Raw genomic sequence first — 288358 nt, forward strand, 5'->3', positions numbered from 1 at the left:
CTACTAAAAAATACAAAAACTAGCCGGGCAAGGTGGCGGGTGCCTGTAGTCCCAGCTACTCGGGAGGCTGAGGCAGGAGAATGGCGTAAAACCCGGGAGGCGGAGCTTGCAGTGAGCTGAGATCCGGCCACTGCACTCCAGCCTGGACGACAGAGCCAGACTCCGTCTCCAAAAAAAAAAAAAAAAAGATATTTATGAAGCACCTGGTAGATTTGTAATCATCTTTCTTAAATGATGAAGTTATTTCATACTTAGCTTTATAGAAGTCTTTATAAAATTTGACGTTAAAACAAGCATGAATTGTAAATAACTCAAGACAAACATACATACTGAACACACACACATATCATATAATAACAGAGTTCACTATATCTTTATTTCTTCTAATTCAGTGGAGACGATTCCCTCTTTATCTCGCCCCAGGGACATTTGACAATGTCTGAAGAACATTTTTGGTTGTCACAAGGGGGGCTTGGGAGTATCACCCACAACTAAGAATCACCTGGCCCAAAATGTCAAGTTGACATTATCCACGTCCCTAAATAAGGCAAGGTTGATTACTCAATCTCTAGAGCAAGTTCTGACCTTTGCAGGAAAACACCAAAGCAAAGTTAAAATACAGTCTACCAAAACATCATTAACAATAATAGAAACCCATCTCCTGTACCCACTCTCCACGATCTACTTGACTGAAGAGGTTAACCCTCTTATTTAATTGCTTCAGCAGTTCTCTTCTTCATGAAGTTTCATTTTGGAAACTAAGTAGTCTCAACTTTTACAAATATTCCCAAATAAAAGAAAATGACAGGTAATACAAAACTTATCCACTCATTACATAAACTTCAAATGCTGTTTATTCTCATTACGTACTCCCCAAAAGGTTGAGGGGGGAAAAAAAGGCCCTTAAGTCCCTTGCTTTTTCCATAAAATGATTCAAGTCAATTACAAAATATCAATATATTATGAAAAAAATCCTCAAAGAATCTGCTCCTATGTGGTCCCATTCAGGATATGCACCACTTCTGCTTCCCTTCCCATTTATCTACTCTAGTCTTCAAGGTCCAGCTCAAGGCCCACTTCAAATTCAGTTCATCCCAACCTCACTCTTTTCTGACTCTCATACTCTGACATGGTAATGAAACTTAAAGCTCTTTAAGGAGAAGAAATGGGTTCATACTTAATTATTTCTGCATCTTCAGAATTAAAAACAACCAATAAGGAAGTGTTTTTCTGGCTGTACTTAATATATAGCACAAATATTTAATTCTCCCCATGGAAAGAAATGATTAAAAAATACAGTAAAGCATTTTACCTCCTCTTCACTTTCTTTATCGTCATCATCTGAAGACTCTTCCTTGTTTTTCTTTTCATCTTCATCACTACTAGATTCATCTGACAGAATTTCAGGACATTTGGTTCGCTTAGCCTTCCTTGCCATTCCAGAACTGTTCCGTTCCTTTTTACTGCCTTTGCTAGAAGTTTTTTTAGATTTTGGCAATGGCTGCATGAAAAATTTATAAAGATAACACCAATGAGGTATAATATTTCAATCAATCCTGTTCTTGATAACGTATCAACTCAATTTCTTGTTCTTCTCTCAAGAAATTGTATTTACAAGCCCAGCAGCTTTACACAGAATAATCTTTAACTGTGTCAGATTAACCTAAAACTGTTACTAATACCATTTCATTTGTGTTCTAAACACCTAATAAGACCCTTCTCAATTGTTGAGAAATATGTATTCTAGGTTCTGACACGGGACTAGAAGCTCAAGACACATTCTGTTAAGCTCCAACGGCTGTTAATACTTTGCCATGATAATATTTTCAGTTAGAGTTGTAATTTCTTTCATCCCTACAAGCATTAAAACTGTCACACTGCCAGAGAAGCTCCTTGCTTTAGAAGGCCCAACACTCCAATCAAAGGAGTGGGAGGAAAACCTTTTTTTTTTTGAGACAGAGTCTCCTTCTGTTGTGCAATAGCTGGGATTACAAGTGTGCACCACCACGCCCAGCTAATTTTTGTATTTTTAGTAGAGATAGTGTTTCACCATGCTGGCCAGGCTGGTCTCAAACTCCTGACCTCAACTGATCCACCCGCCTTGGCCTCCCAAAGTGCTGGGATACAGGCATGAGCCACCACACCTGGCCCATAAAAAAATGTATAACTTGATTACCAATTATACATCTTGAATTTATGAATGAACTATAAAGTTTATATTCATATTACTTCTGGCCTCCACTTTCAATGATGTCAGGATCATATTCTCACTGATGCCTCTAGGTATACAATAAATGATAAGTATGTTAATTATGACATTAATTAAGAATAAATATGTTGCTATTATTCTGATAATCAAACCATGTATATTTAAAAGGAGAGATCACCTGAGGAAAATGAATTGATTAAACAACAAATTTAATTTTTAAGTGCTTTCTCAAGGAAGTTTTGCTAAATTCTAAAATTGAAAACCATAAAATTACCTAACATCAAGAATGTGAAAATGCGCATTACGGAATTAATATTTATTTCTGGGATTGAGCATCTTTTATTTCTTTTATTTCTACCTTTGTTACTTTGTTTTCTGCAATAAGCAGAAACATTAAGGTAAAATTCCATAACATAACCTTAAGGTTTCCAATTGTGTAAATGTTTGTGATAACTTTAGGTAGTCTTTTTTTTTTTTTTTTTTGAGACGGAGTCTCACTCTGTCACCCAGGCTGGAGTGCAGAGGTCGGATCTCAGCTCACTGCAAGCTCCGCCTCCCGGGTTCAACGCCATTCTCCTGCCTCAGCCTCCCGAGTAGCTGGGACTACAGGCGCCTGCCACCTCGCCTGGCTAAATTTTTTGTATTTTTAGTAGAGACGGGGTTTCACTGTGTTAGCCAGGATGGTCTCGATCTCCTGACCTCGTGATCCGCCCGTCTCGGCCTCCCAAAGTGCTGGGATTACAGGCTTGAGCCACCGCGCCCGGCCCTAGGTAGTCTTTTTCACGCAGAGAGTAGAACGGCAGGTCCTTTACCTCCCAGGAACCTCCAGTCTCGGCGGGTCACTGTCACCTACCCAAAAATTAAGAAAAAGTGGCTGCTTTGTAATAATACGGTGCCCTCGAGCTCTCTGCAAACAAACCACAAGATAACCTCTAGATTGCCCCAACAACCTACCCTTCTGAAGGTACACTAGGAAACAGCCAAATTAGGTCATTCCAGGAACTTGAAGTTGGTGGATCAAAGACATTTCTCAGAGAAGATTCTCTATAAGAAACCGTGAATGCATACACATATCCTTGCTATGTGAGACACTACCATTATCAACTATTATCAGAACCTTAATCCAGGTGGATAAATTCTTTGATGCCACGGTTTGGAGAAAAGTTAACTCTCACTGTCCAAGCTCTTACTACTTGTTATATGATTTTCAGGTCTCAAATTTATTAGAAAAACATAATATCCCTCACAACCTCAGTTCAGAAACCAGACACAGGTAGCAAGAATGTAATCTGTATGTCGAATTATTAATATGAGGACTGAAACAGGTTCTGGATAAATCTATCCAGGAAAGTGAAAGGATGTTAAGTTATTCAAGCAGCCAATAAAAAAAAATGCAATTCCCAAAAGTAAACGAGGAGTTTTAAAACCAAAATCCAAAAAGTAGTAATATATAAATGCCTTAGAGTTTTCCTATACTGACTCTAAAAATAGTTAAATCTATTAATCAAAATCCAGTGTCAATAGCATTACCTCTTTTTGGAAACAAAATGTGATTAACAAATAAAATAAGTACAACAGAAGGATAGGAAAGCAATCAATGATTAATGCTGTGTTCATTTAACAACTGAAAAATTGTTAAAGAGGAGAAAAAGGAAACTTCTGGTAGCATAGAAAATAGCTCTAGGCCGGACATGGTGGCTCATGCCTGTAATCTCAACACTTTGGGAGGCCAAAGTAAGAGGATCACTTGAGTTCAGGAGTTTGTGACCATCCTGGACAATATAGTAAGACCTTATCTCTAAGAAAATGTAAAATTTAGCCACACATGATGGCATACACCTATATAGTCCCAGTTACTTGGGTGGCTGAGGTGAGAGGATCACTTGAGCTCAGGAGGTCAAAGGTGCATTAAGCCATGATCGTATCACAACATTCCAGTCTAGGCAACAGAAAAGAAAAGAAAATAGCCTGAGCTCAATACCATCAGATTAAGGAGTAATCCTCATAGAGTCACATATGAAAAACTGGTGTTAAGAGTTAGACTCTATATGACAAGAAAAAACAGATTCTCACAGTGTGGTTCAAGGACTCAGGTTTCCTGAGACCTTTTTTGGAGTCCATGAGGTAGAAACTATTTTCATAATAATGGCAACACTATTTATTTGCTCTTTTCACTGTGTTGACATTTGTACTAATTGCAAAAGCAAAGGAAAGCAAAGGTGGGTAAAACTGATGGCACCTTTGTACCAATGAAGGAATTAACATATATTAGTCATTGTATTCCTCACAACACACGAGCAGAAACGAACAAAAAAGGCAAATGGTTTCACTTAATAATGTCCTTGATAAAGCAAAAATTACTGTGCTCTCAAGTACATGTCTTTCTAACATCGGTGATAAAATGGAAGATATACATAATATGGCTACAATTGAAGTTCAATGGTTTTCTGAAGGAAAAGCATTTGCGTATCTGAGTTGTGAGCTAAACACGCTCCAAGCTAGTTTTTCATAGAACACCATATATATATATATATTTTTTTTTTTTGAGACAGTCTCGCTCTGTCGCCCAGGCTGGAGTACAGTGGCACGATCTCGGCTCACCGCAAGTTCCACCTCCCAGAGAACACCACTTTTTAAAAGAACAAATATGGCTAACTCAGACTTAGGTACTTGATAAAGATTCTCAAAAATGAACAAGGTGAGCTTGTCACTTCAAGGAAAACTGACAGCTAATGATAAATGTTACGATTTCAAGTGGAAATTTAGAATTCTGGAAAATTCACATCTACTACTGCGAACTTAATAGTTTTCCAAGGCCTAAGTAACGTTTCTGATGAGATGGTGTTTATATTAATGAGCATGATTTAATGACAGTGTTCAATAAAACATGCCAACATTTGGAAGATATGATTCAGGGAACCAATATTTACAAATGGTAAATGCATGTTACAAAACTATATATATAAGACCCAAGTTAATTAACATGGTTTCAGACTTACATTAAACATTACAACTAACCTTTAGGAAACTACAACTTACGTAGAGTTTTCGTATTGTGTGGTATCAAAAAGAGAATACACACAATTATCTAAAAGGACTTTAAAAATATTCTTTTTATGTGAGGCTCGATTTTCTTCATACACTTATTATATTTTGAGACAGGATTTCGTTCTGTCACCTAGGATGGAATGCAGTGGCATGAATACAGCTCACTGCAGCACTGACCTCCTGAGTTCGGGCTCCCACCTCAGCCTCCCAAGTGGCTGGGACTACAGGAGTGTGCCTCAGTGCCTGGCTAATTTCTTCGTGAGACAGTCTCACTCTGTCACCCAGGCTGGTCTTGAACTCCTGAGCTCAAGTGATCCACCTGCCTCGGCCTCCCAAAGGGCAGGGATTACAGGCATAAGCTACTCCACCAGGCCCTTCATAAATTTTAAGCAAAACAATACACTGCAAAAGACTGAATGTGGCTAGGCGCAGGAGCTCACGCCTCTAATCCCAGCACTTTGGGAGGCCGAGGCGGGCGGATCACCTGAGGTCAGGAGTTCAGCCTGACCAGCCTGGCCAACATGGCAAAACTCTATCTCTATTAAAAATACAAAAATTAGCCAGGTATGGTGGCACATGCCTATAATTCCAGCTACTGTAGAGACTGAGGCAGAAGAACTGCTTGAACCTGGGAGACAGAGGTTGCAGTGAGCAGACATTGTGCCACTGTACTCTAGCCTGGGCAACAGAGTGAGAATCTGTCTCAAAACAACAATAAAAAAAGACTGAATACAGAAGCAAATGGTAATTAAGCTGTTTTCTCTTAAGCTAGATATTAAACGGATATACAAAAACATAAAATAATGCCACTCTTTAATTCTTTTGAAAAGTTATTTTTCATAAAAAATACTATTTTTAACATTTTAAAATAAAAATTTTCAGTTCTAATGTCAAATACAGTGAAGATAAAAATAACCCATATTTTAAAAAAAGCTCTTGGGGTCCTCACTAATTTTTTAAGAGAGTAATAGTATCCTGAAACCAATAAATTGGAAAACCACTGAGAAAAAGATAAATATAAAAATAGCCGTCATAACAACTTAGTAACTGCTTCTGAGGAAATAGTGATCACCTTGCCTCACACTAAATCCTTAAAAAGTACAAGTATAGCTACAGTAAAAGTTAGGGAAAAAAAAGTATTTTGTCGTCTTTCAATAAGCCAATTTAAAACACCAAAAATCATCATACACCTTGTGTTTGTAGTTGTATAACCAAAGTTAACACCTTAAGTGCTCTCTATCTGTCCTCGTGCAGCTAATGGTAATAAGGACCGGCCGGGCGCGGTGGCTCAAGCCTGTAATCCCAGCACTTTGGGAGGCCGAGACGGGTGGATCACGAGGTCAGGAGATCGAGACCATCCTGGCTAACACGGTGAAACCCCGTCTCTACTAAGAAATACAAAAAACTAGCCGGGCGAGGTGGCGGGCGCCTGTAGTCCCAGCTACTCGGGAGGCTGAGGCCGGAGAATGGCGTGAACCCGGGAGGCGGAGCTTGCAGTGAGCTGAGATCCGGCCACTGCACTCTAGCCTGGGCTACAGAGCGAGACTCCGTCTCAAAAAAAAAAAAAAAAAAAAAAAAAAAAAATAAGGACCAAGGGCAGACCAAAACAAAGTCCCAGAGCTATTTTCTGGTTTTGATTCTTTAATGCCCTCTCCCAACCGAGATGGCATTCCCCTGAACTCCTAGACCTGCTCGCTCTCTTCACACCTCCTTTCCTGTCAAGATCGGGAAGAACAGAAAAACATTTGCTGACAGACCTAAATCACACTAAAAATACAAGGTCATATAACACTTCAACAGACATTTTAAGTCACCTATGTCGTTTGTTACCATTAAATAATTAGGGCAAACCGACTAGCTTTTAGGAAGAGTGAGAAAACTATAAGGCCATTTTACTTCCCTCTCCGGCTCCTGGGCTCTGCTGCGGATTCTGGAAACCCAATACAAGAAACTTGTAAGAGCTTTTAAATGTCACTTTTAAATAATTCATTCCAGGATCCAGGAAAACATCCAGTTCTAATATACTCCCCATTTTGTCTTCACTTGATTATAGATTGCACCCCTTCCCTCCAGCCTTGCACCTCATCCTCAGCCCAACCTCTATTCATTCTTCCAGTATCTTCTAGATACCTAACCCTGACTACTAGTACTTTCTGTCCCTTCTGACATTAATTCACTATTCTTAACCTTATATCCCTTGTATCTGATTTTCTGAAGCAACACATCCCTATGGCATCTGTATTATTTCTATCAAGAAATTATTGCAGATACATCAACAGAAGTTATAGTCTTTGAATGTAGATATTAATGAATACTGACAGCAATGCTGTTATTAATCAATTTTTGTTTCGTATAAAAAAAGAGGCTATGAGTAACTGATTTCTTATGAAAAAAGTAAAAATTGATCCTCACTTTGCCAGAAGGCTTTGGATGCATTAAGAAATTCAAGATCCTCTTCACTAGTTCACTATTTACACCTGATCTCTCCAAATCAAGAACCTCACAGATGCTCTTTAACATGGCATTTCTAAATCTGAAACAGAAAATGGAAGAAACCAAGGTGTTAATATAGGAAAGCTTACAAATGTTCTCCACAATATAAAGGGAAAGCCAACCAAATTAGCTGACTTACATACATTTTAAAAAGTGGCCAATGCTTCTCTGAATCTTTCTTTCTTTCTTTTGGAGACAGAGTTTCGCTCTTGTTGCCCAGGCTGGAGTGCAATGGCCCAATCTCGGCTCACCGCAGCCTCTGCCTCCCAGGTTCAAGCGATTCTCCTGCCTCAGCCTCCCAAGTAGCTGGGATTCCAGGCATGTGCCACCACGGCCAGCTAATTTTGTGTTTTTAGTAGAGACGGCGTTTCTCCATGTTGGTCAGGCTGGTCGCCAACTCCCGACCTCAGGTGATACGCCCACCTCAGCCTCCCAAAGTGCTGGGATTACAGGTGTGAGCCACTGTGCCTGGCCCGAATGTGATTTTTTTAACATTAAAAAATAAACTTAAAGCATATTGATTAAAATATAGTATTTATAAAAATAACTCACTTTTTCAACATTTCTTCCTTCTTTTTATACTGGACACTTCCTTTTTCAAACGGAAAGCCACTGAACTGACCCACATTCTTCTTTAATGAGGACACCTGAAAATGTTCCTTATTATTAATGCTATTTATTACCCAGTAATATACACAAGAATAAATTCAAAGAGAATTCAAAGCTCACATCTTTATTTTCATATCTATCTGTAACTTACAATACTGGCTCAACAGTCAACCAATTCAATACGGGTTCAACATTCAACATTTCTTGTTCAAAACTGAAAAATATATGTTACTAACATAATAACATTATAAAAATCCTACAAACTTAAGTCTCTGAAAATAACGATTCGAACAAATTTTCACTGGGGAATTTTTACCACAATCAAAAGTTATCTGACAGTACCAGAGGATGTGGAAAGTTACTACTTAAAAAGATATCCTTTTCCTAAGTAATAAAGTTACTAGTAATTCTTCTTTTCCAAATCAAGGACTTTATAGTTAATACTGTTTACTAGTTATAGGACTTAATTAGATTGGTTTAAGGATTAAATGAGATTAACAGACATGAAAATAAATTATGTCATGCGTCAGACATTCTATTCTACTTCAGGCATTCTAACACCCAACTTTACTTTGCCCATGTACAACCTAAAGCAGTTTCCTCAATTATATAAAAGACTAAGTTTTATGTACAGTGTAATAATCCTTTAGCAAAAAACTATCATCCAATTTATCAGGTATTTGCTAAAAATGTGATACAATTATACCAAATCACTTATTCTGAATGACCAGAAAATCCAAAAACATGAATTTCTTTCAATACATTTAAAGGTCACTAAAACCATCATAATTTGGATTTCATAATTTGAAATTTCAGTTTGGAATAAAAACTACTACAGGAGAAAGAGCCCTAGAGCTGGGCATACTGGCTCACACCTGTAATCCCAACACTTTGGGAGGCCAAGGTGGGAGGACTGCTTGAGCTCCAGAGTTCAAGACCAGCCTGGGCAACATGGCAAAACCCCACCTCTACAAAAAGTAAAAAAATTAGCCAGACATGATATGGTGGCATGCACCTGTGGTCCCAGCTACTTGGGAGGCTTAAGTGAGAGGAACACTTGAGCCCAGGAGGTTGAGGCTGCAGTGAGTCGTGTATTGCACACTGCACTCCAGCCTGGGTGACAGAGTGAGACCATGTCTTAAAAAAAAAAAAAAAAAAGGGACAGAGCCCCGGATATTATAATCCAACTGCTAATATTCAGCTATATTTCCTGTGATAAATCATTTAATAAATATATATCTCAGTCTGTTCAGTCATAAAGTGTGGAAATTGAACTAGTGGATAACTAACGTTTACAGAAACTGATTCCATTGTGAAGTAATATACAAGTAGGTTTAAAGTGTAAAAAAGTCTTACAGTGCCTGGCCTGTTGTAAAGCAGTTTGTGTAGATTTCTAAGTTCATCGGTTTTCTTCTTACTTAGAAAAAAATGTATCCTCTCAATTTCACAAAGTTTCTGCCCCTTTCCTAGGGGGGGAAAAAAAAAATCACAATTAAATACCCATGGCTTACTAATACATTTTACAAAGTTAATTTAATAGAAATTATTTTCACAGCATAATTTACATGTAACTTTGCTCTTACAGAGCAAATTAAATAAAATTATAATGAAAGTATAAAACACTACCCTGCTGATACTAAGCTACAAACCATCATTTTCACAAATTTAGACACTTTCACCACAAAATCAAAGAAAGCTAGAAGAAACTCACCTTGTGCAATTGTAAATGGCTCTCTCTGTAAGGAAGAGACTTGCATTGTCAGCCTCTCTACTTTCTTCTTTTCCCTCTTGCCTTCCACGATAAGACTCTTTTCTGGAAATTAATTTAGTATTTCTTAATTAACAAAAAGCTTAAACATTGTATTACCTTTATTACATAAACATGTAGAACAAAGTTCCAAAACCTAACACTTTATTCTTCCTCTGGGCATGGTTTTGGAAAGCAAATAACATAAAAGATGACAACACTTGATTAGTTAATAGAGCACCACGAAAATTTTTTCAGACTAACATTTTACTCACCTGGCAAACTCACAGGGACTCAGTTAAAAAAAAAAAATTAGAAAGCAAACTAATTTTTATCCAACTAAAATTATTGCCATTACAGTCCAGTCACTTCGTTTGTGAAATAAATCTAGCTTTGTTTAATCTTTGGACATAATTCTATTTAATAATTGTGATTCAGTTTGCTATACTTCAGAAACAATCAAATTTAGAACTGAGAGATTATGAACTTCAAAAGACATATAGAGAATACTAATAATTTAGTCAATTGACAAAAGAGACACAAATAAAGACCTCCAGGCAGAACAGCCTGAAGTACCTGGATAAGATAAAACTCTCCAAGTTTACATCTAATGCAATCAACTGGGAGGGCATTACTTTGTAGTTTAGAATAACATTCATAATGATGGCCATAAATCACTCTGAAAAAAGTTAAATTGTTTAGTCGAGAAAGGGGAAAAAAAACACACACAAAAATCTATGGCTGGGTGCAGTGGCTCACGCCAATAATGCTAACACTTTGGGAAGCCAAGGCAGGAGGATAGCTTGAGCCCAAGAGTTTGAGACCAGCCTGGGCAACATATTGAGACCCTACCTCCATTAAAGAAAAAAAGAAAGGAAAAAAACAAGACCGGGTGCGGTGGCTCACGCCTGTAATCCCAGCACTTTGGGAGGCCACGGTGGGCGGATCACAAGGTAAGGAGATCAAGACCATCCTGGCTAACTCGGTCAGGCGATCGAGACCATCTTGGCTAACTCAGTAAACTCCCTTCTACGAAAAAATACAAAAAATTAGCCGGGCATGGTGGCAGGTGCCTGTAGTCCCAGCTACTCAGGAGGCTGAGGGGGATGAATGGTGTGAACCCAGGAGGCGGAGCTTGCAGTGAGCTGAGATCACGCCACTGCACTCCAGCCTGGGCGACACAGTGAGACTCTGTATCAAAAAAAAAAAAAAAAATCTAGAAAACAGGTAGCATATACTTCAAAATTCAAAACATTAAGCTCCATTTATCTAACATAAAATCATTTTTTGAATGAAATAAAGTCAGATAAAAGAATACTATACATTGCTCGAGGTTCTGCCATTTATTTAATGTCTGTATTGTGCAGCTGCACTCAATACTAAAAGGGGATAAATGGATGATAAAGACTGCACATCTTTTGAAAGAGATGCTACTAAGGAAATGAGACATAAATATACACCAACATAAAAGATAATAAAACATCTTAAGAAAGATATAATACCAACAAATTGCTGTGCACTGAGGAGGAACTCATTATTTTAGGACTAGGGAAAAAGGAACAAAGCATGTGCGCTGGCTTTTAAAGACAACTTAGATTTAGTAGTATAAGGATTTGCAGAGAAAGAATACTTCAGGACAAAGGGCTATCAACAAGTATATTCTGGCCATGTTGTACGGAATGAAGACAAAACACACTAAAACAACCCCTACTATCACTCAACTTCATCAACTTAGTGATTTAAACCATTTGCTTGTCTCTGGTGATTACCAACTACAAGCTAATGACTTCCCAGTCAATCTCCAAGCCAAAACTTTCATCTGAGATTCATATTAACTAATACTGTCTCTCAATATCCATGAGGGATTGGTTCCAGGACATCCCTCAGATGCCAAAATCCACGGATGCTCAAGTCCCTTACTTTTTTAAAAAAAAATGGTGTAGTATTTACATATAACCTATGAACATCTTCCCATATACTTTATATCATCTGTAGACTACTCATAATGACTAATATAACGTAACTGATACGTAAACAGTTGTTACACTGTACTGTTTAGGGAATAAAAATATCTGAACATGTTCAGTACAGATGCAACCATCCATTTTTACCAATTTGTGGTTGATTGAATCCACAGATGAGGCACCCATAGATACGGAGAACCAACAGTATATGCCTGTCTATCATTTGACAGCTCCAATTCATGTCCTATAGGCACCTAAACTCAAAACATTCAAAAGAAAAATCATAATCATCTCCAAACTTGCTCACTTTCTTAATTTTTTTCAAAAAACATCAATACCATCCACCCACCTGCCAAAGACAGAAACTTAAAAGAGTCATCTTTTACTAGTCATTTCTCTCACTTCCCTTTCCACCAAAATCACTGCCAATTTTGGTTAACCTGACCGCCCTTTTTAGGACAGACTTCAGAGGATGTATGAGAAAGCCTGGGTGTCCAGGCAGAAGCCTGCTGCAGGGGTGGAACTCTCACAGAAAACCGCTACTCAGGGCCAGGCGTGGTGGCTCATTCCTGCAATCCAGGCCCTTTGGGAGGCAGAGACGGACAGGTCACTTGAGCTAAGGAGTTTGAAACCAGCCTGGGCAGCATGGTAAAACCCTTCCTCTACAAAAAATACAGAAAGTACCCGGGCACGGTGGCACACGCCTGTGATCCCTGCAACTGGGCAGGCTGAGGTGAGAGGATTGCTTGAGCCTGGAAGGCAGAGTTTGCAGTGAGCTGAGATAGTGTTACTGCACTCCAGTCTGGGTGACAAGTGAGACCTTGTCTCCAAAAGAAAAACAAAAAGAAAACCTCTAGTAGGGCCATGAGGAGAGGAAATGGAGGGGTGGACCCCTAGATTCACCACCAAGGCTCTATTGGCTAGTGGAGCTGTGAGAAAGGGGCTGCCACCTCCAAACTCCGGAACAGTAGAGCCACAAGCAGCTTGCATCCTGAGCTGCCCAAGGCCTTGGGACCCCTCACCCCTTGTACCAGCATGCCCTGGATGCCAGACATGGAGTAAAAGGAGATAATTTGGGAGTTTTAAGATTTAAAGACTGCTCTGCTAGGATTCAGACTTGTAGGCCAGGCATGGTGGCTCACGTCTATAGTCCCAACACTTTTGGAGGCTGAGACAGGCAGATCACCTGAGGTCGGGAGTTTGAGACCAGCCTGACCAACATGGAGAAACTCTGTCTCTATTAAAAATACAAAATCAGCCAGCCGTGGTGGCACATGCCTGTAATCCCAGCTACTAGGGAGGCTGAGGCAGTAGAATTGCTTGAACCCAGGACGCAGAGGTTGCGGTGAGCCAAGATCAGGCCATTGCACTCCAGCCTGGGCAATAAGAGCAAAACTGTTTCAAAAAACAAACACACACAGAAAACCAAAAACCAAACATAAGCCAAACCAGACTGTGTGGGGCCTACTGCACCTTTCTTTTAGCCTTTCTCCCTTTTGGAATGGAAATTTTACCCAATGCCTGTACCATCACTGTATCCTGTGAGTAAATAACTTGTTTTTGATCTCACCGGCTCATAGGTGGAAGAAACTCATCTTCAGATGAAACTCTGGACTTACAGACTTGGGACTTTTGAGTTAATGCTGAAACAAGACTGGACTTTGGGGGACTACTGCGAAGGCACAACTGAATCTTGAAATGTGAGAAAGACATGAGATTTGGGGGACTGGGGGTGCAACGGTATGCTTTGGATGTTTGCCCCCTCCAAATTTCATGCTGAAAAGTGATTTGCAATGTTGGAGGTGAGGCCTGGTAAGGTGATTAAATCATGGGGGCAGATCCCTCATGAATGGCTTAGCATGGTAACTCTTGGTGATAAGTGGGTTCTCTCAAGATTTGTTTGTTTAAAAGAGCGTGGCACCTCCCCCTACCACTTGGTCCAACTTCCAAATGAGATGCCGGCTCCCCCTTTGTCTTCTGCCATGACTGGAAGTTTCCTGAGGCTTTCACCAGAAGCAGATGCTGGCGCCATGCTTCTTGTACCGTCTGCAGAACCACGAACCAATTAAACCTATTCTCCATAAATTACCCAGCCTCAAGTATTTCTTTATAGCAACGCAAAAAAAAAGAAAAAAATCCTAATACAGAAAGTATTTCACTGTCTGGCTTCCATGATGCCTCAATTCTAAAGTTAAATATTCAGGGTTAAGTAGAATAAAAACTTTCACAATCCTACATGTCCCACAAACACCTCAAATTGGTAAAAAGAATAATAAATCAGAGCTACAATAAAACTGTTAGGGGATAAACTTTCTACAAAATCATGTTTTAAAAAATAATGTGTCTAGAACAAAACATGGGATTATTTCAACTACCAACTGTTCCCCAAGCATTACTGCGTTGGCCACTTACAGTATATTTACATGACTTCTCTAATTCTTTCCTGACATGAAAAAAATTCACCATTTCTTTGGCATCTCAACCCTGCCCCCACAGAAAGACTAAAATACAAACAAAAAATTGGAGAAAAAGTGCAGAGCCTCTTTGGCTAGTAGTGAGATAGTGCACCCAGTTTTGCTGTTGTATTAAAAATAATTTTAAAATAACATATTATTAAGCAATAGTTTATATAAAAACTTATACTCAAAAAGCCATGCTTTACTTAAAAATGCCCTTCTTAGGGCACATACCACTTTAAACAAACAAAAGGCACATCTTGTAATCTTAACCCAGATTGTGACCACAGGCTGGTTGAGGCTTAAAAAAAAATCCGGGTTTAGGAAGAGAGCTTCAACCTCTTCCCAAGTGTGGCTGAGTCATAAACATATACGAAGTAAACCCAGACTCGGCTAATATCAAAGAATGCTGAGAGACGCGACTTACACGAAATAAATCCAGACCAGGCTAATATCAAAGAATGCTGAGACGCGACTTGGATTTTTAAATGTTTGGAAACAGTCAAGAAGCGGGTACACCTGAAACAGACACTGCATGCATCCTGGATAAACTGATGCGGCACACTCCTCCATTCTGTTAAGTTTCCGTTTCACACCTCCAGTCAAATCAGGGTTCATAACGCCCTCCCTTAAAACAGACTCAGGTTCGAAACTGAGACAGTGCTGGGCTCACATTTAACTTTCTTTCAGAGTTCACTTTTTTCATTTTTAACTACTTTCTCAAGTAGCAACAGCTTTCACTGCTGTTTGCCAGGGAGGGAAACTTTTTGGCAAATGTAAAAATATTTTTAAGCATTCAAATACTTACAGGTCTCGCCTTAATAACTTCAGTCTTAACAGACTGCACTAAGACCTTACAATAACTTCAAAAGGCAAAAGATGTGTCATGAAACGGACAAAATTAGAACATCCACTTAGCAACTTCAAAGGTGCACACACGGAGTTAAAAAAAAAAATCAAATCCAAGACCTACAAACCTCCCGTCAAACGATGAAATGTTAACGAACATTCAGAGCCGGCGAGAAGTCGGCTGCACCCCAATACATCACTACTACGGTAACAAATACTTTAAAAACCGGAATTCACAAAGTCAATTCTACGCCATCGCTCAGCACAAAAGCAGATAAATTGTGCACACGTTCTCGCTGAAAATTACTCCGACTTTACGCCTCTAAACACGAAAAGAGCAAGAAAACTTGTTTCCTGGGGGAAAAAAACAAAAAAACTTCGGTCTGAAAAATTCATCACTTGGGACGCGACTCCCCCCACCTTTTTCCTCCTCTTCCTCCTCGTCGTCGTCCTCGTCTTCTTCCTCCTCGCTCTCCTCTCTGGGACCAGGCATTTCGGGTTCTTTCTCGGATGCGGGCTGGGCGGGGGTTCCCTCTCCCTCCGCAGCAGGGGCCGAGGCGGACATGCTGTGAACCTTCGTACGGGGAGAAAGCCGGACGTCTCTGTGCCCCTACTCCTGCGGGGAGGACCAGGCGGCCACCCTGAAGGATGCGACCCTTCCCGCGGGACACCTGCCCTGAAAGTTGCCTCCTCCCGTAGCGCTCAGTCCCCAGGCGCGGCTTCCCTCCCGCTACGCCCGCCGCCGTCCAGGGATTCCCGAGGCGGGAAACCGCGCCCGCTGCCCCCGCGCGCGCGCGCCCGCCCGGCCTGCGCTGTTCCCGGCCCGGCCCGGCCCGAGCTGCCGGCCCTCCACGTCCCCTCCCCCGCCCCAGGCCGCCGTCCAAATGGCCGCGTCCCTCCCCCGTCGGCCGCGGCAGGGGCGACCGGGCCTCTGGTGTCCCGACGCAGCCCTCACCGCGGATCCCGGCCGCCACGGGCCTGGCACGCGAGGGCACGAGGAGGTTCTGGGAGGCGGCGGCGGCCGACGCCGAGGAGAAGGCGCGCGGGCCGCTGTCTGGCGTGACGCTCGCTGCCGCGCGCTCGGCTCCCCAGAATCAACAAGATTTTCAAAATGGCGGTTCGGGAAGGAGAGCGGGAATGCGGCGACCAATCAGGGCCGCGAGCTGGGAGTTGGCGGGCGCGGGGCGGGGGAGGCGGGGTGGCCGGGCGCCTCCACGGGAAGCCCGGGCGGGCGGGACCGCGAGGGGTCGCCTCGGCCGCGGGCGGAGGGATGCGCTCTCGGGGCTCTTCCCGGCTGCGCCTGGCGTGCGGTCGGCGCTCGGGCCCCGGAGTGCTTGCGGGCTGTGTCCCGCGGGGCGGGCGGGAGCGGCAGGCGAGGCGGCCTGGCAGCGCGGAACGGAAGGACGCTAGGGGGCCTGCGTGTTTATTGTCTCCACCGTCGCTTCCCGGAAAAGATGATGAGCAGTCCCGGGCCGCGGAGGGGCGCGGCGGGCATCGGTAAAGAAGTTGAGAGATCCCTGAAGTCGCTATCTACAGTGTTTCTCCGAGGCGGAGGGGTGTTAATCAGCCGTCTCATCAATGCCCCAGAAATCGTGCTGGGGGGTAGATAATTTCCAAATCTGCTGTATTTCTGAGGACCCCATCGCTTGTAAGGTCTACCGTAAGGAAAAAGATCCTACCTGCCATGTTAAAGGTTCACATAGCCAACCACATAGATTTACACCCCTGTAAATATAAGGGGAATGGCTCCCTCCCACCCCATTCCTTCCCCTCTCCTCTCTCACACACTGTTCTATAGTAGAGGTAATTTGGCAGGTCCGGACCCTTCTCGCTGAGTTCTAGGCCATCTATGCAAATGCTTTTTACACATTCAACACTGCAGACACTCAAAGAAGTATCTTCCCTGCTCAATGCTGCCTTCTTTTGTATGTGACTTCCTTTATTTTCTCCCAACTCTTCAACCACTAGCTCACCCAAAGGATCCTTGTACTCAGTGGACTTAATGGAAATGTGATCAGTGAAATTTGCTAGGACTCCCGGTTGCAGGACAAAAATTTGACATTTCCTTTGAATCTTCCCTTTTCCCTTTGTTCCCCTTCCAAAACATACACAAATAGTGTCATTTCTACCCTCAAATTGTATACCATTTTTCCCACTATTGATTCCACTCAAATCCTATCCAAACTCTACAGCTCGTCTCTCCTTGTTGCCTGCAATGTGGTTGGGAGTGGGGGGTTGTGTTTCAGCCCTATTTGTGTTACAACTCTTTCAGTCCTACCATTTGGCAGGTCCTGAGTTCTGGTCCTGTGTCCAGGAAGAATGAGGCACGCAAACAACTGGAGGGTGAGCAAGGTGGACAGGAGCTTCACCGAGTGACAGAACAGTTCTCAGGAGACCTGAAGTGGGTTGCGCCTTTCTGCAGGGGGGTTGTCCCGACTAGTGTCCTGCCCTCAGTGGAGAGGAGACCGAAGTGGACAGCTGCTTTCTGTAGGCAGGTCGTCCTGACAAGTTGAGGAGACCAAACCGGGTAACTCCTTTCTGCAGCTGGTAGTCCTGACCTCTGGCTGAGTCTGGGTTCTTTTTGTTGTTGTTGTTGTTGTTGTTTGTTTTGTTTTTTGTTTTTATTGAGACGGAGTCTCTCTCTGTCGCCCAGGCTGGAGTGCAGTGGCTGGATCTCAGCTCACTGCAAGCTCCGCCTCCCGGGTTTATGCCATTCTCCTGCCTCAGCCTCCCGAGTAGCTGGGACTACAGGCACCTGCCACCTCGCCCGGCTAGTTTTTTCGTATTTTTTAGTAGAGACGGGGTTTCACCGTGTTCGCCAGGATGGTCTCGATCTCCTGACCTCGTGATCCGCCCGTCTTGGCCTCCCAAAGTGCTGGGATTACAGGCTTGAGCCACCGCACCCGGCGAGTCTGGGGTTTTTATGGACCCAGAAGGGACCCAGAGCGTGTGCTGATTGGTCCATGGGTGGGCCCAGAAAAGGCACCATAAGTTCTCGCTCTGGGCTGCTTGCAGACTCTGCCTGGAACTAGCCACCGGGGCCCCCCAGGCTTCAGGCCATCCCTGGCTTGAAGATGGGCAGGGACCTATCCCTTTCCTCCCAGGAACGTGGCTGCCTGCCAGCATCAACATGTCACCCGTGGCGCCCAGGCTGTTTGTGCCGAGGGGTGCCTGCAGGCCCACGCCGAGCCACCCTCAGCCCCACCAGCCTCTTTCTTGCACCCGTCGGTGCCCAAAGTCCAGAGGGGGCTGAGGCGGCAGGGGGCTGGTGTGTCAGTGCTGTCCTGAACACATGCACACCCAGCTGGGTTGCAGCAGTGCCCATGCTTGGCCACAACTTTGCTCTGCCATGGAGTGGGCCCTGGGAGTGGGTGGAGGGTAGATACCTGGCATCAGGCACATTCTTTTTTTTTTTTTTTTTTTTTTGAGACAGGATCTCACTCTGTCACCCAGGCTGGAAGGCAGTGGCATGATCTTGACTCACTGCAACCTCAGGAGCAGGTACTTTTAAGCCTGCAGGGGCAGAGGCTTCCTGGGCCCCCAAGATTGCAGGGATGCCTGGGTCCAGAGCTGTGGCTGGACAACTGCAGCTGTGCCCAGGAACATGGGTCTCCTGCCTTGCCAACTTGATAAGGGACGGGGCTCTTGTGTGTTCCTGGGCCGTGCTGGCTCTGAGGAGTGTTCAGCTCTGGCTGCGCCTTCCACGCTGCAGTTGGCATCCCCTCAGTGGCTGCTCCAGATAGGCTGCCACTGCCATCAAGACAATGAGCAAGTGAATATATATTCTATGACGATTAGTGATAGCAGTAAAGCAAGTTAAAGAAGGTAGGAAGTACCAGTAGGGTGGATGGGATTTTGTTTTATATATTCAACAATTAAGCAACGTCTTATTAATAAGATGACATTTGAAAAGATCCTAAGAAAATGAGAGCTCTGAAGACCGACTAGGTTATTCCAAAGAATTCTCTAAAGTTTTGGATGTGGGGCACGAGAGTCAGCTAGAAGTCAGTGATGACCTTGGGGTTTTTGGTTCAACAACTGTAAGGACAAAAGTAGCTATTCGTTGAAAGGAGAAAGACCTCGGGGGTGGGGGTGGGCAGGATGCTTTTAGAGGGGAAAGTGGAGGAGGTGGGAATGAGTTGTTTTGTTTTAGACATGTTAGTTTTGAATGAGTTGTTTTGTTTTAGACATGTTAGTTAGAATTTAAAATGCAGATTCAGGAGTGGCTGTTGGATTTGAAAGTCTGGCATTCAGGAGAAGAAACTCTAGCTCAAGAAATAAATGTAGCAGTTGTCAACATGTAGATGGTATTTAAAGCCCTGAAACTGAATGAAATCACTAATAGTGAACATACGTAGGGATGAGATGTTCAAAATCGTACCTTGGCGCTCTCTGGTGTTCAGAGGTTCAAGAGTAAGAGGGGAACCAGCAAAGGAGAAGAGAAGAGCAACTGTAGCCAGTGAAGTGGGAAGAGAATTACATGAAAATTGTGTCCCGGAAGCCAAGTGACAAAGGGGTGTTTTTGAAGGAGAATGATCCACTGAGTCACATGCTCATAAAAGGTTGGGTAAGATGAGAACTGATAACTGACCATTGGATATTCCAATGTTGTTTTATCAGTGACATGGACTATGCTGTGGGGTGGTGAGTAGAAAGGTGCCAGGAGTGGGAATACAGAGAGACAGGTAGGCAAAGAATGGATTCAGACACTCTTTCCAGGAATGTTGCTGTACAGGAGAACAAAGAAGGAGCAGTAGTTCAAAGGGAGTTTGGTTTTGAAGAAAGTGGACACATGTTTGTCTGATGATGGGAATGAATTAGTGGAGAAGGGAACACTGATGGTACAAGAGAAGGAGGAGACAGACAGTAGCTGAAGCCAATCTATAGTAGGTAGGTCAGGTTGGGTTCTCTGTAAGCAGAAGCTGAAACAGAATTTGGGACACCAGGTGTTTATTAGAGGTGAAGAACTGTGAAGGGAAGGGGGAAGAAGCAAGATTTGGCAGAGGAAGAGGTCAAACTGCAAAGCTGGCTTGACAGAGCTTCAGACAGCTACGAGGGGAGCTCTGGAGGGAGTGCTGCTCTTCAGGGTATCCTGAGTGGCTGAACTTTTATATCCCCATACTGCTCAGTCACTGCATGCAGGCAGCCCCAGGAAGGTGTGACCTCGACTGAAGTGATTCCACTTTACTGGCTTTGGCAGATCCTGAAGGAGTTGACAGATGGAGGCTGCCTGCTAACTCTGGGGTCTGCAGCTGGGCAGCAGATTCTTCCTTGAAGAGGCATCTGGGTGACACATCTCCATGTCTGCCACAGGAGATGAGAGGACATGGGATCTAGTGCACAAGTAGAAGAGTTGTCCTTAAAAAGGACAACAGAAAGCTGTTCCATTGTAACAAGAGGAAAGACAGTGGACTTGAGTACCCATGCAGGGCAGGAGTTGGCAGATGTAAGTGGGAGTTTTTGAAGTTTTTATTCCTTTAAGTTTCTCAGTAAAATCCGGGGCAACATTTTTGACAGTGAGTGAGTGTGAGAGAGCCTGTTGAAGGTTTTTGGACAGAGGAAATGTGAAGTGATCATGTAGAAGAATGGGAGATGGATGCATTAGGGAATGTTGTAGGCTTGCCATGTAGCTGCAAGGACTCTCTGGGATCAGTGACTGTAAAGTGAGAGTGAGACCAGTCAGCATTATTGTTTTTCTCCAGCCATATTCAGCTACCTGGGAGTAAGTACGAAGATGGCAACAACAACATCCAAAAAATGCATTTAACCAGATGGGGATTTTGCTAGGCAAGTAAGAAAGAAGGAGAAAAGGGTGAGTGAGTTGAGGATACACACAGGACAAGGAAGATAGTGATGGACTACAGAATCTGAGCTGAATAAGGAGGGAAGTAAAGACATGAGAAGGGTGAAGCTTAGTGAGAAGGGTATAGAACCAATCAGTAATAACTTTATTTCTGTTTATTACATTTATCACTACCAGAAAATTGTATTTATTTATTTTTGTTTATTTATTTACTACCAGACATACATATGGAGAAACCTCGTTTCTACTAAAAATACAAAATTAGCCGGGCGTGGTGGTACATGCCTGTAATCCCAGCTACTCGGGAGGCTGAGGCAGGAGAAGCGCTTGAACCCGGGAGACAGAGGTTGCAGTGAGCCGAGATTGCACCATTGCACTCCAGCCTGGGAGACAAGAGCGAAACTCCATCTCAAAAAAAAAAAAAAAAAAAAAAAGTCTGGTAATATCAAGTCAGTAAACTAATGTGGCTTGAATAAGCCGATGACCAGATTCTTTTTAAACCTGGTTACACAAATGTAAACTCCCTGAGGCTGCAGAGACTTTGTCTTGTTCTTCACTGTATTCTCAGCGCCCAAAGCAGTGCCTAACGCATAGTAAGTATTTTGCTGAATGAGTGAATGCCAGCCAAAATAAACCCTTATTGTGAAGATCCAGAATATTTTTTAGTTAATGTGATGAGAAAGTATATTAGGATAAAACAGGCTACTTCAATGGCCTAACTGCCAAGTTTTTTTCTTGCTCTGTAAATCTCTGTCAGTTCAGGCAATTCTCCAGGGCTTCCATTCATGTGGTTTACTCATTGCTCTAGGCTACTTTGATCTTGTAGATCTACTATCTTAACACAAGTCCATCGTGTTCATGGTGGTAGGGGAAGAGAGCAGGAGGAGAACCCATACCTGCTGTTCTGTGGTTCTGCTCATTGGTCAGCTCAGTCGTATGATCCCACCTAACCACAAAGAATTTAGACAATATAGGGGCACACAGGAAGTAGCTGATGAGTATTGCTGTCTCTGACACAGAAGGGCTAATTGCAACCATATCTGGGACAATTGGGATGAACAGGGGATGTGCCTGAGAATATGTTGGTTTTATTTTGGCAATTATGAAAACCCTGGTTCTTAAAACACTTCCCTCCTTTTGCCTGTGAGAAGTTTTTATATAAACTGCACACACATACCGATCTTTCTCATGCACATAATCTATCTCTTACACACACAGATCAATGTTTCCCAAAATGTAAGTTTCGGCCGGGCGCGGTGGCTCAAGCCTGTAATCCCAGCACTTTGGGAGGCCGAGGCGGGTGGATCACGAGGTCAGGAGATCGAGACCATCCTGGCTAACATGGTGAAACCCCGTCTCTACTAAAAATAAAAAAACTAGCTGGGCGTGGTGGCGGGCGCCTGTAGTCCCAGCTACTTGGAGGCTGAGGCAGGAGAATGGCGTCAACCCGGGAGGCGGAGCTTGCAGTGAGCCGAGATCACGCCCCTGCACTCCAGCCTGGGTGACACAGCCAGACTCCGTCTCAAAAAAAAAAAAAAAATGTAAGTTTCAAGGGCAGAGGCCTTGTGCTTCCTTTTATTATTCCCTCCTGGTACTTGGCATGGTGCCTGACACATAGTAAATACTTTTAAAATATTTGTTTAATTAAAGTGCACTCCCTTTTGGTTCTTAGACAGTGGCATGAGTTTGTTGTCTGGATGCTATTTAAAGACCATCCAGGCTGGGTGCATTGGCTCACGCCTGTAATCCCAGCACTTTGGGAAGCCGAGGCGGGCGGATCACCTAAGGTTGGGAGTTCGAGACCAGGCTGACCAACATGGAGAAACCTCATTTCTATTAAAAATACAAAATTAGCCGGGCGTGGTGGTGCATGCCTGTAATCCAAGCTACTCAGGAGGCTTAGGCAGGAGAATTGCTTGAATCCGGGAGGCAGAGTTTGCAGTGAGCCGAGATTGCACCATTGCACTTTAGCCTGGGAGACGAGCGAAACTCCATCTCAAAAGAAAAAAAAAAGGTCCAGTGATACCAAGTCAGTAAACTAACATGGCTTGAATAAGCTGATGACCAGATTCTTTTTAAAACCTGGTTATAAATATAAATATACTGACACATTTGGTTCTTCTAAAAACAAGATATCATACTCTATTTTGGTGGACTGAGTTAGCCAAAGTGTACAGTGTAGCTATTTAAGATTGGGTTTGAAAAATATATGAATGTAATAATATCCAGTCAGTTGATAATAAAGTAGATATTGTGGCTCGACTATGGTCAGGGAGGACCCTCAAGGTAAGCAGTTGGAGGGGTTAAGGGAAATGGTGGTGAGGCTTAGAAAAGTTGGAGAACAAAGGATGAATGGCTAGCAAACTTTTGCTCCTAGTAACTAATTTTGCTCTAACTTTAAGAGTATTATTTGTAACACATTTCTTTAGTATATCTTATCAACTGTTCCATGGAATGAGACTAAAGGAATAGAGAAGCATAGATCCTTGGTATTATTGCCCTTATTTGCTGTTAAAAAACAAAACAAAACAGGGAAGTCATCTCTATAGGAGGGGGATTTTCTGCTAAGATTCAATACTCAGGTTATATTTAATGCCCTTGGCCAAATCATAACATCAGAGTCAGAAAAATGATTTCTACTACAAGTTGACTAGGTATCAACATTGTCCCAAGACTGTCAAAATGGGGTGTCATTTTCAAAAATAGATATGTGTAACTCTAAAATATTTCTATAAATCTTATTTTTTCTATTTTTAAATTTTCTTTCTGTCTTCATTTTTTTTTGGTTTGTTTCGTTTTGTTTTTAGAGGGAGTCTCACTCTGTTGCCCAGGCTGGAGTATAGCAGTGCGATCTTGGCTCACTGCAACCTCTGCCTCCTGGGTTCAAGTGATTCGCCTGCTTTGGCCTCCCAGGTAGCTGAGATGACAGACATGTGCCACCACGCCCAGCTAATTTTTGTATTTTTAGTTAGAGATGGGGTTTTACCATGTTAGTCAGGCTAGTCTCCATCTCCTGACCTCAAGTGATCTGCCTGCCTCGGCCTCCCAAAGTGCTGGGATTACAGGCGTGAGCCACTGTGCCTGGCGAAATCTTATTTTTTAATCTGGACTTTAATAAGTAAAACATTTCTTGTTATAACTCATTCTAATTCATTGAGGGCCCAAATAGAACAAAACAGTGAAGAAAGATTGAATTCACTCTGGGTGACTGCTTGAGCTGGAACATCAGTCCTCTCCTGCCCTTGGTGCTCCTGGTTCTCAGGCCTTCAGACCAAGGCTGGAATCTATACCATTGGCTCTCTGGCTCTCAGGCCTTTGAACTACACCCAGCTTTCCTGGGTCTTCAGCTAAAATAAAAAGAGGAGAGAATAAATAGAAATGAAAAAAAAATACAAAGGAAATTGAGAAAAACCAAATTGAAATGGTAGACAGAAGGTAGCAAATCATCTGAAAGAATACTATGAATTGAGTGATCGAGGGGTGAGATGTTTGGCTGTCTTGCTCTTGCTCTGCCCTCCTAAGGCCAGCCAGCCTTTCCCTCTTCCTTTCTTCTTGGCCTATTTGCTCTGACTCGGGTGGGAGGATCCATCAGGAGAGCCCTGCTACCTCCTAGCACCCTAGCCCGAGCACTCTAGCCTTCCATTAAGTCTTCTGAGTACAGCCCACTGTGGTTACAGCGAGGTAGCTCAGCTCCCAGGGACAGCCATAGCTGACTAGACCTTAGTGAATCGAGAGAGCATGGCCTAGTGGAAGGAAGTAGCATGAACATTGGTTTGTAAAAACGTTTAAATTATTTTTTTAAAAGCTAGTCAAGTGAAGCAATGACAATGGAGAAGGAACAAAGAGATCTGCAACTGGTTGTGATTAATTAGTTATAAACAACAATGCACTTGGACTAGCCTAGCGTGGACTTTGACTTCAGACAGATGGGTGCAAATTGAGGAAGACTATAAAATGATTACAGTGAGGGATAATAGAAATAGCTGGGCACAGTGGCTTTGTAAGGCCGAGGCGGGCAGATCACTGGAGGTGAGGAGTTCGAGACCACCCTGGCCAACATGATGAAATCTCGTCTCTACTAAAAATACAAAAATTAGCTGGGTGTGGTGGTGGGTTCCTGTAATTCCAGCTACTTGGGAGGCTGAGCAGGAGAATCGCTTGAACCCGGGAGGCAGAGGTTGCAGTGAGATGAGATAGTGCCACTGCACTCCAGCCTGGGCGACAGAGTGAGACTCCATCTCAAATAAACAAAAAAAGAAAATAACTCTCTCAAAAGGAGAGGGAGAAGAGGCAGGAGCGTGCTGGTTTGCTTTTACATGGTAGGAAATTGGGGATATGTATCAATATACCTCCTGTGTGTCAATTTCCCTTTAATTTTAACACTACCCTTTTAACACTACTCAGTTACAAATCAACATTCTTTTATCTTTGAACTGTGTGAGATAGCGTCACTGAATAAATATTTAATTTTAAAAAGCCATTTTCTCTCTAAATTCTATTTACCAATATGTTTCTCAGTTGTTTACCACCAGTGACCCTCCTCCCTCCACACTTCTCTTCCCTTCCAGGAAAGCTTGTCTCTTAGGAACTTGTCATGGGACTGAATTTAGATTCCACAAAGGTATGAGGATCTCTACATTGGTATTGATTGATTGATTTTTGAGACTGGGTCTCAATCTGTCACTCAGGCTGGAGTACAGTGGCATGATCATGGCTCACTGCAGCTTTGACCTCTCTGGCTCAAAGGATCCTCCTGCCTCAGCCTCCTGAGTACCTGGGGCCACAAACACATGCCATCATGCCCAGCTAACGTTTTATCTTTTGTAGAGATGAGGTATCCCTATTTGCCCAGGCTGATCAGTCTTGAATTCCTGGGCTCAAGTGATCTTCCCACCTCACCCTATCAAAGTGCTGGGATTATAGGCAGGGGTCACTGCACCTGGCCTGGTACTCATTGATTAAGTGTCCTTTACAGAGATACTCTTCCTGATTTATCCTCTTTCCTCTCATCCCTACCTCCCATCCTCATTAGTTCACTGCCTGCAGCCAGAAGTCTTTAAAAAAAAAAAAAAAAGATCTCATTATTATGTTGTCTATAACACTTAAATGCCTCCCCATCGTCTGTAGGATCAAGTGTAATTTTTCAGTTTTTGTTTTTTTTTAGAGACAAAGTCTTTCTCTGTCACCCAGGCTGGAGCATAGGGTGCGACCATAGCTCACTGCAGCCTCGACCTCCTGGGCTCAAGAGATCCTCCTGCCTCAGCCTCCTGAGTAGCTAGGACTACAGGCTCATGGCACCACACCTGGCTAAGTTTTCAATTTTTTTTTTTTGTAGAGATAGGGTCTCTCTATGTTGTCCAGGCTGTTTTGAACTGGCCTCAAGCAATCCTCCCACCTCTGCCTCCTAAAGCAGCCTCCAGAGTTCATGGTGTGAAACACTGTGCCTGGCCTAAAGTATAATTTTTATTTTTATTTTTTGATTTAAGAAAAATATTTAAAAATTTTCAGTAGCTTTTGGGCTACAAGGGATTATTGTTACATGGGTGAATTGTATAGTGGTGAAGTCTGAGATTGCAGTGCACCTGTCACCTGAGTAGTGTACATTGTTACCAATATGCAATTTTTCATTCCTGACCCTCCTCCCATCCTCCCCTGTTCTGGGTTTCCAATATCCATGAGTACCCCTCTATATGCATTTGTATATCCATAGCTTAGCTCCCATTTGTAAGTGAGAACCCATGGTATTTGATTTTCCATTTCTGAGTTACTTCACTTACAGTAACGGCCTCCAGCTCCATCCAAGTTCCTGCAAAAGACATTATTTCCTTCTGTTTTTAATGACTGAGTAGTAGTCCTTGGTGTATATGTACCACATTTTTTTTATCCTGAAGTACAATTTTTAAAACATGGCCTAGACGACTCTACATGATCTGACTTCTGTTCATCTCTCTAGCCTTGTCTCTACATTGTTCCTCCCAGTCTCCCTGACTCCCACCCCAAAGAAAAGATCCTCCAGCCATAGTGAATGGCCATGTTCCTTCTTACCTTTGGCTTTCTCTCCATGTTGGTGATCCTACTGGAAAACTCTTCTCCTATTTTCCTGCTCTGGGCCAAATTACCCTCACTCTTCAGGTCTCATTTATACTGCCCCGGATGTGTCATCCTCCATGAGAGCATCTACTTTTAACAGCCTGTTTTCTTGTCTACACCCTCCCTCCCAATTGGCTTGATGGGAGCAGGAATGTTGTCTTTCTGATAACTGTTCCATCCTCAGCACCCAGTATTTATTGAATGCTTGCTAGTGTGAGACTGGCAAACATTTATTCTGACAGAAGAAAAAAGAATGCCAGGCCAAGCACAGTAGCTCATGCCTGTAATCCCAGCACTTCAGGAGGGCAAGGTGGGAGGATCATTTGAGCCCAGGAGTTTAAGATCAGCAAGGCCGACATGACGAAACCCTCTTTTTACAAAAAAATGCAAAAATCAGCTGGACATGGTGATGGCGTGCCTATAGTCCCAGCTACTCTGAGGCTGAGGCAGGAGGATTGCTTGAGTTCAAGGTCGAGGCTGCAGTGAGCCATGATAGCACCACTGTACTCTAGCCTGGGTGTCAGAGCGAGGCCTTGTCTCAAAGAAAAAAAGAATGCCAGCTTAGTCTTTGGCTGACCTCCCTCCTCCTCCCCTTTCACCTCTTCTTACATCAGCTAAGCTGGTTCTTTCAATTGTAGTAACTTGACTGGTGAGTTTATCTTCTGATATCTGCCTTCTATCTAATAGACAAACCTGACAGTTTTTAGTAAGTGCCCATTTTTCAGCCTTCAGATGAGAAACTTATTTGATGAATTTAGAAAAAGACAATGGATTAATATGGTGTCTCTTAATAGATATTTGCATTTTCCAGGGCCCTGTTATAAACTGGTTGAGAAGTTGATTCCTAGCAGCGTTTATAATGACTATAAATAATGCTTTATTGCCTTTAACATATTCCATAAATACATACTATTAATATATTGATAGGTGAATGAATGAGTGATTGGAGTGCCATTTAACAATTCAACTTCCACATTCCCAGCAGGGGTTATGTCACTTTCAGATTCCTGGGAGTTAGTGATACCGTCATGTTTGTTATTTTTAAATTACTTTTTATTTTTTATGTTATTTTTATTTATTTCATAGTTTTTTATTAACTTTTAATTTTTTTCTATTTATTCTTTTATAATTTATTTATATTATGCCCTCAAACATCGTCCTATCCAAGATACTGTCATGTTTCCAGGATCCCTTCCCATCGTTCTTTTTCTCTGTATTATTCAGTAAATTCTGCCCTTTGCTGGTTTTCTGCATTAGAACTCTCTTCTTTGAACACATCCACCTGCTTCTTTCCAGAACCTAAGCCTCAGAACTGAGTCCTAAGTGAGAACAGAGGCTCCGGGCATGCTCGGTAACCAAAGCCAGGGTGTAATTAACCGCTCTTGCCCTGACGCAGGGCCCTTACAGGTGGCAGGTAGCAGCGCTGCTGGGAAGAGACTTGCTCTGTCTTGTGCAGCTGAACGTCTGCTTTCTGAGGCCAATCTAACGTCCTGGCAACCCAAGTTTATAAAGTGGGGATGTCTGCATTCTCAAAACAATAAAGCGGAAGGAGTTATTTTGGGAAAATTAAAATGCCTGGCAGGAGATTCTCAGAGTTCAACCTAAACACGAATATCAAGTGTTAAATAATGCTGTGGTTAAGACAAAAAAGAGGACGGAGCCAGGGAATGAATATACATGGTGCCCTACTTTGAACCTCATTGGGCAGATCAAAGATTTTAAAAGGGTTTTCTGAAGTTGCCCAGCGCCTAGAATTTCAAGGACCGCATTCGCTGCCTCCTTCCTAAAGAGGGTGCGTTTCTGGGGGAGGTGAGTGCGCGCGCGCCAGGGGAGGGCCGGCCGCGGAGAGGGGCCAAGGCTCTCTGGAATCAGCAGCCAGGGAGAGGCTCTGCGGGCGCCCGCGGGGTGGAGGGGAGCGGGGCGGAGGGCCGCCGGGGCGAGGGTCGGAGGAGGGGTCCGAGACGCGCCAAAGGGCTGGTAGTTAGGCGACCTGAATGCCTTTGATACCTGAAGCCGCAGCCTGCAGAAGCTGATAGCGGACCCCGAGCGCGCGCGCGCCCTAGCGGGAGCCCTGCGCCTTCCGGGGTCTCCCTCTCCTTACTCGGACCTCGGGCGCAAGGTAAGGAGGGGCGCAGGGTGCAGCGCTCGCCCTCGAGCTGCTTGGAGGCTCTGCGAGGGGCCAGTTCGGCCTCCCCCAGGCTGTCACCGCCTCGCCGCCTTCTCCCTCCCTTTCCTCGTCTCCAGGTCCCCTCCGCGCAGAGCTGAAGCCCCGGCCGGCGGCCCACTGGGGCTCAGATCCTCCGGCCATCTGCGTTTCCACTCCACCGTCCGCCGGACCCCCGCTTCCTCTCCACGCTCTACTCCCGACTTTCTTCCCCGCCCCCGGGAAGCTCCCGAAACCCGCACCCGCGGCTCTGAGGTCAGGGCTGGCAGGAGTAATCCACCCTCTCCAGGTGTGTGGCGCAAACACGGACGCAAAGATTTCCCCTAGGGTCTGTAACAATTTCCAGGCTGAAAGGTCGTAACTCCTTCTCCTTCCAGAACATACCTTCCCCCCGCTCGCCCCCCCTTCCTTTACTATCCTAACTTTGGGAGGAATATTGACTCTTGATCAAAGTAAATGCACTGTCTTACCTTTCGTATTGGCACAGGCTGAAGTGGTTTTTTTTTTATTACCCTTAAGTATTATGATAAGTGTGCAAGATTTTCAGGGTGACTGCGGTGCTAGAACTTTATAACAACTTAAAGCAAAAGCTCTTAGGCGCCAGGGAAAAAAGCTGGACCCCACCCTGAAATCCCGATTCAGAAATCTGGTGTGTGTGTGCGTGTGCGTGCATGCATGCATGTGTGTGTGTGTGTTCAGGCTTGAGTATATTTAAAAAGCACCTCAGGTGATTATGATGCCTGCCCCTGCAACATACCCCCAAAGTATCTGTAAGGTCCGCAAAGAAGAGAGAGGGGCCACCCACTGTGGCTAAGCATCACTTGGGTCTATTAGTGTGAATGGAGAATAAAAACAGAGTGAAAGGGGTGAAAACCAGTTCCCCTCAAGTTGATTAATGGGATTGGTGCGGTATCATTGGATCTGACAAGGTAATTTTTAAAATTTTGTTTTTATTTTTTGAGACAGAGTCTCGCTCTGTCGCTCAGGCTGGAGTGCTGTGGCCCGATCTCGGCTCACTGCGACCTCCGCCTCCAGGGTTCAAGCGATTCTCCTGCCTCAGCCTCCCGAGTAGCTGGGATTGCAGGTATACACCACCATGCTCGGCTAATTTTTGTATTTTCAGTAGAGACGGGGGTTTCACCATGTTGGCCAGGCTGGTCTCCAACTCCTGACCTCAAGTGATCCGCCCGCCTCGGCCTCCCGAAGTGCTGGGATTACAGGAGTGAGCCACCGCGCCTTGCCCGAGACAGCAGTTTTGGAAAGGGAGAGTTAACATTCATTTGAAACTCTGATATAACATTGGGGGAAATGCAGACTTCCAGGAGACCTGGTTAAACAGCTTTTAAATATCAATTTTTAAAATGTAAGAATTCTTTCAGAAGTACTCTGGCATTTAGAAAGGGTTGAGGCCCATTCTCCAGAGAATCAGAAAATCTTCCTTCACTGCTCCCTTGACTTTTTGTCAATGATGGAATGCAGCCCGTTGACATTTTTACATTTTTCTTACTTTAAGGCTAAAGACCCGAATGGACTATTGTCTCTAGGAACTAGAAGGAAGAGTGATCATATTAATTTAGATCCTGTTTTCACTCCTAATTATTTGAACGAAGTTATTCTATCCTGAATTGAGTAAGAGAGTCTGTAAATTATATCGTATTTACAGAAATGCGAAATGTTTCTCCATCTTGAACTTTGTCATAGATGCATGTCTGCTACTTTTCATATATTCGTATATGTACCTGAACCATTGCAAGTACTTATCCAACTACCAGAAGATAACCACCAGGGAAAATAAAGATTTTTATTTTCTGTCTTTTGAAAAATTGAGGTGAAGGACCAATTTTTAAAAGTACCCTAAAGTAGTTATAACATTAAAACTTACATTTCTTTTTATGAAACCAGATGCCTGTTATGAAATAGGGATGATATTCCATACCCGCTTTCAAGGATATTAAGGGCAAGCAGGAGGCTGTAAAGCATTTTGAACTTTTAAGAAAAGAATCACTGTCTAGAGATTGAGCCAACGTGATTGTTTTCCTGGCAAACTTTTTCTCCTTTCTAAAATTAACTTTCCCCCAGGAAAAATAGTGCAGATGCGCATGATTCAGTCAACCAAGTCCAGAAAATACTGTCTGAATTTTAAAAGTGACCTTAATTCATCCCTATAGATCTAAGGTTTGCAACCTATGCCACAAAATATGCAGAAATATTCCTTGCTTGCTGACCTTTGCAAAGTGTTAGCTTAATAAGGGTAGTTATGGACAGAGCACAGTATACAATTTATTGGTTTAGGCAAAACTATTAGCATTATTTTCCTAAGGTTTTTGTGTATGTGTGTACACTGGTTCTGGGACTTCCATAAATATATATGTCGCATATGTTTTTAATAGGAACAAAAACCCACAATATTTTTTATTTGTGGCAGAACACTGTAAGCATTAGGTTTTGATTACTTTTTGATGGCATTTTTAAAATGACAGAACTGAGAGCTTCAAGGAAATAATTTCATAAAGATCTGTTTGGAACGAGAAGTCCTTTTTGAAAAAAAGATGTTTGAAGCCTGAAGTCTGTGTGCTTAGCTTCCATAGAACGGTCTTTTGTGAGTGAGTAAGGGTAGTAGATCCAGTTCTGGCAACCTCAGATGATGGATGATTAGACCCTGCCACTCTTCTCCAGACCTTTAATTTGGTCTGTAACTTGATGCTTCACTGACCCTACACTATCCCTGCCACGCTAACTCAGAGGAATTGTTGGCACTCTGAATTGAATTTTTTCCCCTCCCATCAATTAGAACATGTTTGCATAGGTTGCAGAATGCAGTTACATTTTTAGCTCAGTATTCTAAGAAATAACTTTGACCATGAAGAGCGTAGCCTTAGTGCAGCCTACACCACAAATTGCCTTATTTCATTGAGCTATGATAACGTACTAATGATTCAGCTATGTAGAAATAATAGCGTTATACAGTATTAAAATTAGAAGTCACTTTAAAAGTCATCTAGATTTTAATCATTTCTTTATATAGAGAATACCAAAGTGCTTATAAGTATAATCCAAACTGAGAATAGACATTACATTTTATATTCTTTCCAATTCTTGTAGTAATGAGAATTTTGTTCATTTGAAATGAATTTATATATGAGTTTAATAATGTAGCAGTGACAGCAAAGTGGTTATAAATCTCAGCTAGATTTTCAACAAAACTCAGAGTGTGGCATCAGGCTGGGAGCAGTGGCTCACGACTGTAATCCCAGCACTTTGGGAGGCTGAGGCAGGAGAATCGCTTGAGCCTGGGAGTTGGAGACTAGCCTGGGAAAGATGGCAAGACCTGTGTCTACAATTAATTAAACAAAAAATTACAAAAAATGTGGCATTAAAAGCAATGTAAGTCATTTACAAAGGCAGTGAACTACTCTATACCAGCATCCTAGGTTTTTCATTATATTGAATGGGACTTCTTCAACTGACTTGACATAAGAAAAGAGTAGTACACGAAGAGAGGTGAGTGTAGAGAGAGGAAGGAGTAAGGTCATGGGTGTGTGAAGAGCATGACTTAGTAAATCAGCAAATCATTCAGGAATAGTTAGCCTTCACACCCTAGCCCAGAGATTTTCATCTGAACTAATGGAAACTATCACTGGAGGTTCTAGCTCTCAAAATTCTATTTCCTTTCCTTCTTCTTCTTCTTCTTTTTTTTTTTTTTTTCTTCCTGAGACAGGGTCTTGCTCTGTCACCCAGACTAGAGTGCAGTGATGCAATTTAGGTTCACTGCAGCCTTGACTTCCTGGGCTCAAGCAATCCTCCCACTTTAGCCTCCTGAGTAGCTGGTACCACAAGCATGTGTCACCATGGCTGGCTATTTTTTTTTTTTAATTTTTTTTTTATTTTTTGTAGAGACTGGGTTTTGCCGTTTTGGCTGGGAGCAAACATGATTCAGCCAACCAAGTCCAGGCTGGTTCAGGCTCCCAGGCTGGTCTCAAACCCCTGAGTTCAAGCAATCCACCTGCCTTGGCCTCCCAAAGTGCTGGGATTATAGGCGTGAGCCACTGTGCCCAGCCTCAAAACCTTAATAAATTAAAGCTTGCCCCGGAAGTAGTAGTAGTAGTTTTTGTTGTTGTTGTTGTTGTTGTTCTTTTCTTCTTCTTTCTCCTTCTTCTCATTGTTCTTTATTCTTCTTCTTCCTCGTCTTCCTTGTCTTCCTCCTCTCCCTTCTCTTCCTCTTCTTCCTCCTCTTCCTCTTCTTCTTCTTCCTCCTTCCTCCTTTCTTCTTCTTCTTTCTTCTTCTTTTTATGTAAGAGACAGGGTCTTGCTCTGTTACCCAGACTGGAGTGCAGTGGCACAATCACAGTTCACTGCAGCCTCGAACTCCTGGGCTCAGGCAATCCTCCCACCTTGGCCTCCCAAAGTGCTGGGATTACAGGCACAACCCACCACACCTGGTCTGGAAGTCCTACTTCTTGATGCTTTTATCTTTCAAGATCATCCGTCTTGAAGATCTACTCTCACTAGTTATAAAATAATTTGTACTTATATACAGACATTGAAAGGATTGAATTCAATCTTGAGAGACCATTTAGAGAGGTATTCTTGCTAGTACCACAATCTGCTACCATTTATTGAGGTACTTTACCTACATTAAGAAAATATCTTCAGAGACCTAAGAAGTGGCGATTATTATTCCCTTTATACAGATCTGTGATTCAGAGAAGGGAGCATCTTGATCAAGGATGCATACCCTTCTAACATGCCACATTGCTTCCCTAATAGGTACAAGCTGTAGAGTGAGTCTATAGATGATGATATGCTCATTTTAAGATATCTGAGCTATTTCTTGATTCTGAAAAGACTTTGCAAAGTCTTCATATGTTTTAAAATTTCAGTTTAGGTGTATTTAACATGTGGAACTCAGTAGTCTTGTATCGATTTAATGATTAAAGACAACTACTACATTTAAAATATGTGTTCCATAATTATTATAATATTGTAGAAGATACCACCTAATCAGACCTTTTTCTTCTTAGCTGTCTAACCTCATTTCCTCCTGTTCTATCCCTCATTCACTCAGTTCCAGCAGGAATGACCTCTTCGATGTGCCAACCACATGTCCGTTTTAGGGCCTTTCTCTAATTTTCCCCCCTGCCTGGAACATTGTTTCCCCAGATATGCACTTGACAAGTTTCCTCACTTTCTTGTCTTCACTCATTTTGCACCTTCTCAATGAGGTCAACATCATCACCCTATTTCATACTGCAACCCAACCCCACTACCGTTCCTACCGAGGTCAGAGACTCCTGACCTCATCTCTACTAGACTCTTTATTTTTTCTTCCATAGCACCTATCACTTTACAGCATATATACAACATATATACACACATATACAACATATATATGTATATATATCACCTTACAACATACAACATATATGTAATATATGATATATGTTATATATAATATATAACATAGCATATACTGTTACTATAACATATGATGTATAACATATAACATATGATATATAGTTATATGACAACAGATGATATATAGTTATATATAAAGTTATATATAACATAAGTTATTTATAACATATGTTATATGTAATGTGTATGTTGTATGTTGTAAGGTGAGATAGGTGCTATGGAAGAAAATACATATATTATATATAATATATATTTTTTTGAGATACAGTCTCTCTGTTGCTCAGGCTGGAGTATAACGGCATACAGTGGAGTACAGTGGTGCAATCTTGGCTCACTGCAACCTCTGCAGTGGGTTTGGTGCAGGTGATTCTCCTGGCTTAGCCTCCCGAGTAGCTAGGATTTACAGGCATGCACCACCATGCCCAGCTAATTTTTGTATTTTTAGTAGAGATGGGGTTTTGCCATGTTGGCCAGGCTGGTCTTGAACTCCCTGCTGCAAGTGATCTTCCCAGCTCAACCTCCCAAAGTGCTGGGATTATAGGCATGAGCCGCCATGCCCAGCTGACATACAACATATTTTCTACTTATTTATTTTTTATTGTGTGACTCCCACTGCTAAAATACAAGTCCCAACTAGGGCAGAGATCTTGGTCTGTTATGTTTGGTGATATATCCCAAAGGCCTAGAAAAGCACTTGACACATTTAGGAAATACTTGTGGAATAGTTTAGTTTGGTTTGATCCTTCCAGATGTTTCTCCATGAATTTCCATACATATACACAATCCTAGAAAAATAATAATAGCAAAAGGGTGTGTTTTTATATATCATACATGAACTTCAAGACAATTCAGGTGTTACCTCCTACCAACCTGTTCTCAAAATTTCCCTTAATCACAGCACTTAGCTCACTGTATTGTCATTGTCTAATTACTTGTCCATCTCCCTCATTAGACTGTGAGCTCCTTGAGAGTAGGAAGCATGGTTTTTTTTTTTTCATTTCTGCATCCCCAGGGATGGCTCATAGTAGGACATAATAAATGTTGAATGGTTAAAAAATTAAAAATGTGTTCCAAAGCAAAATGAATCCGTAATAATCAAGATGTCTTTAAACACCCATTTTAAAAAGTAATTTCATACACTTTTGGTGATTTATAAGACATCTATAATATGACAAATTTGCACACTCTCAATTGCATTTTTTTTTTTTTTTTTTTTTTTTGAGACAGAGTCTTGCTCTGTCACCCAGGTTGTAGTGCAGTGGCGCGATCTCAGCTCACTGCAACCTCTACCTCCTGGGTTTAAGCCATTCTCCTGCCTCAGCCTCTGGAGTAGTTGGGACTGCAGGCGCATACCACCACACCCGGCTAATTTTTGAATTTTTAGTAGAGGTGGGGTTTCGCCTTATTGGCTTGGCTGGTCTCAAACTCCTGATCTCAAGTGATCTGCCCACCTTGGCCTCCCAAAGTCCTGGAATTATAGACATGAGCCACTGCACCCAGCCTCCATTGCACTTTGCAAGTGATTATTTACTGCACAATAACTTTTTATTCGAGGCTTTTTAGGAGTTCTGTCTTTTAGTGTCATCATCCTGTCAGAGCAGTTCTAAATTAAAATGTGTACTATATTAGAATTTACTTTATGTCTCCTTTATGTTATAATTAGGATGTTGCATTGTTTTGTTTTTAAAGTATGTATGTATTTGGCTATATTTTCTATGAATTTCACTTCAAGATAAAAAAGGGGTAGCTCACAAAATATTTGTTTTAAAAATGAACGTCAGTCTGGTAGGTTCGAGAATCATTGTTCTATACGAAATATTTCTTAATCTGAGACAAATCTAACAATTTAGTAGTAGTACAAACTTTACCTTCAGTTCCATGAATTTACACTTTTTTTTTTTTTTTTTTTTTTTGAGACGGAGTCTCGCTCTGTCACCCAGGCTGGAGTACAGTGGCCGGATCTCAGCTCACTGCAAGCTCTGTCTCCCAGGTTTATGCCATTCTCCTGCCTCAGCCTCCCGAGTAGCTGGGACTACAGGCGCCCGCCACCTCACCCGGCTAGTTTTTTTGTATTTTTAGTAGAGACGGGGTTTCACCGTGTTAGCCAGGATGGTCTCGATCTCCTGACCTCATGATCCGCCCGTCTCGGCCTCCCAAAGTGCTGGGATTACAGGCTTGAGCCACCGCGCCCGGCCCACTTTTTTTTTTTTTGAGGTGGAGTTTAGTTCTTATTGCCCAGGCTGGAGTGCAGCGGTGCAGTCTCGGCTCACTGCAACCTCTGCCTCCCAGGTTCAAGTGATTGTCCTGCCTCAGACTCCCAAGTAGCCAGGATTACAGGTGCCATGCTTGGCTAATTTTGTTGTGTTTTTAGTAGAGTCAGGGTTTTACCATGTTGTCCAGGCTGGTCTTGAACTCCTGACCTCAGGTAATCAGCCCACCTCGGCCTCCCAAAGTGCTGGGATTACAGGCTCGGCCAGAATTTATACATTTTAATCTGCTTCTTTTGGCCTTTGTTATTTATTGTGCTTGGTTAATATTAAACTTTTACATGAAGAGGTGAACAGTTGCCTCATTACAATGGAATCTTACCGCTTCTACCCTAGGAGAAAGTCTTGCACCTGGAGAAGGCTCTCTTTCTCTTTCACTACATTCTTCCAATGCATTTGTTTCCATATCCCCAAAGGCAAAGGCTATTCTCTGATTAGGAGGTTCATGGAAAACCTTTGTAAACACTTTGAAAGGCCCTACTTTGGGCCTAGTACATAAAGCAATTGGCCCTCAGCCATTCTCTTGGCAGGGCGCAGCTTCCTGGTCTGCAGCTTGGGAAGGTTGACAGAATGTTTGCCCTTTCCCGCCTTTGCCCCCTTTTTGGAGAATGTGTAATTAGTGTCTCATGAAATCTTGCTTTAAATTTTCAAGGTAGCCGGGTATGGTGGCTCATGCCTATAATCCCGCCACTTAGAGAGGCAGAGGCGGGAGGATCACTTGAGCCGAGGAGTTTGAGACTAGCCTGGGCAACATAGCAAGACTTTGCTTTTCACACACACACACACACACACACACACACACACACACACCGGAAAAAAGTCAAGCAACTGCTTGCAACAATACTTTCCCATATAATATTTAATTAGTCATGACATTTTTTTCTTTTAAAAGTCATACTCTCAGCCGGACGCAGTGTCTCATACCTGTAATCCCAGCACTTTGGGAGGCTGAGGTGGGTGGATCATGAGGTCAGGAGTTCAAGACCAGGCTGGCCAACATAGTGGAACCCCACCTCTACTAAAAATACAAAAATTAGCCAGGCATGGTGGCACACACCTGTAATCTCAGCTACTTGGGAGGCTAAGGCAGGAGAATCACTTTAACCTGGGAGGTGGAGGTTGCAGTGAGCCGGGATAAGGCCACCACACTCCAGCCTGGGCAACAGAGAGGGCAACTCTGTCTCAGGGAAAAAAAAAAAAAAAAAGTCATATTCTTCATTAGCATACTTTATCATTATTTAAATATTTTCTGGGAAACCATGTGAGTAGAAAGAGGTAAGAGTATTTGGAGAGTATGACACTTAAAATTGTTTTTATATAAATTTAAATTTATAGATAGGCTTATGGGCCAGACACAGTGTCTCACATCTGTAATCTCAGTACTATGGGAGGCCGAGGTGGGAGGATCGCTTGAGCTCAGGAGTTCGAGACTGACTTGGGCAACATAGTGAGACCTTGTATCTACAAAATTAAAAAAAATTGATGTGGGCCTGGTGGCTTATGCCTGTAATTCTGGCACGTTGGGAGGCAGACGTGGGCAGATCACTTGAGGTCAGGAGTTTGAGAACAGCCTGGCCAACATGGTGAAGCCCTGTCTCTACTAAAAATACAAATAAATAAATAAATAAATAAATAAATAAATAAATAAATAAGCTGGGTATGATGGCACATGCCTGTAATCCCAGCTACTCAGGAGTCTGAGGCACGAGAGTCGCTTGAACCTGGGAGACGATAGTTGCAGTGAGCCGAGATCGCACCACTGCACTCCATCTTGGGCAACAGAGTGAGACCCTGTCTGAAAAAAATAAAAAAATAAATAAGAAATAAATAAATAATTAGGTGTGGTGGTGCACACCTGTAGTCCCAGCTACTCGGGAGGCTGAGGCAGGGAGATTGCTTGAGCCAGGGAAGTTGAGGCTGCAGTAAGCTGTGATCGTGCCACTACACTCCAGCCTGGGCGATAGAGGAAGACCCTGTCTCTAAATAAATAAATAGGCTTATGAAAAAGGTTAAGGAGCATTTCAGGCAATTACCTTATTTTACATTTTTGGTTGGGAAAATAGAGGACTTTAAAGATGAATATCAAAACTACCTCCAAACCTACCATCCAGAGATAACCACATTTAACAATTTGGTGTGACTTTCACAGTTATTTACTACAATAATGTGTGTGAGTATATATGTGTACTAATTTTGTTGTTACAGAATTAACACTTTTTTCTATGCATTCTGCTTTTTGACCTACTTGGAAAGAATTTAACAATATATCCTAAAAATTGCCTGTGCTGTTGAGACTGTTTCTTTTGTTATCTGGATAATACTATTATATTTGCTCACTTTCCCCTTGATAGTTTGGAAGGTAGTTCTCATATTTTAAATATCCACTACTGCTGCCTTTTGGGTTTTTGTTTGTGTTTGTGTATATACATGTTAATGTTTTTGTTTGTGTGCGTGCGTGTGTGTGTGTGTATATATATGCACATGTATATGCATGTTTTCCCTAATCAATGCCAGGAGAAAATGGTATTTATTAACTTTATTTCTGCAAGATGGGAAAGTCGGCACATTTACTACCTCTCTTTCTCCAGCTCCCACGTTTCCTAGTTTTTTGTTGATACAATCTAGAATTATTTAAATCAATTATTATCATTATTAATGAATGCTAAAGTCATATTTTCTTTTTGTATTAGGTTATTTCTTGCTTCTGGCTTTATTATTATTTTAAAACTTTGCAAAATTGATGAATAATTGTACATATTCATGCGGTACATAGTGCCGTTGTGATACATATAATTTATAGTGATCAGATCACAGTAGTTAGCATATCCGTCATCTCAAACATTTATCATTTCTTTGTGTCGGGAACATTCAGTATCTTCCTTCTAGCTATTTGAAACTATATAAGTTCAATATCTTCCTTCTAGCTATTTGAAACTATGTATTATTATTAACTAGAGTCATCCTACAGTGGTATAGAACACTAGAACTTAGTCCTCTTTCCTAGCTGTAATTTTGTTCTGGTGAGCCCAGATCGTGCCAATGCACTCCAATCTGGGTGACAGAGTAAGACTCTGTTTCAAAAAAAAAAAGAAAAGAAAAGAAAAGAAATGCATTCTGATTTGCTTTACCACTTCAGGGAGAAGGGAGAGAGCAAGACACGATATTAGAGAAGGGAATTTGGACTTTACAAAATTTTCTTTACTATAAAATGTCTGAATTTCATTAAAATATAAGCCTTTTGTTTGTTTCAGTCTGCAAATGTTTATACATTATTTTATCCTTAAAACAATTGCTTTAGAGTCAAATAATCATAACCTCTGGATTCAGAAGGTTGTGGACTGACTACTTCCCTAATGATGGAACTTCTTGCAGATTACTTGAGTTTTCTTAGCCTCATTTCCTCCACCTGGAAAGCAGCGTTTGAACTCTGGGAAAAGGTAACATTTACCTCATAGAGCTGTAAATATTGTGGGAGATAATTATATAGGAATTGTCAGAACTCAGACTGATGATAATAGCCATACCCAGATAGCCCAGAAGGCGTGTGAAGCAGAGAGACCTTCAACAATGGAACCCTGAGGACATAGAGGAGAAGTCAACAGGAGGGTAAGAAGGAGTAGTCAGAGGGTAGAAGGAAGACCATAAGAGAGTGAAGTCGGGGAATTAAATGGAATATAGACATTTAAGATGAAAAGAATAGTCATTAGTGTCATGTGTTATGACAAAGAAATTTCCAGTAGCTTTGGCAATTAGGAGCTTAGTGTGAGCTCAGCCACAGGCAGTTTCAGTGGAGATATGCAGGTAGAAGGAAGACTGTAGTTGGACTGATTAATGAGGTTAAGGAAGCAAGGAAAGTGTAAACAGCCAATAAAAAAAATATGTTTCTCCCTTAGAAGAAAGGGAAAAGATAGAGAAAGGAGAGAGATGGGTCAGTAGCTAGACAGATACTTAAGATTGGGAAACTGGATTTAGATTTGAAGGAATAGCAAAATTTAAAAAAAAAAATGTAAGGACTGAAAGTTTGCCATATTTAAATTTTTTCAAGTAAGGATATTAAAAATACTACTATCTAGGCTGGGCACAGTGGCTCACGCCTGTAATCCTAGCACTTTTGGAGGCTGAGGCAGGCTGATAGCTTGAGCCCAGGAGTTTGGGACCAGGCTGGGCAACATAGTGAAAACCTGTCTCTACAAAAGATATAAAAATTAACCAGGTGTGGTGGCATGCACCTGTAGTCCCAGCTTCTTGGGAGGTTGAGGGAGGAGGATTGCTTGAGCCCAGGAGGTTGAGGCTGCAATGAGCCATGATCATGGCACTACACTGCTGCCTGGGCAACAGAATGAGACCCTGTCTCAAAATAAATGAATAAATAAATAAATAAAATTACTACCTAATATTATTTCAGAAAAGAAGGAAAATACTAACATTTAAAAATTGAATAACCTAACTTTGTGAGAAAGTTAGTATCTCAGTGCAGATTTTCTTTTCCTACTTAAGAGTGTCTTTTTCCCCCTGGTTGAAGGTTCCTTCTCTCCTTTTATAGGAATTTGGCTTCATCAATTGTCTTCTCTCAGATACTTTTAACCTCTTCTTCTCTATTGACTCTTTTCTATTAGCAAAGAAGCATAGTCTACTCACCTATCTTAAAAAAAAAAAAAGCACAGGTCAGCTGGGTGCAGTGGCTCATGCCTGTAATCCTAGCACTTTGGGAGGCTGAGGAGAGTGGATTACCTGAGGTCAGGAGTTCGAGACCAGCTTGACCAATATGATGAAACCCCATCTCTACTGAAAATACAAAAATTAGCCGGGCGTGGTAGTGTGCACCCTGTAGTCCCAACGACTCAGGAGGCTGAGACAGGAAAATGGCCTAAACCCAGGAGGTGGAGATTGCAGTGAGCTGAGATCGCACTACTACACACCAGCCTGGGTGACAAAGCGAGACTCAGTCTCAAAAGAAAAAAAAAGCACAGGTCAAAGTTAGTGAGAACCTAAATGAAAGTAGTGGCAGAGGGGATGGGAGGAGGGGCTAGATGGGACAGATGGTATATAAATAGTGTGAATGGGACTTGATGACTGATTGAATACAGCAGGTGAGAGACAGAGGGAGGAATCTAAAATAAATCCTAGAGACCTGGTTTGGGTGATTATGGTACACGGTGCGGTCATAGAAAAGGAGAAGCAGGGCTGGGAGAATGAAAACCTGTAACTTCAGTCCAGTGTGCCGTAGGGTGTGTAGGTCAGGAACTCTGACTCTGCTATTGAGTCCTGCTCCTGTATCCTCTAAGCTCCCATTCCACCTCAACACCCATTGTCATGACTCCTGTTTATAGCTGGCCCTTAAGCCCTCATTTCTGGGGTTATTTAACTATTGGGAGTTCAAACCCTGCTTCCTAGGGTTTGTGTGCCAACAGAATGCATTTTTTTTTTTAACTAAAAACAAATAAAAATGAACTAGTTGATAGAAATATGAGTACTCATGTAAACACAGGATGTTAAAATGGAACCGTTTTAGTTTCCGTGTTAGCTGTGGCCTAAGACAATAGAGGCCACATTCCAAAGTCAGGTAAGAACACAAAGCAGGTGGAAAAGGAAGCACAGGAGAACAGGTCAGCATTGTCCTCCAACCAGGTTAGCTCACTGACCACATCCGGCCAATGAAACAAGTAGGAGAGGCCAAGAAGATAAAGACTAGAAGATGATTTTTAGAGAGTTGATGATGGGTTTGTGTCCCTCCCTCCTGGCCACCATGGGAGAGGGGTGTAAGGTCCTTGCCCCTTCAACCCACATCTAGAGATAGCGGTTTTATACAGACCTTTTGGAGTATTTAATGTGCACCCTGCCCCACAGATTGAAAGGCATAGTGGACCAGTTTGCATGCCTGAGAAATCTAAAGAACAAGAGACCTGCTGGCCAGCTCCTCTGATGGTGGAGCCAAAGAGATGTAGCACATCGTCTCATAGTTTGATAGAGCACAGAGTGCAGAGATGGTTTTCCAGAGACCAAAGGTAGACCACACAGGTCACTGAGGGGGCCTGGGGTCATCTCAAATCATGTGTAAGCATGCCTCCTGGACCCCAGCAAGAAAGAGCCATAAGTAACCATCTGCAGAAAGCAATCTGCTATCTCTAGTGATGAGGGTGGGCTGGGAGCCTCTCTACTTCCCAACTTCCCATCCCCACCACTACCATCCCACCTGGGGCTCAAGAGAAGTAAGCTTTAAATGCCCACCAAGCCTGTAGATCACCAGCCTTTGGTCACTGAATTGTCTTAATCAAGGAAGAACCTTCCTTCTGCCTCTTCCTCCCCCCACCGCTTCCCCAGAATGAGGGATTAGTATCAGAAACTGAGGTTGCCTAAATTAGCAATCTAGCTAAGGAGAATAGAATCTTTCCATGTCTACCTTTCCCAGTACAAGTGGCTAGTGTTCATTCAGCAGGCCACAGCTGAAGGAGAGAGGTTTAACTTCACATCAAGTTGGAAGAGTTGGAGTGCTGTATTAGATTGGACACATCGATTACAAAACTGGGATTGATTCTCCGGACTTGGGTGACTTGAAGTGTCTTCATTATTTAAGAATAATTAGAAAAGTCATGGCAGCCTGGCTGCAGTGGCTCGCGCCTGTAATCCCAGCACTTCAGTAGGCCAAGGCAGGTGGGCCGCTTTAGCCTTTAACTCCTGGGTTCAAGGAATCTGCCCACCTCAGCCTCCCAGAGTGTTGGGATTACAGGCATGAGCCACTGCACACTGCCCAGATCTTCTTTACTCAGATTTACTCAAACTTCAGATGTTAATCGTTAATCTCTCTCTCTCTCTTTTTTTTTTGAGACAGTCTTGCTGTCATCTAGGCTGGAGTGTAGTAGCATGATCTTGGCTTACTGCAACCTCTGCCTCCTGGGTTCAAGCGATTCTTCTGCCTTAGCTTCCCAAGTAGCTGGGATTAGACACCTGCCACCACACCTCGCTAATTTTTGTATTTTTAGTAAAGGTGGAGTTTCATCATTTTGGCCAGGCTGCTCTCAAACTCCTGACCTCAAATGATCCGCCCACCGTGGCTGGGATTACAGGCGTGAGCCATCGCAGGCAGCCTCACATGATAATCTCTTCCACAAACGCCCTCACAGATATACCCAGAAATGATGTTTGACCAACTATCTGGGTATCCCATAGTCAAGTTGACACATAAGATTAATCATCACAAAGAGACAATGGAGAAAACAGACCTCTTCAGTATAATAGTTTATGTAAAACCATCTATAGATTTTCAGTGATATATGATTAGCAAAAGGATAGAAGAGCAGAGATGACTATTTTGTGAATTAAACGTATTCACAGAAATGTCAGAATAACTATTTTCACTTCTTAAAATGATGCTAGGCCGGGCGCGGTGGCTCAAGCCTGTAATCCCAGCACTTTGGGAGGCCGAGACGGGTGGATCACGAGGTCAGGAGATCGAGACCATCCTGGCGAACACGGTGAAACCCCGTCTCTACTAAAAAATACAAAAAACTAGCCGGGCGAGATGGCGGGCGCCTGTAGTCCCAGTTACTTGGGAGGCTGAGGCAGGAGAATGGCGTAAACCCGGGAGGCGGAGCTTGCAGTGAGCTGAGATCCGGCCACTGCACTCCAGCCCGGGCGACAGAGCGAGACTCCGTCTCAAAAAAAAACAAAAACAAAAACAAAAACAAAACAAACAAACAAAAAAAATGATGCTAGGACCATTGAAATCAATTTACATATACATTAGGTAATTTTATTTACTGGTTTTTTTTGTTTTTTTTATTTTTTTTTGAGATGGAGTTTCACTCTTGTTGCCCAGGCTGGAGTGCAATGGCGTGATCTCAGCTCACTGCAACCTCCGCCTTGTGGGTGTAAGTGATTATCCTGCCTCAGCCTCCCAAGTAGCTGGGACTACAGGTGCGTGCCACCATGCCTGGCTAATTTTTGTATTTTTAGTAGAGATGGGGTTTCACCATATTGGTCAGGATGGTCTGGAACTCCTGACCTCGTGATCCACCCGCCTCGGCCCCTCCCAAAGTGCTGGGATTATAGGTGTGAGTCACCGTGCCTGGCCTATTTACTTATTTATTTAATTTTTTTGAGACGGGGCTCTATCTAGCTTCACCATATTAATCAGGATGGACTGAAGTGGTGCTATCATGGTTCACTGCAGCCTTGAATTCCTGGGCTCAAGCAATCTTCCTGTCTCAGCCTGCTGTGTAGCTGGGACTACAGGCACGTGCCACCATGCCTAATTTTTTAATTTTTTTTTGAGATAGGGGTCTCCCTATGTTGCCTAGATGGTCTTGAACTCCTAGGGTTAAGCAATCCTCCTGCCTTTAATGCTGGGATTATAAGCATGAACCAACATGCCTGGCCTACATTAGGTAATTTTATTTTAAAAAATTATTAAATAAATTATTTATTTGTGAGACAGGGTCTCACTCTGTCACCCAGACTGGAGTGCAGTTGCATGATATTGGCTCACTGCAACCTCTGTCTTCTGGGCTCAAGCAATCCTCCCACTTCAGCCTCCCAAGTAGCTGGGACTACAGATGCACGCAACCGTGCCCAGCTAATTTTTAAATTTTTAGTAGAGAAGAGGTCTCCCTATGTTGCCTAGCTGGTCTTGAACTCCTGGGCTCGAAGGATCTGCCTGCCTCGGCCTCCCAATGTGCTGGGATTACAGGTGTGAGCCACCGTGCCTGGCCTACATTAGGTAATTTTTAAATGAGGTTCACAATCTGTTCCACAGCTGGGGAAATGATCTGAGATATTGCCTGTGTGTGATAAGCACATAAGACATTCTTCTCCTTCTGTTCCAGAGAATCACAGAAGCAATAAACAGCTAAGATTTATTGTTCGCCATTTGCATTCTGCCACTGGTCAATTAAAACAAAACAAAACAAATGTGTGCGTTCCTGTAAAACAATAAAGATGATGCCCATTAGCCAATAAAATGTAGAATAAACAAGAATGCTAATGCATTTCTCTTTTCAGCTTTTAGGAATTTTAAAAGGGCTTTAAATTAGCTTTTAGATTATCTTCCCAGAATTTACAGCGTTATTACTCAATCAAAGTCTTTTAATGGCAAAGGAGTGACAAGGGGACAATCTAAATAACATTTCTATTAATGTGTTCCTAAAAGTTGAAAATACAGCTTGAAAAACACGTGTGAGTTGCACTTAAAATACCTACAATGGTGGGAAACACTTGCAGCTTATTTCATAGAAGTGGAACTTTGGACCCAGAGGTAGGCTATTAGATTGGCCTGGAAGGATGGAAGAAAGGTGATGACTGGGCATGAAGACATGACTCAGCCTTCTGTGGTTCTAGTGTAAAACCTTCCTGTGCCTGTACAATTCTAAGGGCAATGCCGTGTTGCCCTCGTGCGCTGCTGAATGCCTGCTATCCTTTAGTATAGTGGTAAGAGCATGAGTGCTAGAATATGCCTTAGGCATAGTCCCTGCCCTGCCCTGCCCTGCCCTGCCCTTTCCTGGTGGAGTCTGGCTCTGTCCCCCAGCCTGGAGTGCAGTGGCGCGATCTCGGCTCACTGCAAGCTCGGCCTCTCGGGTTCACGCCCTTCTCCTGCCTCAGCCTCCCAGTAGCTGCGACTACAGGCACCTGCCACCATGCCTGGCTAATTTTACTAGTATTATTATTATTATTATTATTATTATTATTATATTTAGTAGAGATGGGGTTTCACAGTGTTAGCCAGGATAGTCTCGATCTTCTGACCTTGTGATTCGCCCGTCTTGGCCTCTCAAAGTGCTGGGATTACAGGCATGAGCCACCGCGCACAGCAAAGCATAGTCCGTGTTCTATTACTGCTTTTTCCCTGTGGTAGGCAAAATGCCAAGGTGTGGCCCAGGATTCCTATCTGCTGGTATATTCGCCCTGTAAAGGAAGGGTCCCCTTGAGTGTGGGTGTGACTTGTGAAGATGATGGGTGTGAAGACATGGGATAGTGTGACTCCCATGACTACATTCCATCGCATAAGACTCAGCCAAATCTCACCGGAAAGAAGTTCTCCCACTGGCTTTAGAGAAGCAAGTCATTTTGTTCTGTAATGAACAAATGACTTGAGAGCCATGAGACCAGGACTCTAGAGCAGCCCCTAAGTCCTGCTCTAGAATTCTGTAGCCATGAAACAACTTGTCCTAAGTTGTTTCATGGTTACAGAAAATGAATACGCCCCCTATTTTCTCTAGTTTACACTCTCTGATTTATTATAAGCGTTACCAGAAATTCTAATTCTGTTCTTGTGCTCCTTAACTTCATATATTTCCCATTAAATGTTTCTTCCTCTGTATTGTGCCCTGGGCTTTCTTCAGCTTTATCTTTGATCTTCAGCTGGTTCTACTGATCAGTCTCTGCTTTGATAATTCAGTGTAACAAACCCCCGCAGTGACTTACAGCCGATCCTGATTTCTTGCTCACTTTGCACATCAGTGGCTGCAGGTGGAGAGCAGTGTCTCTGCTCCAAGGTCATGTTCAGTTGACCTCGCATACCTTCTCACTCTGAGACCCAGGCTGAAGGAAGAGCGTGGCTCCTCTCTGGGACGGAGGTTCTCATGGTTGGCAGTAGGGCTGACTGGGGCTTGAAATGCTTCCTAAATCCCCTGCTTATGACTGGGTGTGTTGTCGTTTAGGCCATTGGTCAAGACGAGTTAGTGGTCCAGCCCAACATCAACAAGATGCAGAACTAGATTCCTCCCCAGGGGAAGAAGCAAGGAGTATTTTTGAGTAACAATACAATCTGTTATAATGGCCTACTGTAGGTTTTTTTTTTTTTTTTCCATTAATGATATTTTTAATAGATCTCTATTGGTTCTTTTTGAATCTCCTTTTATTTCATAATGTCCTTTTCTTGACTTATGTGTTCTATTCCATCCTTTATCTTTTCAACCATTTTAAAGCCATTAGCATTAACATTCTTAGTGCTCTGTCATTTGTACTTTCAATGGAGTCAATTATCTTTTTTGTTTCATCTCTCTTTTTTTTTTTTGGAGATGGAGTTTCGCTCTTATTGTCCAGGCTGGAGTGCAGAGGCACAATCTCGGCTCACTGCAACATCTGCCTCCCGGTTCAAGCAAATCTCCTGCCTCAGCCTTCCAAGTAGCTAGGATTACAAGTATGTACCACCATGCCTGGCTAATGTATTTTTAATAGAGATGGGGTTTCACCATGTTGATCAGGCTGCTCTCAAAATCCTGACCTCAGGTGATCCACCCGCCTTGGTCTCCCAAAATGCTGGGATTACAGATGTGAGCCACCACACCTGGCCTTCCTTTTTTTTTTTTTTTTTTTTTTGAGACAAGTTCTTCCTCTGTCACCCAGGCTGGAGTGTAGTGAGGTGATCATGGCTCATTGCAGCCTCAACCTCCCAGTCTCAAGCAATCCTCCCACCTCAATCCTCTCACCCAGCTCTCAGTGTAGCTGGGACTACAGGTGTGTGCCACCAGGCTGGGCTGATTTTTAATTTTTTTTTTTTTTTGTAGAGATGAAGTCTCATTATATTGCCTATGCTTGTCTTGAACTCCTGGCCCTAAGCAATCTTTTTGCCTCAGCCTCCCAAAGTACTGGAATTACAGGCGTGAGCCACTGCACCCAACTTCTGTCTTACTGCTAATTCCCTCTTTCTCAGGGTGATTTATTGGCTCATGAGCCTTATCATTTTTGACTGTAAGTTCATCAACAAGTTCCACATGTTCTGGGGTGGAGTGGTGTTCCTGTGAAGCAGTTTTATATTTCGTTTGTCAAGGCCTGCGTGTTTTCTTAGTTTTGGACCTGGTTTCCAATCCTGTGTAGTTAAGGTGCACTTGAGATCCTTTCATCTACCTTGAACAGGCTTAAATATCTAATTTCTCATGAGTGATTCTTTTTCCATGTGTAGTCCAGTGCAAGTGGCAAGCTTTTGTACTGCTTCTCTCTTGAGAGGAAGGTGGTTTTCTTTTTTTTTATTCCTTCCTCCCTTCTGACTTTATATATCAAAGTAAGAAAAAAAAAATGTATATGTACGTATATATACACACACATATACATAGACACACACATATGCATAGACACACATATAAACATAGACATACACACGCACACACATATATATATATGTTTTCTTTATAGTTTACATTTTTTTAGACATGGGGTCTTGCAGTGTTGCCGAGGCTGGTTTCAAATTCCTGGCCTCAAGAGATCCTCCTGTCTCATCCTCCCAAAGTGCTGAGATTACAGATGTGAGCCACCATGTCCAGTCTATTATTTATATAAGGTGTTTGATTTCAGCTCCATGTGGTAGATAAATGCCACACTGGAAAGTGAATATCCTATTGTCATATTTCTACTAGGTCTTCAGTTCCTACTCAACATTGTGGGTTTTGAGTTTCTTTCCTGTTTCTGAGGGATTGCCCTGTCGAGCTTTCTGCCCAGCTATGCATTTAAAAATATTTTGTTGGCCAAGCGTGGTGGCTCACGCCTGTAATCCCAGCACTTTGGGAAGCCGAGGCGGGTGGATCACCTGAGGTCAGGAGTTTCAGACCAGCCTGGCCAACATGGTGAAACCCCGTCTCTACTAAAAATACAAAAAGTAGCTGGGTATGGTGGCACACGCCTGTAATCCCAGCTACTTGGGAGGCTGAGGCAGGAGAATCACTTGAACCTGGGAGGCGGAGGTTGCAGTGAGCCAAGATCGTACCATTGTACTCCAGAGTCTCACTCTGTCACGCACAAAAAAAGAAGGAAATTGTGGAACTTTGAGCAGACTTAGGACTGTTGGTAGACAGAGGTGTTGAGTTTTAGGCAACAGACATTAAGTGAGCTGGGTGATCTTCACTGTTAGGGTGTGGTTAAGAGTCAAAGACATGACAGAAACTTTAACTTTCCAAAGAGGCCTTGTAGAGGTGTCAGTGAAAACTCTCTGCCAAAGCCCATCCCCTTTTCTAAACATGAAATGTGTGAAATACCCTACGGATCCAACAGTAAAGCCTTCTCAACAGTTGTTCAGAAGATGGCAACCATTGTGGTTCTTCTTTCACTGCAATGCCGCTATGTAATCAATACATTATTATTGCTTACAGAGCCTTATTGATTTAACTCTATAGCGCTCTTTTCTCGTTGGCTCCATTTATTAATATAGACACTGAGAGCTGGAGGGAACTTCAGAAATTTAGAATTTACAAACTAAAGGTGTGCATCAGAATCTTTTTGTGGAACATTTTCAAAATACACACGACACCTTCTGAGTTAGTAGGTCTGGAGTACGGGTGGGTATGTGTGTTTGGAAGAGTTTCCTAGGTAATCTGACGAAGTGTTCTGGTTGGGAATTATTTCTCTAGTCTAACCCCTTAATTGTGTAGAGACTTTACTTGGAAGAAAAATGTTTCTAATTTAAGATTGCCTTCGTTAACATAGGTAGTTAGAAAATTTAGGCCTTAATGATTCAATTTCTCCAGTTCTTTCTGAGCTCCTATTTCACCACCATCAAGCTGTAATTTTGTTTCTGACTTAAGAACTTGGAGTTTAGGTAGATCTTTATTCTCAAAACAAATCTCTTTATTTCTATAATGTGATGAATGAACAATGCTCTATACTGTTTTGGGTTTAGAAATTGTGAGAAGCTCTTTAATTATAATAATTCAAGTTAGTTGTAAACAGGTGCAGCAGGGAGACGGCAGACAGACCCACTGGGCCCAACGCTGGAAACCATTCTGAAGTTTTTACAGTGTCTGTGGGACAAAGACTTAGCTCTAGCTGGAATATGTGTGTGTGTGTGTGTGTGTGTGTGTGTGTGTGTGTGTGTGTATGAGACAGAGTTTCGCTCTTGTTTCCCAAGCTGGAGTGCAATGGTACGATCTCGGCTCACTGCAACCTCTGCCTCCCGGGTTCAAGCAATTCTCCTGCCTCAGCCTCTCGAGTAGCTGGGATTAGAGTCATGTGCCACCACGCCCAGCTAATTTTGTATTTTTAGTAGAGACGGGATTTCTCCATGTTTGTCAGACTGGTCTTGAACTCCCGACCTCAGGTGATCCGCCTGCCTCAGCTTCCCAAAGTGCTGGGATTACAGGCATGAGCCACCGCACCCGGCCGGGAAATAATTTTTCAAGACCGATGAAGTTTATTTTACATTAATGTATATCTGAAGTAATGAATGACATGTACAATTTATGAGCTGGCATCATCTCCCGCCCTGGACACGTTTAATGACTTTTCAAGTCAGATTTTGGAAATATGGTTAACCAGACTTGGGGTTTATGCAAATATAAGTTTACTTTTTCAGATGGGTAAAACAGGCTTCTGTAGACAATTGGAAAGCAAGAATGTCTGTCCTTTCCTCACGTTGAATATTAGGAAGAAACCCCACAGAGAATCTTAACATTCGTGGAAGAGAAAAGAGTAAACTTTAATCTTAGTTCGGACCATTCACCTCAGTTTATTAGTAGCTAACCAGGCTCTTTTTCACATTGGGCCCCACATTCAGCTTCCTTAACTACACTCGTTGAGACGGGGTCACCCAGGCTGAAGTGCAATGGATCACTCATAGCTCATTGCAGCTTTGAACTCCTGGGGTTAAGTGATTTCGCCTCAGCCTCCTGAGTAGCTGTCACTACAGGTACGCACCACCCATGCCTAGCTATTGTTTTATTTTGTGTAGAGATTGGGTCTTGATATATTGGCCAGCTGGTCTCAAACTCCTGGACTTAAGCGATCCTCCCACATCAGCCTCCCAAACTGCTAGAATTACAGGAATGACCCACCATGCCTGGCCCAGATCAAGACGTTTACTAACATAGGATCTAAATAGAGTGTCTTGGCTTCAAGTGACTTGCTTCACAATCTACCTTTTGTTAGAATGGATTAGGGAGTCATATATCTAATTTCATATTTTCCTTTATCAGACAGGAGCTTATACTATTCTCTTTCCATATTATATAAAATCAAGTTTTTTTTTTTTCTTTCAAGATCTGCCTAATGATCACGAATAAATAAGAGTGCCCGTATCTCGTCAACTGGTTGGACCGAATGACTTTAATTCACATTAAGAGTATGGGCTGATTCCTATAAGGGAAAAGTATAATGCTACATTATTGCTTTGTAGAGTTTAGAATTCCCTCAACCGTATAAGAAAAGGGACAAATACAAGTATAGATAAATAAATAATGAAAAGATTGTGTATCAAAACATAGTAAAGCACAGTCAGGTCTAGAATGAACAGAGACCTTTTGCTTTGGCTAGAAAAGCTGCTCCTAGATATTGGTGTAAGATTCTTTGGCGCAAGCCAAGCAACATACTATAATTCCTTGAACAAAGTGAGATTTTCTGCTTCTGTGACTATTAAGAAAGCCCAATAAAACAAAGCAACAAAACAAAACAAATGCCAACCAAGAAATAATTATTTTTGCATGGTTTTTTGAAATTAAGACTCTCTTTTTTTGGAGACGGAGTCTCGCTCTGTTGCTCACTCTAGAGTACAGTGCAGTGGTGCAATCGTGGCTCACTGCAACCTCTGCCTCCCGGGTTCAAGTGATTCTCCTGCCTCAGCCTCCTGAGTAGCTGAGACTACAGGCGTGTGTCACTGTGCCTGGCTAATTTTTGTATTTTTAGTAGAGATGGAGTTTCACTGTGTTGGCCAGGCTGGTCTTGAACTCCTGACCTTGTGATCCACCTGCCTTGGCCTCCCAAAGTGCTGCGATTACAGGCGTGAGCCATCACGAGCCCGGCCTTTTTTTTTTTTTGAAATGGAGTCTCACTCTTGTCCAGGCTGGAATACAATGGTGAGATCTCAGCTCACTGCATCCTCTGCCTGCCGGGTTCAACAGATTCTCCTGCCTCAGCCTCCTGAGTAGCTGGAATTACATGCACCCGCCACCATACCCGGCTAATTTTTTGTATTTTTAGTAGAGACAGGGTTTCACCATGTTGGCCAGGCTGGTCTCAAACTCCTGACCTCAGGTGATCCACCTACCTCGGCTTCTCAAATTGCTGGAATTACAGGTGTGAGCCACTGCGCCCAGCCTAGTTGTTGCATTTTTAAGAGAAAATATTTTGACTTTAGTATTGCTAATTCAGTAAAGAGTCCTTCTGAATACTCTCATAAATTCATGTAAATTAGGATTGTAGGTCTTTTTTTTTTTTTAAACGGAGTCTCTCTTTGTTGCCCAGGCTGGAGTGCAGTGGCGCGATCTCAGCTCACAGCAAGCTCCACCTCCTGGGTTCATGTCATTCTCCTGCCTCAGCCTCTCGAGTAGCTGGGACTACAGGTGCCCTCCACCACACCTGGCTAATTTTTTGTGTTTTTAGTAGAGACGAGGTTTCACCATAGCCAGGATGGTCTTGATCTCCTGACCTCATGATCCACCCTCCTCGGCCTCCCAAAGTACTGGGATTACAGGTGTGAGCCACTGAGGACTGTAGGTCTTATAAGGCCAGATAGGACCTCAGATATCATCCAGTCTCACCCATTACATATTTTACAAATGAGGAAACTGATGTGACCTGCCAGGGTCATCAGTTAGCTGGTGGTGGAACAAAGGGTATTGCAGGAGGTTCTTGATTCTTCGTGACATTCTCTTTAGCCTCTTTTGGCTTATGATTTAAAAATTAAGTATTTCATAAACTGTTGTGTATTCAATCAGAGGGAGTCAATATTCAGTTTTTTATGTTTCAGAAATATAGAGTATGATAGTTACGCTGTTCTCCAAATATGTTCTGGCTTTCTGTCTTCTTGTTTCTGTTTTTTGATTTTTAGAGGGTTGGGGTCTCACTCTGTTGCCCAGGCTGAAGTGCAGTGGAGCAATCATAGCTCACTGCAGCCTTGAACTCTGGGGCTGAAGCCATGCCTGGCTAATTTTTAAATTTTTGTAGAGACAGGGATCTTGTTGTGTTGCCTGGGCTAATCTCAAACTCCTGGCCTCAAGTGATCTTCCCGCCTGGGCCTCCCAAAGTGCTGGGATTATAGGCGTGAGCCCCTACCCCCAGCCACTGCTTTCTACTATTGCATTTACTGACCCCATGTGGTTGGATGGCACGTTGTGATCAGTTTGACCAGTGATTTGCAAGCAGAATTGTATGTCACCTCTAATTTATTTTTTTATTTTTTAAATTGACAAATAAAAATGGTATGTTGTTATGGTGTACAACATGACGTTTTGATGTTTGTATATATTGAGGAATGGCTAAATCAAGGTAATTAACATACACTGAGTAGGGGTTCTTAATCCATGAAGCTTTCTGGGGATCTGTTTCTGAGTGTTTACTTGCTGCAGCATCCCCTGTTGAACCAGCATGGACATTTGGCATGACTGGAAAGCCCTTTTTGTTTTAAGCCACTGGGATTTTGGGGTTATTTGTAACCTCAGATTAAGGGTGTTTTCTTAAAAGGAAGACAATGCTTTTAATTTAGGCTGTGGCATTAAAGGGAAATGAATTTAGGCCACACATTTGGCAATTTAGGGCAAAAACACTGATACGAAAATTTTTTGCTTATTGGGTTTTTTTTTTTTTGGGGAGGGAAAGTATCTGAAACTTTTTTTTTTTTTTTTCTTTTTGGGGTTTTTTTTTTTTTTTTTTTTTTAAATCTCCTGTGGTAGTAAACTAAACATGGAATTACTGTCAAAATCAATCTCAAAATTAAAATTACAACCAGGATTCAGTAAATTAAATTAAGAGTCAAGGAATCTGGGTCCTGGTTTTCATCTTGCCACTGCATGACCTTCCATCTATCTGGATCTCAGGACACTCAGTTATCTATAAATAGGTGTTGAAACAAATCATCTTGAATATCTTTCTAGCTCTGTTAATCTGTAGTTCCAGGAAATCAAGTAACATGCTGCTAGCTATTTTGGGTTAGGGATCTTAAACACAATTTTAAAATATAAGAACTAAGTCTAAAGGTATCTTGGTATAACAATTTAAAGAGTAATAAATACTTGGATCCATCTGAAACTTGAACTGCCCTAAAACATGATGTTTTGTACCTTCAGGGTCCTATGTCTTCTATGAGTACTAGCCATGAATTTTAAAATGTAGTTTCACTGGGTGCGGTGGCTTACGCCTGTAATCCCAGCATTTTGGGAGGTCGAGGCAGGTGGATCATGAGATCAGGAGATCGAGACCATCCTGGCTAACACGGTGAAACCCTGTCTCCACTAAAAATACAAAAATTCCCCAGGCGTGGTGGCACGTGCCTGTAGTCCCAGCTACTCAGAAGGCTGAGGCAGGCAGAGCTTGCAGGGAGCCGAGATAGCACCACTGCACTCCAGCCTGGGCGACAGAGTGAGACTCTGTCTCCAAAAAAAAAAAAAAAAGTACTTTCCAGGTTTTTCTGATATTTAAATGTATTTTTATTGTATTTAATAATTGTTTCTTTTTAGTATTCAGAAAATGTTTCCCAAGGATGTCGTGAAACTGTGCCTGTTTTGTTTAACTTGCTTTTTTAGTCTCACCAACATTTTCTTGTAGAGATGTGGATGAGGTTTTTCAGCTTTATCTAAATGTACCTTAGTCTTACTGAGTTCTAAGACTTTGGAAAAATATTGACAAGTTCAACATTAGCCTCTTCTCTTTTTTTCTTTTGAGACAGCGTCTCACTGTCACCCAGGCTGGAGTGCAGTGGCACCATCATGGCTCACTGAAGCCCTGACCTCCCAAGCTCAAGTAATCCTTCCACCTCAGCCTCCTGAGTAGCTGGGACTACAGGTCCATGCCGCCACACCCAGCTGATTTTTTGTATTTTTTGTAGAGATGAGTTTTTGCCATGTTGCCCAGGCTGGTCTCAAACTCCTGGACTCAAGCGATCCACCAGCCTCGACCTCCCAAAGTGTTGGGATTACAGGCGTGAGCCACTGTGCCTGGCCAGCCTCTTTTTTTTTTTTTTTGATGGAAGTGCAAAAATGGCTGCATTTAAATGTTCAGCTGTTAAATATTTCGGAATGTTTTGTTTGCAAGTCAATTTTGGCTAGAAGGCTCAAGTGAAAAAACCATTAGGATCAATTGTCATGTGTCTTGATGGTAAAGTGGTATCACTGGTTTCTTACTCTGGCTTTTTGACTTCTGTCTTCTTAGAACAAAAAGTAAGCTGGCCACAGAGCCACAAAGCCATAGCCCCTGGCCGAAAGGTGCCATCTTAATTATATTAATGTCATTGTTAACAAATTGGTAAAGGGACTAGATGATCTATGGAAGCCAGTCCAGTTGTTTGCTTTTTTGTAGACACTCTTCTGGATTGTTAAGTTTTTACTTATTAATGTTTTATACTGCAGTTCACTGCTAGAGTTAGTGTTGTAGCATCATACTCTTTATCAGAGATATTAGATGATGAGGAAAGTTGCTCATAATGTTGTCAGTACTCTTGATTATAAAGTATACTTTTCACAGAATCAGAAACTGCCTGAAAATATAAACCTATTCAATTATACTGAGCCTTGTTTTAATTCAATGGCAAATAAAATGCTGTTTATATAAAATTCAATTTTTAAGAAAGCAGAGCGGTGACATTTTGACTGGTGTTACTTATTTTGCATTCCTTTTTTAAAATTATTGTGTTTTTTTGAGATGGACAGAGTCTTGCTCTTATTGCCCAGGCTGGAGTGCAATGGCTCAATCTCAGCTCACTGCAACCTCTGCCTCCAGGGTTCAACCGATTCTCCTGCCTTAGCTGGGATTACAGGTGCCTGCCACCATGCCCAGCTAATTCTTTGTAATTTTAGTAGACATAGGGTTTCACCATGTTGGCCAGGCTGTTCTTGAACTCCTGACCTCAGGTGATCCACCCACCTTGGCCTCCCAAAGTGTTGGGATTACAGACGTGAGCCACTGCGTCCAGCCTATTTTGCATTCCTAAAACATTATTTTCATTTTCTGCTTCATCTGAATCTTCCCCCACCCTGCCAACCCCCCACTTTTTTTAAGAGACAGATTCTTGATCTGTCACCCAGGCTGGAGGTCAGTGGTGCCGTCATAGCTCACTGTAGTCTTGAATTCCTGGGCTCAAGGGATCCTCCTGCCTCAGCCTTCCGGGTAGTTGGGGCTGCAGGTGCATGTCACCACGCCTGGACATTTTTTTTTTTTTTTTTTTGCATTTTTTGTAGAGATGAGGTTTTGCTATGCTGCCCAGGCTGCTATCAAACTCCTGGCCTCAAGCGAGCCTCCCGCCCTCGCCTCCCGCCCTCGCCTCCCGCCCTCGCCTCCCGCCCTCGCCTCCCAAAGCTCAGAGATAACAGGTGTGAGCTACCACACCCAGTCAGAATCTTAAATGCAAAGGCAGTTTTAGTGTTCTTACCCAAAGAAATAAAAATAACCTAACATGAGCACAAACAGTACTCAGTCATAGGAATTCTTACTAAAAATCCTATGTACACCATTCAGTGCCTTAAAAGACTGGAAATGGTTATCTTAGAGATATAATCTTACCATCTTAGACCAGTAATCCTCCTTGCTTTTAAATATTGGCTTGTATATACAAATTATTTATTTCCATAGGTTTTTAGAGAACAGGTGGTATTTGGTTACATGAGTAAGTTCTTTAGTTGTGATTTGTGAGATCTTGGTGCACCCATCACCTGAGCAGTATACAATGAACCCGATTTGTAGTCGTTTTTCCCTCACTCCACTCCCACCCTTTCCCTGAGTCCCCAGAGTCCATTGTATCATTCTTACACCTTTGCATTCTCATAGCTTAGCTCCTACTTATGCATGAGAACACTCGATCTTTGAAAATATGGAATCCTTCACAAATTTGCGTGTCATCCTTGCGCAAGGGCCATGCTAATCTCCTCTGTATTGTTCCAATTTTAGTATGTGTGCTGCTGAAGCAAGCATGCTAGTGTAGTGTAGTGCAGTGTTGGAGAAGATGATTCAGTGTCTCCAGATTTCAGTTGACTTTGAAGAATGAACAAATCCCCAAGGCCAAGGTAATGTGCTGTAAGCTTTCTGTATATTTGCTAACCAATATACAGATCTTGGGGTCACTGGATAGGTATGAGAGGCATGTGGGGTGAGGTATCTGGCTGACTCATCTATGCCACCACACTCACACAGCACTCAGCTGAGCTAAACCAGAATCTGCATGTCACAACTTGGGTGTCTTACTTGCCAAGGAGTGTGAATGGGGTGGAATGCAATAATGGAGGATGCCCTGAAAAATGGTCCGATTTGATGGTATGCAAGATATGTGCATTTTGCATGATTATTTTCAGCAGAACGCTTGCTACTTTAGACATTTAATTTTAGCCTTCTAAAAGCAAGTAATGTTGTTTGCTTGATTTGTTGTCATATTCATTTCTCAGACTATTATTCAGATTCAGTGAATAATATTAAGAAAATCCTAATAATTACATTATTCTGGGCTTTTAATTAATAGACCCACAAGATTTCTCTTAGCAACTACTCACAAAGGGAAGCAACTATATTCTTATAGTACTTAACATCTGAGGTAAGTGCAGGTATTTTTCATTCACATTTGGGAGTTTGTTTTGTTTTGTTTTTGTTTTTTTGAGATGGAGTCTTGCTCTGTCGCCATACTGGAGTGCAGTGGCGCAATCTCGGCTCACTGCAACCTCTGCCTCCCGGGTTCAAGTGATTCCTCTGCCTCAGCCTCCTGAGTAGCTGGGATTACAGGCATGCATCACCATGTCTGGCTAAGTTTTTGTATTTTAGTAGGGACGGAGTTTCACCACGTTGGCCAGGATGGTCTTGATCTCCTGACCTTGTGATCTGCCCGCCTTGGCCTCCTAAAGTGTTGGGATTACAGGCGTGAGTCCCCACGCCTGGCCTGGGAGGTTTTACAACACGTGTAAGTAACTGTACCTAGCACACCCTAAGGGAATGTTGACAATAATAGGTCTGATGTTTGGGAAAAAATGTTTGAGCTCATCAAAATAAAAGCAAATAAAAGAACAAGGAAACAATAATTCTTGCATAAGTGTTCCGTTAACTTATCTATGTTGGGCTTGGATGGCAAAACCAAGCCACTTCTCCTGGCTGAGTGCTAGCTGCCAGCTTGCATCTGCCGCTGCTGCTAAATGTCAGTTACGCAGAGCCCCTGACCCTTTCCATTTTCAGAACAAGAATAGAACTAATTGTAGCATCAGGATGCAATGCATTCCAAAATATATTTCCTCTGAAGCAGTAATCTCTTCCACATCCTGCAAAGCAACTGAGAAGGACATTTTTTTTTTTTTTTTTTTTTTTTTTGGTCACTGAGAATATTTTTGACATTGGATTTGAAACTCTAAACCTCAAATGAGCTGGAAAAAAGAATTCAAAGAATCCAATTTGTATATACTTCAAGCATTTTAATAATGAATCCATGAGACCATCTCCATTCTTTTGCTATGGTGAAATTGTGCTGTGGTAACTTGCGCTTAAAACAAGAAAACCAGTTTTAGAGCGTATTTCCTCATAACAGTAGTTGCCATAATGGTGTTGGATCTGCATCCACATCTGACTCTAGCCCAAATCACAAACTTGGTAAAGTTTGCATCTTTCTTTCTCTCTTCCTTTCCTTCCTTCCTTCCTTCCTTCCTTCCTTCCTTCCTTCCTTCCTTTCTTTCTTTCTCTCTTTCTCTCTTTCTCTTTCTTTCTTTCTTTCCTTCCTTCCTCCTTCCTTCCTTCTTTCTCTCCCTTCCTTCCTTTGTCTTCCTTCCTTCCTTCTTTCCTTCCTTCCTTCCTTCCTTTCTCTGTCTTTCCCTCCCTTCCTCCCTTCCTTCCTTCCTGTCTTTTCCGTCCTTCCTTCCTTCCTCCCTTCCTTCCTTCCTCTCTGTCTTTCCCTCCCTCCCTCCCTCCCTTCCTTCCTTCCCTCCTTCCTTTCTTCCTTCCTTCTTTCCTTCCTTCCTTCCTGTCTTTTCCTTCCTTCCTTCCTTCCTTCCTTCCTTCCTTCCTTCCTTCCTTCCTTCCTTCCTTCCTTCCTTCCTTCCTTCTTCCCTTCCCTCCCCTCCCCTCTTTTCTTTCTCTTTCTTCCTAATATAGTCTTGCTCTGTTACCCAGGCTGCAATGCAGTGGTGTTGCAATCACGGCTCACTGAAGCCTTGACCTCTTGGGCTGAAGCAATCCTCCTGCCTCAGCCTCCCAAGTAGTTGAGACTACAGTTACATGCCACCCTGCTTGGCTAATTTGTTTTTGTTTTGTAGAGATGCTGTCTCACTATGTTGTCCAGACTGGTCTTGAATTCCTGGGCTTATGCAATCCTTCCAACTTAGCCTCCCAAAGTTCTGGGATTACAGGTGTAAACCTGTAGGGCATCTCTTTTCTTCATTATGTATGTTCTTTAAGTTTCTCTCCTGCTCAGAAACCCTTACCCTCATTCCAGTCAACTTCCATATTGGACAAAGTTCTTCCTTAACCACATTAAAAAATCTGATCTCAAGATAACTGTACCCCCATGTTTATGGCAGCACTATTCACAGTAGCCAAGATATGGAATCAACCTAAGTGTCCATCACCAGATGAATGGAGAAAGAAAATGTGGTGTATATACACACAATGGAGTACTATTCAGCCATAAAAAAAGAACAAAATCCTATAATTCACGGCAACATGGATGAGCCTGGAGGACATTATAAGTGAAATAAGCCAGGCACAGAAAGACAAACATTGCATGTTTTCACTTATATGTGGAAGGTTAAAAAGTTGATCTCATAGAAGTAGAGGGTAGAATAGTCATTTATAGAGGCTGGGTAGGGGAGTGGGGAAGCGGGGAGAGGGAGAGTGGTTAACAATTATAAAATCATCAGGCCAGGTGCAGTGGCGCATGCCTGTAATCCCAGCACCTTGGGAGGCTGAAGCAGGAGGATCACTGAAGCCCAGGAGTTTGAGATCAGCTTGGGAAAGATGGCAAAACCCTGTCTCTATTAAAAAGTAAATAAATAAGTAAATGCTGAGACCAGCTCGGTCGTAGAGACCCTAACCCAGTGGCGTTAGAGGAATTAAAGACACACACACAGAAATATAGAGTGTGGAGTGGGAAATCAGAGCTGAAAGCCTCGAACAGAGATTTACCCACATATTTATTGACGGTAAGCCAGTGAAAAGCATTATTTCTATAGATTGTAGATTAACTAAAAGTATTCCTTATGGGAATCAAAGGGATGGACTGAAATAAAGGGATGGGTCTGTCTAGTTATCTGAGGCAGGAACATGTCCTTAAGGCACAGATCCCTCATGCTATTGTTTGTGGTTTAAGAATGCCTTTAAGGGGTTTTCCCGCCCCGAGTGGGCCAGGTGTTCCTTGCCCTCATTCCGGTAAACTGACAACCTTCCAGCATGGGTGTCATGGCCAGCGGCACTATTCACAATAGCAAAGACTTGGAATCAACCCAAATGTCCATCAGTGACAGACTGGATTAAGAAAATGTGGCACGTATACACCATGGAATACTATGCAGCCGTAAAAAAGGATGAGTTTGTGTCCTTTGTAGGGACATGGATGCAGCTGGAAACCATCATTCTCAGCAAACTGTCGCAAGAACAGAAAATCAAACACCGCATGTTCTCACTCATAGGTGGGAACTGAACAATGAGATCACTTGGACTCGGGAAGGGGAACATCACACACCGGGGCCTATTATGGGGAGCGGGGAGGAGGGAGGGATTGCATTGGGAGTTACACCTGATGTAAATGACGAGTTGATGGGTGCAGCACACCAACATGGCACAAGTATACATATGTAACAAACCTGCACGTTATGCACATGTACCCTAGAACTTAAAGTATAATAATAATAAAAGAATATTTTATAATATTAACAACAACAACAACAAAAAAGCATGTCACAGTGCTGTAGAGATTTTGTTTATGGCCAATTTTGGGACCAGTTTATGGCCAGATTTGGGAGCCTGTTCCCAACAAGTAAGTAAAAAGAAAAAGAAAACAACTGATAGGAGGAATGAATTCTAGTGTTATATCAGCACTGTAGGATGACTACAGTTAACATTAACTTACTGTATATTTTAAAATGGCTAGAAGGGGCTGCATGCAGTGGCTCATGCCTGTAATCTCAACACTTTGGGATGCCGAGGTGAGTGGATCACCTGAGGTCAGGAGTTCGAGACCAGCCTGGTCAACATGGTAAAACCCTGTCTCTACTAAAAATACAAAAAAATTAGCCAAGTGTGGTGGTGGGCGCTTGTAATCCCAGCTACTCGGGAGGCTGAGGCACAAGAATTGCTTGAACCTAGGAGGCAGAGGTTGCAGTGAGCCAAGATCACACTACTGCACTCCAGCCTGGGTGACAGAGTGAGACTCCATCTCAAAAAAAGTAAAATAAATAAATAAATAAATAAAATAAATGAAAATAAAACAGCTAGAAGACAGGATTTTGAATATTTCCAACACAAAGAAATGATAAATGTACGAGGTGATGAATATACTAATTACCCTGAATTGATCATTATAAATTATATACATATATCAAAATATCACTGTGGTTTAAGAATGCCTTTAAGCGGTTTTCCACCCTGAGTGGGCCAGGTGTTCCTTGCCCTCATTCCGGTAAACTGACAACCTTGCAGCGTTGTCACAATATGTACAATTATGTGTCAATTAAAAAAAAAAAAGGAAAAATAGCGATAATTACATGGTCAAGTAGAGCTTGATAGGGCTGTAAAAAACGTGGTCTTCAGAGGAATGTAAAACTAATACACACAAAGGCGTCATTAACCAATAATAACGAGCAGAAATAGGAAACCTCTAATTTTGATGCCCAGGACTAACTTCTGACAATAGGAAAGCTTTTGTAGTTTCGGCAGGACTTGGAGCCACAACACCTGAGTCTGAGTCCTGGTTTAGCAACACTCTCAGCACTCCGTCTTTCTCAGCTTCAATTTATATCTATTACTCGGGGGCTGCCGTGATTCTACGAGATGGCAGGTGTTGAAGTGTTTTATAAAACATGAAGCACCCTCACTCTGCCGTGTTTTTAAAAATTGCTTTAAAATCATGCAAGGAACTCCAACTAGGAAGTCAGAGGCCCAGGGTTTAGTCCTGCTTTGCCACTGCCTAACTTCAGAGACCTCAGAAAAATCTTCTAACCATGCCAGGCCTGTTTCTTTGTCATAAAAACCTGCAGGTTAAACCAGAATATCTCTAAAGTTCCTTTCAACGTGAGGCATTTTATGGTGTCATGAATTCAAATTGTTTGCAAAGAAAACGCTATGACATCTCTTTCCAGGAACACAGAAGGTGGCATGAGTTTGAACTAGGAGGTGAGTAGAGGGATTAAAGAGATGGTCATAGTGGAGGAACTGGGGTTATCCTCCCAGAGGAGGCTGATGCGAGCTATAGAACAAGAGATCTGTGTGGCAGGATGCCTAGTAAGAGGGTCTGGATGGGTTCATGGCTTTGGGGCAAAAGGTTGCAGGAATTTAGAAGCTGAATGAACAGGGATGATTAGGCCTTTGCGGAGGTGCAGTGTTGTCCTGTGGGTAGCATATAATGCTGTGGGGATTTTGGGGGTCAGCAATGCAGGGGTGAAAGTGGCAGGAGGAGGGAGTGAATGACAATGACAGTGAAGACAGAGACTACCTTCTAACCTCTTCTCGCTCTTGAATCCACTGGGCAGTGAGAGTGATCAAGTTCAAGTGTAAATCCCGTACTTCTTTCCCCTGCTTAAAATCTTTTCACGGCTTTCCTTGTATTGAGATTATGCAAATTCCTTATCATTGGTTTTCAGGTCCCCAAGGGATTTGGCACTTGCTTATCTCTCCAGCCACCTCCAACCCTCTGTTTCCATTCCACCTCTTCCTCAGTTCCAGCAACACTGAGCAGCTTGAGGTCACCAAGGTATACCTGCAGTAGGGCTGTTTCTCCATGCTTCTTCATAGGATTCACTTGATTCTTGGGGAGTTTAGCGCAACTATTTCTTTTTTTTTTTCTTTTTTTTTGAGACGGAGTCTTGCTGTGTCTCCCAGGCTGGAGTGCAGTGGTGCGATCTCGGCTCACTGCAAGCTCCGCCTCCCGGGTTCACGCCATTTTCCTGCCTCAGCCTCCAGAGTAGCTGGGACTACAGGCGCCCGCCACCGCCCCCGGCTAATTTTTTTGTATTTTTTAGTAGAGACGGGGTTTCACCGTGTTAGCCAGGATGGTCTCGATCTCCTGACCTCGTGATCCACCTGCCTCAGACTCCCAAAGTGCTGGGATTACAGGCGTGAGCCATCACTCCCGGCCTTAACTATTTCTTTAGACAGGCTTTCTCTGACCATGCTACTCTCTTCCCCTTGTCTAAGCCCTTTGTTTCCTAAACAGCTACCGCCACCGTCTGTAATTACTGTACTTTTTTTTTTTTTTTTTTTTGAGACGGAGTCTCACTCTGTCACCCAGGCTGGAGTGCAGTGGCAAGACGTCGACTCACTGCAACCTCCGCCTCCCGGGTTCAGGTGATTCTCCTGCCTCAGCCTCCTGAGTAGCTGGGATTACAGGTGCGCCCCACCATGCAAGGAGAATGTTTGTATTTTTAGTAGAGACGGAGTTTCATCATATTGGCCAGGCTGGTCTCGAACTCCTGACCTCGTGATCTGCCTGCCTCGGCCTCCCAAATTGCTGGGATTACAGGTGTGAGCCACCATGCCCGGACGATATACTTGATCTTTTGTAGCTTTAGCTTCACTTAACACATGTATCAATGTTTTTTCCCTCTTCATCACACTCATCCCCCTTCCATACAGCTCAAATTTGAAACATGTGTTTTATTATTCACTGTATTTATTGAAGAGTTTTAAATCCTGTTCATCTCCCTTCCCTTCCCTTTCCTTCCCTCCCCTCCCTCCCCTCCCTCCCCTCCCTCCTCTCCCTTCCCCTCCCCTCCCCTCCCCTCCCCTCCCCTTCCTTTCCCTTAGTCTCACTCTGTCACCCAGGCTGGAGTGCAATGGTACAATCTCAGCTCACTGCAATCTCCGCCTCCTGGGTTCAAGCAATTCTCCTGCCTCAGCCTCCCACGCAGCTAGGATTACAGGTGTGCACCACCACGCCCAGCTAATTTTTGTATTTTTGGTAGAGACAGGGTTTCACCATGTTGGCCAGCCTAGTCTCGAACTCCTGACCTCATGATCTTGCCCGCCTTGGCCTCCCAAAGTGCTGTGATTACAGGCGTGAGCCACTGTGCCCGGCTCTATTTTTCTTTTTGAGACGGAGTTCCGCTCTTGTTGCCCAGGCTGGAGTGACGACAGTGGCGTGATCTGGGCTCACTGAACCCTCTGCCTCCCGGGATCAAGCAATTCTCCTGCCTCAGCCTCCCAAGTAGCTGGGATTACAAGGCCCGCCACCACGCCTGGCTAATTTTTTGTATTTTTAGTAGAGATGGGGTTTCACCATTTTGGCCAAGCTGGTCTCAAACTCCTGATCTCCAGTGATCCACCTGCCTCAGCCTCCCAAAATGCTGGGATTGCAGGCGTGAGCCACCACGCCAAAAAGCAGTTGAGGGCAGTATTTTCAACATTTAACAAAACCATGTTGCTCTTTCCTTTAAAAGACTGTTAATTAGTCAAGCCTGTGCATCTTTCCCAGGGAGCTTTTCCTGCCGTTGACATTGGTGGTATTCTTCTCTGCCTATGAGTTAGGCTGACCCTGCCTTTTTCAGGCATCATCCGGTATTTATCTTTGGTATAAAAAGTAACTGTTATTCTTGTCTTTCACTGCCAGCATTGCAGACTGGGCATTTAAATGCTTTGGATTGTGTGTTTGGAGAAGCTAACAGCTGCATGTGCTATTTCCAATACTCTTTAAGATCCACCCAGGATGTGACCATGGGAATGCTTATCATTTTTTTGGAGGAGAGAATCGATGTAAAATTGGTGAGTAATATACAGAGGTGAAAATTAGGTGAGAAATTCTTCAACAGATTGTAGGCTTGCCATCTGATACCTAGAAAAAACTGTATTCCTTTGAGCAGCTCTCAGAATGCTCATCTGCCTGAACTTGGGGGCAGCCACAGATAGGGAGTGCTTTAGAGGCTCAGTAAGTAACATCAGTATGTTTCCAAAACAAGCAAGCAAACAAATCCCACTCTGTCCTGCCTTATGCATATATTGGGGAACAGCACTGTTGCATAGTCTGTAAATTACTAACCAACCGAACAAACACACGAAAACAAAAGAAAAACCTTGATTTTTCTCTTTAAAAAGAAAAAGAAAAAATAAAAAAGGCTGGGCGACGTGGCTCATGCTTGTAATCCCAGCACTTTGGGAGGCCGAGGCGGGCGGATCACGAGGTCAGGAGATCAAGACCATCCTGGCTAACACGGTGAAACCCCGTCTCTACTAAAAAATACAAAAAAATTAGCCGGGCGTGGTGGCGGGCACCTGTAGTCCCAGCTACTCGGGAGGCTGAGGCAGGAGAATGGCGTGAACCCGGGAGGCGGAGCTTGCAGTGAGCTGAGATCCGGCCACTGCACTCCAGCCTGGGCGACAGAGCGAGACTCCGTTCCCCCTCCCCCGCAAAAAAAACCATTTGGATCAACTAGGGAGCAGTGGGCAAAGCCTTCCCTTCATTGAAGCATTGAAATACACAGCTGAATTGCTTCTAGTTGTTTATATGCACCTCAAGCTCAATCAAGAAATGATTCATCGACACTGTTTGTTTGGATTAGGCTGAGAAATCCTTGTTATATTTTAATAGGGCCAATTTCATGGCTTTTTCTCAAATAACTTGCAGCCCAAAGTCTAACAGAATATAAAATATAAAATGTTGACGGATTCTTTTCTTTTCTTTTTTTTTTTTTGAGACAGAGTCTCCAGGCTGGAGTGCAGTGGCGCCATCTCGGCTCACTGCAACCTCTGCCTCCTGGGTTCAAGTGATTCTCATGCCTCAGCCTCCTAAGTGGCTGGGATTACAGGTGTGGGCCACCACACCCAGCTAATTTTTGGAGTTTTAGTAGAGACAGGGTTTCACCATTTTGGCCAGGCTGATTTTGAACTCCTGATCTCACGTGATCCACCCGCCTCAGCCTCCCAAAGTGCTGGGATTACAGGCGTGAGCCACTGCTCCCAGCTGGAATATAAAATCTAGATTTCTGTCCTTTTCATTTAATAATATTAAATTATTTTATGTTTTAAATTTTTTTTTTTTTTTGAGGCAGAGTCTTGCTGTCTCACCCAGGCTAGAGTGCAGTGGCGCGATCTCGGCTCACTGCAAACTCCGCCTCCCGGGTTCAAGCAATTTTCCTGCCTCAGCCTCCCTAGTGGCTGGGATTACAGGCGCCGACCAGCGCGCCCAGCTAAGTTTTGTATTTTTTAGTAGAGACGGGGTTTCACCATCTTGGCCAGGCTGGTCTTGAACTCCTGACCTCATGATCCACCCACCTCGGCCTCCCAAAGTGCTGGGATTACAGGCATGAGCCACCGTGCCCGGCCTAAATTTTTGTTTGTTTGTTTGGGAAAGAATGTTTAATTTAGAATTCTCTTCCTTGGCTGTAATTACTTTAAAGCCCATCACTGCTAGACTTTGACCATTATTTGTCTGTTTTTTTTGTGAGATATAGGGTGGGTAGGCAGCATGATGGTATTTACTTAATTACTGGGTATGAGAAAGTACTTTAGGCTTGGAGGGATGTAGCAGATGCTCTCAGTGTCCTGCCCACTTCCTTTAAGACCTTGTTATTCCATTGTGTTTTAGAGTTCCAACTGGTAGTATCTGGAAATGCTGGGGAGTTCGCACCAACCCCCAGAAGTCCTCAATCAGGAGCTGATGGGAGTTGGGGTATAATTACTCCAGATCCCCTATCCCTGGAAGGAATGATTGTAAGGGCTATGTTTGCCTTCAGCGTTTCCTGCTGAAGTTAAATTCTAGCTTTGGTTTAACAACACATGCTTAATTAGCAATCTTCCCTTTCCTGCTCCCCTACCAGCCATCCCTTACCTCCCTAATGGACTATTTGCAATCATATCTTTGTCTCAAGTCAAACCATATTAGGATTTGGGAGATATCTAAATCCAACACAAACGTATATCTAAATCCAACACAAACGTCTTACTTTTAGGCAACATTTTATTTATTTATTTTTAATTTCAAAAGTTTTTGGGGAACAGGTGGTTTTTGGTTACACGGGTACGTTTTTTAGTGGTAATTTCTGAGATTTTGGTGCCCCCATCATCTGGACAGTGTATACTCTACCCAATGTGTAGTCTTTTATCTCTCACCTCCCTCTGTCTCTTCCTCCCCACCCCGAGTCCCCAACATTTATTATATCATTTTTATTAGGTGACATTTTATTTATTTATTTTTGAGACAGAGTCTCGCTTTGTTGCCCAGGCTGTAGTGCAATGGCACGATCTCGGCTCACTGCAACCTTTGCCTCCTGGGTTCAAGTGATTCTCCTGCCTCAGCCTCCCAAGTAGCTGGGACTGCAGGCACGTACCACCACGCCCAGCTAATTTTTATGTTTTCAGTAGAGGCAGGGTTTCGTCATTTTGGTCAGGCTGGTCTCAAACTCCTGACCTCAGGTGATCTGCCTGCCTCAGCCTCCCAAAGTGCTGGGATTACAGGCATGGGCCACCACACCCAGTCTAGGTAACATTTTAATCTATTATCCTAGGTAGTTATATCCTTGGAGTAATCTACTTAACAGGTACTTTATGTATTTTCACTATCTGCTAGCATATATTGCTAATTGTCTACTAAATAATGTCTTTCTTTTTGAGGGGAAACCTTTTGTACATATAAGACATAACTGAAACAATTAAAATACGATGAAAGCATTGGAAAAATAAGTACCTAGGTTAAACACAATAGTATTTTAAGAGTTTACCTGTACAGTGGTTCACACCTGTAATCCCAGCACCGTGGAAGGCCAAGGCGGGTAGATTGCTTGAGCCCAGAAATCTGAGACCAGCCTGGGCAACATGGTGAAACCCCATTCTACAAAAAATACAAAAATTAGCTGGGCATAGTGGTGCGTAACTGCAGTCCCAGCTACTTAGGAGGCTGAGTGGGAGGATCACTTGAGCCCAGGAGTTCGAGGCTGCAGTGAGCTATGATCATGCCACTGCACTCCACCCTGGGTGACAGAGTGAGACCCTGTCAAAAAAAAAAAAAGGCCAGGTGCGGTGACTTATGCCTGTAATCCCAGCACTTTGGGAGGCTGAGGTGGGTGGATCACATGGTCAGGAGATTGAGACCATCCTGGCTAACATGGTGAAACCCCGTCTCTACTAAAAATACAAAAATTAGCTGGGCATGGTGGCACGCACCTGTAGTCCCAGCTACTCGGGAGTCTGAGGTAGGAGAATTGCTTGAACCTGGGAGGCAGAGCTTGCAGTGAGCCAAGATCATGCCACTGCACTCCAGCCTGGACAAAAGAGCAAGACTCCATCTCAAAAAAAAAAAAAAAAAAGAGTTCATAGTCTCAAGAATGACACTTAAAGACAGAGGAAGAGGAATATGTACCAAGTGCTAAATATAGTAAAAAACTTATACTTTTATTGTTACATTTCATAGCATAGTCTATATTATAGGATAGCCAGAGATGAAGAATTTATAATTTTAGCGATGCTAAGATCTGAGGTCAAATACCATTTAATTCACATTAATGCAAGAGCTATACATTATCGTCTGCCCCTCGAGTGTCTAGGATACTATTTAAAGTAACAATAAAAAAAGATTTTCCAGAACTGGAGGTTACACATACAAAAGACATGTGTAGTTTGAAAGACATGGGGTAAGCGTGACTCTCTTAGGTATAAGGGTCATTAATTGCTTGGGTGTAGAGCTGTCAACCTAAAATAACCAAAAGGGTCAGAGTTCAAAGAGAGTTTATTCAAGTGCAAACTTTGAGATGACCGCTCAACCACCCAAGATGCACATATTCCAAAGAGTGGAAGCCAGTGTTCCGAAGTGTAGAATCTTGGTACCCTTTATATAGACATAGTTTAAGGAACGTAATAGAATTTCGTGATCTTTCTATATAACGATTAATACATAGTTACAATGATCTGATGAATTGAGGTTGTCTTTTTCTTTCAAGAAAGGTATATTTAACATTCCATGCTGAAGATTTTTGCATCATCTGGGTTGAATTAGGTGAAGGACTATAAAGGAGGCAGTTAATCTGGAACAAAGATCAGTGATTGGAAGAGGAAGAAGTCTTGTCTCTGGTCCTTCCTGGTCATTTACAGAACAAGAACAATGAGGAAGAGACACGATTTTTTTTTTTTTTTTTAGACGGAGTCTCGCTGTGTCGCCCAGGCTGGAGTGCAGTGGCCCGATCTCAGCTCACTACAAGCTCCGCCTCCCGGGTTCCCGCCATTCTCCTGCCTCAGCCTCCCGAGTAGCTGGGACTACAGGCGCCCGCCACCCCGCCCGGCTAGTTTTTTGTATTTTTTAGTAAAGACGGGGTTTCACTGTGTTAGCCAGGATGGTCTCGATCTCCTGACCTCGTGATCCGCCCGCTTCGGCCTCCCAAAGTGCTGGGATTACAGGCTTGAGCCACTGCGCCCGGCCGAGACACGATTTAATTTAAGAAGCAGAAGTTACAGCTACATGCTATGTGACTCAGATCACAGTCACATCTCTCTCAAGGTGTTTTCTGGGTTCTGGCAGCTTTTAAATTTTATTTTCACATAGCTATAATCTGCCCTCCAAAATGTGCTAGCTGCCCTGAAAATGCACAGCCTTGGCACATGGGTGATGGGGTCAGAGGCCATGATGGACCTGAATTCGTGGTTCTTAACTGGAAGCGCATTCCACCTTTGGTGGGCCAGTAGTGTGTCCTGTTGACGTAGGGAAAGATGTAGTAGAAGATGGTGAGTGAGGAGTGTGGGCTGAGACTGGAGACACATTCTTGTACTGCACTTATGATCGTCAGGTGGAGTTTTCTGTGAAACGAAGATGCTCATAACGACCTTTCAGAATGGTTGTAGAGAGTAAATTGATTCAAGCACAGTGCCTCATAAATAGTAAGCTCTTAAGAAATGGTAGCTCTCTCTCTCTCTTTTTTTTTTTGAGACAGTTTCGCTCTGTTGCACAGGCTGGAGTGTGCAGTGGTGCGATCTTGGCTCCCTGCAACTTCCGCCTCCCCGGTTCTTTTCCTGCCTCAGCCTCCTGAGTAGCTGGGATTACAGGCACCCGCCACCATGACTGGTTAACTTTTGTATTTTTAGTAGAGACAGGGTTTCAACATGTTGGCCAGGCTGGTCTCAAACTCTGTACCTCAAGTGATCCACCCATCTTGGCCTCCCAAAATGCTGAGATTACAGGTGTGAGCCACCATGCTCAGCCTGGTAGCTCTTTTTAGGGTAATTTATTTTCCAAACCAGTACACTTAAAATGAAAAAGTACTAAAATAATACATACAATATAATTTACATATCTTTGAATATAATTTCTAAATTGTTTATATATTGACTGATAAATTAGTTTTATTATATGCATAGGCCAATAAAATAGTTCTATTTAAAAACTTTTGAAAATGAAATTCTTTCTAAAAAGTAACAACTATCTATGTATATTAAAGCAAAATAAAAAAATCTTTAGTCTTATCAGAATGATGAAAATAACATAAGTGGTATGATTATTTTTGTTACATAGCACATGCTTAATTAGCTCCTTAGTCTTTGTTTGTGTTACATAGTACATGCTTAATCAGTTTCTTAGTCTTTTTTTTTTTTTTTTTGAGACGGAGTTTTGCTCTTGTTGCCCAGACTGGAGTACAATGGCACAATCTTGGCTCACCGCAACCTCTGCCTCCTGGGTTCGAGCGATTCTCCTGCCTCATTCTCCTGAGTAGCTGGGATTACAGGCATGCGCCACCATGCCTGGCTAATTTCATATTTTTAGTAGAGACGGGGTTCCTCCATGTTCCTCCAGCTGGTCTCGAACTCCCAACCTTAGGTTATCTGCCCTCCTCGGCCTCCCAGAGTGCTGGGATTACAGGCTTGAGCCACCGCACCCGGACTTTAGTCTTATCTGTCTCAAATATCATGTCATTTTTCCGACACTGGCATTTTTTGGAAGAATGCATTTTTTTTCTTTTCTTTTTCTTTTTTTTTTTCCAAAACACAGTCTTGCTGTGTTACTCAGGCTGGAGTACAGTGATGCAATCTCGGCTCACTGCAAACTCCACCTCCCAGGTCCAAAGGATTCTCCTGCCTCAACCTCCCGAGTAGCTGGCATTACAGGCGTGTGCCACCACACTCAGCTAACTTTTGTATTTTTAGTAGAGACGGGGTTTTGCCATATTGGCCAGACTGGTCTCGAACTCCTGGCCCCAAGTAATTCACCCACCTTGGCCTCCCAAAGTGCTGGGATTACAGGTGTGAGCCACCACGCCCAGCCAATACTGCTTTTTTTCTAAAATAGACTTATTTTTAACTTCTCCTTATTCAAGGAGTTTTTTGATGCTCCTTGAATTCTTTGATTAAAATTTCTAACTGATATTGAACAAAACGCACCCTAAATCTAGAGGACTAATTTATGAAAAAATTCAGTATCATTGGTCAGACAACAGCTGATTTACTAAATAGTTCCAATGGACGATGGGTAGCAGAAAGGAAATAAAGCTCAGTACTGCCATGCTGAAGTGTTTTGGTTTTTTTTTTTTTTTTTGCAATCAACATCAACTTATCAACTTTATATGAAAATTTTGTAGTTTAGTTGGCATCTTCAAAATTTGTAAATTTTTACAAATATGGTTTCATTGCAATTGATACAATAATGCAACTTCTTTGGAGAAATTATGACTCTGTTTACACTGTAACCAACTTCAATTATAGTTCTGCATCTTTAAAATTAGATGCCTTAATTTTTTTTTTTTTTTGAGACGGAGTCTCAGCTCCGTCGCCCAGGCTGGAGTACAATGGCACGATCTCAGCTCACTGCAAGCTCCACCTCCTGGGTTCACACCATTCTCCTGCCTCAGCATGCCGAGTAGCTGGGACTACAGGCACCTGCCAACATGCCTGGCTAATTTTTTGTATTTTTAGTAGAGACGGGGGTTTCACCATGTTAGCCAGGATGGTCTCGATCTCCTGACCTTGTGATCCGCCCGGTTTGGCCTCCCAAAGTGCTGGGATTACAGGTGTGAGCCACTGTGCCCCACCTAGATGCCTTAATTTAAGAAGATTTTCTTTTTCCCCAGAGACGGAGTCTTGCTCTGTTGCCCAGGCTGGAGTGCAATGCGTGATCTCGGCTCACTGCAACTTCTGCCTCCTGGGTTCAAGCAATTCTCCTGCCTCAGCCTCCCAAGTAACTGGGATTACAGGCACGCACCACCACACCCAGCTAATTTTTTTCTGTACTTTTAGTAGAGACAGGGTTTCACCATGTTCGCCAGGCCAGTCTCGAACTCCTGACCTCATGATCTGCCTGCCTTGGTCTCTCAAAGTGCTGGGATTGCAGGTGTGAACCACTGCGCCTGGCCAAGATATTGTTTTTACCATGATATCATGTTCCACCAAAATGTTTATATAGATTATCACTGCAGAAATAAATACTTTTATCTTAAATATTGAAAATTTAAACTAAATTTATAGCAAGATTCACAATTATGTCAGATATGTTTCATCTTAAACAGACAACAATTCCAGAAGCTTTACATTGATTCCATGAAGTAGATAAAAAAGTTAAACCATTATTGGAATTAATTGATCTTTCTTTCTAGGTGAAGCCTTAGTAACACTGTATAGAATTCTGCTATCAATCTTAACACATTATAGGTTTTGCTTCACTTTTGGTACATGAACACAAAAGCATGAAATAAAAATTGGCAAAGTCAGTGTAGGACAATAATTACTGGATTGAAATGTCGTATGATCACCTTCCATAGCTGCATGTAATAACTTGTAAACTTTAAGTACAGGGTTTCCAAAATAGCTACTAATTTTATTTTTCTTTTAAAAGTAGAAACAGGGTCTTGCTTTGTTGCCTAGGCTGGAGTTCAGTGGCACAATTATAGCTCACTGCAGCCTCGAACTCCTGGACTCAAGAGATCCTCCCATGTCAACCTCCCAAGTAGCTAGGACTACTGGTGTGTATCACTACACCTGCCTAGCATTTTTTTTTTTTTTTTTCTCTGTAGAGATAAGGTCTTGCTATGTTTCCCAGGCTGGTCCTGAACTCCTGGCCTCAAGTGATCCTCCCACCTCAGACTCTTAAAATGCTGGGATTGCAGGTGTGACCCACTGCACCTGGCCACTACTAATTTTTAATGTAGATTATAACACTTCAGGCCCACGCCTGTAATCCCAGCACATGGGGAGGCCGAGGCAGGCGGGTCACCTGAGGTCAGGAGTTCAAGACCAGCCTGGCCAATATGGTGAAACACCACCTCTACTAAAAATAGAAAAATTAGCTGGGCGTGGTGGTGTGCGCCTGTAATCCCAGCTACTTGGGAGGCTGAGGCAGGAGAATCGGTTGAACCTGGGAGGCAGAGATTGCAGTGAACTGAGCCCAGTTCACGCCACTGCACTCCAGCCTGAGCGACACAGCAAGACTCTGTCTCAAACAACAACAATAACAACAAAACAAACAAACAAAAAACAACTCAAGAAAACAAAAAACTTCTTCAGATTTGTGTTTTGGGGTTTTCATTTGGTTCTGGATATCACTTTGGTGATCACTTTGGTGATTTCATTTTGTTCTGGATATTCATTTGGAGGATATCACCATATGTCCTCCATGGGTGTGGAGAGTAGCAAATGATGACATTTTATGCAATTTCACATTCATCAACTTACTTGAGGATAGAAAAATTCCTCACTTAATATTTTATGAAGTGTAAACTTTCACTTTTATTTATTTACTTTAAAAAATAGAGACAGGATTCTGCTATGTTGCCCAGGCTGGTCTCAAACCCCTTGGGTCAAAGAATCTTCCTGCCTTGGCCTCCCAAGTGCTGGGATCACAGGTGTGAGTGATTGAACCTGGCTTAAACTTTCACTTTTGAGTATATTGTTATTGAAAGATTTCTTGCAAAATAAAAAATCACCACCAAATAATAACACAATACTTTTAGATGCACCTCATAGAAGAAATGACGAAATCATTTTGGCCAGATTGGTTTCTCTATGTCCTAAGGCAGTACTTTCAGCCTTGTTTCCCTGCACATATTCCTCACACCCCTAACCTATGATTTCTCACATATCTCAGGGACCCCAGCAGCTGTGCCTTGGCAGTTGTATGCATTTTATAAACCTGAGCATGGGCCATGGCACACCTAGTCAGTGAGTCCCAAGGGTTCAGGGTAGCAGCTGTTGGAGAGCTCTCTTGCCACCGTAAGTGCTGTCCTTGGACACAGAGTTGAACTTGGAGGCTCTTGTCTGAAGGTCTTTTTTTTTTTTTTTTTTTTTTTTTGAGACGGAGTCTCGCTCTGTCGCCCAGGCTGGAGTGCAGTGGCCGGATCTCAGCTCACTGCAAGCTCCACCTCCCGGGTTCACACCATTTTCCGGCCTCAGCCTCCCGAGTAGCTAGGACTACAGGCGCCCGCCACCTCGCCCGGCTAGTTTTTTGTATTTCTTAATAGAGACGGGGTTTCACCGTGTTAGCCAGGATGGTCTTGATCTCCTGACCTCGTGATCCGCCCGTCTACGGCCTCCCAAAGTGCTGGGATTACAGGCTTGAGCCACCGCGCCCGGCCTTTTTTTTTTTTTTTTTTTTTGGTAAACAGTGCCTTGCTGTTTTTGAAAGGGAAACGTGTTAGTTCCATTGCATGTGGAAAGGACTGGGGAAAATAGAAATGGGTCAATACTAGCCGCCTTACAGATTTAACCACATGTGGCATCTTGGCTTGTGTCTCATACAATACTAGACAAGACCATGGTGGAAGCTGAAAATATAAAGGGCTACTAAACCAATCCTAGCTTATTTTAGTGCAGATATTAATGGTGACTCTCCATCAAAGTGAAACAATCCAGGGAAATGTTAAAGCAGACAAAACAGCAGGACAATACCCCTAAACCAGTAATGTCCAGGGCAGAAAAAGACTCTAGTTGTAAGGATGGCATATTATCCCGGGAGTTTTTGCATAAGAACACTAGAGGGCGCTTTAGACTATAATTAAGAATCCTGCTTTGATTTACAGAAGGAAACTTACTATATCAGATTGACGTTATAAGTTTCAGCAGTGGATGGTTTATACATTGGTATTCCTAGAACATGGAAAAATGCAATACAAATGTCTTCGTGTTCCTCCTTCCCATGCTGGAGTGGCTACCATAATACTGTTTGTTTTACTTTAGATTAAAATCTTCAGAAGTGTCCTTTAGTTGTCAAAAGTGTCAAACATTTGGGATAAAAAAGTCACACATTGTTAGTGAGCAATGAAAATTTAGTATGATTAACGGATTCAGATAACAACTTACTTTGAGTGCTCTTGATGTGCTAGGTATGTTTCCTAAACCTTTTACACAGGACACACTTAATTTTTTATTACAATTCTATGAGATAGGTATGACTGTTATTTACACTTTGTAGATGAGGAAACTGAGGCAGTTGGTGTTGAAAAGACTGCCCAGGGTCACACGTGTTGTGCATAGATAATGTACTGTTAACCATTGTATTGTGCAACTATGCAACACAGTTGCGTGGATAATAATTAGTGAATAATATCTCTATGAATGAATGAATAAATATTATGTTACAGGCTGGGTGTGGTGGCTCACACCTGTAATTCCAGCACTTTGGGAGGCCAAGGTGGGCGGATCACGAGGTCAGGTGATCGAGACCATCCTGGCTAACATGTTGAAACCCCGTCTCCACTAAAAATATAAAAAAATTAGCCGGACATGGTGGCAGGAGCCTGTAGTCCCAGCTACTCGGGAGGCTGAGGCAGTAGAATGGTGTGAACCAGGGAGGCGGAGCTTGCAGTGAGCCGAGATCGCGCCACGGCACTTCAGCCTGGGCCACAGAGCAAGACTCTGTCTAAAAAAAAAAAAAAAAAGAATTATGTTACATAGATACTAAGCATATGGGAAAGGAGTAGGGAAAATTGCACTTCATTTTTTTTTTTTTCCTAGAGGCTGACCCAATTATTTAATGAATCCCATTTCAGCTCTCAAGAGTCCTGTAGAATCTGCTCAGGGTTGGAAATGGATTCGTCTATGTTACACTATGGTTTACCTGAAAATAGTGAATGGGGGTTCACGGTCACTCAGTCATCCAGCTCTTGAGAGTTTGGCCTGGGGATGGAATAGAGGAGCATGAGGAACAGAGTGGGAGGAATGGGGTCCACTTTTGGAGAAAACAGGAAAAATGCAAGGAGGAAAAGTTGCTTCAGCTCCCTGGTGGACTCGTTCTCTAAGACCAACTCAGGAGGTGGCAGAGGCTCTCTCTGTGTCTCTCCAGGGGCTGCTCCAGGAGCCAGGCTCCTTTGGGGTGACAAATGTGTCCACCCCTAGTAGAACCAGAGGGTATGAATAGATACTGAAGTCCTGGGACTAAAACCGGTTTCAGTGAGGAATGGGGAAGGTAGGGGTTGGGGAGGAATGGGTGAGATTATCCCCCTATTTAAACATTTCTTTTGTTGTTGGTTTTTTTTATTATGGTAAAATATGCATAATATAAAATTGACCATTTCACCAGTTTCACATGTGCAATTCCGTGGCAATAAGTAATTCACAATGTGAATTACTTTTTCTTTTCTTTTTTTTTTTTTAGAAAAGGTCTCGCTCTGTTTCCTAGGCTGGAGTGCAGTGGCACTATCTTGGTTCACTGCAGCCTCGACCTCCTAGATTCAAGCGATCCTGTCACTTCAGCCTCCTGAGTAGCTGGGATCACAGGTGTGCACCACCATCCCTGGCTAATTTCTGTATTTTTTGTGGAGACAGAGTCCCACTGTGTTGCCCAGGCTGGTCTTGAACTCCTGGGCTCAAGCAACTCTCCTGCCTCAGCCTCCCAGAGATGCTGGGATTACAGGCATGAGCCTCTGTGCCCAGCCTGTGAATGACTTTTTCATAATCACAAATAGCAACTCTCCATTTCCTTCTCTCCCCAACCTCTGGCAATCACCATTCTACTTTCTGTCTCTGATGAATTTGACTACTCTAGGTACCTTGTGTAAGTGGAATCATACAGTATTTGTCCTTTTGTGACTAGCTTATTTCATGTAGCCTGATGTCCTCCAGGTTCATCCATGTTGAAGCTTGTGTAAGAACTTAATTTTTTGGTCAATGTTAGAAGACTGGAGAGGAGATGGGAGGACATGGTCGGGCTTGCACTCCTTGGGTGGCAGTGGGAGAAAGACAGTAGGTGTGGGATACCTTTCTCCTGCCCTTCAGGAAATATCGTGCTTCCTTCCAAGGCCAGCAAGTGGTGTGACTGATCAGGCAACAGAAAACCAGCCTCCCATTCCCGAAACCTATCCCCCATTCCTTCTCCATACTGCCTAAAATACACACACTTGGAGACTGGTTTGATTTAACAATGAGAGTGCATGGGGAATTGAGGTGGGGAGAAGATGCTGTCAATTATTTACTTTATTAAGTATTACTGTAATGTGGATTAGAATATCAGATCATTTTCCAGCTCTGTCCACCCCAGCTGAACTAATGAAGCAGGAATTATAGAGTTGGAGTGGAGAGTAGAGAAGGGATGCCATTTTGGGCGTGTATATGGCAGGCTCATACCACACCATGTGAGCCCCAGGAATCCGGGGAGAATGGGAGAAAGAAGGAGAAGCAGGTGTTTTTGACAGCCCCCAGCTAACTTGGGGTTCTAGTATCAGAGCAGCTAACAATGCTGTCCTGATGGGAAGTGAAGGGGAGCTGGGTGTGAGTGTTCACTGTGTGCCTTTCACAGGATACGTCTACTTGGCGGGTGGCCTAAAGCCTCCTTGTCCAACCTGTGACTAGGAGGGTTCTCTCACGGGAACCTTGTTTATACTGGCAGATACCCACGTGGCTCTTGTCTGATTGGGTCCAGTTTATGCCTGTCTGACTGTCACTCTGGTGCTGGGAGCCTGACTTTGTGTTCTCCTTGGTGTCCTGGAGAAAATCAGGCCTGGGGCAGCCTCTAGTTCTTCAGATGGAAGGTGCAAATTCAGTACAGCACCCTAATAGGAAACAAATCCAAAGATTTTCACTTAAACAGTTCCTGGGCCGGGAAAGCACCATGAGTCTTTGGACTCTTGGTCATGTGAGGCAGGAATGAAGGATCAGGTGGAGAGAGAGAGAGACAGCACGAGCGAGCAACTAGCAGTATATTTTGCATAATACAGTGTGGGTCGTTTTCAGTTCGAGGGTAAATGCATGAATGGTCCTTTTACAGGAAGCAGTGGGAAAGTGGGGAGCCCAGTGGGCTAGCGGTGGAAATGTCTCTAAGTTCTTATCTCTGGCCACCAGCTCCAGCCATTTGAGTGTGATGCAGAAAAGAGAAAAAAGCAAGGACAGAGGAGCGCTAGGACCAGATGGGATACGCCCCCTTACGCACCCAGCTGCTGTCCTTGAACGCATTTAAGGGCTCTAGCTCACCTGGAGTTTTGAAGAGAATGGGGAAGAGCTAGATTTTGCAGCCTTCCTCTCTCCTTGGCAGAGTCTATGGTGATAGAGACATAGAAGAAGTTTCCAAGGCTGGGGTAAAGCAATGCAGAACATAATTTATTTGTGGAGACAGTTTATGTTCCATTCAGCTGTAAGTCATGATGGCCATGACTCTGAGAGGCTGTCTCATAGGTTTATATAATTTGACACTCATAGAAGGAGGGGCCTCCTTTCACCCGAATGTTGTTCTTTCCTAGCTTTTTATCCTTGGATTGGTTGGTGAAAAAGCAGCCAGCATTGACTGAATTGTGTGTGGAGTTGGGAGACAGGAAGGAGGTTTCTAGGTCTGTATTGCTGACCTAATTCTGTATTATGTTTTCAGCTTTGCTGACCTAATTCTGCATTATGTTTTCATTGAATGAGCTGATTATTTTTATATCCCTTTCTGGTAACTGAATTACCTTTACTACTTTCAGTTTTTCCATGTCCCAACTTGCCACATTTTACATGCACTTGAAAATTCACTCCTTAAGCTGTTTTTCATTCTTTCAACCCAGTAAGAATAATATTACCTGGTTATTATTTGAATAGTAGCATTGCTGCTGGTATTATGAACTTGCTGGTCTTGAGCATAATTTGTATGTGTAATAAGTTAATATTTGTTGTCAAGCCTTTAAAGGGGCTGTGTCTTTGGTGTTGCATTTTAATAGTTAATGAACCAATGGAATCTTTTTACTTTGATTGCTTTCCTTGGGTAATTAGATATGCATCATCAGACCTGGTTTGCTTTCACCAACCCTGAAAACAGATTTCTTGTTAAACAAGTCAGTTACTTGTTTCTGAAAGTTACATTTACCACATACTGTGATGACTGGCATTGTTTTTTGGGTTTTGGTTTCAATGTGAAAAAATTACTTAAAAAAATGTTCTCTTTACATTTTGAAATTGTGATACTCAGCTTGTGATTAGCACTGGCATTTGAGGAACATTCTAAATTCAATCTCTGAGGCATGTTAGCTTCTTTGTTTCTAAAACTTGTCCAATTATGTCTGATTTCCACTGGTAAGACATAATAACTCTTTTGTGCAAATTGGATGTTTGTATCACTTCCCTGCTTTTTAGTAAACTTTGAAATTCTTTTCAGTTCCAGAAATAAGTGGAAATGGTAACTGGATTAAGCATGGCTTTTTTTTTTGGTGTTTTTTTTCTTTTTTTTTTTCTTTTTGAGAGACCATAGCCTTGACCTCCCAGGCTGAAGTGATCCCCCTGCCTCAGCCTCCTGAGTAGCTGAGACCACAGGTGCAAAGCACCAGCCCAGCTAATTTTTTTTTTTTTTTTTTTGTAGAGATGAGGTCCTACTGTGTTGCCCAGGCTGGTCTTGAACTCCTGGCCTGAAGCGATCCTCCTACCTCTGCCTCCCAAAGTGCTGGGATTATGGGTGTGAACCACCATGCTCAGCTAGCTTTTAAAAATTATGAGCAGGAGGCAGGTGGATCATCTGAGGTGTGGAGTTCAAGACCAGCCTGGCCAACATGGTGAAACCCCATCGCTACTAAAAATACAAAAAGTCACTCGGGAGGCTGAGACAGGAGAATCGCTTGAACCTGGGAGGCAGAGGTTGCAGTGAGCTGAGATTGTGCCATTGCACTCCGCTTGGGAGACAGAGTGAGACTTCATCTAAAAATAAATAAATAAAAATAACGAACAGGACATCATTGCTTGAAAATTATTTTCTAAAAATCAGGACATTCCAAAAATAATGGTTTGTATGAAAGTATTAAGCCCTTCTTGTTGCAGGCCTTGTGGGTGTGATTGGTTTATGTGTGAGAAAACCATGCTAAATGTAAATAAGTACATTTAGTAACTCTTTAAGGAACAATTACTTCCTTTTCCCAGGACAAATTTATTTTACAAGAAGTGATAAAGTGAATATTTTGTTTTTTTTTTTTTTTTTTTTGAGACGGAGTCTCGCTCTGTGGCCCAGGCTGGAGTGCAGTGGCCGGATCTCAGCTCACTGCAAGCTCCGCCTCCTGGGTTTACGCCATTCTCCTGCCTCAGCCTCCCGAGTAGCTGGGACTACAGGTGCCCGCCACCTCGCCCGGCTAGTTTTTTGTATTTTTTTTAGTAGAGACGGGGTTTCACCGTGTTAGCCAGGATGGTCTCGATCTCCTGACCTCGTGATCCGCCCGTCTCGGCCTCCCAAAGTGCTGGGATTACAGGCTTGAGCCACCGCGCCCGGCCAAAGTGAATATTTTGTAAGAAGTATAATTTTAAAATTATTTAATGTGATTTTTTGGCACATCAAATATGCAAATATAGTATTTGTATTTCTCTTTCCTGTTACTAAAGAGAAAAATAACTCTAGTGAAGAAAGCAGAAGAAAGGTCTTTCTGGTCTCTGCCCTTTCCTCTGACTGTATTTCTTTGCTGTAGCTGTATTAACTGAGTAGTTTGCTCTGATTACATAGTTCATCTTTGCAGCAGCCTCAACTGATTCAGTTTAAAATCAGATTAAAACAACACTTCCTTCTCCTTGTGTGTGCAACCCCATAATTTAGACTGTTCTGAACTTTTAAAAGAATGCTTAGCCAGTTTTTTTTCTCCAACCGTAATTTGATATAATTTCCTTAAAAAGCAAGAAAATTGTGCCGCATTTGAAGATCCTAGATGTAGTTGTCCAGGGGCTGTTTCTGATGATCAGGAGAAATTAAGTGGACCACCATGTAGTGTTTTCTTGTGTGAGTGGTGGAGAGAGCCAGGGGAGGGAGATGAGGGGTTCATCTTAAACAGCTCAGCAGGAAGAGCTGGCAGAACTGGGATTCTGCATCTTTGACCTTTTAGCATTTCAGTGGGTCTTTGTTTTCATACGGACTTTTCCCTCTACTCCATTTTTTTCCCGCTTTTTTATATAAACCTTTACAAAAAATTGGTAATATTTAGATGCCCTCTGAGCTTTGGAAAGGCATTTTTGTTTGTTTGTTTCTGTCCCTTGGGTACATTTAGTTCTGCTGTATCTACATCAGAAAAACCCTAAGTGTAATAAAGCACGCGAAGTATTAAATTATCTCAAGTTCCTTCTTGAGTCACTTCAGCTGTGGAGTTTCTCTTCCTTTTGCTACTTAGAAAATTGGGGCCTTTGGCTGGAGAGTCACTTGAACCCGGGAGGCGGAGGTTGCGGTGAACTGAGATTGCTCCATTGCACTCCAGCCTGGGCGACAAGAGCGAAACTCTGTCTCAAAAAAAAGAAAATTGGGCTTTGGAATCAGAGTCCCCAAGCCACAAAAAGCTCCACCATAGCTCCAAGTCCTGCAAACCAAACCAGTTTCCACTTCCCCATGTAAGTCCAGCATTTGGTTTATGGTTTGGTAAATGCTGAAAGGAGGAGCTTTGGCGTCAGCAATTGTCAGAAGGAAACTTAGCACTAGCTCCACAGCATAGCAGAAAGAGAACTATGTCAACATGAAGATTTATATTAAACAGAGAAGCAAGGGACTGGTTTAGATATATAGGTGACTTGCATAAAGGAAGTTTGGGGTGGTGATTAAGGCCAGATCATTGGCTTTAGATAAACCTGATTCAAAATCTGGATGAGCATTATTAACAGTCAGAAAAACAGTAGATGTTGGTGTGGATGTGGTGAAAAGGGAAGACTTAGACACTGCTGGTGGGAATGTAAATGTGTATGGAAAACAGTATGCAGATTTTTTTTTTTTTTTTTTTTTTTTTTGAGATGGAGTCTCGCTCTGTCGCCCAGGCTGGAGTGCAGTGGTCTGATCTCGGCTCACTGCAAGCTCCACCTCGTGGGTTCACGCCATTCTCCTGCCTCAGCCTCCCGAGTGGCTGAGACTACAGGCACCTGCCGCCACACTCAGCTAATTTTTTGTATTTTTAGTAGTGATGGGGTTTCACTGTGTTAGCCAAGATGGTCTCGATCGCCTGACCTCGTGATCCACCTGCCTCGGCCTCCCAAAGTGCTGGGATTACAGGCATGAGCTACTGTGCCCGGCCGCAGATTTTTTAAAGAACTAAAAGTAGATGTATCATCTGATCCAGCAATCCCACTACTGGGTATCTACCTAAGGAAAAGTAAGTCATTATATGAAAAAGACACATGTACCATGTATTTACAGCAGCACGATTCACAATTGTAAAGATGTGGAACCAACCTAAGTGCCCATTGACCAATGAGTGGATAAAGAAAATGAGATATATATACACCATGGGATACTACTCAGCCATAAAAAAGAATGAAATAATGTCTTTTGCAGCAACTTGAATGGAGCTGGAGGCCATTATTCTAAGTGAAGTAACTCAAGAATGGAAAACCAAATACTGTATGTTCTCGTTTATAAGTGGGAAGTAAGGCATGTTCACACAAAGGCATACAGAGTGGTATAATGCACTTTGGAGACCCGGAATGGGGAGAATGGGTGTGGGGTGAGGGATAAAAAACTAGATATTGGGTACAATGTACACTACTCGGGTGACAGGTACACTAAAATCTCAGACTTCACCACTATACAATTCATCCATGTAGCCAAAACCACTTGTACCCCAAAAGCTGTTGAAATAAAAAAAAAAGTGAGAAATGTAAAAAGAAACACAAAACAACACCCCACAAGATCTGGCTGAGCCATTGACTAGCCAGGTGACCTTGACCTAAGAGTTTTTCATCTATAAAGATAATATATAATGTTTAAAGGGGTTATTGTGGGAATAACATACCTATTGTGATGTCTAACACAAAGTAAGTCCTCAGTAGTGGGTTATTTTTCATCAATATTTTGTCATGTGTGTGCAAAGTGAGAAATAGACATTGCAAATTTCTTTGTGGCTGTCTAGTTGAAATAAGAATGATGGATATTGTCTTCAGCATTAAATGTACCCACGGATACGGTAAATTGATGTGATATTCAGTGGTGTTGATATGCTTTAGGCAATTCTCCCACCTCCTGCCTGATGAACCCCTGGTTTTCCTTTAAACCCCACTATTGGTCAGTATCCCTGACCCTCCAGATAGCTCTTTCCTCTCCTCTGTGTTGCCTTTGTACCCAGGCCACTAGTCTGTTGTTACCTTTATCATGGAGTTCCTGTGTTCTTCCTCCTGGACTGTGAACATTTGAGACCGGGATTATTTTATCCATATTCTCCCTTCTCCCACCCACTGTCTAGCACAGGACCCGGCATATCCATTAGTTGGATTGAAATGGATTCAATTTAATGGAATCAAATCCTGTGTAAAAAACAGGGTCATACCAAATATTTGGGGCTCACAAAGTTGTTGGCAGAGTCTGTGAGGTGCCCCATTTTACAGCCTTGTTTTTGATTCCAGGTCCCACTCTTAGCCACGCACCAGATTATACCTCACATTTGATATCATTCAAGACTCTTAAATGTCATTGCAGACAAACAACGTGGTGGCATTCAGCTGCCAGCAGATGTCAGATTTCTTGAGGCTTTACAGTTGGATTTGCTGTTCTCTGGGATATGAACAGCTGTATGGTTCAGGCTTCTGGAATTAAGACAGCCAATGTAACAATAGGGAATAAGAGCTCAGGTATAAGTCAGGAGTCATGCTCAGATGTCATGGATTGCCTGGTGAGAATGTCCAAATGGATTTAATACTTTATCTTGACCAGGTGCAATTCCAGCACTTTGGGAGGTTGAGGTGGGAGGATTGCTTGAGCCCAGGAGTTCAAGACCAGCTTGGGCAACAAAGTGCGATCCTGTATCTACAAAAAATAAAAAATAAAAAAATTAGCTGGGTGTGGTGGTTCATATCTGTAGTCCTAGCTACTTGGGAGGCTGAGGGGGGAGGATTGCTTGAGCTTAGGATTTTGAGGCTGCAGTGAGTTATGATCATGCCACTGTGCTCCATTCTGGGAAAGAGTGAGACCCTGTCTCAAAAAGAAAAAAAAAAAAAAACCTTTAACTGCCAATAGGAGTATTTCTTTATTCACAGCCTCTATCGATGCACAGGATTACCTTTGTATCCTTTAGTATCCTTTTTAATGAAAAGAAGTTATTCCCCTTATGGTGCCCATTGCTATTATTTCCTTTTATAATTATAACAAAAATAATTTTGTCATATAGAGAAGGATGGTGTTACAAATTAATTTACATGAGGTCAAATTTTCTAGATAGGCTACTGCTTCTGGGATAATTTTCTGCATAAACTTTGCCATCTCTAATAACTTCCCTTGTACTCCTATACTCAAGTAAGCAAATCCTGCTTTTATATAATAACATGTTTCTGGAAAACTCGTATGTAATCAGAATCTTTGGAAAACATTTAAAATACATTATTTTGAACATGTGAGCTATCCGTTTTCTTTTCAACAGGCTTACACCCCAGTTACCTTCTCTTCTTTTTTATTCTTTATTTTTATTTTTATTTTTATTTTTTTGAGATGGAGTCTCGCTCTGTCGCCTAGGCTGGAGTGCAGTGGCCGGATCTCAGCTCACTGCAAGCTCCGCTTCCCGGGTTTATGCCATTCTCCTGCCTCAGCCTCCCGAGTAGCTGGGACTGTAGGCGCTCACCACCTTGCCCGCCTAGTTTTTTGTATTTATTTAGTAGAGACGGGGTTTCACCATGTTAGCCAGGATGGTCTCAATCTCCTGACCTCGTGATCCGCCTGTCTCGGCCTCCCAAAGTGCTGGGATTACAGGCTTGAGTCACCGCACCCGGCCCTTTTTTATTCTTAAAACAGAAAGAAGCGAGAAGCTCCCATAAAGGGATATTTGGTGTTCTGGGCAAAGGATGTCAGATGCTTCTCCCACCCATCAGATACCTTGTTTTGGTTAAGGGAGGCGTAGCTTAGCTCCTTTCATCCCCAGAATAACTTGGTTCCAACCTCATGGGTCCTCCTTGGTCCTAAAGACAGTTTTAGATGCTGTCAGTTAACACCACATGTCAGACTTCTGCTTGCCATAACTTTGAAGTCACAGGCCAGCTTCTACCCAGCTGGAACCAACATAGCAAAAGGTTACCTGCCAAAGGCCATCCAGGAACCACTTAAGCCAAAGATAAAGACATGGTTTCTCTGATGCAACCTGAGGACAGGGTAGATGCAAATCATATCAAGAAGCAGGCTTTGGGCATGGTGACTCACGTCTGTAATCCTAACACTTTGGGAGGTCGAGGCAGAGGATTACTTGAGGCCAGGAGCTCAAGACCAGCCTGGGCAATATAGCAAGACCCCATCTTTACAAAAATAAATAAATAAAAAGCTGGGTATGGTGGTACATGCCTGTAGTGCTAGCTACTCAAGAAGCTGAGGCAAGAGGATCAGTTGAGCCTAGGGAGTCAAGGTTACAGTGAGCTATAATCATGCTGCTACACTCCAGTCTGGGTGACAGAGCAAGACTCTATCTCTAAAAATATAAAAAATAAATTAGAAACAGGCATATAATATGTGCTTGAATAATATGTGTCGGCTAAATGAATGAGTGCCTCACTGTTACTGGTAAAATCAACTAGGAATTTCTGAATGTCCCTTAGACTGTTCTTAAGGAGTCATATCATCAAATTCTTAGATTCCCTTCATAGCCACATGCTTAGATATAGTCACTGCATTCAGTTGTAAATTTTCCCAAATGTATTTTCACAAGAGCTCTTTTAAGAGTGGTTTAGATAGAACTTCTCTGTAATTCATTCTAGTTGTTCAAAGTATGAAAGTAGTACCTATAATGGGATGACTTGCCATCTGGATGTCACTGCCACACTGTTATAAGCCAGCCTTCCCCCAGATCCTTTCATTTTGCTTGCTTTGCTTAGTTCAGGTGAAGCATCCCTGCCCCTGGCCTCTTCCCGCAGAGCCAACTTTCTGCTGGATGGCAGTAAGAAATATGCTCTTCCAAGCACAAGCATTAGCCGAAGTGTGTGCCACTGTCTCACATAAAACGAAGATGTTTCCTGAAGATGTTTAAGGAGAGCAATTAATTGTGTGAATTTCAGGCTAATGGGGGAAAATTGTGTGGCATTTTCAGAGGAAATTTTGGCTTTGGCCTTGGAAAGATCAGGATATAAATCTGGCTCCTGAAGTTTATTTGCTAGCTGATCTTGACCCCAATCCCTCTGAGAGTCAGTTTCCTCATCTTAAAAATGGGAATGATGATTCTAATTGGCAGGATTAATTGTTTATTTATGTATTATTTTTATTTTTTTGAGACAGAGTCTCTCTGTCTCTCTGTAACCCAGGCTGGAGTGCAGTGGCACAATCTCGGCTCACTGCAACCTCTGCCTCCTGGGTTAAAGCGATTCTCCTGCCTCAAACTCCCGAGTAGCTGGGATTACAGGCATGTGCCACCACACCTGGCTAATTTTTGTATTTTTAATAGAGACAGGGTTTCACCATGTTGACCAGGCTAGTCTCAAACTCCCAACATCAGGTGATCCACCTGCCTTAGCCTCCTAAAGTGTTGGGATTACAGGCTTGAGCCACTGTGCCCAGCCAGGCAGCGTTGTTTAGTTTAGGTGGAATAACAGATGGTAGCATGCCTAGCATATTATAGGCTCTATTGATTGGCAGGTATAATTGTGGTGTATAGAGCCATTTTAAGCTTCTCTGAAGTTATATTCTGTACATGAGTTTCTGCCTGGATAGCTGATGCCAATAACTGGTTTCCCTTGGAGTTAATAGGAAAACTCTTTCAGTCGGAATTGGTATCCAGACACTTAAGGATCATTAGTCTGGATGTTGGTTTTATTATTTGCTTCATGTAGGTTGTTTTATTATTCTAAAATTATCTCCTTTGGATTTATTGGCGTCTCCTCCAGTGTATGTGATGCTGACCACAGAGTAACTTGATGGTTCAAGGGATGAGGCATTCACTTGGAGGCAATAGCTTTTCCCTGAAAGGAGGTCAATGTTTATTCTTAAATAAAGGGGTGGTTTTACATATGTTCATAATAAAGGCAAGAAAGTATTATTTTGGATGTATATTGAAAGTATATATTTGTATATTGAAAGTATATATTCAAAGTATATTTGAAAGTATATTTCTAGACCCTTACATTTACATGTACAGGACCGAGAAACTACCCTAAAAGAGGCACACAATTATAACTTGAATATATGTTAAGATGGTAAGCCTTAGGTTTTTCTACTTGCAGGGCTTGTGGGTGGAGGGGGGAACTATTATTTTTCCTTACATGAAAAACCCCAATTAAAATGTTAAGGAGCTTTAGAAGCCGCTGCTAAAGGCTCTGAGAAGATGATCTGGACTGTTTGTTAACCCATTAATCCAGTGTACTTAATTCCTTTTGGCTAAGGGGGAATTTTTTTTCCCCTTAATTTCCACACTAAATGAAACACTTCGACTCTGGTATCTGTTTTTCATGAATGAATATGACAGCTGCAAAAGCCATTTAATTTGCCTGTCAGTTTCTTTATAAAATGAGGGAGCTGGACCAGGCGGTCTTCGGTGCCACCATTCTCTGAATTATAATGCAAATCAGAAGGATTGAACGACTCTGCAACATCTGTCAGTCACTCCACACGCCTCAGACGTCTGGCCTCTAGGAAACTGTAAACTTCTAATATTCAAAGGGAAGAAGTTGTTTAAACTGTCATACATAGGGTGAAAAAGCAGTAAGAGAATTTTGAGTTTTCACTTTTTTTTTTTTCTTCTCCACCAGCAAGTCATTGCTTCTTCATAAAGTTTAGAAAATGTTTCTGTTGAGTTGTTCTGGGTGCCTTCTCAGGAATGTTGCGCTTTTCTGTGATAGAGGATGTGCTATGTTGGCTGGGTGCGGTGGCTCACACCTGTAATCCTAGCACTTTGGGAGGCCAAGGCAGGCGGATCACTTGAAGTCAGGAGTTCAAGACCAGCCTGGCCAACATGGTGAAAACCTCTCTCTACTGAAAATACAAAAATTAGCTGGGCGTGGTGGTGTGAGCCTGTAATCCCAGCTACTCAGGAGACTGAGGCAGGAGAACTGCTTGAACCCAGGAGATGGAGGTTTAGCGATGCCGTCTCAAAAAAAAAAAAAAAAGGAAAAAAAAAAAGTGAGCAACAGAGAACATGCTGTGTTAAAAACTTTTTCCTGTTCCATGGAGTTTTTGTTTTTGAGATGGGGTCTCTGTCACCCAGGCCAGAGTACAGTGGTGCGATCATAGCTCACTGCAACGCTGAACTCCTGGGCCAAAGGGATCCGCCTGCCTCAGCCTCCTGAGCAGCTGGAACTACAGGTTCATGCCACCATGACTGACTGATTTTTAAAATTTTCTGTAGAAACAGGGTCTCGCTTTGTTGCCCAGACTGTTCTATGGAGATTCTTAAAACTCTGCCCACTGGCAGCCTACTACACTATTTTCTGTAGGTTTTGTTACAAATTTGCTTCATAAAGCTTAAAAATGCAAAGATCAAGTAGTCTGGAATTAATTTGTAAGTGACATGTAAGTTCAGACTTTCTATCAAATTTGACTTCTTCTTCTATTTTTAAAATGTCACTGGTTTTTACTATATATTTTGGTGGTAACTTTGAGAGAAACACTTTGAGGAGAACATATTACCTTTCCCAAGAGTTTACAAAGAATACGTATATCACATTTTAACAGTTAAGGAAATGCTTTACTCATACTTTAACTCATTTAACCTTCACTTAAATTGATTCAAAGCCTCACAACACGTTTATAAGGTTAAACATTGTTATATTGATCAACTTTTTATGGATTAGGAAATAGAGATGTAGGAAGGTTATGTTAAAAGGGAAACTTTAGACGAATTAAATTTAGCAGAGCTTAATTGAGCAATGGATGATTCGAGACTAGGGCAGCCCCCAAAACCCGAACAGGGTCAGAGCACTCTGGCCTGCAATATGGTCAGGTGGCATTTATGGACAGAAAACAGGAGTGAAGTACTGAGACCACTGGATTGGTTGCAGCTCAGCGTTTGCCTTAGTTGAAGATGGTCTGGTTAGTTGGCTCCCTATGATTGACTGAAGCATGGTGGTTGTGGTTGGCTGAGACTCAGTCATTTTTTTTTTTTTTTTTTTGAGACGGAGTCTCGCTCTGTCACCCAGGCTGGAGTGCAGTGGCCGGATCTCAGCTCACTGCAAGCTCCGCCTCCCGGGTTCACGCCATTCTCCTGCCTCAGCCTCCCGAGTAGCTGGGACTACAGGCGCCCGCCGCCACGCCCAGCTAATTTTTTGTATTTTTAGTAGAGACGGGGTTTCACCGTGTTAGCCAGGATGGTCTCGATCTCCTGACCTCGTGATCCGCCTGTCTCAGCCTCCCAAAGTGCTGGGATTACAGGCTTGAGCCACCGCGCCCGGCCGACTCAGTCATTTTTTAATAAAAGTATACAGATGAGAAAATGAGTCTTAGAAAGGCCAAGCCGTTTCCTAGGAAACCATGGCTAGTACGTGATGGCACAGTGATGCTCAGTAGGAACTGTGACACCACTCTCCTGGGTTTCTTTTTTTTTTTTTTTTTTGAGATGGAGTCTTGCTCTGTCGCCTAGGCAGGAGTGCAGTGGCACGATCTCAGCTCACTGCAACCTCCACCTCCCAGGTTCCAGTGATTCTCCTGTCTCAGCTTCCTGAGTAGCTGGGATTACAGGCGTCTGCCACCATGCCCGGCTAACTTTTTTATTTTTAGTGGAGGTGGGGTTTCACCGTGTTGGCCAGGCTGGTCTTGAACTCCTGACTTCAGGTGACCCACCCGCCTTAGCCTCCCAAAGTGCTGGGGTTACATGCATGAGTCACCGCACCTGGCCGACTCCTGAGTTTCTTAGATGAGTGTCTTTAAGTGAGATGCCTCTCTTATGTCTTTTCAACTAAGCAATGTATATAAGTACCAGATGAATGTGAATGTGAAAAGACACTTGGGTGTTTGGTTGAGTGTCTAATTAAATTCCGTTTATTTGTATGGCTTTAGACAAGGATGTTTCACAAATGCATGTAAGTTTGGTTTTCACCTTAGGCAACTTCCATTCTTTTCACAAATGTTTATTGAATATTTATGTTCCATGCAGCATATTAGGCACAGTAGTGAACAACTGTAGACACAATCTCCCCCCCTGTGACATATTTGTCTAGAGTCATAGACAAATAGGTCTTTAAATACCATGTACTATTTGCTGTCATGAGGATTTGTCCAATTTGGGAGAAAGGTTAACTTCCTTAAGCCAACAAGTGTTTTCCACAGCATTTTTTTTTTTTTTTGAGAATTCACCAGATTTATTGCTCATGGACGTACATCAAATAGTTCTTAGAAACAATAAATGTGTTTTTCATTAGATATGCCTGGGAATGTACTAAACATTTGGTGGTGTTTCTTGCTTTGAACATTCAGTGAGTTGCAAGCAGGTATTGCGTTGTTTGCCAACAGAGAAATCATCCTCAGCAGAGCACATAAAGGAGATTATGACTTTATAATATATGAAGGGAAAACAATAGGTATGGATTTTAAGTAGATTACACTAAAGGTGGGAAATGTGAGTACAATTCCCCTTGAAGCAATGTTAAATTACAAATGCTGTCTACTATTATTTCTTGGATGAAGGAAGTTTAAAAAAAAAACTTGAAACATTAGTTCTGATTTTTCCAGTATACATGGTCTACTTAGCCCTACATGTCCAGGGAAAATAAAACATATAAAGGAAGGTTTGAAAAATAATAAACTCATCCATCAGCTTCAATCAGGCTTTTTTTGGTAATGCTTTACAAATTTGCAGATAAATCATGGTAGGAATCAATAAGAAAGAATGAAGTGCAGGACAATTTTAAATATTATTATTTATTGCCATCAGTGAAAGTCACTGCCTGTGTTTCCTTTTGTTCATTGGACCCTCTTTTAGGCATGACTGCATTTCACCTCCTTATCCACTCTCCTCACTCCTGTGATGCTGTCACTCACACTTGACCTAACTTACTTGCTCTTGGCGTTGTAAGGGAATGCATGTCTGGTAGAAATCCTAGCATCTCTATCTTTGCTTTGGTTAAGGGTGGAATTCATCTCCAGAACTGTCTACCTTCCAGTTCCAATGCCGTTGGGCCCAAAGCTGTCCGTAACCCACACAACACCACCCAGTAGCTTATATTCTAGGATCAGAGCTATAAAATCCAGAAGGCTCATGATGCTGCAAGTTCTCTGCCAGCCCATCTAGACATCCCTGCTACCGTCTGAAGTTTTGTGTTCTCCCAAAAATCTTATTGTTGGCCGGGTGCAGTGGCTCATGCCTGTAATCCCAGCATTTTGAGAGGCCAAGGCTGGTGGATCACTTGAGGCCAGGAGTTGGAGACCAGCCTGGTCAACATGGCAAAACCCCGTTTCTACTAACAATACAAAAATTAGCCAGGTATGATGGTGTGTGCCTGTAATCCCAGTTACTCAGGAGGCTGAGGCATGAGAATCGCTTGAACCTGGGAGGTGGAGGTTGCAGTGAGCTGCGATCATGTCACTGCACTGCAGCCTGGGTAACAGAGCAAGACTCTGTGTAAAAACAAAACAAAACAAAAACAAACAAACAAAGCAACAAAACACCCAAAATCTTATTGTTGAAACCCTAACCCCTAAGGTGATGGTATTTGAGGGTGAGGCCTTTGGGAGTTTATTAGAGTATAGGAGCAGAGTCCTCACGAATGGGATTCATATCACTATAAAAGAAACGCCAGAGAACTTGCTGCTTCTGTCTTCTGCCTTGTGCAAACACAAGAAGTCAGTACCTATGAGCCAGAGATTGGGCCCTTACCAGACACTGAGTCTGCCTTGATCTTGGACTTCCCAGCCTCCAGAACTGTGAGAAATAAACATGTTGTTTATAAGCTACCCAGTCTGTGGTATTCTGTAATAGCAGCCTGAATGGACTAAAATTCTCTCCTTCTCCACTTCTCTGGGATTTGTCTTCATGCATGTAGTCCTGGGTTTTTTAGACCCTTTCTGTTTAGCCATTGGGCATAGAGTCCAGTATTGCTAAGGCCTCACTCAGTGTGTGCCCTGTGCCCCGGACCTCCAGAACCCTGGAGCTTAGGCAAACTTCCTTGAGGCTGAACTATAGTGTGGCTCTTCTTAGACAGATGGGTTGTTTGGGATTGGTATCATGTGATGTCCCTAAGCAGGTAGATAGGAAAAAGCTGGTGTTTAACAGCCACTTACCATTGTTTTCCCTAAAGACAGTCTCTTCAGGCCACTGGCCAAATGCTTAAAGTCCTTGGAGTAAGGCACTGGGTTTGTAACTCCTTTCTCCCCCTGTGCCACTACTCAGGAAGAAACCTAAGGCAGGACAAGGAAATTGTGTTGTGTTTCCCTGTATGAGTTAGAGACATCAGATTCTTTTTAAAGGCAGCATCATGTCTTGTCATTCCTTAAAGTGGGTGGACCTCAGCTATTTGTCCTGACTTGTTGAGATTTGCCCTGAGAAGCAGTATGTCTGAATGAAACTCCTGTTCCCTACTGAGACCTCAGGAAGCCCTGTCTTTTCTCTGAGCCAAAGATCTTCACAGCTCCACCACCTCCAAAAATCCTTTTACAGTCAGCCACAGTCACCCTCTGCCTGGCCTCCTCTCGCCCCAGCACGTACCCCCACAACTGGCTCTTTCTTCAGTCTCCAGCCTGCCAAATCAACTTGGAAGGTTTCTTCGGCTGCTTTATTTGTGTTTGTTTTTTGCATGGTGCTCTATGCCATGCAAAACAGTTTGGTTCTCTCCATCACTGAGTGAGGCGATATAGTGTGTTCATGACAATAGGGATTATATCTGACTTACAGATTAAGTGAAGTAATATCCGTAAAGCCCCAAGCCCAGCACTTGGTATATATGGTAGGGATGTAATAGACACTAACTTGCTTGATCCTTTCTCTCTCTCCCTCTCTCTCTCTCTGTGTGTGTGTGGGGGGGCGGGGTGTGGGTGTGGGTGTGTGTGTGTGTTTCTGGCAACAAGTGATGTGTGGACAGGCTCTTCAACTTTTGCTTGGTGAGCAGCATGATAGTGTTACGGTTAAGAGAGCAGACTTTGGTCCTCCACTGTTTGGGTTCAGATTCATTCTCTAGGTAACTTTAGCTTTGACTAAGGAAACTTAGCCAATTTACTTAGCCTGTATGCCTCCATTTTTAAAAAAGTCTGTAGAATTAGCACTAAGAATAGTTCCTAATCATAGCACTGTTATGAACATTAAATTAGTTAATAGATGAAGTGCTTATGATACCATGTCCCTGATATGTAGCGCCAAGTGTTAAATCTGGGAGAAATGTCCTGTTATATTAGCAATAAAAGTGGGGCCACAGAGACCATGCTGTATAAAGCAGTGGGCTTTCAATCCTATGCAGCATCAAGGGAGGTGAGTTCCCTCTCTTGGGGAAGACCCAGGTCAGATTGAAGCTAAATTCATGGAATAGGGGCTTCAAAACTGGAGTCAAAAATCCCTTGAGTTGTCTCAAAAAAAAAAAAAAAAAAAAAAAAAGCCTTTGAAGCAGCTTTGCTGGGATCAGTATTTCTGACTCAGTTGAGTTAGACAGACACATTTCTCAAACCCCATCATAAGAATCACCTGGGGCACTTGTCAGACACACCGACTAGGGCCTTGCCCCAGACCTACTGAATCAGAGACTTCAGGGAGGGGCCTTGGAATCTGATGTCTAACAACCTACACAAATAGTAACACCTGGAAACACTATGTCACCTGGGAAGCTTAGGAAAATGCCTGTTGCCTGGGTCTCATGCGCTGGATGTTCTGATTTGATTGTTTTGGGGTTTTCGCATACAGGCATGGGAAGTTTTTTGTTTTGTTGTTGTTGTTGTTGTTTTAGAGCTTCTCAGCTGTATCTAATGTGAGCCAGGTTGAAAACCACTAAAATCATATATAAGTCAGTATTTTTCAGAATCTGTTGGGGGTGCGTGTTAAAAATGTAGATTTATAAGCCCCAGCCTGCTGAATTGGACTCCAGGTAGTTGGGGTAGAATGAGGGTGGGAATAGAAGGAGTGAGGCCTTCGAATTTGCATTCAAAACACTTTCCATATGATTCTTCTGCATGCAGGACTTTGAGAGCTACCTGCTGAATAGTGGTTTCCCTTAGTAGGCCTGTGTGAAAATAGCTGAATGAATGATACCTAATCATTGCAGTATTTCCTTTCCTTCTCAACCAATCTGTTAGAAATTTCTTTATTCAAGTCAGGTGCGGTGGCTCATGCCTGCAATCCTAGCACTCGGAGGCCAAGGCAGGCAGATCACCTGAGGTCAGGAATTCGAGACCAGCCTGGCCAACATGGTGAAACCCTGTCTCTACTAAAAATACAAAAATTAGTTAGGTGTGGTGGCAGGTGCCTGTAATCTCAGCTATTCAGGAGGCTGTGGCAGGAGAATTGCTTGAAACTGGGAGGTGGAGGTTGCAGTGAGCCGAGATCAGCCACTGCACTCTAGCCTGGGCAACAGAGCAAGACTCTTGTTTCAAAAAAAAGTGTTCATGTACTGTAGATAAATTCGTTACTTTCATTACTCACTCTCTTTTGATTGGTATAGAGTTTCTAGTAGTTGCTTCATTTTTAATATATTCGGATTTACCCTGGCGGAAATATATGGGAGTTTTTTATTTACGTTCCTGGCCGTGTGAATGTATCAGTTCAGATGATGAAACCTGATCAACATACTGCAGAACACAGTTGACTGGATGAACAGGTTGTGTAGTTTGGCACAGAGTAGCTGTGTTCTCAAGGCTGTTAAAGCAAGGGTCTGACACCACTGAGTGCTAGTTGATATCTATTATGGAAATGGATATATAGAGCAGCCAAAACCTGATGGCATGAAATAGTTCCATAGTCAACCTCTCTTGAGATCTAATTCGTATTCTGCTCACCAATGAGCTCTGATACTTGGACTTCCCATACAGCTTGTCTAGACCGTTGCTGTTTAAAGTGTGGTCCATGGGCCGGCAGCACTGGCATCACTGGCATCACCTGGAAACTTGTTAGAAATGGAGACTCTCAGACCCCACTCCAGCAAGCCTAGCATGTTGGGTTTTCCTGATGATGTGGCATCCTGTTTTTCTATATCATACTCATTTCTATTAGTCTGAATCAGCATCTATGAGTTTGATTAACATCAAGACATGGATGAAGTCATTGCTGAGCTGAGAGCTGACCCTGGGCAGAGGTGAATTTATCAAGAGAATATCCCTAAAGGGGTGGCCAGTTGGCTGCCTTCAGGTGACCTCCCTTCTTGTGGGGTGTACTTTAATTTTAGCATCGAGACCCACTACAAGTTGCCTCAGATAACAGCAGGGAGCTCATTTCTATTCTGGCACGTGCTCGCCAGTGAACTCCCCTTGTTCCCAGATGCATGAGCATGCTTCCTCCAGCTGCTTTTCAGCCAGCCTGGACTTCAGCAGTTGGTGAGAGTCTTTGCAGATGGTGGAGAAAGAGTCTTGTTGAAATCCTGTGAGGTACATCTGTCTGTGAATTATTATAATTTTTTTTTCAGGCTGGGTACCGTGGTTCACACCTATAATCCCAGTACTACGGGAGGCTGAAGGTGGAGGATTGCTTCAGTCCAGAATTTTGAGACTGGCCTGAGCAACATGCAAAACCCCACCTCTAAAATTAAGGAAAAAAAAAAAGCCGGGCATGGCAGCTGTGGTCCCAGTTACTTGGGAGGCTGAGGCAGGAGGATCATTTGAGCCCAGGAGGTCGAGGCTGCAGTGAACTTTGACTGCATCACCGCACTCCAGCCTGAGTGACAGAGCTAAAAACAAACAAAAAACAAACAAACAAAATAAGGATTTTTTTTTTTCATTTTAACGACTATTTATTCTGAGCAGTTTTAGGTTCACAACAAAATTGAGAGGAAAGCATGTGGGATATTCCATATACTCCCTGTCCCCACACATTCATGGCTTCCCCTGTTCTCAGTATTACCCACCACCTCTGGTACACTTAATGGTTTTCAATTGAAGTACGTGATTTATTCACACTTCCTTAGTTTTTACCTAATATCCTTTTTCTTTCTAGAATCCCATCCAGGGTACCACATTCTATTTAGTCATCATCCTTCCTTAGGCTGATCTTGGCTAAATTCTTTTAGACTTCCCTTGTCTTTGATGACGTTTTAATATTGAGGGGTACTTTCAGACTATTTTTAGACTGCCCTTCCATTGGGATTTGGAATTTGTTAGATGTTTTTCTCATGATTAGATTGGGGTTCTAGGATTTTAGAAGGAATACTGCAATAGAGTGCCTTCCTCCTCACATCATATCAGGGGTACAGACTACCTCTATAGAGACCATATCTTCAAGTACAGTCACATTTTGAGGTGCTGGGGGTTAGGACTTAAACATGTGTATTTTGGTGGAACACCATTAGGCCCATAACACTCCTCGAAGGAGTCTCGGATAGATACACATTTTTGCAAAACATTAACTAGAAAGGGCAATCATTAGTTATTTATTTTTTTGAGAGAGGGTCTTGCTTTGTCACTCAGGCTGGGGTGTAGCCTCAAACTTCTGGGCTCGAGTGATCCTTTCCCTGCTAGCCTCCCGAGTAGCTAGGACTATGGGAGTACATCATCATGCCTGGCTAATTTTGGTTTTTGTTTTTGTGTGGAGATGGGGTCTCATTATGTTGCCCAGGCTGGTATTGAACCCTTGGGCCCAAGTGATAATCCTGCCTCAGCCTCCCAAAGCACTAGGACTACAGGTGTGAGCCACTGTGCCTGGCCTGGTTATGTTCTTTGGTTTGCCTTACTGACACTACCGTTATTGCCATGAGGCAGAAGTCTGACCCCTCTAGGACAGTCTAAGACACGGGCATTTGGGGATGGGAACTTGGAAAGCAGCTGCTTTGCAATGGGAAAGCTGTGACTGAGGACTCTCGGCTATGGGCAGCATAAGAACACTGGGTACCCAGTGGGTATGAGGGAAGTGAGAAGAGTTTCAGGGCAAGCTGTATAAAAGAGGTTATGTGACATTAAATAGGAATTTTGTAGTAACCTACATTCTATGCAACATGGCTCTGCCTATTATTGAAAAGCATCTTACTTTAGCTGCTTGACCACTGAGAATCTATAAGAATGACCTCAGGGTCAAATATATGTAAGAAAATTGGGTGATTTATATTGCAACAGTGACTACTTCTTTGCACACCTGCCCCTCAGTATGAGAGAGAAGAATCTCTGTCCCTGTTTTTAGCTTCGGATTATTCAAAAGAGACCTCCTGGCTTGATGCATACCTCGCCAGAAAGGGAATGCCTAGTGTGCACCGAATGCATATCCCTGGATCATCAGTCCAGTTTCTGAAGCGACGTTTGTTATGACGTCTTGGACAACAGATCCCGCCAGTAAATGTGGTTAAATGTCTTTAGCTTATTCAGCCATGGCAGAATGGTGTCGAGTTGTTTTGTGTTTGATGTCATACACTCGTCTTCTAAGGCCGGTAACAGCTTGGGACAACATACAAAAATGAGGTTGATTCAAGTCACAGAGAGAAAGTTTGAATGGAGAGAGCCTGAACTATGTTGCTGATTTCTTTTCATTTCTTTTCTTTGCTTTCTTCTTTCTTTCTCTTCTTTCTTTCTGATGGAGTCTCGCTCTGTCTCCCAGGTTGGAGTGCAGGGCACGATCTTGGCTCACTGCAAGCTCTGCCTCCTGGGTTCAAGTGATTCTCCTACCTCAGCCTCCTGAGTAGCTGGGATTACAGATGCCTGCCACTACACCCAGCTAATTTTTGTATTTTTAGTAGAGACGGTGTTTTGCTGTGTTGGCCAGGCTGGTCTCGAACTCCTGATCTCAGGTGATCTGCCTGCCTCAGCCTCCCAAAGTGCTGGGATTATAGGCATGAGCCACCGTGCCTAGCTGCTGATTTCTCAGTCTGTGGCAAGGACTACTAGTTGCCTTCCCAAATTCCATTTTCAACTTTTCCTTTAGCAACAGAACGTTAGCTCAGTTAAAGGCTGTACTCAGCCTCCTTTGCAGTCAAGCTGATGTAAGTCAAAGTGTATGGGAAGCTCCAGAAAGGCTATTGAACTTGGCCCTTTAAGAAAGGGTAGACTTTTTGTTTCTTTCTCCTTTCCTCTTTCTGCTGGTCCCAGACGTAATGGCTGGGGTTGTAGCAGGCATCTTGGACCATGAAGTGATATTGAAAATAGAAGCCTGATGTGAGATCACAGAGCAGGAAGACAGAATAAGCTCAAATCCTGAATGACTCAAGGAACTGCAATGAATGCATGATTGTGTACGGACTTGAAAAGTTTGTTTATTTAAAAGCTTTATTTATTTATTTTTTGATACAAGGTCTGCTCTATTGCCTGGGCTGCTGGAGTGTAGTAGTGCAATGATAGCTCACTGCAGCCTTGAACTCCTGGGCTCAAGCGATCCTCCTGCCTCAGCCTCCCTAGTAGCTAGTATTACAGGCACACACCACCATGCCCAGCTAATTTTTGTAATTTTTTAATGTAGGGATGGGGTGTTACTGTGTGGCTCAGGATGGTCTCAAATTCCTGAGCTCAAGTGACCCTCCTGCCTGGGCTTGTTAAAGGGTTGGGATTAAAAGCATGTGTCACTGGGCTTCGCCAAAATTTTTTTAATGTGAAAGAGAAATCCCTCCTATCTTAAGACATGTTCTTTTTTTCTTTCTTTCTTCTTTTTTTTTGAGATGGAGTCTCGCTCTGTCGTCCAGGCTGGAGTGCAGTGGCACGATCTCCGCTCACTGCAAGCTCCACCTCCTGGGTTCATGCCATTCTCCTGCCTTAGCCTCCCAAAGAGCTGGGACGACAGGCGCCTGCCACCACGCCTGGCTAATTTTTTGTGTGTTTAGTAGAGACGGGGTTTCACCATTGTTAGCCAGGATGGTCTCGATCTGCTGACCTCGTGATCCGCCTGCCTCGGGCTCCCAAAGTGCTGGGATTACAGGTGTGAGCCACCGCGCCTGGCCCTTTTTTTCTTTTATATGCAACCAAAGCTTTTTTTTTTTTTTTTTTTTTTTGAGGCAGGGTCTCGCTTTATCACCCATGCTGAAGTACAGTGGCATGATCAAGCTCACTGCAACCTCTATCTCCTTGGCCCAAGCGATCCTCCCACCTCAGTCTCCTAAGTAGCTGAGACTACAGGTGTGTGCCACCATGCCTGGCTAATTTTTAAAAAAATTTTAGTTTTAGTAGAAACGAGGTCTCATTATGTTGCTCAGGCTGGTCTTGAACTCTTGAGCTCAAGCAATCCTCCCGCCTTGACCTCCCAAAGTGCTGGGATTATAGGCAACTGAGCCCAGCCAAACCTAATTCTTAATAAACCTTGGGTTTACATTAAAAGCATCTGGGGAATATATTTTAAAATTCTACTGCTTGGACTCTCACCTCCAGAGATTCTGATTTCATTGGTTTGGCATAGGAACTAGGCAAATGTCCTTCCTAAAAAGCACCCTAAGTGATTCTCATGTGTGACCAAGTTTGAGAACCCCTCTTCTAACTGATACTGTCTCCTCCAAGTAACTACTCTGAAGAACTGTGGTTTCCGATACCACTATGACACTTGTTCTACTTCTGTAGCTCTGTTAGGAAAGGGAACAGTCCTCAGGATAACCCAAAAGAAAACTAATGGAAACAAAATCTGTGTTTTAGCTATTGAAGTAATTTTTTTTTTTTTTTGAGATGGAGTCTCGCTCTGTTGCCCAGGCTGGAGTGCAGTGGCGTGATCTCAGCTCCCTGCAACCTCTGCCTCCCGGGTTCAAGTGATTCTCCTGCCTCAGCCTCCTGAGCAGCTGGGACTACAGGCAGGCACCACCACGCCCAGTAATTTTTGTATTTTTAGTGGAGACAGGGTTTCACCATGTTGACCAGGATGGTCTCGATCTCTTGACCTCGTGGTCCGCCAACCTCGTGATCCACCCACCTCGGCCTCCCAAAGTACTGGGATTACAGGCGTGAGTGAACCACAGCGCCTGGCCTGAAGTAATTTTTGAGATTGGAATGATAATGTGGATATTAGCAGATTCTGAGACTCAGAAAGCATCCAGATAATGACACTGTCCCTGAAGGCTGCACTCTCTGGCTTTACTTCTGAGGAAATAAGTGGAACTCCAGCCTTCCATACTTCCCTCCCTCCACCAAATTGAACGGTACTTCTCAGAGTAATCAGCGGAGATTACAATGAGCTTAGCAGCAGAGAGCTGGGGGCTAAATAAATGTGCCTTTAAATTTGACCTATAGGTGAGCTGGATTGAGGCAGAACAAGGGTGGCTTTTAGATTTTTATTTTCCCTGAGCACATTTAATGCAAGCGTAGCTGGGGAGAATCAATGGGGGATTAAAAACCCAACCTGATTTCCCAGGCTATCAATTAGGTCTACTTGACAGTGATTTCTCCCTTCCCTATAGTGTTCTATAGTGTTCTGTTAGTTCCAACCCTTTTTTCAAAGTCTTAGAATACTAACTTTTAATTTTATTTTAGAATGCATACTATAAAGATTGTGATTTATGGATCAATGTCTCATATTTGGCCAGGCATGGTGGCTCACGCCTGTAATCCCAGCACTTTGGGAGGCCGAGGCAGGTGGATCCTGGTTAACATGGTGAAACCCCGTCTCTACTAAAAATACAATAAGTTAGCTGGGTGTGGTAGTGGGCGCCTGTAGTCCCAGTTACTTGGGAGGCTGAGGCAGGAGAATGATGTGAACCTGGGAGACAGAGCTTGCAGTGAGCTGAGATCACGCCACTGCACTCCAGCCTGGGTGACAGAGCGAGACTTCGTCTCAAAAAAAAAAAAAAAAAAAAAAAAAGGTCTCATATTCATTAATAGCACTAGCGCGTGGTATTAATGGGGAAAGGCAAGGCAGATGAAATGGCAGGGAGCCGGAGGGTAGGCTGTGGTGGGGCACACTATGAGGGACAGAACTCGGGAAGCGGCCTAGGCGCTGAAGTCTTACCATGTGCTCCAGCAGTATGGACGTTCAGCCTTCACTTCAGTGTCTTTGATATGTTGGCGTGATTTCCTATTAAGAAGACCTAAATCATTTCAAAATGACTGTTGATGTGTGTAAGACTTTGCAGAACTGTATGTGTCTATAGCTATAGAGAAAGAATGGGGGGGACTCACTTCATTAATATTTTACATTAACAACTACTTCTGAAAGGTTTTAAATGTAACTCGTGAAAAGCACCAACTTTCGTACATAACATTTTCTCCTTTTGAGATTGCTAATTTGTGGTGCAGTTTGCTATAAGAGCATCTTGTTTTGGCCTCCTTTTAATCGCACTGTATCAGTTTAATTCTGTTCTTTTATTTAAGTTGCTCTGGTTCCTCCCTGTCCTTCAACAATCATTAGGTTTATTAGTAGCCTAACCACAGGTATATATCTAGATTATGTTGTCTACTCTAATTAAAATACACACTTGTTTTCATGTTTGAGTATTCATGCATCTCATATAATTTATTCATTTGGAGTCTATCCAGTTTGCAAAACACAAAATTTTGAATGATTAAGGGCTGAATAAAATATTTTCTTTCTATTGCAAGTTCAATTATGTTTTGTACTTTGCATTGGATAACAAGTTTCCTAAAAAGGCAAAAAATTTCAACACATCAGTAAGCTGGACATGTACTGCATGACATTCCAGGTTCTTAGAAAATGAGATTAGAAATAGAACAAATGAATTGTGTCATTAGCACTGCCTCTTTCTGGTGCCATGAAAGGAATAAAAAGGACTACTGCTTTACTCAGTAAGGGGAAAACTCTAAGAGTTAGAACTTAAGGTGGACACAGCCTCTGTTCATTTCAAAGAAGCTACATTTTGAGCCAGATTTAGTGTGACCAGTTGTTCCAGTTTGCCTGGGATTGGGGGTTGGGGGCGGTGGTTTTTTGAGACATAAGGCTTGGTCTTTCTGGTCACCAGCCCCCATCCTGAAGCTACCTAGGAACTTGTATGCGCCTGTAACCATTATCACTCAAGAAATTCCAAAAGTGTTTGGAGTTCTGTGCCAGGACCCGGGGACATAGACCAAATGTATTCCTCATTACACCACAGCTCCAGATTAGACTCATTCTCAGCAGCTCCCATAATAAGTATGACAACAGTATTTACAAATATCCCAGGGTTTTTCATCACTGACCTAATGAAAACACTCAGAGAAAGTGAACACAGGAGTGTGTGCCCCACTACAAAGTCTTACCCATGAGTCTTTTATCTAAGGAATATTGTTCCTTAGGTTAAGTCGTGCGAATTGTACTCTTGGACTCGTGGTCCAATCTGTTCCCTCTTTTTCAATGGCCTTGTACTGTAATTTATCCCAACTCTCTCAGGTATCTTTTCTCTCTCTGCCTTTTCATTTTGCTCTTAAATATTCATTAAAGAGTATTCACTTATTTCCACATCCCTCTCTAGGTTCCCATTGATTTCCTCATCTTTAGAATCAAATTTCTTGACCATGTTGCCTACTAGTCATCCTCATTTTCTTATCTCCAGGTCACTTTTCAGCACTTTCCAAGCTGGTGTTCATCTCTGCCACTTTATGAAACTTCTCTTGTCAGTATTTACCTCTAACATGCCTAATCCAACGGACCCTTTTGGTCTGTTCTTGCTTGAACTTTCACACTCTGTGATCCTCTTTTTTCCTCTTAGAGCTTTCTCTTCACTTGGCTTTCATGTATGACACTCACTTGGTCGCTTGCTTTTCCCCTTCCTGCTCTGACCATTCCTTTAAAAAATGCTTTTTTGGGGCTGGGCATGTTGGCTCATGCCTGTAATCTCAGCACTTTGGGAAGCCAAGGCGGGTGGATTGCTTGAGACCAGCCTGGACAGGATAGGAAGACCCTGTCTCTACAAAAAAAATTAGCCAGATGTGGTGGCATGCGCCTGTAGTCCCACCTACTCTGAGGGCTGAGGTGGGAGGATTGCTTAAGCCTAGGAAGTGGAGGCTCGTAGTGAGCCATTTTTGTGCCATTGCATTCCAGCCTGGGTGACAGAGCAAAACCCCATCTCAAACAACAACAACAACAACAACAACAAAACCCAGAAATTATTTTCTATTTATTTCTCCTTTATTCATTATTGTTCTTAAGAGGATAGGTTCTAAGCTTTCTTCACCTCAAACTTGCATTACCCTGTAGGTTAAATCACATTTACGGCTTCAATAACCATAAATAAGCAGACTTCTAAATCAGTATTTTTACAGACTTGGTGTTAAAAAGCCTACTAGACATTTACACTATATATTTTATCTCAAATCCAACATGCTTAAGTCTGGATTTGGATTTTTTCCTCCCAAACCACTCAATTGCTTTGATCAGAAACAAGAAAGTAACTGTTGAGTTCCCCAACATCTCCAACATTCTGCAGATTCCCCACGAATCATTGAAAAGGAAAGCATCCTGCGTATTGCTTAAGAGAGCAGTTTTCTCATAAGTAATGTGTGAAGCTGTTCACTTCTCTCCAGACTCATTGCTACCATCTGCTCATCTCTCACCTGTACTGTAACAGGCTCTCACCTGGAAGCACTTGCATTAAATTTTGCTTCCCTTCAACCAATTTCTTCACTGCAGCCAGGATGATGATTTAAAAAAAATACAGGTCTGGTAGTGTCAGGTTGCCTAAAAAAGCTGCTCATCTTAGTTCAACTCTCAAATTTACAAATTCCTTCTTTATCATCTGGCCAACCTCTTCACCCTAGTCTCAAAACGCTCTTCCTCAACCTTTCTACAATCCAGCCCTATTGAATTTTTTAAACTCTTCAAATGCAGCTGCCTAATGCCCTTTAAATATGCAGTTATCTCTGTGTTGAAACTTTTTGATTCCTATTCATCCAGGTGTCAGCTTAAATGTCAGTTTGCGGGCCAGTAGTTGTCAGCTCTTGGCTCCAAATTAGAATTAGCTGGGAAAGTTCTTTTGTTTTTTTTTTGTTTGTTTGTTTGTTTTTAATCAATGATCCAATTTAACTGCTCTCCGATGGGGTGTGAATCAGAATCACCTAGAAGGCTTGTTAATCCCTGTCACCAGGTAATAATAATGCTGCTATCTGGGGACCACACTCTGAAACCAGTGCTCTAGATTAGACTAAGTTTGAGCTCAGGCAAAGTGCTTCCACAGCACATGTGCAGCCTTTAGCACACCACCTATCATACTTTATTATTGGTTTTAAAAAATTTGTCTTTCCTGCTGAAAAGAATGGCAATTCTTCTTTGTTTGGCCAGGCACCCCAGCTTTCTTGCTTACCTTGGTATCCCTTAGGGTCTAGCACTATGGTACATAATAAGAATTTACTTAATATTTGTTGAATGAATGAATAAAAGGCTAAGTTTGGGGAAGAAAGTGGTGTCTAGATTATCCATCAATCAATTGAGGCAGTATATATATATATATTTTTTTTTCTGAGTCTGCTTGCTAGAGAATAAAGCAGTAATAAAATAGAGGTGAGACTAGGGTTTGGTATCTATTTTTATCTAGTTTCAAGTTTGTTTGATTTTGGTTTATTCATTCAAAATCTGATTGAGGGCAGTACATGTGTCTTGAGATGCCTCTACACCCTAATTCTCACTCTCATCTCCACCACTATGCTCCACATACGCGAAGGGCAGTAAAGGAATATATTTTGGTTGGTTATGATGCAAGACAATCCCACGAACATCTGGAACTTATTTGTGGTGTGTATATGTGTATGGTTACATGTTTGTGTGTATGGTTGTGTATATTTTAGAAATGTCTTAAGCAGAATCATAGAAAAACAGAAGTTGTAATTGTATAGTACTCCATTTCTAGACAATTTAATTCTTTAGAATTGACCATCCAGAAACTTCCTTCACCCTGGATAGGGTTGTTGTGAATTGAATTGCTTTTTTAATTTTTATTTTTTATTTTTGAGACACGGTCTTGCTGTGTTACCCAGGCTGGGGTGCAGTGGTGTGAAAATAGCTCACTGCAGCCTCAACCTCCTGGGCTCAAGTGATCCTGCCTCAGCCTCTTTAGTAGCTGGGATCACAGTTGTTCACAACCATGCCTGGCTAACCTTTTGTGTTTTGTAGATATGGAGGTCTCATTATGTTGCCTAGGCTGGTCTTGAACCCCTGCCCTCAAGCCGTTCTCCCACCTCAGGCTCTCAAAGTGCTAGGATTATAAGTGACCAAGACCAGCTGAGTTACATTTTTGAGGGATGTTCTAAGGTAGACCCAAACCTTTTAATTGCCTGCATGCTATCTTGAATGTGTTATTTATTGAGTGAAAGACCATTATAAATCATGGTTTGTATTTACAAACTATTATGTGCTTATTTATAATTATATTTATTGAATACTTTCTATATGAAGCATAATCTTAGAAAAGACACACATTTTCTGCCCTCCTTCAGTTTTGTATGAGAGACGTGCAAGTAAGCCAATGATTACAATACAGCAGTGTAAGTGCTGGAGTAAGCAGAGTGAATATGTAAAGACTACCTTGAGAATACCCAGGTCCTACTCCCAGACAAGCAGGGACCTGCCGCATTGTGTTTTAGCAACACAGGATGTTAGTCTGAGTGGCAGTGGGGGTGTTGAGGCAGGTTATTTCTTGTCTGTAGGCCACACCCAGGGGCACATTCTGAGATTTAGAAAATGTGAAGAAATGCCAAGGAAAGAAATAGATCAGACTGTTCAGTCCTTGGGGATTCAGAGATGTGGTTCGGCAGGACCATGCACACCAGAAAATGTGCAAAACTTCATGTGTATGTACTTGAATCTTTTGAAATGAAAGCTTATGGTTTGACCATGTTCTCAAAGGGGCCTAGGATTGCCATAAGAATTAGAACCATTGTTCTAATGTATAAATTGATGGAGGAGGGAGATGAATTGGTGAAGTGATCCTGTACCAGGATTTCCCTAGGACTTTCTCCCAAAATACAGAAGTCATCTGTTGCAGATGATAAATTAAAAAAAATTGTAATGTGCTAGGTTAACTCACTAAGGAAACTTGGGTTCAGTTATTTTGTGAAGTAAGGAATTTAAGAAAAACATCTCTGAGTATTCATAAGTTCTGGTTTTTTTTAATGTAGCCCTCCTATTAAGATGGCCATAGCAATACCACTACTGCCACCATGATTACTACTCCAATGAATTGTTCTAGAAGCTATACTTCATGTTTATTATGTGCCAAATGCTGTACATATGTTATTCTGATTTCACAGCAACTATTTATGACAGTTGTTATCTACATTTTCTTTCTTTTGTGTTTTTAATTATACTTTAAGTTCCAGGGTACATATGCACAATGTGCAGGTTTGTTACATATGTATACATGTGCCATGTTGGTGTGCTGCACCTGTTAACTTGTCATTTACATTAGGTATTTCTCCTAATCCTATCCCTTCCCATTCCCCCCACCCCACGACAGGCCCCATTGTGTGATGTTCCCCACCCTGTATCCAAGTGTTCTCATTGTTCGGTTCCCATCTATGAGTGAGAACATGCGGTGTTTGGTTTTCTGTCCTTGTGATAGTTTGCTCAGAATGATGGTTTCTAGCTTCATCCATGTCCCTACAAAGGACATGAACTCATCCTTTTTTATGGCTGCATAGTATTCCATGGTGTACATGTGCCACATTTTCTTAATCCAGTCTATCATTGATGGACATTTGGGCTGATTCCAAGTCTTTGCTATTGTGAATAGTACCACAATGAACATATGTGTGCATGTGTCTTTATAGCAGCATGATTTATAATCCTTTGGGTATATGCCCAGTAATGGGACAACTGGGTCAAATGGTATTTCTAATTCTAGATCCCTGAGGAATCGTCACACTGTCTTCCACAATGGTTGTAATAGTTTACAGTCCCACCAACAGTGTAAAAGCGTTCCTATTTCTCCACATCCTCTTCAGCACCTGTTGTTTCCTGACTTTTTAATGATTACCATTGTAACTGCTGTGAGATGGTATCTGATTGTGGTTTTGATTTGCATTTCTCTGATGGCCAATGATGATGAGCATTTTTTCTTGTGTCTCTTGGCTGCATAAATGTCTTCTTTTGCGAAGTGTCTGTTAATATCCTTTGCCCACTTTTTGATGGGGTTGTTTGATTTTTTTCTTGTAAATTTGTTTAAGTTCTTTGTAGATTCTGGCTATTAGCCCTTTGTCACATGGGTGGATTGTAAAAAATTTCTCCCATTCTGTAGGTTGCCTGTTTACTCTGATGGTAGTTTCTTTTGCTGTGCAGAAGCTCTTTAGTTTAATTAGATCCCATTTGTCAACTTTGGCTTTTGTTGCCATTGCTTTTGGTGTTTTAGTCATGAAGTTCTTGCCCATGGCTATGTCCTGAATGGTATTGCCTAGATTTTCTTCTAGGGTTTTTATGGTTTTAGGTCTAACATTTAAGTCTTTAATGCATCTTGAATTAATTTGTGTATAAGGTATAAGGAAGGGATCCAGTTTCAGCTTTCTATATATGGCTAGCCAGTTTTCCCAGCACTATTTATTAAATAGGGAATCCTGGCTGGGTGCGGTGGCTCAAGCCTGTAATCCCAGCACTTTGGGAGGCCGAGATGGGCGGATCATGAGGTCAGGAGATCGAGACCATGCTGGCTAACACGGTGAAACCCCGTCTCTACTAAAAAATACAAAAAATTAGCCGGGCGAGGTGGCGGGCGCCTGTGGTCCCAGCTACTTGGGAGGCTGAGGCGGGAGAATGGCATGAACCCAGGAGGCGGAGCTTGCAGTGAGCTGAGATCCGGCCACTGCACTCCAGCCTGGGTGACAGAGCGAGACTCCGTCTCAAAAAATAAATAAATAAAAATAAATAAATAAATAAATAAATAAATAAATAGGGAATCCTTTCCCCATTTCTTGTTTTTGTCAGGTTTATCAAAGATCAGATGGTTGTATATGTGTGGTATTATTTCCAAGGGCTCTATTCTGTTTTTTTTTTTTTTTTTTGAGACGGAGTCTCGCTCTGCCACCCAGGCTGGAGTGCAGTGGCCGGATCTCAGCTCACTGCAAGCTCCGCCTCCCGGGTTTACGCCATTCTCCTGCCTCAGCCTCCCGAGTAGCTGGGACTACAGGCGCCCGCCACCTCGCCCGGCTAGTTTTTTGTATTTTTTAGTAGAGACGGGGTTTCACCGTGTCAGCCAGGATGGTCTCGATCTCCTGACCTCGTGATCCGCCCATCTCGGCCTCCCAAAGTGCTGGGATTACAGGCTTGAGCCACCGCGCCCGGCCCCCTAAGGGCTCTATTCTGTTCCATTGGACTATATCTCTGTTTTGGTACCAGTACCATGCTGTTTTGGTTACTGTAGCCTTGTAGTATAGTTTGAAGTCAGGTAGTGTGATGCCTTCAGCTTTGTTCTTTTTGCTTAGGATTGTCTTGGCAATGCGGACTCTTTTTTGGTTCCATATGAACTTTAAAGTAGTGTTTTTCCAATTCTGTGAAGAAAGTCATTGGTAGCTTGATGGGGATGGCATTGAATCTATAAATTACCTTGGGCAGTATGGCCATTTTAATAATGTTGATTCTTCCTATCCATGAGCATGGAGTGTTTTTCCATTTGTTCATGTCCTCTTCTATTTTGTTGAGCAGTGGTTTGTAGTTCTCCTTGAAGAGGTCCTTCACATCCCTTGTAAGTTGGATTCCTAGGTATTTTATTCTCTTTGAAGCAGTTGTGAATGGGAGTTAATTCGTGATTTGGCTCTCTTTCTCTTATTGGTGTATAGAAGTGCTTGTGATTCTTGCACATTGATTTTGTATCCTGAGACTGCTGAAGTTGCTTATCAGTTTAAGGAGATTTTGGGCTGAGACGATGGGGTTTTCTAAATATACAATCATGTCATCTGCAAACAGGGACAATTTGACTTCCTCTTTTCCTAATTGAATACATTTTATTTCTTTCTCTTGCCTGATTGCCCTGGCCAGAATTTCCAACACTATGTTGAATAGGAGTGGTGAGAATACTGTCTTGTGCCAGTTTTCAAAGGGAATGCTTCCAGCTTTTGCCCATTCAGTATGATATTGGCTGTGGGTTTGTCATAAATAGCTCTTACTATTTTGAGACACATCCCATCAATACCGAATTTACTGAGAGTTTTTAGCATGAAGGGCTGTTGAATTTTGTTGAAGGCCTTTTCTGCATCTATTGAGATAATCATGTGATTTTTGTTTTTGGTTCTGTTTATATGATGGTACATTTATTGATTTGCATATGTTGAACCAGCCTTGCATCCCAGGGATGAAGCCAGCTTGATCGTGGTGGATAAGCTTTTTGATGTGCTGCTGAATTCGGTTTGCCAGTATTTTATTGAGGATTTCTGCATCGATGTTCATCAGGGATATTGGTCTAAAATTCTCTTTTTTTGTTGTATCTCTGTCAGGCTTTGGTATCAGGATGATGTTGGCCTCATAAAATGAATTAGGGAGGATTCCCTCTTTTTCTATTGATTGGAACTGTTTCAGAAGTAATGGTACCAGCTCCTCTTGGTACCTCTGGTAGAATTCGGCTGTGAATCCGTCTGGTCCTGGACTTCTTTTTGGTTGGTAGGCTATTAATTATTGCCTCAATTTCAGAACCTGTTATTGGTCTATTCAGGGATTCAACTTCTTCCTGGTTTAGTCTTGGGAGGGTGTATGTGTCCAGGAATTTATCCATTTCGTCTAGATTTTCTAGTTTATTTGCATAGAGGTGTTTATAGTATTCTCTGATGGTAGTTTTTATTTCTATGGGATCGGTGGTGATATCCCTTTTATCATTTTTTATTGTGTCTATTTGATTCTTCTCTCTTTTCTTCTTTATTAGTCTTTCTAGTGATCTTCAATTTTGTTGATCTTTTCAAAAAATCAGCTCCTGGATTCATTGATTTTTTGAAGGGTTTTTTGTGTCTCTATCTCCTTCAGTTTTGCTCTTATCTTAGTTATTTCTTGCCTTCTGCTAGCCTTTGAATGTGTTTGCTCCTGCTTCTCTAGTTCTTTTAATTGTGATGTTAGGGTGTCAATTTTAGATCTTTCCTGCTTTCTCTAGTGGGCATTTAGTGCTATCAATTTCCCTCTACACACTGCTTTAAATGTGTCCCAGAGATTCTGGTATGTTGTGTGTGTGTTCTCATTGGTTTCAAAGAACATCTTTATTTCTGCCTTCATTTCGTTGTGTACCCAGTAGTCATTCAGGAGCAGGTTGTTCAGTTTCCATGTGTTGAGTTTTTTTGTGAGTTTTGAGTGAGTTTTTTAATCCTGAGTTCTAGTTTGATTGCACTGTGGTCTGAAAGACAGTTGGTTATAATTTCTGTTCTTTTACATTTCCTGAGGAGTGCTTTATTTCCAACTATGTGGTCAATTTTGGAATAAGTGTGATGTGGGGCTGAGAAAAATGTATATTCTGTTGATTTGGGGTGTAGAGTTCTGTAGATGTCTATTAAGTCCCCTTGGTGCAGAGCTGAGTTCAATTCCTGGATATCCTTGTTAACTTTCTGTTTTGTTGATCTGTCAAATGTAGACAGTGGGGTGTTAAAGTCTCCCATTATTGTTGTGTGGGAGTCTAAGTCTCTTTGTAAGTCTCTAAGGGCTTGCTTTATGAATTTGGGTACTCCTGTATTGGGTGCATATATATTTAGGATAGTTAGCTCTTCTTGTTTTGAATTGATCCCTTTACCATTATGTAATGGCCTTCTTTGTCTCTTTTGATCTTTGTTGGTTTACAGTCTGTTTTATCAGAGACTAGGATTGCAACCCCTGCTTTTTTTTGTTTTCCATTTGCTTGGTAGATCTTCCTCCGTCCCTTTATTTTGAGCCTATGTGTGTCTCTGCACATGAGATGGGTCTCCTGAATATAGCACACTGATGGGTCTTGATTTGCCAGTCTGTGTCTTTTAATTGGAGCATTTAGCCTATTTACATTTAAGGTTAATATTGTTATGTGTGAATTTGATCCTGTCATTATGATGTTAGCTGGTTATTTTGCTCATTAGTTGATGCAGTTTCTTCCTAGTATTGATGATCTTTACAATTTGGCATGTTTTTGCAGTGGCTGGTACCAGTTGTTCCTTTCCATGTTTAGTGCTTCCTTCAGGAGCTCTTGTAAGGCAGGTCTGGTGGTGACAAAATCTCTCAGTTTTGTTTGTCTGTAAAGGATTTTATTTCTTCTTAACTTACGAAGCTTAGTTTGGCTGGATATGAAATTCTGGGTTGAAAATTCTTTTCTTTGAGAACGTTGAATATTGGCCCTCACTCTCTTCTGACTTGTAGAGTTTCTGCCAAGAGATCTGCTATTAACCTGACCTTTCTCTCTGGCTGCCCTTAACATTTTTTCCTTCACTTCAACTTTGGTGAATCTGACAATTACGTGTCTTGGAGTTGATCTTCTCGAGGAGTATCTTTGTGGCGTTCTCTGTATTTCCTGAATTTGAATGTTGGCCTGCCTTGCTAGGTTGGGGAAGTTCTCCTGAATAATATCCTGAAGAGTGTTTTCCAACTTGGTTCCATTCTCCCCGTCACTTTCAGGTACACCAATCAGATGTAGATTTGGTCTTTTCACATAGTCCCATATTTCTTGGAGGCTTTGTTCATTTCTTTTTACTCTTTTTTCTCTAAACTTCTCTTCTGGCTTCATTTCATTCATTTGATCTTCAATCACTGATACCCTTTCTTCCAGTTGATCAAATCAGCTACTGAAGCTTGTGCATGCGTCACATAGTTCTCATGCCATGGTTTTCAGCTCCATCAGGTCATTTAAGGACTTCTCTACACTGTTTATTCTAGTTAGGTATTCATCTAATCTTTTTTCAAGGTTTTTAGCTTCTTTGTGATGGGTTTGAACATCCTCCTTTAGCTCAGAGAAGTTTGCTATTACCGATCGTCTGAAGCCTTCTTCTCTCAACTCGTCAAAGTCATTCTCTGTCTGGCTTTGTTCTGTTGCTGGCGAGGAGCTGTGTTCCTTTGGTGGAGAAGAGACACTCTGATTTTTAGAATTTTCAGCTTTTCTGCTCTGGTTTCTCCCCATCTTTGTGCTTTTATCTACCTTTGGTCTTTGATGATGGTGATGTATAGATGGGGTTTTGGTGTGGATATCTTTTCTGTTTGTTAGTTTTTCTTCTAACACTCAGGACCCTCAGATGCAAGTCTGTTGGAGTCTGCTGGAGGTCCACTCCAGACTCTGTTTGCCTGGGTATCACCAGCGGAGGCTGCAGAACAGCAAATATTTCAGAACAGCAGATATTGCTGCCTGATCCTTCCTCTGGAAGCTTCATCTCAGAGGGGCACCTGGCCGTGTGAGGTGTCAGTCGGCCCCTACTGAGAGGTGTCTGCCAGTTAGGCTACTTGGGGGTCAGGGACCCTCTTGAGGAGGCAGTCTGTCCGTTCTCAGATCTCAAACTCCATGCTGGGAGAACCACTACTCTCTTCAAAGCTGTCAGACAGGACATTTCATTATTTGCATTTTCTAGTAAGGAAACCAAGGCTCAGACAGGCTAGGAAACTAGTAGTGTCCTTACTGTCGACTAGACAGCTGATATTCAGGGGGGCCATGGTTTGAACCCAGCATTGGTAGATTCAAAAGTCTATGCTCTTTTCATTGCAGAATCTTCATTTAATTTTTGGTAATGTGATTTTACTCCAGGTGTTTCTAGTTTCAAATAACTGAAATAAATTTGAACTAGCTTTTTTAAAAAAGGAAAAGTTGTTTTAAAGGCAAGGAATGTCTTGAGGAACCTAAAGATAGGACTCCAGCTGGCTTCTGGGAGAACTGGAACTGAGAACTGTTTAGCTAGAGTTCTCTTCCTCTGACTCTTCCCTCCTGTCTTGCACATTTGCTTTATGTTCTGTCTCTGGCTTTCTCTGCTGCGTGTATAGATGATGGAATGTGGCTGATGCACAGCTTTGACCAAGCACAGAGATGAGCTGTCCCTAAATCCAGATTCCTAGCAGGGAAAATCTGATTGGCTCTGTTTCATTTGTATTTTTATTTATTTTTAAGACAGGGCCTTGCTTTGTCACCCAGGCTAGAGCGCAGTGGCACCATCATGGCTTACTATAGTGTTGACCTCCTGGGTTCAAGTGATCTTCCTGCCTCAGCCTCCTAAGTATTATAGCTGGGACTATAGGCACATGCTACCAGCTAATTTAGCCCAGCTAATTCTTTTCTTTTCTTTTCTTTTTTCCTTCCTTCCTTCTTTCCTTCCTTCCTTCCTTCCTTCCTTCCTTCCTTCCTTCTTCTTCCTCTTTCTTTCATTCATTCATTGTTTCCTTTTTTTTTTTTTTCTTCAATGTCTTGCTCTGTTGCCCAGGCTGGTCTCTAACTCCTGGCCTCAAGCAATCATCCTGTCTTAGCCTCCCAAAGTGTTGGGGTTACAGGCATGAGCCACTGCACCTAGCTGGCTCTGCTTTCAACAGACATCCATCGTGGGTCCAATCAGCTTTTAGCCAAGAAGGCAGAATTACATAATCTAAACATGGCTGCCACTCATGGCACCAGTTTTTACTGGTAGGAATGTGTAACTCTAATCTTTCCTTGCTCATCTGGTATGGCTGCAGCCTATTCTGTGTACTCTGTTACATGGAGAAGTCTAACAGTTTCCTTTCTGGTTTGACCCATGATTATAGCTCTTTGAAGAGCAAATAAGACTAGGACAGGCGTGGCCAATATGCTGACATGACAGTGGTTTTCTTCTTTGGAAACACATCCTCATTGTTTCCACAATCTCATTCCTTATAGCCTGATTTTCCCCCATCCCACCCCACCTCTTTCATATAGGAATACAGTTAGAGTATCTGCTCAAAAGAAATCACCCACTTTCTTTGGAGCTCAACTTTTCACTTGGGCTACAGCTCCAACTGACTCCCTTTGCCAATATAAAACCCTCCCCAAACTTGTTGAGCTTATTCTCTATGATAATGTTGAGAGTCCTTTTCCCAATTGTCACTACTTATCCAGAAGTTGGTCCAGTTATTCTCACTGGGCACACTGAGAGGAATAAATTTATGAGGGCTCTTAGGAACAAATGGTGGTCACCAACTCTTTTCTCAATTGAAGTTGATCCAATGGAAGGGGGGTCAAATCTCAACACCCAGTTATGTACATGTATACTTTCTGTTTTCTTCTGCAGCTGTAAAGAAAAAAACTCAAGAGGAAAAGAATTATTGTTACATTTTTTTGTAGGTGGTCCCAAACTTATGAATGTTTAGGATTCCTAAATGTTTAGGGTTCTAGTTGTTTAGAACTTGGAACTTATTTTATTTTGGAAACAATACTGTACTTGCTGGTTTAGGTTTCTAGCCAAACTGCAAATAATAATTTGGCCTACAACATAGCTGATTTGACCTTTAATTATGACCTTGAAATTTTCCTTACTCTTAAAATTAGAGTCTGAACTCTTCTGGTCAGTAGCCTGAATTCATTAGCTTTCTAAATACTCATTCCCCTAAGCTTCTCTAAAGTATGGTACTCCCTGGAATCTCTGTTATCCTCTTACTGTAGAAGAGGTAGGGGAACAACATAGAGGTATGTAAGTGGATGATGAATGTTGACTCCAGGTATTCCAGTGGCACTACATGATACAAAAAGAAGGATAGGACTGAGTAGAAAGTAGTGAGTTTTATGACCTTAGTGATGCTCAAAAAAAGAGGAGGCTGGTGAAGAGGAATAGGGAGGAAAGAATGGCTGGCTGCAATGGTTGATAAATAGATATTTTCTGTAGTCAATATCTGCATTTAAAATATTAATTGTTTTTCGTATGCAATTCTTTGAGTTGCTCTTCCCCTCCCCCCATTTATTTTATTTTATTTTATTTATTTGTTTGTTTGTTTTGAGACAGGGTCTCACTCTGTCACCCAGGCTGGAGTGCAGTGGCGTGATCATGGTTCACTGCAGCCTCAACCTCTCGGGCTCAAGCAATACTCCAGCTTCAGCCTTCCAAGCAGCTGGAACCACAGATGCATGCCACCACACCCAGCTAATATTTTGATTATTTGTAGAAATGAGGTCTCCCTATGTTGGCCAGCTTGGTCTTGAACTTCTGGGCTTAAGCGATTTTCCCACCTTGGCCTTCCAAAGTGCTGGGATTACAGGTGTGAGCCACTGCGCTGTGCTTATCTTTCTTCTCCATTAGCCTGCAGTAAATAGAGAATAAATTTTACAGCATTTATCATTTGCTTAGCTGGGTCCCTGAACTTGCCTCCCTGGGATAAGACACCATGACCACACAGAAATCCAGCCAGATAATGGGAAGGTGTGCGTTGGCCTCTCACTGCACGGCTATGGGGCTCCTGTTTATGTGGCTTTAATAGATGATTTCATCCTCTTTTCTGACTTGGAACCAGACAACTTTACATTCTCAGCAAACAGATGGACAACAGGGTTGAAATAAGATCTTGTACTGAAATAGTCCTTGAGTCATACTCCTTGACTGTTCTCTCATACGGGAAACTTGCCTCTTCCTTCTTGCAGAAGGCCAAGGCTGAGAATTCAGTGTACTCAGAGTTCTTGGACTCTTTTCTCAATATATGTTATGTTGGATATTTTTCTTCTTGGTCAAGATTGAGAGTCTGCCAATATAAGAATATTATCTAATTTGTTTTGGCAGAACACCTGGCCTTTTGCCCTAAGTCGATGTTTAAAAATAGAACTAAAAGTTTTACATTAACTTGTTTTTGTCCTCTTTCCAGAAAAGATCCTGACATGAGAAAAAAGGGGAGCTTGATTTTACCTATAACTTTATTTGGGAAGCAGGGGTGTTGTAGTTCAGGGGTGTCCAATCTTTCGGCTTCCCTGGGCCACACTGGAAGAAGAAGAGTTTTCTCGGACCACACATAAAATACACTAACATTAATGACAGCTGATGGGCTAAAAAAAATTGAAAAAAAAATCGTATAATGTTTTAAGAAAGTTTACCAATTTGTGTTAGGCTGCATTCAAAACCATCTTGGGTCACAGGGCTAAAGGCTATACAAGCTTGCTCTAGCTGAAACTCACTTGACTTGGTCATTGGGTTCCAGTGCACATTGTGCCAGTAACTGTGTGACCTCGGAAAGTCAGTTTTCTTTCAATGCTCAGTTTCCCCATCTGTAAAATGGGAATGATAAAACCTCAACTGAAGGGTTGTTGTAAGTATTAAATGAAATGACATTTGTAAAAGTATTCAGATGAGATAACATTGCTGTATTAACATAGATTTTTTTTAAGGCACAAAAAGAATTATATTAAAACAGTAACATACATTTGTATGTATGAGGGAGGGATATTTAAAATTAAAATATTATATAATCACAAGAAAGACCAGATATTCCTTGCTCTGCCATTTGGCATCCAAGAAAAGTAAAGCCTGTTTTATATCCCCAAAATAAAAAAGAGACTTGATAGAAGTAACAGTGCTTGGAACCCAAGTCAATTTATACTCTTGTTAGATAAGTCCAAATTCTAAAGGCTACAAAAATCCTCTTAAATCAAGGGGAAAATTCATTTTAGGATAAAGTTATTCAAGATGAAAGAAAGGCATGTCTTCAGTGAGAGAACTGCCTGCTGTCGGATGATTTCTTGCTAATATGTTTGAAGATTTTGAACTTCTCAATTTTCTTGGTTTTCCGGTAGCCAAATCTACCACCACCCCCTCACTTTTTCTGCTTGCCTTCATTGCAGTTGATGTTCAGATCAACAAAGGGAGGTATCTTGAAACCAAATGACAGAGCAACTGGAGGCAAATTTAAGTTATTAGCATTAAAGATCTGTTTCAGAGAATGAGAATCATAGGCTCATATGTATGGCTTATATGCTTCCTGGGCTGACTTATGAAGAAAGTAGTTCTTTTCAATCAGTTTCTCAAGCTGGGACTGAATGTCAGAAATTTTAGACCAGGAAAAGTCAAGTTCACTTAATGGAACCTTGGATTGTTTCAAGTAGCGAAGAAAACCCAATTATTCTGGGCGCAAAATGAGCAGGGCATACCCTCTCCCAATTCAGAATCAAAAAACACAAAGAAGAAGAAAAAGAGGAAAATGCCAAATGATGCTGGGCCTGATACAAAAAAAGCAAAAACTGCAAACAAAGGGGAATCTGAAGAAGAGAGTGCAGAGACTCCTAAAGAAACAGAAAATAATGTGGAGAAGCCAGATAATGATGAAGATGACAGTGAGGTGCCCAGCCTACCCCGGGACTGACAGGAGCTTTTGAGGATACTTCATTTGTTTCTCTATGTAATCCTGTCAGTGAAAACACTCTGAAGGCAATAAAAGAAATGGGTTTTACAAACATGACTGAAATTCAGCATAAAAGTATCAGACCACTTCTGGAAGGCAGGGACTTCTAGCAGCTGCAAAAACAGGCAGTGGTAAAAGCCTGGCTTTTCTCATCCCTGCAGTTGAACTCATTGTTAAGTTAAAGTTCATGCCCAGGGATGGAACGGGAGTCCTTATTCTCTCACCTGCTAGAGAACTAGCCATGCAAACTTTTGGTTTGGTGTTCTTAAGGAGCTAATGACTTGCCATGTGCATACTTACAGGTTGATAATGGGTGGCAGTAACAGATCTGTTGAAGCACAGACACTTGCTAATGGGATCAACATCATTGTGGCCACAGCAGGCCGTCTGCTGGACCATATGCAGAATACCCCAGGGTTTATGTATAAAAACCTGCAGTGTCTGCTTATTGATGAAGCTGATCATAGCTTGGATGTTGAGTTTGAAGGGGAATTAAAGCAAGTTATTAAACTTTTGCCAACACGTAAACAGACTATGCTCTTTTCTGCCACCCAAACTTGAAAAGTTGAAAGCCTGGCAAGGATTTCTCTGAAAAAGGAGCCATTGTATGTTGGTGTTGATGATGATAAAGCTAATGCAACAGTGGATGGTCTTGAACAGGGATATGTTGTTTGTCCTTCCAAAAAGAGATTCCTTCTGCTCTTTACATTCCTTAAGAAGAAACGAAAGAAGCAGCTTATGGTCTTTTCATCTTGTATGTCTGTGAAATGCCACTATGAGTTGCTGAAGTACATTGATTTGCCCGACTTGGCCATTCATGGAAAGCAAAAGCAAAATCAGTGTACAACCACATTCTTCCAGTTCTGCCACCCAGATTCAGGAACATTATTGTGTACGGATGTTGCAGCAATTAAATCATTTTGTTTAATTTTCAGAGATTAGAACTATCCCTCCTCTATAACAAAATAGTTTGTAATGAGCAAGAAGTCATTAATCTACTTAAAGATTTACTTATTCTAAACTAAGTATATTTGCTCACTGCCTTTTATTCAGTCCTTGCCGGAGAGGGGTAATAATGTTGACCTGTGATTCCATTTTTTTTTTTTTTTTTGAGACCTGCTTGATTTATTCCGATTTTTTAATACACAGTGACACAACTGTGATCCCAAAGTGTGCAGAGTTAAAGCCTTCAACTGCAGCTGAGGAGAGGGCAGGAATGGTACACCTGCGAACAGTGGTGAGTCAGGAATGATGGGCAGGGGGCCATGACCAGGGCAGCCTCCTCCCCAGGGCCAGGGACAGGGGAGTGGCCTGAGGAGCAGGTCCCAAGGGTAGCCCAGGGCCGAGGAAGGGGTCAGAGACCTCCCCTTGGCCTAGGTCTGGAGCTCAAAAGTGCCACATGGCTGAGGGGGCAGCAGCCCGGGAAGGACCAGAAGCAGGGCCTGGAGAGCACCATTTCCTGGGGGGCTGGGGGCAGGAAGGTACCCTATAGGAGAAGCCAGGAGGGGCTGCCTGCCCCTGGGGTGGGGGCCGGGCTGGAGCAGGCTGAAGCAAGAAAGACCTGAGGCAGGCACAGGGCCTGAGAGCCTGGGGTGAGGGTGTGGGGGGGCTCCCAGGGCAGCCTGGCCCAGGGAGCAGTCCTGACTCAGCAGAGGATGCCCAGGGAGGGGCTGCAGAACCCTCAGGACCTCCCCTCGTCTCTCCCTGGAAAGTAGCTGGGGAACCTGTAGTGCAAATCTGTGGACCACTCAGTTATGGAGGGAGGCTGTGCCTGAAGGGGGACATTGGGGTGTGCCCTGTCTGTCACCTCGGCCTCCACCGTCTTCAGTACAGCCGCTTCGCATAAGAGTGCAGGCCATGGATGCCATCCTCGATCTGGGCCGACAGGGTCTGCTTCTCAAACTCGAGCTCTCCTGAGTACATCATGGACCAAAGGACAGACAGGCTGTGGCCCCGATATCCTAGCAGCTGTGCTGGATGCCCGCTATGAGGTAGGGCATGAACTTCTGATTGGAATCTTTGTCTTGGATGGAACATGAGACACCCTGCACGATCTTCACCTTATCCCCCTCGCTGACGTATGGTTTCTGGCTGCTGCTGCTTTTCTCCATGGCATCCGGTGAGCCTATGCCCCAGTACTTCTTAAGCCACACCCCGTCTGAGAAGTACTCGCAGGGGGCCTCCGTGGTGGCAGCCAGCAGGAAGCCCATCATCACTGTGGAGGCTCCAAGTTCCAGGGCCTTGACCACATGCTCCACGGTCTGGATACCGCCATCCGGCTATGATGGGCACACCAAAGTGCCGGGCATACTCGACCACCTTGTATACAGCAGTGCCCTGGGGCTGACCACAGGCCATCACTTCCTGGGTGATGTAGATGGAGCCGCAGCCCATCCCCACGTGAAGCCTATCCACACCAGCATCAATCAGTTTCTTGCCCTGGGCTGCTGTCACCACATTCCCCCCAATCACCTGGAGATTGGGGTACTTCTGTTTGATGTAATGCACTATGGCGATCTGATACACCAAGTTCCCTTGGGATGAGTCCAAGATTATGACGTCAATGCCCACCTGGGTGAGCAGGTCCAGGTGGTATTTGCCATCCTCATGGGTGCCCACAGCTGCCCCCCACAGCAGCTGCTGGTGGGAATCCTTGGAGGTCAAAGGGTAGTCTCAGTTCTTCTTCAGGTCGGAGCGGGCGATGATGGCCACCAGTTCATTGCGATCACTGGAGATAAGCAGCTTCCCTTTCTTGCTAAGCTGCAGGATCTCATTTGCCTCTTTCAACCTCAGGCCTGCTGGAGCCACCACCAGCTCGATCCTTGGTGTCATCACCTCACTGAGGAGGGTGCTGTGGACCTTCTCAGCAAGAAAGTTGATGTCTCAGGAGGTGATGATGCCCACCAACTTGCTGCCCGTGATGCCCGTCTCAGTGATCGGGATGCCAGAGAAGCCATGCCACATCTTGGCCTCCAGCACATCACCCATGATGTGCGAGGGGCTCAGCACCACGGGGTCGGTGATGAAGTCCCCCTGTTCAAACTTCTTGACTTTCCACACTGCTTGGCCTGGAACTCTGGGGTGCAGCTGTGGTGAATGAGACCAAGACCTCCCATTAGAGCCATCGCAATGGCCATGTCGGCCTCTGACACAGTGTCCATGGGGGAGGAGATCTGAGGCATCTTCAGCGTGATCTTCCAGGTCAGGACTGAGGTCAGGTCTACCTCATCAGCTGTGAAGTCTATGAATCCTGGGAGAATCAGGACATCGTTGTAGGCGAGGCCCTCAGCGCTGGTGAAGAGCTGCTGCAGGGTGAGCCCGTCCTCAGGCACGTAGCAGGTGCCTTAGCTGATCAGATAGTCCACCACGCTGCCGCGAGACCCCGCGAGCCCACGTAGACACCCGCGCAGCCGCTGCTGCTAATGCTGCCATTTTAAAAATGCAATATAAAATATATTCTAATTCGGGACATGCTATGGATCACAATGCCTCATCCTGCTCACTTGGGGTTATTTATTGCCGGCACACTTTCTGGTAAGAGGCATAAACTGATGTAATATCAAAGGAACACCATAAGCCATCTGAACTGTTGAGATAATAATGAACTGGGCAGCTGGCCATCCAAGTTTACTGCATTCTTTTGGGCATGATGGTATCTGATTTCTGCTTCCTTATCTCTCTCCAATTTTGATACCCTCAGGTATGTGCTGCAACATATATATTGTCCAAGGTCCTGTAGAAGTGTGTGTAAAAATTGCAGATTAAAAAGACTGGAAGATATTTTTAAGGATTAAGTAACCCTATGTAGTAATGTTGTTCACTCCCAAAAGTTTTGTCTCTGTTGGTCGGTTCGTGGATTACTTCCGTCAAAAGAGGATTTTGGATTGGTTATTTTCAACATAACCACTGAGAATGAGAGCTTCAGCCTGTGTATGCATTAGGTCCTACAAAAGGAGGACAGATATTGGACAAGGACCCCCTCATCCTGCTAGAGTGGTCTGGGAGCCTTGCACCAAAGTTTCTCTTACTTGTTTTGATTTGTTCTCCCTCTTACATGGGGAGGTGAGGGTGAACCAGTTATGACTGAACTACTTATCTTTATTCACAGTGCTTATCAGAGGAGTATAAAATACTTCTTTTGTCTTTTGATAAAATTAGAAAATTAGGTGTTGTTAACACATAAGCGATAATTAATGAGCCTTCTTTGGGTTTAAGAAAGCACCAGAAATTAACAAACAATTAGGAATAAAACTAGGGTTTACTTTCCATGATTATCTTTTGCTTTTATTATAGCTTGAAAACGTTTATAAGTAAGTAGTTTTAAAGTTTTTTAAAAAAATATTTTTTAAGACCTGGGGTCTCACTATGTTGCCCAAGCTGGTCTTGAACTCCTGGCCTCAAGCAATCCTCCTGCCTCAGCCTCCTGAGTTTTCAAGTTTTTTTGTTTGTTTTTTAAATGAAATGCCTGGGATGGAGAAACTTGTTTTCTGCCATCAACAAAGCTTACCTCTTATCCACCTCTCTGACTTTGCTCATGTAATTCCTTTTGCCCAGAAGGCCCTTCTTCCTCCTTCTCTCCATTGTCTTCCCACATTTCTACCCACAAAATTCTCCAGGTCTTACAGGGCTGGGCTCAAAATGCTGAGTGCTTTCCTGAAGCCTGGTGCTACTCTGACCAGCTGACAGGCCTGATTGTCTTTTTTGACACCACTTGAAGTCTTATGTTTTATTTATCTTTGTATTCCCAGCACCTAATAAAGAACCTGTAGATAATAGAAGCTTTAGAAGTGTTTGTTGAATAGAGCAATAAAAGTAAGAGCATTACGGAAGAGAGGAAGCCTGGAAGAGGGTGTCTAACTATATGATGGGGAAAGGTGAGTAGGAGGGAGATTACAGAAAAGATACACCTTGAGTGACATTTTTTTCTGTGTGTGTGTGTGGAATGAAGAGCTATTGGTCAGGTGGAAAAGGTAGGGAAGAATGGCCTTGGTAAATGGAGAACCAAGGAATCTGTGAATGTGAAATTTAGAGTACTTAGAAATATTTAGCATGGCTGAAACTGAGATGCAAAGTGAAGATGGATGAAAAGAAGATGAATCTAAAATGAAAGGCAGGTTGTATATTTGAACTTTGTGCCAATTAAAAAATTGTTTAGGTAGTAGTTAGAATTGCCTCTGTGGTGCTCAGTTCAATAGTATAAATAAAAGTCAGGTGTGGGATTAGATTTCATGAGCTCATTTGATTAGAAGAGCTTGAATATTTTATTCACTATGTAACAATTACCTCAGAGTAAATGGGCTGGACATGGTGGCTCACACCTGCAATCCCAGCACTTTTGGGAGGTCAAGGCAGGAGGATCACTTGAGGCCAGGAGTCTGAGACCAAACTAGGCAACATAATGATATTCCTGTCTCTATAAAGAAAAAAAAAAGTAAATGGGTGAGTATAACAGTTTGTGTTTGAAACAAATGTTTGCTGAAATCACAAACTGAAACCATAGAAATTTTAAGGTAATTTTTCCTGATGTAAAGGCAATTTAGGAGTCTCAATTTAACCCTAAATGGTTAAATAGTGAATGTCCCATTTTGGGGGACAACTTTATAGCTAATACTATGCCTCAGTGAGGCTTTCCTGTTGTATCAGTTACTAACCATTTAAAAATGTGATACTTATCAGCAGTTTATAAGTAGATAAGCTTTTTTTTTTTTTTTTTTTAAATAATGACTACTTTTGTAAACATAAAGGAAATAATGCATGTAGAATGCTTAGTACCAAGTACCATGCCTGGCACAATAGGTATTCAATAATATAATATGTTTTTTTCCTCAAACTCCCAGACAGCTGAGGAAGCTTCCACTTTATCATTATGAACTTTCAGAAGAAATAACATCCTGCCTCCAAGTGTACCCTTGCTAAAATATCCGCTAATTCTTTTGTGGAAGTTTGGAATTTCCTTGGTGATTTTAAACAAGATTTCCGCTCTTAAGTGTGTTCATTGTATGAGTCCTGTATCACCAAGACTGATCTGAGTACAGAATCTTCAAACCTCAGTGGGACTAAATATTTCAGGATTACTTGTATTTGAAATAGTTCTGGCCAGGCACGGTAGCCCATGCCTGTAATCCCAGCACTTTGGGAGGCCGAGGTGGGTGGATCAACTGAGGTCAGGAGTTTGATACCAGCCTGACCAACATGGTGAAACCCCATCTCTACTAAAATTACAAAAAATTAGCCAGGCATGGTGGCAGACACCTGTAATCCCAGCTCCTCGGGAGGCTGAGGCAGGAGAATCACTTGAACCCAGGAGGCGGAGGTTGCAGTGAGCTGAGAAAAAAGAATTAGTTCTGATCTCTTTCATCTCAAGGGTTCAGTGAATCATGTTGAGGCCTTTCTGAGGTATGAGACAGATGGTTTTGTTTTGGATTTGTGGGTGGGCAGCAGATTTGCCTGAGCTACTAATACTGAGTAGGAATTGAGATGCCAGGTTGGAAAATGAAAACTTAAACCAAGTTATTGCTGGGCATAACTCAGGAGTATTGCATGCCTTTGGTTTGTTTTGATTAAATTCCAAGATGATACAATCATCAGGCTATTAAAAATAATTAACTGACTATTAAAAATAATTAATTGCCTTGTTTTCTACTTAGCGGTATAATGGTTCCAGATTTGCAAGTTAGAATGCATTTTGCAATGGGGCAATGAAACAGGGGCAATTGTTACTGTGATTTAATGTTTAGGGGGCAGGGCAGTTTCCCTGGCCACATCACCATGAGGCTTTTCAGGGAGCATTTCTTTGGATATGTGTAATTTTCCAAGCCCCAATAACTAGAAAAATAGACTTATTAACCTACTTGGCCAAAATAAAGTAAAACCATAACAAATATAAAAGTAGAGATTTTGTAGATCACATTTCTTCACCACAACCCAGTTAAATTAGAAACCAATACTAAACCTATGACCAGAAAATAACTACTTGGAAACTAAGAAACACTCTCCCAGATAAACCTTTGATCAAAGAGAAAATAAAAGAGAAGCAAAAGGTTCTTTGGAAAGGAATAAAAAAGTATACTTTATACCCAAATCCTTAAGGCATAGCATACACTCAAAACTTTACTTAGAAAAAAATTTATAACAGTAAGTATCTTTATTATTCATGAAGAAGAGGACAGCAGAACACCTACCTGCCTCCAACCCCTCAAACCAAACAAACAACATACACACAAGGTGGGAAGAGGGGCCGATAAAGTTACAAGTGAGAGTTAATGGAATAAGGAAAAAATGTAGGAAGGCTAAATGAGACAAAATACTGGAAAAAGAGCAAGAGTATAACAAGATTAGGAACAAAGAAACAAATGCATTACAGATGCATGAAAGATGGAAAGAATTATACACGGACACTCCTGGCTAACATGGTGAAACCCCGTCTCTACTAAAAAAACACAAAAACAAAAGTAGCCGGGCGTGGTGGCGGGTGCCTGTAGTCCCAGCTACTCGGGAGGCTGAGGTGGGAGAATGGTGTGAACCTAGGAGGTGGAGCTTGCGGTGAGCCAAGATCGCGCCGCTGCACTCCAGCCTGGGCGACAGAGTGAGGCTCCATCTCAAAAAACAAAACAAAACAAAACAAAACATATATATATATACACTTGCACACTAGGAGCAAAACTCTATGGAAACTAATATGAAAATAGGGAAGAAGCGGATAACTCATAAGCAAAATACAAATGACCAAAATTGATTCAAGTAGAAGACTCAAAAACATCAATTACCGTAGAAGTCCCAGCCTCTTGGTGTCCCATTTGATATTTGCTCTGAGTTTCTTATTTTTAAGGAAGTATTATGCTAACAAGACATTAAAATAAGATGGGATGGTGGCCCTCCACTTTGTATACTGGGTTTTGCTGTGGTCTCTTCTAGTGGTGTGTAAGGTGCTTGTGTTGTGAAGAGTAATTTTACTCGTGTTTAAATTTGAAAGGTGTGATGCGTATAACCCTGCTTTCCCCCCATTTCTCTTTCAATGCAAGTTAACTTACACCTCCCTTTAAAGAACAGCATGCCAAGAACTGGCTGATAAAATGAAATACGTTCCTACCCTGCTGGCTAAGGACAGCCAACTCCTTCCAGTCTAGATGGTGCTGGGAGAAGTATCTGATGCTGCCACCTCTGTGAGCTACTTGGTGTGCCAGTCAGTTGTGCCATGGTCCCCACAGGGACCTGCAGAAAGCTGGAAGCGGCCAGGCTGACTTGGTGGGTCAGTTGGAAGTATGTGAGGTCTGAATGCTCTTGGTATGGTTTTGCCATTTTTGTATGGTGTAAATCTATAACTGTTGTTTTAACATTTATTTTGGAATAAACCCTTTTGTCAGGAAATGAGCTAAAAAAGTGAAAGTTTAATAAAATTAAGTAGCAAATTTCTGTTTCTCAAGGATGTTGATGAATGTGTAATTCACAAATCTTCTGAAGCTGCCTCAGTATCTACTTCAAAAGTTTGTCATTGTTTTTAAGAATACTTTGCTCAAAGACAAAGATTTAACACATGCTGGCTGCAGGAGGTGCCATTTTATTTCATTCTGTGAAGCATGACTTTTCATTTAAATCAAATGACTTTTCTAAATAGATTTTCGCCATTTTCGATTTTAAGTTTTCTTATGCATATATAAAAAGTGAAGTATTAGCTGTTAAAGTGGTTTGCTCCATTAGCAGAAAAGGCATTTTTGGTTTTTTTTTCTATAGTGCTGAGGTCTTACTATGTTGCCCAGGTTGGCATTGAACTCCTGGACTCAACCAGTTCCCCCACTTTGGTCTACCAAAGAGCTGGGATTACAGGTGTGAGCCACCATACCTGGCCTGGAAATTTTTTTTTTTTCTGTCACCCAGGCTGGAGTGCAGTGGCGCCATCTTGGCTCACTGCAACCTCCGCCTCCCGGGTTTAAGCAATTCTTTGCCTCAGCCTCCGAAGTAGCTGGAATTATAAGTGCCCCCCACCACAACTGGCTAATTTTTGTATTTTCAGTAGAGACGGGGTTTCACCATCTTGGCCAGGCTGGTCTTGAATTCCTGACCTGATGATCCACCCGCCTCGGCCTCCCAAAGTGTTTTTTTTTTTTTTTTTTTTTTAAACAAGATATGTGTGGGGGAGATTTATGGTAAATCAATCGATGAGACATATGACTCATACTCAGGGATATTACTGGAACTGGCTCTTTGGATTTTGCCATCACTAGAGGTAATGCTTGATCTTTTCACTGACCATAGATATGTTTCAAAATCAGTGACATAAGCTGCTCTCTGTGATAGAGTTCACTGAGGCCAACTGCAGCAACAAATGTATTGAAGTATTCAGTCCAGCAAAGATGCATGTTCCTCTGGCTTTGACTTTTGCTGTAAGGGCAGAAGTAAAGAAACATTTATTTTGGCTAACATAAAGCCATTATAAATGAAGCAGGAGGGCTGTGGAGGATAAAGAGCAGTAGCCCAACCATATTAGTGGGGAAATTAAGAAATGGTGTGCGCTTCATGTCAGCAGAGGTGCCATGAGCAGGATTCACACGTGCATCCATTGTGGTCATTTCTGGACTGTCTGGTGGGAACCCTTGAAGAGGGGACTCCTCTCCAAGTGCATGAAATTGTTGAGCCCTGAGTGCCAAAGTGGGACAAAAATGGAGCGTAAGCAACACTGACAGGCTTCAGGTTCAAGCTGAGGACAAAGAAACAATTGGAACACACTGTAAAGGCAGGCCTTCCAACCTAGATTTCCCCTCAGTGAAGAAATCCCTTTCATTGTGTCCTGAAAAAAAGTACAGTCAGTAGGGTATCCCCGTGGAAGCTTAATGTCAATCTATGGATTGGCTTCATCACAAACTTCCTCGGAAGCTTTAGATATCAACATCTCCCAGAGATTTTGATTCAGTGGGTCTGAAGTGGGGCCTGGGATTCTGTATTATAAAAATTTCAGGCAAACACAGTGGCTCATGCCCGTAATCCTAGTACTTTGGGAGGCCAAGGCAGGAGGATCACTTGAGGCCAGAAGTTTGAGACCAGCCTGGGCAACATAGGGAGACCCCTGTCTCTTCAAATAATAATTAAAAAAAAATTAGCTAGGCATAGTGGTACCTGGTGGCACTTGGGGTCCAAGCTACTAGGGAGGCTGAGGCAGGAGGAGCGCTTGAGCCTGGGAATTTGAGGCTACAGTGAGCTGAGATGATACCACTGCATTCGAGTCTGGGTGACAGAATGAGACCCGGTCTCAAAGAAAAAGGAGCAAGATGAGCAGAGAATGGGAATAATGAAATGACCCAGATTTGGGGATTGGAGTGCCGATGGAAGATTAAGGAATTGAAGGATCGTAGGATGCTACGTTCCAATCTCCAAATAGGAAGAGAAAAACATATTTATTATTGATTAAGTGGAAGTGGATCATCATAAAGGTCTTCATTCTTGTGGTCTTCATGTTGAGTAGGTTGAGGAGTGACGGACTGGTCTTGCTGTCTCACGGGTGGCAGAGGTGGAAGAAAATCCACACATAAATGGACCCGTGCAGCTCAAACCTGTGTTGTTCAGGGTCAACTGTAATTCAATATAAACTTTAATCAATAGAAAAATATTTTAGGTTGGGTGTGGTGGCTCATGTCTGTAATCCCAGTGCTTTGGGAGGTTGCGGTGGGACTATTTCTTGAGACCAACCTCGGTAATACAGTGGGACCCCATCTCTACAAAAAATTTAAAAAATTAGCTGGGCATGGTGGCATGTGCCTGTAGTCCTAAGGCTGGAGAATTGTTCAAGGCTGCAGTAAGATGTGATTCCAACACTGCACTTCAGACTGGGCAACAGAATGAGACCCCATCTCTTAAAAAAAAGTTTAAGAAAAGTTTTATTTTTGAAGATCATTTTTGAACTATTTTATTAGTCCACCAATACAATAAAACCAATTATTTTGTCAATTAGTGTATATTTTAAAAGTTCCATCATTTCCATTATTTATTAGCATCTTCTTTCATTGTTAAAGTGTCCTGGTTTGAATGAGAAATTTATAGTCATTCTGTCTTTAAAAGTCAGATAATTACAATGTTATTCAACCTATCCCAGATTATAGAAAAAAATAAATATTTCCCCAATTCATTTTATGCAACCAGCATATCTTGAATACCAGTATAGGATAATACAATATGATCAAGAAAGTATTATTCTAGGAATATGAATTTGGTTTCATATCAGAAAATCCAGCCACTTAGTCCATTATATAAAAACTATAAAAGATGAGTGACATATGATTATATCAAGTCTCTGAAAGCCATCTGATGAAGTTCTATTCCTAATAAAGTACTATTCCTAATAAAACTCTTAAGGAGGAATAGAAGGAAATTACTTAAACGTAATAAAGACTGTTTGTGAAAAAACTAGCAAACTTCATTATAAATGATGAACTAGGCCGGGCGCGGTGGCTCAAGCTTGTAATCCCAGCACTTTGGGAGGCCGAGACGGGCGGATCACGAGGTTGGGAGATCGAGACCATCCTGGCTAACACGGTGAAACCCCGTCTCTACTAAAAAATACAAAAAACTAGCCGGGCGAGGTGGCGGGCTCCTGTAGTCCCAGCTACTCCGGAGGCTGAGGCAGGAGAATGGCGTAAACCCGGGAGGCGGAGCTTGCAGTGAGCTGAGATCCGGCCACAGCACTCCAGCCTGGGCGACAGAGCCAGACTCCGTCTCAAAAATAAATAAATAAATAAATAAATAAATAAATAAATAAATAAATAAATGATGAACTATTAAAACAATTACATAAGAATCTAGATAGGAAAGCCTGTGATCAGTTTTTTTATTTATCATTACCTTTTGTGTTCTAACAAATGTAACAAGACAAGAAGTTGTGTTTTTGATGTATTTACTGGAAAATAAAAAATAAAAGCATCTTTTTTTTTGTTGTTGCTGACATGATTGTGCACACACCACCAAACATAAGACTAAATTTAAAAAGCCACTCTAGTAGAATTAGTAAAATATTTGGGAAAATGGCTGGATGCAAGATAAATATATGACCTGAAATCTTCTATTTTACCAGTAAGCACTAAGAAATGGGGATATGTGTTCCCTTAAATGATATGATAAAACTCTAAAAATAAACATAATATATAAAGTTCTTGCAATTCAGAATAGAATAGCAACTTAGTGTTCAAAAATTACATAAAATGACTGTATGGCTTTATATTGTCAAATGCCCTATTCAAGAAAAGTATGAAAAATAAGAATGCTATAAAGTCACTGTAATTAAGATAGTATTGGCCTAGCAATACACAAATGTTAGAACAGAATAGATTCAAATATAGATACTTCAGAATAGATAAATCAGAATACAGAAAATATTTGAAACATATTATAGTCCAATTCAGTGGAAAAATCATGAGTTAACAAATTATTCTGGCATAGGTAGTTCTCTATCTGGTTAAAATACAACAGGACTCATCATAAACGATATAAAGTTAATTCCCTGATGGATGAAAGACAAATTTAACAAATTACCATTTCACAGAAAAATCCAGAAAAACACACATGTACAAGCTAAAGCTTAGGAAACCTTTTTAAGGATGGAAACCCCAGAAACTATATAAGAAAAGGAATAAATATCAGATATATGCAGTCAGAACCCATTGTGTGGCAGCAGTAATGTTTAATCAATAGACATCAGCTCTGTCTGGAAAAAGTATTTGTAAAATATACTGCAGGAAAAGTACTATTAATGATAATTTACAAAGAGCTCTTATAAATTGACAGGAAAAAATATAAGCTATACTAAAGCAAAATGGATAAAGGGAATAAATAGATGATTCACAGAATTAATATGATAGGGTGTGTGTGTGTGTGTGTGTTTGTGTACACCATACGTAGTCTGATGAAGGAGCACAGAGAAAAATGCAAATGGTTAGAAGACCCTCTAGGAAAAGAGGTGAGTGAGGAGCTGATGTGAATAGAAAGTAAAAAAAAATATATATATATATATATATATATGATGACACTCTTCTTGCAGGACTATTGAAGGAGATGGGCATGTAAACAATGAGAGTGCTTTATAAGTGCCACAGAAGAGGAATACCGGAAGCTGTGTTGGAGGAGGGAGGAAAAGACTGTGCATTGGAGTGGAGATGACCCTGGGCAAGAAGGTGTTTTCTTCACTTTTGGCCTTAGGAGATAATTCCTTGCATCTAGGGACATGGTGACTTTCATGAGATTAGCATAGTTTTGTTGATCAAGCGCAATAAGAATTTAAAAGTTATTTTTGAGACCCTTGGAAAAAGGCGCTTTGCAAAGACACGTCACGTGACTGATGATTGCTTATTTAAACCCATGGTCATGTGTTTAATCTGAATGTGACTCCTCTCCAGGAGAATGAGAAAGATCTATTTTAGGACTGCTGATGTATAAGAAGGACCTCTCTGAGGTTCCATTTTGTTGGAGATGTAAACATGGTGGCACACAGAGTCTGTGGTTGTTACTGCACTAGCTAAGGCCACGAGATGTTTCTCAAGGGCTGTCCTGTGACATGCGCTTTGGGGAGATGTATTAAAACAACAGCCAACCCCCTTGAGACATATTCTCAAGGTATGGGTGTGGAGGGTATGGAGGGCTGCAGGTGCCCAGTAGTAACTGTAGAAGGGAAATAGACTTTGCCAGCATAGGGAATATTGTTTCTCCTGTAGGATCCAGGACAGGGTCCCTCCTCCTTGAAGTACCTGCATTTATTGCCCCACGCAGTGGTTCTCTGCTCCTCTCCATACTCCATGCATCCCTGGCTTCCATGTCTTCACTTTTGTTTCTTTGATCTGTTGCAGATGGTAGTGTTTGTTAACTCCGTCTGGTTTCCTGGTTTCACTGGGGACTTGGTGATTCACTATTTTGTGGGAAGAGGGAGGAGATGGGGAAAGGAGAAGGTGGGGAAAAGAAGGACGTGACATTTCTGTCATAGAGAAAACAAGTTTTTAAGGTGCCTTTCAAAATAAAGTCCTGCTGGAAAGTTAACATCTATAATATTCCTATCTGTGAGTAATTTGGTGTCTGTAGGGTGGAGTCTGAATTCCAAGAATTGAGTTCCCCATCTGTTAAGCCAAGAAGTAATTTGAATCTTAATTCAGGGCAGTCCTCTGTGTCAATGTTGGATGCAGATGCACATACCAAGTGCTTCATTTCCTGTAAACTAGTTAATACATTGGCTGTAGTGATGACTATGGGAACATTGGGGATTTTTTTCCCCCAAAAATTGATTGTCTTATGCAGGAATTTGGAGGTGACAGTAATAGCAGGATTACCATAAACCTTGCAAACATAAGGATTATCAAGACAATTTCATATGACTCTCTAGTGGAGAATTTTAATTCAGGGCTAGTGCAGAGTCATTTTTTTTCTAGAGAGAGTGAGGTGCTGAACTCCGCGATCTCATTGGTCCTTAACTGTAACTTGCTAGTGGTGTCATGTAGGATATGAGAGTCCTGGACAACACAGTCCTGTGGAGTCTTGCTCTCTCATTCAGCTCTCTGTCCACAGTCATTATGGGCTCTCATGTGGAATAATGGCAATGGCAGTTGGAGATGATTCTGTTTTTTCTTGTTGGGTCCTAGTTGGTTTTGACTTGCTCTGTAAGGCATTGTGATGCTTCTTGTTAAGTACGAAATAGAACCAAGATGACATGTCTCAAGTTTTGTGAAACTTATGTTATACTACGTGACTAGATGTATGTCCTGTATGTGTGTATGTAACTGGATGATGTCCTCCGGTCACAGTTTTACTTTTTTTTTTTTTTTTTTTTGAGACAGAGTCTTGCTCTGTCACCAGGTTGGAGTGCAGTGGCACGATCTCAGCTCACTGCAAACTCTGCCTCCTGGGTTCAAGTGATTCTCCTGCCTCAGCCTCCGGAGTAGCTGGGATTACAGGCATGCACCACCATGCCCAGTTAATTTTTGTATTTTTAGTAGACACAGGGTTTCACCATGTTGGTCAGGCTGGTCTCAATCTCCTGACCTTGTGATCCACCCGCCTTGGCCTCCCAAAGTGCTAGGATTACACACATGAGCTACTGTGCCCAACCCACAGTTTCACTTTCTATGTAGTTTGATATCCGTTCTTTGACTGCCGTGCTACCTGAATACATCTCTGGCATAGATTCTATCATACTATTTTGTAATAGTCTTATTTTGTATTGTCTCTCTTAGTTCTAGATGCAAAACACTCAATAATGCTGGAAGAATAAGATCCATGCCGTTAGATGCAATAGAAAAATGCAAATGAAATTGTATTTATTTGGAAATGAGAAATGACCAAACTGTCAGAACACCATGACCTTTGTCTTATAGCTGTTCCTGTGGGGAGAGATTTGCATCTATTGCAGAAGCTGATTTCCCAATACTTGGATTCTTAAATCTGATTTATTGAGACCAAACAAACCATTTAAAAAAATTATGTTTTAACCACAGGATGTAATGAAGATGTAAAGTCTAAGGTATGTGTTTCTAACGTAGGTACTAAGGTAGAATAGAAGGATAATATCAAGAACAACTCCAGACTTTTCTTTATTAATTTAAGAGAATAATTTTCCAAAGAAGAAATTCTACTTGTTGATTCTTATGTAGGGGTATAATGCACTTTATATTATATACCTATTATATATTATATATTATGTAGTATGCTATATATTATTTCAGTATCTTACACATATATAGGATCTGTAAATTATATTTATTTTTTGGCCTCACATGCAGGGAAAACTTTTAAGTATGTTTTAGATTTATTTTGATTTGTTGCTCAGGCTGGAGTGCAGTGGTGCGTGATTGCAGCTCACTGCATCCTCTGCCTCCTGGTTCAAACAATTCTCCTGCCTCAGCTTCCTAAGTAGCTGGGATTACAGGCATGTCCCACCATACCCGGCTAATTTTTGTATTTTTAGTAGAGATGGGGTTTCACCATGTTGGCCAGGCTGGTCTTGAACGCCTGAACTCAAATGATTCACCTGCCTTGGCCTCCCAAAGTGCTAGGATTATAGGCGTGAGCCATTGGCCAGGCTAGTCTTGAACTCCTGACCTCACATGATTCACTTGCCTTGGCCTCCCAAAGTGCTAGGATTACAGGCATGAGTCACCTTGCCTGGCCACTGATTAATACAATTTGGATGGCTTACTATTAATGTTAAAATTTTGTATGCTTTTTTCAAAAAAGGTCTGGAATTCAGATTAGGAAATAATTCCCTGTTATGATGAAGGTCAACATGATTGCAGTCTCTGGCGAACAATTTGTAATATGTCATTGCTCAGAAAGTTAAAAAATATTTTTGTAGATTGTAGTGTCTGAATTTTACATCTTGGTTTGAAATATGAAGTGTTACATTTATTTATTTTTTAAAAAATATATGTATTTATTTATTTATTTGAGACAGGGTCTCACTCTCTTGCGCAGGCTGGAGTGCAGTGGTGTGATCACAGCTCACAGCAGCCTCAACCTCCTGGGCTCAAGTGATCCTCCTGCCTCAGCCTCCTGGGTAGCTGGGACTACAGGTATGTGCCGCCATATCTGGTTAATTTATTTCTTATTGTTTGTAGAGATAGGCTCTCACTATCACAGGTGCTAAGGCTAATCTTGAACGCCTGGGCTTAGGCCGTGCGATTTTCCCAAAGTGCTGATTACAGGTGTGAGCCACTGTGCCTGGCCTACCTATTTTTGTAGTATAAAATAAGCAATTTTTTCTTAGACTTACTTGAGGACTCCTTTTTAACCTACCCTTTAAATACTGATGTTCTTTTGGGTTCTCTTTTTTAACGCTTTCTTTTCCTTCCCCTTTCCCTTTCTTAGATAAATAACACTGACTGAGTTCCTAATGTGTATCAGGCCAGGACCATGGTGTACAGCTGAGCAGGTTGTGCAGTACACAATTCCAGGAGCTGCCAGTAACTGCCTCTACCCCAACCACCACCCTGGCCCATCGAGATTTGATTTGTGCAGGCATCTCCGTGTATCAGGCACTATGGTAGCTACTTAAAAAACCACTTTTACCCTCACAACAGCCTGTGAGATGAATGTCATCATTCCTGTTTTATAGATGAGAAAACTGAGTTTCGAGTGTATTAAATAACTTCATTAAGGTTACATAATAATGAATGGGTAGCGGAGTTTTCCAAGGACCAAAGCCTCTGCTTCCCTCTATAGCATGTGGGTTGTCTTAGCTTTTGGTAATCTCGTCTATGGCCACTACCTAAATGATGGCAATGCCCAAATGACTCTCCACCCTAGAGCTCTCTCTGTTGGTAGCCTACTGTCAGTTCTGCCAGTATTCCCCGGAGGCATCTCTGATTCTACAGGTCTTAATTTGAATTATCATGGTTTCCTTACTATCACTTCTCTTTTATTCCCCCTCTTAGTGGTGCCAGCAGTTGGGGCTATTCTTTTTCTCTTATCCCCCTGCATCTGATATAGTTTGGATGTGTGTCCCTGCCCAAATCTCATATTGAAATGTAATCCTCATTGTTGGAGGTGGGGCCTGGTAGGAGGTGATTACATCGTGGGGGCAAATTTCTCATGAATGGTTTAGCACCATCCCTCTTGGTACTGTCCTGGGGATAGTGAGTGAGTTCCTGTGAGATCTGGTCATTTAAAGGTGTGTAGCACCGCCCCCCCAACTCACCCCGCAACTCGCTCTCTTGCACCTACTTTGACCATGTGACAGGCCTCTCCAGAGGGCCAAGCAGATGCCAGCATCATGCTTCCTACAAAGCCTGCAGTACTGTGAGCCAATTAAATCTTTTTTCTTTATAAGTTACCCAGTTTCAGGCATTTCTTTATAGCGATGTGAGAATGGACTAATATAACATCTTATCAGAAACCAAGTTCCATCACTTCCATTTCTGAAATCTCTCTCCATTGGTTCTCTTCCTTTGCAAGGCAGTTGTCACTGCATTAGCTCAGACCCTCATTCATTTATTCTGGATGTATCAGCTCTATCCGAATTATGAAAAGCTTCACCTGGAGTCTTATGTCTAAGCCTTTGTTTTAGCTGTTTGCTCAGTCTGGTTTACCCTTCTCTACCATCCCTATTGGGCTACTTGAAGACTCAGATTTAAATCACTGATATGGTTTGGATCTGTGTCCCCAGCCAAATCTCATGTCGAATTATGATCCCTGATGTTGGAGGTGGGGCCTGGTGGGAGGTAATTGGACCATAGGGACAGAGTTCTCATAAATGGTTTAGCACCATCTCCTGGTGCTGTTTTTTGTGACAGTAAGTTCTTGAGAGACCTAGTTGTTTAAACATGTGTGGCATTTCCCCACCCCTCCCCCCGTGCCTTGCTTCTGCTCCAGTCACATAAGACATGCATGCCTGCTTCCCCTTCACCTTCTACCATGATTGTTACCTCCTTGAGGGCTCCCCCGCCATGCTTCCTGTGCAGCTGCAGAACCATGAGCCAATTGAACCTCTTTTCTTTATAAATTACCCAGTTTCAGTTATTTCTTTATAGCAGTGTGAGAACAGATTAATACAGTCACCTTCTCAGAGAAGACTTGATTCTTTTCATCAACTCCTTTCCTTTAAATTCTTCTTCTCTGTATTCCCAATAGCACATCATGCTTAAGTCTGTCATATCACACATCATGTATCGCTCACACATTGGGTACAACTATCAGTACCCTGATAATTGATTTGCTTGTCTGACTCCTTCCCTGGGTTGAGAGGTCTTTGAGGACAGGGAGACCATCTCTAATATCATTATCGTCATAGCACGTAGCAGCTTGTCTGGGAGGAGATCAATAAATGCTCCAGAGAATGGATATCCATTCACACTGTAGACTCCTTAGGAAGATCTGAGAGAGTTTGTTCACATAATATTATAGCATTCATCATGTTTATTTAGTCTTATTAAATTTTGACTGCAATTTTTAAAAATTTGCATAGTTGCATCGTTGAAAATAATCAGTGGTGATGTTACTCAGTTGTGCAAAATATTTGGGATAATAGGCAGCACTATTCGTGCTTAACCTATGTTCTCATTCATATTGGCAGCAGCTTCTTCCCTTACCCTGTTAACAAGAGATTATCATTTATGAATGGTAATTTGAAAAGTGGACTCTGTATTGAACTTTGGTTGAAGGCTCAGGAGATTTGCGTCAACACCAACGAATAAACTAACCTCTTAGAGGATGCTTTATCTTTCCTAGTTCCTGTCCACCAAAATGGTCACTATGCCAATAAAATGCCTTGAAATAGATTATCTCAGAAGCTAAGCCATTGCTCATTCTGAAGGTTGGACATCGTTTGGGATGGTTTTCATTAACATTCACCTTCCTCATGTAACTCATTTAGGTTTCATTCTAGCTTGGCCTGTGTCTCATTTGGGCCAGTCTCTTAAAAATCTCCCTGGACATCAGTTTCCTTATTATTTTTCTTTTTTTTTTTTTTTTTTTTGAGACATAGTTTCACTTTTGTTGTCCAGGCTGGAGTGCAGTGGCACAATCTCGGCTCACTGCAACCTCTGCCTCCTAGGTTCAAGTGATTCTCCTGCCTCAGCCTCCCAAGAAGCTGAGATTATAGGCGCCCGGCTAATTTTTTGTATTTTTAGTAGAGATGGGGTTTCACCATGTTGGCCAGGCTGGTCTTGAACTCCTGATCCCAGATGATCTGCCCGCCTTGACCTCCCAAAGTGTTGGGATTACAGACGTGAGCCACCATGCCCAGCCCAATTTACTTATCTTTAAAATCAGGTTATTTGCTAAAATAGCTAGGAAGACTTTTCAAGCTCAAATACCCTACTGTGGGTTCTCTTACCATCTTATTGCCCCTGTCCTTTTTCTCTTCCTCCCTGACTGGTGAGCTGGTCCTCCTGCCTGTCCTAGCATGGCACATGTAGATACACTGTGTTCTTCAGCCCTTCGCTTTGACCTAGAGGTTTTCTTCAACTTGGAGGGCTGAGAAGCAGTGTTTGCTTGTGTCGTTTGGAATGGTGCCCGTTGGCGCACACAGATCCTTTCCACAAAGGGCCTGTGAGTCCTTTCCTTTTAGGAAGCACATTCCTGACAGTGGTTGCAAAAGTAGAGAGGGGTTGCAGAGTGAACACAGATTCCTATGTCAGAGCGACATTCCTAAATGGCAATGCTCAGCAGACTTAGGCGATTTCGATCTTAGCGAGTAGGTATGCGATTCATTATGAAGGTCACACAAATGAAATGTCCAAGGTTTTGGAGCAAGGAAGCACTTCATAATACCTCACAGCTTCTAGATTATTTTGTTACATTTCTGTTTAATTGAGGGTGCCACCAGTTAAGTTACAAAGCACTTCAAGTGAAATCATTGTTTCATTGTTTCATCAAGAAGTGTCTGTATTTTATGAGGTAAACTAAGATTATTCCCAATTTGATCCACAGGTATTCTAATTTCATCATTAGATGCAAAAGGACCAGTCAGATACAAGCTGTTTTTTGATGAGATGTGCATAGGAACTGTTTCTATAAAACAGTTGTCTGCCATGTGGGAAGGCAGGTCTGGGCTGTTAGAAGTAGAAGAAAGAGATTTAAAGAGCTGGGAAGGAGGGAGAAAATAAAGAAAGGTGGCCTGTGAGGATATGTACAGACAGAGAGGTAGCAGGCGCTGAAGGCCAGGAGGTGAGCTGTCCCTGTCTGAGCAGGAGAAGGGCGCTAGGGGCAGCTGCCTGCACCCGCTGCTCTGAATTCCTGCAATAGCAGTCCCCGGAGAACAAGAGACAGGTCCTGACAAGTAGTAGAGCCGGTGCAGCGCGCCCGGGTTGGGATAGGGTTAAGGCCATCACCTGCAGCTGAAGTACGACCCAGATGGGAAGTAGGAAGTGCGGCGCCTGAGCTTCCTGTATAAATAAACGCGCTGCTACCGCTGCTGCTGGCGAGTTGTGCCCCACGCTCGCGCTGCAATGTTCCCGGGCATCGCAGCTGCCAGTCAAGACTTGGAGGCAGTCGGGGACTCCGCCTCCTCCCGACCCGTAGGTCTGGGAGTGCGAGTCCTGTTGCAGTCTTGCAAAGTGTAAAGCCGTCAGCCGCAGAGCACGGAGGAAAGACGGAGAGAATGAAAGAGCTCCTCCTGTCCAGTGTGCCAGCAGCCCGGACTGGCGGTGAGCTCGAGGGAGGCTACTGAGAAGCCCGGCGGCGGAGGAACGCAGGTCTCCTGCCAGGTAGGTTTAGCGAGCTTTTTAAAGGCTACAGGCGTTGCAAGACCGGAATGGTATTGCTGGACTAAGGGAAAAGGACAGGAGACTATCTGTGACACCATGATTTTTCGATTTTCTGTCTCTAGTGCTCAAACCATACAGAACTGAATTCATTCTGAATGCCTTAAACACCTGTTAACTTAAAAGAAAAATGCCTTTGTTAAAGGAAAGTAGTTTCATTTCTAATAAAACAGTTTCTATAATAGAATGTATTATAGAATCCAAGATTAGACCAGACCTCTCCCTAGGTCTTAAGGGGAGACCAAAAGTTGGCATAATCTCGGATTATGCATTATAGTGCTTATTTTATCAGGTAATTGCTGATTAAACAGTGAAACTCTTGATTCTACAAGAGCCATTCTCAAATTTAAGTTAAAATCGAACTGATTGTCGTTTCTACAGGGAAAAGGTATCTTTTACTTGTTCTTTCTACAACATCTTTTGTTTTTCTCATGAGTTTCAAGGATCCTGCTGTAAGTCTACTCCTCAGGCATATATACTCTTCACATAAAGATTTCCCAGAAATTAATTCCCTTCTCGGGGAAACGTTCTTTCTTCATGTTCCCATAACAGACTGTCAGTTTCGTATTGCTTTCTGCCACATGTATCTTATCAAAACATGAGCTCTGAGGTTCTTAACAGGACTATCTCTGCTCTTCCGATTTGGCATTTGTGGACGTTTATTTGAACATTGAGAGGTATAAATTAAATGACAATGTATGTAACATTTCTGAAGAAGCAGATTAGGGGGTGTCTTTGCCCAGAAGCAAAATAAATGAACTTTGGGATGACTCAGTTTTTAGGGTGTGGGTAAGAGGCAAAAGGAACCTAGCCAGTCCTAACTGAGTTGCTGGCTAATTAGAGTATCTGTCTGCCGCAGCTTTCACTGAAATGAGCCTCTTGGTCCCTTTCACATCTAATGCCTCTGTGAGTCCCCCCTTCCCTTAGTTTATCTTTCCTTCACAACCTGGGTCCTTTTCATGGGTTTCAGAAATACTTCTGAAACTATCTTGAGGGGGAGAAAAACCTATAGCAGATCCACAAAGCCACTTGTAGATAATCGTATTATGAAATCCAAGGTCATGGTTTCATACAACTCCTACTCTGCCCTTGCACACCTTTGACTAGCATTTTTATTTTATTTTTGATTTTTGTAGTGGGCATAAACTTAGAAAAGTGGGAAAGGGTAAAACCTCAGTTTCAAAAGTAGTCTCTGACTAATTAATGATCTTGATTATTCAAAAAAAGGTGAACATGTATAGTGAATGTGAAAAAGATGTTGAGTAGTAGAATTGGGTTGCTTGGCTTTTTATTTAAAACAAACAAAACTCAACCAAAAAAACCCCCCAAAACCCCAAACCAATCGCCCTAGATAACTTTCTCCTACACTACTGTGCTGGAAGTAGGGCTTGAGTGTGGTCAAATCCTGCCCATTTACCCAGAGTTTTACAAATATTTACAGTCATCTATGCCAAATATCTTTGTGCTGAGCCCCAAAGAACATTCTCAGCATTCAAAAGCCCCATTCTCATGAATGGTTTCAGTTCATTGGCAATTTAAAGGCATTCAGGCTTCCAAACTAGGTCAGCTTAAGACATGTCTTTTTAAAATAATCAGTTTTTGGGTCTCAGATTGTGAACCAGGTTTTCGGAGCCAAACTCTACAGCAGAGAGAAAAGTATGCTCTCTCTGGGAAGAAGAAGCTTATTTTATCTGCCTGGTATGACCATTGAACTTCCTGAAAAACATCTTTCAGTAGTATGAATATTTTTCATCTGAGGAGGTGCACTTCAAATTTCCTTCTTGAAAAGTCATTCCAATATTTGAGACATTTAGAAACATTTATATGTATGTCAGAATCCTTTCTCTGAAGTATTTCTGCTAATCCTGGCTTCTTTGTTTCCCCTGGCCTTGACTATGACCTTATTGTCTTGGTGAGTGAAGTTCTTAGTGTTTGAAATCTCCAGTTTGAGATAGAGGTCAGGAATCATGGTGAACCCAGATGTTAGTGAAGGAACAAAGTCCGAGCAGTTTTGGGACTAAGCCTACTTTGTGCAACTGATTATTTTGGGTGTGGGAAAAGGGCCAAGCTGCCAGACAAGTCATGCTTTTCACTTGGGCTTTGGGGAATAGGTATCTGTGGCCATTGCCCCTAAGTACTGAAACATTTCTTTCAGAGGTGCCTACCTTAATTTATAGAAGCTCCTTGCCTACAACAAATGGTCAATATTTTCAGCTTGCGAATTTCTGGAAGTGAATACAGATGAGAACCAGGCCTTTAATATTTTATCTCCTCCACGTACAATCAGAAAAAGTATCCACTCTACTACTGAGTGACTGTGATTTGCTAGGTGCTATGTTAGATGCTGGGATATAAAGATGGCTAAGATGTGGTCTGTGTCCTGAAGAAATTCTTATAAGCTCAGAAGTGACTTGGGTCTAGAGTGGTAGTTCTTAATTCAGGTTGCTTTGCCAAATTATAAAAAGTACTCTGATGTTTGTCACCTCAATCATCTTAATTTTCTTGGTAGTGTCACCTTGACCATTTGACCATTAAGCAGCCAAAGAGGTATATGACACCTAAGTTAATTTATATAAATATTTTAATTCATATTTTTTACCTTTAGGTGTATGTGGGAGGTCTTGGACTAAAGTTTTAGTTTCATTAACTTTGGCATTTGCTATTTACCTAGTCGGTGAGTACTTTGGAACCTAATGCATCATATCGTAATGGTTATTAAAAAATGGATAACTATGTATTAAATGAGTAAAAATGACCAATGCTTCTGCAACATGGAATGAGGAGCTTCTCATCTATGATCAGATCTCTTTCTTGAATGCAAAACACAACAATCTAAGTGAAATACCCTTTTCTTATTCATAGTTGGAGATACTTCTGATCACATGGTTTATAGTATTTATTAAGAGCATACTTTGAAAGCCATGTCCCATTGTTTTTTAAATCTTTTGAAGTCACGAGTTTGAGTCCCAGCCCTTCATCAACTTGTTCTTTGTTTTTCTTGGGAAGATAGAACAAGATAATTCATTTCTCTCTGTTGGACTTGTGGCTGAAACCTTAAACCCACACATTCTCCTGCATATGATTATATGAAATCCTCTATTGAAAACCTCCTCAACTAGTTGACTCTTAATAAGTAGGAGCTGGGTGTAATCACCTTTACGTCCTTTACATCCCTAGCACCTAACTTTGTGTGTTGACTTTGTTTCCTTCATGAGAAATTCCTGTTATAGGAAATTAATTGGCAAGGACATACAAAAATCTACACCTGCACTTTGCTCAGGTGGGATGAAGATTCCTCTTCCAAACTGGTTTCCAATTTGTTTCTAATTAAAATTTCTATATGAAACTTTTAACTTTCACAGGAGGGGGTAATATTGGCACATGCTTTTATTCATTTGAAAAAAATTTTTGATTTAGATATTCGTGCTTTAGCGGCTCCGGTTTTCTGGTAATGTCCTGACCCAAGAAATCAGCCTGGGTCTTGCTCTGTAAGGCTCTTTGAAATACCACTTCTCCTTGATCGGTTAATTACATCATTGTCTGACCTGCCTTTAAGTGGCATTCCTTCCTGCTTCTGAGCTTTGTTGTTATGCCAGGCAGAAGGAAGAGAATTATTTAGCAGGGCTGTGTGAATAATTGTGGGAGGCAGGGAACCACTGATTAAAACAGGAGTGGGCAAGGCACAGTGGTGATATTGAAGAGGTAGCTATCATGATGAATGCAAAGTTGCCATGCCAAAAATATCATTGAGCTATTATTCTCATATTCACTCCTACCTTCTTTGATAAGTTTATATTGTTTGGAAAACTGGATTTGGATTTCTGCCTCTTGGGCCTTACCCTGTAGTGTAATGAGAACATGGAAAGAAGGTAAGAAGAAATGTGCTTTTAAGAAAAAGGAGCCAGGTGCGGTGGCTCACACCTGTAATCCCAGCACTTTGGGAGGCTGAGGTGGGCGGATCACGAGGTCAGGAGATCAAGACCATCCTGGCTAACACGGTGAAACCCCGTCTCTACTAAAAATACAAAACATTAGCCAGGCGTGGTGAAGGTCACCTGTAGTCTCAGCTACTTGGGAGGCTGAGGCAGGAGAATGGCGTGAACCCAGGAGGCGGAGCTTGCAGTGAGCTGAGATCTCGCGGCTGCACTCCAGCCTGGGGGACAGAGTCAGACTCCGTCTCCAAAAAAAAGAAAAAAAAGGAACAGCATTTTGCAAATGTTAAAACTAGATGTGCCAAGGGCCAGGCTCAGTGGCTCACACCTGAAATCCCAGCACTTTGGGAGGCTGAGGCAGGCAGATCACGAGGTCAGTAGATCAAGACCATCCTGGCTGACACAGTGAAACCCCATCTCTAATAAAAAAAGAAATTCAAAAAATTAGCCAGGTGTGATGGCAGGCACCTGTGGTCTCAGCTACTCGGGAGGCTGAGGCAGGAGAATGGCGTGAACCCGGGAGGCAGAGCTTGCAGCAGGCTGAGATAGCGCCACTGCACTGCAGCTCTGGGCGACAGAGCGAGACTCCGTCTCAAAACAAAACAAAACAAAAACAAAAACTAGATGTGCCAGATGTTCTGTCCTCTGGAGTTAGCTTATCACAACGTCATGTACATCGTTGGCCATGCTTGGATATCAGCACCAATATATATTTTGTGGGAAAAAATATTAGATCTCACTAAATTAGTTGTAACGGACTTCATTCATAACCTAATTTCAAGAAGCAAGGACACTGTTCAGAAAACAGTTCTTGCTAATACCTTAAGATGCTTCTCCTTCCTGATGAAGTACCTGCTTTTTTTTTAAACCTACAAAAAGGTTAATAGGGCTATATTTGCATGTCAGTTCCATTTTTAGAAGGTAATAGTCTCCAAGTTATAAAGTTGTGATCTCATTGCCATCCTAGAAACTGTTGAGATGACGATGTTAAAAGTAAGGAATTGTAGACTAAAGTGGTTTTTGAGCACTTTAAGCCATGAAACAGTGGAGAGAAATCAGAAGTCCTCTTCCCTACTACAGGAGGCACAGCAATACAATACTGCCACTTCACAGAGCCTAAATAGGTGAATATTTACTTTCTTACATCTAAGACCTAAATATTTCCTGGGTTTGCTTATGCTCGAGGATATTTTCTAATCTATTTTTTCAAATAATGACAACTTATCTCATGTGTGATACCATGTATGTACTCATTGGGTTTCAGCATTATTCTTTTAAAAAGGGCAGATCATGAGGTCAGGAGATCGAGACCATCCTGGCTAACACGGTGAAAACCCGTCTCTACTAAAAAATACAAAAAATTAGCTGGGCGTGGTGGCGGGCGCCTGTAGTCTCAGCTACTCAGGAGGCTGAGGCAGGAGAATGGTGTGAAACCAGGAGGCGGAGCTTGCAGTGAGCCAAGATCACACCACTGCACTCCAGCTTGGAGACAGAGTGAGACTCCATCTCAAAAAAAAAAAAAAGTAATTAATAGATATACAATATATTTGAGTAATTGCAGTTCCCTGACTATGAGAGGGGAAGCCTATGTTTCCATTTGTTCATGTCCTCTCAGGGCATACATTAGAACTGTTTTTCTGATTGAAAGGATGTATGCAGGTTCATCTTGTCCTTGAATGACCAGATAGGTGGTTGGTGATACAAGCAGAGAGTAGAGCTACAACACTGGCCACAAAGGAGGTCTACCATAAGCCCTCCCTTCTTTCATTGCTTTTGCTACTGCTACCAGCCAGCAGGTCACCCTGCCATTGTATTTAGATTGTATTTAGGGTAGAACTTCAGCTAATGGCAGATAATGGTCAGCACTTTACTAGACTCAATTAGTACCATTGGGTTCACTAACAGTTTCTGTTAGGAAAAGGAACCAGTAGCTAACTAAACCACTCTATTGGGCAGAAGTACCAAGATCAACATAATGCTGATTTTCAGATTGTGTTGAGTGGAAACTGGTTGCCTGGTGTGTTCTTAGCTGGTATGAGGAGAGCTTTCCTAACAAGGCAAGGGTGGGGCCTTTAGATTGCTGCTCTTTTTTTCTGCTTTATTAGAATATTAGCTTCCCGAGAATATGTCTCCATTTTACAAGGCAACACTTCAGCCTTTCTTCATCACCACCCACCCTTCTTGAAAACTTTCCCCTTTGCTACCTCACTTTCATATTTATGCATTCATATCTGTTATTCTAGCTACTTCACAGCGATGACTCCAAGTCTCGCAAAGGCATATAAACATGTTGAGAATATTCATATGTCTCCTCTTCTGTTTTGTCCCCTGTACTTGAGTAACTCTTAGAATTTCATAGCATAGCTTGGAATTAAGACCTCAGTGCAGATCAACTGGATTTTTATTTACATTAATATCCTGTGACATCAGTAATATCCAGTTGATTCATTTTAGTAGCTTTCTATTTCTCTTAGTCTCCTTAGTTGTGCTTTAGCAGTTTCTCCAAATGTTAAAGCTTCTGCATAATAATGTAAAAATTCCAAAATAATTAGGGATAAGTGTCCTAATAATAATTAGGGTAAGTATCCTAATGAAACATTATCCCTTCCAATTACACTATCTTTTTGTGTAAGGGAATAACTGTTGATTTTAGATAATCAAACAGACATAAACTACATTGGTTAAAAATACTTTGAATGGCTGGGCACGGTGACTTACACCTGTAATCCCAGCACTTTGGGAGGTTGAGGTGGGCGGATCATGAGGTCAGAGTTCAAGACCAGCTTGGTAACTATGGTGAAACTTCGTGTCTACTAAAAATACAAAAATTAGCCTGGCATGGTGGCAGATACCTGAAATCCCATCTACTTGGAAGGCTGAGGCAGGAGAATCGGTTGAACCCGGGAGGCGGAGGTTGCAGTGAGCTGAGATTGTGCCACTGCACTCTGGCGTGGACGACAGAGCAAGACTCCATCCCCTACCCCCGGCCAAAAAAAAAAAAAAAAAAAAAAAGGCTTTGAATGTTGGCTCTCCCATCATTTGCATTTTTGTAGCAGATTGCTTTTTCAGGCCACCAGCAGAATATGAAAATTCCTTGTGCATCCTGTGCTGAAGTATTCCTTTCTTTGGCAATTCTAATGAAAACACATGAGGGAAAAGTGACTTTCTATTCTTTCCTATCAGATAGTACTTGCTTCTCATATAATGAACACTCTATAGTGCAAGAGACACATAGAGCACGTAGAACTAACTGCTGGTTCTCCTTTCCTGGTAATTTAGTGCAAACTCAGACATTTTAGAATGGCTTTCCTTCCTTACATGGCCCAACCAATCTGTCTTGTTCTATGATTGGGAATATGTAAACAAGTGATACCTGCTACCAACCTTAGAATACCTAAACTTGAAAGGCAGCTGTCAGATTTCTTTTCTTTCCAAGGTGCCCCTTGCATTTTCTGCCAAAATCCTTTTCACAAGGGGTTCTTGACACTCAGTGAGACGCACAGTCACATCTATAATCACTGTAAAAGTAATTATAATTGTTAGCTTTTAAAATCAAGTGGTAGGGTGGATAATTCAAGTCACTTTCTTATTTTTGATAGAAATGTGAGGTATGAGGCAGTAAGAGTGAGTTAGCCTCTCTCTGGAGTGAAGACTTTTCTTGAAACCTGGAGGGGAGTGGATGTGAATTATCTGTGCCCCTGTGAAGCTGTGGCCTGATGGGAGGGACAGGAGGAGCTGGGAGTGTGTTATCAAATGTCCTGAGCTTCCTGAGGCTCTACTGTTGGGGGTTTCATGCTGTGAAGACTGGTGAATCTTAACATGACACAAAGGAAGAAAAGCAAGGAGACCTTGGAGCCATTCACAGGCATCTCAGGTGTGAGGAAATTCATGAGAGGCTTTCAGGATTCTCCTATTTACTGCTTGAAGAGCTCATTTTGCAATGACTCAATGGTGAAAGGATTTCTTGTTTGATATTCTTATTTTTTAAATGAAGTCCTCACTGCATTTCATTCATTTTTTCAACATTCATTGTTGGTTTTGCCCAAAGTGAAAAACGAAAGGGTTGGTTTTTAATCTGTGCATGGTGCAGGTTTAGGCTTCTGTGATGGTGGCTGGGGGGCTGCTGAGTGGGGAAGGTCAAGGGGACTGGCTCTAGACACCCACTATTGGGTGCTGGCACTTGTCTACCTGAATCTCTTTTATACAGTGGTGGTTTGACTACGATTTTTGTTTTTTCTGAAAGTTTATTGCTTGAAAAATGTCTGAGAGCCATTGCCTTAGGGAATTGGTGTTATTCCTCTAAATCACTCTTTGAAGAAGCATTTTGAATTGTTCACATCTCAAAGAGATGAAATATGTGACTTTTTTCCTATATGTCACTGAGTGACAAGTCCTGCCTGTTTGGAATGCTTGGAATTCTTAAAAAAACAAAATGCATCTCTGCTATGTAAAGGTTTTTCTATTATAAAAATATTTTTACATTATATGTATTTTTTATAACTTTGACTTCATAGCCTATAGGCATGTAACTCCTTAGTTTTAAGGAGTAAAAACTTTCGTACTGTTTATAGTAGAGATAATTATGTTTCACATGGTCTTGATTACCACAATTTTTAGTTCTACCTTCAAAAGAAGACTATTTCTAAGAAATATCTAATTATAGGTATTCAATTATGGATAATGAGGTATTATTAGAGGAATCCAATATGTCTTTCAAGAGTATCCAATTAATTTCTAAGAGGTATCCAATTATGTCTTTGTTTTTCAAGAGTACATTAAAACTTTGGCCTGTTTAATGTTTCCTTCTAAAAAAAAATATAGAGTAAGACTGAGAAATACTTGGATTTCTTGAAGAGTACCTAGATCTCTTGCTAGGTCAGAACATCAGGATTGACTATTCACACCAGATACAAATGGCTAAGTGTATTTGACATTTGGGGTGTGGAGTGGTTCTGGCCTGTGTTATTACCCCTTTTCCCCTACTCAGGAAGCATTTACTACCACGTTTATTCTTGTTGTTTTACTTGGGATTTCTTTTGAAAGAAAGATAATTCAGAATAGGTTACATAAGCAGTGAAGCAGTGTTGAGAATGTAGAGATGAGAAGACAGCAGTTGGGGAAGTTGGTGGGACTGTGTGCCATGAGCCGCGGAGTATTGGAGACACAAGCTAATGATAGTTGTTTAAGCATGAACTGGGAGGAAGGAAAAGGTAAAGTCATTCATTTTTACCCCTACGTTTATCATAAAGAGAGGTTTTTTAAAAAAACTCAAAATCCTGAATTCGACGTGCAGGTCTATTTGAATTTAATTTGCTCTTGGATGACAGCTCCTCAGTAGTTAATGGAATATCGCTGTGTCTTGAACTTTATCAGGCCTTTGCTGAGAAAAAACCATGCCTTCCACATGGAAACTAGCCATTAGTTAGCTTCCTATTTAATTATTTTGAATCAGGTTTTCTGGTACTGAGTGCTGGGAGTAGGTGAAAAACCTTAAATGCTTCAGGTTGCTAGAGTTAGTAATTGTTGACTTTCTGGTATGACATTAAGAAAGTGAATGTGGACAGATTGACAAGCAAATATCTCATTTATTTTTTTTTCTTTCCATCTAATCAAATTTGATTTTCCTCTACTTGTTTTAGTACTTTTGTACTTACCTATTGAGACTTAAGCTGTTGTGGGACTAGGTAGCAAATGATTACATGTAATTTCTTTTGTCCGAAAATTAAGAGGAAAAGAGCTTGGTTCTTGTAGGGGGAGGTATATTTGCAATTATTTCTATGGTAGAATTTATTAGAATTGGCCACTCTTTAAAAATAGTAAGAACTATAGGAATTTGCTTTTGTTTAATCAGAACATGAAATTTCCTGATGTGATATGAAATATGAATACGTAGAGAAATTATTTTCACACTTATTTAGTCTCTGTTAAAGATTCAGAATAAAAACAATCTAGTAGAGGAACTTTGCCAGCAGTTTTTATTTTTCATCTAAAGATATATTTTCCCATAGTCATGCCATGTGTAGAGACAAATTTTGTTCCTGTACAGCTTTGACCTTAAGGATAACTGTAGTCATGGACTTCCAACTCTTTTCCTCTTTCTATCCCCCTTCCTCCTTTCTTTCCCTGCTTCATCTGTTCATGTGATATCCACGTAAGGCAGCTCTGGTGTAATGGATCTGGCACTGGGCTTGGTGGCCTCAGAAGGTTGAGGATTGTATTCTGCTCTGCCATGTACAAGCTCTGAGAACTCTGGCAGATCACCTAACTTCTCAGTACCACAATTAATCTATAAAATGAGGAAAACAATTATTTCATCACCTCAAGCAGAAACTCTGTACCCATTGAACATGCCAGGTGAGGAAGCGTACCCTGACTCGGGAGGTGGAGTCGGGAGGGTCATGTCAGCCCAGGAGTTCGAGGCTGCAGTGAGCTATGATTGTTCCACTGCACTCGAGCCTGGGCAACAGAGAGAGACCCTGTCTCTAGGAGGAAAACCCCACAAACAGTAACTCTTCATTTCCCCCTCCTACTGGTCCCTGGTAATCTCTATTCTACTTTTTGTCTCTCAGAATTTGACTACTCTAGGTACCTCATTTAAGTGGAATCATATAATATTTGATTTTCTGTCTGGTTTATTTCAGTTAGGCGATGTCTTCAAGGTTCATCCATGTTATAGCATGTGTCAGAATTTTATTTCCTTTTATTCCATTGTATGTATGTATATATACCACATTTTGTTTGTTCTTCTGTCTTTTTAATTTTTTTTTTTTTGAGATGGAGTTTCATTCTGTCACCCAGGCTGGAGGGCGGTGGTGCAATCTTGACTCACTGCAACCTCTGCTTCCTGGGTTCAAGTGATTCTCCCACCTCAGCCTCCTGAGTAGCTGGGATTACAGATGTGCCACTGTGCCTGGCTAATTTTGTATTTTTGTATTTTTTTAAATTTTGTATTTTTAGTAGAGACAAGGTTTCACCATGTTGGCCAGGCTGGTCTTGAACTCTTGACCTCAAGTGATCCACCTGCCTCAGCCTCCCACAGTGTTGGGATTACAGGCGTGAGCCACTGCGCCCAGCCTCATTCTTCTGTTGATAGACACTTGGGTCACCTCCACTGTTTGGCTATTATGAATAATGTTGCTATGAACATGGGTGTAGGAATATCTCTTTGAGACCTTGCTTTCAGTTCTTTTGGATATATACCCAGAAGTGGAATTGCTGGATCATATGTTACCTCTTTGTTTAACTTTTTGAATGACATTCTATTTTTAAGTACTTTTTGAGTCTGTTGAATTGATTGTAGTGCTGCAACTCCTAAATACGTTTGCTCATGGTGATATTTCCCGCCGCCCACCTTTATTAAGGTATAATTGACAAGTTACATTTGCAGTATACAGTGTGATGTTTTGCTATATGTATACATTGTGAAATGCTTAAATCAAGCTAATGAACATCATCACTTCACATTGTTTTGTGTGTGTATGTGTGGTGAGATCATTTAAAATCTCTCGGCCATTACAGTGTATTATTACTAACTCTGGTCACCATGTTGTATGAGAGCTTCCCAGAACTTATTCATCTCATCTAAATGAAACTTTGTAAGCTTGACCAACATCTCCCCATTCTCACCCCACCTTAGTGATCTTTTAATTTCCATAGCTCATATGATATGAATCAAGACAGTGAAGTCAGCTTAAATTTCAGGACTTCAGGGACACTTTGCTGAGGTAGGTGAACCACTCTCTAGCCCGTGGTTCCCAGAAGTGCATTAGCTGTAAGTTTCGGGATAACTGAGGGTGAGAATTTGATCAACTGACCTCCAGATGTGTTGGCTAAACAATAGCTTTATCAATCCATATAGTATTTTCTGCTTTGGACCTTTCTATAGGGATTGAGGAGACTGAAGAACGCTGAAGACAAGCTGATGGGCTCAGCTGGTAGGCTCCACTATCTCGCCATGACTGCTGAAAATCCCGCTCCTGGAGATCTGGCTCCGGCCCCCCTCATCACTTGCAAACTCTGCCTGTGTGAGCAGTCTGTGGACAAGATGACCACACTCCAGGAATGCCGGTGCATCTTTTGCACAGCTGTAAGTTTTCCTTGATGCTTTCACTATGAGAAAATACAAAGGGAAAAATTATAAAAGTAGGATCTATTTCTGCAGTTTACTGAGAAGCCAGAGTTTGCTACAATATGATCCTGCTTTGGAAAGCATTTCATCTTTGAATCTGTTTCCAAATAGTATCTTAAATGGTAAATCCTGAGTTTACTTGTTTTAACTAAGTATAATGTATGTTTGAAATTTAATTATTGGTTGAATAAATAGTCTTTCTGTTAAGGTTCAAACTATAGAATAGAATAGAAAAATTTTAACATGGTGGCTGGGCATGGTGCTTCACACCCGTAATGCCAGCACTTTGGGAGGCCGAGGCAGGTGGATCACAAGGTCAGAAGATCGAGACCATCCTGGCTAACACGGTGAAACCCTGTCTCTACTAAAAACACAAAAAAATTAGCCGGGCGTGGTGGCGGGCCCCTGTAGTCCCAGCTACTCAGGAGGCTGAGGCAGGAGAATGGTGTGAACCCGGGAGGTGGAGCTTGCAGTGAGCCAAGATCACACCACTGCACTCCAGCCTGGGCGACAGAGCGAGACTCCGTCTCAAAAAAAAAAATAAAAAATTAACATGCTGTAGTTAACTACCACCTATAAGAAACTCACCAGGTATTTTAAATGATAAGAGAAGTCAGGTAGTAATTTATGTACTGAATTTTCATTCATATACTTGTTCATCTTCTACAACACACAAAGTATAAATTGTACTTTGTCATAGCTTCTTTTATTCTATTTTCACAATATGCTGAATGCTTCTTATTCCACTTAATGAGAGCCCTATAGACTTGCAGAAGTGGGCTTATCTCTTTTAGTGTGACACCTGGTATCGACACCTGCGACCTTTACTGCCGCTTTTCCTCGAAGGTTGGTTGGTTAAGGTATAAAGGTAGGAAACAGACTGAGTTCCTGTAGGATTCAGTGATGACAGAGACTAGCATTGTTCATTTAATCAACAAATACCTATTGAGCAGGAACTATGTCCCAGGACTGGTTCTAGGCACCGAGATTTATCAGTTAAGGAAACAAAACCCAGCGAAGTTTCTTGCTTTTAGGAGCTTACATTCTATCCAAGAACATTATGTAGGAGTTCAGGGCTGAGAGGATGTTGCTGTTTTAGGTGGGGGGTCAGAAGTAGGCTTTGCTGAGGAGTAATGTTTGTGCGGCTTCTCCTTCCTCTTGTTGTTAGTGTGTGTTGCTTTATAGGAAGTGAGGAAATGGCCTTGTCGTCTGAGAGCAACTTCGGTTTCCTTTGGTCTTGCTTTGTTTCTGAAGGCTGTCCTTCAAAACAATTATTTCTCTGACTTTCTAACCCTTGCTAATCCTTGAAACAAATGAGTCAGAAACAACATTTGGTGAAAACCAGGATGCATATATTTTGCTGAGGGTTACTGCTGTTTTAAAAGAATTCAGTTTTTGCTATGACATTTAATAGTGCAGAATTTAAGTGTGTGCGTCAACATTGGGGAAATAATACACGGTGAAGGTTGTATTTCATCTTCACAGGGAGCTAACCCTGTCCTGTTATTGTTTCAATAGATTTTAGTTCCTGATTCAAAACAGCATTGCTGCTTCTCATTTCTCTTTCAGCAATTTGAGGGTAGGAGTTAGTACAGTTAGCTTATTCAGTCATCTAGATTCACACTTCCTCATTGTTAGGGAGCGCTCAAAAGCAGAAAGTCAAATGGCTTAATATTTTTGGTATCCCTCAATTTTGGATCTTTTTGCACCTAGAAACATTAACTTTCCCTGGCATCCTGTTACCCTATTACCTGTGAGCTGCCAAAATAGTAAGCAATGTATGATTACCTTAGCGTCTGTAAAATTGTAATTTGAATCAGACTCGCCTGAAATACTACTCTAACTTTCTTTTGGTTAGAGATTTATTTCTGCTTTTTTAAAAAATGACTTAAAATGTATCTTATACTTCCCAGACTTTATTTTGCATCTATATTACAGTGTCAAATGTTTTGTGTTTTTGAGACTAAAAAGAAATTTGTAATTTTTTAATATGCCACATACTACTGACTTCTACTTTTAAATAGGATTGGATGACATCTCCCAATTGCTTGTGCCTACCATATATTTAAAATGGCTTTACTGAGAACCACCCCCTTGCCCCAGGGAGTATCCACATGTAATGATCTTCCTGCTAGATTTGATGTTACGCTGGTATATACTGGTATATGTAATGTGTGTATTTTTTCTTTTCATGTTAGATGGATAATGTGCTTACTGTGTAACAAGGTTTTGCATATCTTACGTGACTGAGAAACCAATCATCACGCTTATGAACTACAAAAGGATCTATACTGGTATATTTTCTTGGATTTAATAAAGCTTTAACAACATTCTGTCATTGTTCTGGCTTCTGTAAGAGGCATCCCTGGCCATTTTGCTGCAAGCCTAGCTTTTTTTTTTTTTTTTCCTCCCAGGATTGCCACACTCCAATTCCAGCTGTACCCCAACTCAGCTGTGTAATTGGGCACATGATAAATCTCTTTGGGCCTCTGATTTTTCATGTGTAAAATGAAGGTGCTAGGATCCTTCACAGTGCTCCAAAGAGGGGGCAGTATACTCTGGGTATGCAGAGGGACAGATGTGGAATATTTGACTTGACCATTGAATGTTAATCAGTTATTTCCTTATCTTTAGAGAGACCTGGCCTTTAAATGGATGCCCCCACCCCAAGTGTGTTCCATGGACCAGCAGCTCTGGGAAACAGAGATATCCTTGAATGAAATGTTCCATAGTCAAATTAGCTTGGGAACTACAATGTTCTTCTGTTCCTTTCTTGGAGGGATGTAAGGCACATTTCCATTTTAGAGGCTCTGTGAAATCTTGTAGTTAGAGGGAAAGCAGGGGGATCTTGCTTAGCTTCTAGGATGAAGCATTTCCATTTGACCCTGCCACCCCTTTGAGTGGAACACCTATTGCCCACAACCGATGCTCTGAAGAACACTGCTTTAAATTATTTCATGTAGGTGATTCTTGATTGAAATAACATCCAGGGAAAGGAATGTGGTAGATGTTGTTTCAAATAAACCATCAATATTATCTAGGTTCTTGTTAAAGGATGTTCTAGCTGTGAAGATGGTTTCTGCTAGACTATTTGCTCAGCTTTAATATGGAGAATAAAGTGTAATATAAAGTAAGAGAAGCTGCATATACAGGAAAAATGGGGCATAGTTCTTACCGGCATGACTGACGTCATAGAACATGAGTTGTATTACAGAACCAAAGAGGTTGATGTCTTGGGGTTACAGAAAAAAAGATGTAGCATAATTACTTGTTCCATTTTGAAGGTTAAATATCTCAGGGATGTTTGTCTATTAATGACATGGAAAGAGTATCTGTTTCTCCCTTCTTCTCTTTTGCCTGTATATTTAAATAACCCAAATATGACAATTCTAACTTTCCTTTTCTGGGTTTGCAACACGTTCTTTCAGATAATGCCACACAATGTTAATTCAAGCGAAATAAATTCACAAATCAGTTATCAAAGTAATGGAAATTTATGGGTTTGCTCCCTTATGTACAATATTTGCTTCTGATTTATTTTAGAAGTGATTTCTGTCAGCCGTGAATTAAGGAATAGTGAAAACACAGTTGTTGCTTGTTTTTATAACCTAGATAATTTCACCTGAAAAGAGTCGGTATGTTGGGCATGGCCTATTTACCTTTCAGATTAAATACAGGATGTGCTAAGCAAAAAGAAAATAAAGTCCAGCCATATTCTTGCCTTTTTTTCCATTACGTTCTATTGGCTCTAGGTAGTTAGAACTTCTTTTACTATTCATTTCTTGGAGCCAAATGGATTTTCCAATGTTTAAAAAGTGAGAGGAAATATAAAACATTTTAGACCAAGCCCTTCTTTCCCTTGGGGCCTGTCGGGTGACCTTTAAGAAAAGCCCAGAGTTGGTTTGGGAGACTGTCTTGGTCCATGTTGCGTTACTATAACAGAATACAGAGGCTAGGTAATTTATAAAGAAAAGAGGTTGATTTAGCTCACAGTTTTGCAGGTGGGAAGTTAGAGAAGCATGGTGCTGGCATCTACTTGGCTTCTGATGAGGGTCTCATGCTAGGTCAAAACACAGCAGAGAAGGTCAAAGGGAAAGTGGACATGTGCAAAGAGACAAAACCCAAGGGCCATCCTGGCTTTGTAACAACTCACTCTGGCAGGAACTATTAAGAATTCATTCCCTCAAGAACTAATTCATTCCCAGCAGAGCACGAACTCAGTCACTACTCAGAGAGTGGCACCAAGCCATTCCCCAACTAGGACCCACCTCCCAACACTACCACATTGGAGATCAAATTTCAGTGTGAATTTTGGTGGGGACACACAAACCGTATCCAAACCATAGCAGAGACATCTGCCATTTGGGAGGATTTGCAATGTGTATGTGCACACACAGTTTGGTAACTTTCAAATGAAGCATGAATCCATGGTGGATCTTTCCTGGGTTCTAACTTTTGTCTACACTAGGAGAAAGGAATGCCACTTTCCTGTTTCCACCTCTGTTTCTCCTTTGCAGTATACCATAGTGTGTTAGAATGCAGATATGGAGATGAGAAGACCCAGGCTGAAGTTCAGGCTTTGTCATTTGATGGTGTATGATTTGAGGCAAGTTGTGTGCCTTCTCTAGACCTTGGTTTCTTTGCCTGTAAGATGGAGGGAGGGAGGCGTTGAGAATACCTACCTTTATTTCCTAAGATCCATCAGTGTGCTGAGCTGTTACGTTCTTCAAGAAGATTTCAGAGAAGGGAAAGCCTATAATAATTTAACTGGCTTCCTCACTAGCCTTTAATAAAAAAGTGGTTATATGGGTAATTATAACCTCACTAGTATTCTGAGATACCCAGAGATTAGCAGTTAAGATAGAGAGAAATGTCTCTTTTGGATTTGTTCAAAGTGTGGCTTTGAAATATTTAAACTAAATATCTAGAATTAGGACTTACAGGGGAAAAAAGCGTCAATATTGCTTTGACAGTAAATAGATGAGCACATTTCTGGTGGGTATAAAAGATTCAGATGAAAGGATGTTTCAAAGTACCATATATTTAAGAACTTGCTTACTTCCAATAACATAATAATATAATTACTTGTTGGCTTGATATGTTAGTCTAGTATCATTTTAAGTACCTGGTATTGAGAACTCTCTGGAACCACCAGAAATAATGAGGGATCTTACTCAAGGCCAATGTCACAGAACGATTTTCTGTCCCCTCTTCTGGTCATGAGACCTGCCAACCTTTCCCAAAGCTTTTAAATTCTCCAGCTGCAGATTCCCATGTCTTCTACTACTATTAAATGGGCCTAAGTAAATTCTGCCAGTTCAAAGCACTGTATTATTCTGTTAGTTTCTGGTACCCAAATATGCTTGCTTGCTAGGTTACTTTTTTTCTTTCTTTTTTTTTTTTTTTTGAGACGGAGTCTCGCGCTGTCACCCAGGCTGGAGTGCAGTGGCCGGATCTCAGCTCACTGCAAGCTCCGCCTCCCGGGTTCAGGCCATTCTCCTGCCTCCGCCTCCCGAGTAGCTGGGACTACAGGCGCCCGCCACCCCGGCCGGCTAGTTTTTTGTATTTTTTAGTAGAGACGGGGTTTCACCATGTTAACCAGGATGGTCTCGATCTCCTGACCTCGTGATCCGCCCGTCTCGGCCTCCCAAAGTGCTGGGATTACAGGCTTGAGCCACCGTGCCCAGCCTTTTTTCTTTCTTTTTTTAATTATTATTATTTTTGAGACGGAGTCTCGCTCTGTTGCCCAGGCTGGAGTGCAGTGGTGCGATCTTGGCTCACTGTGACCTCTGCCTCCCGGGTTCAAGTGGTTCTCCTGCCTCAGCCTCTAGAGTAGCTGGGATTACAGGCATGTGCCACCACGCCTGGCTAATTTTTTTTTTGTATTTTTAGTAGAGCCAGGGTTTCACCATGTAGGTCAGGCTGGTCTTGAACTCCTGACCTCTTGATCTGCCTGCCTCGGCCTCCCAAAGTGCTGGGATTATAGGCATGAGCCACCATGCCCAGCACAAGGTTAGTTTTATGCTTTCCCTTAGCTTTGCTTGGGGCGGTTAGCAGTGAATTTATCTTTGTTTGTGAAATAACTTCAATATACTCACTGCTTACATCTATTAAGAGATTTAATGACAATACTATGGTGACTTTTGTATTTATCGGTCAAGTCATAGGTATACAATGCCAATTTTATTGGCACTATATTTTTCCACTGACAACGGAGCCACTGCAGGGTCAGATGGCATCTGTGGAAAAAGAGCAAACAGTAACAGCATGAGAAATGGATTAGAGATGACTCAAGGAGGAGCTGGCTTCCTGGACCCATGATCTCATCCATGCCTAATGCTTACCACTTACTTATTCAAGGAAAGTAGTAAAATGTGGCAAGAGAGGAAAGAACAGCAGAAGAAAACCATACTATTAAGGCCCTAATGTCTTTGTCATAGCATCATAGTCCTAGAATTGGAAGTGACCTTAGATCTTCTAGTTCCCCCACCCTCCTAATGAAAGAAGTCCTTTACTGGGATGCCAGTATGGTTTGGCATTTAAGAGAATGGGTCTCGAGTTTGGTAGCTTAGGCTTTATTTATTCAACAAATATTTGCTGTGTCTTACATAGTTCTGATGGTTTGAATATAGTGGTGAACAATCAGATTAAGCCCTGGTTTTCAAATAACTCAACTTTTAGTATGTGACATAGATGCTAACAAGTAAATACAGAAATCAGGTAATGGTATGTGCTATGGAAAAATAGGGTGAGGGGGGTCGGGAGTGCTGTGGGGAAGGGGGCTTCTACTTTGTTAGATGATCAGGGAAGTCTCAGTGATAAGGTATTATTTGAGCAGAGACCTGAAGGAAATGGGGAACAAGCCATAAAAATATCTGGGAGAAGAGGGTTGTCGCCAGAGGGAAGCAGTATGGAGGTCTTAAGTTGGGAGTGTGCTTGGTGTATCAAAGAGGCTGGTGTGGCTGGAGAAGTGTGTGTGTGTGTGTGTGTGTGTGTGTGTGTGTGTGTATAGGGGGAGTAGTAGGAGATGAAGGCTAAGTCCTGTAATCAATCTGCTCTTTGAAAGCTGGAGACCCAGGAGAACCAGTGGTGTATTTCCAGTCCAAGTTTGAAGGCTTGAGAACTAGGAGAGCCAATGGTATAAGTCCCAGTCCGAGGGCAGGAGAAAACTGATGTCCCAGCTTAGGCATTCAGGCAGGGAGATAAATTCTTTCCTCTTTTTGTTATTTTTAGGCTCTTAATGGATTGGATGATGCCTGCTCACAATGGGGAGGGTAAACTGCTTTACTCAGTTTACCGATGCAAGTGCTGATTGTATTAGTCTGTTTTCACACTGCTATAAAGAATATCTGAGATCTATAAAGGAAGGAGGTTTAATTGACTCACAGTTCATGGGGAGGCCTCAGGAAACTTACAATCATGGCAGAAGGGGAAGCAGCCACATCTTACACAGTAGCAGGCGAGAAAGAGAGCACCACACTTACCAAACAACCAGATCTCGTGAGAATTCACTATCATGGGAACAGCATGGGGAATACTGCCCCTATAATCCAGTCACCTCCCACCAGGTCCCTCCCTCAACACCTGGGGATTATAATTCAAGATGAGATTTGGGTGGGGACACAGAGCCAAGCTGTCTCACTGATCTTATCCAGAAACACTCACACACACGTGCCCAGAAATGAGGCATATAGGAGGCATCCTATGGCCAGTTTAACACACAAAATTAACCTTTATGCATAGAGAATACACTACAGGAGCCAGGGTGAAAGCAAGAAGACTACTTAGAAGGCAAACATAATAATCCAGGCCAGAGATGGTAGTGGCCTGGAAGCTGGTAATGTCTTTGGGCAGTCTATTGGGTCATTTTCTTTAATATAATATAGGGAAAAGAAATCATCTCATAAGATTATATAGAAGATGACAGTAGATAATCTAGATAAATTACTTAGTACAGTGCCAGAATACAACTAGCATGTATAGCTCTACTCTTTTTAGTGTGGTCATCTAGCTTTTGACTGATAATTTCCAGGATTGGGCCATACCATAGTACTGACTATTCAATTATTGGAAATTTCTAAATTGAAACCATCTTTTGCTCTACATTCATTTGAAACTGGTTTCTATGTAAATTCTAACTGTTAGTGTTACTTCCGCTCTCTAAAATAAAATTGGTTAGAATAATTTTACTATTCCTGGTTGAAATCTAATTTTACTCACTAGCTTCATATTATTTGAATGAAGGTTATCTTTTTTTTAGAGGGTGAACGTCAGCTGACTCATGAAAAATTCTCCTATAGTGCTCAGTCCAATGTAGGAAATAGTGAGCTATCTCTAGTAGTGAGATAATTAGGCCTGCCTCTAGTTCCAATTCTGTCAATAACTGTGTGACTCGAATCAAATTGTTTCTCTAGAATTTCCTCATTTGTAAAAATGGTGGCTTGGTTTGGAATTTTTCTTTTTAGTTCTTTCTTTTTTCTTTTTTTTTTTTTTTGAGACAGAGTCTCACTCTGTTGCCAGGCTGGAATGCAGTGGCCGGATCTCAGCTCACTGCAAGCTCCGCCTCCCGGGTTCACGCCATTCTCCTGCCTCAGCCTCCTGAGTAGCTGGGACTACAGGCGCCCGCCACCTCACCCGGCTAGTTTTTTGTATTTTTTAAGTAGAGACGGGGTTTCACCGTGTTAGCCAGGATGGTCTCGATCTCCTGACCTCGTGATCCGCCTGTCTCAGCCTCCCAAAGTGCTGGGATTACAGGCTTGAGCCACTGCGCCTGGCCTCTTTTATTTTTCAGAGTCTCATTTAGTTGCCCAGGCTGGAGTGCAGTGGTGCAATCTCAGCTCACTGTGACCTTTGCCTCTTGGGTTCAAGTGATTCTCCTGCCTCAGCCTCCTGAGTAGCTGGGATTATAGGTGCCTGCCACCATGCCTGGCTGATTTTTGTACTTTTAGTAGAGATGGGGTTTCACCATGTTGGCCAGCCTGGTCTCAAACGCATGACCTCAAGTGATCCTCCTGCCTTGGCCTCCCAAAGTGCTGGGATTACAGGTGTGAGCCACTGCACCCAGCCTGGGATTTTTCTAAAACCATGATTTCTTTTTCTTCATCATTTTCTCTTCTTTAAGCTGAGAATCCTCAATTACTTTAACCAGCCAAATTATTTTCCTATGGGAGGTTTCAGTTTGCTAAGGAAGATACATCATTCATCTTACTAGTTACTATTTTAATATGCATTTATCTTTTACAGTTAGGTCCTGTAACCAAATTAGCATGATCTTACTCCATTTTGGATGGAAACATGACTGTCGTGGAAACTGTGGCATTCACTTGGATCCCTATTCAGGGCAATGTTTCTATCCTCCCATTTCCCAGGGACTAGCTTATGGAACAATGACTGATTGCTACAGGGATATAAAGGTCTTTCCCTTTCAGCTTAATGAGGTGCAGCTGCGAAGGGCCCTTCCTACCTTCAGAGTACCCTGTTGGATTGTAGGACCAGATGAGGCCCTGGCTGCAGCTGCATGGCGGGTTAGGATCTCCCTCTGCCCACTTGTATTCTCCTTACTTCATTATAGGCATGACTTTGGTGAGAGTATACCCTGTAAATCTTCTCAATGGAATTCTCCATCCCTGAATCAATTTCTAGGGAACACAGTTGAAGACACAAATCTGTGAATTATTATTTTTCTTCTGGTAATGCCTCTACCTATATAGTCCAGAAAAGTGTTTCCTTTTTTTTCTCTGCAAAATGAGCATTTCATGACTTCTACAGGGTCTGCCTTTCATCCCATTGCCTCTAAATTAACTAACAAAGTATGATATATTCCTTAAGTGTGTTACATTCCTGCTTTATTAGGATATTTACACAATTCTATGTAGAAACTGGAAAGTTTGGCCAGGTGTGGTGGCTCATGCACTTTGGGAAGCCGAGGCGGGCGGATCACTTGAGGCCAGGAATTCGAGACCAGCCTGGCCAACATGATGAGACCCTGTCTCTACTAAAAATACAAAAATTTGCCAGGCACGGTGGCTCCCAGCTGTTTGGGAGGCTGAGGCACGAGAAGTGCTTGAACCCGGGAAGTGGAGATTGCAGTGAGCTGAGATCTTGCCACAGCACTCGCACTCCAGCGTGGGCACCTGAGTGAGACTCAAAAAAAAAAAAAAAAAAAAAAAAAAAAAAAGACCCTGGAAAACTCTTCTTTTTCTGGGTAGATCTCTTTGAACATACTTTAATATATTTTACCTTCTTGCCATAGGTCTATTAAGAAATAGTAACTTATGCCCTCCCCTACCCTCTTGGGTTGACAGAATTCCTTTGGGACAAGCTTCACTTGCATAACTTTTTTTTTTTTTGAGATGGAGTTTTGCTCTTGTCCCCCAGGCTGGAGTGCAATGGCATGATCTTGACTCACTGCAACCTCCGCCTCCTGGGTTCATGCAGTTCTCCTGCCCCAGCCTCCTGAGGAGCTGGGATTACAGGCAGGTGCCACCATGCTGGCTCATTTTTGTATTTTTAGTAGAGATGGGGTTTCACCATGTTGGCCAAGCTGGTCGTGATCTCCTGACCTCAAGTGACGTGCCCGCCGTGTCCTCCCAAACTGATAGGATTACAGGCGTGAGCCAGTGTGCCCCGGCCTACATAACATTTTTTACTTTGATCATAGGCTTAACAAGTACTTTAGGCTTGGTATCGGGGTAAGGAGTGATGTTATAATGTGGAACAGGATTTTATTTCTTTTTTACAAAGAAAGTTATGAAAAGATAGTTCAGTGATCTGGGCTTGTATGTTGTGTAGACTTTTTCGCCCCTTAAGCATGCCTTTGCCGAAGTTTAATTCTTCAAACCACATATCAGAATGTAATGGGCTGGCCAAACATACAAATGATGACCAGAGAACAGGCAAAAGTTGGTTTCTGATGAGAGAACTTTTCCGCTGTCGCCACTAAGTCACCAAAGTTTATGTATTTATTCTTTTGAAGTTGCACTCTTATTCCAATATTCCACCTTTTTCCAGGCTCTACTGATCCATTTGGTACTAGTGTGTGCCAGGCATGGTGTTAATTGTGGAGCAAGTGGCAATCATCAGACATAACCAGCCCTGCTGTTATGTGGGCAGTAGACCCTCTGATAAGGGCAGTACAGTGTGTTACAATAAAGCATACAGGAGACTCCGAGAGGTCTTAGGTTTCCTAAGGGCTGAGACTGAAAGATAATAGGGATTGCTTGATGGCATTGTTGATGGGGCTGTGGGTGAGAACAGTGCTCCAGGGAAAAGAGGCCAGCCACATGTGAGAACACAGAATCAGGGAAGAGTGACCTGCTGAGGAACCAACCTGGAAGATGTTCCTGGGACACGTTGTTGGAAGTGTGGGTGTGCTCAGGCAGGAGGCCGGAGAGGCAAGAAGAGACCAGATGGAGGGCCTGGTATGCTGTGTTCAAAAAACATTATGGAGCCACTGGAAGGCTTTGTTTGGGAATGAGATAGGGAGAATAGCGTCGGTACAGGGTAGAGAATGGACTGAAAGTGGACAAGACCAGAGCAGGAGGAGGGAACTGTGGCAGGCTGAAACAGAGCTCAGACAACAACGTCCTTATCACCTTAGGATACATGTGTACGGCAGACCGCAGTTTTGATGTCTGGAGTATTTAAATTATTTTTATGCCCCAATTTCTCTTTTTTCCTATCCTTTTGGGATACTGTCAGATTTCTTTTCTTTTTTTTGAGACAGAGTCTCATTCTGTTGCCAGGCTGGAGTACAGTGGCGTGATCTCGGTTCACTGCAACCTCTGCCTCCCGGGTTCAAGCCATTCTCCTGCCTCAGCCTCCTGAGTAGCTGGGACTACAGGTGCCCGCCACCACGCCCGGGGAATTTTTGTATTTTTTAGTAGAGATGGGGTTTCACCATGTTAGCCAGGATGGTCTTGATCTCCTGACCTCCTGATCTGCCTGCCTTGGCCTCCCAAAGTGCTGGGATTACGGACGTGAGCCACTGTGCCCAGTGAAAGTGCATTTTTAAAAGTCATGGCTAGTACTCACAGAAGAAATAGGACCCCGAAAGTACAAAATATCATGTTTCAGGGCTCTCTCGGTTTTTTAAATTGAAGATAATTTTTAATTATAAATGTAACGCATGCTAATTTAAAAATAAACCAAAAACCTCAAAAAGTGTGTGCATGATGACTCACCCATACTTTTTTTGTTTGTTTTTTTTTTGAGACGGAGTTTTGCTCTGTCGCTCAGGCTGGAGTACACTGGTGTGATCTTGGCTCATTGTAACCACTGCCTCCTGGGCTCAAGTGATTCTTCTGCCTCAGCCTCCCAAGTAGCTGGGATTACAAGCATGCGCCACCACGCCCACCTAAATTTTGTATTTTTAGTAGAGAGGGGGTTGGCCAGGCTGGTCTTGAACTCCTGACCTCTGGTGATCTGCCCGCCTCAGCCTCCCAAAGTGCTGGGATTGCAGACGTGAGCCACCGTGCCTGGTCCACCTGTACTTTCTTCTAGACTCTTTCCCTGTGTACTTATGCACATCACTTAATTAGAGAAATGGGATCTTTACCTACGGATACTTTTCTTTAACTTGAGTTTTACAAACATAGTACATTGTGGACAAGTTTCTGTGCAAAAATATACAGACCAACCTTCCTTTTTAAGTATTGTATAGTGTTCTATGATATGGTTGTATGAAAATTTATTTAACTGGGCCCCTCCTAAGTAATGGATTTTAGGGTTGTTTCCAGTTTTTGCTATTACGAATAAATGTTTTAACTTATATAAATGTGAAAATACCTGTCCTTAGGATAAATTTTTAGAAATAGAATTGCCTAACCAAAATAGATGTACATTTTAAATCAATATGTGTTACCAAATTACTATTCCAAACTGTTGCACCAGCTTAGCAACTCCACCCACCGAGCAGGAACAGAGGCCTCTCTTTTGACACTGGGTATTTTCAAACTTTTCACCTTCTCTAATCTGGTATGTGAAAAGAACATATCTCATTGTTTAATCCATACTTCCTCTTTTTAGGAGGAAGCAAATTGTTATAAGAGAAGCTCATCTCATGAATCCATCTTTAAAAAACATACAGTATGTTCAGTGCCAGTATAGTTGCAACTGATTTTATATGTTGGTATTAATAGTAATCAAGTTAGAAAAAAATGGGCCATATCTAGAAAAGTATATTACACATAGAAGACATGAAGGAATGAAAAAATATTGATGTTCAGACTGTGGGAGATGCCTCATCACAAAAAAAAAAATTCATGTCCAGTGACAAAATGTTACAAAGTAGGAAAAGGAGGTTTAAAACATTTAGGCAAGTTGAAGAAGGGTGGTGAGTTAACTAGAAAATTCAGTTTTTTAAAATCCCGTCTGTATATTTCAGTTCATTAAAGACTGGTTATATCAGGCTTATCTATGTGGATTCCAGATATGCAGTGTACCCCTTGGAATCAGGTGAGACACGGTGCCTCATTTCCAAGGAAATACATGGCTCTGTGTTAACTGAAAGCCCGGGTGGTTTTGAATCGTTTCCCACCCACAGTAAGGAGGTCTTTTTGGTTTGACTCTTCTGGAAAATATGTGTGAGGTATGTACTACATGAATGTAGGGTGTTTTTTCAATCTGCTTAAACCTCAGTTTATTCATCTGTTTAAAAAAAATTAAGGCAGGAAAAGCAAGGGCATTTGAGTACCTTTCATATAATATGTCATATGCAAGGGTACTATTTTTCTCCCCATTTACTCTTCCAGTTTACAGATAAAGAAACCAATTCAGAGTTAAATAACTTGCCCAGGAGCTATAATGTTAATTCCTGCATCATAGCTTCATTTGGAGGAAATAAAAACAACCTCTGTGAAAATATATAATATACGGCCTAGCACATAGTATGTGGTCCCTAAATTTTTTTTTGTTAGCATGAAAGTGGATGAAAGCTCATATAAGGCTTTTGTGATCTTAACCTGAAATGTCTAAAGCTTGACAATGTCCTATATAATGCAAAATTGACAGCTGGCTACTGATTTTATATATATAAAAGTTTAGTCAGTACAAAACAAATGTAAAGAACTACTGGTTTAAAAAATCCAAGGAGTTTTTTGGAGAACAGAAAGTATGTAATCAGAATATAGTGGTGGCCATAGCCTCAGATTAGAAATTGAGCATGAACGGGAGTGTTCTGTGAACTTTCCACTGTGTGGTTTCGGGTAAGTTATTTGAGGAAACCAAGGCCGAGACATTCAGAGGTCTGATTTACACAACTGGAAGTTCCCAGTGCATTTAGCATATTTTCAGATGTTGAAACTGAAGTCAAGGTTCAAGGCCAGGCCTTCTGCCTCAATGAGTGATGTTCTCCCACCCTCCAGGCGCATTGTGTCTGGAAGTTACTGGTGTTTTTAAGAGGACCTCAGTCTGACGGTTGTTTCCAAGTGATTCCTCTGTGTTGAGGGTGTTTAATGCATGGGTTACTGCAGAGCACAGAGAACTTTTCTGCAAATGGAAAAAAAAAATTATAGCTTAACATCTGCTTTCTCTAGGTAGTGTGTTAATTAAAGATTGTTTTAATATGGAATGATGTCTAGCTTTTGAAAAACTTTATCTTATGGTTTACGGTATTGATAACCTTCAGAAAAGGAAGACTGGTTCAAATTATAGCATTTAATATGAAAAGCCCACTCAATATGAAGCCCCTTGACTTCTAAAAACTTGCTTTTTAGAAAATGTTTAAAAAAAATTCCAGGTTTTGCAAGATAAATCCTCAGGGGAATATTATGAGATAAGGAATAGTCGCAGTCTTGATGCAATGTAAATTATAATTAGAAAGATTCTAATTTTGCTAGGGACTCATTGCATATAATTATTTCAAAATAATTTTGAATAAAATGAGATTTCGAATAACCAACCTATTCGAAATCTTTTCTACTTTTTCAGAGTTCAGTTGTCTTAAATCTAAGAGATTCTCTTTTGTAATGTAGCTAAAGAGGAAGTTTAAGGGTTAAGTCTATTCTTAACTGATGTCCCTTGTTCCTATCATTCCATGTATGGAAACAATATCTTCTTGAGGAAACTGTAAAGCGTCACTCTTTCCCAACTTTTGGGTCATTAATATGAGCTATTTTGCATGCTAGCTTTGTAGGTTATATCCTGTAGAAAAAAGTGCTGGTGATGAGTTAGCTTTATTCTGTCACTTATACAATGTTAATATTCTATTAAAATTTCAAATATTCAGATAGTTATTAATATTGCTACCACTAGTTTTATTTTAAAATGTTATAATTTATATAGATACATAGTAGGTATATATATATTTATGATTAGCTTTAATTAAGACATTATTTTATTATAATTTATTCAAACTTTGGTTTAAATACTGAGACAGATTTTATTTAAAATATAGGATTTCTGCTTTTAAGCAGTATTAAAGTCTGAGGTTTGATGAATGGTATAAATTTTATCTTTTGCTTTTAGTTTTAAAAAATTGTACAACATCCTGTTTCTATTCTTGAAGGTGAAAAAGAACAAAAACTTTTAAAAATATGAAAAAAAATATACAACAGTTTGTTATAAAACAAGATAAAAGATTTTTACCACAAATACCTATAGAATTATCCCTTGGTATCTTCAGGATATTGGTTCCAAGCCCCTTCCTACTGCCCACCCCAAAGATACCCAAATTCATGAATGCTCAAGTCTCTCATAAAGAATGGTGTAGTAGTTGCATATAACCTGTGTACATCCTCCCATATACTTTAAATCATCTCTAGGTAACTTACAATATCTAATACAATGTAAATCCATATAAGTGGTTTTTCTACTGTATTTTTTGTGTATTTCTTATTGTGTTTTTAAAAATATATTTTCTATCCGTGGTTGGTTGAATCCATGGATGTGAAATCTGAGGATGGGCGGCTGACCGTATACCAACTATCTCTTAGGCTCTGCCTAAGTCCTTTTGTGTTGATATAACAAAATATGTGAGACTGGGTAATTTATAAACAACAGAAATCCACTTCTCGTAGTTCTGAAGGCTAGAAAGTCCAAGATCAAGGTGCTGGCAGGATTGGTGTCTGGTGAGGGATGCTCTCTGCTTCCAAGATGGCGCCTTACTGTTGCTTTCTCTGGAGGGGAGAAATTCTGTGTCCTCACATGACAGAAGAGATGGAAGGGCAAGAGAGCACTCCCTTTAACCTTGAGCCCTTTTATAAGGGTGCTAATTCCATTCACGAGTGTGGGGTCTTTGTGACTTAATCACCTCCCATGGGGGTTCAGTTTTAACATAAATTTTGAAGGGGACACCATCATTGAAATCATAGCGGATTCTAACCTTAACTTTTTGCTTGCTTTATCACACATCTCTCTGTCTATTTAGCCTGCTGTCCTTTGCATGGTGTAGTTTAATATTCATTCGACATTCTCTAGTGGAATGTGAGTACTCAATGTGTTTGCTTATTTTGGGTTGAATGGTTATATTTTATTCAGGTAACTAGCATAGCCATACCTCATGGTCTGAGGGGTTTCTTGAACCTTTACTAACTTGAGGTTTTTTGTTTTTTTTTTTTTTTTCTGTGTTGCTGAGACCTTAAGTGCACCTTTTAGAGATTCAGAAATGCTAACAGTTCAAGCAGAGACTCTAACAGTAGGAGGAAGAATGAAGTGGCAAATGAATTCAGTGGAATCTGGCTATGCTGAATCCGTGGTATGCTTATTCTCACTGCCTGTGCTGGGTCTGTGTGCTAAGGCTTTGGTGTCAGCTGAGGGCTTACAGTTCTGAAGGCTAATGTTTCTTTGGAGGAAGTAGAAGGATGTAAACTTGGCAAGTCTTCTTGTTTTCTTTCTCCTGAAATGGTCAGTTGCTTTTCTGAGCATACTGTGTCATAAGATAGCACCTAGGCCAGAGGGATCTCTTTGAGACTAGTATAAAAAGTGGGGCCTCCTTCTGTTAAGAAAGGCAGCACAAATGGGACAAAAGAAAACTCCTCTGAAAGGTTAGCGGACAAGTGATTGAATTACTCAAGTTGGAAGCAGATTTTTCCAACGCTAATGTCGGTTCACTGCTCTGATTGGAATGTTCTTCCATTTTAGCAAATTTATTTGGCTTTTTTGTGAAGCCTGGACCGGGCTGCAGCATTTCCAATGGGTTTCTCTTCAGAGCTATTTCTGTCATGGAGTTTCTTAATTTAGATATTTCATGATCACTTGAGATAAAGATAGACGCGTTTGATCACTCTTGGTTGGTGGGAACTGGAGGTACTTTTGATTGGAGTCCAGATTTAATCTCCCATATTGAATGACTGTTCTCAAACTTACAAGGTGGATCTTAGTAATCTCTTCCAGAAAAAGTAACGGCACTATTTTGGGCTAAAGTATTTAAAGGCTCTCAATCAGAGTTTTAAAATTTTGCATATATAATTTCCCCCTTAAGCTTTCTTTGCTGTTTCTTTTGGAACTAGCTGAATGCATGTATTCTCCATGGAGAGGTTGGGTAGAAAAGAGTGATGAGGGACATAAAAGTATCTTCCCTGATTAGAATGGAGGGCATCGATGGTACTGAACTAGTGGTGCTTAGACTTGGTTGCAAATGGGAATCACTTCAATAGTTTAAAAATATTGATAACAGTTCAACAGGGTGGCAGAATATAAGATCAATGTACAAAATCAATTGTATTTCCATATACTAGTAAGAAGTAATATAATTGCATTAACAAGAAAATAATTCTGTTTACAATATCAAAAGGAATAAAATATTTAGGGATAAATTTAACAAAGTACAAAATTCTCTGAAAACTGCAAAATACTCTTGAAAGAAATTTTAAATAACTAAATAAAAGATATCCCATCTTCATGGATTGGAAGATTTATTAAGGTGGCAGTACTCCCCAAATCAATTTATAGATTCAACACACCTCTCATAAAAATGCCAACTAAATTCTAGGCTTATCCTAAAATTCCTGTGGAAGTTTGAGCAACCTAGAATAGTGAAACAATCTGGAAGAAGAACAGAGTTGGAGAGCTCTCTTCCTGATTTCAAAACTGATGACAGAGTGACAGTAATCAAAACATTGTGATACTGTCATGAGGATGGACAGATAGATAAATGGAATAGATTTGAGAGTCCAGAAATAAATAAATAAATCTTACTTTTTGTCAGTTGATTTTCAACAAGGGTGCCAACACAATTCAAGGAGGAAAGAAATGTTTTCAACAAATGGTGCTGGAGAACTGGATATCTGTTTGCAAAAAAAAATTAAGAATTAAGATGTCTGTGATCTTCCTCATACCACAGGCAAACATTAAGAAAAGTGGACCATACACCTAAATATAACAGCTAAAACTATAAAACTCTTAGAAGAAGAGAACATCGGAAAAAGAAAAAAATTCATGATCTTGGGTTAAGCAAGACATTCTTAGATGTGACACCAAAAGCTTAAACAACAAAAGAAAAAGATAAATTGGACTTCGTCAAAATTAAAGACCTTTATGCTTCAATGGACATCATCAAGAAAGTTAAAAGATAACTCACAGAATGGGAGGAAATATTTGCAAATCATATCTCATAAGGGATACAGCTAGACTATATAAAGAATTCTTACAACTCGGTAATAAAAGCACAAATAACTCAGTTACAAATGGATGAAAATATAGATAGTTCTAAGTAGAGGCTTCTTCAGAGATGATGTACAAATTACCAATAAGCACATGAAAAGATGCTCAAAATCACTAGCCAAGAGGGCAGTGCAAATCAAAACCACAATGATACTCGACTTCACATTAAGATGGCTATAATAAAAAAGACAGAAAATAACAGGTTTTGGTGATAATTTAAAGAAGTCCAAACTCTCATACACTGCTGGTGGGAATGAAAAATGATACAATTGCTTTGGAAAATCGTCTAGCAGTTCCTCAAAAGGCAAAGATAGAGTTACCATATACCATACCTACTCCTAGGTATATATCCAAGAGAAATGAAAATGTATGTCCCCATGAAAACTTGCTCATAGCAGCATAATTCATAATGCCACTCAACTGGAAACAACCCAAATGTCCATCAACTGAAGAAAGTATTAAAAAAATGTGGTATATTCACACAATGGTATACTATTCAGCAATAAAATAAATGAAGTACCAATACATGCTACAACATGTATGAATCTTGAAAATATTATGCTAAGTGAAGACATTGATAAAGGACCACACATTGTATCATTCTATTTATATGAAATGTAGAGAGTAAGAAAATCTATACATACAGAAAGTTGGATGGTGGTTGCCTAGGGCTGTGCATGGAGGATCTGGGGAAGAAATTGGGAGCATGTACTAATGGGCACAGTGTTTCTTTTGGGATTATGAAATGTTCTAAAATCAAATTTGGTGATAGGTGTACACTGTGAATATACTAAAAATACTGAATTGTACACTTTAGATGGGTGCATTGTATGGGTACATGAATTTTATCTCAATTATAGGTATCTGAATTATATCTCAATAAAACATACATGACATATATAAGATATATAATAATTACATATTATATATAATAATACTATATATATATAATATAAACCGACACTTGGATCATTCTCTTAGAGAGTCTGAATTAATTGGTCTGTGGTATGGCCTGGGCATTGGACTTCTGGAAACCTCCCCAGATAATTCTATGAAACAGCTGATGTGGAGAATCTTTGACTTGGGTCTTGGTACTTACAAGTGCGGTTTGTGTGCCAGCGGCACCAACGTGACCTGGGAACTTACAAGGAGGGAAAAACCTCAGACCCCACCCAAGATCCACTAAATCCGAATCTGCATTTTTGATGGGATCCTTGAATAACTTGGATGAATATTCAAGTCTGAGAAACATTGTCAGTAAGGTAGTTGAATAGTAAGGCAGGCGGATGTTATCTTTGAAGTTCCTTATCCTCTGTCCATCCACCCCTCCTCCTCCTGCCTGTGGCTTTTTATTAAGGATACTCTTCCCAGCAGTGTCCCATATCTTCCAGTGTTTCTTGTCTATAAAAACATACCAGGCTTAGATCATTTTCTTTGGGGGCACTGCTCTCTGCTAGGGAACCACTGGCCTTTTGGAATATGTTCTCCTGAGAGCAAATAGGCAGTGGACTAGCACAATTGGTTCTATATAGCGAATGAAGTGACCCAGGAAGAAAGTGTAGAAAGAAGAGAGTTTAGGTCCTTTCCTGAAATTCCAGCATTTAAAAGTTGAGTTGAGGAAAATGCAGAAGATTGAGAAAGCATGACTAGAGAGGAAGAATGAAAACCAGAAGAGTATGGAATCCTGAAGACAAGGGGAAAAAGGATTTCAGGAAGCTGGGAATGGTTAGCTGTGTGTGATACTGCTGTTGAGAGGTTGGGAAGGAAGGAATGTGTACTGGATTCAATGACCTAGAGCCACTTCAGTTGAGTGGTAGGGAGAGGCTGGGATGGGATTGGTGAAGGAGTGAGGGAAGACAACTCTTTCAAACATTTGATTGTGAAGAGCTGAGGAATGAAGGCAGTATATAGCCAGGAAGAGGAGTAAGGGAGGGCTGTTGTTCTTTGCTGGTTTATTATGACTTTTCTTTGATCAGGATATTTTGAACATGTTCAAGTTTAGACAGGACAAAATTCAAGGCATAGGAAAGAAAACAGATAGTGAATAAGTTAATTTCCTGAAAGGCAGGAGGAGATGGGAACCAGAAAAGCAGAGTTGGGTCCTATGTGTCAAGAAAAGAAGAACAGAGGATGGATGTGTGTGTGGGTGGGTTTATATGTTTCATTATCAGAGGTGAAGGAGCTTGGCCACAAAGCTGAGCACAGACTGAGTATCCGTTATCCAAAATGCTTGGGACCAGTACTGTTTCGGGTTTCTGATTTTTTTTTTCTTGGAATATTTGCATTATACTTACTGGTCTACCATCTCTAATCTGAAAATCTGAAGTCCAGAATCCTCCAATAAGCATTTCCTTTGAGCACCATATTGGTGCTTAAAAAGTTTTATATTTTGGAGCATTTCAGATTTTGGATTTTCAGATTAGGGATACTCAACCGGTAAGTGCTGAATTCAGGCTTCCAGCTCCCAGAGAAGCCTGAGTGTCTACTATGTGCCAGGTCCTGTGATTGATTAGATGCTTGTAGGGAGCATGAAGAGGAGCAGATATAATCTAGATCCTGAAGGAGCTTCTAGGCTATAGAGGAGGCAGGCAAATTGATAGTCATTTGCAATGCAGCATGCTGGGCGCTACATTGCTCATGGGTACAATAAACATCTGGTGTTACCTACGGTCATCATAGAAAGGTTGGCAAGTAGAGGAGAAAAAACCAAGTCTTCTGGAGAATTTGGGGAGGGGGGAGGTTGAATAACTTATAAAACTCCTTCTGGATAGTCTGATATTTGAGTATGTCCCCAAGTGAGAAGGCAATACCACCAGCCTCACTGCTATTGAGAATCATTCCATTCTCCCTCCTTTTGATGATTTTATGTGGCTTCCTTTTGAAGGGGAAAAGAATTGGAACTTAATATCAAACTATTTTAAAATTTTCTTTATTAGAGTCTTACCAAAACTTATACAAACATGATACAAGGTACTAAATAAGCATATTTAAGCATATATCTCTTAAAGAATAAGAATACCACAATAAATACACAAACTGAATATTGATTAAAATTACAGACCGATAAGGCCAGGTGTAGTGGCTCATGCCTGAAATCTTAGCACTGTGGGAGGCTGAGGTAGACAGATCACTTGAGCTCAGGAGTTCAAGACCAGCCTGAGTAACATGGCAAAACCCTGTCCCTACCACAAATACAAAATAGCCTGGCATGGTGGTGCATACCTGTGGTCCCAGCTAGAGGCTGAGGTGGAAGGATTGCTTGACTCCAGGAGGCAGAGGTTGCAGTGAGCTGAGATCACACCACTTCACTCCAGCCTGGGTGACAGAGTGAGACCCCATCTCAAATATACATACACACACACATATATATGTGTGTGTGTGTGTGTGTGTATATATATATAAAATAAAATTACAGACCAATAAAATTTAAGTTAACATTAATGTGATGAGTGATGTTTAACTTTGGTTAAATTGCTTTTTCCAGTTAGGCTCTGAGTTTGATGTGTTCCAATGACTAAGTGGTAATTCAGTGATCTTGTCATCTTTCTCTGTTGGAATCACTAAAAATTTTGATGTGTTCAGCATTCACTGGGCCCAGATTCTTCTCTTTTTTTCATTTGCCTGTGACAATGATAGCACCCCTACCTGGCAAAGCAGGAAGGCACCACAGACCGAGGGTTAGCACGGACACTGGGTGGAAATAGGGAATTTCCCGAGGTGGTCCCAGGCATGCTTTTAGTAAGAGCATTGAATAAACATAAAATGGGGAAAATCTTGCCATGAAAAACTCTTGGGTTCCCAATAATACACCCTTGCACCCAGTTTGAAAAATACAGTGCGAGCTGGGCCTTAGGATGCTATGAGGGCAGACGGGCTGGGTGTGCTGCCTCACTAGGGGATGAGGCAGGGAAGGCTTCTGGAATAAAAAGGGCTGAGGGATGACTACTGTCAAACCAAGGTCTCTTTTAAACTGTGCTTATTTATGGCTTGCTGTTTGATTTGGTGCTTTTTCCTTTAATCATTTGGCACCAGGTTTTCCTATCAGTCCTCTGATGTCCTCTGTGGTTGGCAAACATCTACAAGGGGAAGTTGGTCACCTAGGTAATCTCATATTGGTGAAAAACCCAAGGTATCTGAAAGGGGTTTTGTAAGAAAAATTTTAGGATCAGACTATACCAGGAAACAGCTTCCTGCCTAGCTGCAGGTTGTTAATTTGTTTGAATGTTTTCAAACCAGATTACTTTTGGTGTGTTGGATAGGCTTTTGAGTAGGGAGAGATACTATCTTGAGTTGTACTAATAATTTAACTCAACAGCATCTAACAAAGGCAGCTTTATTCTTGGATCATGTATACAGATCATAGTCTGAAGTGGAATAAACAGAATATTGGCCTCAGTGTGAGATGTTATTTAGAACACACTGGAAACATTGTGATGTCATTGTGCACTGAGGCAGGGAAATGTTAGTCTACATTTTATGGAATATCTACTTCAATGTTTGCATTGTACCTGGAGTGATAAAAAGCAAAACAGGTACTCAAGGCCTGTCTGGGTTTTGGCCTTTAGGCACATTCCCCCTCATCACCTTCCTTCCCACTTGGCTGAGCTATGGATGAGAAAACCTAGGTCAATAGTTCACCAACTCAGCTTCAAGCCAGGTGGGCTGACAGTCCTCCTTTGACCACAGGACCCCAGTGCCCGTATCCACAAGCATCTAACATCCTGGAAGTCAACTTAAATTTTCAATGAATGGGCCAGCTGTGGTGGCTCATACCTGTAATCCCAGAACTTTGGGAAGCTGAGGCGACAAGATTCTTTGAGCCCAGGAGTTTGAGACCAGCCTGCTTGGGCAACATAGACCCCATTTCAATCAATCAATTAATAGCTGAGTGTGGTGGCAGGCATCTGTAGCCTCAACTACTCAGGAGCTGAGGTGGGAGGAGGATCATTGAGCCCAGGAGTTTGAGGTTTGCAATTAAGCCATAATTGTGCCACTGCACCCTGGGCAACAGAGCGAGACCCAGTTTCAAAAAAAAAAAAAAATCAACTAACGGCACTCATTACGTCTTTCCTCTCAACAGTACCTATTCTCTTACCTATTCACCTCACCCTCAGGAAGCTTTTCTAAGGTTCCTGTTTGTCTATGGACTTTCGTTTCTGCTTCCTGCCTACTCAGAAACATCTATTCCATTCTCCAAGTATACTTTACGTTTGCATACCTCTTTTCACTTTTCTCCATTTTCCCTGAGATCAGCCTAGACAGGTGAGATTGTCCCATTTTATAAATGAGAGCACTGTAGTTCGAGAGGTTAATGACTCGCTCAAGATGCAGAGGAGACTTTAGAGCTTGTGCTTCAACCTGGATGGTTGGAATCCAGTTCCACTGGCTATTCATTAGAATGCTTTATTTTTTCTTAGAAAAAAACTTTAAGAAGGGCATAATTTAGTGATAGAGAATGAGGAACTATATAGTAAGTTTTTAAAAATATGCATATGTTCCCTGCCTGCTCCTGTGATTTGTTCTTGGGTGGGTACATAGTAGCTTTGTCTTTACACTGTGACCCTTTTTGCCGCATCCATCATAATAGGTGAGAACGCCTTATATGAAGGATGCCTGTGACTTCGGTACGTCGGAATCTAATACCCTTGAAAGGGGTCTAGGAGACACCTGTTTCTGAGAAGATTCTATTGCATACACTTCATAGACTCTCAGAGTTGGAAGAGACAATATGAGTCATCTGGTTCACCAGGTGTTTGGTTACATTTTTGGTTAGATTCCGTATGAGTCCTTAAAGGGTTGTGGAGTGAGTTTGATGAACAATCCTTATTGTTTTGCATGACCCTTCATGGCCTAAAAATAATTCTGTGTTTTACTAAACTAATTAAATGTTGACTATTCAAAAGAAAAAGTTTTTTTTTCCTTGGGTCATTTGGGTTTTGAGATGTTCTATTTGAAACATTTTCCTTAAAATTTGTTACCTGTTAAGAAAATTGCATATTTAAGTATCTGTTGAATGCTACTTAATAAATGTAATTTTCAAAATGTAACTAAATGATGGTAGTTTTTTAAAAAAATATTTATTATTTTATTTTGCTGTTCTTGCATTGCTATAATCTGTTTTTGTTTTCTGTGTTTCTCTCTTTATAAGCTAGATACCAGTTTTCCCCCTAGAATTGTTCACCATTTACCTATGTTTTGTATGACATGCACTTCGGATGCATGTCAATGTTTTCAGTTATTTTGCACTTTTTAGCCAGAGATACAGAAGAAGAGAGGGACACTCGAGATTAAATATTTTAGTGAAAGTTAATGGATGGCATTTAACAAGCCTGGGGTACTTGAAAATTCAGTAAAAAGCAATAACTAGGGCTGGTTGTTTCCCCTCTTTGCCTTTGAATAGAAGTGCATGCCCACACTGATGGAGTGTCAAGTGCCTGTGCTGTAGGACTACTTAGCAACCTGCCCTTACAAATCTCTATCTTGAACCACTGTTTCTTAGCATTAAAAATAAAGGGTGTATGTACTTAAACCCTGGAGTCAGTGTACAGAGGTCTAACTTCTCACCCCAAAATCATGGGTCATATAATATTGTGGTCAGGAGAGTGCTTATATGAAGTTTCAAAATTCATTTAGTTGATATATTGTGGTTTGTAGTGTACCTAGGAACATTACATTATTAGTAAGAGGCACATCCATTGTAAGTTCTTGGGAAGGTGTATATTTCAACTTAACACATTTGCAGTTATATTTGAAATGAATGTGTTTGCCTAAAAGGACTCACATAGTATCTTTAGTTCCTATTTAATGCTAAACTTATTCTGTAGACCCAAATGTTTCTAAGAAGAGCCTTGCATAGAGGCACCTGGGATATTCTGTTACAAATATCTGTTCTGTCTACATAGCTTCTCCACCTTAAGTGGTTTAACTGGTCCTTTGCAGGAAGTGGAGAAAGGATATCTCAGAAGGCCAAAGGATTAACATTTTCCCACAAAGTCTTTCATGAAAAGTCTAAGAACAGGAGAAGAGAAGTAATAAATGACCTATTCTTCTGTAATTTGCAAACTCATGAAGAGCTTCCATATATAAATTTCACGTGTGTGTGTGTGTGTGTTAAACCCTGTGAGGTCACTATAACAGGTATTATTGTCCCTACTTTTTAAATTAAGGAAAGCAAGTCTAGGTAATAGGCTAAGTCGTTTTCCCGTTGTCACCTAGTAAAGTGGATCCTTCACCCTGGTGTTAGGATCTGAAGTTCTTTGCACTGTTCACTTTGTTTTCCTCAAACACCTTCCCCTTGAGCCTGGAAACTATATCTTCCAGTCTTTTTACTTAAATTTATTTAAGTGGCTGCTGGGGGTCAGCGGGAAGATCAAGGCAGTAACAATGGAGCAGGTGTGGCTGATGGAAGGCTGAGATGTCCTCAGCAGCAGAACAGGATGGACAGGCTTTCAGACTGTTTATTCATTTGTCCCCTGGCACGACACTCCTTTTGGTGAGCCGCCTTGATGGTTCCCCTGGGTGTTAGCCTGCCCATTGACATTCTTCCTCATATTTCCTTTCTGCTGCTCTCTTCTATGTCCCACTGCTGCCGCTGGTGGATACCATGTTTGGCACAGTAAATCCTAGAGCAAGTGATTTTTCTCCCTTCTGTTGAACAAGAAGGTCAGGGTTAAAACACAGTATCTATATGGCGGTCAAGTGCAATGGAGGAGTGACCACAAAGGATCTCTGTTCCCAGATACCTTTTATTCCTCAGTTTATACTAAATCATGAGCATTTGTGCATGTCTTTTGAACATCATTTGAAGACTCTTTTCATGATTCTGCACATTCTATCGCATAAATTTAGCAACATTTATTTCAGTGTTCTATTTTGGGTCTTTAGGTTATTTTCTAGTTTTTGCTGTGGTGAATATTATAGAAAAAATTAACTCCTTGGAGAAAAAACCTGTTAACTATTTGAAGAGATACAAGTCTGGTTTAAATGGTTTGCCCTAGTCATTGATTCATCAGTACACTGTAAGTTATTTATAATCAGATAAATACATGGTTAGTTTTCTGAAGTAATATAATAGTGATATTAGTTTTATTTTCAGATGGAAAAAATGAGTAAAGATGGTCAGTAACAGGGATAGATTTCATAATTACATCATCAGTATTCTGACCCTAGAATTTTACTTTAGGCTCGTGCTTTTTTAAAACGTTGGTGCAACAACAATATTTTTAATGCAGTAAGTTGATACATAAATGTATAAGTTTGAAAAATGTAAGCCCAGTTGTAAATAATCACCACTTTGTAAGAGTCGCTGCTTCAGTGGCTGGCTTATGTATTTTTGGTGGAAGGTACTCCTCAAACATTTGAGCTTGACTTTTTTTTTGTCATGCATGTAGAAAAGGTTTACCAATTATGAGCAAATTAGTGGAAGTTGAAGAACCAATTTTGGATTACTTAGAGGTTTATTTCCTGGAACTACTGCCTTCAATTTCTTGTGCGGACGGGTAGAGAGGGATAGGGGGAGGCGTTGAGGTTTCCATAAAGCTATCAGTCCCTCTCCTAACTTCTCAGTCAGACTCACATCTCCACCCACTGTCCAACATCCAGACACAACAGGCAGTGAGCAGACCAACTTTGTTCCTGGTGTTCTCCCTTTTCTCTCTGGGTTTCTTTTTTCTTTTCGATTTCTTCTCTGGGCTTCTTTTTTTCTATTCAGTTCCTTCGCTGGGTTTCTTTTTTCTATTCAATTTCTTCTCTGAGTTTCTTTTTTCTATTCTTTTTTTTCTCTGGGTTTCTTTTTTTTCTATTCAATTTCTTTTCTGGGTTTCTTTTTTCTATTCAATTTCTTCTCTGAGTTTCTTTTTTCTATTCATTTTTTTCTCTGGGTTTCTTTTTATTTCTATTCAATTTCTTCTCTGGGTTTCTTTTTTCTATACAGTTTCTTCTCTGGGTTTCTTTTTTTCTATTCAGTTTCTTCTCTGGGTTTCTTTTTTCTATTCAGTTTCTTCTCTGGGTTTCTTTTTTTCTATTTAATTTCTTCTTTCCCCTGGGGACCAGTGCCTTTTTTCCTACTCAAACCTCCTTTACATGGCATCCACCAAGGCCCATATTTTTGGGAAGGTCTCATTGTCTTTGAGATAATGTCTTTGAGACAATGCATCATTGTCTTTGGGAAGCAAATTATCTTTGCTGTCCCCAGTCAGCAGGAAGTCACCTGACTTTCCCAAATTTGACATTATCTTTTCCAGGTGCACTTGCTCTTAAGAGTGGTCCTAGAAATGTCACTGCCTTAAGCTTACTTTGATTGTGTGGCTAGCTCAGTGCAAGGGTCCCAGCATTCTGTTCTAGTTTTGGGTAAACTTTGATGGAGAGGACCACTAGGTAAAAATGGACTTAGGAACTCATACAGGATTTTTTCAAAAAGGAGGAGGCCTTTAGTGTTAGAAAATAGTGTTTTTTCTTTTCCTAATCTATGGTGGCTGAAATGTGTGAGCATAGGGAAATCTGACTTGAATAAACTCTTAAGATGAAGTAATGCATAATTAATTGCCTGTCTGCATTCTTTCCAAAGTGATGGCTCTTAGTATTCACACTTGTGATAACTTAAGTTTCCTGAGTACAAGAGCCTCAGGACAGCCAATTAAGGAAGAAGAGGCAGTGGTGGTTCTGTTATATAACCTTTCTGCTACTGTAATGGGATAGGTAATTGTCTTTTTTTTCTTAACTTCCAGTGCCTGAAACAGTACATGCAGCTGGCAATCCGAGAAGGATGTGGATCTCCCATCACTTGCCCTGACATGGTGTGCCTAAACCACGGGACCCTGCAGGAAGCTGAGGTATGAATGACTGCCATTATCTTCCCCTCTTTCCTATTTATGTTATTTATTAGGATCTTGAGCCCTGATGTATTTCCCTACCAGGGAGTCTAGCAAGAAAATACAGAGGTTAACTTTTTAAAGGAGCACTTTATTGCAACATACCTTTGGATTTTTTATACAGACTGTTAAAGCTGTCATTTATCTCAGTTCTATTTACATATACCATCTTGAGTATTGAAGAAGCTGTAGAATAGGCAAAAGTGCCAGAAATCAAATTTACCAAATGTGAAGTTAGGAGGCTCATATCGTTTGGCTCTGGGTCCCCACCCAAATCTCACCTTGAATTGTAATAATCCCCACATGTCAAGGGTGGGACCAGGTGGAGATAATTGAATCATGGGGGCGGTTCCCCCATGCTGTTCTCATGATAGTGAATTCTTGTGAGAACTGATGGTTTTATAAGGGGCTTCCGCCCTTTGCTCAGCTCTACTCCTTGCTGTGGCCATGTGAAGAAGGACGTGTTTGCTTCCCCTTCTACCATGATTGTGAGTTTTCTGAGGCCTTCCCAGGTCTGTGGAACTGTGAGTCAATTAAATACCCAGTCTTGGGTATTTCTTCATGGTAGTGTGAGAATGGACTCATACAGAGGCTGAGTAGTGAGTCGTCTTGTAAATTGTAATACCCTAAAGATAAATAGGCAATAGAGTGAGATTTCATCTCTTAAAGAAAAATGGGAGTGGGGGCATAGAACTAGGTAGGTAGATAGAATGTATGATAAACGACTTACTAATTGGAAGCTCAATTTCAAAAACAGCCCATGAAATTTATCGGATACCTGTATTCTAGACCTGTGCTGACTAATCCAGTAGCCACTAGCCACATGTGGCTGTTTACACCTAGACTGATTTAAATGAAATTAAAAATTTAGTTCAATCATGCTAGTCAGTAATTGCTGAGTGTTCAGTCACATGTGGCTAATGGTTACCAGACTGCACGGCACAGAATAAAATATTTCCGTCAGTGCAGAAAGTTCACATGGCTAGTGTTTTAGAATTTTCAGTAAACGGTAGCCACCAGGCACTGACATTTTGAGGATCTAATGTAAGGGACCAGTGTACCCAGACAAGTGGATCAGGACGGGCTGTAGTGTCTGTCTTGCAATTCTGTAGAGCAGAGCTTAAGTAGCCTTCTCATTTTCTTTTTTTCTTGCTTCTTGCTTTCTCTCTCTCTCTTTTTTTTTTAAGACCTGGTTTTCCTCTGTTGCCTCCGCTGGAGTACAGTGGTGCAATCACAGCTCACTGTAGCGTCAACTTCCTGGGCTCAAGCGATCCTCCCACCTCAGCCTCCCGAGTAGCTGGGACTACAGATGTGCATCACCATGCCTGGCTAATTTTTAATTTTTTTTTTTTTTGAAAAGACAGGGTCTTTTTATGTTTTCCAGGCTGGGCTCAAACAATCCTACTGCCTCAGCCTCCCAAAGTTCTGGGATTACAGGTGTGAACCACCACATCTGGCTTCATTTTCTTTGAATAGACATTTTCTCTTTGTATTTTCCCCCTCCTTTGTTCTCCTTATCCTTTCCCCACTCTATACCTTCTCTGTCCTTCTGGTTCTCTTTATCCAGTTTTACTCTAAAAGCAATTTTACTTTTAGACATTAAAACCAGATAAACCCATAATGAGTCTTAAAAATTACAAAAGGAGGCCAGGCGCAGTGGCTCACACCTGTAATCCCAGCACTTTGGGAGGCCGAGGTGGGCGGATCATGAGGTCAGGAGATCGAGACCATCCTGGCTATCATGGTGAAACCCCATTTCCATGAAAAATACAAAAAAAGTAGCCAGGCATGGTGGCGGGTGCCTGTAATCCCAGCAGGAATTACGCCTCCCAACCCAGGAGGCAGAGGTTGCATTGAGCCGAGATTGCACTACTGCACTCCAGCCTGGGCGACAGAGCAAGACTCTGTCTCAAAAAAAAAAAAAAAAAAAAAAAAAAAAGAATCAAGTGTTCTCTATCAACTTGCTACTGTCTTTTTCAGTGATAAAAATATGTGGTAGTGGTGATTGATAATCATTTTGAATTGAGAATGGAATAGAAGATTATATTGGAGATGTAGGTAGCTGTATCAGTTTACATAGGCCTCCCCCTTTGAAAGTAAATACCACACACATGAATTGGACTGTACCACCTTCATTTCTAACTTGCTTGAGATCAAGATTTTATTGCATACAATTATAACATGTGGCTTATAATCTATGTATTATTGAATATACCACAATGGGATTCATTCACAGATGCTTGACTAGGTTCTATCTCCACGACTACTACTTGCCTTCCACCTTTTAAAAAATGTTTAATTACACAGGTAACACATAAATATACTTTGCTTGTTAAAAATAATTCTGATTAAGCCTGGTTCCCTTTGTCCTGCTGCTATTTATATTACAACACGTGATTCTTCATTCTTCATTGTCTTACCAAATGCATTTAAGTCTAACATTTCTTCATCTTCAAAGGATGGCAGGAATGTAAGCTCTTTCCTCTGAGCACTTCCTTATGCAGGTCTAACTTACAAAATTGGCTGTGCTCCATGTATCTGCCTTCTTGATTTTTCCAAATTGGCTCAGCTGTGATTATGCCTCCTAACTTTTATCTATCAAGAGTAGCCTCCTTAGTGACGCACTTAATGCCCAGTTCAAGTACAATTGACCCTCAGTGTCCATGGGTTCTGCATTTGGGGATTCAACTGCACATGGAAAATACTCAGAAAAAAATATTTTTACTGAACATGGACAGACTTTTCCTTGTCCTTATTCCCTAAACAATACAGTATAATGATTTACCTAGCATTTGCATTGTATTAGGTATTATGAGTAATCTAAAAATGACTTGAACTATACAGGAGAGAGGATGTGCATAAGTTATATTCTAATACTACCCCATTTTATTTCAGAGACTTAAGCATCTGAAGATTTTGGCATCTATGGGAGGTCCTGGAACCAGTGCCCTTCAGATACTGAGGGATGACTCTACTGTTCCCATGTATAGGAAATGGTAGAAAATGGCAGCTTCCCTTTCAGTGTCATGGAAGCTGCTGAGAGATAGTGACTCAGGAGGACTTGTGGCTAGAGGTGAACCCACTAGGAGCCAGGGAAAAGTAAAACTTTCCTCTATTGCATCATCTGGTACTTTTAGCTTTTGCTCTGCAGACCTTTTCCAATGTACTTGATCTCGTAGTCGTGTCCAACATGAAATTATGAAAAGCAGGACACAGATTGTTTATTCCAATAGCATTACTTCAGGCAAAGCCCTTACTTGAAGTTAGTAGCCCTGTTAAAACAGGTGATGTCTAATTTAAGCAGTTCCTGTATAGTTTGTTGAAGTAGCATCCATCACTTCCTGGGAAAGCCTGAACCATTTGTCTGGGCTGTGTAAATTTTGAGTGGTGAGAGCATATACCTATTTGAATAGTACCTGCCATTACATGGCCTGAGAATTTTAACTTCTTCCAATTGCTAGGTGTCAGTGGAGGGCAGGGAAGAGCTTCTCACTCACTAATCTTCTTTCCTAGCCCTGGAACACTGAAATGACCAGCCTGCCTTTTACTGCTAGTGCCCCAGTGTGCACCAGAGAAAGGGTGGGTGCAGCTGCTCTGCCCAAGAATGGAGGCTTCAGAATTTCTATAGGAGGGGATTTAGGGCAGGGCCCTCTGGAGACCTGGGTTAGAGGTATGGTGGAGGAGGGATCGAGTACTGGGGAATTTGAAGCTATGTTTGCAAAATAAATATAGTTTTTACTCAGATTGCATATTTATTTGGGTAGCTTTGGGAAAGTTGGCTACAGTGATAGGGAATCCAAGTGTTTTTCCCACATCCTCTGCCTCCACTTGCCATCTCTTAACATTCTTCCTTCCCATTGTCATGGTGGGAAGCTGGGGCAAAGGAAGGATGAGAATGCCCAGGCAAGAGGCCATATTCCTGTTACTGTGGTGTAAGGATCTGAATGGGAAGGGGTGAGTGTGTCTGTAATAACCTTTGGCTGCAATATGTCTTGGCTGGAGAAAAGTAAACCTTTGGGATGGTGGGGATAGAGGAATCCGCCAAGCCAGAGTTAGTAGATGTTTTTGAGTTTCCTGGCTGAATTACATTTTAGAAAGTATTTAAAACTGTGTTTTAAAATGTACTTAAAACTGTATAAGTGGGTAATAAGATTTCTAAGATTCTTCTTTAACTAATGGCACATAGAAAACTAAGCCACAATGGGTTGAATGTGTCACGTGAGTGTATGGATGTGTCCCTTTTACTTATGACTGAGTGGAGGGAGAAAAGGCAGGGGATGATATGTGGAAAGATGATCTTGGTTAGATCATGTACAGCGACTTCTGTAGCACACGTGAAACGAAGAACAGCGAAAGCCGCCCTCTACAGTGGACTGCGAAGATCTGTGGTCCTGGAATTCCATTTCTTGCCTTCTGCCTCTCAGACAGTGATGCCCCCATGTGGTTTCTAATCAGGACGTTTTATCTAATATTCAGTTGAGAGACTTCACCTTGTTAGTTTCACTCAGGTGAATGGGCGAATGTGCTGTTTTTCTTCTCTGTTAGGAAGACCAGCTCTCGTTCTCTGGGTTATGAAAACATTTTTAGTTCCTATGTTAATGTGATTAGACATTGATCCGCAAGGTGAGTGTTATTTCCCCTGCCTTGCATTTTGCAAGTCATAGCATCCTCCAAATCGCCCAAACCTCGACAGGTTGTAATGATCTACTTACTAGTGGTCAATTCCATCTCCAGATGCACTGATATGTTTTATTATTTGTTTGCCCTGTTTAATTTTTTAAAAGCAACTGTAGCGGAAGCATGATTTGAAGGACCAAACCTAAGTGAAGTCTGGGCGCCTTTTCCTTCTGTCCGGACTTTCCAGACTCTGATGGGTAACATTTCTCTAAAGCCTATCCCCAACTTCTGTTTCACTTTTTTAATTGAGTGTTTTTTTCCTAACTAAAACGCAATATACATTGTATTTATTAACATTTCTTATGGGTACTCATTCCACTTTTGGCATCAATACTTTTGTGGTGAGCAGGCTCCCCTTTCTGCCTCTCTTTTTTTTTTTGCACGGGGTTGGTGGGAGGTGGGTAAGGTCAGTGTTAGTGTAGATCATGATGCTTGTTTAAATGTTATGATTGTGGTTAATACTGATTAACAGGGTGTGCCTGACTTTCCATTTCTTCTTGGTTGTGTACGTTAGAGAGATTAATTCACAGTTATGTGTAACTGTTACAGCACTCCTGTGTGTAGATGTGGTCTGGCTTCCCTGGATATGCTCTGCTAGAGATGGAATGGAAAAGGGAAGACATTCAGCTGAGTAGAAACTGAGTATTTTTTTCTTCTTCTCTTTATTTATTTATTTATTTTTGAGACAGAGTCTTGCTCTGTTGCCCAGGCTGGAGTGCAGTGGCATGTTCTCAGCTCACTGCAACTTCCACCTCCTGGGTTCCAGCAATTCTCCTGCCTCAGCATCCTAAGTATCTGGGATTATAGGTGCCCACCACCATGCCCGGCTAATTTTTGTGTTTTTCATAGAGATGGGGTTTTACCATGTTGGCCAGGCTGGTCTCAAACTCCTGACCTGAAGTGATCCGCCCGCCTTGGCCTCCCAAAGCGCTGAGATTATAGGCATGAACCACCTTACCTGGGCAGAACTGAGTATTTAAGAAGGATCATAAGGTTCATTTTTATCGGAAATGAAACAAAACAAAATAGTGATTATGAGATAAAGTTAGTAACTTTTGTTGTTATTATTCTGATATTATTGCTCTTACTCTATTAACATGAAACTGAATGTATTTTATCTTTGAATTAAAGTTTGGGTTTTTCCCCCCCTTTGGAAAGAGTTTCTAGAATGATGATGAGGAGCAAAAGTTGTCTTTTGTGCTTGGATGGGAGGAGAGATAAATTTCTGTTTAACATTAAATTAGCACAGCTTTCAAAGGAGAAGTAGCAAAAATTAACTTTGAAGACTGTTAAGTAGTTGATCTGAGGATAGTGGTCTTATGATAGCTGAGAATTACCTAGAGAGCTTTGCTTTTACTGCTCGAACATGGATTTGGTTAGTAATGAATTAGAAGCCACTGAATAAAATAAATGTCTGTAGTCTATGCTGACTGAAATTTAAAAAATGAATAAATAGAGAAGGGACAGCTTTCTCTTACAGTGGAATTTTAATCACCAGTACAAAATGAATGATGGAAATAGAAAAATCACTAAGCAAATATTACAGTAATAATTATTTTTGGCAAGAATTATCAGTAGATACAAAAATTAGTGGGCAAAGTTTGATTAGAAACAGGATTTTGCATAGTTTCAAAATATCTCCCTACAAGATACTTGTTAATTCCAAATGATGGAGAAACTGGCAGATACCACCTTAACCACATTAAAAAGTTAACATCATCAATAATGAGACATGTTGTCCTCATGTAACTCCTGATAGCCCCAAGGACACATCTGTGATATTCTTGCCAAAAATGCATAACCTCAGTCTAATCATGAGAAAACATCAGACAAATCCAAATTAGGGGAACATTGTACAAATAACTGGCCTGGACTCTTCAAACTCATCAAAGTCACGAAAGGCAAAGATAAATTGAAGAACTGTCCCAGATTGGAAGGTCAAGGAGATACCACAACTAGATACAAGTTGGTAACCTTGATTGGATCTTAGACTGAATAAAAGACCTTAGTGGGACAATTAGTGAAATCTGAATAAGGCCTGAAGATGTTTTAATTCTATTGTGTCAAAATATAAATTTCATTATTTGAGTACTATGATTATCGTTAGGGGAAGTTGGAATGGCATTTAGGAACTAAATTTAGGAAGTGTTATCATTAGGGGAAGTTGAGGGATTGGCATTTGGTAACTCTATACAAGTTTTGCAACTTTTTATGTAATGGTCTGGTGTGATTTTGAATGATTTGGAAATTCTCGGTTGGCAGAAAGAAGATAAATGTATACCACAAGATACCTCTTTATAATCTCTCTTATTCTCTAGGATTGTCAGGTGTAGCAGTCAATTTTAGAGTACTTGTGAATATCCTCAAAAAATTGGTTGTAGCCCGTTTACCTGCAGCCTGATTCAGTCTTCTAATCATCATCCTAACACAAGGATTAATATTTCAATTTTACAGTTGTAGAAATGGAGGTCTCGAGCAATAGTGACTTAGCTCCAAATGACAGTGGAACCAGGAATTTAACATTTTGTATCATTTGTTGTTGTTGTTGTTGTTGTTGTTGTTTTTGTGCAGCTCTCATCTAAAGCCAAAAGTATAATAGAAATATTTCAGAAAATTAGTTCTATTCTGCAAAATCCAACAGACAAAATCAAGGGGTAGACCTTCTGTGAATCTTATGTTTATTGCTTTCTAAGTAATTTCAGCCCCTTGAGTGTACTTCTGTATGTCCTGCCTCATTGTATGCCAGGCTTCCAGACCAAAGCTTTACTCATGGTAAGCTGTCAACAGATATTTAGAAAAAATGTGACTGGGTGCAGTTGGCTCATGTCTGTAATCCCAGCACTTTGGGAAGCCAAGACAGGAAGATCACTGGAAGCTGGGGGTTTGAGACCAGCCTGGGCAACATAGTGAGACCCCATCTCTACAGAAAATTAAGAAATTATCCAATTATGATGGTGCGTGCCTGTAGTCTCAGCTACTTGAGAGGCTGAGGAGGGAGGATTGCTTGAGCCTGGAAGTTTAAGGCTAACGTGAGCTATGATTGTGCCACTGTACTCCAGCCTGGGTTGACAAAGTGAGACCTCATCTCCTAAAAAACAATAATAATAGAAAAGATGTAAGTCTAAATGAGGGGAACTGGGGAAGAGAATGGTGCATTCTGTGGGTGTCTTCATTCCAAAAGGACAAAATAGAATGAGAAGCAATGTAATTAACTTCTTGTAATCACAACTTTCAATTAAAAAATTGATTTACCTTAGTAAGTCTTAGTTCCATACAACCTTTGACTTCAATAAGAAATCCAAAGTAGCATAAAATACCAAAAATTAGAAATCTATGACTTCCCTGTTGGCAATAGTGTGTACTCCAATGAAATTTATTTTTCTAATTTAAAATTAAACATTCATCTCTACAGTTGTTTACTTTTTACTGCATGAATTTCTGTCATTTTTCACATTAGCATTGCATCTGTATCTAAAACATCTTCTGTTTGCCTTGTCTTCCATAAACTGTATTTGACTTTTATATAAATTGCTCATCATCGAAAAGAGAATCAGAATTTTTAGGGGTTGACTTTGAAGGATTTAAAAGGAGGTCATCAATCCAAAAACTATTTTAGATGAGGGTGAGTGGGGTACAGGACTGTCTTCTAGAATCAAAGAGGGTGGGTGGTTAAAAAAAGATTCATAGAATACTATTGAAGTCTCTTGGGCCCAGGTGGTATCATCCCCAAGTCATGTTGATCCAGCAGTTGACATAGCATTTGTTTGTCTTCCACCCATGATGCATTAGTGACAAATTCAGGAACTAAACTCTGGTTCCTAAATGCTTCCTATCACTTCATTTGCCTGTACCTTCTGTCTCCAACTCTGAATTTTATTTGAGACACCTTTGTCTTTCAGGAAAGATGTCTGGGTAGCATTATAACAGATGAATAAACTTGACTTTCAATGTGATGAAAGTCCAACCATACCATTGAAAGAACTATGGTAAAATACATATAACATGATATTGGGCATAATTTGTTTTTTTGTAAAAATGCTAAGGAGCTTTAATTTAAGGTACCACATGAAAATGCAACATTTTCTCCCCAATTGGAGAAAGAAAATTTGGATAAAAATGTTTTTATAATTAAAGTTATGTTTTACCATACTTTATGTGGAATGAGGAAGACCAAACTTGTTTTGTGGTCCTTTATACATTTTAGCTAACTTAGATTCATTTGTGAAATGAATAAGGGAAAGGATTAGATTTTGAATGCATTATAAAAGGTATAATATTTGTTAAGTACAATTTTAGCTGCATCATTTTCTTACTCCAGTGTTCTCAAAGCAGATGTCCTTTCCTTAGTTGCAAGAATGTCAATGTAGGTATATTTTGTGCCAAAAAAAGTTGATGGTTTCGAGTTGGAATTGTCAGGACTAAAACTCTGTCCTGTATCAACTCACTGGATGTCTGGAAGGCTAATATCAAATCCTTTAATTTTCTCATATGTAAATCTTTAAGTTATGTCAATATGTTTACATTTGATGTCAATGGAATTAAAATGTTTAGAATGCTGGTTTAAGAGCAGTTAGCTTTTCCTGCATCTGCCTTTAAAAATGAGTAATTTGAAATGTCATTCAGTTAAGTATGAATTGTTGTTTACTAGTAAACCTTTGGTTTATATTGCCATCTGAAATGGAATAGGGGTCTAGTTGCAAGAAATATTTTAGGCATTTCTTTTCTACTGGGGTCTGGGATGTCAATGTCCCATAACCGGGGGCTCCAGGAAGTGACTCTTGTCAGAATAAATGATTTTTATATTGTTTAAAAGGTAATCTTTCCTAGGTGACAAATGACATTTGCATAATTCCTGAGTTGCTGTCTACCTGACTTTAGTTTTTAAGGATTCCAAAGCTAGAACTATAACTTCAAAAAATTATTAAATGAAGATATAGAGAAAGGAAGCATCTTTAATATATAAATATGAATAGTGTTAGAAGAACCTGTAATAAAATTTTGTTGTCCGGTCTTGGTAGCTACTGACTGAAGGATAGAAGGTGATCAATGAGAACCCTTGAGCAGTGATTCTCAGCTGTGGTGGTGGAGTGGGGATGACTTGAAAATTGTTGCATGTGTTTTACTACATGAACAGTGTAGAGAAAAAGAGGTTTGCAAACAGTTGGTGTAGAGGAAGTATAATAAGCAAAGCCAGAAAGAGAAATCAAAAGGCTGGTAACTCAGGGCTCTATGATGACTGAAGTCTCAACCTTTTATGTCTCTGGTTTCAGATTGCCTGTTTGGTACCTGTGGACCAGTTTCAGCTTTATCAGAGGTTAAAATTTGAAAGAGGTATGAACTCTTCTTTTTTTCCTGATGGTGAATGTGGTTTTACATGTGTCATTTTTACACTAACCGGGATGGAAGATAAAGGCAGCTGTCGGCTGTCAACAAAGCCACACGGGTACTCCAAAAGGAGGATACTGTAGTTGCAACATAAAATTTCAAGCCTCTCAGCTACCACCAGAAAAAAATGCAGAATAGCAGGAAACAGAACTTTCCTTATGTTGTTTGTTTTGTATTTTTAATTTGGCTTATGTAAGAAAGGTTTTGCGAAATTTAGATGGCTTTGTAATCACAATAATACAAAAGAAAGTGACTCTCAAAATGGGTTTTACCACTAATTTTCGATTCTTGAAGATCACTTGGAAACATTACCAGCCAAAACATCTTTACTGCTCCTCAAAATACTCACCACCTGCTTTTTTGATACTACTTTTGTAATCATGTAATAACAGACTGTGGATATGTATCATTCTTGTGCAATTTACAATGTATTGGACTGATTTTCTTTCTGACTTTGGACTTGGGGGAACTTATATAACTTTTCTATTTAGCTATAAGAATTATGTTTTTACTTCATTTGGCTTTTGACAGGTATTTTTTAGGAGCCATTTCCCTCTTGTCATACCCTAATCTATTTTTGAGGTAAATGGACTATTTCTTAGTATCTCAGAAGTAGGAAAAAAATTGTTTCTCCCAGAACTCATTGGACTGGTATAGTCTCATTGAGTATATTAAACTGAAGCCTAGCACGAACATAAAGTTTTCTGATTGCTAACTTTTAAATATGGATTAGTAAAGTCTAGAGGTGAGGGTGGCGGGGGCGGGGGGGAAATGAATATTTGTCATGTGCCAATAAGTTTGGTCAGTACAATTATTTTTATCTCATTTACTTTTTTTTTTTTTTTTTTTTTTTTTGAGACGGAGTCTCGCTCTGTCGCCCAGACTGGAGTGCAGTGGCCGGATCTCAGCTCACTGCAAGCTCCGCCTCCTGGGTTCACGCCATTCTCCCGCCTCAGCCTCCCGAGTAGCTGGGACCACAGGCGCCCGCCACCTCGCCCGGCTAATTTTTTGTATTTTTTAGTAGAGACGGGGTTTCACCGTGTTAGCCAGCATGGTCTCGATCTCCTGACCTCGTGATCCGCCTGTCTCGGCCTCCCAAAGTGCTGGGATTACAGGCTTGAGCCACCGCGCCCGGCCTCATTTACTTTTTACAACTACCCTGAAAAATAATTCTTACAGGAAAAAAGAAAAAAAACATAAGAGCATGAAGAGGGGTAGAGTAGGAATGCTTGTTGGGGATTCATAGGTTGTTAATCGCAACCTTAGATCTAGATCTGGCTTGGTCTTTTAGGAGAAGAACACTGACTTTGTTTTTACATGTGTGTTTTTTTTTAATCCAGCAGCCAAAACCAGATTCATCTCATGGGTGGATTACTTAACTCATAAGGCTGATATATTAAGCTAAATTTACAGGAAAAAAAAAAAAATCTTGGACTAGGTTGTTTGAATTCCAAATGGTGGGTACGTTTTTGCTGTATATCCAGATGGGAAGTAGGAATAATAGTTTATAATGTTGAACATGGAATCAGAACCAGGGAGTCAGACGGATTTTAGGTTTAATGGATGATGATGTAATCTGATGCTTCTGTCCTGTGATAAGTTAATGATGGGGGTAGTTAATATTGACCCTCTCTAATCCATCCACATGGGCTGATTAGATTGAGTATTATAACGCCAGATGTGATAGCTAAAGATAAGAGCATCAACCATCTGCCCTGCCATTTTCCCACTTTATCCCAATATCTTCCACTATAAAAATCAATTATAATTAGAACATGGACATTCCCAGTATTCACCCTGTGGATGACTGGCTGTAGCAAGTACCATGATTTGAGGGCTTTTACCCGGAGAAAGCCTAAAGAGTTAGGTTGGATTTTCAGGCTGCTGCTTAAATGGTGAGATGTGACCTATCAACCATGTCAGTCCTACTCAGTCACTGGGACTCAGTCTATTTATAGTATTCTCATGCCTCCATCAGCACTTCTCTCCTCCCGTGACTGCCTGTTACTTCCCCGGCTAACTTCACTGCCCCATATGTCAGCAACAGGCCTTATTCCTAATTGTTTTACATTTTAGGTAACACATCTGTTACCTCAAATGGCTTTTTGTAATTAGAATATTCTAATATTACTAGGAATTACAGCTTTCTGTGGGTTGCTTCTCACTGATGAATATAAAGTTTTGGTTTATTTTAGAATGGTAGCTAAGAGCCTGAGTGCAATTGCAGGCTCCACCACTGGTAAGCTGTGTGACCATGATAAGATCCTCAATATTTCTGCATCTCAACTTCCTCATCTGTGAAATGGGGATAACGAGCATTTCTAAACCATAGGGTTGTGATGAGGATTATGTAAATTAATACTTGTAAAGCACTTCCTGTGAGTGCTTCCTGTGTCTCAGTGTTCAAAATTTTAACAGTCGTTGGCAATAAAAATAAGTTAAAGTTAGCACCTTTAAATTAAATTATTCTCAATGTTCTTCTCCTGTACACTTTTTTTCCCCATGAGATAACCATATTGTTCTTCAGGAAACATCATACTGAAATAGATATTATTGATTGTCTTGTTGTCAGTGGGATTAGAACACTTGAAGTTAATTGGCACCATCCATCTTTATGTGGGGCAAGGTAGATGTGGAAAATCATTGGCCAAGATTTTCACTCTTTCCCCAGATAGTGGTTGGCTTTTTGAGTTTTCAAGTAGTATTCAAACCTGCTTGTGACTGGCTTATTCTTTCATTAGACATGATAATATGTTCAGTCTGGCTACAATTAAGTTGGGCAGGCCTCTGAGCCAGTCTGTCTTTCTTAGGTGGTGATGGCATATTTCTACTTTGCTCTGTTACAAATTGATCAAATAGTTTTATTCATACATGGAATTTATTTTTTTTTTCTCACGAGTTCTAGGCAGATGCCCCACTATGGATCCCATGCATTGACAATTCATGTTGTTGTTCTTACTTTATAGATGAAGAAACTGAAAACAGGGCAGATTGAGACTTGCTTAAGACCACATAGCCTGTGGCTAACCTTCCTCATCTATACAAATGTTAAAATTCTGTACTTTTCTTTTTGTTATTAACCATATACCTAACATAAAAGTTGACATTTAAACCATTTTTAGATGTACAATTCAGTGACATTAATCACATTCATACAGTTAGGCAGCCATCACCACTGCTTCTAAAGCTCTTTCGTGGTCCCAAATTCTGTAGCCGTTAACCAATAAGTCCTTATTCCTCCTCCCTAATAACCTCTAATCCACTTTCTCTTGTTTGCCTATCCTAGATATTTCATGTAAGTGGAACCATACAATAGCTGTCCTTTTGTATTTGTCTTATTTACTTAATAAATGTTTTTCAAAGTTCCATTCCTGCTGTAGCATATGAGAATTTCATTTTTTAAGGCTGAGTCATCCATTTTATGTTTTTAACGTCATTTTGTTTATTCATCTGTTGATGGACATTTCAGTTGTTTCCACCTTTGGCTGCTGTAAACAATGCTGCTGTGAACACTGGGGGGTAACTATCTGAGTTTCTGCTTTCAGTCCTTTTGGGTAAAGTAATAGAAGTGGGATTATGGGATCACATGGTAATTTTACATTTATTTTTTGAGGAACTGCCAAATTGTAAAACCCTATAATTTAAATATAAATTTAATTAGACATCTTACTGTCATAAAGTATTGCAGTGTGTTAGATTTAGTGACCTTTTGATTTAAACCCCTCATTTTATAAAAAACGTAATTGAGGCCCAGAGACAATTTCCTCGTAGGTGATTTTGTTTTTATTTTATTTATTTTTTTTGAGATGGAGCCTCATTCTGTCGTGCAGGCTAGATTGCAGTGGCACGAACTTGTCTCACTGCAACTTCTGCCTCCTGGGTTCAAGCAATTCTCCTGCCTTAGCCTCCAGAGTAGATGGGATTACAGGTGCCCACCACCACACTTGGCTAATTTCATATTTTAGTAGAGATGGGGTTTTGCCATGTGGGTTAGGCTGGTCTCGAACTCCTAACCTCAGGTGATCCACCCACCTCGGCCTCCCAAAGTGCTGGGATTACAGGCATGAGCTACTGTGCCCGGCCTCTTAGGTGATTTTGGAAGGCAATTTGTAATCATGTAATTCTTCATTACCATCCATTATAATTATTATTGGAAAATGGACATTTCAAGTAAGAGTAAATTTAAGTTAATAGAGTGCTACATAATGGAATTTACATGGTTGGGATACACTTTATCTAATCCTATCTAAACTTTATCTAAAGTATATAAAATAGACTTCTTATCTACCTCAAACTCAAGACCTTCATCAGCTAGGTGACTTTGAGATCTATGTTGTGAATGTATATTTAATGTGAAACCGTTTATAAAGGGATATGGGGGTGCATTAAATACCCACTAATGTTGTTAATGAGTTAAATGATGAATTGACTGAAAGAAAAATCTCATTGCTGGACTGTGAGACAGAACTGTAGAGATAGCTGCTGCTCTGGAAAAACGTAGAATCAGAGTAGATGCAGCACTATTTCTTAGTTATGAAAAATCATCCTTAGTTTTTTCTAATTAGTGTCTGCCAAGTTCTTTTAGTCTTTAGCTTGTTGTTCAGTGTGTGAATTGTCCTCTGCTTTGTGTTACGTATTTGATTAGCTTGTCCTTTATGTCTTTGTCTTCAGCTAAGTCTGACAGAAAATATTTTGAATAGGATTGCACAAAAATCATCTTGCTGCTTATGCAACTCAAAGAAACACTATCTGATATTGGTTGGTTATTCTACCCACTTTCCACCCATCTGCGACTTTTCCTCTGGCTACCACTATGTTTCTGGCTTTCTCTTTCTGCATCAGTTTTCCAGTATTAACAAGGAAAAGGGAATGCTAAGTTTGGCATGGATTAATGACCACTGCTTTACTTTCCAGTGGTTCTCCAAGTACATGCCTGATGATTAATGCTAGAATTTTTCTTCCCTCTTGTTTCCAGAGTCTACTTTTCCAAAATAGTTTTTTTTTTTTTAAATTGGGTTAAGATGATCCATCTCGAGTTCTTAAGCACTTTTCCTTTTTTTGTGACCTCGTTTGACTTTCTATAACTGTTCCTCGCTAGGGTGATGTATCTGTTCTTGAATATTTATTTATATTATCATATAGCAGTTTAAGAACTCTTACAGAGGGGTTGTGTCATATTGTTCTCCTTCATTAAAAAAAGTGAAATAGGAAGTTGTCTTTCTGTTGTTGTCTGTTAATATTACTGGCTTCACTCCTGTATTCATTATGTGCTTACTGATGTATTGCGTGTCTATCCTATGCCAGGTGCCGTTCCAGTGCTTCTTCAAGCTGTGGTTCCATCTTTCTTTGAAAGCCCTTTTGTTCTCAGCATTCTCCTCAAGCCTCCTTTCATTTTGTGTCTTCACATTTATGACATAACTGTAGTTTCACCTTACTCTTTTATTTCTTCTTGGTGACATGCTTCCACCCCAGCTTTTGTATCTGATCATAAAAGGTTTTATTCCATCGGAGCTCCCTATGTAGTTATGTAGTTTCTTTTAGTGATTTTCCCCCTATTTTTAGACTGTGTGATGCTTAAGTACTTTGCTCAGTTTGGTTTTTTTTTAAACACCTCCCATACCTCAGTCTACTAAAACAGTTTTGTTTATTACAGCTGATAATTAAATTAAGTGCATGGTGTTTCCCACAATAATAAAAGTTCGTGTGATGTCTTTTTTGGCACAATGGTGGAGAATGACAGAAAAACCACTCCTGCTAGGAGAGAGAATGTACAACAGAATCAAAAGGAAACTCAGCATATGTAATGGGGATGGTGCCAGGTGGGAAAACCAAGGGTTTTAGATTGAGATTTTGAAAACTGAAAGCAATCATTAAGGTCAGATATGGTCTTTAGGTCTCATGGCAGTTTTAATTTCCCAGAATGTTTCTGTTTCCCAGTAATAGTTAGAATACAGAAGTAGAAAATAGTTTTAAATAGCATTTTCTTTGCGTTGCATAATTTACATGAACATGCAGAGTCTCAAGATCAAATAGCTGTGGGGCTTTGCTTCAGTAATCAATTTGACTTTTTGTAAGTAAATTGCAGTTTACATCTTTCAATTTGTCTCTATCTCTGATGTAAATATGTCTGAGTTAATCACTTCTAAATCATGTATAGTAATGTAAAATTTTGAGGGCACTATTATTTAGGGGCTGACTTACAGGTCCCTGGTTTCTCTTTTACTAGATTTCTGAACTTTTTCCCATCTCAAAGCTACATGATGTTTTCATCACTGCTGATGCAGAAGTAATTAGTTGACTAGGCATCAGTTCACTTTCTTCCAACATTGGAATAGAAATTTGAAGGGGGAGCAACCGGACCTTCAACTTCTGGATAATTGTGCATTTTGTATATCTATATTATAACTGTGTTTCCTAGGCCAAAAGCCAGGAAGTAGAATTGAATTTACAATAAAAGTAATAAAAAGTGCTGAAAAAAATATCCTGTGACTCCTATGGGGCTCCACTTTGTCTCAAATTCCTTACAGATCATTGGTGTGAGGAGAGAAGGAGAAGAAGAACAGCTCTTCATGTGATAGCAATCTGACTTCCCACTGGTGTCTACCAGTTTGTTGCTTTTAGCTTGGGTTCTGTGTAGTCCCGTTAGATGCCAGGGCTGTTGGTGTCTGATGACTCTTCTGCATTTTTTCTGTTTCTACTAAACCTGGCCTCTAGACCACTTGTATACCTTACATTGGCTTTTCCTTGTATCTGCTCTTCTAGGAGCTGAACTGAAGGGCATTCTGAAGTGTAGGTGCCATGCTGTGCTGGGACGTCTTTTCAGTGGAATCTGGCCAGACTTCTATGTCTGGATCCCTGTTTTTTGGGGGGAAGCACTTCTTCAAAAGTGCCCTATTGCAAATATCTCTCTGGGTTGTTACTGCTGTTCTCTGGAAATATCTGAATGTAGGGCTGAACAATCTAGAACTTGGCTACATATGCTATCATTATCTTTTTTATTATGGGAAATTGATTTACTGATGCTATGTCTTATCTTTCTGTTATGCCACTCTATTTATTTACACAAATGCATCATTCTAGGCATCTTGCTAGGTCAGTGATTGTCAGAGAAGGGTGAATGTATCTCCCAGGGACATTTGGTGATGTCCAAAGACATTTTTGATTGTTATGACTTGGGTGGGAAGCTACTGGCATCTAGTGGGTAGAGGCCAGGGATGCTGCTAAACATGTAATGCATCATTCATAAAAGTTTTATTGGTTCTATTTTAGGGGGGGTGTGTGTGTGTGTTGGCTCAACAGATATGTCAGGACGTCTCCATGACAGTAAATTATCCAATCCAAATGTCAATAGTGCTGCTGTTGAGAAATCCTTTCCTAGCTGATGGGGAATACAGTGATCATCAGGACAAAAATCTCTGCCCTAAAGGATCCTGCATATGTGCATGTGTGTATGTGGGAGGTTAGATAATAAATAAGTAATATTAGATGGTGGGGATATATCCTTTTCTATAAATAAGGGTAAGGGGAAAGAGATAGATGGGGGAGGCTATTTTGGATGGGATTTTCATGGAAGACCTCTTTGACGAGGTTATATCTGAAAAAGGACTTGATTTGATGTGAGCAAGTCATGCGAATACTTATGGGAAGAGCATCATTTCAGGGAGAGGTAAAGGTACGTACAAAGCCCCTGAGGCAAGAATGAGCCTGATTTCTGTTTGGGAAACAGCAAGGAGGCCCTTGCGATGGAGCTAGGAGAGCAGAGGGGAGAGCCATAGGAGGTAATTTGGAAGTGGTAGTCAAGGGCCTGATCCCACAGATTATGAAGATGAAGTCCCAGTGTGATGGGAAGCCACTGGAGGGTTTGGATCAGGGGAATGTCATAATATGATTTCCATTTTAGAAGATTACTCTGGCTGCTGTGCAAGAATGGATGGTAATGGAATGACATGGCAGCAGAGAGATTTATTAGGAGGCTGTGGTAGTGATCGAATCCAAGACAGTACAGTAGATTATATATTGAAAGCAGAAGCACTGAAAATCCCCAGATTTGGAGTCTATTTTGAAGGTGGAACTGTCAGGATTCCCTGGTAGAGATACATCTGGATTATATGAGTCAGGATCAGTAGTATAAACTTTGGAATCATCAACATAGAGGTCAGGTTTAAAGCTGTGACATGGGATGAGCTCATCTAAGAACCGAACATAGATAAAGAAGCAGTCTCAGGACTGAGCCCTGGGACGCTATAGGTTTTAGAGGTGGGGAAGAAAAGGTGGTCTGGCAAAGGAGACTGACAAAGGATGGCCAGAAATATGAATCTAGAAGCTGGGTGAAGACAGTGTTTAAGGAGGAGAGTGTCCACTGGGTCAGATGCTATTGACAGATGAGGAGAGATATGGTCTGAGAGTTGGTAATAGAGGTCTTTGGTGATCTTGACAAGTGAGTTTTAGTGGAATGACAGAGAAGTACCAGCTTGGAGAGGGTTCAGGGTACTATGAGAAGAAAAATGGGTGCAGTGAATATTCAAGGAGTTTTGTTTTATTTTGTTTTTCTCTTGAACTCATGATCCAGCAGAAAGGGATGATACAGGAGAGGGATGGGGGAGGTAATTGCAGAAGCCAAATCCTTGAGATTGTGAGGAAAATGGATTTCAGTGCCAGGTGGAGGGATTGGATTTACTAGGGGGTAGGTTTAGGTCATATTCTCTATCAGAAAAGAAGGTGGAGAGGTTACAGACGTGAGTGCAGATGGGCTAGTAGATTTGTTGTGCATGGGTTCTCTTCTAATTGCTTGTTTCCTACGTGAAATAAGGAGGGTCATCAGCTGAGAGTGAGAAGAGGAAAGGGGTAATGCAGATTTGAAGCAAAAGGAGGAGCTTTACATAATATGAAAGTATAGTGAACCTAACAATATTGAACGTGAAGTTTATAGAATACCTCCCAGGTTGCATCCATTCATAAATCATCCGGCAGATATTAATAGAGCACCAACTTTGTGTAAGTTACTGTTTTTCAAAGTATAGAACTGTGACCCAGAATAATAAATGCATTTTACTTTGAAAGCCAGCACACACGTGCGCGCGCACACACACACACAAACACACACACACCAAGATGGAACCAGCAAAAGTTTCATGAATCTAGTGTGAGATGCACTCTATTTTCTTTTCTAATCTATTTCATTTTTATGCTGGTCACAACCCATTAAACTGGTATCTCAATCCCCATTGCTTGAAAAGCATCATGATAAAAAATACAGATTTGTGTGTCCCCTTTCAAAGAGTCTAAAGTCACACATGAAGGTTGAGGATTGGGGGAAATTTCACTAGTTCTTGTGTAGAACCTGCTTCGTGTCAGGCACTGTGTTAAGTGTCTTATTTACAGTGTCTATTCAATCTTGAACATCTCTATTTTATAGGAAAGAAAGAAGTCTTGTGTTAGATGGTTTCTCTAGTGAGTAAAACCACACTTTCTTCTATGATAACCCTAGCTGGGTTCAGTGAAAACAAAAGGCTACTTCCACTCTGGGTTTTCCTGCTTTTGTAAAATTCAAGTGCTTTATTACATGTGAGAATCTCATTTCCGTTTGCATTATTTGGATAAAATGTGGAAATCTTTCAGATCAAAACTATCTGTAGATTGGTTGCTTATTCATGGTTCTAACCTATAGGTTTAAATGCAATTTTAAAAAATGTGCAACTGTCAGTAACTCTCAAAAGCTAGACTTAGAATTGGCTCAGTGTCATCCGGTTCTCACAAACGTGATCATCGCAAAGGCTTTATCTCTGGCATTTTTTATCTTTAAAAATTATAAAGGTTTTAACATTTTTATTTCACAAAAATCAATAATACATAGACAAGAGATAAATCTAGGAAATACACAAAAGTAAAGAAAGAATTAAAATCCCTTTATTTAAAGACCAGTTGAAGCTTGCTTTACCCTTAATATTTTTAGCTCTATTCATTTGTATTGCATATATATTTACTAAAAACAAAGAGCTTATCTTATTTGTTCATGTATTTACTGAATTTTTAAAAATTGACAGATAAAATTGTAGGTATTTACTGTCTACAACATGTTTTGAAATATATATATATATACACACACACATTGTGGAAATAACTAAAATTAACATGTGCATTATCTATCTTATATAGTCATTGTTTTGTGATGAAAACATTTTACACCTACTTTCTTATTTTCAAGAATGTAATATATTAAGTATAGTCGCAATTGTAGTTGTACAATACTGTCTAGCAATTCTAAGTTAGTAGTTACCCAGTTGAAAGAGCAAAACGTGTACTTTGAGCTCAGAGGTCCCTACCGTGAATCAAAAATAGAGAAAGACGGAAAAACAAATTACATAAGTATTCTTTGTGCCTTCAGACAGAGTTACCAATTTCCCTTTTCTTATCCAAAAATGCCATTTATGAATTTCTGTAAATGATCTGTGTGTAGCTGTTTGACTGTAAGGGATAAGTCAGCTGTCGCTGTTCCAGTTTTGATTTCTCCTCTTTTCATGCTGCGCAAATTCTGCACTTGACTTTCCCAGACTTGTCTGTGCCGGGTGTAGGTTTTATATTAATATATTGGTATGTTTACTTCCAATTCATTACTTCCATGGTCTGTATTTAATGAGGTGTTGGTCAACAGTCTTTGGCGGGATGAGGGGAACAACTCTGATTGTAGTGCTTGCCGGGTTTTTTGTTGTTGTTGTTTGTTGTTGTTGTTGTTGTTGTTGTTTTAGACGGAGTCTTTCTCTGTTGCACAGGCTGGAGTGTAATGGCAATATTTCAGCTCACTGCAATCTCTGCCTCCTGGGTTCAAGCGATTCTCCTGCCTCAGCCTCCCGAGTGGCTGGGATTACAGGTGTGTGCCACCACGCCTGGCTAATTTTGTATTTTTTAGTAGAGAAGGTGTTTCACTATGTTGGCCAGGGTGGTCTCGAACACCTGACTTCAGGTGATCCACCCACCTTGGCCTCCAAAGGTGCTGGGATTACAGTTGTAAGCCACCACACCCGGCTGAGTTTCTACGGTGAAATATTAATACTTCCACTATGGCTAATTTTAAGCTACCAAGGTAATGTCACTGAACTTGGAGTTGGAAAGAGAAGCAATTGGTTCTCATGAGCTGGGAAGATCCCACTTTGGGATGTGAATGCCAGTGCCCTTGTTTAGTGTTTTCTTTAAGGACAGAATTTTAATTCTAATGTCCAGAAAAAGTCTGTTCTGTCTTCTACAGCTTCCAAATGCTGCCTGCAAAGTTGCTACCTCAGGGATTTTTTTTAAAAAGATCTGTTTATATGGTGCTTTATCTCTTTGTAATGTAATGTCATTGTAATTTGTCTCAGTATGTGTTTCCTGCTTTCTTTTATGATTAGGAAGGACTAGTTTTACTCCTTGTTTTTAGAGTTGATTAAAGGGAAAACTACATTTGGATATTTGGATTAAAAAAATCATAAGAAACTTTCCGTATGTAACTATTAAATATTTCTTTCCTCTTCCCCTAAGAGATGCTCATCAATAGTTGTTGATACTTTCATTTTTGTTATCTCATGGGATGCACTGTCATTTATTTGCATTGCTTGGTTTCCCTTTTTTTTTTTTTGACATTGTATTTGTTTTAAACATCTATTTCCCTTTTCATACTGTGAAGCTTCTGAAGAAGAAAGCCTCTATTTTTCATCTTCATATGCCCAGGGTCTCTAACAATTACCTGAAACCAGTCCTTTGTTGAATAAACAATGAATAATTGACATGTATCTAATTTTCAGTCTTATAGTCACAAGAGGTCATACCTGGAGAAGTCATTTGGACTAATCCAAATTTAATTGAAGTTGAGGCTTAGTTATGATATGAGTTCTGTAAATAAGCAAGAAAGAAACCTAGGAGTAAGGCCTGGATACCATCCGTGGATGGGAGAAAGAAAGCAGTATTGACGATAAAGGAGAAAGGACCATGAGAAGAGAAGAGAGGGCAGGGCCTGACACATAGAAGACAGAGTGACGAGAAGAGTCCAGGGTCAGAGATGGATTTGGAAACATTCGCTGAATGTGACTATAGAGGGATGTCACTTGTACTTTTTAGACAGCAGTTTGTTAATGTGTTTAGAGCAAAAGTTCATTTCAGATACTTAAGGATTTGAGTGGATAGGAATGAGAACCAGTGAATGTGAATTGCTCATCCAAGACTAAGCTGAGATAGGAAGTAAAATAAAAGTTATATATTAAGAGTAGAATTCTAGAAGGGATAGTTATTTGCTTTAATGTTAAATTTTTTTTCGTTGTTGCCCTTATAAGTGACACTTCATAAAGGAGGTTTAATGTTTAAGTGCTATACGGAAAGTTCCACGTCTTACCAAATTGACGACTCTCTAGATTTGAGAACCCTAATTGAGGTGGGTGGAGATCTATGGTCTAATAGAAATCATAAAATGCTTTCAACAATAGGATTGATATTGAATGGTTTTAATATGCTGTGCACATCTGTTGATGAGAGTACTAGAAGTGAATTGGAAAATTCCAATACAAGGCAATTCAAGATGGTATTATTGGTATATGCATTATAAGTCAATTGTTGGCATAGAAATACATCTATATGCTTTTGAAAAACCCAGAAATTACTGCTCTGAATCAATAGGTAGGCATCCCCTCACTGTGTCAGGTAAGTAGGAGCACACAAATAGTATAAGAAACAGCCTTGCCTACAGTCAGAGAGGCCATCCCATGAAATGAATAGACAGCAGCAATTAACAAGATGCTGATTCTATGCCCCTCCCCCGAATTAAGGCCTGTGCACAATAGAAGGTAGTTCCCTTAAGAATGGATAGGTTGGCCGGGCGCAGTGACTGACGCCTGTAATCCCAGCACTTTGGGAGGTCGAGGTGGGCGGATCACGAGGTCAGGAGATCGAGACCATCCTGGCTAACACAGTGAAACCCCGTCTCTACTAAAAATACAAAAAATTAGCCAGGCGTGGTGGCGGACACCTGTAGTCCCAGTTACTCGGGAGGCAGAGACAGGAGAATGGCGTGAACCTGGGAGGTGGAGCTTGCGGTGAGCTGAGATGGCGCCACTGCACTCCAGCCTGGGCGGCAAAGCCATACTCTGTTTCCAAAAAAAAGGATAGGTTATGACGTGGTGAAGAAGAAAGGAAATTTTTAAGGCAAAGTAAAAGCATAGGATGAAAATTGTATATACGGAGAAGAATGTGAAACAAAGGGGAAATTTGAATGTGTTTCAGTATTATAAAAAAGTAAATGATTTTCCAGGGACAGCTTAGTTCCAGAATTGCTTTATCTGTGCATAAGCCAGATCAAAAGTAGCTTTTTAAAACCAATTTTAAAAAATTATGAAAGTGATACTTGAACTTTTTTAAAAAAAAAATTCAAATTTAGTGAAGAAGTAAATCTTCGTCTCCTCCCCTAACCCCTGCCTTTACTCGAGAGTAACTTATTTTTTTTAATATTCTCCTGCAAATGTTAAAGTATATTTCTATATACACATATTTTTATTTTATTTATTTTGAGACAGGGTTTCTCTCTGTCACCTAGGCTGGAGTGCAGTGGCATGATCTCAGCTCACTGTACCTTTCACCTCCCAGGCTCAAGCAATCCTCCCACTTAGCTGGGATTACAGGTGTGCGCCACCATGCCTGGCTACTTTGTTGTTGTTGTTGTTGTTGTTGTTGTTGTGGTGGAGATGAGATTTCACCACTGTTGGCCAGGCTGGTCTTGAATTCCTGGGCTAATGTGGTACGCCAGCCTTGGCCCCTCAGAGTGCTGGGATTACAGGAGTGAGCTGCTGTGCCTGGCCTATATATACATGTTTTTATAAGCATGTTTCATTTATACTCTTTCTGTCTCCTTTTTTTACACTTTTTTTCTTTTTTTAAGATGGAGTCTTGCTCTGTCGCCCAGGCTGGAGTACAGTGGCACGATCTTGGTTCACTGCAACCTCTACCTCCCGGGTTCAAATGATTCTCCTGCCTCAGCCTCCCTAGTAGCTGGGATAACAGACACCCACCACCGCACATGGCTAATTGTTGTATTTTTAGTAGAGACGGGGTTTCACCATGTTGGCCACGCTGGTCTCTGAACTCCTGACGTCAGGTGATCCACCTGCCTCAGCCTCCCAAAGTGCTCGGACTACAGACATGAGCTACTGCACCCAGCCTGCTTTTTTTTTTTTCTTACATTTAATATATCCTAGAGGTCTTTCCAAATTGTTATATTGATTTCCTTTTTTTTAAAAAAAAAAAAAAAAAGCTATGTGGTGTTCAACTGTATGTATGTATATTATTTGCTCACCTACATAGAAATCTTATAGACTTGGCATAGCATGTTAACTTTTTACCAAGGTGTATAAATTTTTTATTGTATACAATGTTTTCTACAGGATAATGTATGTGGATGCATTTTTAAATTTCTACTTACATACACATTTCCATGTGCCTCACATTTAGAATGATAAAATCATTGGTTTGAAAAAGACTTTAAAAGTCATCTTGGACATGATGCTTTAATCTCCTTGATAAAATATCTACCACATAGGAGGAATAGTCCTTGTTTGAACTGGGTACTTGCTTGCTATTACCAGAAATAGCCACATCAGCTAAGATGCTTTCAGATGCAAGGAACAGAATGCCTGCCTAAAAGTGACTTAAACAGCAAGGGCATTTCAGTACCTCACTCATAAGAAGTCCAGAGGTAGGCTGTCATGGGTTTTGGTTAATTTATTAGGTTCATGCAAAAGTAATTGCTGTTTTTGCCATGTTTTTAATGTTTTTAATTAAAACAGCAATTATTTTGCACCAACCTAATAGCATCTCTGAATCACTTAGCTTTACCTCAGAGGTGCAAGATTATTTTGATGGTCCAAGAATCATAACCTCACACAGTTGTGTCCAAAGGCAGACAAACAGAATGACCTTTCTTTCCTACATATCAAGGTGGAGATCCAGTCCCAGAAGCCCCTTGGTGGACTTGCCTTTCCCTCTCATTGGTTAGAATCATGTCACATGCCCAAGAGTTAGTTTCATGGAATTGTGGGAAAGAATATCTCTAGAATGTCCAGATTTTATAGTGATAGGTCTTCTTCATAAGGAAGGTTCAGGGGGGTTGGGAGAGATGTAGAATACGTACTCTACAGAGTTGGCTAGAGTAGTCAATTTCCTTTTTGGATAGAGTCAAAATCTGTCTCTTAGTAACTCCACTATTGCTCTTAGTTAAGCTCTGTAACCCATTCCTAAGGAATAAGGACTTCTAATGAAGGAATTGTATAGAAAACTGTAATGTTTTCCCCATTTTTCTTTTTCTACACTCCTTTGCATGGTCCTTTATGTGCTGTCATAATAGTGAAAAATACAGAAGGTCACTGTTTTCTGTGGCTCAAACTCTTTCCTTGCTTTCATTGGACTGTGCCATAGCTGCACTGCACCATAGCTGCACTGCTTACTTTCTTTTTAGTAATTCATCAAAACCTATCATTGCTCCTTTATTTATTGTCTGTGCTTCCATTTTGTCACCCCAGATACCTGAAATAATAAGCTGATAGAAACAAGTCAGAACTTGTACCAAGTAGTTTTAATTGATTAGAGCTACGAGAACAAGTTGCATCCTTGTATCTTTTTAAGGTGATCACTAGGGATGCTATACATTTTAACAGTAATATGTGTTTTAACTTTCCTTTCCGTTTTCCTTCTTTTTCATCAAACTTTTAAAAGACCTCTGATTTAGAAGGGATGCTAAGTAGATATTTGATATGGGAGTCTTTCACTCTCAGTTACATACTAACCTTCATTTCTTTGGGCTTAGTATTTGTGAAGCAGTTGTCATAGTTTGGAAGAAAATATTAAATGGTGTAGAAATAAAAGACCAAGACCTTAGATCCTATGTGTGCCACTGTTTCCTTGACTTCTTAAGGTTTTAGGGATCTTGGAGGGTCCATCTCTGTTGGGGTCTGAGCATCTGTGAATTACAGGATTTCCTCCTTGTGATTGCATTTGTGTGAAGGGCTCATTGTTCTTTGACCCCCACCCTCCAGAATTCCTAGATAAGACCATATGTTTAAGGATACAATTTTTGAATGAAAACTTATAACAACCCAAATGTCCATCAGTGACAGACTGGATTAAGAAAATGTGGCACATATACACCATGGAATACTATGCAGCCATAAAAAAGGATGAGTTTGTGTCCTTTGTAGGGACATGGATGCAGCTGGAAACCATCATTCTTAGCAAACTATCACAAGAACAGAAAACCAAACACCGCACATTCTCACTCATAGGTGGGAACTGAACAATGAGATCACTTGGACTCGGGAAGGGGAACATCACACACCAGGGCCTATCATGGGGAGGGGGGAGGGGGGAGGGATTGCACTGGGAGTTATACCTGATGTAAATGACGAGTAGATGGATGCTGACGAGTTGATGGGTGCAGCACAGCAACATGGCACAAGTATACATATGTAACAAACCTGCACGTTATGCACATGTACCCTAGAACTTAAAGTATAATAATAATAATAATAAAAGATAGATCCAATTATTTCATTTCTAGGCGAGACATCAGTGGAGACAGTAGTTTACCAGAACATTTCAGACTTTCTCCCTGATATTGAATGTGTAAAATTATTGACTTTCGAAACTAAATTCCTACTTAATACCTTTATTTCCTTTTTGCACCATCCTTTGGATTTGTTTGCCTCATGTGTGTACATTTCTAGGAATCATGAAATCATGAGCCCTAGGAGGTTTAAAACTAGAATCTCGTCAGTTCAAAATTTGCAAAATACATGAGTCCAGAGAAAAAAGGGGTACTCTACCCCTCAAATAACATTTTTTTACATGGTATGTTCCCTTAAAGGTCACAGTATATGGAAAGAACATGGGGTCTGCTACTGAGTAAAAAAGAGATACCAAGCAAGATTTTCAAATCCTTGAATAAATGGCTGTCTATTCTCCAGCTCTACCTTCTTTCCTGCATGTCATATGGAACTAGCCTATGTGTTATGACTGGCTATTATAATGGTCTGTGAAAGTCTCTACCTTTTGTTTCTAGAACACGTGGGTCTTTTACACATTGTTCCTAACTTGCGTATTGGTGGGGAAGCAGAATATCCAAACTGACAGGTAATCCGACTTCTTGGCTAAGCCACACGAAATACTGTTTGGTCCCTCAACTATTTGATTATTTTCTTCCTTGTTCTTTAATTTCCTGGGAATGTGGAAGAAATCTCACTACCTGTTTCTCAGTGCCTGAAAGGACAAAGTCTTTTTGGAAAAATGCCTTATTAAAAATTTGCTTTTTATGTTCAATTCTCTTCCAGGATAGTGCCCAAATAATTGTAGAAGAGATTTGGGATTTTTGCCTATTTTACATGCTCAAAAGTGGGAAATATTCTAAAAGTTTTGTGAATTTTGTTTATAGAGAACACTTTTTTATCTGTTCATAAAGGCAATGGTGAACTATTCCATTAGTACCTACTTGGAGAAATGTGGCAGGGCTTAGCGACCTTGTAAATGATAGGTTTGGATCCATTATGAAGACTAAGAGTCTTATACTTCTATAAACGTCAGTTTAAAAAAGAGGGTAAATGGGGCAAGTGCGGTGGCTCATGCCTGTAATCTCAGCACTTTGGGAGGCCAAGGTAGGCGGATCACTTGAGGTCAGGAATTCGAGATCAGCCTGGCCAACATGGTGAAACCCGTCTTTACTAAAAATACAAAAATTAGCCAAGCATGGTGGTGTGCACCTGTAGTCCCAGCTATTTGGGAGGCTGAGGCAGGAGAATCGGTTGAACCCGGGTGGGGGAGGTTGCAGTGAGCTGAAATCGTGCCACTGCACTCCAGCCTGGGCAACACAGTGAGACTCTGGTTCCAAATACATTATATAAATAAAAGGGCAAATGAAGGTGAGAAAGACTCAAATGTGAATCGGGCAGACCATCACATTTTCTTTCTTTACACTTTAGAAGTTCATCTGGACCCCTACCGAACATGGTGTCCTGTTGCAGACTGTCAGACAGTGTGCCCTATTGCATCGAGTGACCCAGGACAGCCTGTGCTGGTGGAATGCCCTTCTTGCCACCTGAAATTCTGCTCGTGTTGCAAGGATGCTTGGCATGCAGAGGTCTCCTGTAGAGACAATCAGCCTGTTGTCCTGCCAACAGAGCACAGGTAAGAAAGGAAACTTTGTCTTTGGGATTATTCAATAGTTTTCTTAGAAACTCAACATACGTTACATGTAGAAGGAATTACGTTGTGATGGAGTTTAGAGATTGGTTGTTTTCTTGCAGAACTTCCCGTAGAAGTGTCTCAGAATTGGTAAGTTGCCAATACAAAAGCATTTCTAGTTGTTCGCCCCAGAGGAATCTTCCAGATATTGCTGGAATTAAAGTTTGTATGAGTTTTGCTTTCTCTTTAGGTAGCAAGGCACTGCGGTCTACTGGTTCTCAGTAGGAAATCGTGACTTGTCCCAGCCATTTGCTCAGATGCCGTATCTGCCTGTATTGGGATATATTATTCTTGTTGCTTGCAAAATGAGACAGACATTTTCTTAGCTGACTAAATTGCCAGCTCATGATGTGTGACAGTCATATTAGAAAGAATGCAGGAATAGAAACAATGGTCCTAAATTCTTTCAGCACATAGAAAGGAGGGTTCTCTTGTGATACTTTATGCTTTGTAAAGGTTGAGATTTTGTTGTGATAGGAAGCAATTAAATCTGTACCTTTTTAGTACAGTGGGGTTTTTGTTTTGTTTTGTTTTGTTTTTGAGACAGAGTCTTGCTCTGTTGCCTAGGCTGGAGGGCAGTGGCATGATCTTGGCTCACTGCAACCACCGCCTCCTGGGTTCAAGCGATTCTCCTGCCTCAGCCTCCTGATTAGCTGGGGTTACAGGCACTTGCCACCATGCTTGGCTAATTTTTGTATTTTTAGTAGAGATGGGGTTTCACCATATTGGCCAGGCTGGTCTTGAAATCCTGACCTCAAGTGATCCACCCACCTACACCTCCCAAAGTGCTGGGATTACAGACATAAGCCACTGCACTTGGACGACACAGAGGGTTTTTATGACAGCAGCAGTGCCCAGAGTGAGAGACCTCTGTGTTTCATTCCTGCTTTGCTTGAGGCTATAGTTGTTCTGCATCAGCAAGAACAAAATACCAGTGTTGTAACCCCATTGGCTTAATCACACAGTGCACCCAGAATGTGTAGAACCAGGCTTCAGGAATAGTAATGCTACCTGGCTATGATGCTGTGCTTGAATGTCAGAACAAACAAATGGAGAGGAATAAAAGAGCTAATACACGTGGCACGCATGTGCCCTCTCAGCCAGATTTAAACCAGTGTTGCCTACATTTTCGTGGCCGTAGCAGGAAGCTCCGCGGGTATCACAGGGCAATGTAAAGAACTCAGAGGATAGGAGGGTTTGCATTCTGACATTGTCACTTAGCATCTGTGTGTCTCATAGAAGTCACTCAGCCTCTGTGAGTCTGTTTCCTTATCTGAAAATAAGGGAATTAAGATACAAGTTGAGCGTCCCCTATCCAAAATACTTGGGGTAAGAAGTGTTTCAGATCTCAGTTTTTTCAGATTTTGAAATACTTTCATTATAGGTTTATTGGTTGAACATCCTTACTCTGAATATCAGAAGTCAGAAAGGCTCCAATGAGCATTTCCTTTCCTTTGTCATGTCGGCACTCAAAAAGTTTCAGATTTTGGAGCATTTTGGATTTCAAATTTTGGACTAGGGATGCTCAACCTGTAATAACTGTCTTATGACAATATGAGGTTATTGTTCATATGAAATCTGATAATAGATTTGACAACACTCTGTGAATTGGCTATGTCTGTGAGCTGGGTGGTAGTTTTGATGGGCAGTAGCTAAAGTGTTACCTGGTGCTATCGCTCGCCTATCTGTCTCTCCCACTCCAATTCCTATTGCTTATTTTCTGTGCCCCTTGGGGCTGTGAGCCTGTATTGGTCTATTCGTCTGTTTGGAGAAGGTCTTTTGAAAGTATTGGACATTATTTTAAAGTGTTGATATTTGAGACCCCCTTCTCCATTTGTCTAATGAACAGACCATTAGATTATATACGCCCAGTTTGACCCTAACCTAGTTTCTCTGCTGTGTAGCCAACTCCTTGCTGTTCTTATTTAGGCAATGCATGCTTAGGGAATGAAATATTAATTTGACAAAATAGTGAGTTAAATCAGTGGTGGAAACTGTAATTATATAATTCACAGAAACCAAAATAAATATTCTTTCTTGTATGAGTTGTCTGTACATCTAATAATGTTTTTGCCCACACCCTGTCTTTTGGAAGTGAATTAAGCATGGATAACTATGAGTTCATTATCTAACCATCAGGAGCCCTGGGAATTCAACTGATGACCATTTCTCATCCATTTTGTTTCTAGAGCCCTCTTTGGGACAGATGCAGAAGCCCCCATTAAGCAATGCCCAGTTTGCCGGGTTTATATCGAACGCAATGAAGGCTGCGCTCAGATGATGTGCAAAAACTGCAAGCATACATTTTGCTGGTACTGCCTCCAGAACTTGGACGTAAGTGCCACCTAGGTTTGTTGTATGGTTTTTTGTATACTGTATCTGCACCACAGCCGATATCCTACAGATTTTCCTTTAAAATATTGAGATGATTTTTGTCCTGCAAAAGGAATTTATTTTTCTTAATGAGACTTCCTAAATCTGCTACTTTAGATATCTAAAAACATCTTTTTGATGACCTTACATATGCCACCTTGGTGTTAAAGGCAAGCTTTTGTTTTAGGGGCATTTCTTGCTATTTGGACATTGTCTCTATTATGTAAAGGACTATTAATGTCTTCATTTTATATTGCTGTTGTAACTAATTAGCACATACTTAGTGGCTTAAAATACCACACACACAAAAAATTATCCCACAGTTTTTCACTTTGGAAGTCTGATATAGGTCTTGCTGGATTAAAATCAAGGTGTCAGCTGGGCTGCATTTCTTTCTGGAGGCTCTAAGGGAGAATCTGTTTTCTTGCCTTAGAGGCTGTCTGCTTTCCTTAGCTTGTGGCCTCTTCCTCCATCTTCAAAGCCAGCAACATCAGATCTCTCACTCCCTTCTTTCTTAGTCATTGCTCCCTCTGACCACAGCTGGGAAAGGTTCTCTGCCTAAAGGACCAATGTGATGAGATTGGGCCCATCAGGATAATGTAAGATAATCTCCTTTATCTCAGGGTTCTTAATTTAATCATACTTGCAGAATCCCTCTTGTCATATAGGGTAACACATTCACAGATTCTGGGGATTAGGCCATGATATCTTTGGGAGGTAGTTATTCTGCCTACCACTATTAGGTTTTTTTCTTCTTTTTGAATTTAAAGGAAAATGGTTCAAATCAATGGTGTCTCTTAACTCTCTTCTCTCCCTCATGCGCGCTCTCTCTCTCTCTCTTCTCTCCCTCATGCACACGCGCTCTCTCTCTCTCTCTCTTCTTTTGTTCATGGGCATGCAGCATTATCACTACTGTTTTGACAGTGTTCCCTTCCCAGATCAAGGGGCTTGGCTTAATTTTTTCTCACCATTCATGAATCAAGTCTTCTCACATTCAGGTGCAGTTTTATTCAGCCCTGTGCCAAGGCTAATGGTAACTTCAGAGTTAAAAATGCAGTGTGAAGGGTTAGTGAGTAGGTCTTACTTCACTTCTGGTCTTTTAAAGTTTGGGGTAGCATAAGTTGTTTGTAGATAACACTCTGTTTTGGCAATTTGGACCTCTGAAATATGTCCATATCAGTGTAAGCCCTCAGTTACCATTGAGTTGCTATTCTTTTCTCACTCTTTGTTTTGATTGCTTGATTTGCTTTAATCCAACAAGTGATTTGTGTAGTGCTTTAGTTCAGACAAGCTTAGTGAGTAGTGAGTGTGCAGTTAGCATGTAATGTCTGCTGGCCACCACCTGCTTGATTTTTAACTGAAAACTCGATATGTTGTTTAAGATGACATGTATGAATAATAATAATAACCTCCATCTTAGTGATTTAAGAAGAGGTATGAACTGGGGGGAAGAAAATGGACATTTTAGACTCTAGAAGTTCAGCAGTTCAGGTTGGAAGATATATTTTCCATTTAGAAATTGATTTGTCATAGGCCCTTGAGTTACAATTTTGTTTGATATTTAAGACCTAGCACACACCTAAATGAGTGATATTCTGGATGAGGATTTTATTGACTGTACATTACACATGCATTACAAGTGAAAAACAGTTTTTTTTTTGTTTGTTTTCCTTCAGGTTTCACCAGAATATTAATTGGGTTCATAGCCACAAGGAGGCCAAGCCCATGAGGTTCTCTTTAGGAGGCCAGAGTATAAGGGAACAATTATGTGCACCAGATCTCCATCCTTTGGCTGAAATGTGTTTGGGGGATGGTGTTGCAAAGAACATGCTGTTCTGTCTCTTGTGCTGTTCTGGTTCTGGAGATGAAATGGTGCAGATGTTAAATGGCTGAATACACATACTTCAAATGTTGAAGCATCTTTTTTCTGGTGACTGTTTTCTAAGATCTCATTTTCAGTTTTAGCCAGGGGCATTGGATTGTTGGTAATGATGTTTTTCTCTACGCAAGTGGAGTTCTACATCAGATGATGGTGTGGATCTCTGTTTATAGAAAAGTGTGAGAGCCTGGGGCCAGGACAGGGGTGACTGTCTAAAATCCAGGCCTGAGACCGACACGAAACAGGAATTTTGAGCGTTGTTGGAGCTGAGCTTGTTCCTGCCTTGATTCTCACCCCTGTAGTTTCGGAGGATGAGTTATGCTTAATTGTCTGCTTTAGAATTCTATTCCTGTCCATAGCCTTAGAGACTTGAGCTGTTCAGTTATCTCTTTCCTCTCCTGTGGTTTCAATTTCCACTCTACACTCTCTCAGCATATCCATGCATTCGACTGTGTCACATTTAAACACAAGTAAACGTTTTTCTTAAAGCCTGCATCTTTTCCTTACTACCTCTCTATTTATCTTTCCTTTAGAAGCCAAGCTTCAAAAAAAGCCTAATCACCTCTTGCTACTGACATTACTTACCTTCCAAACACTGCAATGTGCGCGGATGGCCATGTAGTCATACCCTGACTGTACCCCTTTCCCAGATTTTGAGTGATTTCTTACTGGCAGAATCCAATAATACTTGTTCTTAGTGTACCTAGATTCTCTGCTGCATTTAACATCTTGACCACATCCATTTCAGTGATACTACCTCTGTTGGTTTCTCTTCTACCTTTCTGGTCATATCCCAGTTCCCTTTCTAGCCTCTTCTTTGACCCAGTCTTAAATGCCTGTGTTCAGCAGCCTCTTTGCTTCTCAGTTTAGCCCTCTTCCTAGTTAATCTCAGTCTCTTCTATGGTTTCTTCTGTCCCACGTACACTGATGCCCAATTGAGACCCCTTTCTCCATTTGTCTAATGAACAGACTATTAGATTATCTACACCTAATTTGGACCCTGAGCTAATTTCTCTGCTGAGGTTCAAGTTTTGTTTTTGTTTTTGTTTTTGTTTTTGTTTTTCAGTGTAGTTCTATATGATGAACTTTTTGAACAGCCCTGCTTGGATGTCTCAACCATCTCTCAAGTTCAACATGTCCAAACTTACCTTCCCAACAAACTCCATCTCTGTGTTGTCACTTCTCTCAATAAAGCCACTGCCTTCTTTCAACCCAACCACTTTCCCTTCTCTGTGATTGCTTCTCCTTGTTTCTCTCTAGTTACTTTCTTAATATCTTAGGGCTGTAACTTCCTCTTCTCCATCCGTCCTCAGTCACTGGCGTGTTCTCTCTCCTGGTTTGCCACACCAGCCTTTCAGCTACCTTGTTCCTGGTCTTCCCATTCCACTGGACCTCTGCCAGAGCTGCCTTGCTAAGATAAGTAGTCAGGTCATTACTACTCTTTTTTTTTTTTTCTTTCTTAAAATTAATTGAGATTCTTATTGATTATGATCTGTTTTCACTTGGTGATTTACATAACTACCAAGATAAAGATTATGGGCTTGGTATTCTAGAGGGAGTCACTGATATCACCAGAGAAAAACTTTGCCTTCCATTTGGTGATCTGATGTGGTTTGTATTCATTTCTCAATTTAAAACTGCATATTTACTGAAACCAATCTTTTTATTTTTCAGAATGACATTTTCCTCAGACATTATGACAAAGGGCCATGCAGGAATAAACTTGGCCACTCAAGAGCGTCAGTGATGTGGAACCGAACACAGGTACCCTGACCTTACAGGGAGCGTGACATAAACCAAAACCGTGATGGCTTAAAGAGCCCCCCTCTTCCTCTTCCCTGCACTGTTCCCTCCTGGGAGGTCCCATCTCAGCCTGGGAGCTTCTGGAGAGTGCCAGGGCAGGACTAGGGAAAAGTAATGGGGTAACTACCTAAAGTTAATTCATGAGCACGGTCTCCTTAAGAACAAGTGGAGGAGCAGGGGCACCAGAGCTGCCAGGCAATCAACAGTGACATGCAGAATGCAGGCAGATATTCTTTCCTCTTGAAAAACAGTGGAATGACTTTCCTAAAGCCCTTTAAGGCATATTACCTTTCAAAGGTAGTGTATTAGTCTGTTCTCACACTACTAATAAAGACATACCTGAGACTAAGCTAGTTATTAAGGAAAGGGGTTTAATGGACTCATAATTCCACATGGCTGGGGAGGCCTCACAGTCATGGCAGAAGGCAGAGGAGGAGCAAAGTCACATCATAAATGGCGGCAGGTGAGAGAGCTTGTGCAGGGGAACTCCCATTTATAAAACCATCACGTCTCATGAAACTTACTCACTACCACAAGAACAGTATGGGGGAAACCACCCCCATGATTCAATTATCTCCACCTGGCCCTGCCCTTGACACATGGGGATTATTGCAATTCAAGATGAGATTTGGGTGGGGACACAGCCAAACCATATCAGGCAGTGCTCTGAAACCCTGTGAGCCCTTCCTGGGGCTTAGATCCCTCTGTACATGCCATTGTGTGTTTATGTGGCAGGTTCAAAAGGAGTCATGGTTTATTTTTAATAGTGTTTTATATTTATTAAAGGCCGTGTTCCTTTGGATGGAGTCAGTGCTAATATCCTAGTAATCATTAACATCCCCATGAGCTAGTTGAGGAAATTCAGGTAGAGAGAGCACCAACACTGATAATTCATGACTATCCTGAGCTTGCGACAGCTTGAGTTGGCATTTGGATGGTTTCCATCCTTGATGTGGTCCTTTGTATCTCTCTGGCTTCTCTCCAATTCAGATCAATCCTGGGCACTAGCTGAAAGATCCCAGAAATGTAACTGTTCTATGTGCCTGAGATGATGTCTTGTTCAGGCTGCTATAACAAATGACCATAGACTGGGAGGCTTAAAGAACAGAAATTTACTTCTCATAGTTCTGGAGGCTGAGAAGTCTGAGGTTCAGGTGACAGCATGGTCATGTCCTAGCAAGGGCTCTCTTCCTGGTTTGAAGATGGCCATTTTTTTTTGCTGTGTCTTTGCATGGCATAGAGCCTAGAGAAAGGAAGCAAGCTCTCTGGCATGTGTTCTCGTAAGAGCACGAATCCCATCATGAGGGCCCTGCCTTCATAAACCAACTAGCTTCTAAAGGCCTCGTCTCCAAATACCATCACATCAGGGATTTAGGGTTTCAACATATGAGCTTCAGGGGGACACAAACATTTGGCCCACAGCAGATAGTATAGTTGGAATAAGTATACATATTGAAAGACTTAATTGCTGAGATATGCTTTTCTTTGAAATTTCCAGGTGGTGGGGATTCTCGTAGGTTTGGGCATCATTGCCTTGGTTACTTCACCCTTGTTACTCCTGGCCTCCCCATGTATAATCTGTTGTGTCTGCAAGTCCTGTCGGGGCAAGAAGAAAAAGCACGACCCATCCACAACCTAAAGATCTCTGTGTTCGTTTGCCCCAGATGTGTGAGTTACGTGAGATGGCACAGTGATGACGCCCCATTTAGTGACCTTGCCTCCTTCTCCTTGCCAACTTTGAAAGTGCCTCTGTGTCCAGACTTTGAACTTGCCTGCCCGCCTTCAGCATCAGGAAAGGCCAAGTCCTGGGTGTGAGCATTCCTGTGTAACAAGAACTGGGCTCAACAGTCCAGCTGTGTCTATGGAGCATGTCAGGAGCTTTGGGGTTGCTTGAGATGAATGCACATACCATTTTATCTTCCAAAGGATCTCACTGGACTGTTCAGCTTCCAGCCAAATTCACGGAGCTTGAGGGAACATTTGATATAACAAGTGTGTTGTCATGGTTGGCAACATACAAGATAACCAAGAAGCCAGAGCCTGTTCTGTGTGGATTTGACTACCACGAGAAACACAGGGGAAACCTGATGAGGAGAAGGATAAGACTGTGTGACGAGAAATCCTCATAGGAGCTGTAAAGCAGGCTGCTGATCTCAGCAGTTGATATGGTGGTTGTGCCTCTGCTGGCTACTGGGTGTGCTGTCCCCAGTGTTCCCGCTGTGATTTGGCAGAAACACAATAGGTTTCTCTTTGTGTGATCTCAGCTTCAAGCAGGAGAAACTGCTGTGCAGAGGGAGTTGCCCCTTCCCAGTAAAAGAGTTGCAGCCTGTTAAACAATATGTTCTAATTTAGTGTCTCTCCCTTGGCAAATGTAAGTTTTCTAAGTTGGCCAACTTGTCTCTTACAGCCGGTAGCTGTGATCTACAAAATTGTTTCATATGAAATACGGGTAGAGTGGTAGAGTTTCAAAACTTCCGTCATAGATGACTGGGACCTTTCTCAGGATCTGTGTTCACATACCCAGTAGATTTGGAATCGGGCCTAAGAGTACACATGGAGAGTAAATATTAAAGTGTATATTATGTACATCTAGAATCCATGTGACTTGCAGCCTGCCTGTAATTTCTATCCATTGAGCATGCATGGATACACCCAATAGTACACACAAAATAAATGTTTACTTAAGAGCCATTCTATCCTTCTGTGACTGAAATGGTTTATTGTAAATCTGCCTAAAGATTTTTTGCATATTATATATGTGAATTTTGGTTGTAAGTTCATAACTTACCCAAGGGTATAGACTCATAACTCTTTTAAAACAGTACTTAGTACAATATCCTGCCATCTCTGTTTATAAAAACACTAATTGATAACTGAGTCATTTACATATTTTCAAACACAGAGCAGCTCTTTTCTCAGCATAATTTATTATTGCTGTTTCAGCATCTGTTAGGACAGTCTGAATACTTTGTTACAAGGCACTGATAAAACAGCAACAAAAACATGTAAGAAATAAAATAGAAATGCTTTATATATTTTAGTTTAAATTTATATATCACCTCATTGTGACTTATTTTTTCCATTATACCATTAGTCAGATTTGAATAACGAGGTTTTGAAAGGATAAAACCTTTTCTCCAATGACAGGATTATATAATTGCTATTGACAGTGTAGCCTGGTGCTTCATGAGACCTATGCTAAATGTTACTGTAGAGTTCTTGAAGCCAGGGATACCATATCAGGAACTATCCAGGATCTATGATATTTTCTGAGGTAACTAGATAATAGAATATCAAATTGCTGCTATCTTGGACCTATTATTAAAGGATGATGCTTTGCCTATGTAATAGGATATATCCTAAGTGGGGATGTGTATATTTAAGGAACTTTAATTCACATGTATATATTGATATCTGATGTATGTGTAGTACATCAATTGGTCATGTACATTTTAATTTACACATTGTATAGAACATAGATGAGAACTCTGGGAAAACCTGGGAATGGCAACCAACCAAAATCATTTTTAATCATCTATTAGAAATTTCTTAATATTGTGTCTTTTTCTTTTGAAACTCTAAATATTTCAGAGAAAAAAACACTGTCTTCTATCAGTGTAGTTCATGTTAGTATAATTATAGATTTACATATATTTGAACAGTTCATTTGCTTTGTTTTACACATAGCCTACTGCCTCATTATAGGTAAAAGGCATTTATAACTGCTCAGGGGAACTCAACTGAAACTGAATTTTTGTAACAAGAATGTTAATAGTGGCGATGTCCTCTGTCAGTAAACTCTTTAAGCTTGGTGCCACAAAGAGTCTTTTAAATGGGGGCTGATTTCAAGTAACATAAAATACTGTGTTACCAGAGGAAGAGGTCCCAAATTTGGAGTTAAGATGGAAGAAAATATATATGCTATTTCCTTGGAAAATTGAAGGAATTTGCCGCCTTACAGAGATCGTATCACCGAATTAGCTGCTTATTTTTTTTTTTGGCCAGGGCTACGGAGTGGGGGTTGTTTGTCAAACTGATTTTCAATAACTGGATTTAATTTTTTTTAACGTTGAAAAGTGCCTGAAAAATGGTAAATTCTTAAATGTGTGAGATTGTCAGAATCAACAAAACTAGGTTGGTTAAACATATCTGGTGCATCAAAGGGCATGATGCAAACCAATCTAGAGACTGTTTATAGGGAAGACAGCTGGCAACTTTTTGTTTTTTTGGACAGGGTCTCCCTTTGTCACCCAGGCTGGAGTGCAGTGGCATGATCATGGTTCACAGAACCCCTACCTCCTGGGCTCAAGCATTCCTCCCACCTTAGCCTCCTGAGCAGCTGGGACTACAGGCACACACCACCACACCTGGCTAAGTTTTGTATTTTTTGTAGAGATGGAGTTTCTCTGTGTTGCCCAGGCTTGTCTCAAACTCCTGGGCTTAAGCGATCCACCCACCTTGGCCTCCCAAAGTGTTGGGATTACAGGTGTGTGTCACTGTGCCTGACAGCTGACAATTTTAACTGGCAACTTTGATAACAGAGGCTGCTATTCTTGTTTTAGATAATTGGCCAGTGACAGAGTTTACTCTTGCCTCCTTTCTCAGTCTGCCAGCTTTGTCCTTTCTGAATGATTCTCTTTCTGTATTAGGGATATTTGGATTCTCTGCTATGGCAGGAATCTTTTTGTGTTTGGAGTGTAGTCCATTTGCAATAGATATAAAAAATCCATCCCCAAATTGTAACCTGGATGTAATAGTCCAGCATCCAGAAATCCTATGGAATGTATTAGCACAACATCTTACCATTGTCCCATCTAGGAAATTTTTTCTTGTTAGGAAGTAGGGAAGTGAGGAGGAAAGCCATGCAGAAGCAAATGTTAGAATCTTAGGCATCCTATTTGTTCATGCTGTGGGTATTTGCTTTGGACTTGGAGTCTGTACTTTGAAAGAGGCCTTTGAAAAACAAATAATTCAGTGTGAATTTTCTAGTAGCGTGCTTCATGAAAATATTACTTATCCAGGTTTGCAAATGTACATGTTCATTTGAATGTAAATCACCGTTTCTTGGAACCCCACGTTTTTTCTTAAAAATTATTCTGAATCTAAGTATGTATTACTTTAGCCTTCCCTACACAGTACTTATAAAAGACTTTTCTTTCTGTTCATGAATGGATGCCTTTATGTGATATAGAGTCATGTGTGTATGTGTAGCTTTAAGGGCAATTTCAGAAATGCATTAGATGAATGACATTTTATAAAGCGATCACAATTGATATATACAGGCTATTATGTCTCATGTCATGATCTGGGAAGTTTTATGTATTTTAAAAAATTGCTATTGTGTTATATTTTTCCAATTTTTGGAGAAGAAAATAGGCTCTCTAGCCACAATAAATGTGAGCAGGAAATCAATTGTGTTAACCTTTGTTGCGCTGCACAATTCTAAGCATGTTCAATTTTATCCTCTAAGAACCAACCAAGTCACTGTTAAATCCTAGGTTCTGAATTTACAAAATGTACCAGAATTTGCAATACCGTCTATAGAAATAACTCTTGCTACTTTACTTCTTAAAAGAAATGGGGCCAGGTGGGTGTGGTAGCTCACGCCTGTAATCCCAGCACTTTGGGAGGCCAAAGTGGGCAGATCACCTGAGGTCAGGAGTTCGAGACCTGCCTGGCTAACATGGTAAAACCCCATCGCTACTAAAAACACACAAAAATTAGAACCCTGTCTCTACTAAAAATACAAAAAAATTAGCTAGGCGTGGTGGCGCATGCCTGTAATCCCAGCTACTTGGGAGGCTGAGGCAGGAGAACTGCTTGAACCTGGGAGGTGGAGGTTACGGTGAGCCAAGATTGTGCCATTGCACTCCAGCCTGGGCAGCAAGAGCGAAACTCCGTCTCAAAAAAAAAAAGGTGGGGCGGGGGTAAATGTAATGTCTTTGTTACACACTTTCTTCTTTGTAGGTGTGGTAGTTCACACTGCCCGTGCACAGGAATTGATCATTATCCAGAGAAATAACGAATACTACAGATCTTTGATCATTCTAATAAAAAATGCTGCCAAGTGTCAAAGCCGTTTGTTCTGTAAAATGAAGGTTGGACTAAATGCTAAGGTCAGTTCTAACCTTCCAAAAGGGTAGAGGAATGTGTTTCCTTGTTACGATTTTTTAACAAAGGATTTAGAGTGTTAAGGTCATTTCCATTTGAATTAGTATTCAAGGCAGGCCTTAAGTTGGGCGCCAAAGATTACTTAACAACTAGAGCTTATGTTTCTACAAAACCGAAAGCTCACTCTCCTGTACTGGCGTAGAAGCCTTTTTATTGAAGGCGAGATGCTTCTAAAATGGTACCTGCATACAAAGGTTTACAATTGATGTACAATTCAAATTTCATTTTCTAATCATTCTGTTTTGAGGAAATCAATAAGATCATTTTAAAAGACTTTTGGGTTGTGGTTTCTTAATTTTCTTAATCATCTCCTAGAATGTCAACATTATTTCATTTTGAAAGTGTGCTTATTGTTTGCTAAACTTGAATTTGCATTCCCAAAGAAATATTGAATGAACCATTTTATATAGCAGTGATTTTAATCAGTGCCCTAACCAGGAAACTCATTGCCATGTAAATTATGAATCTGGTGATTTGGAGGAGAATAATAATTAGGTTTTTCTGTAATTCAATTATTTTCATTTGTTAGATAATAAATCTAGTTTTCTTTAGACCCTCAAGATAATGCCCAACTCTATGAGAAAAAGGAAACAAATCTGCTTAAATGCGTTCATAGCAATTATAATGTTTTATTTGTATATTTTTACGTAAACTAAAGAACTTTTGAGAACAATCCTTTGAGATAAATGGAGCAGATTAGATCCATTTTATGGAGAAAGCAATGTTTTGTATTCATGTCTTGCTAAGAATCATAATGATGAGTGACAGCGGGGAAAGGAATGCACTAGGACTTGAAAGTTCTATAATGCTCTTTCATTAGTAATTTTGAGTCTTTCACTCCCAAATCTGTGAGTCCCAAGAGAACGTAGTACCCTCTCATTTATCTGTATCAGTGGAGATGTACGTAAGAACATATTATTTCAAATCATCACTTAGAGGCTATGTTTTGGTGGGTACCTCTGAGATCCCCTCACCTCACTCCTTTAGGTTTGGCTAGAGAAGGACAGGAGATGGAAGGTAATTAGAAAGATAACACAGTGGTCTGCCTCTGACTTGCTAATATTGGAAGCAGAATTATAGCTGAATCGATATACTCACCCCAAATGCCCCAGTGCTTGCCTCTCTCCTACAAAGTACATTCTCAGAAGTTCCAATCAAGACTCAAAGGGACTGTTAACTCAGATCTAACTCCTTTCTTCTTAACATTACTAACTTGTACTCAAATGTATATTTGTAGCCTACCATTAAATAAATCAATTGGCAGTTTCAGAAGCTAGAAAGGGGACTCCAAATAATGAACTTCATTTCTCATCCATAAAGAAGTCCTTTCAATTCCATTTTCTGCCTTTATGATTTGCGATTTTTGTCAGTGCTGTATTTGCCCTCAGTTTTGCTTTTAAGATGTTAAATATGGAATTCAGGCTTTGGATGAGAAGGAAATTAAGTCGAATGTTGGTCGTTTTATCTTGTAGTTCCTTAAGGACCTGACATGATTCAAGAAGATCTGTTTTCTTTTGTGGGGAGTGGAGGGATGGTTAACATCAATAGCACTGAACACATTCAGATAAAATGAACGTGAGGGTATTTTTGAGATAAGTTGTGGGACTTCTGATTATTGATCAGCCTTGACTTGCGTTTTGAAGGCAAGCCAATTTATTTTAAAACAAGTTCCGAAATCCACGTACCACCCTGCGTGGTGTGTCCTGAATTCCAACCTGGCCCTGGGACTTTGGCACCACCAGGGCATGTGAACAGGGTGCTGGGAGAGGGCTGGCAAACCTGGTGCCACCCTGGCCACAGAACAAGTGCGCAGCGTCCTCTGTCCTCCCGGCCCTCTGCCAATCCAGGTGGTGTGCAGTTGGAGGCAGACACCCAGCTGGCAATAAGATGGCTTCAGCTCTAGGCCTGGCTGTGCTCTTGACCGGTGGTATGGTCTGGGGCCAGCCCTTTATTGTATAGTGTCATTTCATCCCTATCTCAGGTCAGGCTTAGGTGGATCGAATAAAATCCGGAATGTCAAAGTGCTTCTAAGTGTTGGTTGTTAGGGGAGTGTGAGGAGAGCGAGCCACTGAGTTAGGTGTGCTTGCAGCCGTAAGTGTAGTTGATCCGTTTTTTGTTTGTTTTGAGACAGTCTCTCTCTGTTGCCCAGGCTGGAGTGCAGTGGTGCTATCTCTGCTCACTGCAAACTCCGCCTCCTGGGTTCAAGCAATTCTTCTGCCTCAGCATCCTGAGTAGCTGGGACTACAGGCATGTGCCACCACACCCAGCTAATTTTTGTATTTTTAGTAGAGACAGGGCTTCACCATGTTGGCCAGGCTGGTCTTGAACTGCTGGCCCCAAGTGATTCATCCGCCTCGGCCTCCCAAAGTGCTGAAATTACAGGCATGAGCCACAGCGCCCTGCTGAGGCAATCAGTTTTTAGCCAGTCATTGTTCTGAGAGGAGAAGAGGGGACACAGTTGGGGCAGGAGGAGGGTAGTCCTGAAATACATTTCAAGCTTGTCTGTATTGAGAGAGGTATGATCCCCTCAGTAAACGTATTTTCTTTTTAGGTTTTTTAAAAAAATCCTATGTCATTGTTTAACAAGAATTTCACAAAATAGTGATCTAAGTTTATGCTTCATTAAAATGAGGGGAATATGTGAAGAGAAATGCAGAATTTATATCAACACATTGATCTTGGGGGGAAGGTTTATGGTAAAAACTTAGTATTTACATAATGCCTTATAGTATGCTAAGTGTTTCCTTTTGCTCTTCATACTACTCTAGAAAGTAGATACTACTATTCACACCCCACACTCCCAATGTACAGATGGGAGATGAGACTCAGGGGTTAGAAGACATGGTGCAGGTCGTACAGCAGGTGAGTGGCAAAGCTAGAACTTGAACCCACATCTTGCATGAACTAACTCAGGACCTCTTAGCATTATTTTAATTTTTAAGAGCATCTAAAAACAACACATTTATTACTTCAGTTTCTGTAGATCAGAGGTCTGACATGATGTGGCTGGGTTCTCTGCTCAGAGTTTCACTGGGGTAAAAAGGTGTTGGCCAGATGCGGTGGCTCATGCCTGTAATCCCAGCACTTTGGGAGGCCAAGGTTGGCGGACCACAAGGTCAAGAGATTGAGACCATACTGGCCAACATGGTGAAACCCTGTCTCCACTAAAAATACAAAAATTAGCCAGGCATGGTGGTGGGCACCTGTAGTCCAGCTACTGAGGAGGCTGAGGCAGGAGAATTGCTTGAACCTGGGAGTTGGAGGTTGTAGTGAGCTGAGATTGTGCCATTGCACTCCAGCCTGGTGACAAAGTGAGACTCCATCTCAAAAAAAAAAAAAAAAATCGAGGTGTTGGATGGGGCTGTGTTCTCCTCTGGTGGGAGGCTCAGGGTCCTATTCCAGGCTGTCTGGGTGTTGTCAGAATTCAGTTCCTTCTCACACCTTCCACGTGGCCCCCTCCATCTTCAAGCCTGCAACAGCTCATTGTGTCTTTCTCACACTTCAGATCTCATTGGCTGCTTCTTCTGACACATCTCTGGCTTCCATTTTACATTTTCAGTGGCTATGAGAGTATGTATATTTGTCATTTTCAAAAGGAAATTTAGCTTTTTAAAATCTGTTCTGTTTCCCAGCCTCATGAAGGCAAAGAGTTTTCACGGGTAATAGAATCTGCCTGAAGACATATAAACTTGGGGAAGAGTGAGCAAAATCTAACTTCTATCTGGGAACTGATGACTTACCGTTGCAACTGGGTCTAGTACAGCCAACGAGATCAGCAGTTCTGCTTCTGGCTAGTGTCCTCGGGAGGTCCGCTTGGTCTATATGTGGCATAGATTTTCTTAAAGGGACTCCGAAGAAAACCTGATCTGAGCTTTCTAAACAAACCTTCAGAAGATTCAGGATTGGACTGAATCTTGTTTTGGATTCAGGAAAGCAACTCTTTCAAGAGCTGGCTTGAAGTACAGGATGGTGTTTCCATTCAAGTCAGACCAATAAAGCAGATGGATCTGAGTTAACAGTCACTGCCTATTATTGAGGGACGTGCAACAAAAGTCAAGGTCCTTGCCTCTTCCCCTCTCCCACCCCCAGTGCAGCAATACAGACCCTGGGCAGATGCTCTAGATGTTTTAAACTAGCATAGTCATGCTTTTGACCAGAAATGAAAGACTGGAGGGAAGTTTGATAGCTCTCCTAGTCTCTTGTGGACGAGTTACTATTTCTCTTGGCTTCAGTTGCCTCATCTAGAATATTAGGAAGTAATTGTTTTCTAGGATCAGTACAAACCTAACATATTGACTAAGATGGAAAAAACCTCCAGCCGCCACTGTGAACTCTAGATGCATGACAGTAGTTAGCTCAAGAGAAATTCTCCTTCTTAGACAAAGTAATCCTCAGAAGCACTTCTGGATGCTGTTATGGATAATGCCAGAAGCATATGAAATGTATTGCCAATTTACTTAAGATGAGCAAATTCAAAGAGTAATGGTTGAACCTCATGGTTTATCTATAGCTCTTGGTGGCTAAAACGAACTATAATCGAAGTTACTTGGGGAATTTCCAGGGACATGTTTCTTCTAGTACCTATATGAAAAATATCAGGACCTCACTCTTCTCATTTGAAGCACACCATGGATTATTATGAGTGTGTTAGTCTAAGTGGCTTGTTATTAATTTTTTGTTTTCAGTATACATTGTATTTTCTGTGAATTGAGTTAAATTTAAGGTACATACATTGATAGCATATAGGATGGTATATATATGTATATTTGTGTGAATGAGAAGATTAATAGGCACACTGACTTTGGTACAAAATTTTTATTCAGTCTTTAATGACTTCGATTTTCAAAAGTAGACCACAAAACTACTTGTGAACTTTGAAAACAGTAAATTAAGAAATGTTAATTAAAAAACAAGTTAATTAAATATTCAAAGAATGCTTTAAAAGTTTTAAGAGTGGTCATACTAAAACTCAGTCCTCATATTTACATCTGATATCACAAGCGTATCATAGCCAAGGAAGTAAAACAAGAAAAAAATCTTCAGGCTTAATTTCTGTTATCTATCTTAAGGAAAACAAAAATGTGTGTTGATTGCACCTTAAAATGAAAATGATAAAAATAAGTGATTGTATTTTTCCCCTACTCCCCATTCATAACCTGCAGGGTATTTCTCAAACAGTAAATATCCTCAACTGGTATAAGAATGTTAATTTACTACTACAAGGAACAGAAGATGACCTGGAAGCATAGTCCCAAGTTAACTGCTGAGGGTTAGATACTTATTTGAGGTCTCCGGTTTTATTTTTCAATTTTATTGTTCATTTAAAATTCATTAAAAATTATAACCTCCATACTATTTTGATTTTAATTAATTTTGTTCGTAGAGACAGGATCTTGCTTTGTTGCCCAGGCTGGAGTACAGGGGCACGATCAGGACTCACTGTAGCCTCAAACTCCTGGGCTCAAGCAGTCTTCCCACCTCGGCCTCCCAAAGTGTTGGAATTACAGGTGTGAACCACCACAACTGGCCTGATTTTATTTGTTTTTATTTTTGAGACAAGGTCTTGTTCTGTCGCCCAGGCTGGAGTACAGTAGCGTGATGATCTCGGCTCACTGCAGCCTTGACCTCCTGGGCTCAAGTGATCCTCCCACCTCAGCCTCTCAGGTAGCTGGGACTACAGTGCATGCTACCACACCCAGCTAATTTTTTAATTTTTTTTGTAAAGACAGGGTTTCACCATGTTGCCCAGGTTGGTCTTGAACTCCCGAACTCAGGCAATCCTCCTGCCTCAGCCTCCCAAAATCCCAAAATTACAGGTGTGAGCCACCAGACCTGGCCTGATTTCATTTTAAAGATTACATTTTAAATTACTGAAGTAAGACTAACTTCTTTTTTTTTTCTTTTTTTTTTTTTTTTTTGGAGACAGAGTCTTGCTGTGTCACCCAGGCTGGGGTGCAGTGGCAAGATCTCGGCTCACTGCAACCTCTACCTCCTGAGTTCAAGTGATTGTCCTGTCTTAGCCACCCGAGTAGCTGGGACTACAGGTGCACACCACCATGCCTGGCTAATTTTTGTATATTTTAGTAGAGATGGGGTTTCACCATATTGGTCAGGCTGGTCTCGAACTCCTGACCTTAGGTAATCCACCTGCCTCAGCCTCCCAAAGTGCTGGGATTACAGGTGGGAGCCACTGCACCCGGCCAAAATTAATTTCTTAAAGATACATTATCTTTGTCTTGTATCCTCCAGTATCCCAGAATACCTTGGGGTGCACATACAACTGTTTGAGAAGCATGAGCAAGTCTACTAAGTTGTTATTTTAATCACCAAGCATATATTGAGTGCCTTCTTTGTACAAACAAAATGTGTCTCAATTAGTTGTTTCAAGCGGCTTAGTTAGGTTTAGGAGACAGAACACGTTGATCTACAGAAAGAGGAATGACTGCATTGGGTCATGCCTGGTACATGCCAGGGGATTGGTGTAGACAGGTGCCATGAACCTGTGGAGAAGGAGTGAGATTGTTGGAACTTTTCAATTCACACTTCATGGAGATGGTGCTGATCAGAGTGTTGAAAGACAGGATTGTGATCAGCAAGGGCATTACAGAGAGGAGGCATGACAACAACAGTGTGGCAGGGGAGTGAGAAATAACGGAATGAAACAGAAATAAAGCACCTGTGGGATGCAGAAACAGAGAACCTGGAGTGCCGGGCTCCTGTGTTGACAGGTTCTTTTTAGGGTGAGGAGCCATTTCAGGGTTCTGCGCTTGAAGAGTGGAGCAAGGTGCAATGACTCATGCCTGTAATCCCAGCACTTTGCGGGGCTGACATGGGAGGATCACTTGAGCCCAGGAGTTCGAGACCAGCCTGGGCAACATGGCAAAACCTCGTCTCTACCAAAAGTTACAAAAATTAGCCTGGTGTGGTGGCATGCACGTGTGGTCCCAGATACCCGGAAGGCTGAGGTGGGATGACCACCTGAGCCTTGGGAGGTAGAGGCTGCAGTAAGCTGTGATGGTGCCACCGCACTCCAGCCTGGGCAACAGAGTGAGACCCTGTCTCAAAAAAAAAAAAATAGTGGTATGTGCAAAGTTACATTTTAGCAGGTTAATCTGACAATCTGACAACTGTCTGTTGGTTAAATTGCAAGGGGAGAAGCTGGAAGTGGTATAGCCAATTTGAGGACAGTACTACAATAGTCCAGGTATCATTTAATGAGAGCCTGATCCAGGGTGGTGTCTGCAGGGAATGGTCGGGGGAAAGCAAATGAGAAAGATCTTACATAAAACAAAACCAAACCCAATGACACTTTGGTAACTATAGCATCCACCAAACTAGTGCTTTAAAAAAGTTTTCCATTGTAATGTTATTTTGTACTCGAACATGTTACTGTATCCAATCTTAAAACCTCCATACAATTGCTATCAGTCTTTACCCAGAGCCAGCTTAGAAAGGGTTTCATTAATGTGAAGCTTACTCATAGGACTCACCCTTAAATCATTTTTGGAACAAAGCGGGGAATAAATACAATTACTCATAGGGTATGTTGAAGGAGCAGCCAGATTGGATACATAAAAACTGAGTGGGAGATGCATTTCTACTTGGTTTTATAACTTTAGTTAATTCTTATGAAAGTAGGGGGTAGAGGAGAGTTTCTTAGAGTGATGAATTAATTCATTTAAGAGATGCTTTCAACCCAAATGCCTTCTCCTTTTTGGGGGAAAGCCAGGAGCACTGAAGTACATAACTAGCTTGACAAAGACGGGAAATGGAGTTGAGTTCTGACAGTGCTTTGAGGAAGTTAATTGACCATGTTGTTTTCATTAACTTGGAAAGAAATTCTCTTTGAAAGTGTATGAGGTGTGTCTTCCCCTCCGCTGCCACTCTGTCTGCTCGTAAGATAAACTGATGCAATCTGATATTATATACTTCCATCTTGTATGTGAAGAACTAAAGCTTGTCACGAAACCGCTGAACATTTCTGCTATAACTGATGATTAGCTTGTCCTTATTAGAATATTCTTTTGCCCTATGCCCATGGAAACTTTTTGCTCTCTGTATGTCTGATACAGTAGCTGTTAGAGCTCTGCTTAATGTGATTGAACCCAGAGGCCCGGGAAGAGAGAGGAGGAACACTGCATTCTGGCCAAATTGGCCTTCTGTTAATCAATATCCATTACTTTAGGAGGGGAAAGAAAGGAGAAGCTGCCTGTCATATCAGAGACCAGCATGGCATTCAATGCAACAAAAAGTGTAAGAAAAGCTCAGCCTTCCTAGGTTTCTTGTGTGCTGATCAGTTAAAGCTCAGGGAGGATAAGTGAAACTTGGAGAAATGCTTGAACAGTTTTCCTAAATTATTCCATAAATTTTGGAAATGTTCCTCTATCAATTCTGTTAATACGTACATGGGTTATATATATGTATATGTATGCGTTAAAACATGTGCATCACTTCTATATGCAAATATTCCTCCATCCATTATGTTAATACTGTGTGTTGTATTGAGAGGGTGAACATTTTAAGAATTGAGTTGTGTAAAGGTCTTTAACAAGTAAAAACAAACTCTGAATCTCAGAATGGTGTTTTTATCTGGTTTCCTCATAGTTGTTTCTTCGTTGCCAGATATTTGTCTATTTCTTAGCCTTTTCAGATAATGAGCTATTACATTTATTACTTTTATGTTTGCTTTCTAATTCACTAATTTGGTCTTAATCTTTATTAATTTTTCTTGGTTTCCTCATAGTTGTTTCTTCATTGCCAGATATTTGTCTATTTCTTAGCCTTTTCAGATAATGAGCTCTTAGATTTATTGATTTTATATTTGCATTCTAATTCATTAATTTGGTCTTAATCTTTATTAATTTTTCTTCCTGCTTTTCTTGTTTTTTAATTGCCGTTTTTTAAACTTCTTGAGTTGACTGCATCACTTATTTTCATTCTTCCTTGTTTGTTTAAAACTGAATTTTCCTTCCAGTATAATTTGATAGCCTTGAATAAATAATGTTATTATTGGTCGTTTCTGCAAAATAAGTAACCATTATATTGATTTCTACTTTCATTCAACAACTGTTTTGGTTATATAGGCTTTGGTTTTCAAGTATATTTTGCTTTTCCATAAAAAGATGACAAATTTCTAATTTCGTTCATTTTTGCATTGGAATCTTGTTGCCTATACAAGCTCTAGTTTTGGAAATTCACTGAGAATTTATTTGTGGAAAAAATTAGACAATATTCCATAAGTAAGTATTTTCTGTGATGCGCACACAGTTTGACATATAAACATTGAATCTTGCTTATTAATTCTATTATACAATTCCATGTTGTCTTTGTTTACTCTTAGCTTACTTTATCTACATGGAAAGAAGGTGTTGGTCTCTCCATATACTCTCACTTTTATTGATTTCATTGTATTTCTAGTGTTTCTTGCTTATGTGTTTTAAAATTATTTAATTTCAATCAAAATAACATTCACATTTTAACATATTAGGATATTTTGTTAATACAAATTTAAAAAATGATAGGATAAAATAAAACAAGAGCCTCTGACCTCTTCTTTGTATTTTTAGTAGACCCCAGGAAACCCCTTTTAACTATTTTGGTTTTGAGTTTATTTGGTGGTGCCTTTGCATATCTAAATGGCCTTTGCATATCTAAATGGTATGTATACACCACAAATTCTTGCTTGGGAAATTTAAATTTGACATAACCACCATATCAATTGATTTCTTGCCATGAGTTATGAGGATTTAGCTCACTTATACACTCTCTCCTACTCTCCTGGCTCCTCCCAGTGTTGTCACATCATTACTTACTTTTCATTCCTTTCTTGGCCATCTTTCCAGTCTTAGGAATTCCTAAGACCTCCATTCCTCTTTCCATCAACTGTAGACAGCACCTCTTGACTCCGTACTTTATAAAGTTATGTGCATCCCTATCCTTTTCTCTACCTCTCTTTCCATCCTCTCCCCATTTTAATTTGTAAAGTTTATCAGTTGTACTTGAAAAAAATTTTTTAAAGTAAAAACAGAATACGAAGAATCAGTATCTAGTACATACTAAAATGCTCATTAAATATTTGCTGTTAATGTTATGTTTATTATTATGAACAGGCCAATGAAAATACTTTGTATGATATTATAATGGTAGATACAATAATATGTTATATCATTAATATATATTGTTATATAATAGTATTTATATATTAATATTTATCTCAAAACATATTATTGTATCTACTCATTGTCCAAACTCATAGAATGTACAATAAGAGTGAACAGTAATGCCAACTATAGACATTGGGTAGTCATGATGTGTCAATGTAGGTGCATCATTTGTAACAAATATACAACTCTGGTGGGAGTGTTGACAATGGGCCAGACTATGCATGTTTGGGTGCAGGGAGTATACAGAAAATCTCTATACCTTCTGATATGGTTTGGGTGTGTCCCTACCCAAATCTCACCTTGAATTGTAATAAACCCCATGTGTCAAGGGCAGGGCCAGGTGGAGATAATTGAATCATGGGAGCATTTCACCGGTACTGTTCTTCTGGTAGTGAATAAGTCTTATGAGATCTGATGGTTTTATAAATGGGAGTTCCCCTGCCCAAGCTGTCACTTGCCTGCTGCCATGTAAGACATGTCTTGCTTCCCCTTTACTTTCTGCCATGATTTTGAGGCCTCCCCAGCCATGTGGAACTGTGAATCAATTAAACTCCTTTCCTTTATAAGTTACCCAGTCCTGGGTGTGTCTTTACTAGCAGCATAAGAACAAACTAATATACCTTCCTTTCAATTTTTCTGTGAACCTAAAGCTAAAAAAAAGGCCATGAAAAAGAAGTGAGTAGGGTGTATAGTATAGTAACTAAGAACTCTGCCTCAAGAGCCAGACCATTCCTATTTTTGACCCTCTCACTCATTACTGTCTGTGTGACCTTGGGCAAGTTATACAATCTCACTGTGCTTTATTTTTTTTTCTATCTGTAAATTGGGAATAGGGGTTGTTTCTAAGTTCGATGTCTGGTATATAGTAAATGCTTATTAAAGGTTCGTTGCTTTTATTATTATCAATACATATCAAAGTAGATTGTATTTATTTATTTTTTATTTTTTTGAGATGGAATCTCCCTCTCTTGCCCAGGCTGGAGTGCAGTGGCATGATCTTGGCTCACTGCAATCTCTGCCTTCCAGGTGCAAGTGATTCTCCTGCCTCAGCTTCCCAAGTAGCTGGGATTACAGGCGCCCACCACCATGCCTGGCTAATTTTTGTGTTTTTTGTAGAGACGGGGTTTTGCCATGTTGGCCAGGCTGGTCTCGAACTCCTGACCTCAGGTGATCCGCCCACCTCGGCCTCCTAAAGTGCTGGGATTACAGGAATGAGCCACCGCGCCCAGCCTTATTTTCTATCTTGTAATATAATTTGATTCTTTACACTTACATTGTCAACTGATTCTAAAAGGAAATATTTTCATTTTATGAACATTTAACTATACTTATTATAGAGTCAAACACTCATTATAGAGTCAAGCTGTGTTCTATGGTTATGTTTCCTTAACTAGATAAACATTTAAAGGAGAATGTCAAACTAGATTGTTATTTCTGACGCTCATTAATTGTTCAAAATGCTGTATCTTGGACCATGTCTTTGTTAAAAAGCTTTTTGTTTATTCTGGATTTTCTGATTGCCTTTTCTTTTTCTAATTGAGAAAAGAAACATTTATCTTCAGTATTAGATCATTATAATTTTTAAAATTCCCACTTATTCTATATTTGCTTGAAATTTATTTTTTGTTTCAGAATCCATTGAGGTGCTTTTTTATTTTTTTGAGACATGGTCTCTCTCTGTCACGCAGGCTGGAGTGTAGTGGCGTGATCTCAGCTCACTGCAATCTCAGCCTCCAGAGTAGCTGGTATTACAAGAGTGCACCACCATGCCCAGTTAACATTCGTATTTTTAGTAGAGTCGAGGTTTTGCCATGTTGGCCAGGCTGGTCTCAAACTCCTGACTTAAGTAATCCATCCGCCTTGTCCTCCCACAGTGCTGAGATTACAGGAGTGAGCCACCATGCCTGGCCAAGGTGCTGTTCTTATTGGTTAATTCCTTTTATATTGATACCCTGAATTTTTGTATAACTTTTTGCTTTTCTCTGAGTGTTGCATATCTTTTTTATTGCACTTGTGATTTTATCACATATTCAGGTACTTCCCCTTCTCAAATTCTATCTAGTCAATGGTATTTTCCTTTTCCCCAGTGACTTCCCACCCAGAGCCCTCCTTCTTCCTGCCTCCATCTTTACCTCTAGGTCAGTTCCATAGCTGTCATGCTGAGACCTCCCTTCCCTGCTCCTGGTTCTGGTTTACTGTCCCCTGGATCCTTTCTTTCTTTCTTTCTTTCTTCTTGGTTTGTCCCCTTCCTTGCTTTGCTGGAGTAAATCCTTCACTGAAATGTGTGTGGGAGGCAAGTGTTCTGGGTCTTTGCTTGGGTGACATTTTTTTTTTTTGTCTTCTTTCACATTTCATTAATTATTCCATTAAGTATTGAATTTTAGACTGAAATCTAAAGATATGAATTCTGTGTCTTTCAATATCTAGTTTGTTTGCAGGGGATTTTTCTCTGTTCTTAACTTTCAAAGTAATGTTTATAGCTGCGAGCCCTTTTCCTTTATCCTGCTTATTAACTGGTAAATCTTTTCAATTTGAAGTACAGTTTCTTAATAAGCCCTGGAAACCTCCTTTTATTATTTCTTTGCCTCCATTTTCTCATTATAAAAGCCCTATTAAATATTGAGTTTTCTGAGTTGATCTTATGTGTCTTGCCATTTCGCTCCCATTTTCCATTTCTTTGTCTTTTTGTTCTCCTTTATGACAGACTTCTTCCTCTATTGTTACCTTTTAGCCCTTCTATTTTATTGTGTATCTTAGCAATCCTGTTTTTAATCTCCTGGAGCTCTTTTTAATTTTCATATTCTCCATTTCCAGAGCATCCTATTATAGATGCAATCTCTATTCTAATTTTTCTAAAGACATGAACAAGAATTTTACTTTTCAAAAAGGTTCTCCACAGTTCTTTTCTTTTGTATTTCAGGCTTCATCGAAATGTTTGATGTCTCTTGGTTGTCTGGTTATGTTTAGAATGAGTGAATTGAATGGTCAGGAGCGCTGTGTAGACAGTTGGGTTCTGTTGACTGGGAGGCTTCTCTTTGAGCTGAGTGGAAAGGGAATTTATGCCTTACACAGTAGCCCTCTGAGTGTCACAGTTAGGAAGGATTTTCTCTAATGTGCCAATACCCATGCTAATTGCCCTAGTTTCCTCCAGACATTTTATCGATTTTCTTTTGAAAAGACTATTTATTTATTTATTTATTTATTTATTTATTTATTTTTGGCCTAGGAATAAATGCCTTGTTTCAGCTTCTGCTGAAAGAAGAGAAGGAGGCAGATAGGAAGCTGTGGTTGGCTATTCCTTGTATAGACCTTCAACAAATTCCCCTGTTTTCAGATCTGGTTCTCACTCTTTATCTCTGTTGTATATACTCAGATTCTGGAGTAGGAAGCCAAGTAAGTTAATTCCTTCATTGCAGCAGCACCTTCCCCTCCTCGTTTATACATAAAGTGGCTACTTTCTTTGCTCTGCTTTATCCATTGGTCAATGTTTCTCCATCTGTGTTCTGTATTCCAGCAATTTATTAAACTCTTTAATCCACTGATGGCATGGTCTCATTATTCTTTATTTTTGGAGGTTTATACTTTTAAAAATTACTGTAGTTACAGTGAGGTATCATAGAAAGAAAATAGAAACTTTTATTTCTTCAGACCTACCATTCAGAGATGGAATTCTGTTTTATATAATTAAACATGAATGCTCTGTTGTTTGATGCAGATATGTTCAGGACTGTCATACCTACATTTTACATTCTACCTTGTGCAAAAAGAAAATTGCTTTTTTTTTTTTTTTTTTTTTTGAGACAGAGTTTTGCTTTTGTTGCCCAGGCTGGAGTGCAATGGCACGATCTCGGCTCACTGCAACCTCCGCCTCCTGGGTTCAAGCAATTCTCCTGCCTCAGCCTCCTGAGTAGCTGGGATTAAAGGCAGGTGCCACCATGCCTGGCTAATTTTTTGTATTTTTAGTAGAGATGTGGTTCTAAGTTTTTGTATTTTTAGTGGAGACAGGGTTTCACCATCTTGGCCAGGCTGATCTCGAACTCCTGACCTCAGGTGATCCACCTGCCTCAGCCTCCCAAAGTGCTGGGATTATAGGCGTGAGCCACCATGCTTGGCCAAGAAAATTACTTTCTTTGTCCCTTTTAATGCTTTTTGTCTTGAATTTAACTTTGATATTAATATTACAGCTTTCATTGTCTTTTTAACTGCTGTAATTTTAAAATCTTTAGCATTTATTTTATTTAATATTGTGAGCAGATAGTACAGAGTTCTCATAAATCCTTTCTCCTTCACATGTGATCTTCTCTATTATTAATCTTTAGAGTTTTCATGCTAAGATAAATATAACATCTGGTCAAGGCGGAGAATATGATTTCTAGTAGATTACCAGGAAAACTTCAGTAATAGTAGTCACAGCAAAGAATAAACCCAAAGCAATCTGGAGAAAGAGTTCAATATTAATAATAGAGAAGACTGACTTAATAGGTCTCTTATCTCAGAGATACTTTCGTTATAGAGGGTTCTGGAATCTCTATCACTGGAAAAACTTAAAGGATAAATATTAATATGGCTTTGGAAAGAAAAACTACATTAGTTCTACAATTACCTTGTTTTACCTTGGACAAAATGTTTATGAAGCTCCTACTGTGTACTAAAAACTTTGGTGGGTGTATGGAGTACAAAGACAAATGAAACATGAGCTATGCTTTGATGTCTAAATAAAGAGACAGACATGCAACCAAATAATTTAATACAGTGTTCTAAGCATAATAACAGAGTCTATTCCAAGTGAAGTCCTGGAACATAAGAGGGAGTGAGCAGTTTTCCTTAGGTGGGCCCAAAAAAGGTTCCAAATAATTGTGGCTTCAATTTTCTATCTTGACTACAAAGATTCATTCTGTGGTATTTATACCTGGAAAAACAGCATTTTACTTTTCTAAAACAATGGCCTTTGTGCATCTGGAATTTCACAGATGGTTCTCAGGTGTATAAGTCAGAATTCAATCAGAAAATAAAAGCCACACAGTCATTAGAATAAGGCAAGTTTAATATGAAGAATGACTATCCATGTGGGATTAGAATGATAAGAGACTGGCTAGTAAAAAGTAAAGAGAACTCTAAAGAATTTAGGAACTGCAGATACAGGGAGAAGCCATTATGTATAGGACTGAGATAGAGCACCCAAGGAAAAGGATTTCCTTTCTCTCAGGGCTAAGATACATATCTCATTGGAATGGGCATAGCTGTGGCTCACTGGATAGTGGAGGAGTCCCTGAAATACCTTGATGAACTTGTTGGAAATCTTTCTTCTGAGGTGCTTAGGAAGACTTTGACAGGGACATGCTGTGCCTCGCAATTCACTGCAACATTACCTGAGGAATGTTGGGGGAGGTATTGGCCATTGAGTGCTTCTGGCTGCCATATGCTGCAGGAGCCAGGTGCTAGAGGAGCTCTTCACTATAGGAACTATTTATTGTAGGTGTCAGTGGCAAAGCCATAACTGCGGAAGCCTAGTGCTAAAGAAATTGGGTGCTGTAGCAGCCTGAGAAGAGGAGCATATAAGAACCACCAAGAGAACAATACCCTTTCTCCTCCAATGTCTCTCCTTCTCCCTCCACCAACAAAGCTTAACATGTGCTAGCTGGCAAAAAGAAAGTGTAAAAGACCCATATGCATTTTTACAGAGCAGGATATGAAAGATGGATTTTGAGCCCCAAGGCAAATAAATTGATAACTGACACAACAGGATAAATTTTTGTGACTTTCTCTAAAATGAATCATCTCTTTGAAAGTTCCTATCATATTCCAGTGTTCATCCTACTGATGTCTTACTGATGGTTTACTGGTTTTCTTACTTGCAATATTTGCTTAGTAAACTTTTGACACTTTCATTTTGACATTTCTCTTGAGGTCTAAAATTTAGAAGCATGTCTGGCTTCAAGGTGTTGTTTCTCTGCCTTGACAGAACAATGGCATTTTGTGGTTTTCTATCTACAGAATTCTAAATTTGTAGTTCCTTAGTTAATTAATCCAACCTTTCACTGAATCTTTCTATGGTAACTCTAGTCATCATTTTCTTTCTCTGGTTGCTCCTTTCTCACTTTATGAAGAAGACTAAGGCAATAGCATAAAGTGAGAAAGGAGCAACCAGAGAAAGAAACAGTGATCCAAAAAAGGCTGAGAGAACTATAGAACTGTGCCCAAACCTTCTTTTTGGAATTATTTTCAATGCTTGTAGAGATTTTGGAGAATGGAGATTTTATAAGACCTTTTTGCTGTGATACATAATCTGAATAATTAATGCTTGTCACATAATCTTATTTTTCCATAGCAGTGATATATTTGAATGTCTACTATGGGCTAAGTACCATTTAAAACAATATTTACCACCACTTATAACATGCAAGTTATAATCATTTTTTATGGGAAAACTGAGTCTTACAAAGTTTAGATAATTTGATGTAGGCCAAGTTTTGGACCTGGGTATAAGTTCTGTGAAGGCAGATACTATAACTGTTTCGTTCACTTGTTACCCCTGGGGGCTGAAGAGTGTCTATCTATCACATAATAGGTGCTCAGTAAACATTTGTTGACTGGATGAATGATTCCCATATCTCCCTCTTTTTCAGTATTTCATATTGAGATTATTTAAGAGTTTGGGCCATGGCTCTCCTAGTTCTCTATAATGGATATTCCAATGGGTTCTGAGGGTAGGAAGATATTAGATGAAGGTAGTAATGTTGAACTGGTAAGCCGGAGGTCCTTGCAGGTGGGAATAGGCTAAGGCTGGCATAATCATACAGAACTCATGGCAGACCTAGAGAGAGGTAAGTCATCATTTAGTAAATGGCTTTGTCCTTCCATTTAATAGATTTCATACAGGAATCTTTAACCTAGGAAGTATCGTACCCAAGGGGTTCATGGGAGGTCCTCAGGAAGTCCACTGATTACTGAAATTGCATGTAAAGTTGTATTGTGATGTATTTTTCTGGGAGGAGGGTACACCATTTCTAGGGGACTGTGACACTAAAAATATTAACTATACAATGAGAACACATCATTTACCTTTTTCTTGACAGGTATTTTTGTGTGATATTAGACTTGCCACATTCTTTTTGTTGATTTTTATTAAAAGGAGAAATTTCATTTTGTCCTACAAATAGTGAATTTTAAATTGTTTTTAGGTATAGTTGACATTTCTGAGCTTAGGCCTGGGGCACTTCTCTTACTGAAAAACCTATGTCACTCAGATGCCCGGAGAAAATATTAATTAATTTCCAATTTACTTGGAGGCAGGATGAAAATAATAGGTTGGGCTTTCCTTCTGACCACCCAAGATGCCAGCCACCCTGAATGCTTTTTCTTGTCCCTTCATGTTTTGGATCCAAACTAGCTAAATCAGGGTCTTTTAGAGGTTTTCTCTAAATAAGCTAGCAAGCATTGACCTGTTTTGAAACAAAACCCACAGACCTGCTTGCCTAATTTTGGCAACCAAAACCCTGTGGCTGCGAGCAAGTTTGCCTCCGCTTTGATCCATGATGTGTATGACAATATATTTTTTGGCTGTTCTAAAGCAGACTGCCAATTAGATCCAAATGTGTCAGACAGACTCAGAGAGGGTACTAGTGGCCAAGTTTCCATTAGTGGTTACTAGTGATTGATGCCTGCAGCTTTCTGTTCATGTACAAATAGAAACCTATTCTCATCTTTAATCTTAGGGTTGGAAGTTGAGGTAATGAGGAGAAAGTCCCAGAACACAATTAAATCTCTTTGTATCTCTCAATTTGTAACTTTTGTTTTCTATTTAACACAGGAAAGACTGAATATTAGGAAGTTGTGATTCTCTTGTTTAGACTAGGGCATGCTTTTCATTTGCTCCGATACAGAAGGATGAAGGGAGAAGGAAAGAAACCATGTTTATGGAAACACAGCTCTGTGCCTGTAACAGTGTTAGATGCTTTCCCACGTGACCTCATCCAATTCTCTAACAACTCTAGAAATCGAGGATTCATATTCCACATACTCTTAAGGAAACTGCAGTTCAGAGGAGAAGGAGAATACATTCTTCTGTGTTGTGCACATTGTAAGTGGCAAAACAAGTTGAAACAGGCAACTGTTGGCCTCAATGGCCTGTGGTATTTCCACTCCACGGTATAACAATGTAAGTGATTATGGTGTTAATCCTCCTGATACTGCAAAGGAGCTTTATGAAAACCTTGAATGCACAATGGGAATGGGAACTATTCTGAACAGCTTATTTAGTCTAAAAGCTTACCTGTGAGTCATCATAGACCAATACAAAAAAATCAGAAACCTAATTTCTAGATTTTAGCCTTTGCATTAAATACTTAGAAATAAGCTTGTCTGTCTGTCTGTCTATCTATCTATCTATCTATCTATCTATCTATCTATCTATGTCTCTGCCTATAGTTTCTGAAACCAGAACCTTGTTCTGAGAAGTAAACTGTGCAAGAGGAAAGGATGAAGGAGAAAAAAGCCAAGCAAACCTCTTTTCTTTGTAATGAGTCATATTGCCTGCACTTGCATTTTCATTGACACCAGCTGGGACCGTTTCTGCCCCTCCTCTCTCAAGGAAGACCTTAATGATGGTTCACAGGGCCTGAATCTTATTTGTGGTACCAATTAATTCTGGAAACTAAAAGTGCATTCATTTGAATGTATGTTTAATTTTTTTTCTTTCTCCCCCCTATACTTATTTTCTAGGGAAGTAATTTGACATTTGGGTCTGCATTACACCAAAGCGGGTGAAAGATACTTTGCTACAGTTTTTCAGGGAAGGGAGGTTTATTTAGCTGTGGTAAATAACTTAGAACAGAGGTTGGTAAACTTTTTCTGTAAATTGCTATATAGTAGGTACTTAAGGCTTCACAGGCCATATGGTCTTTGTGGTTACAACTCAACTGTGCTGTTGTAGTGTGAAAGCAGCCAGTCAACACATAAATGAGTCATTATGGTTGTGTTTCAATAAAACTGTATTTATACAAACAAGAGAGGAACCATATTTGGCCCCTGGGCTGTGGTTTGCCAAACTTTGGCCTAGAACATATCTCAGGTTTTTCTCTGTTTGACACCCACTGCCAAGCACACAGTAAGTGCTCAATAAATAATAAATGTTTTTAAATAACTGCACATGTAAGGGAACAACAGAACTCTTTCCAGACTTTATAACTAGCAACTATGTTATACATTAAGAAATGAGTTGGTAGGAGTAGAGTCAATCTATAGATAGAAGAATAAAGCATGAGAGGTTAGGGCCTCAAGAAGCTACAGGCAAATTTTCATGCAGAATTCAAGCTTTCTGACTCTAATCAGTGGTGCATTTACTGAGCTCCTTTGATGCATGCAAGTTTATATTATTTTACCATTTATTTTAAGGAAATATATTTCTTTCAAAGAGAATAATATTAATTTCTGTTGCATCAGATAAGCTCCTCTGGGTTGCAAGAGATGGAAAACCCAGTTCAAACAAGCTTACACAATACAGGGAAGTTGTTGGCTGATGAAACAGAAAAGTCTTGATATAGAGTAGGCTCCAGGCAAACTTGACTCAGGCACCCAAAGTTACCAAGAATCCAGTTCCTTTCTGCGTCCTCGTTCTGCCTATCACTTGGTCATCTTCATTGTCAGATACCACCCTGTGGGGTGCTCCTTAAGGTGTTCTTACTTGGGATGGTAGAATAGGGAAAATGAACTAATTCCTCCTCAAACTTTTGCTGACTTTGGCCACTTGAAGAAACAGAGCACAGATAAAAAATGGACTAACGTGTCCTGGCTGGTGAGTGGGAAGCAAAATGAAACTGGGCAAGTCAACTGAATATTTGGCAGTCCTGAAGACTGGGAACAAACCAGGGAGTAGATGCATTCTAGGGAGAGAGACATCTTTGGAGGTATGCAAGAGCCCAGCAAGTTTGCTTAGTCCAGAGTTGTTTAGAATCACTGGAGTATAACGGGTAGGGGGGATATAAGGATGGATGGACAGGTAGGAGACGATCAAATCCGGAAGTGACTTGAAGAAATCGGCTTTTATCTCCAAGATAATTGAAGCATTGCTGAAGTCTGAGCAAGGAAGTGATGAGATGAGACTTATGTGTTAGAAAAATTATGCTGATAGTTTTGTGGAAGGAGGTTGAGGGAGAAGTAGGGAGAAAATCAATGAACCTGATACAATTAGTTGGATGTAACATATGATGGTGGGTATGAACAAGAGAAGAGTAAGAGAGCCATTTAGATAGAATGAACCTGCTGGATATGGGGGAGAGTAAGTCAACCAGAATGACGCTGGTCTTCTATTTCAGCAGCTCTGTGCGTGGTAATGCCACAGTCCGTGATAAATAAGTAACATATTTTGGCCGGGCACGGTGGCTCAAGCCTGTAATCCCAGCACTTTGGGAGGCTGAGACGGGCGGATCACGAGGTCAGGAGATCGAGACCATCCTGGCTAACCCGGTGAAACCCCGTCTCTACTAAAAAATACAAAAAACTAGCCGGGTGAGGTGGCGGGCGCCTGTAGTCCCAGCTACTCGGGAGGCTGAGGCAGGAGAAAGGCATAAACCCGGGAGGCAGAGCTTGCAGTGAGCTGAGATCCGGCCACTGCACTCCAGCCTGGGTGACAGAGCGAGACTCCGTCTCAAAAAACAAAACAAAACAAAACAAAAAAATATTTCTCTGTATTTCCTTTTGAGGGCATAGACATAGGAATCTGAGATGTCTCGTTTATTTTTCCAGATATGCTGGATGGGAAGAACCCAAATAAAGGTGACAGTCTCCAAACAGTATCCTAATTGCTCAAGTCATGGTAGGCTCTATGCAAGGTCTGTAACCAGTTTTTACCCATGGTCCATGGTCTGACTGTCCGAAGCGTAAGTGAAGATAGAATTCAGATAGAATTCAGATGTAGCCCCAGAGCCCCTGGATACTCAGTCTTTTCAAATACCACTGGGTGGAAACCATTGTGAGGGAAACTTTTCTGTATAACCTTTTTTGGCTTCTGTTGCTAATGGAACATACTCTAGGCATCAAAGCCATTGTCAGTTCTGAAGGAGAAAAATGCCTCTCTTTGGCTTTTGTAAATATCTTGGCTGGGGGATTCACCATATGCAAATGCCTTAGGCATCCTGGCGGTGAGGGCAGAGAACACTGTGTCCATCTGTGACTCAGCCAGGCCCCACAAAGAGCAATCACCAAACCCGTGGAGGGAGAAGGAGAATTGGAAGGAGCCTCAGCATTGTTCTGGCCGTGGGAACATATGTTGGGAATATTGTTCCAGCCACTGCAAAAGGGCTCCCAGCATTGCTTCCCAGGCAACATCATGTGTTACACTGGCGACAGTAGCAGTCGCACAGGTTGAATGACCACTACGGGGGTGGACAGATGCTCAGAGAGCAGTGTGGGCAGTTAGGCTTTGCAGGACACCATCCCCCTCTACAGGGGGTCAGAATGGAGAGAATTGTGGGTGGGAGCCAACGGAACATATTATTTAAGAGAGATTGGTTCTTTAGTTAGAAAATGCTTAGAGATATGGCAGAAAGGATTCTAAATTGAAATGCAGTGTCATTGTCATTAGATCCAGGAAGTCTTTGAAAGTTGAGTTAGTTGCTTTTCAGGTAAAACCAGTCCCCAAATCGTAGTTGAATCGGTAGTGCAGGATTAGGCAAATAGGCAGATGTGGCATACAAACAAATAGAAAAGACAGCTATGAATGTTGGACAAGAAAGCTTTGTTGTCTACTCTCCAGTTTCCTTACTTCTCTGGATCCTTCTTTCTTGTCTATTAACAATGCTGTCTCTTTGCCGGGTGCGGTAGATCACGCCTGTAATCCCAGCACTCTGGGAGGCCGAGGCGGGTGGATCACCTGAGGTCAGGAGTTCAAGACCAGCCCAGCCAATATTGTGAAACGCCGTCTCTACTAAAAATTAAAAAAAAAAAAAAATTAGCCCGGTGTGGTGGCAGGCACCTGTGACCCCAGCTACTTGTGAGGCTGAGGCAGGAGAATCGCTTGAACCCAGGAGGCGGAGGTTGCAGTGAGCCGAAATTGAGCCATTGCACTCCAGCCTGGGCAACAAGAGTGAAACTCCATCTCAAAACAACAACAACAACAACACCTCTCTCCTGATATTATGGCAAGGAAAGAGTTCCCTGAGACTTGGTTTTAGACACAAATGAACAAATGAAGTAGTAGGAGTTCTGTTCAATCTAGTTCAGCATGCTCTGTTGAATGTTCACCATGGGTGGGGCGATGTGCTATGGATGAAGGTCAGGGGAGGTGGTGAAAACAAGACACAGTCCGTATTCCCAAGGTGCTCACGGTCTTTCGGGGAAGACGGGCATCTTTTAAAGTAACTATTACACAAATCAAACTGTAGTAAGTGCTCTAAGAAAGGTAGAAACAAGATAGACAAGTGAAGGTATTTTGACTAGAGACATAGGACAGATGCAGGAAAGAACTGACCTGGGTAGAAAGATGGAGTAAGAGAGAGTGCAAGAGCAAGATGGCCACAGTGATAGACAAAGCACTAGAATGTTCCGACAGTAAACGTCCCCACATAAACACCGCTGGGATAGGTGGCATGGCAGAGAGCCCCCCCCATGATTAACTTGCTTCTCTGAGGGTATTGGAATTGGGACAGTTGCTTTTTCAGGTTTAGGAAAGTTTAACACCTGAGAGTCTGAGACAGACTAAAGAAGGGCCACTCCTCTTTGGGGATGGGTGATTCTCCAGGAACAGACTAAACACAAAGGCTCCTGTGACCTTTCACAGTTAAATGACTGTGCCAGGACGGGAGAAAACTAAGAGTTTTTCCTGGTCTGTCTTTCCTTAGTTAATATTTATCAAGAGTCCTTCCTGGGTGCTGTGGAAACCCCCTGATCACAAGGAATGTGAAGTCAGATGGAGAAGATACAGAAGCTGCTTTTACTGCTTTAAATATGACACTGATGTTTTTCAGAGACCCTGGAGATACTAAAACCATTCGTCTATCAAAGCCGTTCTCTTAGACCTCTATTCTGTGCAAGCCATGAAAGAACAGACATTCAGGAAGTCCTGCTTTATGTATTTTTTGAGACATGCATTTCTGAAAACTTGACTAAACTATACGCTTACCTGATTTTGATTCAGCGACTGCCTCTAGAGAAGATTGGGTTAGAGTATTACGCGGAATTTTCACAGTCAACAAAGCCCATCCTAAGAAAAGTGGAAAAATGCAGGTGCCAACCCACAAGCCCTACAGAAGACGGGTGTGGAATGTGGACAGGGCAGAAAGTCACATTTCTTGAAGAACTTTATTCACCAGGCACTGTGCTAGGTACTTTAGAGGCAATCCTTAGTCTCCACTATGTCCTAAATGAAAAAAATAGGTGGCATCTCTAAATAACAATGAAGAAACTGAGACCTGAGTGGTTAAGCAACTTGCCTAAGGCTCATCTACTCAGCAATGATGCAGCCATTATTTGCAGGCCAGAATCCAAGGTTTACTCCCTGCTCAGCTGCCCTGGGGAGAGTGCTGCTCTATCAGAAAACAATGCTGTTCTTTCATTGTGCTAATACCAGGAAAGGAGGAAGTGCAAACAGTACTACCACTCGGCTAGGGCAAGACTTCTCATACTTTTTTTGTCCACCACTGTAGTAAGAAATACATTTTAAAGGAAGACCCAGTGCAGCTGTATATATAAACCTTCACATTTTTATATATGGAACTGAATGAAGCAAGTCTTATGTTTAGTTGGGAAGTGCTCTGACTTCTACTGAAGTAATCTGATCTATTAGTTCATAAAACAAACAAAATGCTGATCCTGATCCTGCAGGTTGGGGGTGGTCTGCACAGCAAAAGCATTCTTTGGGTGTTTCAGACTGGAGATTTGTTTGCACTTTTGGACAAAGGAATTTTCACAGCCTCTTTCCTCTTTTGCATTCATTTCTCGGGCTAAGGACCCAAGGTTACCATTTTATGACTTATTTTTCCTGTAAAGGCTGTCTGGTTCTATGATCTCCAAGAGCCTTTCACTCTACTTCTATGTAGGGTTACATCCCATAATATATTCTACATCTTCACCTTCCTGAGAACAAAGGACTCTACTGTAGCCCTAATCTGTTGACGACATTTGCACAGACACAGCTCTGAGGGTGTGTGCATAACAGGCAGGTTAACGCAGGAGGAGGGCTCCCTGGTCCTACCCCTACTGTGGGGCATAGACTATTTTTAGATGCAAAAGTTTGGAAAGGCATTTACTCATTCCTGTTAATTATATCAATTTTCTTTTTCAAGGAATAGTTAAGCTACAGTTATTCTCTACTGTGTACACAATCATAGAGGAGTTTCGAATGTGAGAAAGTTCATCATGTTTGCTTTTTAAAAAATTCCCCCTTATCTAGGTTAGGTATATAGACTTCCCCCTTATGACTTCTATTTTTAAATCAGCGCTTTTAAACTTCATCTGCTGAATTTTTTGCTAGAGTTGGTGGTCCCTGGTACTGAGATGACAATGTGCTAGCAGCCACTCTGGCGGCGCTTGAAGAGCCCGTCAGCCCGCCAGGGCACCTTGGGAGGCCCTCTCTGGCCTGGCTGAGGCCGGAGCCTCCTCCCTCTGCTTGCGGGGAGGTGTGGAGGAAGAGGCGCGGGCGGGAACCCGGGCCGAACGGTGTGAGTTCTGGCGGGCGTGGGCGCGGGCTCAGCGGGCCCCGCACACGGAGCGGCCAGACTGCACTGCCGGCCCAGGGCAGTGAGGGGCTTAGCACCCGGGCCAGCAGCTGCGGAGGTTGCGCCGGGTCCCCTAGCAGTGCAGGCATGCCGGTACCACACTCAAATTCTCACCAGGCCTTAGCTGCCTCCTGGCGTGGCAGGGCTTAGGACCTACAGCCCGCCATGTCTGAGCTGCTCTCCCTGCGGTGGGCTCCCGCGCGGCCTGAACCTCCTCGACGGCCGCCGCCCCCTGCTCTGTGGCGCCCGATCCCATCGACAGCCCAAGGGCTGAGGAGTGCAGGTGCGGCTCAGGATTGGCGGGCAGCTCCGCCAGCAGCCCCGGGGCAGAATCCACTGCGTGAAGCTATCTGGGCTCCTGAGCCAGATGGGGACTTGGAGGACTTTTATATCTAGCAGGAGGATTGTATGTGCACCAATCAGCACTCTGTGTCTAGCTCAGGGTTTGTAAATACACCAATCAGTACTCTGTGTCTAGCTCAAGGTTTGTACATACACCAATTGGTACTCTGTATCTAGCTAACCAGCACTCTGACTCCGTGTCTAGTTCAAGGATTGTAAACGCACCAATCAGCACTCTGTCAAAACAGACCAATCAGCTCTCTGTAAAATGGACCAATCAGCAGGATGTGGGTGGGGCCAGATCAGGGAATAAAAGCAGGCTGCCCGAGCAGGCCAAGAACGACGGGGTGGGTGATTTTGCTGTTTGACGTTTGTCTTGCTGGTGGTTATTTTTTGGGTTGCTGCTGTTTTAATGAGTTGTAACACTCCTTGGGAAAGTCTGTAGCTTCATTCTTGAAGCTGGTGAGTCCGTGAACCCACTGGGAAGAGTGAACAATTCCAGACACGCTGTCTTGAAGAGTTGTAATGCTCACCAGGGAGAGTTGCAGCTTCACTTCTGACAGGGAGACCTTGCACCCACTGGAAAGAACAAGGTCCAGACCCTGAAGGAGCAAACTTCAGATACATCATCTTTAACAACTGTGATACTCAACTGTGAGGATCCAAGGCTTCATTCTTGAAGTCGGTGAGACCAAGAACGCACCAGTTCTGGACACTGAAGGACCGTGAATTATGCATCTCCATGTTTTAGTCTGTTCACGCTGCATAACAAAATGGCTGAAACAATAGGAATTTTACGTTTTTTGGTTGTGGAGACTAAGGAAGTGCAAGATAACGGTTTTGGCTAGGAAGGTGTTATTCTGTGGCTGCTTCTCTTTGCTTGTAGGCAGTTGCCTTTTTGCTATGTGCTCACATGACCTCTTTGAGAGAACTCTGGTCTCTTTTTTATATAAGGGTACTGATTCCATCATGGGGATTCTAGCATGACCGCATTTAAACCTTCCAAAAGACCCCACCTAAAAATACCAACACATTGGGGACATCAACCTGAATTTCAGAGGGATGCAAACATTCAGTCCATAATACTTGGTACGCTCAAGTTATATGATGGAAAGGCGGAAGAGAGAAGCTTGTTAGAGGGCCCACTTCAGTGAACTTTGCTATAGAGAGTGCATCCTAGCTACTCAATTTACCTTTTGTGCTTAGTTCTTTCAAGGGCACACTGATTTCAGCATCTTCGTCATGGTTGAAATCAAAGCTCTGAATGTTAAATTGGAAAGCTGCTGTGCACCAATTTTTGTGTTTAGTATTAAGGCCTCCTGAATGCATGCATTTGAGAAATGTATGCTGCTCTGTGCAAATCATATAATGTATCCATCAGCTTCCATCATTAATTTAACATACGGGTAGCAGAGAAGCCACTACTCAGTTCTCAAGTGACTGCATTAATCATACTCTCCCCTTTCCTTGGTTCTTCGACTTAGTATTTCTAGTGTTATCTTCCTCTTTGTTTCCTCACTGCCTCTTCTTCCTTGCTCAGGAAGACGTGAGTAAAAGAGCAGTGAGCTGTTTACTTTTCTGCATGTGTACGGGAAGGAGCCAGATCTGGTACATTGATTTGAGATAAGCAGAGTTGGGTTGTAGTTAAATGCTTGCAGAGAATGTTCCAAGGAAAACAGTGTGCGGGTTTAGGTGGGGAAAGTGACCTGTGAGTCAGTATCAGATGAAGCCACTGTTGTGGTGCTGGGAATGTGGTACTTGGGCTATGGAGAAAGAATGCCACAACCTGAATAATAGCCTGTGGCCAAGAGGATTCTGTGTTTTTTCTTCCAAGTAAAGCAGGCTACTGGGCAAATTCCAACTCCGGTGATCACATTTTTTTCAACATTAATCTTTCTCAGAAATACTGAGTTTTCTAAAGTGTTTTGCCAAGGCGTACCTTGGAAGCCTGTCTATTCTTCTGGCTGAACCAACCTAAGTCATATCACTCCAGATATCATGGAGGATATCCATATAGTTATATGGAATCATAGAAACTTGTGGACGGAGGAACCTTAGGGATTATCTAGTCCAACCTTCTTGATTTCAGGTAAGGAAAGCAAAGCTCCCTGGCTGGTGTCTTTTGCCAAGTGGTAAAAGAACTGGGCTTCTATCTGGGCTTCCTGACTCTCACTCAATTCATGATCCTGTTGGATATGCCCCGGTTGGGAAAGTCTGTGTTTTGTTTTGTTTTTCGGTTGCAGTAGGCTTCCTTTGAGGATGGCTTGGTATTTTAGCAAAATGCTGGGAGTTTTGCAAGCTCATGGTTTAATAGGCAGGGTTGGCATTGATTTCACGTCTAGCCGAGCTAGTAGCGGATAGAGGTGATAAATAAAGCTTAGAAAATGTGCTGGGATAAAATCTCTTAAGTCAACAAAACTAAAGCCATGTTGCGTTCAAGACTGAATTTTGTTATTAATTCATTCTGGGGTCGGACTGGAACATTAGCTTTCCCTAGGCAGTTTTCATGGGCAATTGTATGAAGAGCTTCTCTGTCTTTAGGCATTGCGATCTATATTGAGGGAGGGGAGGGTGTGGTATTAGAGAGAAGGACTGAAAGAGTGAGCTGTGTAGCCAGGAAGGAAACGGCATTTATGATTTGAAACATATTTTTCTTCTCGGTTATTTTCTTCTCTTTTTATTGAAATACAGGTTATCTAACATCTTAAGGCTTCCTCTGATAAGACGGAAACTAAAGATTAATTAACAATGTGTTTTATGGCAGGTTATGTGTTCATAAAAGGTCTTTTGACGGGAAGCCAGGAGACCAAGTAGCCTCAGTTGTGCCACTAAGAAGTCAAGAGCACCCAACAAGTCACTTCTACCCCTTGACCTCCATTATTTTTTGGTTTTTTTTTTTTTACTATGTTGCTTGGACTGGAGTGCAGTGTCACGATCTCAGCTCACTGCAACCTCTGCCTCCTGGGTTCAAGCGATTCTCATGTCTCAGCCTCCTGAGTAGCTGGGACTACAGGTGAGTGCCACCATGCCTAGCTGTTTTGTATTTTTAGTAGAGATGGGGTTTTAACCATGTTGCCCAGACTGGTCTCGAACTTCTGGCCTCAAGAGATCCTCCTGCCTTGGACTCCCAAGGTACTGGGATTATAGGCATGAGCCGCCATACCCAGTCAAACCCCAGTTCCTTTATCAGTGTCATGAAGAGGTGAATTATTAATAGATGACTTCTTGGATTTTCTTCTAGCTTTGAAATTCTGGATTATCACTTAGAGCGAGAGACCTTGTTCCTGAAACCGTTCTGATTGGGTTGTGTATTCTGCCACGCAGTGCAGCGGCTGCTAATGCATACGGTCCAGAATTGCCTGGTTTGCTCATTAGCACCCTGAGGATCCTGAGTCCAAGGCTGCCTTCCTTCCCCTACCAGAAGCTGATTAGGAAGATTTCATAATCTGGAGATGGATGGGATGTCCCAGACTGCAACCTCTACCTCCTGAGTTCAAGCGATTCTTGTGCCTCAGCCTCCTGAGTAGCTGGGATTACAGGCGTGCAACACCATGCCCATCTGTTTTGTATTTTTAGTAGAGATGGAGTTTCACCATGTTGCCCAGACTGGTCTCGAACTTCTGGCCTCAAGAGATCCTCCTGCCTTGGACTCCCAAAGTGCTGGGATTATAGGCATGAGGCGCCATACCCAGCCAAACCCCAGTTTCTTTATCAGTGTCATGAAGAGGTGAATTATTAATAGATGACTTCTTGGGGTTTCTTCTAGCTTTGAAATTCTAGATTATCACTTAGAGCAAGAGACCTTGTTCCTGAAACCGTTCTGATTGGGTTGTGTATTCTGCCACACAGTGCAACGGCTGCTAATGCATACGGTCCAGAATTGCCTGGTTTGCTCATTAGCACCCTGAGGATCCTGAGTCCAAGGCTGCCTTCCTTCCCCTACCAGAAGCTGATTAGGAAAATTTCATAATTTGGAGATGGATGGGATGTCCCAAAGACATCTTGTCCAAAGGATTCTTTCATCTCTTGTCTTGAAGGCTTGTTGTGCTACAGGTACTTTACTCAGTGTCTGCCCTGGGAGGGTAGTCCCCTTCCTCCCACAGGATCTCTCATCTGGTAGAGGTCATGAAGGGTTCTTGGCAAGTATCTTTGATTGTTTGAGGCAAGACTCAGGTGATGTTAAATGAAACTCGCCCGGGGACATTCCCTAATGGCTCAGTGCTCAGCCACTTCACTTCTGGGCCACAGATCAGCCTTTTCTGACTGCCCCCTTGGAACTGCTGATTCCCTCAGGCTGCTTCTTCAGGTCTTAGGGCCAGCCCTTCTTTCAGGGAGTCTCTACCACTTGCCCAGCATGTGCTTTGTTCACGTAGGGTTCTAACCACTCGTCTACATGGCATCCGATGGTTTTCGGCCCCTAATCTTACATCTTACACACACACACACACACACACACACGCTTTTTAAGTAAATTTTAATTTAATTTTTTTGTTTTTGAAAGACAAGGTCTTGCTCTGTCACCTAAGCTGGAGTGCTGTGGCATGATCACAGTGTGCGCCACCATGCCTGACTAATTTTTAATTTTTTTGTAGAGATGGGGTCTCACTGTCCCACTATGTTGCCCGGGCTGGTCTTGAGCTCCTGGGCTCAAGTGATCCTCCTGCGTCAGCCTCCCAAAGTCCTGGGATTACAGGTGTGAGCCACCATGCCTGGCCAGGAATGTGAGTTTTCTTGGGTCATAGCTTGGTAGAAAGGTGGTGAGGACCCCTGGGACTATGAGAGGTGGGAGGATAGCAGGAAAGACCTCTTGGATATTGAAACATAGAAAACTGTTAATGACAATTTAAAAAAAAGTGAGAATCCTCTGGGGCAGAAACCTCGAGAACAACACTGCCTAAAACTCAATGGTAAGTTTTTGTTTACGAGCTGTAGTTTTCTATTAAACCTAAGCTTTTAGTAAAAGTTTGTTTCATGAGGTAGTAGTGATAGAGTGTTGCTTTGAATGCTGGAAAGGAGGAGGGAAGGTGGTGGCCAAAGGTGTGGGAATGGGATGAGAAATCAGAGCAGTATCCACAGGAAGCAAAGTGAGAAGTAAGACTGAGAAATGAGCAATAGCAGGAATTCGGAGTGGGATGAACCAGGAGAACATGTCTTCTGGATGCCTGGAAAAATTAGGGACGGTATTGGATGGAAGATGGCAGATAACTGTGAAAAGGGTGACCCTAGGTAGACCTGGGGATGTTTGGTTTATCTAAATGTGACATCCACACACACAATTGTGTGCAAAATGATCTGGCATCATGCAGTACATTGGATGAGGCTGTGCACTCCCGAACCATGTAAGTCCACGGTTGCACATTAAAATCTCATGTTGAGCTTTAGAAAATACTTTGCCCTGTTCCCTCCCAGATAGTCTGCTCTAATTGATCAGATGTGAATCCTAGACACTGAAGTTTTAAAAAAGATCTCAGGTGATTCCTAGTGTGCAGGTAGATTTGAGAAAAATCAACCAAATTGTAATTTTAAGGTGAGTTGCATCCAAGTGATTTTTACTCATTTCTATGTTTATTTCAATTATAGAGACTTAAGGGTAATCTGGGAGGTATTGTCAGCAAAAGTAATTCCCAAGAAAGGTTTATAAAACATCAAAAGTTTATACTCCGAACTATACAACATTTTAAAGCTATGTGTCAGGGACATGAAGATATGAATAAAACATTGAACCTAGAGTTTCATTTTGATTCAGACAAACACTGTATTGAAAGTTTAATTTCCTTATCTGTCAAATAGAGCTAATCATGGTATCTGCCCAACCTCACAATTTTGGAATTAAACACTAAAGTAATAGAGGCAAACCTACTTGACAAGTTTAGAAAGTTTTATTTCTAATACTGTGGGGTATTGTTTTTGTTTTTATGCAGTCCCAGTCATGAAGGATTGTATATGTGTGTATATATAGGTACGTATACATATTTAAAGGTACATATGTATTTATAAAACACCTAATTATATAAACATAACATATTTATAAATGTCTGTTGTATATTAGGTATTTATATGTATACTGATAGGTACATTTATATACACAAAAATATATAAAAATATATGTCTGCATATACACGTGTATGTACATGTATACAAGGTAGCCACTGGGCCTTTGGAAGCAAAGCCTTTGGAGCCTAAGGAGTGCTGTGCCATGCGCAGAGAAACCGCTCAATCACGGGTGCTGATAATTCCCAGGACTACCACCAGCCTCGCCTTTGTGCTGACAAGACTTCCTGATACATCCTCAAGAATGATCCAATGGACTGCATGCCTTATTTCTGTTTCTGCCCTTGGATGACTTCTGTGAAATCATCTCTAGGTAAGGGATTGTTATAATTTAGGATCTTTAAGATGAAGGGCAGCCCTTCATTGATTAGGGGGATGCAAGATGGAAATAAAGGTTTTATTACTTACAGGTCCTGGAGGTTACACGTCATGCCCAGATGACACACACTGAGGTCAGGGAGCACATGAAGACAGAGAGAGAATGGAATCCATGCACCAATGACTTTACTGGGTCCAGGGTGTTATCCAGGCAGGTTTCCAGTGGGAGTTTTACCTGGTGGGTTTAGCGCAAGCAGGCATGAGTTCAGGAGGTCATGCTGTGATTGAGTGGTGGTCACTGTGACACATCTGCACAGTCTACGTGGGCTGTGGGAGTCAGCAGGGCCTGTCCAGCACACTGTATCTAGCTGTCACTGGGCAGGGGGTCACCATGAGGAAGTTGTATAAGGCAGATATCTGGATGGACCACATTGGGGAATTAGGTTTGGGAGTATAGAACTAGAAACTGTGCCAAGGATAACTAAGCCCTGCTTCTGGTATGAGAAAGTTAAATTTATATTCAAAATGGATGCTGAGGCAACATGAAATGATAAGAATTCACTTCAGGGATATAACCTGGAGGTTAGCATGGGGAATGGGATGCCCTGGAGAGCCACGGCCACTTTCCCAGCTCTCAGACAAAAGCATTCACAAGGATGTTATAGAGTTTCTTAGAAGGGCCACTGGCAGGAATGGCCCTCCCTGTGCCCCCGCGCCCCCCACCCCCCGCCCCGACCCATGAGGAATGGCCCTTCTCAGTAGCTCTTTTCAATTCCTCTCCATCCCAGGTTACCTCTGCCGCATGTTGAAACTCTCAGTGACAGAGAAGTTCTGGGCTCTTCATCCCTGTTTTGGGGCAGGGAATCTCTCTTTTGGCCTTGGGCTGTCCCTAGTAAGGAAGGAGCTCTAACAAGGCTTTTGTGTGTGTGTCAGAAGATGGCCCACCCAGCGGGAGCACAGCAGCTCTGTTTAGGCCCAAAAGGAAGCTCTGTAAGAACAGTCTAAGGGGAGGAGCAGCGGTTGGTGGGCATGCTGCTAAGTCACATTAGGGGATTCCAGTAAACACATAAAAAGAATGTGATGGTTCCCCTTCTTACACAACAGCCTAGAATGTACTTTCCATACAATGCATCCTCAGGGAGGATTAAGAAATAAGGAATTAAGGACATGGTTTTAGGCCCTGATTTCTTTGCTTCTTAGAGCTCTTCTTTCCTCCCTTATCTTGGGGTTTTTCAAGGTATTCAAAGTCCAAGATTGAAGCTGGGATTTAGGAAGGTCACTCTGGGTTTAGTTCAGCTCAAGGTACACCTTGTTTTAGGTATTCAAGGGAATTCAAGAGAGGGCAGTGGCAATGGACTGAGAGAACATCTACCTTCATCCTCATTCCCCTGTTGCCAGCAGCGAGACGACCAATGCTGGCTGTAGATATGATTACCTTTGGTCCCCATGGAAGGTCTGTGGGCCTGGAGGTGCAGGTGGGACATCAGGGCACTCCCCTGGCAGTACCATTTTTTTCTTCAAGGCTCCTTTTCCGCAGTTTCTGGGAAGCTCTTAATGTTAGAAGGGAATGGTCTTCGGACCACGGAGAGACAGGGGTCTGCATTGAAGTCCGAATCCTGCTTCTGGTTAGCCCTGGGACCTCAGGCCATTTCCGACATGTCATCCCCTCCCCTTCCCCTGTTTACCTGTTGAATGGAAACACTCTGTCAATTATAAAGTATTACACGGAGTTAAAATATTATTGTTAAGATTTGGTGCTTACATGGAGGCTAGCTTGATTTCTATTGAGCACATGTATGTGTGGTGGGAGAAGAACTTCAACAGGGAGGTAAAGGTCAGAAAATGTAGTATATGTGCTGTGGAAGCGAGCACAAGTTCAGAAAATTTAAAAGTGCGGCTGCTGGCCGGGCGCAGTGGCTCACGCCTGTAATCCCAGCACTTTGGGAGGCTGAGGCGGGTGGATCACGTGAGGTCAGGAGTTTGAAACCAGCGTGGTCAACATGGCGAAACCCTGTCTCTACTAAAAATACAAAAATTAGCCAGGCATGGTGGCAGGCGCCTGTAATCCCAGCTATTTGGGACACCGAAGCAGGAGAATCACTTGAACTCAAAGATTGCAGGGAGCTGAGATTGCGCCACTACACTCCAGCCTGGGTGACAGAACAAGACTCTGTCTCAAAAAAAAAAAAAGTGTGGCTGCTGACAGGCATGGAGGGAAAAAAGAGCAGAGTGGACACTTCTCACAGAGTGTGATCAGTTATATAGATCAGAAGGAAGAAGTTGGGGGGCAGAAAGGGTGAAAAGCTATCTGGGCCTTGTGTTAAAATCTATGAGAGGTGACTTTTTTTTTTTTTTTTTTTTTAGTGGGAGGAGCTGGTGACTTAAAAACTCTCCCTACAGGCGCTCACATTTGACTGTTACTTTTTCTTTTAGATGAAAGATGGTTCTTTCACCACAATTCTCATTTAAAATATAGATATTTCTTGAAGAGGTAACATGTTAAGTTATCTATTCCTTTTCCTGTTCATTTTCCTTCTGACGGGGCAGCCTGGGTAAAAATGATGGCACGGAATTATCTGGAAAGGGAAAATCGAAATCAGGATGTGGAACAGAGGGCTTTAGAGACTCTTCTTCTTCATCACTTTGCTTTGGTTTTAGTTTCACTGGGATTTGCTGAGAGGACAGGGAATGAGTGCCCCAGGCCGTCTGCCTGAGACTGGAATTGAGGCAGGGGTGAGATGTTAACCAGAGAGCTGGGAAGGCAAATCCCTGGTATCCAGAAGCTGAATAGCACTTCTGTTCCCTCTCTGTATGCTATTGAGTATGTTGGCCCAGCACGGTGGAAACACCGCATTACCAGGCAGAGCACCTCATGCTTCTGCAGAGAAAATGCTTTTCCGCCTCAGCTTGTGTCGCCCGAGATGCACTCTGATCTCAGAGGGAAATGTGTGCTAATGGTAATTAATGAATAACCTATCGCAGTTTACAAAAACCTTTCAAATCCAGCACGGCATTAGGTTCTCATGTGTTCCTCTCAGGGTGCTAGATGAAATTCTGACTCTAATTCCTCTAGTAGATGAGGAAATAAGAACGCGGAGTTGCTTAAGATTGCTCACTTGGAAAGTCATGAAGTTGCCCGGAAGCAATATGGCTCGCCCTTGCACCAAATCTTACTGTTGACAATGACGATGGTGGGTGCTTCTCTTACTGGAATATCAGTTTATTTCTCCAGCTCTTCTCTGAGGAAAATAATACCCCTGAGGACAAATTTGAGGCACTCTTATGTGAAATGCTGACTCCCTGAGAAGAAAGGGAACGTTGGAAGCCAGGAATGCTTGTGCAGTTCCTCTCATGCTGCAGTTTTCTGGTGCCATCTGCTGCTCTGTTCAAGTAATGGCAGACGAATGGCTCTTGGTTGAAGAAGGGCAATGGTTGTAGTGAAGTGAGTCTTTCGGGTAACAGAATTGAGTTTTTTATCAAACTTGGGTGTGTGTAGGTCATTGTACTCATTTCAGTGGTTTATGAGGACTTTTTAAAAGTTGTCTTTTCCCATTTATGCAGCCAACAGACACATGAAAAAATGCTCATCATCACTGGCCATCAGAGAAATGCAAATCAAAACCACAATGAGATACCATCTCACACCAGTTAGAATGGCGATCATTAAAAAGTCAGGAAACAACAGATGCTGGAGAGGATGTGGAGAAATAGGAATACTTTTACACTGTTGGTGGGACTGTAAACTAGTTCAACCATTATGGAAGACTGTGTGGCGATTCCTCAAGGATCTAGAACCAGAAATACCATTTGACCCAGCCGTCCCATTACTGGGTATATACCCAAAGGATTATAAGTCATGCTGCTATAAAGACGCATGCACACGTATGTTTATTGCAGCACTATTCACAATAGCAAAGACTTAGAACCAACCCAAATATCCATCAGTGACAGACTGGATTAAGGAAATGTGGCACATATATACCATGGAATACTATGCAGCCATAAAAAGGATGAGTTCGTGTCCTTTGTAGGGACATGGATGCAGCTGGAAACCATCATTCTGAGCAAACTATCGCAAGAACAGAAAACCAAACACTGCATGTTCTCACTCATAGGTGGGAATTGGGCAATATGAACACTTGGACACAGGAAGGGGAACATCACACACCAGGGCCTATTGTGGGGTGGGGGGAGGGATAGCATTAGGAGATATACCTAATGTAAATGATGAGTTAATGGGTGCAGCACACCAACATGGCACATGTATACATATGTAACAAACCTGCATGTTGTGCACATGTACCCTAGAACATAAAGTATTAAAAAAAAAAGTTGTCTTTTCCCCAAGAAACTAGGATTGCCCAGAAAGATCTGATGTGCAACTCATGGTATGCTATGCTATTAATTATACCCATGAATAGTTGCATATTAAGAGAGACAGAAAGAAAGAACAGTAATTCATTCCAAAGGAGGGATCCCTCCAGTAGACTCTGAGTATTTGAGGGTAAGAACCAATTTAGTTATCTTCATACCACTAACCTACCAAGTGCCTGCCACCAGTTGTGGGCACCAATGAAATATATGCTCAGTCTGTCACCGATGGTACAATTTTGAGCATGGTGGCATATGGATGAGACTATGTACATCCTCCCTGGCCAGCAGTCTTCTCAGAACATGAGTGAGTTATGGAATTCTCTTATTTCCACGGAGGCAGGTAGCCTGAGCATGGGGGATATACAACTTTAAGAGACAAATCCAATCCAGTTCTTTATAAAGGACAGGGCTGGATTTTACTTTTAGAGGCTAGTTAAGGAACATGAAAAGATGACAGCATTTAATCTATAAAATGGAGAGAATGTGACATAATCCATTTGTAGGCCCCATTCTTAACATCGAGAATGTTAAGGGACTCTAGCCGAGGGACGGGGCAGGAATAGGTCCTAAGTTTAGAAAAGTTTCCACTGGGGCAGAGATTCCCAAGATACGCCTCTTGCGTCTCATGAGAAGATACAGAAGGCAGACTTGGAAGCAGTTTTTTCTTTGGACATCTTGCTCCTGCTAACCACCTGTGCAAGGCATCGCCAGGTGTCCCTAGCCCTAGATTTCACCCAGCTGCTACTTGTGGGCTGTGGGGAGGGTGTGGAGCAGCATCTGCTAATGTTCAATCTAACACCCACATATAATGGCTTGGGGCCTTTCTGTTAGGAAGTGGGAGTATTGCTGAGGAGGCAGAGTCTACAGGCCTAAAATGAGAATGATGATATCTCCCCTTTATTTTATTTTTACACTTAATTCAGCAAGCAGCTATGTGCATGAACAGGTGTGTGAGTTAAAATATGCCTTTACACGTGATTATTTAAAGGAAACTAAGTTCTTTTGAAAAGCAAAGAATCTTTTTGCAAAGTGAATAATCATGACACAATTCAATTGATAATCTATGAGTTAGCTAGGATGTATTCATTGAAAGGTCTCTGTTGTTACCCACATTTTATATGTTTAAGGGAATATAGAAGAACTTTTAGTCTTTGACCAAGAAATGGATTAGCTGGTAAGTATTGAGGCAAAAATACATGTTCTTATTTATAAAATTATAAGATTATTTATACAAAATTATATAATATTAATATGATAAATATACGTTATAAATTGGTTTCCAGATCAACTCTCCAAAATCAATTAAATCTATGATATAGATGAAATCACAACATTTGTAATTAAAACAAGAAGAATGCTGATAGAATGTTCAAAATTATAAAGGAGATAAAAATACTGAGTAGAAATATGTGTTTAGTTCTCATTAAGATGTTTGAGTAGATATTTGAGTATTAAAAACACAAGAAGAGATTTTTGTTAAGCTTGAAGAACTCCAAGAATTTGAGATGTTGGTGCCTTGATTCTTGTGGCTAATTCAATCTAAAAACGTGCAGCTTTCCTGTCTGTGTGTGTGTGTGTATATATATACACACACACACACACACACACACACTAGCTTTTACTTACAAATTAGGCAATTTCTCTCTCAGAACTGAAACAGAGGAAGTAAGGAGAGATTTTCCTGGACTTACTAGGTAAGATCTAGAAGACAAAGATGGAGGAATAGAGTTGGACAAAAATATGTATAGGTGTGATAATACAGATACAGTTATCTTGGTCTGTGAGTGATTACTGGCCTGTAAGTGGAAAAATTAAGAAAATCAATTCATGTTAGTTTGCACACTTCCCTGATTCCTGAAAGAAGAGCTTTATCTGCTGGAGTTTCCATGTTGACTGACAATCATATATGTTAAAAGGAGAACAACATTTTACATGTTTAATGACTTTTGGAAAGTCATTTGCAAATTTTTTTTTTTTTTTTTTTTTTTTTTTTCCACACAGCAGCATTATACAGTGGTTTGGGAAAGGAATTTCAATTCGGGAATTTTATTTAAAATCAAAATTCAATTGCCTTCCCCAAACTCCTTTAAGGTTACTAATTTTTATTCTGATACCACTAGTGAAGGGCCTAACTCAGGCTTCTCAGGATGACATCCCAATAAAATCCCGTGGCAGCCAAGCTCTTCGTGACAAGTACTCAGCTGCCTTTCTATCTCTGTGTGTGTCGAACAGGGAGACAGCTGTGAGTCATCAAATACACATTGGGGTCATTTGGGAGCGAATCTTTATAAAGATGAAAACTGCGTCTGAGTGTTTATTGATGTCTTCACTTCAGTGCAAGATAAAGAAGCTCCGTCAAGTAATGCAGTGGGCCCTCAGAGTGTGGTCCTGGGACCAGCCATGTCAGCATCAGTAGGGAACTTGTTAAAAAAGCAGTTCTCCAGTGAGAACACATGGACACAGGGAGGGGAAGAACACGCACTGGAGTCTGTCCAGGAGGGGGGTTGTGGAGGGAAAGGGAAAGCATCAAGATAAATAGCTAATGCATGCTGGGCTTAATACCTTAGATGATGGTGAAGCAGCTACACTACCTGGGATATATATCCTGGGGTTTGTCGTGGTGTGCCAGGAAAATTTAGGACACAGACACACATGAGGAGTTTAGGAGTAGAGGTTTAATAGGCAGAAGAGAAGAAGAGAAACAGCTCTCTTTATAGGGAGAGGGTTCTCCCAGCAGAAAGGAGGGGGCCAGCGGTAAATGTGCCAGGTTTTATAGTCAGATTTGAGGAGGAGGTGTCTCATTTACATAGGACTCACAGATTGGTTCAATTGGGTACGATGTTTACATAGTGTATGGGGAAGGCTGGTTCCGCACCCGAATCTTACTATGCAAATGGACTTTCCAGTTGATTGGAGACATCTTGTCTGCTCCTCACTGAACATGTGGCTGACAAAGGGAAAGGAAGACAGAGCCACCATCTTGAACATGTCTTGTCCCTAGTTCCTGGTGGCATTCACCTGTGCAAGCTCCTAGCTTGCTTGTCTATGTCTGCAGCTTGACTTTACAGGCTACTCTTTCTTAGAAAATGATTTTGGGCTGCTTTTCATTAAAAAAAAAAAAAAAAAGCCTTACTGGTGACTCCCATACCCTTACTATCTGCCTAAGTGATTTCTTCTTAACTCCTATATCAATGGGCTAATAGGTGCCCTGCACACAAACCACCATGGCACACGTTTACCTATGTAACAAACCTGCACGTCCTACACATGTATCCCGGAACTTAAAATTAAATTTAAAAAATTTTTTAAAAAGCAGTTCTTGAGCCCCATTCCAGACCTCCTGAATCGGAAACTTGGGAAGGAGGGTTCAGTAATCTGTGTTTAATACATCCTCCTGGGGATTGTGATGCAAGCTCAATATTGAGAACCACTGAGTAATGTGTGAATGAGGTCAGGAGAGTTAAAGAAGTAGGCTGAGGGGAGAAGTCAATTCAGGCCAGTTCACTCCAAAACACCAACATTATTCTATATCTGAAAGAAAATTGAAAGGAACCTTAAGAATGATCTTCCTCAGGGTTAGAAAAGAAACTACACACAGCCTGAGGAACAATGGGAAAGGATGGTGGATAGTACCACCGATTTCTCTTGGGGTTGAAGCTGAAAGTGTTAATCAGGTCTACCGTACCTTATCTAAAATTTCAATGTCACCAAAGCTCTGGCAATTAAGAATTTTACTATAGGTCTGGTACCAAAACTCATTGGTGGCAAAATCTAACCGGAGTTCATCTGAGGCTTTACATTCATCATATTTATCCCGCTTCGAGTGAATATTCATGTTTTGCTTTAATTATCAACTTATTTGTAGGATAGCTCTGCTGGGGAGGCGGTGGGTCTGAGAGCCACTACAGGGTAGGAAGTTTAGCCCTTCTCTGTCCAGTGCTCCCCAGACTGCAGCTTCCTTGGGCACAAAGCCATAGCTTGAACCGCTTTGAGGCCCAGTAGCTTACATGGAGCCCTGTGTGCTGAATGAATGGGAAAGTTCCTATCATGAAAAGGTGTCATCAAGCAGGTCCAAGTGACCTCCAGTTTCCAGAGTTGAGGCAGTTAGCTTTGCTGTCATCACACCAGGCCATTGAACTCTCAGAGCAAAGACGAACTGAAAGTGAATGTAAAGATTACCCTTCCTTTCCTAAAAACAAAACAAAACAAAAAGCAAAACAAAACTAAACTCTATCCTTTATTTCAGTTGTATAGTTTTTCTGTAATATCCTTTCTCCTTTCTCCACTTAGTCATCATGTCTCCTTAGACTCCTCTGGGCTGTGATAATTTCTCAGACTTTCCTTGGTCTTGATGACCCCGACAGTTTTTTTTCATTTTAGTTGACATGTAATAATTGCACATATTTATGGGGGTACAGAATGATATTTCAATACCACTAATTTCTTAATTTTTAAATTAATTTCTTAATTTTTCCACTTACAGACTAGTAATCTACTCACAGACCAAGATAGCTGTATCTGTATTATAACACCCATACGTATTTTTGTCCAACTCTATTCTTCCATTTTTATCTTCTAGATCTTACCCAGTCAATCCAGGAAAATCTCTTCTTACACCCTTACAATTTCTCCCTCAGAATGTTTCAATTCTGAGGGAGAAATTGCCTAATTGATAAGTAAAAGCTAGTGTATATATATCTACTCAGACAGGAAAGCTACATGTTTTTATTTTATTTTATTTTATTTTTTTGAGACAGAGTCTTATTTTGTGGCCCAGACTGGAGTGCAGTGGTGCCATCTTGGCCCACTGCAAACTCTGTCTCCCAGATTGAAGCAATTCTCCTGTCTCAGCCTCCCGAGTAGTGAAATTACAGGTGCCCGTCACCACACCCAGTTAATTTTTGTATTTTTAGTAGAGACAGGATTTCGTCATGTTGGCCAGGCTGGTCTCGAACTCCTGACCTCAAGTGAGCCACCCGCCTCGGCCTCCCAAATTGCTGGGATTACAGGTGTGAGCCAGCGTTCCCGGCCAGAAAGCTACATGTTTTTAGATTGAAATACCCACGTACATTGTGTAGTGATCAAATCAGGTTAATTAGCATATTCATCACCTCAAACATTGATCATTTCTTTATGTTGGGAACTTTCAAAATCCTCTCTTCTAGCTTTTCAATATATGCAATAAATTATTATTAACTATAGTCACCCTACAGAGGTACACAGAACATTATAACTTATTTCTCTTGTTTAGCTATAATTTTGTTTCTGTTAACCAACCTCTCCCTATCCTCCACTCCCTCTATCCTCCCAGCCTCTAATAACCATTATTCTATTCTCTATTTCTATGAGCCCAGTTTACGTTTTTAGCTTCCAGATGAGCGAGAACACGTGGTATTGATTTTTCTGTGCCTGGCTTATTTCACTTAACATAATTGACCTTGACAGTTTTGAAGAGTACTAGTCAGGTATTTTATAGAATTCCCCTCTATTGAAAATTGATGTTTTAGCCTCTTGATTAGACTAGGATTATGGGTTTTTGGAAGGAAAACCACAGAGGTGGAATGCCACTTTTATCACACCATATTAGGGGTTATCCTTGATAGGGCTCTCCTTAGCTGAGGTGGTGAATTGGTTGCTATCTTATCACTCTCTGTATATCAGGACCCCCGCCAGCCTTTGATGCTCCAGGATTATGCCTAATTGCCACAGAATTCAGAATTGAGTTTTGGCTGACTCAGCTGTGCTAGCCTTGCCAATGGAAAAATAAATCCAACTCAAACCAACTCAAGAAAGGAATTTCTTGACTCATGTTTCTACAAAACCTAGAATACTGTTTTTAGGCATGGCAAGATCCAGGAACTCAATCACAAGCATTCAGAAACTCCCATGTATTGGCTGTGGTTTTTCTTGGGTTGATTTCATTTTTAGGTTGGCCCTCTCCAAATTATAGAAAAGATGATTCCTAGACATTCCAGAATCATTGCGTGATCCCAGAGCTAGGCTTTTTATAGAAGAAGAACATGATAGTATGAAAGCCCAGCAGAAGCCCCAGGAAAGCGCCATGCTCAGTTCAGGTCGGATGCTTATTTCAGGATCAGCTGCAGGAAATGTGCCACTCTGATTGGTCAGGTGTGAGTCACGTGCCCATACCCCTGCCCCCATCTAAAACCACGAGGACCGAAGAAGAGCAAAGGGAGAGAAAGGTGAATGGCAGTACACATATGATGTTTTTAGTGACTTATCTAAACTCGTTTGTTAAAGTGGAATTAGTACTATGTACAGGAGGACTTTTGAGAGCAAAAAGAGAAAATTTATATAATATTACCTACACTTAATTCTATGGTAAGCCAGGTGCTTTTCTAAGCATTTCACACATATCAACTCACCTGATCTGTAGAACTGCCCTAGGAAATAGACACCTTTATTACCTTAATTTTACAGACAAGGGAACCCAGGCACAGAGAAATTAGGTAACTCTCCCACCGTTATATGACTGATAATTGGCAGAGACAAGACTTGAACCCAGGTATTCTGACTCGGTGTGTTCTTAACCATCTTGTGATACTGTCTACTGAGAAAGTGATATGGGAGGGGTCAGTGAAGTGCTGGGTAGAGAAGGGCAGGGTCCGTGGCGAGGGCTCCACCCTCAGGCTTGTGCCCACGGACCTAAGTGAGAAAAGGAACTTCTGTTTTTGCGCCAAAATGTTGCATTTTCCAAGACCACTCTGGCCTGCCTTGCCCCCAACCCTGTGCCTATAAAAACCTGAGACCGTAGCAGGCACAGGCACATGCGGCTGGACATTGAGAGGAGCAGAGGAGCAGAAGGCTCAGACACCAGCAGATGCCAGCAGGCCATAGACGGCGGGAAGATGTCGAATTTGGTTGGCGTTGGTTGGAGGAGAGTCTAGCCGCTGGGTGGCCCAACTCCAGGGGAAGGCCACCTTCCCTTTCCATCCCCCTTCCGGCTTCCACATCCATCTCACTGAGAGCTACTCAATAGAACCTTGTGCTCATTCTTCAAGCCTACGTGTGATCCGATTTTCCCGGTACACAAGGGCAAGAATCGGGGACACAGAAAGCCTTCTGTCCGTATGATAAAGCAGAGGGTCTAATTGAGCTGATTATCACAAGCTGCCTGCAGACGGCAAAAGCTGAAAGAGCACACTGTTACACGTACCCACTGGGGCTTCAGGAGTTGTAAACACCCAACCCTAGATGCTGCCTTGGGGTCGGAGCCTAAAAAGGCTCCCCACGACCTGCCCATCTGCATGCTCCCCCTAGGGGGGCACCAAAGATGCAAGCCACACCCCTGTCGCATGCCCTGCATGGGGAAGAAGGGAACTCCTTCTGTTTCAAAAGCATTGGACAAAGTTAGTTTGATGGATGTTTCCTTTGGGACCAAGGCGCTTATGCAATTGCTGGGATTGTTGTTGTTATTGATTCAGAGCTGAGTCCTCATCTGAATGGAGCAGCCGACCCCAGGGTTCACTCCATTCTTGGGGACAGCCTCCATCCAGTGCCTGCCTGATGTGGAGGTCAAAGGCCTGTGCTCCTGGTCCCTGTAGGGTTATCACGGTGCCAGAGCTTCCTATCAGACCAGTCAACATGCCCCTCTGCCTGATGCTGCTTGCCTCAACCTCTTACAGGTATCATTTCTGGGACCATTCCCGAGTAAAACTTTTTCCTGCATAAAAATCTCATTTTAGAGTCTATTTTCCAGAAAACTCAACTCACAGAGGCCAACTGCTATTCTTCATATTTGTGCATTCCACAGGGTCTAGCATAATGAAATTGCAAATTGACTCCAAGATGAATGAATGATGTATAGGCATTTCTCAGGAAATGTTAAGATGAGACATATTGACCCCATTCTCTTCCTGATAAAAGGGCCTCAAAATACCTAAAATATTGACTTAAGTCTCTGCTTAAGGGTCACTCTACTACAAAGCCTTTCCTTATCAACTGGTATAAAATTCCATCCCCCTCTCTATTACTCTCAATCCCTCTCACTCTGCTTTATTTTCTTATCATAACACTTATCACCAAGTATCTCCCTCTCTGTTTATATCTCTGTCTCTTACTTTCTCTATCTCTAAATCTTTCTTTATATCTATTTCTAAATCTGTATTATCTCTATCTATCATCCATCTATATCTATCTTTAAATCTGTCTCTATTATCTATCTATTGATAAATATCTAGATATAGATCTCTGTCTTTAAATTACACACACACACACACACACACACACCCCTCCTTCTGCACCCCATTAATAAAGAGTCAAGAGAGGAAGAATTTCTATTTTGTTCATTTTATCCTCAGTGCCTACATCAGTCTCTGGCTTGTAGTGGGTGCTCATTAAGTATGTGTTGAATGAGTGAAAGCTAAAATCAAGGAGATGAAGTAAGAGAGAGGGCCAGGCGCAGTGGCTCACGCCTGTAATCCCAGTACTTTGGGAGGCCGAGGCAGGTGAGTCACCTGAGGTCAGGAATTCAAGACCAGCCTGGCCATGTGGCGAAATCCCATCTGTACTAAAAACACAAAAATTAGCTGGGCATGGTGGCAGGTGCCTATAATCCCAGCTACTTGGGAGACGGAGGCAGGAGAATCCCTTGAACTCAGGGGGCGGAGGTTGCAGTGAGCTGAGATTGCACCATTGCACTCCAGCCTGGGTGAAAGAGGGAGACTCCATCTCAAAATAATAAATAAATAAATAAATAAATAAAGAGAGAGGCAAAAAGGCAACTCACAGAAAGAATAAGCTGGTAGCATAGAGAACACCAGCAGCAGCCCTGCTGAGACATGCACCATGCTCTGAGGCTCAGACAACAGCTGTGTTCTGCACAGTGTACCCCTTTCCTCCTGGGCACCGGCTTGCACTCTGACCTTGAGTCTGGATCCTTTTCCATAGGCAATCGCGAGCCTGCTAATTACACAGTGTGTGATTTTAGACAAATCTCTTCCTCTTTCAGCTTTAATTTTTCTGTCTGTAAAATGAGAATTCTGTGCTTCTTACCTGATAGGGACTAAATGCAATACCTTACGTAAAGCTCTTAGGAGAGTCATGTACACAGTATGCTCAATAGATTCTCTGATTGGTTGTGATATTTGTGGCAATATTAGGAGATGTATGATCTGTTGGGGGCACAGAGGGGATTTATGCTCTGAACTGGACATTAGACAAAGATTAGACAACTTAGCTTCACTAATTCTGAGTCTGTGGTTTGAGGTGAAAATCTGAGTGGAAACTAATTTGCTTTTTCTAAGCAGAGCAAAGTTCACTCTTTGTATTGATCTGAGTAGGGCACTTTTCCTTAGAAACATACATACGTAGTTTTGCAGTGCAGCACAGGGCAGTGGTTAAGAGCATGAACTCTGGGGCTAGATCACTTGGGTTTAACTTTTGGCTCTATAATACACTAGCTCTGACACTGGGCAGTTATGTAACACCTTCTGCCTTGATTGTTTTCATCTTTAATATCAGGATAATGGAAAAGGGACTAGGTCTACTGTGCTCAGTTTTCCTTAGACCTTTTAGATACCTGTTTGAGCCTGCACATGGACTGGTCTTGTCACAACTGTCATGTGATGGCTAATTTACGATTGAATGTCTAGACAATAAAGCAAGATGATGCCAATGGGATTGTAAGTAAGTGCATGAAGAACTGGATGGTAGGCTGGGCGCAGTGGCGGAGGCTGAGGCGAGCGGATCATGAGGTCAGGAGATCAAGACCATCCTGGCCAACATGGTGAAACCCCATATCTACTAAAAATACAAAATGTAGCTGGGCATGGTGGCACGTGCCCGTAGTCTCAGCTACTCAGGAGGCTGAGGCAGGAGAATTGCTTGAACCAGGGAGTCGGAGGTTGCAGTGAGGCCAGATTGCACCACTACACTCCAGCTTGGCGACAGAGCAAGACTCCATCTAAAAACAAAACAAAACAAAACAAAACAAAAAAACTGGATGGTAGAGCTAACTGATGTGGCTAACTAGTGTTAGTTTTTGCAGCCATATAAAGCAATTATTCAGAACTTCACAGTGGCAGGCCTTCCAGCAACCTGGCAAAATTTCTCCTTGGATGGGCAGAATACCATTGCCCCTGACCTACGCACACCTATCAGACACCAAGGACACTTGCAAATTCCCCCTCCCCAGGCATCTCCCCAGTTTGATATTCTCTATGAACATGTGATGAAAGTGTATCCTTTGAGCTCTATAGTAAGTTGTGGTCTTTAAGATTTATGTGTCCAGGTACCCAATTCTATCAGCCTCTAACCTAGGTTTTCATAGAATTGCTTCAGTTCTAGGTAGTTCTGGAGTGAACATTTCTTGTTTTTCTGATCACCTTTTACTTATCCTCTCCAAAGGAAGATAAATTGCTGATTGTTGAGTATGAATCTACTGGGCCATGCACAACACAATGGCTAGTTACGAAGCCCCCAAAGTGAGAATCTGACTTGACTTTCTCTTGTGCTATAAATCTGTAGGAAGGGAAAGGGATTTTGCACTGCCAGTCTCCGTGAGCTAAGCGGACTGAACAGGATCTGCTTATTTACCAGTGCCTGATGGCATGTATCGGGGAGATTTTGACTGCAGGCTGTCAAGTCCAGACTTGGCATCAGACCCTGTTTTTATTTTATGTTTTTTCAAGAAGATTAAACATCAGCCATTAGTGAAGCTGATATTCCAATTGCTACTTGGGCTGGTGAACTTTGTGAATGTTCTGATAGGTTAGAATTGTGAGGAGAGAAAGTGAGGCAGGAGGGAATATTGATTCCCTAAACTCTAGCACTTTGAGATATACAATAAAAAAATTTTTTAGAAGTGGTGAGGGAAACACAGGTTGGTGAAATGATTTATTGAGAGCGAAGGCTAACTACACAGGGACATAGAATGTGAAATGACAATCATTGGAGACTTGGAAGGCTGGGAGGGAGGGTGGGTGGCGAGATATTACTTAATGGGTACGATGTACATTATTTGGGTGATAGGTACACTAAAAGCTCAGAATTCACCACTATGAAATATATTCATGTAACAAAATTGCACTTGTACTGCCTAAATTTGTACAATTAAAACATTTTGAAAATAAAGGCAAATGTAAGCATGCTTTCTTAAAAAACTTGGGTGTTTCATTGAAAGAGAGAAAAATTCTGCATCTTAAAAATTCCAGTTGGCCTTTTAGTTACTTTGTGGTCAATGATATTGTCTCACCTCTCAAATATCCATTGGAATAGTGATGGTATCAAGGAATACACAAATATAAATGAGAGGAATGCCATGATCCAAGGGGCAGAGGTCTGTGAATGGCTCGTAACTACCTTTCAGGATCTGAAATTCTGTGTGTCAGGGGCATGTGGAAGTGGAAAGCACACACTTCCATATCTGTGAAGTGTCTCTCTTTCCCTTGACGGGTCTGTGGCTTCTCTCAGACTCTCAAAGTTCAACCAATCAAAGATGAATTGATTCTCAAAGTTCAATCAATCAAAGGTGAATTAATTCAAAGTCATTAAGTTTGTAGCTTGTGCTGTGTCTTTAGGTAACACTTGGGTAGTGAAAATAAAGTAAAGAAAGAAAGCAAAAAGCAGTGCTTCCAAAGGGTTATATTATTTCAAGAGATTAACAAAGATTTGTCATGCATTCCAGAGCTGTGGGGTGGCAGTGCACTGCAACTTGTTTTTAGAGCCTGCCTGTTGCTGCCACCAAGTTCAGGCTGTCCTTGCCACCCCTCAGTGCCCATCAAAATAATGCACAGATAACAAAAGCTGTAGCAGCTTGACTGACCTCTGCTGCACCCAGAAATTTTGGGGGTAAACTACAAAGGGAAGCTTTGAATTTCTCTGTTACGGAAGGATAACCTCCATTTCCTGCTAATTAGGCCATATTAGGAGGAGGCAAGGATTTGTGGCAGATGAAATCAAAACTGAATTGAGAAAGTTATTAATGAAAATTAATCTGTAAGCTCTCCTTCATTCCCTTTTCTCTAGACTAGCATGGTTTCTTTCTTTCTATATAGCCATTTTAATATTCAGGCACAATTTTCCTCTTAATTTTCAACTATTGTTAGCATGATACTTATAATTTTTATAGTATTTACAAGATCTTTTAAATTCAACTTTTTCACTGAACATTTATTTTTAAAATAATGTTTTTATTATGAAAAAATTATATGATTATTATAGAAAATTTGGAAGCAAGAGGCAGTGACAATTAAAATCTAATAATATATTAAGTTAATGATAGATACGAAATTTCTATAGCCCAATTCAGGCCTCAATTCATCAACAAGGTTGCTTAGGGCCCAAAAGATTTTTTATTGTAGGTGTATTGCTATTATCGCATTTACCATATTTTAAAAAATCAAATCATTACCCGTAGTCTCATTTAAGAGCAGGTGCACTTTCTTACTCATTTTTCTCCACAGATTTCATTTAATCATCAGGTTTTTTGCAGCTTCTTCGAGGTATAATTGACAAATATTAAAATCCACATATTTGTTTATTATTATTTTGACTTTTTATTTTTTAATTTATTTATTTCTTTTCATAGGTTTTGGGGGGAACAGGTGGTGTCCGTTTATATGAATAAGTTCTTTAGTGATGATTTGTGAGATTTTGGTGCACCCATCACCCGAACAGTATACACTGCACCCTATTTGTAGTCTTTTATCCCTCACCCCCTTTCCAGCTTCCCCATCACAGAGTCCCTAAAGTCTATTGTATCATTCTAATGTTTTTGTATCCTCATAGCTTAGCTCCCACTTAGGAGTGAAAACATACGATGTTTCAAATCCTCATATTTAAAGTGAACAATTTGATGAGTTGGAAATACATTTATATGTATCCATGAAACCTTCACCCAAATTGAGTTAATTATCACCTGCTTCTCCCTTCTTCAAGCAACCACTGATTTCTGTCACTATAGATTAGTTTGCATTTTTGAGAATTTTATGTGAATGGAATCTTATTTTTTCTAGCCTCTTTCTCTCAGAATAATTTTTTGGAGATTCCTCTATATTGTTTTTTATATTTATAGCTCATTCCTTTTTTTTTTTTTTTTGTGAGACAGGGTCTTGCTCTGTTGCCTCCACCTCCCGGGTTCAAGCAATTCTCCTTCCTCAGTCACCCGAGTTTCCAGGACTACAGGCACGCACCACTATGCCTGGCTAATTTTTGTATTTTTGGTAGAGACGGGGTTTCACCATGTTGGCCAGGCTGAGCTCATTCCTTTTTATTGCAGAGTAAGAATTTGCTACATTTTTAAATCAATTTATCTATTGATGTGCATTTGGCTTGTTTCTAGTTTTTGGTTACTACAAGTAAAGCTACTATGAACAGTCACGTATATGTTGTGTGGACATATACTTTCATTTATTGTGGATAAATAGGAGTAGAATGGTTAGGTCATATGGTGACTGCATATTTACATTTTAAGAAATTGTTTCTCAAAGAGGTTGAACAGTTTTACATGTTCACTAGTAGTGTATGAGATTTCTAGTTGCTCCACATCCTTGAAAACACTTGATGTAATCAGTCTTTTCAATTTTAGCCATTCTAGTGGGTATGTAGTGGTGTAGTTGAACATTTTTTATTTGCTATTTGTATATCTTTTTTGGTGAAGTATTAATTAAAATATTCTGCCTATTTTTAATAAAATTGTGGTGGTGTTGTTAAGAGTTTTTTTTTTTTTTTTAAATGTATTCCAGGTATCAGTGCTTTAACAGATATATTATTTGTACAGATTTTCTCCCAGTCTAGGGTTTCTCATTTCCTTTTTAAAATAGTGTCTTTGGATAAAGTCTAATTTATGGTTTCTTTTCCTTCTTATATCCAAATCTTTGCCAAACTGAGGTCACTACGATTTTTTTTTCCTATTTTGCTCTCTCTAGAAGTTTTATAATTTTAACTCTTGTATTTAGGTTTATGTTTTATTTTGAGTTAATTTTTGTATATAGTAAGCGGTAAGAATCAAGATTCATTTTTGTACGTATAGATACCAAGTTGTTCCAGAACCATTTATTGAAAAGATTATTCTTTCTCTTTTAAATTGTCCTGGCACCTTTGTCAATAATCCTAAATATGTGGGTCTATGTTCTATTCTAATTCATTTATTGATCTATTTTTATGTGAATACCACACTGTCTTGGTTAACAAAACTTTGTAAAAGCTTTGAAGTTAGGCAGTACAAACCCTCTGGCTCCTTTTTCAAAGTTGTTTTTCCACAGAACTTTCTACAGAGACAGTCATGTAATCTGTAGATAATGACAGTTTTATTTCTTCTTTTCAAATCTGGATTCTTTTCAATTTTATTTATTTATTTCCTATTGCATAGAATAAAATCTCCAGCACTGGATACACATGTTCTCTGTCATAAAGAGAGGTTATAATTCTCAACTAGAGGAAGGACTTATGAAATGTCCCTTGGTGTATGGCAGTTTAGATTTCAGTTATAGAATGAGATTGTGTTCTCAGGATTACCTCTCTCCAATGCCTGATATTTTCCTCTTGGGCAGGCATCCAACATGAAAAGGATACTAGTGTCTGAGAGGGAAATCCAGTAGCCAGAAGGAAGGACTCTGCTTCACATTAATTCTCAGGACAATATTATTTGACTATATACAGATAGAATAATGATGACATGATAATTGTAGGCAGGAAGGCTCTGAAAAATAAAGCTTGAAGTAGAATCTGAACACCTCATTTTTGAAGGGTATCTCCAAATATTTTATTGGAATACCAGATATATGAATTTCTCTTAAATTCATAGGCTTCAAACGTTCTAAGAAAGCACAGTCCTGAAAAAATAACTTGAGGGGCTTCACAAAAGAAGATATACAAATGGCAAATAAGCACATGAAAAAAATGTTCAACCAATCATTAGGGTAATGCAAAGTAAAATCACAGTGAGACACTGCTACACACCCACTAGAATGGCTAAAATTAAAAAGACTGACCACATCAAGTGTTTTTAAGGATGTGGAGCAACCAGAAATCTCATACACTACTGGTATGTAAAATTGTTCAACCTCTTTGAGAAGTAGTACACATATGCACAGTCATATGAAAATGTTACATAGGCAACTGTCCTATACATTGAAGTTAATAAAAGATCTGAACACTTAGGAAAATAGGACTGAATAATCAATTAAGTAATTTTTTTTCTTTTCCTGCAGGTAACATTTCTCAGGATTAAAAAAATCTCTAAAAACATCATAAAGGAAAATGCTTTTTCTTTTTTTTTTTTTATTTTTTTGAGACGGAGTCTCGCTCTGTCGCCCAGGCTGGAGTGCAGTGGCCGGATCTCAGCTCACTGCAAGCTCCACCTCTCGGGTTCACGCCATTCTCCTGCCTCAGCCTCCCGAGTAGCTGGGACTACAGGCGCCGCCACCACGCCCGGCTAGTTTTTTTAATTTTTTTAGTAGAGACGGGGTTTCACCGTGTTAGCCAGGATGGTCTCGATCTCCTGACCTCGTGATCCACCCGTCTCGGCCTCCCAAAGTGCTGGGATTACAGGCTTGAGCCACCGCGCCCGGCCGGAAAATGCTTTTTCAACAATTTTTCTTCTATGAATTCACTTCTCACTTCTGGAGAAAAAACTGAGTGAAAAATTGATGAAAAAATGTTCATCTAAATGGCAAAATATTCTAAGCTAAGCAAAAAGCATTTTTTACATGCCAACGATTGAGTTACCAAGAGTGGGTATTGGCTGTGTACGCCCAGGAGGTCCTGGCTAGGAGAATATCACTGCTGACTCCATCATACGCTGGGATTGTTGGGTTTGCCTAAGAGCAGCGGGGAGAGTTTCATTTTAGAGCACCTCTCTGTCCCCACCCCAATCTTTTTGTGATCAATAGAATATATTAAAACGACAGTTTGCAAACTATGAAAAAGAGCTTGCAAACCTCACAGAAGAGAAGTCTTTAAAAACTACTTAAAATTTTAAAGACATAGGGTCTTTCCATGTTGCTTAGGCTGGTCCCAAATTCCTGGGCTTAAGTGATCATCCCGCTGTGGCCTCTGTGTAGCTGGTGTGCCATCGTGCATGGTGAAGAGAAGTTTTTAAAATGATTATTTTTGTTTTATTATACAAGTAGTATGAGTTCTCCGGGAAATCAATTTAAAAGCATATTTCACTATCCAAGTAAACATAAAAATATGCACATATATTTATTTTTATTTTTATTTTTTTGAGATAGAGTCTCACTCTGTTGCCCAGGCTGGAGTGCAGTGACGTGATCTCAGCTCACTTGCAAACTCTCCTTCCCGGGTTTAAGCGATTCTCGTGCCTCAGCCTCTGGAGTAGCTGGGATTACAGGCGTGCACCACCACATCTGGCTAATTTTTGTATCTTTAATAGAGACAGGGTTTCACCATGTTGGCCAGGCTGGTCTCAAACTCCCGACTTCAGGTGATCCAACTGCCTTGACTTCCTAAAGTGCTGGGATTATAGGCATGAGCCACCATGCCTGGACTACGTATTATTTTTTTAACATATAGATATCCATATATTTTCTAAAATATGAGAATCAATATATACATATAGATTTATCCTTAAACTTGTTTTATAACATACAATTTTCCATGTACTTAAATATTCAAAATCACAATTATTAATATTTTATAACATTATTTCATCTGTATATAATTATTTAGTCAATTCCCTATATTTAACAATTAGGTTGTTTCCAATTTACAACATTACCAAGATTGCAGAGATTGATATTTTTGTGTTTATTTAATAGATTATTTTTCCATAATAAATTCTCAGAAATGAAAATATTGCTGAAGGATCAAAACACTTTTGAGATTTTTGCACGTGTTGACAAATTTTGACCTAATAGATTGCTAGTAGCAGTGAGTGAGGGTACTCATTTCATCACATACCTGACAGCAGTGAGTATTATTTTAAAAGACATATATGCCAAGTTGATGGAATAAAGTGTTATCTCTGCTTCGTCTTTCATTCCTTTAATTACCAGTCATGTGAGACTTTTAAAACACAAATGTTTTAATGGTCATTTCTATTTATTCTTTTGTAAATGATCATTCTTTTATTTGATCAATACTTATTGATTGCCCACTATGTGTGAAACACTGCAGAAGGTGTAACATTCAGCAGCAAGTGAGAGAGAGACAGCCCCTGCCCTAATGCAACATAAAGTTTTTTTTTTTTTGAGGACAGAGTCTCACTCTGTTGCCTAGGCTAGAGTGCAGTGGCATGATCTCGGGTCACTGCAACCTCGGCCACCTGGGTTCAAGTGATTCTCGTGCCTCAGCCTCCAGAGTAGCTGGGATTACAGGTGTGTGCCACCACATCTGGCTAATTTTTGTATTTTTAGTAGAGACAAGGTTTCACCATGTTGGCGAGGGTGGTCTTGAACTCCTGACCTCAGGTGATTTGCCTGCCTTGGCCTCCCAAAGTGCTGAGATTACAGATGTGAGCCACCGCCCCAGGCCTCTTATGCTGGTTTTCGATGTGAGTAAGTGATATACAAAAATGTAGGAAAATTGGTCTCCCTCTGTCTCTGGTTTATTTCTTCCTTTATCATTGATTAGAAAGATATTTGAAATTCTAGATTATAAATTTATTTGTATTTATTATTTTTTTGGGTCTCCTGAGTGTCGTTTTAACACTTAATAATTAAATCCATCCAAAATGTACATTATTGTATCTTGTAAGACAGTGATTTATCTTCCCACGGAAACAGTTAACTCTATTTTAGCACCATTTATGAAATAATCCTTCCTCTTCTTGAATGATTAGTAATGCCACGTTTATCATATACTAAGTTCTTTTTGAGTAGATATATATTAGGATCCATTTCTAGGCTATTTGTTTCTACCATCAATTTTTATGTGTGTACTACGTTATTGTAGTGTCATAATATATTTTATTATCTGGTAATGTAAGTTCACTTAATTTATGTGAGAATCATTAATTAAACTGGTTTTAGTAGCTGCTGGAGTTCAGCCTGACTGATGAGATTGTATGGTTTTTATGATGTCATATAAAGATATGTAAGAGCAAAACCTTTTCTTTTTTTTCATATGGACTTTTTTCCTTTGACTATAATGTAGCACATGTTGTAAAACTTTGGATCGTCCAGAAAAACACAAAGGAGAAGATAAACATCACCCAATTCTGTCACCAGAGATAGCCTTTTAAAATATTTTGAATCATGTACCTCTGGCCTTTTAGAGATGCACATGATACATATTATTTTACATTATCCTGCAGAGATTGTACTTTCTTTTTCTAATGATATCTCAGTGGAGCACTTTCTATGTCATTACTCAGTCTTTTAAAACATTAATTTAATGATTTCATATGACACGTAGAATGTATCATACTATATTTAACCATCCTTAGGTTTATTTGTAGTCTCTATTTTAAATAGGGCCACAATGAACATTCTTAGGGAGTAGGTTGGAGGTTTTTGGGCTCCGTTTCACTCCTTATTTTTCTTCTTTCTCCATCCTTTTAGGAAAGAGTTATTTTGGTAAACTGGAGAACAGTGATAGCTTTGATATGCTAAACGTTCAGACTTATCCCAAGGAAACCCGTTTATATGGTTTGGCTGTGTCCCACCCAAATCTCATCTTGAATTGTAACTCCCACAATTCCCACGTGTGGTGGGAGGAGCCTGGTGGGGTAATTAAATCACAGGGGCGGGACTTTCCCTTGCTGTTCTCGTGCTAGTGACTAAGTCTCACGAGATCTGATGGTTTTAAATACTGGAGTTTTCGCGCACAAACCGTTTCTTTGCCTGCCCCTGTGGAGGTAAAATGTGACTTGCTCCTCTCAGCTTTCTGCCGTGATTCAGAGGCCTCCCAGCCACGTGGAACTGTAAGTCCATTGAACCTTTTTCCTGTATAAATTATCTAGAGTTGGGTATGTCTTTATCAGCAGCATGAAAATGGACTAATACACCTATTAAGAGTAGCAAGGAATGATGCTGTGAGTAAAAGATGGAGTTAGGCGGGGGTCAGTGGCTCAGCCTGTAATCCCAGCACTTTGGGAGGCCGAGGCGGGCGGATCACCTGAGGTCCGGAGTTCGAGACCACCCCGACCAACATGGAGAAACCCCGTCTGTACTAAAAATACAAAATTAGCCAGGTGTGGGGGCGCATGCCTGTAATCCCAGCTACTCAGGAGGCTGAGGGAGGAGAATCGCTTGCACCTGGGAGGCAGAGGTTGTGGTGAGCCTAGATTGCGCCCTTGCATTACAGCCTCAGCAACAAGAGTGAAACTCCGACTGAAAAAAAAAAAAAAAAAAAAAAGGAATTAGCAGCCGAGTGTGGTGGCTCACACCTGTAATCTGTAATCCCAGCACTTTGGGAGGCCGAGGTGGGTGGATCACAAGGTCAGGAGTTAAAGACCAGCCTGACCAATATGATGAAACCCCATCTCTGCTAAAAATACAAATATTAGCCAGTAATCAGAAGTTAAAGCATTCATTCATTAATCTATTCATCAAATGGCTAAGAAGTTTCTAAAGTGCTCTCTTCTATGGAATATGAAGATAAATGAGATTTGACCCCTAACTTCAAAGAACCATGATCAAAATTTGTGTCTATGTGTGCCTGTGTGTTTGCGTGTGAATGAGGGAGATACGCAACAGGTAATTATGATATAACACGATAACTGATATACAGAAACATGAACATTTTGCTTGATCCGTAATTGATCCAATCCCTAATCTCAGTCTCCTGTTTTTACCCATTATTCCATGCTCCTAATAAAAATAACATTTGCAAATATCAACAGGGATATCTAAATAGATACACATTCATGTCCTATGTTTTACAGTATGGTGTGCATCCTACATGTACAGGGTCGATTTTTCTACCTCCCTGAGATAAGCTCCCACATTTATTTGCTACGGTGCAAGTTTCCTCCCTTTTTCAATGATTCAAAGAATAACAAGCCAGACATCCTTGGCAACTCAAGTCATTTCCATGTATTAAAATCAAAAGATGTACTGGTTAGCTATGGACTGCTGTCTCTTACCCCATTCAGAAAGATGAGGGTCACCAGCAACATTTCTTTCATTTTACATTGTTGATATTACATTGTTATTACATTGTTTTAATCCGTAGTCCTTGTGGAAGGTGGCTGTTGCCTGTTCTACCTTGTGAGGGAGCTTAGCTAATCAACCCTTATTAATTAGTCACTAATATGGACTATGTACCGACAACTGTTTTCACTAAGTGGTGGCAGCACTAATTGATGGGGCATAATGAGCCCCTCCCGAATTACAAAGAAACACTGCTCCGTACCCTCTGTAGATGATCCCTTATAGATGAAGGGCTACCAAGGGAAGGCTGGAACAGGCATGGGATGGCAGGGTCTAATTTGTTTTTAACCTGCTTTTAAGAAGTTGCTTAATTAATATGGGATTAGCACATTTGAAGGCTTGAACAGGTGCAAACACACGCTTGTAACCAGCTGTGTAATTGACCGCAGTGCAACAAGCCAGGGCTGAGCATGCAGACCTCACTAATCACCTGCTAACCTCCTATCTATGGCTGTAAAAAGACCTGTTCTTTCTAGTGCGGGATTCCCTGAATCTGTCTGGAAGGCCATGTATGTTGGGATGAGTTGACATTTTTGTGTTTTTGAGCAAACCTTTGTAAATGGGTTCGTCTCCACATATGATACCCCAGAAACATTGCTGCTCCCCTTTTCTTGGTTTGTTTTTGTGGCCTTACTAAAAATCTGGGGAATCTTGTGGATGTTGTACAGATGCTCCTTGCCTTCGAAGGAGTTACATCTCAATAAACCCACTGCAAATTGAAACTATTATAAGGAAAAAATGCATTTAATACACCTCTAGGTTTATCAAATGTCATAGGTTAACCTAGCTGACTTTCAGCATACTCAGAACACACGTTAGCCTGCAGCTGGGCAAAATCATGTAACACAAAGCCCAATTTACAATAAAGTGTTGAATATCTCATGTAATTTATTAAATAACATACTGAAAGTGAAAAAACGAATGGCTGTATGAGTACTCAAAGTATGGTTTTTACTGAATGTGTACTGCTTTTGCACCATTAAAAGTGAAAAAAATTGTAAGCCAAACCATTGTAGTTGGGGATCATCTGTATATGCTGTGGGTAAATAGGTCTCCAGGCTTAGATCTCAAAGAATTCCAGTGTTCTTGGAGCCTTTAGGAATAGCTACCTAGTCCAGGGGTTGGCAAACTGCAGTGTGGAGCCAATTCAACCTATGACTTGTGTTTAGAAACCAAATTTTATTGGAAAACAGCCATGCTCATTTATGTACTTATCCATGCTGCTTTTGTGTTACAGTGGCAGAGGTGAGTAGTTGTGTCATTGAGTATATGATGTGCAAAGCTAAAATTATTGGCTATCTGGCTCTATATAGAAAAAGTTCCCTGACCCTTGAGATCAAGGGTCCAATCCGTAATATATTTTTCAGCTTTTGAAGTAAAATTAAGTAAATTGCCCTTTAAAAAAGTGTTTTCAAGGAGCTTACTGTCTAGCAGAGATGAAATATCCAAAATGTGTATAAATTCCTTCCAAATTGCTATTTCTTCTTACGTGAAATCTCATTTTTCAGAACTTCACTTCTCATTATTTTTTATTTTCCTGCACAATAGATTGGGATCTAGGCTTAAATCTAGTTCCTATTCAGTCTGTGTCACCATACCTAGCGTCAGTGTACCACATATTTGTTAATTTGTTTATTATCTGTCTTCCTCTATCACAATGCAAGCTTCACAAAAGAAAAACTTTATATTTCTTATTCACATATCCCTAGGGCCTAAAATAGCAACCTGAAATATGAAGCCCATTCTCTCTTCTTTCCTGTTAATACCGCCTCCTCTTCCTCTTCTCCCCCTTTTCTTACTACTTAGTCCTATTTGCATCTTCTTTCCTCGTCAATTCAAGGCTTTCAATCGGTCTTTCTTAGTAAGACATCTCTTTCTAGATTTAGACAAGAACACACACAAAAATGTGTTTTATGGAATATAAGAAGCCATCAGTTGTAAGCTGTTCCATTATTTTATATACCACTAAGAAAGAAAAAGCACTGGCAATTAATCTATAACACATGCTGAGTCTCCTTGATTGAAAAATACATCCTTGTTCCAGAATTGTTAAAATGTGAAACAATATGCACCTTAAAAGAAATGAAGGAGGAGAATTGTCAAGTAGGTGGGAGAGTGAAGGAGAATTGTCAAGTTGGTGGTGATTTTTGATTTTCAAAGCTTATGATTTTATGATTATGATTTTCAAGGCTTAGCTAACATTACATCTCAAACCAAATCACAAACATTTATTGAGTAATTGCTTTGTGCAATATTCTGGCCTGGTGCTTCCTCCAAATCATCCCTTACCATAGCACCTCGGGGAACTCCTTGGCGTGCATCCCCCAAGCTATAGAGACTCAGAGTCTGATGAGCCAATTTAGGGCTTAATTATATACTCCTTTTATTGATCACCATTGTTTCTAATGACATAGTCTTTTCTCCACAACTAATTTATAAGCCCCTTGAGCACAGGAACTGGTTTTTGAAAAACGATGTATTCTTCACAGTGCTTTCCCTTTCTATTGCCCAGGGAGAACATGGCAATATAAGGGCTCGTGGGATTGAATCTTAAGTACAGAGAAAACCAAAGAATGCTTTTAGATAGACAGATAAGAGACCAGTGGAGAAGAACAGATTGAAGGTATGTGTGAGAAACGTTTTGTAATGAAAAGAAAATTGATGACATATGCTTCCAGAGGGTGCTGGCGAGATTGATTCAAAAGCATAGGGCTAGGGGACTGAGTAAGGAGAAAGAAGTTGCAGATGAAGGATAAATGGACAGGAACAAGAAAGGCCTTCATCATTTAAGAATCTGAAAGAGATAAGGTAAGGAGGAGGCTAAATGGGAAGAAAGGAAGAAAACAAACCTCTTCTAATTTTGTTAGCTTCACTCTTCCAATGTCCTCCCCACCTCTTCTCAAGTCTCCAGAGAATTCGTCTCCAAATGAAGCCCATTCTCTCTTTCCTGTTAATACTGCCTCCTCTTCTCTCCCTCTTCTTACTACTTTCCCTCCTTAGGCCTACTTGCATCTTCTTTCCTTGTCAATTCAAGGCTTTCAATCGGTCTTAGTAAGACATCTCTTTCTAGATTTAGACATATTTTAGGAATTATGAGGACAGAAAGGCAATGCAGGGGAATATGGGGAAGAAGAAGAAGCCTGTAATTTATGAATCACTTTTTTTTTTTTTTGCATCTCCTAGGATCTTTACCTGGACCTTTCATTTAATCACAGGCACCTTCCTTTAAAATTTTAGATACCTGTCCAAGGGCTCACTAACAAAGCTATTGCATAAATTCCAGTCTCTCTGGTTTCAGAACCCATGCCCCATGCTGACTTTTTTATTTGTATAACATCATGTTGCCTTCTTATAGAGATAGTTCCTTCTTCTAATTATGAAAGATTTGTGCTTATGGGTATTCTTATGTTTAATACCTAGTTTTCATTACTTGAAGAGATTTTGGCAAGATTTAGTACTTTTTAAACATATTTAATTGCACAAGTAATACAGGCCCTCAGGAAAAACAGTCAAACAATAGTGATAGGCAAAATGAAGAAAACGAAAAATTATTCACCATCCTTTGTGCCATGGCTTTCAAAATCAGTAAGATGAAAACCAATCCTCCTTCATTACAAAGTATTTTGAATAAGAATATAAGCTTAAGTGCTCATTCAGCAGTAGACAGACATGGACCAATAGCTCAATGGCCTAACATTTCATCCCTGGACCAAAGCATTAGTTTGAGGCCTTCTTGTGTGGGATCTGTGAATTGTTTTTATTTTCTTTCCTAATGAGCAATTGGACTAAAGGATCAGGTTTAATTATAACTAGAGTCCCTTTCTGTTTGTACATCACTGCAGACCTAATTGTAGGCTGGCATCCCTGCTGCGGCCTGAGTGGTCATTAGCTTGCTGATAATGAACTATGCTTGTCAACATGGCCTCATTAACCATTGTTTTTTTTCCAGCAACATGGTTGTAAGGGTTTGAACTTGTGATTGAGGATGTGCTGGACTCATCATGCTGAGGGAAACTTGTCCAGTTACGTGGCTAGAACCAAAGAATTTTGGCTCAGACAAGTGATGCCATCCAAGGATAACTGGATCTATGCTGCAGCCTCAGGAATGTGATGTGTCAGGAAGAACCCTGACCTGAGAGTTAGAGAGTGAGATTCCTATCCCAGCTTTGTAGCTGTGTAGCCCTGTGACTTTGGGCTAATTGTATCACTTTCTGTCCTCCAGTTTTCTCACCTGAAAATAAGAAAGTTCTACTCAATGATTGGTGAGATAACTTTTTGTCAATAAAAATAATTTTGCAAACATTTTTTTCCTTTTTTTAAATCAGTGATTTTATCTTCTTAGGTTATACACTAGAGGGCAGTGGTACATTAATATTATAAACTATGAATGCACTTGGTACTGCACTCAGCTGAAAGTCACAGACATTTAAATTAGGAAGGGATCTTATCTATTTCTCATTCAAAATATAGGAAGCTGTTCTGTAGTGTCCCCAACAGGTATTCTTCATGACACTGTTGAACATTCCTAGTGTTGGGAATTTTGCTACTTCACAAGGCAGCTTTTTTTCTTGTTAGTTCTAGTTATTAGAAAGTTCTTTCTTCAATTAGTGAAAAACCTGCTTTCCTATAACTTTTATCTGCTGGTCTTGCAACATGGCAGAAAACTGTATCGCCTTCTTGTAATGGCATTTCAAATCTTTTATAGAGTCGCATTACTGAATAACTATTCTTACCATTTATTGGTAATTAGTAATTGTAAATTGTAATTTATTGAGTATCAACTATGTATCAGCATTGTACCAGGCGTCTTAGTTCCATTATTTTATTTAATTCTCACAATAAGCTCTGAGGGAAGTTTCATCTTTATCTGTATTTTACAAAGGCTCAGATCAAAACCACTGGTAAGCCATGTAGGTCGGATTTGAACCTAAGTCTGATGAAAACCCCCGTTGCTCACAAAACACCACCTCCTTTTTTAGAGGTGAAGACAAGACCCAGAGAAGGGAAGCCACCTGCCTGAGATCACACAGTAAATAGGAACAGAATAGGAACCAGATTCTAGATCTTTGGAGAACACATTCAGTTTTTCTTTGCCCTACAGCACAGTGCACTCAAGACCGTTGTCATTTACTTCCCAAGTCCTCTTTTCTATATGTTAAATGTTCCTGTTTCCTCTCATTGTTATTCCAATGGTTTCTTTGCTGTCCTGTCATGTCCTCTGAGCGTACCCTTAGTTTGCTGCATCCTTTCTTTTCTTTCTTTTTTTTTTCTTTTGAGACAGGGTCTCACTCTGTCACCCAAGATGGAGTGCAGTGGTGCGATTTTGGCTTATTGCGGCCTCGACCTCCCAGACTAAGGTGATTCTCCCACCTCAGCCTCTCAAGTAGCTGGGACCACAGGTGCACTCCACCACGCCTGACTAATTTTTGTTGTTGTTGTTGTTTGAGACAGAGTCTCACTCTGTCACCAGGCTAGAGTGCAGTGGCACAGTCTTGGCTCACTGCAATCTCTGTCTCCCGAGTTCAAGTGATTCTCCTGCCTCAGCCTCCCGAGTCGCTGGGACTACAGGCACGCCAGCACGCCTGGCTAATTTTCATATTTTTTGTAGAGATGGGGTTTTGCTGTGTTGCCTAGGCTGGTTTTGAACTCTTGAGCTCAAGCGATCCGCCCACCTCAGCCTCCCAAAGTGCTGGGATTACAGGCATGAGCCCATCCTTTCTAAATTATAAAACTCAGAATTCAAAACAGTGATCTGTTTGAACAGGAGAGAAATCACTGAGACTGTATTTCCTGTCATTTGGACTTAATTTTCTATTATCATTGTCTAAGGTTGCACTAATATTTTAATATAATGTTGGCTTATTTCAAGTATAAGGTCAAAAATACCTTTTGTTCCTTTTAGTTTTACTTTAAATTTTTTTTTTTTTTGAGATAGAGTCTTGCTCTGTCGCCCAGGCTGGAGTGCAGTGGCCTGATCTTGGCTCACTGCAAGCTCCGCCTCCCGGGTTCACGCCATTCTCCTGCCTCAGCCTCCCGAGTAGCTGGGACTACAGGCGCCCGCCACAGCGCCCGGCTAATGTTTTGTAGTTTCAGTAGAGACGGGGTTTCACCATGTTAGCCAGGATGGTCTCGATCTCGTGACCTCGTGATCCGCCCGCCTCGGCCTCCCACAGTGCTGGGATTACAGGCTTGAGCCACCGCACCCGGCCTAGTTTTATTTTAATTTTTATGAAATATAGGAACAAGACAGAGTGATCCTGTTATGTTCCTATTGATAGAAAAAAAATCCTCCCGATCTGATGAGTGTTTCTGAATTGATAATAACATAGAATAAATTTCTGAGTTCTTAAGATATTCAAGGCATATGAACATGAAAATACTTGCATTTCTGGGATGATGATTGGATTCATTTTATATGTCAACATCCATTGTTGTGTTTGCTTTCCTATCAGAAATGCATGCTTGCTGTGTGTTGTGGACATTCATTGCTGTTTCCTTCCTGCCTATTATCTTTTGTCATAGCATGACTTTGACATCCTTTTAAGAAAGGCTATGTGCAGCCCAAGAGGAGCTGTTGATCAAAAGGGCCCTGTCCTTGTCTAGCCAAGAGTTGGGTATGCGAAGCAATGCTCTCTGCCCCAGGACTAGAAATCCTGATTCTAGTGGTACGGGATGGAAAATTAACAGTGACTGATTCATCCTGGTAATACCAGTGCCTCTGAACAGCCTGATGACCTGACTTTTCAACATTTCCTTTGATCTGTGAGCCAATAACTTTTTAATATATATATGCATATATATGTATAATTTCAAAAGTTAGAATCAGTTTCTGATGATTGCAGCCAAAGCAATCCTCACTCATACATTAATCTTTGGGATATATTTACTTTTCTTGAAATAGCCTTATCAGAAAGTTCTACCTTTTCATGACATAGCAGAATAGCTCATCTATGCAACAGAGTTTGTTGATCTAATATATCTATTATAGAAACTTTTGTAACAATTTTTGGGATGACAATTTTTAAAATATGTTTTCCACATCTAACACTATAGATGTGTTCCGAAAAACTAGTGAGAAGTGAAATTTCATAAATTGACTTTACTAAGGGCAATTGCCAGTCAAAAAAAAAAATCAATGTTGACTCATTTTGTATGCTAATCATCCATCTGTTTTATAAATTTTAAATTTGATGAATTTAGCTTTTTTTTCCAAGAGGGAAACATTCTTATGTTTTCAATTAAATGCTAATTCATGTTTGAAACCTATTAATATGTAATTTTGGTGGTGATATTATATCTTTATTTAAGCAGTGTTTTCTGTATCATAGACATTAAACCATCACAGCAATGGGACCTTTTCAATTCTATTTTTCTTACTGTGTTCTTATCTGCACACTGGGCATCTCTTTCATGTGGGAAAATTCCAAATTCATTTATAGTTTTATTCTTGACTTTCTGAGCTTCGGATTCACATTCTCAACTTTTTGCAGGAAATATTTATTGGATTTTTCTAAAGGCACATACAGTTCCATGTGACATCCTCAAACCAAATTATTTATCTCAAAGTTCAGTATTGAGAATATCATTTGCTACATTCTATATCACCTCTTTGATGGTCCTAGGTGGAATTTTCTCTCTGTTTTCAGTACAGAGAAGAAATGAGCTTTTCCTAAGTCACTGACTTGCTCTGCTCTCACAGACCCTGTGGCTCTTCCAGAGTTTTGATTATTAATACAAAGACTCTTCAAGTCGAAATCATGGCCTCTCTGGCCCACTTGTGGCTTCCACTTACTTTTCTATCCTTGTTTTTCTCTGGCTTCATTGTTTTCTTTTTTTTTTTTTTTTTTTTTTTAGGCGGAGTCTTCACTCTGTCGCCCAGGCTGGAGTGCAGTGGCACCATCTCAGCTCACTGCAAGCTCCGCCTCCCGGGTTCCCGCCATTCTCCTGCCTCAGCCTCCCGAATAGCTGGGACTACAGGCGCCCGCCACCGCGCCCAGCTAATTTTTTTTTGTATTTTAGTAGAGACGGGGTTTCACCGTGTTAGCCAGGATGGTCTCGATCTCCTGACCTCGTGATCCGCCCGCCTCGGCCTCCCAAAGTGCAGGGATTACAGGCGTGAGCCACCGCGCCCGGCCCTGTTTTCTTTCTTTTAAAAATTTTTATCTTGTTATTTTACCTTACTGTATAGTATGCATTTTTGGAAACTTCTGTAAATCTTTTTTTCCCCCCACTGGATAGTAAAAACTAAACACATGAATTGGTGCCTTTTTTCCACCTGTCTTTTTCTGTTGCTTAAAATTCATCTCTTTGTTAAAGGCATCTTTAAGCTGCCTGCCTCTGAGGCTTAAAACTTGGAGTCATTTAAAGTGCTCTCTATCCTCCATTCTCTGTGTCTGGTTGTCCTGTCCTCAGAAGTTGTTCAGTTGTGCTTCCATAATATCTCTTGCAAACTGGAGAAAAAATGGAAAGGTGGTCATCTGTTTGGAAAATTTGGGAACAGAAATTGAAGAGATGTAATGATCTCCATCCTTCAGATCACTGATCTTTTGGTAAAATCAGCTGCTTTCCCCCCAGTCTGTTCTATCTTTTACCTTCTTACTATGATTATTCTATCTGGATTAATTAATTCTTCATTACCAGTCATCTGGATGACTAAAATTATAACATAATTGATTTTTTTTTTTTTTTTTTGTCTTTAGATCAGTGGTTCTCAAACTGGAGTAGGCATCCACATTCCCTGAAGGACTTGTTAAAACACAGATTTCTGGGCCACACTTCCAGAGTTTCTGATTCAGGACATCTGGGGTGGGGCCCAAGGATGTGCATTTCTGGCATGTTCCTGGGTGCTGCTGCTGCCCTGGGGACCACACTTTGAGAACCACTGCTCTAGACTGTCCCCTTCTCTGTGCTACACACTGCTCCCGGGGTATAGTTGTTGGAGGAGTGCTACTTTTCTCAAAAGTTTTCATTGCCCCTGCATTGTTTATTTTATTTATTTTCACATGTCAAATGTCCTGCCTTGTATTCAAGATCCTGAATGATCTAAATGCAACTTGTCACTTTCATTTCCTGGTATTTCTCCCTAGTCTTGTAATACTACTTCTTTTCCTTTCCTAATCTCTGCTTATTGGTAATGCACTCATTCTCTTAGCTCTCTGCTCAAATCACATCTACTTCATGAAGCCTTGTCTGATATTGCCATTTGCCCACTGAAGGTCAGCCGTCTTTTATTCTCTTACAGTGTTTTCAGCATTATGCCTTTAATTATTAGTGTAGTTGTCTTCTCTCTTCTACTGAATTTAACAAACTCCAAAACAAGAAGCAGGGACCTCATGCATTATACATGGAAGGTCTTTAATTAATTCACTTGAATAGCTACTGTATGGAGGTTTTGGGGTGGGGACATAGAAGATGAATGTTATTATAAAACAGTTGTAGAGTTTTCCTGAGATCAGTGGTAAAAATCATATCATTGCCCACTGTCAGTAATATAAGTGAAATATTTCACGAAACATACAATAAGCAATCAAGACTTAAAGACTCCAAATTATCTCATCATACCATGAGATTTCAACTGAATAGGAATTTTTGTCTCATCTTGATTATTGCCAAAGTTTATTAATTAAATATTATGACCAGTTTATGGACCAAATTATATAGATGAGAGTCTGTCATAGGAGTATACCCTACACTTGCCAATTTCTACATAATAAAATGTTATCTTTATATGCAGAAAAGTGAATAACTATATTAAAATAGCCTGGCCACAAAACACTGTTTCTGGTGTATTAATAAGTGCTGTATGTATAAGGGGGTTTTCTATTATATCAAATACTTTTAGAAAGTTTTAGATTAAGCTATGTTAAATCTTATTGAAGACTCCTCAGAATCCATATGTGCTAATATGTTGTAGAAGGGGGCATATAATATTTACCATTTTTTTAAAAGTTCTTTTTTTTGTTCTAATTATTTTATATTAACGTGGTTTTTTTTTTTTTTCTTTTTGAGTGATGAGGCCTTGCTATGTTGCCCAGACTGGTCTCAAACTTCTGGCCTCAAGTGATCCTCTCACCTTGGCTTCCCAAAGTGCTGGAATTACAGGTGTGAACCACTGCACCCAGCCTATTTTATTTTAATTTGCAGAAAAGCTCATCATGATAACTTCTCTTACATCACATTTTGGGAAGCTAGGTACAAAACTGTTTGGAAAAGAGGCAATTGCCATTGCAATGATCTGAAACTAGTAGCACTGAGCCTTAGATGTGTACATACCTTCACCCACGATGAAAATGAATCCCATGGTAACAACCCTGGAAGCAGTTAGTGTATTTCTTTTTTCTTTTCTCTTTCTTTTTTTTTTTTTTATTTGAGACGGAGTCTTGCTCTGTCACCCAGGCTGGAGTGCAGTGGCCTGATCTCGGCTTACTGCAAGCTCCGCCTCCCGGGTTTATGCCATTCTCCTGCCTCAGCTTCCCGAGTAGCTGGGACTATAGGCGCCCGCCACCTCGCCCAGCTAGTTTTTTGTATTTTTAGTAGAGACGGGGTTTTACCACGTTAGCCAGGATGGTCTCGATCTCCTGACCTCATGATCCGCCCGCCTCGGCCTCCCAAAGTGCTGGGATTGCAAGCATGAGCCACCGCGCCCGGCCAGTTAGTGGATTTCTTTTGTAATTTCTCTGGTTCTTCTAAGTCACTGGGCAAGAGTTCTGTTGAGGATGGGCCAGGGAGTTGCTGGACTAAAGACCCAGTTGGTTATTTCATTTGACTGCAATGAGCTCTTGCTGCCAGTTCAGGATTCTACTCAACCCATTGTCTGAGCCGGATCCACATCCTTGACAGAGCTCCAGCAAGACGTCTCCTTTCACAAGTCTTTCTGGAAGATACTGTGTTCAGATGTGTTGATAGCAATTTAAAGCCAAGTGCTAAGATTACTACTATAAGAAGTTAAAGCAAGGACCTGGGAAACCAAGGATTGCTCTGCCATGCAGTTTGTTTGTGGGACCCGAGAGTATGTTGTTCCTGAAGTCATTCCCTGCGTTCCTTTGGAGGGTGGGGTGGTAGGAAGGTGGGTATGTGGGTTGGTATTAATACAGTAATGCATGTGTTTAGCCATTTCCTACTGATTTTCTGGATTATCTACTCTGCACCTAGATTATCTACTGTACACCTCATCTCCTTCTATCTCTTTTCTGACTGTCAAAGAGAAGAAAAATGCTTTTGCATACTTTGTGAATCTTTGATTAAGAGGGCAGCAACAAATTCTAATCTCTTTGATCTCTTTACCTTTAACCAGTCTTTTTGGCAGCATTTTCTGCATCTGGTAGCATCTTCTCCCTTTTAAATCTACAGGTTGAGTATCTCTTATCCCAAAGACTTGGGACCAGAAGTATTTCAGATTCCTGTTTTTTTCAGAGTCTGAATACTTGCATATGTATAATGTGATAGCTTGGGGATGGAATCCATGTCTAAATACAAAATGTTTCCTGTACACC

At 41.2% G+C, this 288358-nt stretch overlaps 2 protein-coding genes, 1 non-coding gene and 3 pseudogenes across 9 annotated transcripts in view; 2 read left to right on the forward strand and 4 right to left on the reverse strand.

The window, feature by feature from the left end:
• Positions 1 to 16770, reverse strand: part of DEK (DEK proto-oncogene) — a 40670-nt gene extending 23900 nt beyond the window's left edge. For 2 of the 7 annotated variants that reach the window (XM_025382451.1, XM_025382448.1), the window contains exons 1-7: positions 16331 to 16770; positions 15796 to 15949; positions 10071 to 10172; positions 9716 to 9825; positions 8303 to 8397; positions 7670 to 7790; positions 1313 to 1501 (exon numbers count right to left, since the gene is read on the reverse strand). In XM_025382451.1, the coding sequence (XP_025238236.1) occupies positions 1313 to 1501; positions 7670 to 7790; positions 8303 to 8397; positions 9716 to 9825; positions 10071 to 10172; positions 15796 to 15940 (762 nt within the window). In that variant the 5' untranslated portion in view covers positions 15941 to 15949; positions 16331 to 16770. Of the gene's footprint in view, positions 1 to 1312; positions 1502 to 7669; positions 7791 to 8302; positions 8398 to 9715; positions 9826 to 10070; positions 10173 to 15795; positions 16175 to 16330 lie in introns of those variants that run through there. The other 5 variants (XM_025382447.1, XM_025382454.1, XM_025382452.1 and 2 more) reach the window with 5 other exon arrangements.
• A 41051-nt stretch (positions 16771 to 57821) lies between these two features.
• On the reverse strand, positions 57822 to 57924 carry LOC112623870. The gene has a single exon (XR_003119229.1). It is a non-coding gene; the product is annotated as a U6 spliceosomal RNA (small nuclear RNA).
• Positions 57925 to 63228: 5304 nt separating this feature from the next.
• On the forward strand, positions 63229 to 119493 carry LOC112622525 (annotated as a pseudogene).
• An 882-nt stretch (positions 119494 to 120375) lies between these two features.
• On the reverse strand, positions 120376 to 121916 carry LOC112622725 (annotated as a pseudogene).
• A 17515-nt stretch (positions 121917 to 139431) lies between these two features.
• RNF144B (ring finger protein 144B) lies at positions 139432 to 219827 on the forward strand. The gene is made up of 8 exons (XM_025382465.1): positions 139432 to 139715; positions 151590 to 151790; positions 180158 to 180262; positions 190249 to 190309; positions 208342 to 208546; positions 210793 to 210937; positions 214530 to 214619; positions 216157 to 219827. The coding sequence occupies exons 2-8, from the start codon at positions 151626 to 151628 to the stop codon at positions 216295 to 216297; spliced, it is 912 nt and encodes a 303-aa protein (XP_025238250.1). The 5' UTR covers positions 139432 to 139715; positions 151590 to 151625; the 3' UTR covers positions 216298 to 219827.
• LOC112624017 lies at positions 154025 to 154118 on the reverse strand (annotated as a pseudogene).
• Positions 219828 to 288358: the final 68531 nt, after the last annotated feature.

This window comes from Theropithecus gelada, chromosome 4, assembly GCF_003255815.1.
Source record: "Theropithecus gelada isolate Dixy chromosome 4, Tgel_1.0, whole genome shotgun sequence".
NCBI classification, from domain to species: domain Eukaryota; kingdom Metazoa; phylum Chordata; class Mammalia; order Primates; family Cercopithecidae; genus Theropithecus; species Theropithecus gelada.

Excerpts from the sequence above, each read along its gene's own strand:
- RNF144B (XM_025382465.1), top strand. The coding sequence starts at position 151,626 with ATGGGCTCAGCTGGTAGGCTCCACTATCTCGCCATGACTGCTGAAAAT. Across the intron at positions 210,938-214,529 it reads ACTGCCTCCAGAACTTGGAC|AATGACATTTTCCTCAGACA; the intron begins GTAAGTGCCACC and ends TTTATTTTTCAG. Across the intron at positions 214,620-216,156 it reads TGATGTGGAACCGAACACAG|GTGGTGGGGATTCTCGTAGG; the intron begins GTACCCTGACCT and ends TGAAATTTCCAG.